Source organism: Bubalus kerabau, chromosome 9, assembly GCF_029407905.1.
Source record: "Bubalus kerabau isolate K-KA32 ecotype Philippines breed swamp buffalo chromosome 9, PCC_UOA_SB_1v2, whole genome shotgun sequence".
Classification (NCBI taxonomy): Eukaryota; Metazoa; Chordata; class Mammalia; order Artiodactyla; family Bovidae; genus Bubalus; species Bubalus kerabau.
The window spans coordinates 46,449,280-46,693,072 of NC_073632.1; the positions used below are offsets into that span (position 1 = coordinate 46,449,280).

The 243,793-nt window shown below is 43.5% G+C and overlaps 1 protein-coding gene across 4 annotated transcripts; it reads left to right on the forward strand.

The window, feature by feature from the left end:
• The first annotated feature begins 30,937 nt into the window (after positions 1-30,937).
• On the forward strand, positions 30,938-243,574 carry FYN (FYN proto-oncogene, Src family tyrosine kinase). 4 transcript variants are annotated; one of them, XM_055535160.1, is made up of 14 exons: positions 30,938-31,373; positions 59,306-59,345; positions 130,489-130,558; positions 189,982-190,239; positions 192,016-192,112; positions 199,261-199,359; positions 202,099-202,202; positions 203,193-203,342; positions 206,478-206,633; positions 209,341-209,520; positions 211,224-211,300; positions 211,385-211,538; positions 229,623-229,754; positions 242,909-243,574. In XM_055535160.1, exons 4-14 carry the CDS (start codon positions 189,993-189,995, stop codon positions 243,115-243,117), a joined length of 1,605 nt encoding a protein of 534 aa, XP_055391135.1. In that variant the 5' UTR covers positions 30,938-31,373; positions 59,306-59,345; positions 130,489-130,558; positions 189,982-189,992; the 3' UTR covers positions 243,118-243,574. The 4 variants fall into 4 exon arrangements, with proteins under 4 accessions (XP_055391135.1, XP_055391133.1, XP_055391136.1 ...); XM_055535158.1 differs by lacking the exon at positions 206,478-206,633 and adding an exon at positions 205,935-206,099 and having other exon boundaries at positions 30,939-31,373; XM_055535159.1 differs by lacking the exons at positions 30,938-31,373; positions 206,478-206,633 and adding exons at positions 32,606-32,822; positions 205,935-206,099.
• Positions 243,575-243,793: the final 219 nt, after the last annotated feature.

The window sequence follows — 243,793 nt, forward strand, 5'->3', positions numbered from 1 at the left end:
GAAGTTTTCCATATCAAGTATATTAAAATTATATCTAAAATGGCAAACAGAATCAAAATCAATGTCTCTGAGACACAAAAGGGATTCCTGAGCTTTACATTTACTTTCCAATATGACAGTGTCTTCCTATAAAAACAGATGTGAGTATGCTCAGTTACATCTGACTCTTTGTGACACTATGGACTGTAACCCACCAGGCTCCTCTATTCATGGAATCTTCCCTGCATCTCTCATGTCTCCTGCATTGGCAGGTGGATTCTTTACCACTGCACCACCTGAGAGGCCCTATCTCCTGTTGGTTCATTGGTAAAGAATCTGTTGTCAATGCAGGAGACATGGGTTTGATCCCTGGGTTGGGAAAATTCCCTGGAGTAGAAAGTGGCAACTCCAGTCTTCTTGCCTGGGAAATCCCACGGGCAAAGAAGCCTGGTGGGCTGCAGTCTGTGGGGGCACAAAGAGTCGGACATAACTGACGGCCTATACAATAAGCTGTAAAAATAGATACTGATTGATTTTTGAGAGTTGTCTTATGAATATCAGTGAATAACTTAAACAGCCTTATTCTTCTTTGGGTGTCTAATTTGTTTTGATAATAGCTTCCTCTAATACATCTGTGATGTTTTTCTCCAGTGTCCAAAGCCTGGTTCACATATGATAGCAAGGCTGAGTGACCCAGGAAAAACACGAAGGGAAAGCAAGCTGTTCATCTTTGCAAGGTGTTCAGCATGGAACATATTTAGACAATTTTCTTTTCATGATAGTTTTGCCACTCAGAAAACTGGGTGTGTAAAAAAGTAGTGCTGAAAATGCATGGCAGCCCAACAAAATGCTACATGATGTTTGCCATCCAGTTCTCATCTGTGGTCTTCGTATTTCTCTTCCCTGTTTGTTACTTAGGCCCTGGCAGTTTTGGCCTCCCGTGGGGACCAGGGCTTGCTTTCCCAGATTGCATCACTCCAAGGAAGGAAAACCTCAGACCTTGATTTCTTGGCACAGTTCCCTGTTAGCCTTGTTCAAGCCTGGTTCACTAAAATAAATAAATAATGTAAAAACATTTTAAAAGTTTCATCTGAAATTTAGTTTAATAAATAAGTTTTTTAGTCCAAAGATGCTCATATCAGAGAGACTAGAGAATTGTAAGCCAGGGAACCCGTTCACTGGTGTGTTCTGGGCCTGTTCTGGTGCTACAGCTATAGCAGCTATGTTAACTTCAGCAAATCACAGTCCTTTGTTGTTGTTGTTTTTTAATCACTCAGTTGTGCCCAACTCCTTTGTGACCCCATGGGCTGTAGCCCATCAGCTCCTCTGTCCATGAGATTCTCCTAGCAAGACTACTGGAGTGGGTTACCATTTCCTTCTCCAGGGGATCTTCCTGACCCTGGGATCACACCTGCATCTCCTACATTGGCAGGCAGATTCTTTATCACTGAACCACCTGGGAAACCCTCACAGTCCTTTGGAAGATAGTATTTTCATCTGTGAAACAGTGGGTCCCAACACATTTTTATCATCGACACACACTCATTCATCAACAGTTTGAGTGCCGACTCTCTGCCAAACCCTCTGCCAGGTGCTAGGGAAATCGCAGAGATGGCAATGGTGTGAAGCACGCGGTCAGGGCATCTTCATCCTGGCACTGACAGTCACTGACTAACCCTGCACTCTGCTGAAACAGTGACAATACTGTCAGAGTAACCTGCTGACTATTTTTACCCCCCAAAAGCCATATTTTAAGAGAAAATTTTAACCTATTTTCCCCAACCCAAAATAGAAATGGAGCCATAATGCTCGGTCTATTATTATACGGTGGGTGTCATAGGCAAAGATGCTGGATCACATGAAGGAAAGGGAGCATCCCAGAACGAGTGCCAAGCATTCTACTTCACTTCCCGAGGGGCTCTCTTTGCTAAATATTTAGAGCAGCCTTTCCCAAAATGTGTTCCCTAGTGCACCAGTTCCTCAGAACGTTACTAGTGTTCTGTGAAGGAAGGTTCCAGTATTATAAAAGTTGGAGGAATACTAGCCAAAGAAGTTAAGCAGGTTTCCTTAGAGCAGGTTTTCTTAGTCCTTTTATTGTGGAACGTGACTCTAAAGGAGCAAAGGAGGGTTTATTTTGAACCAAACTTATTTGACCATAGAAATGGTTGGTCTGTTTTCCAGAGCATTTCATGAGGCCAGTCCTCTGTGGGACTAGCCATTAGGACACTTGTGAAAACAGGAATTTGTTTTAAAATGCATAACTTTCATACAAAATCTTGTACATGAATAGTCAGAGCATCGTATTCATGATAATCCAAAAGTGGAAACGATGCAAATGTTCATCAATGGATGCAGGCATAAATAAAATGCGGAATATCCAGACAATGGAATACAATGGAACACAACACAGCCACTAAAAGGAAAGAAGTACTGCTGCCACATGAATGGACCTTAAAATATGGCAATAGGAGAGAAGCCAGACATATTCCATGATTCCATTTATGTGGAATGCAGATCCATAGAGACAGAAAGTAGATTGTTAAGGATTTGTTAAGGATTGGGTGGTGGGAGACAACATAAAATGACAGCTAATGGTAGTGGAGTTTCATTGGGTGGAGGTGCTGAAATGGTCCAAAACTATAATCTGGTGATGGATATACAATTTCAAATATACTAGAGACCATCGAAGTGTGTACTTTAAATGGAAAAACATGATGGAATGTGAATTATATCTCAATAAAGCTGTCAACAAACACATATTTTTGTGGGAAAAAATGAGCTTAAGGGATTTGGGCCTGTCTCTGTTTTCCATTTTTAGTTATGATTTATCTTCTTAGAGGCTTGCATGCCATAGTCGAAGAAGCTGACTGGGTTTAAAACCTACTTGTACATGATTACAAGTAGGTTTAAGCAACTGTGATTGAGTCCTAAACTCCCTAGGGTTCCCTTTCCTTATCTAAAAATAGGAATAATAACAGGACTCTTCTGAGGATTAATAAAATTGTGTATGGATATTCTTTTGAAAATTAAAAATTTTATAAAGGTTAATTATTATTTAACTGTAAATAGTAATGGACCACTTGAGTGTGAAATCTGTGAGGGATTCAGTAGGTTTTTGAAGCTTTCTAAGGCTGTTTTCTCTTCTGAGATAATAAAACACTTCCCTCATGGGGTTGTTACAAGAATCTACAATATGTGTAACACCCTTAAAGTAGTGCCTATGTTAAATATTTGTAGTTTAATTTCTTATTTTTCTTCACAAATTTACTTACCAACATCATTTTCAGACATCATATTTTTTCATATTTCATTCTTCTTGTGTTGGTCTCTTCAATCAAATTGAATATAGAATCTCTCCCTTTCTTTTTAGTGGCTCTTAGTTATAAATCACTATGTTCCTGTTTTCCTGCCATTTTTCTAGGCTGTGCCTGACAAATTATATTTGTTACTTCTTAAACACGTGCCCACTAACGCATGCTGTAGTTTTATGGTTGGTTTCTGATGTGTCAGCAACCTCTTTGCTCATTGGTTCAATTATCTGACTACTAATGATGATAACTGGAGAAGGCAGTGGCCACCCACTCCAGTACTCTTGCCTGGAAAATCCCATGGACAGAGGAGCCTGGTGGGCTGCAGTCCATGGGGTCGCAAGGAGTCGGACACGACTGAGCAACTTCCCTTTCACTTTTCCCTTTCATGCATTGGAGAAGGAAATGGCAACCCACTCCAGTATTCTTGCCTGGAGAATCCCAGGGATGGCGGAGCCTGGTGGGCTGCCATCTATGGGGTCGCACAGAGTCAGACACGACTGAAGTGACTTAGCAGCAATGATGATAATGATAAGAAAAAGACTGCAATGAAAAGGGAAGAGAAGAATGAAAATTCTATATGAGAAATACTTATTATCTGCTCTCTTTTAAGGAAGAATAGCTTTTAAATGGTGATGTCATGAGAGAAAAGTGGGCTGTTAAGTACTGGTAGGACATATTTTGCATTTATATTTCGGAATTGGTGAGTTAGTAGTACCGATAGGCTGTATCTCCTCTGATAGTCACTGTATTAATGCTTAGCAAAACTCCATGACAAAGATACCTTACTTTAATCAAATGAGAAATATGAAACTATAAATTTTGGAAATAATGGAAAGGAGAAAATGAATAGGGCTCATGAAAACTATGACTAGTTTAAGTTTCTTCCTGTGTAAATTAGATATTCAGTAAGATCCCTTTTAGGAGAAGGCAATGGCACCCCACTCCAGTACTCTTGCCTGGAAAATCCCATGGACAGAGGAGCCTGGTAGGCTGCAGTCCATGGGGTCGCTAAGGGTCGGACACGACTGAGCAACTTCACTTTCTCTTTTCACTTTCATGCATTGGAGAAGGAAATGGCAACCCACTCTAGTGTTCTTGCCTGGAGAATCCCAGGGACGGGGGAGCCTGTTGGGCTGCCGTCTATGGGGTCACACAGAGTCAGACACGGCTGAAGTGACTTAGCATAGCATAGCATAGCAAAGATCCCTTTTAACATTACAACTCCCTGGTTCTAACATTTAGGAGATTATGTTCACTATCCATTAATTAATTCATTCAATAAACAAATATTGACTGCCTAGAGTATACTGGAATTAGCATGTGTGGTGAGTCCTCTGTGAGAGGAAGTCTCACAGGAGGTTACCTCACCCACACTGGTAGTTTAGCAAAGGCTTCTAGTCAACATGGGGCTTCCCTGGTGGCTCAGGTGGTAGAGAATCTGCCTGCAATGCAGGAGACCTGGGTTCGATCTCTGGATTGGGAAGATCCCCTCAAGAAGGGAATGGCTACCCACTCCAGTGTTCTTGCCTGGGAAATCCCATGGAGAGAGAATCCTGGCAGGCTATAGTCCATGGGTCACAAAGAATCAGACATGACTGAGTGAATAACACTTTCCCATCAACATGACACTCAGCTAGGTCTTAAAGAAAAAAAAAAAAAATTAGTTGAGAGAAAGAAGAACATTCCAAGAAGAGGAAGAGCAGCCTCAGGCACAAAGGCTTGGGAGAAGCCACGACGTTCAGGGAACACCTTAGTACTTATTTATAAATGCACAATCTGCCTGGTAAGGAAGTGTGTGAAGAACAGAGCATAACCTGCTGTGTGTGCCTGGTATGTTGCTTAGCACATCACGCCACAGAGTTTGGATACTGTCAGGAGGCAACAGAGAACTGAGCCTTTTAACTGGATAGGGGACATGATTACATTTGCATTTTAGACATATTTGGGAAATATATGGAGACAAATAAAAGGGCTGGTGTAGAGGCAAGAACAACAGTTACAAAGCAAGCAATGACAAGGACCTAATTAGGGTGGACACATTGAGAATGGAAGACATCAAAGACAGATCTGAGTCATATTCAAAAATGCACAACTAACTTGGGTGACAGACTGGATGCATAAGCTAAAGGAGAAGGAGCCAAGAGATCTCCCAAGTTGCTGTTGGGTGACTGAGTAGACAGAACACCAGTCTCCAAAGAGAATATTTGGATGGGGATGGAAAGAGGAACAATTCTGTTTGAGGCATGCAAGTAGGAACGTCCAGCAGGCATTGGTTCTATGAGTCATAGAAAGAAAGATCTGGGTTAGACTTCTAGTCCTAGTGGTCATTAGCACATATGTAAAAGTCGCTACCTCTGGACTATAAGTTCAATGAGCAGGAACTCTGCCTTACTTACAGTAGGAATTCAAGAAATATTTGAATGAATGAATGCAATCCCAAAGGGAGTGAGAAGACTGGAGTCCAAACCTGGGATTCCTAAAATTTATGTTGAGCATACAAAAAAGAATGAGAAGAAACAAGAAGGAAGAAAATGAAAACACTCAATGGAAAAGATCCATGCACACCAATGTTCATAGCAGCATTATTTACAATAAACAAGACATGGAAGCAACTTAAGTGTCCCTTAGCAAATGGATAAATACAGAAAATGTTTTATACATACATATGTATAATTAAACACATACACACACATTATATATATATATATATATATATATATATATAATTACTCACCATAAAAAAGAGTGAAATTCTGCCATTTGCAATAATGTGGATGGACCTAGAGGGCACTATGCTTAATGAAATAAGTCAAACAGAGAAAGACAAATACCTGTTATCATTTACATGTGGAATCTAAAAAATAAAACAAATGAACATAACAGAACAGAAGCAGACTCACAGATATACAGAACACACTGGTGGTCACCAGTAGAGAGAGGAAAGTGGGGAGGGACAAGGTGAGGTATTAAGAGGTACAAACTACTATGTATCAATAAACAACAAGGATATATTATACAACACAGTAAAATATAGCTAATATTCTGTATATATTTAATATAGCTTTAAACAGAGTATAACCCATAAAATATTGAATTGCTATCTTATAAACCTAAAACTAAAATAATATTTCAAACCAACTATACTTCAAAATATATACACACATACATACAGAAACAAAATGAGGAGTAGGAGTAAACCTGGGGGAGAATGAAGTAATGAAGTCCAGAGAGGAAAATATCCAAGAAGAAGAACATTCCAGTAGGATGAAAGAATACTGGAGGGTTTGATAAAGTGAATCGAAACCATGTTCATTGGATTTCATATCAAGGAGGAGTCCTTGACCTGGGGAAAGAGTACTGGTTCGGTGAAGGAGGAACCATACTTTTGAAGGGCTTCCCAGGTGACTCAATGGTAAAGAATCTGTCTGCCATTGCAGGAGAGTCAGGAGATGGGGGTACAATTTAGGAGATGGGGAAGATCCCCTGGAGAAGGGAATGGCAACCCACTCCAGTATTCTTGCCTGGAAAATCCCATGGACACAGGAGTCTGGTGGGCTACAGTGCATAGGGTCTCAAAGAGTCCGACACGACTGAGCACGCAGGCATGTACTAGTTTTATGCACTGGAAGTCCATGGCCATGGTCGCCCCAGGCAAACTGGGATGATTGAGCACTCTACTCACCATCTAACCATCTAGCTGTGAAGGAAAGGAGAGGAGAGGGTAGTAGCTGGAGGAGACGTTTTTCCAGGGAGGGGGTCTCTCTTTGTTCTAAGATGAGAATGGTATAAATTAGTCCATTTGATGAGAAGGGAAAACGAGTAGAATGAAAAAGGCTGAGGCATAGAAAAGTGAAGAGATAATTAAGAAATGAGTTTTACAAAAACCTTCCCTAATTAGAGTCCTCTGCTCAGGGAGCTCCTTATGGGCCCATAAATTGCTCTATGATTTACAAAACAAAGAGATCCACATTTCTTTAAAAAAAAAAAAACACTTCAGTTGTAGAAATCAAGAAATACTTGTGGCATCGCACCATTATCTATGAGAAATATCTCTATAGCAATCAAAGTTTCCTATGTTTAATTATAAAATGAGGCTATGCCCACTGATCCCATATTATTCCTCGACCCCCTCTCTCCCTCTCCTCAGCCCTAGACAGTGATTTGTATTCAGAGCTCCCAAATGGAAGAAGATACATCTATTCCCAGTGTTCTTTCATTCCAACCTACAGGCTTTTTAGTTTTTAATTTACATGCAGAAACTGAAACAGAAAAAAGAAATCCCACTGAAACTGTGCATGCAACCCTGTGGGAGGAATGTTTCAGGAACCTGGTGAAACAGTGGGATTCTGGAAAACCAGGCCCAAAGCTCCTCTCAGATGTAGGAAGGCTATACCACCCATCAAAAGCAAATGAAGAAACCCCTGAACAGATAACAAAAGAAGAAGAAATCCAATGTAGCACATTTGTATTTGTAGAACTGTATTAAAATTCAACTTCCCCTGCTTCTCAGTGGCTACCATATAGGGCTGGTATGTCAGTCTCACCATTGGTGGGGATCTCTAGACCAGGGGATCCCAATCTCTGGGCCATGGACTGATACCTCCTGTCAGATTAGTGGCAGCTCTAGATTAGAAATAAGTGAAGTGAAGTCACTCAGTCGTGTCCGACTCTTTGCGACCCCATGGATGATAGCCTACCAGGCTCTGCGGTCCATGGGATTTTCCAGGCAAGAATACTGGAGTGGGCTGCCATTTCCTTCTCCAGGAGATCTTCCGAACCTGGGGATCGAACCCGGGTCTCCTGCATTGCAGACAGACACTTTACCGTCTGAGCCACTAGGGAAGCCCTCGATAAAGATAAGAAATAAAGTGCACAATACATGTAATGTGCTTGAATCATCCTGAAACCATCCTCCCCCTTCACCCTGCCACATCCATGGAAAAATTGTCCCTCCGAAACTGGTCCTTGGTGCCAGAAAGGGTGGGGACCATTGCTCTAGAAAAAGGGTTTCCTTTATTCCTTTTCTTCACCTCTCTTTAACAGTAGTAAAGTAGCTCATTTAAATCACCATGTCTGCTCACTAGTTTAGAAGTCAAATTACTAATTTTCGAAAGTAAAAATAATGCATGCTGCTGCTGCTAAGTCGCTTCAGTCGTGTCCAACTCTGTGCGACCCCATAGATGGCAGCCCACCAGGCTTCCCCGTCCCTGGGATTCTCCAGGCAAGAACACTGGAGTGGGTTGCCATTTCCTTCTCCAATGCATGAAAGTGAAAAGTGAAAGTGAAGTTGCTCAGTTGTGTCCGACTCTTAGTTTTATCAAAAGCTCCAAGAGTCAATGTCCCTGCAGCGCCTTGACATCCTATGACCTTTCCCCAGAAGTAACCATTGATGGTAGCTATTGGGTATCCCCACCAGACATTCCTAAGGTGGCGTGAGCAAAGCTACGAAATATTTCAGTTGAAAGGAAGATGATGATGGTGATAATCACCTAGGCCCTTCTCAGTTCCAGTCCTGGGCTTTTGTTTCCAAATCTGTAAGTGGGTCCCCTGTTTCTTCCTTTTCAACTGAATCAACTGAAATGGGCACCCCAGCTGTACATTGTAGTCTTGGTTGGGTAGTGATAAAGTCCCAAGTAGGTTTTAGAAGTGCTGTGAGGGAACTTCAACCCTCTGATCTGCCTCTTTCTCCTCCAAAAGGAAAAAGCAGCTTTGAAAAGTTAACCCCCCACTGGGGTCCCTCTCTGACTCCCCCCAGGCTGCTCTCAGGAAGCTCTGTCCTTTTCCTGGCTAGACCCCCCTTCCTCCAATAGGGAAGCATCCTGCTGTTGGCTTAGCTTTAATGAGTACCTAGTTAAATAGAAAACCCAAATCTTCTTTTCTGAAGATAAGAAAGGGTAGACCTGAAATGAAAAATACTGTGAGCCAGGAAGTAAATGCGGAAGAACCTGAACATTATTATTATTATTAACCTTTTAAAAATTCTAAGGGTGATTTGCTGTTTCCACACATATCATTTTTCTTGGATCTGCTTGAGAGAGCTTCCTGTCATCATATTGAATAGCTATATTAATACTGTTAGTCACTCAGTCCTGTCCGACTCTTTGAGACCTTATGGACTGAAACCCGCCAAGTTCCTCTGTCCATGGAATAATACTGCTTAAAATGTGCAAACCTGTCTTTACATGTTTTCATTGACAAAAAAGACCTCTCATATTTTCTTTAGACTCAGTCTTTCCCCTCTTCAGGGATCTGAGCAAGTAGATGAGTAAAGGGGGAAAAACAGGCCAGGTCACACTTTTTTGGCATCGACCCAATTTTCCAATCTTCAGCATTCTCAGCCAGTTCCCCTCCCCTCATCAGTGCATTGTGCTACTTGAAAGACACAGTGGAAATAGCTATGGGAACACAAAGAAAGAAAGAACACACACCATGGGGTTAGCAGAGAGGAAACCCTCATAATAGATTTCAAAAGAATAAATCCTGGAGCAATCCTGAGTCTTAAAAAGATTTACCAGAAATGTAGGCAGAACTCCAAGATCATGAATGCTGGAAAAAAATTGCAATATTGGGCACTGTAAGATAGGAGATAAGGAGAAGAGAAATTCCAAATGAGTTAATAATTACATTCACATATGGTTTCTTGTTAGTAAGGCCTTACTGAGAACCTCAAGATCCAACCTTGTTACCCTGTTCATCGGAATCAATATGATGTAATATTTGCTAAAGTAACTTGTATCATCTTATTTCTAAAATAACTTCCTGTACTCAGTCCTTTCAGGCAGCAAAATCCTATACAAAGTAACAGTTTTCCAGTAATTTTTTAAAAAATCGGATATTTCCTATACTTATGGGCTTCCATGGTGGCTCAGTGGTTAAAGAATCTGCCTACCAATGCAGGAGATACAGGTTTGATCCCTGGGTCAGGAAAATCCTCTGGAGAAGGAAATGACAACCCAGTCCAGTATTCTTGCCTGGGAAAGCCCATAGACAGAGGAGAGACTAGTGAGCTACAGTCCATGGGGTAGCAAAGAGTCAGACCCGACTGAGTTACTAAGAACAGCAGCAGCATTTCCTATAGATATATAGCCTGGCTTGTCTTAAGTTTTGACTATGCTTTCACAGGAATATTGAAATCTATAGCTTGACTGGACCACAGCTGTGTCCTCAGTAATTATTCTCTGTCTTATGAACTCATGAGGAATACACTCATAGCAAAGAAAGCAGAAGAAATTGAACTATAACAAGAATCTCCCTAAAGCTGCATCAAGAAAAATAAATTGCATTTAGAAGTATATTTTTCTTTACTCCAGTGGGGGTTCTGGCAACATAGGAGGCTTTTTAATAAATAATCTGGGTTTATTGGCTTTTTCTTTAAAGGTTGCAAAGATAAGATTCATTTTACACATGTGTATGACCATATACAAGTTTCAATAAACTTCAAGTTATATTGAAATTTTAATAGCTTGGCTTTAAACCAAAGACACTCATCAAACATTCAGGGTTTACTGGCTTTTTTAATGTTTGGAACTCTGGGGGTAATAAGGAAGACATAACAGTAATTTTTTTTTAACTAATTGGTGAATAGATTTATTTAAAATAAAGACTCAGCAATCCTGTCTGTAGGGTGTCTGTCAGAAGTGCTATGGAAAATAGGCCAGAAAACAGAGTCTAGATGAATATATTAGGGAACGGGGTGGTATCGGCGCACAGAGTCATCACAGGAGAGAGGAAGACACAGTGGCTTGGGTGTCAGGAGATGGAGACTCTGGCAGATTCTACCATTGCTAATCCAACAGATCCCCCATTTTGTTCAGATATTGGGCAGACAGCCTTTGATATCAAGGAACATAGGTCTGGCCAACCCACCCACCATCTGTCAATTTTGGCCCTCAAATGCCACAAAGCACTCGGCCATGGCAGCCGTGTTGCCATCATGAGAGGATGAGAAAAGCCAACGTGTCGTGGATGGTAAAGCAGAAGGACAGGAAAAGCTGGGAATTCTGATGACCCCACTGAGAAAATGAACCAATGCCAGCCACTGGCTATCTCTAGACATCTTGATTTGAGAACAATAAATTCATTTTTTAGCCAGTGTTCATCAGTTTTTCTGTTATTTGCAGCTAAAGGCATTCCTAAGGAAGTTGTAGTCTTGTTTCTAAAACTGAACCCATAGCACAGCACTGAACCCACACCCAGACGTGAGACATTGTTAAAAAAAAAAAAGGAAATGAACGACCTCTCAAATCTTCAGTTTCCTTATTTATAAAATAAGCAATAAGAACCCCAAGATATCACCACAGTCTTTTCAAGAGAAACAAAGCAGTCCACTATTTTGAAATGATTTAAAACGTATTTTGAGCTCCTACCTGAGATATTAAATCTTTCCTGGCCCTACGCTAAGATTTAGTCTATATTACTTCATTTAACCTTCCAATGATCCTTTAATGTGAGTGCTCTTAACCTCATTTTACTTTTTAAAATTTATTTATTTAATTGGAGGAAAATTGTTTCACAAGTTTCTGTAGTTTCTGCTGTATAACAATGAGAATCGGTCATAACTATATATATATATCCCTTCCCATTTGAGCCTCCCTCCCACCTCCCAGCCATCCCACCCCTCTAAGTTCATCACAGAGTGCCAGAATGGGCTCCCTGTTTAACCTTATTTTACAAATGAGAAAACTGCAATAGAGGGAGGCTGAGTAATGCCCAAGATCACATCACTAATGAGTGACGCAGTCAGGACTCACAGCAGGTCTCTTACCTGCATCTCAAGCCGCTCCCCACCTAAAGAAATACAGCAGACATTCATCCTACACTCACTGTAAGTGAGACCTAATGCCTTTTGGACACTGTGTTGATGTTTGTGGTTTTACATTTCAAGAGATGGGACTTGAACTATGATACAAACAAAAACCATGTAATAGCTACCCCATCCCAACACCATCACCATCTTCAGAGATAGACTGAAACTGCCCACAGGAGGATAGAGATTCTAAGGAAATAATCTTGAAGGCATGTTGATACATACTTAAACACCTAATTGAGGCACTGAAGTTCCATGCCATAAAGTGTGTCTATAATAACCTTTAATTTGAAGAACTTTGAAAGCTGGAGTAATCAAAGCCTACCTGTGTTACATAAAGAAATCTCATGGAGGCATCCAAACACAGAATGTCTGTCATCGATGGTCTTTCCTGGTACATGGCTAAAACAAACTGCAGAATTCACTCTAGATAACAGAATGAATGAAATATCAACTAAAGGGACACTAGCTACATCAGTGAGAAGAGAGGAACCTCTGACCAAAAAGATGAATTTGGTTTTGTAATTATGATTAATTTTTTTCTGGCAGAAATTAGGCCACAGGTCTATTAAGACATATCATGATTCATGATATTAACACCTTATCCTCTGAATATGGAAAAACACTCATTTATTCTCCAAAATTCATTTATTACTTAGACAATTTTTGATAGCAAATTTTTAAAATATAGGTAAGAAAAAAATAGTAAAAAAGATCACCTATGGTCCCACAAGATGCAACATTTTAGTATAGATTCATTATCTGAATGAATAAATGTCCATACAGTCAAAGCTGTGGTTTTTCCAGTTGTCATGAACAATGTGAGACTTGGACCATAAAGAAGGCTGAGCACCCAAGAATTGATGCTTTTGAATTGTAGTGCTGGAGAAAACTCTTCAGAGTCCCTTGGACTGTAAGGAGCTCAAACCAGTTAATCCTAAAGGAAATCAACCCTGAATATTCATTGGAAGGACTGATGCTGAAGCTGAAGCTCCAATACTTTGGCTACCTGATGCAAAGAGCCAACTCATTGGAAAAGACCCTTATGCTGGGAAAGATCGAGGGCAGGAGGAGAAGGGGGTGACAGAGGATAAGATGGTTGGGTAGCATCACTGACTCAACAGATATGAGTCTGTGCAAACTCTGGGAAATAGTGAAGGAAAGGGAAGCAGGGAGTGCTTCAGTCCATGGGAGTCACAAAAAGTCGGACATGACTACATGACTAAAGAACAAAAAATTAATAAAAATAGAATGTTGGTAAGAGCAGCAGAGTGCTGCTTCCACTACGTACCAGATGCGTGTCCTTAGGCAAGTTTTTTTAAACCAATCTCAGCTTTCGTTTCCTTATCTATAAAGTAAGGAAAGAAGAATATCGATTTCATAGTTTTTTTAGTGACGACTAAACATTATTTGTGTAAAGCATTAATCATAGTGCTGGTGTGTATGAAGCACTAAATAAATATGAGTCTTTTGTCATACAATGTTTTGTAACATATCCTATCATCTCTTACATGTTATTTCATAATCTTCTACAATATAAATTTTAGTGGCTGCAAGGAATTCAATTGTAATGATATGCTGTAATTCAACCAGTTTCTTATTGTTGAACATTTCAGTTATTTCCAATATGTCACTACTTTATACAATTTACACTCTGACAAAAATAAACTACTTACAGTCAAATTTTTGCACACACCCCTGATTATTTCCTTCAGATGTAGTGTTAGGAGTGAAATGGCTGTGTCACAATGGTTCATGCAAAACTGAGTTTCCAGAAATGCTACGTGAACTTGCAGCTCCTCTAGTACTGTCTGGAAGAGTGCAACACTCACCACCACTTCGAAAAATATTCAGTGTTTTTTCAATTTGATAGTTTAAAAAAGATTTGCCTTTTCTGTTTTAACTTTCCTTGGGTTCAGGTGAAATACTTTTTCATTTGTTTATGGACATTCATGTTCTGTCCTGAGACTTGCCTGTTCCTGCACTCTGGCAGGGCCAAATGTCTTACAGAGGTGTAGACACACTAATCTGTGTCTGATCTCTGATCTCTGATCTCTCAGTTTGCTCCTCACCCATCACCGGTGACCTTTACTTCACCAAATTCTAGGATCACTTCTCTCATCACATTTTTCTAGACCTTTTGGTAGTACTTGATACCATACCACTTCCTCCTTAAAACACCCTCCTCTCTTGCCTTCTGAGATACCACATCTTCCTGTCTCTGTAGCTGTTCCTTCTCAGCCTTGGCCTCTACCTGACCCTCCATGCCCTGGTCCTAGGCCCCCTCTCTGTGTGAACTCATTCACTCCCCATTTAATTAGCACACAGACTAATTACCACATTTACATCTCTAACTAAAACTTCTCTCCTGATAGTATTCAACTGATAGTAGCATCTCTGCTTGGATGTATCACAGGACTCTCAGATTTAACATGTTCTAAAAAAAAAAAAAATTGAACCCCCGCCCCGCACCCCCCGCCTCCCCCCCCCCCCCCGGCTATTTCCTCAGTCTTTGCTGACTTAAACATCACCACAATTTTCAGTTACTTACGTTGGAAACCTGAGGGTTATTCTTGGTTGCTTTCTCCTTCCCCACTGGACTTTCCCTTCTCACTCATAAGCAAGTCTTACTGTTTCTTTTTCCAAAATAGATCCTAATGCTTCTACTTCCCTCCCTCTCCTCAATAAACCTCAATCCAGGTCAGCACCACCAAAGTCACTCCCCATCCCTTCACCCTATTCCCTTATTCTCTTGCATCCCTCCAATCTGTTGTTCATAAAGCAGTCACAAGGGACTTTCCTGGTGGTCCAGTGGCTAAGACTCCACACCCCCAATGCAGGAGGCCCAGGTTCCATCTCTGGTCAGGGAACTAGATCCCACATGCTGCAAACAGGAGTTCACAGGCCACAACTAATGATCCTTCATGCTGCAACTAAGACCCAGCACAGCCAAATATACATATTAAAAAACAAAGTAGTCACAAGACCTGCTAGTTTTAAAAATTAATTAATATATTTCAAATGGAGGCTAATTATTTACAATATTGTGGTGGTTTTTGCCATACATTGACATGAATCAGCCACGGGTATACATCTGTCCCCCACACCATGTCCTGAACCACCCTCCCACCTCCCTCCCTATCTCATCCCTCTGGGTTGTCCCAGTACACTGGCTTTGAGTGCCCTGTTTCATGCATCAAACTTGGACTAAGACCTGCTTTTTAAGTGGAAATTTTAATTGCATCATTTTCCTACTCAAAGCCCTTCATTGGCTTCCCCTAATCTTTCAAATAAATTCCAAACTTGTTATCATGATCTAGAAGGCTCTGCATGATTTGATCCTCATCTACTTCTTCCATTTCACTTCTTGCCACATTCCCTGTCTTCTTCCTCACCACGCTGCCCTCCTTCCCATTCATTGTATCACCAAACTTTTTGCCACTACAGGGTGATTGCAAATGCTGTTTCCTCAGATTGGAAGGCTTTCCCCACTTTCTCCCACCCCTCCTTACCTAGAAGACGTGTTTTCATCCTAAAGGTCTTATTTATACGCTGCTTCTAAGAGAGACCTTCTCCAATCACTCTATCCAAGTACCCCCACTCTGCATCCTTGGTTATCTTCATGGCACCTGCCTCCCAAGAAACAGGCTCTCAAGAAATATTTGTTGAATAGGCTTCAGCAATACATGAACCATGAACTTCCAGATGTTCAAGCTGGTTTTAGAAAAGGCAGAGGAACCAGAGATCAAATTGCCAATATCCGCTGGATCATCGAAAAAGCAAGAGAGTGCCAGAAAAACATCTATTTCTGCTTTATTGACTATGCTAAAGCCTTTGACTGTGTGGATCACAATAAACTGTGGAAAATTCTGAAAGAGATGGGGATACCAGACCACCTGACCTACTTCTTGAGAAATCTATATGCAGGTCAGGAAGCAATAGTTAGAACTGGACATGGAACAACAGACTGGTTCCAAATAGGAAAAGGAGTATGTCAAGGCTGCTTTGTCACCCTGCTTATTTAACTTATATGCAGAGTAAATCATGAGAAATGCTGGGCTGGAAGAAGCACAAGCTGGAATCAAGATTGCCGGGAGAAATATCAATCATCTCAGATATGCAGATGACACCACCCTTATGGCTGAAAGTGAAGAAGAACTAAAGGGCCTCTTGATGAAAGTGAAAGAGGAGAGTGAAAAAGCTCTTATGTTGGCTTAAAGCTCAACATTCAGAAAACGAAGATCATGGCATCTGGTCCCATCACTTCATGGCAAATAGATGGGGAAAGAGTGGAAACAGTGGCTGACTTTTATTTTTTGGGTTCCAAAATCACTGCAGATGGTGACTGCAGCCATGAAATTAAAAGACGCTTACTCCTTGGAAGGAAAGTTATGACCAACCTAGACAGCATATTAAAAAGCACAGACATCACTTTGTCAGCAAAAGTCCGTCTAGTCAAGGCTATGGTTTTTCCAGTAGTCATGTATGGATGTGAGAGTTGGACTATAAAGAAAGCTGAGTGCAGAAGAATTGATGCTTTTGAACTGTGGTGTTGGAGAAGACTCTTGAGAGTCCCTTGGACTGCAAGGAGATCCAACCAGTCCATTCTAAAGGAGACCAGTCCTGGGTGTTCATTGGAAGGACTGATGCTGAGGCTGAAACTCCAATACTTTGGCCACCTCATGTGAAGAGCTGACTCATTTGAAAAGACCCTGATGCTGGGCAAGATTGAGGGCAGGAGGAGAAGGGGATGACAGAGGATGAGATGGCTGGATGGCATCACCGACTCAATGGACATTGGTTTGGGTGGACTCCGGGAGTTGGTGATGGACAGGGAGGCCTGGCGTGCTGTGGTTCATGGGGTTGCAAAGAGTCGGGTATGACTGAGCTACTGAACTGAACTGAACAGAATGAATAGATATTTTACTCAATTTAATTTTGATTGATATCTTAATATTTTCCTGTTGATTGTTAAGAACTTCAAGCATTTTTAATATATTAAGCATATTCATGTTTTCTCTTTTTCTGTTTTGTTTGTGGTGGTTTTGGTCTATAGGTATTTTTCACTTCAATGGACTCTAATTATTCATTTTTTTCCTCTAAGATTCCTTCTCAATTGTCAAGCTTAGGCTAGACTTACTCATTTTGTTATAGACTTATCACAAAAAATGCACCTTCACTTTCTTCTATCTGATACTTTAATATTTTAACTTACATTTGAATCTTATATCCATGTGGAATTTGTTCTGCTATGTGATGCAAGATATAGCTTGTACCAATAATATTTATTTACTATTCCTTTCATTTATGGTTGATTTTTAAATGCCACATGTGATTGCGTGCTACAAGTATATGAGTGTGTTCCTGCAGTCTTTAGGTACAAATATATGAGTGTGTTCCTGCAGTCTTTAGGTACAAGTATATGAGTGTGTTCCTGCAGTCTTTAGGGCCCTTGCTTTGTCTGTCTGTCTGTCTGTCCCTGCGCCACTACCAATCTCATTTATTATCTGGTAAGGCCAATACCTTCTCGGTATTTAAAGGATGTTTAAGGGCCATATGGACTGCACTGAAGTTTTCAAAAATTTTCATCTATCCTCACTCATTTTTCCCCTTCCAGATACACTTAAACAAAGAATCCTCAGTAGAATTTTAATTGGAACTGTATTTGATTTATAGATGAATTTTAAGGAAATTAAAATCTTAACATTATTAAGTCTTTCCTCCTAGGAACGTGGTCCATCTCTCCATTTTAACTTTTTTATTTATGATTCTCAGTGGACATGTACAGTTTTTATATTTAGATTCCATTCCTTTTTAGGTTAACATGTGGTAGACACTGCCAGTGCTGTTCCCACCAAATATCTTTGGCATCCCCTATCTACTTTCCAGGGGCAGCTTCCTGGGCACCCCTGTGGCTCGAGAGAGGCCTTTTCTGGCCATAGGAGCCTAGTAGGACTGTTGGCAGGGCCAGCCGGAAATGTGGAGTTTATTTCCCTAGGAATAGCCTTTCACTAATTATGGTGGAGAGTTGATGAGTAAACACCAGCTTCCTCTGCCTTCTGTTGTAACTCTGTCACGTGCTCACACTGTCTCCCCGAGGGTCTGCTAGGGGAACGCTCTATTTGCCCCCAGGAAAATCTAGCTTGATGATGCGCCCTCTACTGACATCCTTCCTGTCCCCATCTCACATCCTCGTTCCCAGACTGGGTCCCTGGGATCACTCTTCAATAAACGAGTCTACCATTCATCCTTGTCTAGAGGTCAGCTTTTAGGGGACACAAACCGAGAAATAATCCCGTATTATTTTCGATTGCAATTGTAAAGGAGACATAAAATTATAATTTTTAATTAGCAATATAAGTTATTGATTTTTTATCTATGGTTGAGATAGATTATCAATGCATATAACTCCATATTTAAACACAAGTTTTTGCCATGAAAAAAATAGTGTTAATTGCTTTACACATATGCTCTAATGTGCTGCAAATTACTGTATATATTACACAGATGTGTATGTTATACATATGTATACATAACACTGTATATATTACACTGTTTTGTATATATAAACAGTGAATAGAGTTGTACTCACAACCCCATGTATACAGTATTTTAGGGGCGATTTGGAGAATTTTCAAGGGTGATTTTGGCTATGCACAACTTTGACCTCACTCACTGTTATTAGAACCTAACCTCATGATCTTTGGCAACTGACTTTTTTATTGAATTCACTTAATAGTTTTAATAGTGTTTCAATTGATTCTCTTGGTCTTTCGAGGCAGACAACATCAACAGGAAATAATAAGAAGTTTGTCTCCTTTTCATTATTTATATATATCGTTTCTCCCCTGTGTTTTATTGCGTGTGCTAGAATTTTTAGAACAGTGTCATGTATTGGTGGGAAGGACTTCCCTGGTGGGCCAGTGGTTAAGAATCAGCCTGCCAATCCAGCAGATACAGGTTCTACCCCTGGTCCGAGAAGATTCCATATGTTTTGGAGCAACTAAGCCCATGTGCCACAACTTCTGAGTTTGTGCTATAGAGCCCGTGAGCCACAACTACTGAGGCCTGAGGGCTCTCGAGCCTGCGCTCCGTAACAAAAGAAGCCACTGCAGTGAAAAGCCTGCACAGCTAGAAAGTGGTTCCCCTGCTCGCAGCAACCAAAGAGAGCCTGGGGGCAGCAGTGAAGACCCAGTGCAGCCAAAAAGTAATTAATTTTTAAAAAGTATCAGTGGTGAAAGCAATATTCTTGTATAATTTCATATTTGAGTAGAAATAAAATTATTTCTCTTTCTGTTGGGAGACTGTGTGAGAAAGTGTGCTTTGTGAATGCATACTGTGTATTCAAATGCAATACAATAAATGATCAATTAAATTGAATTAAAATAAATGATAAGTTGAATGCAGGAGGGGATAAATTTCAGTTTTACCCCAGTATGAGGTAAAACAAATCATTTCAGTAAACCATTCCTGGTAAACTCGATTCTCTTGGTTTAAAGTAAGTATAATTTATATACCCTCAATTATAATTTATATATTGGAGATCTTCTCTGGTTGCTTAATTTTCATTGGACTTTTGATTCCTTGGTTCATATGAAGAACACTGCTCCTTTAGGCTGGATTGAAACCTCCAAAGATCAGGGCAGTTGACCTTGATTCATAAGATAGAAAAATTAATCTCTAGAATGTAAAAAGGATATGGGTTTCCATACCCACACTTGCCAAATTCACACACTCCACAATGCAGGGGGGGGGCATTTGTCACTTTTAAAATTTTGGCCTGGCATTCCACCTCCTCTCTTATTTGGGGAAGAGTCTTATCATCTAAACTGGTTGGGGAGCAAGGTCTCATTATGCATGGAAGTTAAAGAAGCTGGATGCCCCTTCTCCACCTCTGCCTCCAGTCCTATCCCCCACAAACAGCTACTGTATGGCCAGCCTATTGGATGTTGCCACCCAGGAACTTGGATCTTCAGCAACTGAGAGAAGAATGAAGAGAGAGCTTCAAATCCACCTCCAGGCTGAAGTCCCTGGCAGTGTGAAGGCCCTAACAGAGCTTTTTACCCATCCTCGGGCTTCCCAGGTGGCGCTAGTGGTAAAGAACCCATCTGTGAATGCAGGAGACATGAGATGCGAGTTCAACCCCTGGGTGGGGAAGATCCCCTAGAGGAGGAAATGGCAACCCATTGCAGTACTCTTGCCTGGAGAATCCCATGGATAGGAGCCTGGTGGGTTACAGTCCATGGGGTCACAAAGAGACAAGATTGAAGCAACATATCACAGCACAGCACAACCCATCCTTTGATGTGTCCCTGGGTGGTGATTTCTGATTCCTGCCTGTTTTCTGAGCCTGGTCCTCAAATCTTGCAATTGATTCTATGAGCACCCAGTATCCTTTTAATAAATTCCTTTTCTGCTTAAATTAGACAGAATTAATTTCTAATGCTGCAACCAAGAACCTTGACTGATAGAACAATTTTCTCTTCCTTCTGTTCAGTTTTCCCCTTGACGACCTGATAGAATATTTGAATTCTCAAAAGTGGCAAGATACATGTAAAATTCTTGTCTCATGCAGGTATAGATCACTGAAGTAATTAGAAAGTTGAGACATTATCTTTAGGGGGTGGGGTAGGATGACAACAGGCCATGACCAGAAAAAACAGCTGAATCATCAAGGGCACACTCTAGAAGCTCTACCAGTTGACACACACACACACACAGAACCTGCAGGCTGCCCTATAGTGTAGCTCTTGAGTGTCTTCCCAGGGATGGCATGTCAGGCTCAGCTCACTCAGAGAAGATCAGGTCTAACCAACCTATGCCATGGATGACTGAAGGCTTCTGATCCAATTATCTGCACCAGGGTGGGGCTTCCTTGTGGCTCAACCATACAGGAGGAGCTTCAAACACCATCACTGCGTACAGTAAAGTCAGGAAATAGATAAGAGTAAATAGTCAAGAAAGGGCCAGAGTGAGAGGTACAGCTAGTCAGGATGTAAAAGAAAGTGACAGGCCATCTTATGACAAGAGAGCCTTCCTAGTTAGACCTCTACAAGGGTTCTGGTAGGAGATTTGCTGGAAGATAACTATATGAAATTAGAAGTCTTTCTATCTAGATACTCAAGGCCACTCAGGTCCATTGCCATACACTTAGACCACACCAGATGATAATCCACGCCTCCTTTGGAGAGTCAGGCAAAGAATCAAAGAAGACCATCTTCAACCACCACCACCCTTCCCACCCTCCCTGTGGTCTGGTTGGGATATGGCCTCTCTTCCTCTGTAGAACCAACCCTTTCCAACAGGACCAGCTCCTGCAGTAATGACGCTGACCCACTGAGGTCCGTGGACCTGAGTTCTAAAACCTCATTCATAATAATGCCTGTTTATTCAGCCTGGTCTCCACCTTTTTAAGACGGAAGGGGGCTGGAGAGACACAAACTAAGTAGCCACCCTCCCACAGGAGGAGCCACTGTCCACTTTGGACAGAACTTGACAAGATCAAGCTAGTATAAAAGTAGTGCCAGAAACCCAGCTTCAGAAGCTGGGCATGGCCTCTTTCGGAGGCAGGTTTAACACTACCTGTCCCCACCTCCTCCTGAGCTCAGGCTGGGTGTTGTATGAAGGGTCCTTCCTGTCACATGTGAGATTTTTCCCAGGACCATCACCTTACAGCTCATGGCATGTTGTGGACCCAAAACAGCCTAAATCTATTGGCTATGGTCTGGACATCATAGATTTTAAACTATGTAGTTCTTTCCATTAGAACTTGATGGCATGAGATGTCAGAGGAAGGGTTTCACAGTAAACCACGTGTTCAGAGGTTAGCCTTGGGACATTTCCCAGGGGTCTCCTGCTTTCAAAGTTAAGTTTTTGGAGAATCATTCTTACAAGTCCCAAGAGGTCCATCAGAAGCTAGAAGGGTACTTGTGGGTAGATGAGAGCAGGAGACCTCTCCTAGATATCACTTCTGTGGCAAGAATTCTCCAAATGGGAGGAAAAGAGCAGAGAAGAGGAGGAAGAGAAAAGGGAAATTATAGTAGCAAAGAAAGAAAAAAAGAATTTAAGTTTTATTTTACTGTTTCTTTGGTTATGCAAAAAGTTCAGAAAATCAGAAAAGATCAAAAATAAAGATAAACTGTAATTTTATAACTTGGAGAAAAATCACTGTTAACATTTTAATGTATGTACTTACATACTTTTCTATGAAAATGTAGAGATAAATTTTAAAATAGAGATAGAGATAAATTTTAAAATAATGGAGATAAATTTTAAAATAGAGATTAAATTTTTAAATAATGGAATAAATATACATACCTACAGGTACACATACCCATATGAATTCTCTGTCCACTTTTTTCTCTTAACACTTTATTGTGAAAATCTTTTCACATAAATAAATGGCATCATTATAATTTTCATGGGTATGCAGTGTTCTATTATAGTGTAGTTTATACACCAAATCCCTTATTAACAGACGTCTCGATTTTTCATCATTATAGACAATGTTCCAATTACTCACAACATAAGTGTATCTTTGCAAACTTGTTCCATTCTTTCCCAGAAGGAGAATTGCTATATCAAAGGTATGTACTTCTTTAAATAAAAAAAATTTTTATTGGAGGATAATTGCTTTATAATATTGTGCTGGCTTCTGCCATACATCAAGGTGAATCAGCCTCAGGTACACATATATCCCCTCCCTCTTGAACCCCCCTCCCGTCTCCCACCCCATCCCACCCCTGTAGGTTGTCACAGAGCACGGGGTGGAGCTCCCTGAGTCACACAGCAAGTTCCCACCGGCTATCTATTGTACATAGGGTAATGTATATGTTTCCATGCTTCTCTCTCAATTTGTTCCACCCTCTCCTTCCCCACAGGGCTTTTCATAAATGTTACTAAGTTGTCCTCTAGAAGTGATATAATACCCATTAACATTTTCTCTGGTAGTGTGGGTATCCACTTCCCTACATCCTTCATGTCTTTGGCCAACTAGGTAGTTGAAAAAACTGTATCTTTGCATTGCTTTGATTACAAGCAGTGTTATATCTCTTTTCATGTTTACTGATCCCTGATAGTACTGATACCCTGATAGTTGGTAAAGAACCTGCCTGCAATGCAGGGGACCCTGGTTCAATTCCTGGGTCAGGAAGATCTGCTGGGGAAGGGATAGGCTACCCACTCCAGTATTCTTGGGCTTCCCTTGTGGCTCAGCTGGTAAACAATCCACTTGCAATTCAGAAGACCTGGGTTCGATCCCTGGGGTGGGAAGATCCCCTGGAGAAGGGAAAGGCTATCCACTCCCAGTATTCTTGCCTAGAGAATTCCATGGGCTGTATAGTCCATGGGGTCGCAAAGAGTTGGACACAACTGAGACACTTTCACTTTCACCTTGTGGATGCACTTACTTTTCATGTGTTTTCAATCAAAGTATTCGTTTTTGCTTTCTGTGGATGTGTCAGCATTCTATATTAAGGATTCTTACCCTTGCTGTATATGTTGCCATTGAGTTAACATTTAAGAGATTAAAACTGAAAGGTAATTATCAAGCAAGACAATATTTCAACTAAATAAAATTTATTTTTTTATTTTTATTTATTTATTTTTTAAATTTTATTTTATTTTTAAACCTGAAACACTGTATTAGCTTTGCCAAACATCAAAACGAATCCGCCACAGGTATACATGTGCTCCCCATCCTGAACCCACCTCCCTCCTCCCTCCCCACACCATCCCTCTGGGTCGTCCCAGTGCACCAGCCCCAAGCATCCAGTATCATGCATTGAACCTGGACTGGCAACTCGTTTCATACATGATATTACACATGTTTCAATGCCATTCTCCCAAATCTTCCCACCCTCTCCCTCTCCCACAGAGTCCGTAAGACTGTTCTATACATCAGTGTCTCTTTTGCTGTCTCGAACACAGGGTTATTGTTACCATCTTTCTAAATTCCATATATATGCATTAGTATACTGTATTCGTGTTTTTCTTTCTGGCTTACTTCACTCTGTATAATAGGCTCCAGTTTCATCCACCTCATTAGAACTGATTCAAATGTGTTCTTTTTAATGGCTGAGTAGTACTCCATTGTGTATATGTACCACAGCTTGCTTATCCATTCATCTGCTGATGGACATCTAGGTTGCATCCATGTCCTGGCTATTATAAACAGTGCTGCGATGAACATTGGGGTACACGTGTCTCTTTCCCTTCTGGTTTCCTCAGTGTGTATGCCCAGCAGTGGGATTGCTGGATCATAAGGCAGTTCTATTTCCAGTTTTTTAAGGAATCTCCACACTGTTCTCCATAGTGGCTGTACTAGTTTGCATTCCCACCAACAGTGTAAGAGGATTCCTTTTTCTCCACACCTTCTCCAGCATTTATTGCTTGTAGACTTTTGGATCGCAGCCATTCTGACTGGTGTGAAATGGTATCTCATAGTGGTTTTGATTTGCATTTCTCTGATAATGAGTGATGTTGAGCATCTTTTCATGTGTTTGTTAGCCATCTGTATGTCTTCTTTGGAGAAATGTCTATTTAGTTCTTTGGCCCATTTCTTCTCTGACCACAATGCAGTAAGATTAGATCTCAATTACAAGAGAAAAACTATTAAAAATTCCAACATATGGAGGCTGAACAACACGCTGCTGAATAACCAACAAATCACAGAAGAAATCAAAAAAGAAATCAAAATTTGCATAGAAACGAATGAAAATGAAAACACAACAACCCAAAACCTGTGGGACACTGTAAAAGCAGTCCTAAGGGGAAAGTTCATAGCAATACAGGCACACCTCAAGAAACAAGAAAAAAGTCAAATAAATAACCTAACTCTACACCTAAAGCAACTAGAAAAGGAAGAAATAAAGAACCCCAGGGTTAGTAGAAGGAAAGAAATCTTAAAAATTAGAGCAGAAATAAATGCAAAAGAAACAAAAGAGACCATAGCAAAAATCAACAAAGCCAAAAGCTGGTTCTTTGAAAGGATAAATAAAATTGACAAACCATTAGCCAGACTCATCAAGAAACAAAGGGAGAAAAATCAAATCAATAAAATTAGAAATGAAAATGGAGAGATCACAACAGACAACACAGAAATACAAAGGATCATAAGAGACTACTATCAACAATTATATGCCAATAAGATGGACAACGTGTAAGAAATGGACAAATTCTTAGAAAAGTGCAACTTTCCAAAACTGGACCAGAAAGAAATAGAAAATCTTAACAGACCCATCACAAGCATGGAAATTGAAACTGTAATCAAAAATCTTCCAGCAAACAAAAGCCCAGGTCCAGACGGCTTCACAGCTGAATTCTACCAAAAATTTAGAGAGGAGCTAACACCTATCCTGCTCAAACTCTTCCAGAAAATTGCAGAGGAAGGTAAACTTCCAAACTCATTCTATGAGGCCACCATCACCCTAATACCAAAACCTGACAAAGATCCCACAAAAAAAAACTACAGGCCAATATCACTGATGAACATAGATGCAAAAATCCTTAACAAAATTCTAGCAATCAGAATCCAACAACACATTAAAAAGATCATACACCATGACCAAGTGGGCTTTATCCCAGGGATGCAAGGATTCTTCAATATCCGCAAATCAATCAATGTAATACACCACATTAACAAATTGAAAAATAAAAACCATATGAGTATCTCAATAGATGCAGAGAAAGCCTTTGACAAAATTCAACATCCATTTATGATAAAAACTCTCCAGAAAGCAGGAACAGAAGGAACATACCTCAACATAATAAAAGCTATATATGACAAACCCACAGCAAACATTATCCTCAATGGTGAAAAATTGAAAGCATTTCCTCTAAAGTCAGAAACAAGACAAGGGTGCCCACTTTCACCATTACTATTCAACATAGTTTTGGAAGTTTTGGCCACAGCAATCAGAGCAGAAAAAGAAATAAAAGGAATCCAAGTTGGAAAAGAAGAAGTAAAACTCTCACTGTTTGCAGATGACATGATCCTCTACATAGAAAACCCTAAAGACTCCACCAGAAAATTACTAGAACTAATCAATGATTATAGTAAAGTTGCAGGATATAAAATAAACACACAGAAATCCCTTGCATTCCTATACACTAATAATGAGAAAACAGAAAGAGAAATTAAGAAAACAATTCTATTCACCATTGCAACGGAAAGAATAAAATACTTAGGAATATATCTACCTAAAGAAACTAAAGACCTATGTATAGAAAACTATAAAACACTGGTGAAAGAAATCAAAGAGGACACTAATAGATGGAGAAATATACCATGTTCATGGATTGGAAGAATCAATATAGTGAAAATGAGTATACTACCCAAAGCAATTTATAGATTCAATGCAATCCCTATCAAGCTACCAACGGTATTCTTCACAGAGCTAAACAAATAATTTCCCAATTTGTATGGAAATACAAAAAACCTCGAATAGCCAAAGCGATCTTGAGAAAGAAGAATGGAACTGGAGGAATCAACCTACCTGACTTCAGGCTCTACTACAAAGCCACAGTTATCAAGACAGTATGGTACTGGCACAAAGACAGAAATATAGATCAATGGAACAAAATAGAAAGCCCAGAGATAAATCCACGCACATATGGACACCTTATCTTTGACAAAGGAGGCAAGAATATACAATGGATTAAAGACAATCTCTTTAACAAGTGGTGCTGGGAAATCTGGTCAACCACTTGTAAAAGAATGAAACTAGAACACTTTCTAACACCATACACAAAAATAAACTCAAAATGGATTAAAGATCTAAATGTAAGACCAGAATCTATAAAACTCCTAGAGGAGAACATAGGCAAAACACTCTCCGACATACATCACAGCAGGATCCTCTATGACCCACCTCCCAGAATATTGGAAATAAAAGCAAAAATAAACAAATGGGACCTAATTAAACTTAAAAGCTTCTGCACATCAAAGGAAACTATTAGCAAGGTGAAAAGGCAGCCTTCAGAATGGGAGAAAATAATAGCAAATGAAGCAACTGACAAACAACTAATCTCAAAAATATACAAGCAACTCCTACAGCTCAACTCCATAAAAATAAATGACCCAATCAAAAAATAAAATTTAAAAGAAGGAAAATGTTCCTTTAAAAACAAGAGAATAAGAAATTCAGTTGAGACAAAACAAAGCCCAGATAGGAAAAGGAAAATTGAAAGAAATAGAAAGAGAAAAATAACCAGTACCCGTCAAATCAAAGAGAATTTCTAGAACAATGTCTACATTCTAGTTTGTATATATTAAGCTGTCAGTAAGAAAACAGAATCAGGGTTTAGAGGACAATATGGCTTATCTCAGGAAGGCTAGGGGCAGTGCCATGGATCTTTAATCAAGGTCTGTGTAGAGACCAGCACAGTAGATCAAAATGGGGAATAGCATCCAAATCTTTCACAGTACTCGGTATACTTGTTCAGACCATTAGCTAATCCTCCTAGGAGGCCAAATCCATTTAAATTCACATTTCAGAAGGGCAACAGATAGAAAGGTAGGCAAGGAAAGAATTACAAAAACAGGATGAAGTCTTGATGGGAGCAGGTTAATCTGTCATCTTAATTGCATTGTCTCTTCATTTTGTTCCCTAATTAGATCAAGGAGCTATTAGAGTTACAGACGCTAAAAAAGTGACTCCTCTTGAAGAAACCATAAACAATGAGATGCCTCACCCCACCTACTCCAGATTTCACGTAAGATAAATTGAACCTCACATGGAATTCCAAGGAGGGCTCTATCTCAAGAGTGGTTTTTCTGAGAGTACATGACATTATCCTCAAAAAGGAGGAAGGTACCCTTTCATGTCCATTTAGTCTTCAAACAAGTAGTGTGCATCAGATCAGTTTTACTGTCTCCATTTTACATAAAAGAACACTAAGGTCCAGGAAAGGTAAGTGATTTGTCCCATCAAGGTGCTGTCAACAGTGTGCAGTGTGGAGCTGGAATCAGAAACAATCTAGACTAGTTGTCCAGTAGAAATATAATGTAAGCCACATATGCCATTTTAAATTCTCTAGTAGACACATTAAAAAGTTAAAAGAAATAAGTGAAATTAACTTTATTTTTTTTTAATATTTATTTATTATTTTGGTTACTCTGGATCTTAGTTGTGGCAAGTGAACTCTTAGTTGAGGCACGTGGGATCTAGTTCCCTGTCCTGGGATTGAACCTGCGCTTCCTGCATTAGAAGCACAGAGTCTTAGCCACTGGACCACCAGGCAAGTCCCGAAATTAACTTTAATAATATATTTTATTTAGCACAATATATTCAGACTATTATCATCTTCACATGTAAATAATATAAAAATCATTTAGATGTTTTATATTTTTTATGCTAAATCTTTAAAATCCAATGTGTCTTTTACTTTTACAGGACATTTAAATTTGCACTAGTCACATATCAAAAATTCAAGTACATTTCAAGTGTGTAAGAGCCAGGTGTGGCTTTTGGTTACCACACTGGACGGCCTGGTTCTAGATCAGTGGTTTTCAAGGCCTGGTACCCAGACCAGGAGCGTCAGCATCACCTGGGAACTGTTACAAGTGCAAATTCTTGGGCTCCATTCCAAGTCTACTGAATCAGACCCTCTGGGGGTGGAGGTCACAAATCAGTGTTTTAACAAATCCCTTCTGGTAATTTTGATGCATGCTAAGGTTTAGAATCATTTGTTGCTGTTGTTCAGTTGCTAAGTTGTGTCTGACTCTGCGACCCCATGGACTGCAGCACACCAGGCTGCCGTCTTCCACTATCTCCCAGAGTTTGTTCAAATTCATGTCCATAGAGTCGGTGATGCTATCTAACCATCTCACTCTCTGCCACTCCTTCTCCTTTTGCCTTCAATCTTTCCCAGCATCAGAGTCTTTTCCAATAAGTCAACTCTTTGTATCAGGTGGCCAAAATATTGGAGCTTCAGCTTCAGCATCATTGCTCTAGACAATTGCCTCTCCATTCCAATCCATATAAACCTAGGACAGCCATGGCAGGCTAGTACTGAGAAAGAGGAGCCTCTTCTCTTGAGATAAACAATTCTTGGCTAGATGAAGTTGGTGTTCTCTTGTATAGAAATCTTCTAGTCCTAGTTGTGATTCCATTTCTTGGGATTATGAAATGAATTATCAACACATAATTTAAATATGATTTCATTTAGTATTTTATTTAAGGAAGAAAGAAACCCAGTAATCACACTATACAATCACTTCAAATTTAGTTTTTAATTTCTCTTGTCCTCAGTTTCCTCATTTGTAAAATGAGGATTGTTTAACAAATGTTAGCAACTTTAAAAAGTATTGTGTACCTACTGTATAGCATAGGGAACTCTGCTCAGTACTCTGTAATGACCTATATGGGAATAGAATCTAAAACAGTGGATATATGTACACGTATAAGTGATTCACTTTGCTGTACAGCAGAAACTAACACATTGTAAATCAACTATACTCCAATAAAAATTAATTAAAAACAAACAAACAAACAACCCCCTCCCCACCCAATATTGCACAGATTTCTCAGGGGGAAGTTTCCATATAAATATATCTTAGTTTAATTTTTTTTTTAAGTACTATGTATTAAAAAGAAAAAAGGCAGAAAAAGTGACTGGTGTTTGAAAACTACAGTCAAAACTTAGTGGAAAGGAAAGGTAATATTATAGATTTTGAACACAGAAGCAGATGCCAATTCACTTATATTTCTCAGAACGCTATATTTTGCTGAGGGGGCAGGGTAGGATTCTTGCCAAAATCATTAATAAGAATGAATCTGAGCATGCCTTAGAGCAGAACTTTCAGTAAACAGGAATTACCTATAAAGAAAATCAGGAAGCTGAAGTGTTTGCTTTTTTTTAATGAAGTTACATCCTGCCATTGAAATGCTGGATAGGAAATAAAGACAGATGCACTCCCAGTTGTATATTAAACCAGCTATTATTTCATCAAGGAAAATCTGAGCAAAAGGAAAAAAAACCACGATAAGGCTGAATTCATGAGAAACCAAAGACAACCAATGGCTACAATTAAACATGCTTTTGGAAAAAACTATACAAATACCCACTCTGTGATTGCAGATTCCTTAGTAGTCGCTTGCCCTCTCCACCCCTACTCGTATTTCCCTAATACTTCCTGCAGACTTTGCTTGTATATATATACATATATCAGAAGACTATAAATCATCCTAATTTATTCCGTTTTATCCCCTTCCTTTTCTTCCTCCCCCTCCTTATAATTTACTAATAATATTAACTGTGCGTTTCCCGGTTTCTCTTTTTTCCGGGTTTCTGTGATGGGGTTCTCCCTTGCTCCGCACTCTTCGGTTTGATCAGAGAAAACAATTTAATCATCCTAACAGTTTTCCAATTTATCCTCCCACCTTCAAACTAAAAGACAACAGAAAGGAAAGATAGCCCTTTCTCAAGGCAGGGTTCCCATGGTTTTGAGGGAATGGCAGATGCCTTTCTGCAGTAGCGGCTGCAACCTTCTCCAAAGCTGAAACTGCAGCTCACACTCTCCTCTTCTTTCCTTACCCTAACCCACTACCTCAAGTCCACGTAAACCTTAAAAAACACACACTCACAACTCCTCCAATCTAGCATCCTCTCTCACACCCTTACACCACATGCACGCCAGGATGCCCAATGCCACGGGAACTCTCTGCCCACTCAGTGGCCCCACCCATCGCCGCCCCGCCCCCGCTTCAATCACCAATGGTCGCCACCCGCTGCTCCCGAGGGGCTCGTTGATTGGACAGTGGAGCCTGCCACTCTAGCGGGGCCTCCCGCCCTCCCTCACTCCCCGCTGGGGCTGGAGGGGCTGGAGCATCAGCGCGAGTAGCTCGGAGCAGCCGCGGCAGCGGCGGCGCGTCGTTGCAGTTGCGCCATCTGTCAGGAGCGGAGCCGGCGGGGAGGGGGCTGCCGCGGGAGAGGAGGAGGGGTCGCCGCGAGCCGAAGGCCGCCGAGACCCGCCCGCCCACCGGCCGCGGGAGCAGAGGAGAGGCTGCCCTCGGAGCCGCGCGTCCATCACCGCCCCGGCGCGCGGCGCTTCACCCCGCGCACCGAGGGCTCCCCAGGCGCACACAAAGCCGCCGCCCGCGCCTGGGAGGGATCCGGTCGCCGGGCCGGGGACACCCGGCGCCGCCCCCTGGGCACTCTCAGAAGGCCCACCGGCTCCCGGGCCCGCCGAGCAACCACCGGAGCCGCTTCGGCCGCGCCGGAGGAGGCGGGGAGTGGACCATGTGAATGGGCTCCGGAGCCTGAGCGCAGCGCAGGTAAGCGGCCGGGGATGCGCCGCGGGGCCGCGGGGATGCTGCGGAGATGCGGGCCGCGGGCGCCCAGCGCAGCGCCGCCCCCGCCGCGGGGCCCGGCGCTGCAGTCTCTGGGCCATCGCCGCCTCTGGGGCTCCCCGCGGGGCTGCCGGGGAGTTGGCCTCGCTTGGAGTCTTCCTGTGGTCGCTCTGGAGGACACCTCTGCGGGCTGCAGCCCCGAGGTAGCGCAGGGCTGGGGGGTCCATTTCCTCAGGGTGTGAATAGGAATTGGCTTGGGGGTTGGTTAGGCTGGCCCAGACTCCGCCTCCGCCCTCTTTTCGGGGCCCCCCGCGGGGACCCGGGCTGTGTGTGTTGTTTTAATGTCAGGGATGATGTAATCACTTAATAATTGATGCCCCGTGCTGCTTCCCTCCCCACCCCACTCCACCCCTGCCCTATTCCTCCACCTCTCGGCCCCCTCCTCCTGTGGCCGTCGCCTTTCCCATCGCATCCTCCAGCTTATTTCTGGCACCTCCCTTGCACTTCCCCCACCCTCCCCTCCACTCTTCCTGTGCCACCACCCACCCTTCCCCAGTCCCCCGTGCTGGAGCCTTAGCTCCTCTTCCTCTGACCCCTCCACCCCTCCAGCTCCCTCAGGCTCCTTTCTCCTTCCTTCTCAGCTCGCTGGATTTCCTCTCTACTTCCCTAGATCGATGACTGTTTTTGTTTGGTCGCCTCCCCTCTCTTATCTCTGCGGCCACAGGCGGAGGGGACTGAGCCAGAAAGAGGCCACCAAGCTTGGGCCCCGGCGGAGATTTGCTGGGACTGAGTGAGAAGAGGGATAATAAAATCACCCTTCTTGCCCCTCCTCCCACCAATAAATCACACAGACTCGCTGGGTGTGTGTGTGTGTATGTGTGTGTGTGACACAAAGAGCCCTTTCAGTGCACAGAGAGGAGACGCACAAAGTGTCCAAGGATGGGCGCGATGCTTCTTGTTTCTCTTCCCTGGGGCTTCCCTTTTGCTCAGATAAAGCAGTTGATCTTCTCTCTGAGAGTCTTTCCTGCCACATTTACCAAAAAATAAAAGGCCCCAGATGCAGGGTGGCAGGTGCTGGCGTTTTGCTGTATTCATGGACCGGTAGTGTTGACTGGCGGCTGCAGTACTTCTTAGATTGAAGGGGGAATTGATTTCAGCTGTCTGAAGAGTTGCTTTACTCTCAGGGTAGCACCCTCCCTCGCCCAGTTTTAACTCCCTTTCATGGTAGGGGGTAGGATACATGGCCGTGGGAGAGGGAGAATTTTGTTTCCAAAAGAGAGTTATATTGATGTTTGCTAGGAGTGAGGCAGCCTAACTTGCTTCTCTCAAGTCTAAGGAGGACTGAAGTCATTTGAAATGAAGTCTTGTCCACCCAGTGATGGTTGTTTCACCCTTGTATTGAAATAAGCTCCCGGGGACATTGCTAACACAGCAGTAAGTCGGTATTTGGAAGACCACCGGGGACTGTGTCTCTCTTGCCTGCTTCAGGGTAGCCTTCAGACGCCCACTTCCTTCCTCTCACTGCCAAGCCACTGCCGTACTTTCCACCCTTTGTGCTCTTTCTCCCAAGTCCCTGCCCCTCTGTCCCTCGGGTCCTGTGCTTTCAGACGAAGGGACTCAGATTTTTGGAGGAAGTGGTTTTGTTAACTGTCTCAGGTGTTGGAGGCACTTAGCTATGAGCAAAGGATGTAGAGACTCTTTTGCCTGATCTCTTAAAACCATCTGCTTGATGTTCCTCTTGAAAAGGAAATGTAAATGTAAGTCTGGGGGCTTAATGTTTCATTCTGTAAGCCAGTGACTGTTACATGCTTAATCAATAATGTCAAAACTTAGGTCGAACCCATTGATTCCTAAGAGCATGGCTCTTTGACTATTATAAGTAATAGAACTGTCTCAAGTTCTTTAAGAATTTTATTAGAGAATTGTTATGGTTCATTAAACATTTACTCCTGCACTTTCTAAGGACATTCATCTTGGAACATTTTATATTAAAGAAAAAAAGCAAAAGGGTTAATGAGGGTAGTGTTAAAAACAAAACAAAACAAAGCGTTGTTTGTTTGGCCAAACCCAGGAAAGAAAGTGCACAATAAGCTCACACTCTGTTGACCGAGTTCAAGAGAGTGATGAGGTTGAATGTGAACAAATGCATATTCTGCTTTCTGTACTTTTATTCTCTGCTTTCTCCTGGGTCTGAAATCTCCTAACCCCATCTGATTTGCTTGGGTTCTGTTAAACCTAGGGCCCAGCTCAAAAGTCTTCTACTCTGGGATGCTTTCTCCTCCTTTCCCCTTCAAGCAAATCACCATGCCTCCAATTTTGTTTTCACACTTCAGCAGCTGACATTATGGTTGGCACGTGTCTATTTCCATCATTAGTTGATCAACACACTGAAAGAAGGAACCTGGTCTTGTTTCAACAAATGTGTTAGGTCTTTGGTATGTGCTAAGCACCTGGCTTAATTAGGCTAATATTAGCAGCTATAACAAATAGGCCTGCAAAAATATAATGACTCAAAAGTAATAGATGTTTATTATTCCTCATGTAATAGTTCAAAATGTGTATTTCTGATCAGTGGGTGACTTTCCTCCATGCAGTGATTCTGGGCTCCAAATTCCACCATGCCTTGACGCTCCATTGTAATCTGCTTTCAGCTGGCAGAAGTACAAAAGAGAGAGTAGAGGGGATGCACCCACTTTTTAATTGCCCTGGCCTGGAAATGACACCCATCACTTATGTTTACATACTTTACTTGAGGGCTAGTTAAATGGCCACATTAAACTGCAAGGGATCCTGGGAAATAGTTGTCATATGACCAGAAACAAAGTCAAGAAGATATGTGTTTGGGGCCAGCAACTTTGCTATATGTCACAACTCAGGTGGTGCAAGTGGGAAAGAATCTGCCTGCCATTGCAGAAGACATAAGAGATTGAACCTGGGTTCAAACCCTGGGTTGGGAAGATCCCCTGGAGAAGGAAATGGCAACCCACTCCAGTATTCTTGCCAGGAGAATTCCTCGAACAGAGGAGCCTGGTGGGCTATAGTCCATGGGTCGCAAAAAGTCAGAGCACACACACACACACCTTTGCTATGCGGTGCTGCTCAACAAGGCATAGTCGTTGCCTTCAAGGACTTTGTAGGTTAATGAGAATTAAATGGAAACCTAGAGCCTTTACCCATTATTGCCTTCATTCTTTTGCTATATGCCAGACTTTTGATTTTACAAGTTCAGACCTTCACATTTTAAACATGTTTCCAAAAACCTTGGTTTTTTGTCGATTCTAGTAGCCACTTCCCACCCAGTTATTCCTTGTAGTACAGTGATCTGATGGCTACGGTACTGACTTTGATGTGGCTCTCCAGTACCACCTTTGTTGGCCTAGATTGTTATCTGCTGATTTTATAGACTTCCCGAATGGCCAGGAGAGTCTTTAGAAATCACAGTCCTACCTTCTCTAATTGGAAGAGGAAATGAAAGAGACTCGAGGGGAGAAAGTTTTTGCCCCAAGCCATGTTCATGGGAAGGGAGCCTCACCTGCCCAGCTCTTCAGTCCTGACAGGGTCCCCTCCAACCCGCAGATGTCTTCAGTGGGTGGGTGCCTGTGAGCCCTGCATCTTCCATGGGATTAAGTGAGCTCCCAGAGCCAGGTGAATCACTAGTGTTTTGGATAGCCCCTGTTCTCCACAGGCCTCCCCAGGAGCAATTCTGTCCGTACTAGTCATCAGACTTAGTAATGCACATACTTCTGCTATGTTGTGGTTTAGTCACTAAATTGTGTCCAACTCTTTGGGACCCCACGGACTAGCCCGCCAGGCTCCTCTCTCCATGGAATTTCCCAAGCAAGAATACTGGAGTGGGTTGCCATTTCCTTCTCCAGTTTTTTTTTTTTTTTTTTTTTTTGCCCCTGTGTGTATGCTATAAACAGTTCATTATATTCATCAGTTCTGTAGACATTAGCTCAATATCTTATTGTGTGCAAGGCACTGGAAGATAGGATTGTGAAAATGAATACTTCTGCTGTCCTTGCTGTTTAGGAGCTTAGTCTGCTAGAGGAGATAAAAATAATACATAATAGCTAGTTTTATTGAGCATTTACTATATGCCAAACACTGTTTAGGCTCTAATCGTAATAATGGTATGAACAGCTGAAACTAATATTGTAAATCAACTATTGCTGTTGTTGTTTAGTCGCTAAGTTGTGTCCAACTGTCTTGCAACCCCCTGGACTGTAGCCTGCCAGGCTCCTCTGTCCATGAGATTTTCCAGGCAAGAATACTGGAGCAGTTTTCTATTTCCTACTCCAGGGGATCTTCCCAAACCAGGGAGTGAACCTGTGTCTCCTGCATTGGCAGGCAGATTCTTTATCACTGAGCCACCTGGAAGCCTAACTATACTTCAGGGTTGTTTTTATATGAGGTAGTTTTGCTTATAATCTCCATTTATAATCTCCCTTTTACATATGGAAAGTGAAACAAAGGACGTTAAATAACTGACTCAAGATCATACACGGCTGGTAAGCAGTAGAGTCAGGATTCAGGTCCAGTTAGTTTGGTCTCAAAGCCTTTGCTCTTAGCCACGAGGCAATATGCAAGATAATACATATGGACATAATGATGATATTGATTAAAATGTGTTACATGCCATAAAGGAGGGTGGCATAAATACTTTAGAAATGGATTCTTTTGGTTGTTGGGAAACATAACTTTATGTTTAAATAAAAAATAAAATGTCAATTCCTATTGCCATTCTTTCCATTTTAGACCCTTGTGCTAACCTATGAAATTAAAAAAAAAAAAATCTAAAAATGGGAAAGCAAAGCATGTTGATTCTGGAACTACTTTTACTCAGCGTGACTCTCTATTTTAGGAGAGATCCTTCTGTGGCCCACAGATAGGTCTGTAAGAGTTTGTGAATTGTCCTACATATTTACTCATCAAGCAACATTCATTCATTGTATCTACCATTTGCCAGACATTGAACTAGATGTCTCAGGGACAAAGAGTTGTAATCCTGCCTAAGGAACTGCCTGAGGAAGGCTCTGACCACAGTGATAACTTCCATGATTCTGGGTCTACAAGGCAGCATGAACTCCACAGGGAGGTAGGAAATTGGGGTGGCCAGGCAGAGAAAGCCAGAGGAGGAACTGGCCATTTGAGTGCTGTGTGAAGGCCACTGGCCTGGAAGGAGAAGCCGAGGATGCAGACGCACAGACTTTAGGAAAGTGAAAGTGAAAGTCAGTCACGTCTGACTCTTTGCAATCCCAAGGAATTCTCCAGGCCAGAATACTGTAGTGGGTAGCCTTTCCCTTCTCCAGGGGATCTTCCCAACCCAGGGATTGAATCCAGGTCTCCCACATTGCAGGCGGAGTCTTTACCAGCTGAGCCACCAGGTAAGCCCAAGAATACTGGAGTGGGTAGCCTATCCCTTCTCCACAGGGTCTTCCCAACCTAGGAATCAAACTGGGGTCTCCTGCATTGCAGGCGGATTCTTTACCAACTGAGCTATCAGGGAAGCCTGACTTTTTAGGTAACTGTAAGTAATTTAGGGTGAGCAGGGGTGGTAGAGGGAGAAGATGAGACTGGTGGGAAAATTGAGAACGTTCTTAAAAGTACTTTGTCCAGAAATGCTGTTTAAGAGTTGCAAGTAGAGATGCCGCTTTGGTCTGATTTGTTTTATGAAGATCTGTTTGGCCACAGTGTGGGCTGTTGACCAGAGGTGGTCAACATCTATGTAGCTAAGGTAGTTATGGAAACTCAGATGAGCCATAGATGGAGTGCTGCCAAGAATTGGGGGTGGAACAAGAGAGACAGGATAAGAGAGGGTGAGACAGTATCTTGTGAGGCTGCGGAGAGGCAGAAGGGGGGTCCTTGAGAGTAGGTGGAGAAAGACCTGCAGACAAGCAGTGCAGTAAGAACAGGGAGCGGGTGTTTTAATGATGACTTTTATCATGGACATTTTGGACTTTCAGGTCAAGGTATCTTGTAGGCAGTTGAATAGATGGGTCTGGATTAAGATGTAAGGTATAAATCAGATATAAATCTATTAGCAGCATATTACAAAATACTGGGAGCTGTGGATATGGACAGTATCAGTGAGGAAGAGTGTGTTGAATGGAAGAGCAAACAAAGCTGAGAGAGAGCCGGGGGAGCAGAGGTGCCCAGGCCCCGAATGAGAGAGGTGCAGCCAGAGGATTGGGCTGGTCAAGGAGGGAGGGGGTCCTGATCCACAGCAGGGGAGGGCTGTGCCATGGATGTTAAGCAGGATTGAGAATGAAAAATGCAGTTGGGTGTTGTATCCAGCCAGAGCAGTGTGACCATAGAAATAGAAAACTCTGCTGCTCCCCAGACCAAGGTAGAAACATGTAGCAAAACCCAGAGGACATAGATCCGTAAGGGACTTAGAGATCACGTAGTCTGGCTGGTCCATTTCACTTGTGAGGGGAAATGAGAACCCAGAGTGGCTGACTGACTTGTCCAAGATGGCGAAGTCATCACTTAAAGCCAGGTTTCAACCCTTTCAGCCCCAGTGAGGGGTGTGGGCCTGGTGCAACCCCTTCCAGCTGGGCCCAGTTACCTAATCTATTTGTGCCTCCCTGTCTTCACCTTTAGAATGAGTTCCTACTTCAGAGACTTGTTGGGAGGGGTCAATGAGTTGATCCATGTAAAGAACTAAGTATAGTATCCCACATATAGAAAAGCAATGTGTATGCTGCTGTTAATACATATATAGATGTATATACATATATATGTATATATATACATACACATAACTCATGTACATCTAACTCATATATCCCTTAGGGAAGGGATGAAAATGTATTGTGTACAGAAAAGGAGATTTTGAACATTTTAGAAAGATTTGAGTGTCAGTTCTGAGTCAAGAACTATTGGAAAACATAGGAAATTAGTTGAAATAGTATGATGGGAAATTAGTTGAAATAGTATGATGTCTTCTTAAGAAACACAAAGCCTTTCTGTTGTTGAGAATAGAAAACATAAAAGTGCTTTGAAGTTAGCCCTATAAAAGAATGTCTTTGTTTTAGTCAGATAGCCAGAATTTTACCCTATCTACAATGTGCGGGTATGTCCCTTGAGTTTGACTGTGGAAGTCACTGTGACTTTCTGGAGGTAGAATAAACTCCGGAGTAGGAAAGAACCCCGCAAGTTATGAATTTCATGCACTTGGTTCCTATGAAAAAAGGGTGATTTGGGTTATTTAGAGAAACATAATTTTTTTTCCAGTGATTCTAGTTGAGCAGATCTAATTTTTAGCTACTAAAACACATGAGAAGCCTGAACAGTATTATCCAAATGGACTTGGGTGACATGGAGTTCAGACAGCTTCCGAATAAGTGGCACTCTGGACTTGATTAGAACACAGTAATCCTGGAAGGGTATAAATTGAATGGATTTATGGTCTAATAAAAACGTGGGAAGAAAAGATAATGCTTACTGACTCATGAAACTTTAACAGCGTTTGCAAGACTCTGAGTTGTAATATTTGGATGAGAGTGTTTTCCCATCCGTCTTGGCCTGCTTCCTGAATGACCCACGTCGTGCCTCGCTCAGGGCGTGAAACAGATTCAGGAGCTCTCGGGTGCAGAGGTCGTCATTACCTGTTCTGCCCTGTCCCCACCATGTCCTCAGACAGCACCCATTGGTTTGAGCAAATGTGTATTGAGCACCCATTAACTGTAAGTTTGAGGGAGGGAAAAATAAGATGTGGGAAAGTTTTAGCCCATTGCTAATTTCAATTCAGAAGGCCTTTTCTGAGAACTGTGTTTTTCTGATCTGTATTCCTATCTCTGTGATAGTATAAAAAAGCACACAGCACCCCACCACCACTCACCCCTCCCTAAATACACCAGAATGATAATCATACCTGCCTTTATTATTGAATCCCGGAGGCCTGAAATGCTTTACATACAGTAATTTACTTAGTCATCACAACTAGATGAGGCAGGTGTTACCCCCATTGGTCAAATTGGAAGATTGAGGCTCAGAAAAGTAATTTGCCCATTGTCACACACTAATTACTAGAGAAGCCAGGTCTGTCTGGCTCCTAAACTCACACCTGATCCAAAACTGTTCCTTGTTCCCTGTGTACTTTCAAACCTTGTTGCTTTTGCCTTGCAGTTATTTCTGTGTTAGGTTTTGGGGAACAGGAAAAGTACCTTTGCCCTCAGGGAAGCCCCGCTTCTTCTGATGACTTCATGAAGACTTACCTTCTGGGAAGCCCCTGTTGGTCCTATTTTGGGGCTCCATGGCACTTGGTTACCACCTCGTCATCACCCTTGTCACAGCCTGACTTATAAAGCAGAGTGGGTCAGCTGGGTTGGACAGTAGAAAGATACTGGCCTTTATTCCTGACTTGGGAGCTCTTTGGAAGTCAGACTGTGTTTTATTTGTGGTTGACTTGCCAACTCAACACCTAGCACGATTTCATGATGTACGGTTATTATTCCCATTTAACAGATAGGGAAACTGAGGCCTGGAGATGTGGTGATTTGGTCAGGGTCACACAACTAGTAAGCAGAGCTGGGCTCTGAACCCAGGCAGTCAGTCTGATCCAGAACCAATGCTCTTAATGCTAAATGTGTTCCATCTCTCCAACGAGATTACAAACTGTGAGGCTAGAGGCAGTGCCCACCACCTCCTAGCCCAGTACTTCACAGCTCATACACAGTAAAGATAGGCCTTCTTCTTTCTTCCATCCCCCTGGCAGGGAGACAAACAGGAAACGTCAACCCAGGGCTTATCTCATGATAAGGAAAGGGCTTTGGGGCCTTGGTTGCATGACTGTTCTCTGAGGATCTTAGAGAATGCATAGTCCCAGGCCCGGTTCTGACTCTGTAGGTATGGGGTGAGCAGGGTTAACCCTGACATCTTTTCTATATGTGAGAATTGCCCTGAGGATGGAACCCATCAGGGAGGCAGCTTCTGAAAGACGAGGAACGAAGAAGCAGAGTGACTCTGAGCCACAGTGGTGGGAGCTGGCTGCTGAAGGGGTAGAAAATCATCCATCAGAGGCAGAGGGAAGTGAGCCCAGGGGAGGCTGGGGATCAGAAATCTGCCACAGAAAGAGCTCTTACCTTGTGTTTTTAAGATTTCTAAGTACCTGCTCCTTTTGAATGTGCTGGTGGGATTTCATCTGATGCAAACACTTTCATTTTCTTCAGAGCTTCCATCTTTGAGGTACCCAAAAATAGTAGGCTTTTCATGGAGTTGTATAAGGATTCCATCTGCTTTATACTGAAAAGTAGGGCTTTAATGGAAAATTAAAAATGAGTCAGATCGCCTTTCCCACAACAAAGCCCAGTGTGCTTTTCCCAACCTTTCCTTCTTCTAATCCTCAGAAAAAGTTACTGAATCTATATTTCTGTGAAATTCTACCCAATTTAAATTCTACTGAAAAGGCAAATAAACACCAATGAGTTCCTTCATTGCCACACATTGTAGTATCTGTTTGGAAGCAATCACAATTTTAAATGTTGTCACCTGTAAAATTTTATTTTTATTTCAGTTTCAATTTTATTCCAGAAATCGTGTGATATGTTGCACATGCACGCAAGGATATTTGAAAAACACTAATTTATCTTAAAGGTTTTCTCGTTTGCTCTCAGAGTTTGGAGGGGTTCACCTTTTTGTCTAGTTTATTGTCTGACCTCCTAGAAGTATAAACAGCCCCTCATCATTTTCTGATACAGGGCCTGAGTTGTCACACTCTGTCTTTCTGTATCTTTTATCACCATTTCCTGCTTGAAAATGCCAGTTCTGTGGCTTTATTTTGTGTGCACCTTTGCCTGATCAATATTCTCTTGATATGTCCTTCACTCTCCTGTGGTTTGCAAATAATGATTCCAGCTGCTTCATCCTATGCTTTCTAGTTGAGGATGTGTTCCTGATGTGAGAAATCCAAGGAGCAGAGAATTTTTGTGACTTGCCCGTGGTCAGTACATCCAGTTCCTCCTTTAGTTTAGACTAGAATCCAGCTCTGCAGAAGGCAATGGCACCCCATTCCAATACTCTTGCATGGAAAATCCCATGGACAGAGGAGCCTGGTAGGCTGCAGTCCATGGGGTCGCTACAAGTCGGACATGACTGAGCGACTTCACTTTCACTTTTCACTTTCATGCATTGGAGAAGGAAATGGCAACCCACTCCAGTGTTCTTGCCTGCAGAATCCCAGGAACGGGGGAGCCTGGTGGGCTGCCGTCTATGAGGTCGCACAGAGTCAGACACGATTGAAGCGACTTAGCAGCAGCAGCAGCAGAATCCAGGTCTCCTGGAAATCTGTATATGTGGGTCCCATCTTCTCAACAGACCATGGCCTCATATAATGGGGTTTTTTGGTCCCCCTGTAGCTCATAGCACACGGTCATTCATAGTGTAGATGCTCAGCAGGTGTCTATTCAGATAGACTCTGGGGGCAGGGCACTGGAATCTGTAGCTAGTTTCCTGGCCATCTGCTGGCATCTTCTTGGATATTGAGCTTCTATAGTCTCTGATGGCATCAGGTTCACTCTCTGTAGACCCGTGTGACTTAGGTTTGGGACGGTGCTGTACTGTTTTAGGAACCACCATTGTCTTCTGACAATGGTGTGTGTTTAAAGCTCTTTTGTCCATAATCTTTAGCTTTTTGTTAAAAATTTAGGGTGGTCAGGAAAACAGTTACTTCCTTGCCCTCTGTCATCAGGTTTTCATCAACAGGATTTTCACTAAAAAAAAAAAAAAAAATAGGATGTTACCAACAGTGCCTAATGACATCCAAGACCAGGGAAAAATGCAGAATGTTTCAAAATCTGGAGGAAACTGGAAAAATACGACAGTGATTGATGGAAGAGGCAAGAGTGGCAGAATGGACTACAGGGCTGGGCCTGAAAGCCTGTGGGGCTTCATGAAACCCAGCAATGGCTATGTGGGTGCCATCTCGGCATGCATTCATTTTGTTCACTTGGCATAGCTGAAGAATCTCTTTAGCGGGGAAGGAGGGTTCCATCTTAGACTTTAGGTCCTCCAGAGTAATGATTTAACACTGTATCCCAACCACAGCTTCTGTATATCCTTCAAAAGAGTGATTGACAATAAGCCTTACAAAATGTTTTCCATGGTTGCGGGGAGCGATTGCTTGAGTCATTTCTGTGACATAAGACACAACAGCACAACAGGCGATGTTTGTCAGCCCCACATTAAGAGTCTTCTCAGCTCCCTGTGAAAAGCGTTCTGTGATTCTTCATTAATGGCTTCCCCTGCCTAGCCCTCACCTGGATGCCAGGTTTAATGTATCCGAGGGAGAGCCTTAACAACACATTCTGTGACGACGGACCACTGCTGCAGCAAAGGGGAAGGGGCGGACCGCATGCTTCACTGTCGTTTGAAATGCCATTATGGTCTTTGGAAAGCGGTAGTGGACTTTTTTTGCTTCCTTCACTATGCACTGTCTATGATTTCAGAGCTTTTCCTGCCCGCCTCCCCACTGCCACAACTACCACCTTAAATGTCGGAGATCACACACCACTAACAAAATGCACTTTCCCCTTGGCGAGCCTGTAATGTCACCACTTCATGTATTTATCCAGTTTGTTCCTGTTTATTCACTCTGGTACATGTCAATGTCAATATTGTCTATTTTCAGTAGCAAGCTTCTAGAAGGCTGAAAGCACACCTCATTTAATTTGCTTTGTGCCATGAAACACTACACGGAACTGTGCATTTATTAAGCGCTTGTTGATTTTGATTCTATGCTTCAAGTCTGGTAGGTCCTACGGCTATTCTCAGTACTTCTGGAATGAGATGCGTCTTGAGTAAATTTTCTTCTTGCAGATAACACATCACATCCAGTGCGTCCGTAGATCCTCAGAGTCCTGTGTTAGAATCCAGATTTTGGTTGCACGTAATGTTTTAGGATCCATCTTTTGTTTTACCCCCTTGGGTGAAGATGCAATGATCCCAGCTTCTAATTCTGTTAGCAGGTTAGGGCCAAAGCACAGATAGTATGCCACGCTACACCCTTCTTTTCATAGAAGTGTGGTTGACCATATCATTCTCAGTGTCTTATGGTTATTATTTCAACAGATTCTTTATTTCAAACTGCTGAGAGTTGGAGGTAGTTCTCTATGAGGGTAAGAACTGCTCAGTGAAGGCTGATGAGGTGTGATTTAAGAAGCTACAAGGAAAAAAAAAAAAAAGAAGAACCTACAAGGACTACAGTGTCAGGAGAAGAACCACATACCTCTGTGGGTGTCAGTAGCTCCTGGGAGGTTTGGGTCAGTTTATGCATGTGTGTGTGCTCAGTTGCTTCGGTTGTGTCTGACTCTTTGCAACCCCATGGACTGTAGCCCACCAGGCTTCTCTGTCCATGGGATTCTCCAGGCAAGAATACTGGAGTGGGTTGTCAATCCCTCCTCCAAGGGATCTTCCCAACCCAGGGATCAAACCTGCGTCTCCTCCTGCGTTGCAGGTGGATTGTTTACTGCTGAGCCACCAGAGAACTGTGGTGCTGGAGAAGACTCTTGAGAGTCCCTTGGACTTCAAGGGGATCAAACCAGCCAGTCCTAAAGGAAATCAATCCTAAATATTCCTTGGAAGGACTAATGCTGAAGCTGAAGCTCCAGTACTTTGCGAAGAGCCAACTCATTAGAAAAGATCCTGATGCTGGGAAAGATTGAAGGCAGGAGGAGAAGGGGATGACAGAGGACAGGATGGTTGGATGGCATCACTGACTTAATGGACATAAGTTTGAACAAGCTTCAGGAGATGGTGAAGGACAGGGAAGCCTGGCATGCTGCAGTCCATGGGGTCGCAAAGAGTTGAACATGACTGAGTGACTGAACAACAGCAGTCACCACCAGGGACGCCCCCCTGGTCAGTTTACACCTGAGTGCAATGCAGGGAGGATTGGTGCTTGGAAAACTGCAGCCCCAAACATTCTCTGATTGTACCTCAGCCCACCTATACCATAGGGAGAAGAGTCCAGTGTAGCAAAGTATTAACAGTCCCCCATTTAGAGTGGCCCAAGGAGAGGCCCAGTGCCCTCCCTTGATCTCACATCCCTGCTTGTGACAGAGGTCATTTCCAGGGGTGAAAGACCCCAGCCTCCACCCCCACAGCAAGGCGCCCATGCGCTTGAGATACAGAATGGTCACTGTGGGAGGAACCTTGCTTGTGCTCCCCTGAGCCAGAACATGCAGAAATGATCCACTAGAGAGGACCATTAAGCAGAGAAGGAGCCCTTGTATTAATTTCCTCTGGCTGCTGTAACAAATGACCATGTACCGGGTGGCTTAAAACAGTAGAATGTTTCCTTTCACAGTTCTCGGAGCCAGAGGTCTTGAAATTAAGGTGTCAGCAGGATTGGTTCTTTATGGAGACTCCGAGGAAGACTCTGAGTCCCATGCCTCTTTCCTAGCTTCCGGTGGCTGCCAGCAACCTTTGACTTTCTTTGGCTTGTAGACCCATTAGTACACTTTTTACCCTCATCTTCACATACCTTCTCCTCTCTGTGTCTTTATGTGGCCTTCTCTTGTAAATAGGACACTTGTCACTGGTTTAGGTTCCACCCTAATCCAGGATGATCTCATCTAGAGATCCTTACCTTAATTACATCTCAAAGACCCTTTTCCCATATAAGGTCACGTTCCCAGGTTTCAGGTGGACATATTTTGGAGGCCACCATTCAACCCACCATAGAATAGTCAAATGAGGAGGATGCTCCAAGAGATTAAAGAAAGCGTCAGTTGAATTAGCTGAAAGGGCTTCCCAGGTGGTGTTCATGGTAAAAAATCTGCCTGCCAAAGGAGGTGATGCAGAAGAGATGGGTTTGATCTCTGGGTCAGGAAGATCCCCTACAGTAGGAAATGGCAACCTGCTCCAGTATTCTTGCCTGGAAAATTTCATGGACAAAGGAGCCTGGAGAGCTACAATCCATGGGGTTGCAAAGAGTTAGACGTGACTGAGCACCCAGAGAAGGTAATGGCTGGATAGGGGAGTCAGCTGGAACTGGGATGATGGATAAGGCAAGGGAGGGTCCAAGGTTTTATGGATGGGTGAACACAGTGGGTATGGAGGAGACACAAGGGCCTTCTCACCCTGGGAAGAAGAAGCCTAGGAGGTGGAGAGTTCCGAATGATGTCAAACCAGGTGGCTTCCTGTTGAATGGATCTATTCAACAGTAGAATAGAGAGTAAGGACAATAATTCTTATATAAAGAATTCAAGAAAATGAAAGTCATAGTCCCCTTTTTGCCCTTGCTTCAAATTATGTATAAATGGTGTCTCTAGAGAAATGGCATGTTAGTCCGTTGCACATTTAACAAATCCTGGATGAGTGTTCTGGGACCCCTGAGACCTTGCATTATGACCAGCCGGCTTAGTGGGGATAATATTTTGAACTGGTATTCAATTTACTTTCCCTTCCTTTTAATTCTTGTTGCCCTGGGAGTCTCCCCCATTGAGCTGAAGGATTCCATTACTTCAGGGGGAGGACAGAGTATGGCCTAAGACAAAGAAGACATTGTTTGGCTTCTGACTTCCAAAACAGGACCTTGAAGCCTGTTTCAGCAACCAGAGTTAGCCCAGGCCTTCGTTTAAGAGAGGCAGGCTTTGTTAGCAGAAAATGATTTGTGGATTCCGAGGAGCTGGGTCTCAGAGGAGGTGGCGTGTATTGTACAGAGAGGCTGCCAGCAGGAGGAAATGCCTTCCTGGGTTGGAGGATGGAGGTGGCAGAGGTTTGGAGGAGACTTGATGTCCCCTGCTCCAGGAGAATCTGCAGGGAGAGAGCATGTGTACCCTGCACCCGTACCTGGAACTCTGGAAGGAAGCCACAATGGAGTGGACCCTGCCCTGGGGCACATTTAGGCAAAAACAGCCCTGAGCTGATATCCCTTCCCTCTATTTCCCAAAGCTTATACGTGGCGTAGGAGAAATCCCAACAATCCTTGGACAGCTGTGGAGGTGCTGTGAGAGCTGGGCAGGGGCATCCCAGGGTCAGGACGAAGAGGGCACAGAATAAACTGGGTCAGTCCCACTGCTGAGGACTGGCTGGGATTGGGGCAGCAGATTTCCACCAATCACATCAGCAGAACCAGGCCAGCTCGCAGAACAAAGGGATGAGACATCCCAAGGAGGCCAGTGAGGACCAGGTCCTCACCCCATCATGTGGGGGTCTGTAATCAGCCCCTCGGGGAAGGAGGGAGAGGGAAGGAACACAGCCCTGAAAGGCAATCTGAGATGAGCTCAATTTGACTAATTGCCCTGAAGGAGTGAAATTTTTAAATCTGAAGAGCAAGTTGTCTTGCAGTAGCAAGATGGGTTTTTTTTTTTTTTTCCTATGGTAAGCAGAAATGCAGTGGTCATGATCAAGTTGAAATCAGCTATGAAAAATGTGCACAGCTGGGTAGTGATTATAAATTTCAAACCTTGCACATTGCATTTGAGCTGTGTTTTAACAGGATGGTGCTGGTGTTGATGGCGACAGTGGTGATGGGGGCAAGTTTGCCTGCGTGTATGCTTGTGTATACTTTTCCCCGTGTGTAAATTGTGGCTTAGTCTACCTGTACTTGGTTCATTCTGGGCAAGAAGTGGAAAGATCTGTGCTCTCAGGGACAATCAGCGTTGTCCACTGGGTATTCCAAAGTTTAGTGAAGATTTGGACTTTCCATGGTTTAACTAGTGGCACTTCTTCTCAGGGTCCTCGGTTGCCATGGAGTCAGGTCAGTGGAAAGGATTAGAATTTCAGGCTTTTCTCTCATGAACTCGGCTGTGATGCTGGAGACTAGAAGATCATTTTTACTGGGTGTGATCCTTCATATCTTAAAGGTATCAAGGTGAATACTGGAAATTACACTCTCTGACTGACTATAATGGGAGAAGCTCTTCATTTTTATTCAATCCTCATGTACTAAATAAAGCATGAGTTTATAAAGGGATTCATTTCCAAGTATAATTCATAAGTAGTTATCAGAACACTCAAATGAGGTGGGGGGGGGAACCAGTTAGCTCTTTTTAGATACATTTTAATCTCTCTTTGACATTCATAAGAGGATGATGCTGCATTTAAGAAGATGTTTTAAAACCTGCTGTTTCTTGAAATGCCTAGTAATTTTGGAAGGGAAAGCTTTAGTCTTGCTTTAAAAAGCATATGTTTGGTGGGGCGGAGTGAGGTGGGAAGTTGCCTGTTAAGATGCTGCTTATGTATTTTCCTGCTTGAAAATTATGGTGACATATAAATACATCTCACATTTCCCTCATCTGTCAGGCGTAGCCAAGGGAGCAAGAGATGGGGAACTATAACCTCTGTTTGACAGGAGTCACTAAAATCGTTTAAATTATAGAACTTAAAAAAATGTTGATTAACTGATACCGTTTCCATAATATTTTTGACCTATGGAATAGTTCCCTTCAAAATCTCAAAATAGAATTTTTAAAAATTAAAAACATGTCCCAGATGTTAGAGGGAAAAAAAAAAAACCTTTTTATACTGTTTATATAAACAACAAAAAGAACACAAGATAGTAACTATTCTTGGTACATGGGGCTTCCCAGGTGGCACAATGGTCAAGAATATGCTTGCCAGTGCGGGAGACATGGGTTCGATCCCTGTGTCAGAAAGATTTTCTGGAGGAGGGCATGGCAGTATCCTTTAAAGTTGTGTTTTATGTTAATATTTGAAACTGTTGCTATTTTCAATTGGCATTTACGTATACATAATATTTTTAACAGAAAATAGCACTTTCTACAGATGCACATAAGCTCAGAGCAAATTCTGCTAAATGGAGGCTTTTCTCAAAATAGCGTTTTCCCGCCATACTGAAATGTGTACATATTTTAGCCCAAATATTTTCACAAGTCTTTTATCCCCACTCAGGATTCTTATCATCAATAAATATTTGTTATAAGGCAAAACTCATGAAAATAAATTCCTCTTTGGTACTTTTAAATGCTTTATCACATTTAGATGACACAAAATTATAGATCATTCCTAATTTCACTCCGTTGTAGTACAGAATATAAATGTATCTGATTAAAACCAGGAACATCATCAAAATATTGCCACAAGTTTAGATGCGCCAAAACATCTGTAACCCTATTTTAGGATTAAAACTTGGACACTGAATTCTCTAATGTGGTTAGTGCCTTCCTTTGCTCTGGTTGGGATAAATTTTAACAGTTTCCTATTTGTAAGCCTTGTGTTCAGTAACTGCACTTGGTTAAATGCTTTTTAAAATCTGAAATGTTTTGGCACTTCATTCCCTACTTTGAGCACAGATTTCCAACTGTTTTGGAACAGAACACACCCCAACTTCACAGCATTCATCCACATACCATCACAACACACTTAGGTTGATTTAGAGAATCGTTTCTCAAACAGTTCTAAAGCCTAGTTGATGGTGACAGGCAGCAAAATAGAAGATGTGTACTTACAATGCCGCAGTGTTTTTTGTTTTCACAAAAACACTTGATCACAAAAATTTCATAGTTCAGTTTTTCTGTTTGCAAGAGAATCCGTAGATGTAGCAATTGCAGTTTGTTAGGATATAGCCACTTGTTGAATGCAGTTATGAATTAGGTGTATGCCATACCCACTTCATATAACTTTCTGCCCATAGGTTTCTTGATTTAGTAAGGACAGTTATTTATAGCATCACAAAATTTTTATTCTGCAAAAACAACTTCATCTTGTTTTAAACTTTTGACCAATTAACAGTTGTATTCACACTGGCATGAGATATTCCACCTGTGACAGAATGAACTTTCACAAGCTTTATTTTGATCCCAGGAAATAGATGGGGGAAAAAAATAAAACCATAATTCAAATTAATGGATTTTTCTGTTTAAAATACCTGTTAATACTAACTTACAACTGGAATCATTTGTATGTTTTTTTCTTCTGCTAATGAAGCCAATAAATTAAAGGTATCACTTCACATTTCCAATGTGCACCAAAAAAAACTGAACTCAAAAATAAGCAGAATCAACATAGAATAGCAGTCATTTGATCCAAAGGAAAAGTCATGCTTCCTAGAATGCTATCAGTGAGCCTTCCATAGCTGTCTGTGTTAAATTGTCATCCTTGGGCACAGTCTTACTACAATAACTGTTATGTTAACATTTGCGGTAGCTACTGATGCTTCCTTAGCATCAGTATATTGTATTAGTATATACGGACTTACAGAGTGAATAATATCAGTGAGGCTCCCATGCTAGATAATATCAGAGAACATTTTGTGCGAGCTCACATTCATCATCAACTTTCTTAAAAAGGCAAAAATGTAATTTTTCATTTAATTTGTTTTTTTTTCTTTTTCAGCCCATTGTTGCTAAAGGGGATATTGCAAAGTAAAATAGAATATCAATAAATGACAAAAACACTGTCATGAGCACATTCACATCATTTTTGAAAAGGTCTGTTTCCTGCAAATATTTCATGTACACCTAACCTGTAATTTTCTGTTTCCCATGGACGCTTCTGACCAGTGTTTTGTGCATCTCTGGCCGCAGTGTGGGTTAGCACAGCTGGTCAGTGCATCCGGTATGTGGAGGGGTCTGCCAGGGGAGAATGCAAGGTGTTAGCTGCTCTGGCTGCTCATGTCCAAGTGCTCTTTATTTTATTGGTGACCATCCTACCTGTTTTCCTTGAAAGAGAGGTATTTACTGCAGCCAAGACTGGAAAACAGATGGATTGTCATTGGTTACCATTCCAACTTAATCACATGGTAGGATGAAAATTCTCTTCCCCATGCAATTGTCTCATCACTAGTAGGCAAGATATGGCCGAATCTGGAAGAGCGAAGTGGAGGCTGCATGCTCAATCACATCTGATTCTTTGAGACCCCATGGATTGCAGCCTGCCAGGCTCTTCTGTCCATGGGATTTTCCAGGCAAGAATACTGGAGTGAGTTGCCATTTCCTAGTTCAGGGGATCTTCCTGACCCAAGGATAGAACCTGCATCTCTTGGGTCTCCTGCATTGGCAGGTGGATTCTTTACCACTGCGCCACCAAAGTGGAAGTTACCAAACCCAATCTTGGTGCCTTTTATTGCAACTCTTAATAACAGTCCTTGGTTTAAACACATGAAACATCTGGACAGACCTTCATCTGATGGGCTGCAGGGGCAATGGGTATAATCTAGTGCTTTCACAGATAAGCCAGGACCTAAGGTCACCCAGGCTTCCTGGTGATTTAGTCAGTAAAGAGTCTGCCTGCAATGCAGGAGACCACCTACAATGCAGGAGACCTGGGTTCAATCCCTGGGTCAGGAAGATCCCCTGGAGAAGGATATGGCAACCCACTCCAGTATTCTTGCCTGGGAAATCTCATGAACAGAGGAGCCTGGTGGGCTACAGTCCATGGGGTCGCAAAGAGTTGGACACGAAAGAGTGACTAAACCACCTCAAGTCACCCTAGTCAGAGATCACATTTGTCTGTCTGTTTCATACAGTCCTCCTTTGGCCAGACTGTTCTGATAAGCCTGCTGCTCTGCCCTCCTATATTGCTAGCTTCCAATCCCACTGCTGAGTGAGCTTTTTAAAAAGTCCTTGTGAGAACACATTGCTGGGTAACACCCCTCAGTATTGTCCTCTTGAGCTGGAATAGTTGAACTCTTCACCGTAGCCCAGGGAGCCTCTTAAGCATCCACCCACCCAGCTGGCCCTGTAGATTTTAAGCTTCCAGGTGCCGCATACCTTGCCTGTCTATTCTCTTTGCCAGGGTGGTTCGTGAGAGCCACTCAATACACTTTCTCGAAGGAGTGAATATGATTTGAGTCGATGAAAGGAAAACAGAAGAAGTGGCTTGCTAATCCATGGGGATAGGGAGTGCAAGTCTAAATCTCTAGTCCTAAATATTATTTCTATCTCTGATAACAGAGTTGGACAGCAGAATATAACAGGACTACATCCTCCTTCTCCACCATCAGAGGTGTTATGATGCCTACAAACCGTTCTGATTCTCAGTCTCTCCCATCCCTCCCCGCCTCCCAACCCAGGGAGAAAAGTGTGAATTCTAGTGCGTCTATTGTTTCCTCCAGCATTAGGCCATAAATTTTGTTTGGCGTATACTTGGTGTATGTGGCAAGGAAAGGTGCTTTTCTGATTAATTTGGGGAAAATGGGGCCACATGATGGTGGTGGTGGAGGAGTACTTTGAAATCACGGTTTTGAGATCTGTGTTCTTACATGACTGCTTTCTGTTGGATCTCTTTTTAAAACATGCTGCCGTTCAGTTTCATGATGAATGCCTTTCCAAGGACAGTAAATGGTTTTACACACTATGACATCGTTTCCATGGCAACTAATGTATTTTAGCAAAGAGAGAGACTCTGCTAGAAGTAGGCTAAAAAGGACAAATACAGAAATGGCACAGTGTAAAATGTGGGACAATGTGTGTTGTAGTAAAGATTTTTTTTTCTGACTTCTTGTTTAGGAAAACCTGTGTAAGTAGATCCTGGTTTCTTAACTCTTAGTAATAAAATGTTTACTGTACCCAACATGATCTAGTATTCTGCTGACAGTTTCTTTATTTAGTACTTGGGTTTTTTTGTTTTTTGTTTTTTGTTTTTTTTGCTTGCTTGTCTGTTTGCTTTAACATGTTGTTCATTCCATTAACATACAACATTTGCAATTCCACTCATTTTTAAATGGTGAAACTTCATGTTCACCTCTAGTTTTCCTGTGGTAGCCACCTTACATCTCTGCTGCCCTTAATGACAGAGCCTCTGTGGAGGGCTGTCTCCACTACCTGTCTCCACATAGCATCTGTTAAAAAAAAGAATCAAAATCATTCCAAGCAAGATTTTACCCCACCACTTGCTCCAGTTACTCACCTCTCATCCTCTAAGGTTATTACAATTTAGCTCTTGGATTTTTCAAAAGCTAACATGTGAATGTAAGTATGACTGACTGTTAGTTGCTCAGTTATGTCTGACACTTTGCAACCCCATGGACTGTAGCCCACCAGGCTCCTCCATCCATGGGATTTTCCAAGCAAGAACACTGGAGTGGGTTGCCATTTCCTTCTCCAAGGTATCTTCCCAACCCAGGTATCAAACCTGGGTCTCCTGCATTGCAGGCAGACTCTTTATCATTTGAGCTTCAGGACTTATAAGTATACATTTCAAATAATTCCACAAAGCATCAAGCCCCATATGTGAGCCTTTGTGTAAACCTAGTTTTAAAAAAGTAAGGGATTGGGTTACCCTGCTTTGTGCACCTGAATGTACTTGGATTTTTTGTTATATGATAACAAAATGCTCTTAAGTAAACCCCAAATGGTGGGCAGATAGCAGACAGTTTCCTATTTAACAGAAAAAACGAAGCCAAGGGAGCGCTCTCATGACTTAGAAAGATAGCAAACCAGTCTCTGGGATGGATGAGGGATGACACCCTCATTTATCTTTTGTTGGACCACATGGTGCATTTAAAAAATTCAAACCAACATTTAAAAATTGAGCACTTTTATATAAAAACTGAGATTTCCAGCTTCTCTTGAAAAAAAAAAAAAAAAAAAAAAACAGGGAGGTCTGGCCAAGCCTGCCTTCCGTCCTGACAACAGCCTGCCCAGGCAGCATTGCCGCTGTCCTCTTGGAATGGAGCAGGGTTCTTCCGCTCACCCCAGCCCTGTCTCACATCCTCCATTCATTCCTTTTACCTGCCTGGCTGCTGTGGGTTGTTTAATATGTGACTGTTGCTGTACCCTCTCACTTTGCCCAATCACAAAGCAAATAAATAGCAGAGCTAGGAGCAGAACTTGGTTTCCAAGCCAACTGCTTCCTCCCTGGCTGTGTACCAAAATTCTGTGTGTTGGAGCGTAATTCGTAGTTAGTGGTGAGAGGGATCATTAGGAAGCGGAGTCTATGCTTTGCACCTTACTGCTTGCAATAGAGCCTGTGGTTAATTGTACTAGGCACATTGTTCATATTTGGGGGGCCTTCCCCTTCTGTTTCTCTCCGAAGGTTGTATGTGCTGTTGGTTGTAATGGGCAAGGTGGCAGCGCTCCACTAGTGTTAACATTTCTGTGTGCATAGGCAAGAGGGGGAAAGCTCCAACATCATAGCAGTGGTTCCAGAGTTTCTAGATTTTTCAACGAGGTGCGTGAATATTTATATAAAAGAAATAAGAAGGGGGTAGTAGCCCAAAGTGTGTCTGACATCGGCCAAGGCCCATGACATCTTCTCAATGTAGGAGGCTCAAAGGTGTCCCCAGCCACTTTTGCTGTCCTCTCCCAGACTCACCGTTTCCTTTGAATTCCTTCTGGGTCCCCTTGATTTCAGGGAGCTGAAGACACCCTTGAGGGTGGCATCCATTTGTCCCCAAGCTCTTCACTGCCCTGTGCCCCTCACCACTTTGCACATGTACTCATCACTGTGCCCTTTCTGGGGGTGGGTAGGGTGGGAGAAGAGTTGCAGGTGCCACCGCCTCGAACCTTCTTAGAAGGTTCACGTGTACAGGAAGACACAGGAGGAGAATGAGCTTGTCTGAGACTAGAAGTAATGGCCAGAGGCGGGGAGGGGGTGGGGATTTTTTTTTCCTGGGAAAACGGGGTAATGAGGAATACCCCACAACGAAAGGCCTTGTCTGAGCAGGGTCCCGTCCTGGGGCCAGCCCCAGCTGGGGGCTGCACAGCAGAGCAGGGTGCCCTGCGTGTCTGCGTGCAGCTGTGGAGGTCCCGGGCGCCCACTGTGAGAGTGGGCCTGTTCCTGGGTTGCAGGCAGGGAGCCAGGGACTTCCCCCTCGCCAGAGAACATTGAGGCGCTTCTGTGTGCACTCTGTATGTGTCTCAGCTTTCTTTGGAATTGTGGCAGAGTCTGGCCCTGCCTGGTCTTTTTGTGCCTTGGATCCTAAGTTAAGAATAACCGAAGGAACAGTGCCCCTGTTGACACACTTGATATGGAAGCTGCTATCAAATGGCCATTTTATCCTTGGTGGTCACTGACATCACACCACGTACAGCTCTGAGTTCTCACTTGAGTTCTGATTGAATAGAGCTGTGATCGTTTGAGCAGAAAGAAGCCATTCAGACGTGAATATGTGGAGACGTGTCTAGTAACGTGCAGATGTTTTTTGGCAGGTCAATAAATATTTTAAGTCTTTTGCAAGTAGTGAAAAGGGTTGAATTGGGAATAGAGGAAATTCTGTGGCAAGAGAAAAGGATACCTCATTTCTCTCTCAATCTTCCATTTCTTAAAATAATCAAACAAAAGCCCAAGCCACAATTTAAATCTTAGCTACATCATGGCCCTTCCTTACATCGTATCTTATTCAAGACATGATTATGATTCTAATGTACTGAATCTTGGTTTCTCGGTCACATTTTTCAAGTAAAAAGGAAACACTGGGTAACATTAAAAGTAACAGCTGAATCTTCAGAATGGATCTTTGTCACTTATTTATAGCTAAAGACATGGGACTAAATTGAAAAAACAGGTCATCTTCTGAGTACATAGGTGTATGTGGCATGTGGGCGCACCCTGGATTTATAACCCCCTTCCTTCCCCAGCACCCTCCCCGCTCCTACGTGCAGGAGGTGGCAGGTCGGCCTGATTCAGTGCAGTTTCATTTCCTTCATTTCTGTGTTCAGTTATTCATTAGTTACCCTGCCCCTCTCCACCCTTCACACCTCCATCCACAGAGATGGCACAGGTCCCCTTTGTGTTGCCGGCACGGTACTTACTCACTGCCATTCTGGCCGCAGACAAGCTGGTGTTCCATTGGAGAGGCAGGGACCAGTCCTACCTGAAGTGCTATAGGCACATGGAGGAGAGGAAATCCAATTCTTCATAGAAGTAGGGCCAGAGGGGAACAGGAGCGGAAAGGTGGTTCTGTCCTGGGCCCTGAAGGCCAATCAGGAGAGGATGCTGCTTACCCAGCAGAGTGAGTGAGACTGGAATGAGGATCCTTAGTCCAGGGCCAGGAATATGCTGGGGCTTCTATCTGTTTTTCTACCCTTTCCTGAGAGAGAGGTGGGTTGAAAATATACTGGTGGGTGCAGATGTGTGCCCCTCACTGCCCGACTTCTAAACTGGCGTACACTGTCTCTCACCACCTGGCCTCTGCCTTAGCTTCCCACCTTTCTCTGTTTAGCTTCCCACCGTCTGCACCCACCCCATGCCCTGCACACTCTCAAGCCTCTTGCCATTCTCCAAACATGTGGCCAGTGTCCCTTTGCCAGGTCAGGGTATTCCTCTGCTGGCACTGTCCTCTCACAGGGTATATGGTCGGTGCCCATGGGAGAGGTCCCCTGGCATCTGAAATAGGAGAGCAGGAGGGGTGGGGTGGGGGTGGCTGTATCAAGAAGGAACTAGAAGTTGAGGGCTTCTCAGTATTATTTTTGGAGTTTCTTCTAAAAAGAAAAATCTTTGTGTATTCCCCCAATGATGGAGGACTTGAGCTGATCTAGAGAGTGGGGAGGATTCATTTTGGGTCCAGGCCTCATCCTTCAGCTTCCCTTCCTGCAGTTGATCATACATTTGCAGCGTTTATGGATCTGCCTTTTCCACTGGGGGAATCTGGGTCACTTCAGTCATGTTCTCAAACAAAGTATCAGTTCTACTTCAGCAGGAAGAACAAAAGCGTGGACCATGCCCTAATGCCCAGAAGCCCATGATTGGGGGCTTTTATATGGAAATAGTCAACTATTTATATGGAAATAGTCAACTATTTGAGCTTCCCTGGTGGCTCAGATGGTAAAGAATCTGCCTGCAATGCTGGAGACCTGGGTTCGATCCCTGGGTCAGGAAGATCCCCTAAAGAAGGGGATGGCAACCCACTCCAATATTCTTGCCTGGAGAATTCCATGGACAGAGGAGCCTGGCAGACTACAGCCCATGGGGTTGCAAAGAGTCAGACATGATTGAACAAATAAGCCGAAAGGTGAATAATTGGTCAGGTTTTTTTTTTTGTTTTTTTTTTTTTTTTAGGATTGGCTTTTGTTTGTTTGTTTGTTTTTTAAATTTTATTTTATTTTTAAACTTTACATAACTGTATTAGTTTTTTTAATGTGAAAGTGAAAGTGTTAGTCGCTCAGTCCTGTCCAACCCTGCAACTCCCTAGACTATAGCCCGCCAGACTCCTCTGTCCATGTAATTCCCCAGGCAAGAATATTGGATGGGTTGCCATTTCCTTCTCCAGGGGATCTTCCCTACCCAGGGATTGAACCCGAGTCTCCAGCATTGCAGGCAGATTTTTTACCATCTGAGTTACCAGGGAAGCCCTTTTTAAATATAGGAGTCATTGAAATAAAATATTACCTCTATTTCATCTAAGTATATGATGACCAAAATTTATTTGTTCTGTACTTTTTTCAGAAACAGCCTTTATTTAAGAATAGTATAACTGGTTTTTAAAAAGCTAAAGCTACTCTTCATTCAAGATGGGTTGTCATATGAATTTTACTTTCAGGCAATTCTATTTCATCCACCCGTATTCTTTTTGAAACAATGGAGCTGGTTCCTAAAAATATCTCAGGCCGTGTGTGCTTGCTGTGAGTCTTTGAAGTTGACGCTGTGACATCCTTCTGGTTTCTGGCTGCGGGATGGTGCATATATGTATTGTCTTTGTTAATTAACTCCGTCTGTTTAGTAAGCCTGAAAAAGAAATTGGATGATGCTGCATGTATGTACGTATGGATAAGATTCTTTGTGTAGTAGTGAGCCAGCAGCTGCAAGTGGGTTTTCAGTTTTCCTTTTAGTACTGATTGTTAAAGAGCCATGGAGTGAAGGCTCATTCTTTCAGAGCATGTTGCTGAATTTGGTACCCTCTGAGGTTGCTATTGTGCTGTGTACATGGGAGAGGCCAAGTTTTCTCACTGCTTTGGATGAGGGTAATGATTCTCCACCTGCTCTTTCTGTGGCAGATGAAGGCAGCCCTCACCTGGCAAATTAGAACATTCTACTTTATAAATCAGAATGCTGCTGCTGTTGCTGCTGAGTCGCTTCAGTTGTGTCCAACTCTTTGCGACCCCATGGACTGTAGCCCACCAGGCTCCTCTGTCCATGAGATTCTCCAGGCAAGAATATTGGAGTGGGTAGCCATTCCCTTCTGCAGGGGATCTTCCCAGCCCAGGGATCAAATGCTTGTCTCTTAGGTCTCCTGCTTTGGCAGGCAAGTTCTTTACTTCTAGCACCACCTGGGAAGTCCATATATCAGAATGACAGCCTTCCTAAACCTCTTTGTAAGTATTTAAGAATGGACGTCAGTCTTCTCTGTATAGATAGGTGTTCCCTTTGGTGAAAAGTTCTTATAGTACTGACTGACTCTTTGCAGGTTATAGAGAGGCCAGTCGAAATTTCTAGAAAGAGAGAATTCCTTTTTCTTTTTTCTTTAACAGCTCAACACTGTCTAGACCCCCAGTGGGGGAGCTAGAAGAGAAGGCATGTATTGCCTAGTGGCGTTTGGTAGGATAAGGCAGCGTGTCTCAGAAGCCAGGAAGAGATGGGGCTGTGGGTTGCCCAGGCACGGACTGTGGCGAACTCATTAGCCCATTCTCTCCCTCCAGCCTCTGTGCTGCTTCTCTTGCATGTCTGCAGTGAGTTCATGATTTGAATGCCCATCTGCAGAAGACAATATATCAGTTTCTAATTCTCTTCCCCATGGTCATTTTTTTTCTTCCCTTCATTCTGAGTCATCTTTGATTAAACAAAACAAAGATGTGACTGTTAATTATATAGTCTTCCAAATAGTGTAAAAATTCTCTTGTGTGTGTATGAAGGGGGGATGGTTTTGATGGGGTTGATAATTTATGATGGGGGTATTTTAAACCATGGGCCAGAAAGAAAGATGCTAAGAATCATACTAAAAGCAAGTTTGAGTCTCCACTAAGATAGGAAAAATTGTTTCTGCTTTTTTTTCCTGCAGATTTTTCAAACCTTTTACTTTCTACCCTGACATATTGTTGTCAACATAATTCCATTCAACTATTTTTATTGTTCTATTTAGGCACCTTATTAAAACAGAAGTTTTGTTCAAGCAGCTAGAATCACAAAGAATAAATGAGGTATTGGAACACAGTATTGGCAGGTTGTAGGCAGAGTACTGGTAAAGAATTCACCTGCAATGCAGGAGACCCCAGTTTGATTCCTGGGTCAGAAAGATCCCCTGGAGAAGGGATAGGCTACCCACTCCAGTATTCTGGCCTGGAGAATCCCCATGGACAGAGGAGCCTGGTGGGCTGCAGTCCATGGGGTTGCAAAGAGTCAAACACAACTGAGCGACTAAGCAGCAGCAGACAGAGAGCATGAGAAATCTGGAGGTCCTGATCCTGGCATTTTAAAGATTCATGTGAAGTGGGCATGGGTGCTATCAGTCAGCATCAGCTGCACCCAGGACTTAACACAAGGTTCTAAGGTGATCTTGGGACTAGGTTTCCATGCACAAGTTGTGCAGGCTGCTGGGTTGGCAAAGCCTCTTGAAGAGGGTCTCCCAAGCTGATGGGAAAGCAGGCCCATGCCAAGAAGCCTGCTTCGACAGTGAGGCTTGCCCACAGTCAGACAGGAAGTGGGGCAGATAGGGTCTGGGGACTAAGGAGAGATTTAAGCCAAGAGGTATGTTGAACAAGACCTTGGGGACACATTTTTAACGTGTCCCAGCTATGGATGACTTATAGGCACTCTGCAAAAGGAGTGTATGTGTGTGTGTGTGTGTGTGCACGCATGGATGTGCATACTCAAGATCTCCATCTCTATTTTTCCTGGTTCTGGAAACTTAAGATCTCATGCTGGCTTCCTTTGGTTGTACAGGCCCAGGTCTTTGCAGTTGCAGGCAGGTGTTTGTGGCAACTGTGGCTTCACAACAATTGTGTGAACAAGAAAAAAAATTGTGGGCAAATCGATTGTCTGCAGCAAGTGAAAATTCTATGGTGGTGCTTTGTGGGTGGTTTACAGCTGAAGAATACTCTGTTCCCTTGTAATTTTTTTTTTTTCTTCTACAGTTTTTTGAAGAAGCAGGATGCTGATCTAGACGTGGAAAAAGTAAGTTGGCAAGTTTTGCACTAAAAGCACGTGCCTTGTAGATTAGAAAGGGGTGTCCACCAGGATTAGGTCCACTTTAAACTTGGAATTGTGACTTTGAGCCCACGGGTTTCTGAGAATGAGGTTGAATTGGAGGTGGAGCTGGTGCATGATATAGAAAGCCTTCACTTACTTAGGTGAACCTGCTACTTGCCCCTTTCCCCTTGTTTGTAACACTCAATTTTGAAAATTATGGGAACATATGTTTTAGCTCTAAGATACGTCTCCCCAGCCCAGAAATAGAACAGAACAGCTGTCCTGTGGCTGCTGAGTCTTCAAGGGCTGGTGGGGGATGAGCAGCCCTCCAACTTCTGGTTAAGACTGGTTAAGGGAAGGTTCATTCATTGCTGGGTTTTCCTCTACTGTCAGATGGCTGCTGTTTACCGTTGCCCTAGTTGTACCTTCAAATTGCAGTCACTGTGCGGCAGGCCATGCTTTCATTCGCTTAACATTTTTTTGGTGCCCATTGGGTGCTGGACACCTTGCTGGACTCTGCCGAGACAAAAATGAATGTGAAAGACAATACACAGATAATTATTGCACAGTTTGATAGAGCTGTGCAAAAAGGGTTCTGGAAGCTCCAGCTGAGGGCTGGGCATCCAGAGAAGCTGCTGGAGGGAGGGGGCGTGTGAAGGAACCATGTGTTCATTCTTTCTGCAGACGGGGTGAGTCTTCTCTGCCTGTGCTTCCCTTGCCTCCCAGGCCCCTTGGGTTCCCAGCAAAGGCTGGACTTACACAGGTCTCACCAGCCAGCTACAGGATCCTTCAGTGCCCCAGACTCCACTGACCAGTCCCATGGCCTCGAGTGTAATCTTTTATTGGATCCCTGGTCAGTCAGGGACTGCCATCTCATCATTCTAGAATGACTTGGATGTTATTACTTATTTGAATTTATGTGCAAAAGAGATTTTTTTCCTAAACTAGAGTCATTCTGTCTGCAGACAGTGCACTTTTATTTTTGAGTCGAGGAAATACAACTCTCTTGAAGCCTTGTTTGAGAACAATTATGAGCAACCCCTGATCTTTGACCCCATGCAAACTCCCCAGCTTCTGCAGAATGATCTGTGATCTCCTTTCAACCTGGCCTTTTTAGCTCATACAAACCAAGGGACTCAAGGAAGTAAAAAGGCTCCAGTCAGGGCCAGAAGAAGGGAACCTTTGTAGAAACCTCATGGGTTAGATCTTGACTGTGGAGGCCAGAAGTCAGGAGGGACATCCCTATGGGGGTGAACCCTGTGGCCCTCCTGGGCCAGGCCAGACCCCCAACAGCCAGAGTCTCTGGGTGTCAGGAGCCACCCCAGGGTGGTATAGCACAGACCAGCAGAACACCCAGCAGAGATGAGGGTGGGGAGAGGGTCCCTTGGATGTGCCTGGTGATGCTCCAGGCTACAGAGCCTGCCTGGCCTCATGCGGCCCAGGCCACAGTGGATCCCACAACCACAAGGCCGGGAGATCCAGCTCATGGATAGGGTGCATCTGTCTGTGCAAGCCCACAGGCAGACCAGAGGGCTTACTTAGCAAATGGAGTGGGGAGCCCCAAGTGGAATGAATTAAATTCTTGCTTCAGCTCTGCTGTTCACATGCTCTAAGATCTTAGGCAAATCTCTTTTCCTTTCTGAGCCTCATTTTTCTCATCAGTAGAGAGAAAATTCCTTTTCCAGGACCAAGTAGAATTCTTCATTTTTTAACTTAAAAACACAAAACATATTTTTTTATTGTTGTTTTCTAACTTGAGCCTTGTATCAGAAAGGAAAAGTGGTTGTTGCTGCTGCTGCTGCTAAGTCACTTCAGTCGTGTCCGACTCTGTGTGACCCCATAGACAGCAGCCCACGAGGCTCCTCCGTCCCTGGGATTCTCCAGGCAAGAACACTGGAGTGGGTTGCCATTTCCTTCTCCAATGCATGAAAGGGAAAAGTGAAAGTGAAGTCGCTCAGTCGTGTCTGACTCTCAGCGACCCCATGGACTGCAGCCTACCAGGCTCCTCCATCCATGGGATTCTCCAGGCAAGAGTACTGGAGTGGGGTGCCATTGCCTTCTCCAAAGTGGTTGTTGGCCACAGTCTAAAGAAGACTTAATAAGGCTGGCCATGGGCTGGGAGCTCCTTGCAGGTGGAGCCTGATCGATTGTACTGACAGCAAGGTGTGTCTAACAGTGGGATGAACTGTGTGACTGACCCTGTTTTGGGCGTTGGATGTTTGTTAGCACTGAGGGAATTTAGACTGAAAGAAGAGAAACCTGGGCTGGGAAATGCTTCTTGAGCCAAGTGAGTTTGGGCTCCTCTGAAGGGTTCTGTGCACACCCTCCCAGTCAAGTAGTTAGTGACCTGAAAAACACTTAACCACCAGAGGGGAGTTCACTATTTTAAAAGCTCTGATTCAAAAGCTTCAATTCCAGAATCTTTTTCTAATGCTCCGAGAAGGCTATTGATACAGATATGCCAAATAATCTTTTTGCCTGTGTTTATATACCTGCCAGGAAGAATCTAGTGTAGGGTGTAGCTCCATTGTTTAAGTAAATGATACCTGTTAGCCAACCCAAGTGAAGAAAATTCACTGATGTCAGAATGTCTTTGTTTCCTAATGGATTTTTGACTTTTCTCTTTTAGTTGAACATTTTTGTAAGGATAGAACTAGGAAAGGAAAATTAGCTTTGGGTTTTGACATGTCAAAGCTCAGAGATACATCAGCATACATTCTATTATCATTGTTTGTAGTTTACTGGATTTCCACTACATACTGCGTGCTTTTTATGTACGCCGCACTTCAGCGTTACAGCAGTCTTGTGAGGTGGCCATGCGCCTTGCCATGAGTCGCTTAAGGCACCACTGTAGTAGCAAAGGATTCTAGTCATACTTATCCAGTCCAGAGCCTTCTCTTTCCCATGCCCCGTCTTACCTTGGAATTGATATAGTGTTCAATGTATCTTTTAATATTTTCTATTGTGATAAAAGTCACATAATATAAAGCATTACTATTTTAACCATGTTTAACTATATAGTTGAGTGGCGCTAAGTACAACTCTCACCATCATCCGTCTCCCAAATTTTTCACCTTCCTAAAATGAACTCTGTTCCCATTAAACACTAACTCCCCAACCTCTCTCCCCACCTCACCTCCATCCCTCTGACATCTACCAATATACTTCCACTTCTATGAATTTGACTGTTGAGACAGTATATTTGTGTTATCTCCTTTTTAAAAGTTTTATGAGTAAGTAGTAAAAATGCAATGTTACTTTCTAGAGAGGTCTTCCTTGACTCCCAGTCTGGCTGCAGGCATAGTTATTTGTACAGTAGCCATCTAATATCTTTTTCCTCCTGGAATGTAGCCTTCGGTCTGAATTCTTCATGTATGAAGCCTAGAGCCTGTACCTAGTGTGCCTTCTTAAGGTGTTGAATGCCACATGACCAAATTGAGGGGTAATGAGACCCAATGAAAGCTACGTTGGTAGGTAGAAAAGTTAAAAACTTTATTGTATACCCCAGAAATCATGTTTCTCTTCTACAGCAATGCGTTTTATCTGTGGAAATCATGCTTGTTAATAGCATTATATGGAGATAGCATGATCACTCCCTATCCTCAAAAGTACAGTTTCAAGGAGACAAACGAATAGATAATTCTTAGAATGAAGTCATCTGGGCAAGTAAAGCAAGTCTGAAGGGAGGAGCAGTAGAACACAAGGGAAACATTAAACTTTTTTTTTTCACAGAATCTTGTAGAATTATTGAGGAATATACTTCTGAGTATAGTTTCCATAAATCACTGATTTAAATATATAAGGTGTGTCTTCTAAAAGTGAAACCCATCCTCAAGTGAATTTTAAAGAAAATGTAATTTTCTTGGAAAGATTGAAGGCGGGAGGAGAAGGGGACGACAGAGGATGAGATGGTTGGATGGCATCACCGACTCAATGGACATGAGTTTGGGTAAACTCTGGGAGCTGGTGATGGACAGTGAAGCCTGGTGTGCTGTAGTCCATGGGGTTGCAGAGTTGTACACAACTGAGTGACTGAACTGACTGACTGAATTTTGTTTTTATGTCAAAAAAACAAAAATGCACTTTTTAAAATAAAAAGCTGATAAAATTGAGTCATCTTACTTAGTAATTTAAACCTATTTAAATGAATGTGATTAGCATCTCTTTGGTCATAACTACTCTCAAAGTTCTGGGGAGAGAGGTTTGATTTTCATGTACCCTACATGGCCTTGGTCCAGCATGATTAAAGTATTTGGGCGTCTGCCTTGAGAGAGGCCCCTGTTATATCTGTAGTTCCAGTGAGACCAAGAATTCCTCTACTGCTATTCCAGCTGTTTGCAGGGCTTAGATAGCTGCCTTCAGGCCTCAAATATGGCCAAAATACTACTGTCTCTTTGGTAGGCCACCTCAACTAAAATCATCCTTGAGAAAGAAAAGTAAATTAAAAAATTACCTCCTGCTTTAGAGTTGTTTCCTTTCTCTCAGTGAATTTCTTTTTCTCAGTGAATTACTGAAAAATGGAGTAGCTCCTGTGTTCATCTGTAAATGCAGAATGCACATAAAGTTACTCCATTTTTCAGTCTGTCTTTTGTTTTAATAAGTCCCAAAAGAAATGATAAAGAAAAATCCTAGATTCTTATTGTGAGGCCAATTGTCTTGTGAAAAAAAAAGATCTCTTTCTAAACAGTGAATGGTTCAAAATTCAAGACTGCATTAGAAAGTAAGCTTTAAAGTCATGTATGATTCCTACACAGCCGGTTGAAAAGAGAAAAATTTGTGACCCAATGGACTATATCCCACCAGGCTCTTCTGTTCATTGGATTCTCCAGGCAAGAATACTGGAGTGTGTTGCCATGCGTTTCTCCAGGGTATCTTCCCAATCCAGGGATCAAACCCGCGTCTCCTGCACTGTAGGCAGATTCTTTACCACTGAGCCATCAAGGAAGCCTTTAGTGGGGGTAATATAATTTCCAGGGGTCAGAGGATCATCAGGACTTATATGGAATGTCCAAAGGCTTAAGAATGCTGGTCAGTGGGAAGGCATGCGGCTGTGTCTCCCTGGGCATGTGGGGGGTTTGGTGTTGGGGGTACCGCCTCCCTGAGTATGCTGCTTGCTCTAAGGAGAAGGAGAGAGAGAGAAGAGGACCAGCATGAGTATAACGCCCTGCTGTCTGTAGAAGCTACTCTTCCTGAATGGAGGGGAGGGCTCCCCGGGTGCTGTGGGTCCCTTAGGTCCTCTGACACAGGTGAGTAGAATACTGCCAGCTTCAGGACCTGTGAGATGCCCAGTTCGCTTCCATTCTCCATGTCCTTCGCCCCAACCTCACACACAGACTGACCTATTCTACTGGTGACTAAGCATCGGGAAAGACCAGCCTTTGTTTCACTTAGCGGAGGCCAAGCCTGACACAGCCTATTCTCCTGGTAATTAGGGATCAAGAAAAAGGAATGGCTTTTGGTTGGGGATGGGGGAATGTCTGTGTTTACGAGCAAGAAACTTGCACAGAATTCTGTCTTAGATTGAAGAGCAAACTTTTAAAAGTCCTGGACCTTGGCAAAACTAATACAGTTATGTAAAGTTTAAAAATAAAATTAAAAAATAAATAAATAAATAAATAAAAGTCCTGGACCAAAAATAGTTGTTATGCATCACCCATAATAACTGACCAACTTTCTTTGACATATATCTCTAGATCGTAAAAACTAAGCACCACGACTGTCCAAGAAGAAAAAACATGCCCTCTGCCAGTTCGAATTTCCTAGATAATAAGAGATCCATCTTCCTAGATATTATAAACTCAGGCAGATATTGATGGCAATTGGAAGAACTGTGGGTAACAGTATTAGATTGTGATTCAAGGAAAGAGCTGAAAGGCTGGGATGGATTGTCTGCTGCTGGATGCAGAAGAGTTAATTTATCCTTTCCTCAAACATTGATGAACTCAGGTGGGCCAACCACTGTGTAGACCACATGTCATCTTATTCAGTTGTTCTGTTTTGCATGTGAGGAAAATGAAGCTCAACAGAAATGAAGTGATTTACCCGAGGACTTGAATCTTGGAAGCAGCAAGATCTAAATTAGGTCTCGGTCTCTTTCCTCTCCATGTTGGAGGTTCTGTCCTGAGGTTCTCTTGAGCAGAAGATAAATGAATCATCATCAGCCTCATGTCATCAAACTGGTAGTTTTATATGTACCTTTCATTTTCCCTTCCTTGATTTTAAAAGGACTTTCTCCCTTATGGTGTGGTTTTTAAAATAGTAATGATGTTTGTATCAGGGAGGTGTTAGAAACTCAAAACGGGAACCATGTCCTGCAGCCTGACCTGGTGCCACCAGGCGGTCCCCTGGGTGACAGCATGAGAGTTGACTTGGAGAGATGGTGGTGGTGGGAGTCTAGGCAGGCCTGCAGGACCTTCCTCCTCTTTCCGAGGCCAGTTCCTAGGCTGGGGGATCATGCTGTTGTATTGCTCATCTCAGTAGCATTCATCATTCTCCGAAGGCTGGATGTTGCCAGGCGAGGGTGGGGAGAAATGCTGCCCACATCACAATAGAGAATCAAGACACGATCCCACCTACGCTGGAGGCTCTCTCCCTCATGTGTGCAGGCAGATTGCTGGATCATCTCTTCCACAGCAGTGAGGAGGCCTGCTGGGTGGAGGTTAAACCAGCTGGTTGTCTGCCCTGCTTGGACTTACTGTCTGCTGAATTTGTGTGTGAAGCAGAGATTATTAGTAAAATGTGCACTCAGAATGGCTTAAAAGATGCCTTTTATCACTGTCCCCAAACACTTTTAAAAGCAGAGCCATACTTGTTCTAAGTCTGGTTTGGAATAGGCCATAAAAACACATACAAATTCAAACTTTTTCCTTGAAGAAAGTTATTCCTGCCCACTTCTGGCCCTCAGCAAAATTTAACTAATCAGAAAACCTTCCTTTTAGTTTACTGTGACTGTCGTCACAAATGAGTACAAATGTGGTCTCTTAAAACAACAGAGGTTTGGTCTCTCATGCTTTTGGAGTCCGAGTCCAGTGTTAAGGTATCAGCAGGAATACACGCCTTTCGGAGGCTTTCGTTGTCGGGGGAGAATCTCGGGGGAGATTCTTGGGGGAGAATCGGTTGTTTGTCTGTTCTTTCCCAGTTTTGGGGGGCTCCAGATGCTCTGTGACTTGTGGCCACATCTCTCCAGTCCCTGCCTCTGCCTTCAGGTTACCTTCTTCCCTGTGCATCTCCATCTCATCTCCCTCTGCATCCCTCTTATAAGGATGCCAGTGATGGCTTTGAGCACCTGCTGGATAATCTAGAATCATCTCCTCCTGTGGACATTCTTAGCTTTATCATATCACAGCATTTCATGTCAGATCATATTCACAAATTGCAGGAATTAGGAAGGGTATACCTTAGGGAGGGGGAGACATTTTTCTGCCTCTCACACCTTCTCTTGGGGGAATTTCTGTGTTTTTCATTTCCTGAAACATAAAGCCTGTCACCATTTATTTTGCAAGTTACTTGAGTGAATTTGAGCTTCCTGAAAGGGACCACGTGGAAGACCTAGGAACTAACCTTGTCTCCCAGGCCTCACTCAGAAAAGGCAAGGCCAGGCTTGTCTTCATTCTCAGATTGGAATTAATGTGAGAATGAAGAATTAGGGGCTCTGAGAGCAGGGAGGGGCCTAGGAAATCAGATCTTCCAATCTGAGAGAGAAACGGGCTACAGAGACAGGGTCATGGAGACAAGGAGCGGAATGGGATGAGCAGTCGCCGCGTCAGCCCTTCTTCCACCGTGTCCCTGCAGGCCCTCATCAGATGAGCCTCTTGGTCTTCCTTCATGCAAGAGCTCTTAACCTGAAAAACCATCCCCGCAAATCCATGTTTTCTCGGCCAACAGCCCTGGTTCTTACAAACCTTCTTACGTTACCTGATAGCAGGAATTCTGTTATTCTGGTTACTTCCTCCTGGATGCATTCCCTTTATGTCATTGTCTCTTTGAAAGCATGGCACTCAGACACAAACAGTACTAAAGAGATGTCTCAGCCAGTATAGAGTAAGGTCTCTACACCAAAGACTCCTAAGGCCTGTGAGATGCACGTTTTCTGCATCATTAAATGCTGAACCAGTGCAGACCAGGATCACGTCTCTGGTTCAGCTGCTCTGTGGCACTCTTAGCTTGCATTGAGCTTGTATTCAATAACAATCCTTAAGACTTTAAAATATGAATTGCTTTAAACACATCCCCTTTGCCCCTGCCACGTAAAAATGCTGGGCTTCTGTCTGGGCTTTAGGATGGGGTCAGCTGGGAATCCAGAGTATTCCAGATGAGAATCTGGAGAACAGACGGATCCATGGCCAGGGACACGTTCACAGGGACATATGAGCAGCATGTATGTAACAGGAGACAGTGAAGGGAGCTGGGAAGGTCTAGCACTGGGGAAGTCCTTCCACGGGTGGCAGTCTGGATGGACATATGTTGTTGGGTAGCAGGATTGTATGGCTGAATGGGTCAAGGGGCCAGATGAAAGGAGTGGTGGAGAATGGGGACAAGACCACAGCAGGAAGCCGTAGAAGGTTTGGGTCTACAAGAACAACTTAGAGGATCAACTGCCAGAAGTGGGTGGGGCCCAGAACAGGAGACTGAGCCCAGAGAGTAAAAGGCAGCCCCAGCTCAGAAGTCAGAGTCATAACATTCATGGGACTCTGAAGTCAGAGTCCTGGAGCCTCTCCCACCCAGGGTCTGGGGTCAGGGACATGGCAGAGCTTATGATCAGGGTGAGCTGTCCCAACAGAGCAGACTCAGGAGTCTGGAGCAGGCACCGACATCAGCTATATTTATGCAGTAGATTTCTTTCTTTCTTTTTTTTTGCAGTCAAAAGCAGGATTTTAATCTGTTAACTTGGAGGGATTTTGTGGTTGTTTTGGCTCAGCCTATTAACATCCTTTAAAATCTCTGGTCTTCCTTCCCTCCTTCCTTTCTTTCTTTTTGTTCTGTTTTCTCTCTGTCTATATCTTGGCTCTTCTACATTCTTTTAAAATTTTTTTAATTGGAATATAGTTGATTTACAGTGTTGTGTTGGTTTCAAGTGTACATTCTTTCTTCCAGTCCATTAACTATCTCCTCTCATCTGAGAATTTTTTGTGATCTCTGTAAGCACATCGTGATGAAAGCATCCCTAATAAGCAAGGATGACAAACCTCCCAGGCCCGCATACAAGGACCTCCCTCCAAGTCAGTGTTGCTCCCTCTGATCTTTGCACCCTTGGGAGGGCTATGCAGTCAGCCCTGAGTCCAACAAACCCAGCTGTCACTTGGCCCCGGTTTTCACACCTTGCTCAGCTGTGTTTTAGTGACTGTCCGGAACTTTGCTGACGTCAGCATGCTCTCTGTCTGTAATCTGTCACTCAGACAGTCCATGAAAGCGCCATGAGATGGAGGCAGTGCCACAGGAAGGGGAGTTGGAAGAGTACTTGGTTGTTTGCTACTTTGAGGGCAGAGATACCCGTTTGCTCTGAGCAAACGGAGCGCCCCGCTTCCTGGAGCGCACCCGGGGGCATCAGCTCGCGGGGGTACTTTGAAGGAGGGACTAGAACCCGGTATTCAGATGTGCAGCCCTGATCTTTGTCTTAAGTGTTCGCCTCCACTGAAGACCAATCCTCCTTTGCGGGTCCCATGTGGTCTGTGAAGAGCAGCCCCCGCTGTTGAGTGAACACAGCTGCTTCTCGGAAGCCGTGGGGTGTTCGTGAAGTTGTGAAATACACCACCGCTGAAGAAAGTCAGGGTGTAAAGTGAAGGAAAGGAAGTGGACCATTTCTGTTAACACAAGAAGAGATGAAACAATGCGTCCATTTGCATAGTCCTTCCAACTAGGCTACCGTGAGAAAGGGAGATGGTTCCAGGGCCGAGCACAGGCAGCGTGAAGCAGCAGAAAGAGTATTGAGGGCCCAGGGGCTTGAGTGAGTCCTGGCGGGGCCTCCAACGAGCTGTGTGGTGGTGACCGTGCGGGAAGCAGAGCGTTATCACTCGTCAACCTGCGGCTGTGGTGAGTGTGTCAAGGAGAGGTGCAGGGCACCCTGAAATCACTGCAGTCACTAGGGGACCCCGAATGGGAGTCAGTGAAGAGATGCTGATGAAGGGAGGGCGTTGTAATAATTTACACCTTCTGTCTGCTGTCCTCTTTCTTTGGGCAATACTGTCCAAGGATTGACTAACTCCCAAGTATGCTGTGGAATAGAGTCATACACGGGGTAGGAGGTTTTCTGTCAAAGGAAGATTTCTTTTCACAACATGATTGTATATTTTGCTACAGTAATTTAACACAAACAAAACTTTTTTTGTGTGTATGTGTGGGAAGATTTTGTTCATCGTTAGAAGAAAAGTGGTCCTCCTAGACTAGGGCTGGCGGAAACAGTCATTTAAAAAACAAAGTAACTGCCATTTTGCCTATCATACTATTATCAGATGAAGGAGTCTTTTTTCCCCCCTTATACCAGAGAGCTTGACCCGTGCATCAACGTGAGACTTATTGCAAAAAAAAAAAAAAAGGTGAATTTGATAATGGGGACAAAATTTGAACAGCTCTTAGGTCTTATTAGTTACTTTATTTTCTTTTTGTTAATTTTTTTTTAACTTTTTTTAAAACTTAAGACCTGCATTCAATTCCTGGATGGGGAAGATCCCCTGGGGAAGGGAGTAGCTACCCACTCCAGGATTCTTGCCTGGAGAATTCCATGGACAGAGGAGTCTGGCGGGCTACAGTCCATCAGGTTGCAAAGAGTTGGATACAACTGAAAGACCAACACTTTCATAGCCAATTAACAGACAATGTTCTGATAGTTTCAGGTGAACAGTGAAGAGACTCAGCCATACGTATACACGTACCCATTCTTTCCTAAACTCCCATTTTCAGTACCTCTTCATGAAATTTAGAAGTTGTTACAGCCATCATTCCCATGTGGCTCAGCTGGTAAAGAATCCACCTACGATGCAGGAGACCCTGGTTCGATTCCTGGGTCAGGAAGATCTGCTGGAGAAGGGTTAAGCTACCCTCTCCAGTATTCTTGGGCTTCTTTGGTGGCTCAGCTGGTAAAGAATCCCCTGTAATGCGGGAGACCTGGGTTTGATCTATGGGTTGGGAAGATGCCCTGGAGAAGGGAATGGCTACCCACTCTAATATTCTGACCTGGAGATTTCTATGGCTGTGGGGTCACAAAGAGTCGGACGTGACTGAGTGACTTTCACTTGCACTTTTCACAGCCATCATTAGGTAAGTTTTAGGTATGGGGAGCCTTACTGGCATTGTGTCAGGGGCACTTTTTTAAAATATGGCCTTTGAGCTGGTAGAACTAAAAAGTTTTGACAGCCACTATAATATTTGCCATATCTTCTCATATTTGGTGTTACTGATATTGGCCGCTAGCCAATCAAATGACTTTTCTTTCTTCTATTTCTACAGTGGTCCAGTAGAAAATATAATTAGGGTTCATTGTTTTCTAGATGGTAAATACAACAAGACACTGTATAGAGTTGATCCTAGAACAGAAGGGGTTTGAAATGCAAGTGTCCACTTACATGCAGAGTTTTTTCAAATAAGTGTTACAGAACTGCATGATCTGCAGTTGGTTGAATCTACAAATGCAGAGCCAAGGATAAGGAGGGCTGACTGTAAAGTTACATGTAGATTTTTGACTGCCCGGAAGGTTGGCTTCCCAACCTCCCCTGTCTGTGCTGTTCGAGGGTCAACTGTAATGTGTTGTGTTTTTTTTTTTGAAGGAAAAAGCAAAAAGCTTCAGAAACAATCATTTCAGACCCCACAGAGGAAGATGCGTCAAGGCAGGAAAAGTGCTTAATTGTTTTTTGTTTTCAAGTTTTTTTTTTAACAGACTTCATTTTTTAGAGCAATTTTAGGTCCACAGAAAAACCAAGAGGAAGGTACAGAGATTTCTTATGTACCCTCTGCCCCCACACATGCGTTGCCTCCACAAATATTGGAGGCATATCCAAAGAGTTAGCTGACACATTTTCACTCAGAGTCCATAGTTTGCTTTAGGATTCATTCTTGATGTTGTACATTTTATGGGTTTGGACAAGTGCATAATAACATATACCAACCATTACAGTACCATACAGATTATATTCACTGCCCTAAAAACCCTCTGTGCTCTGCGTATTCATCCTTCTCTCATCCCTAACCTCTAGCAGCTAGTGATCTGTTTACTCTCTCTAGAGTTTTGCCTTTTTCAGAATGTCATATAGGTGGAATCATACAGTGTATGGCTTTACCTGACTGACTTCTTTTGACTAGTAACATGCATTTACGTCGTCTCCATATTTTTCATGGCTCAACAGCTCATTTCTTCTTAGAGCTGAATCATGTTTCATTGTCTGGAGGTACTACAGTTTATTTATTCATTCATCTCCTGAAGAACATCTTGGTTGCTACTAAGTTTTGGCAATTATGGAAAAACTACTATGAACATCTGTGTGCAGGTTTTGTGTGGATGTAAGTTTCATTTTCTTGGGGTACATACCAAGGAGCACAATTAAAAGCATTCCTTTTTGTTGAAATTCTAGAAATTGTTTTTTTTCTTCCGGGGTGGTGGTGCAGAGCCCGAATCAGTGTATGCCATAGGCCTGTTTGTATGTGAATTCTAAGCAGCCCTCATCTCGCTGATGCTCTATCCATGAACATCCATCACTATATTTCAGCTCAAATTTGAGATGATGAATGACTCATTTTTGCTGCTTCTCTTATATTACCATGTCCCCTGGCTCATAATCATTGAGAACTTTCTTCGCTCAAATTGAAGGAACTGACCAACTTGGACACCTTGCTCCAAGAGCCCTCCTTTTTTCCTTTCTTTTCCTACGACCATGTCTCTGAGTCAGGTTCTTGGCACCTCAGACTTTGGAATCATCCTCCCTGGCCTGGTGTTCAGACTTGTCTTTCAGTTTCTCCGATTATTGCTAAACTCTTGTCTGAATTCTGTTGAAGCCATCCACCGAGCCTGACCCCCTTTCTGGGCCCTGCCATCCTGTTCCTCATGGGGCTAAATATAGAGTTGTTCACAGTATCCTGTCACCTCCTTGCACCTCTACCTTACTTTTCTTGTGATTTTTTTCATATTCATTCCTTAGTATGTCTTCTGTGATCAAGTGAAAACAGGCCCATTAAAGTTACAATGGAGCCATGATGTTTGGTTTTCATGTTATGATATAGGCAATATGAAACATTTTCGAAAAACAATCAAATTAACCAGACTGAGATCTCCAGGACAGTGGTTATATTTATGTATTTTTCCCACAAGAAGTCTACTATATAGAAGAAACAAACTGAAATTAAAAAAAAAAAAATACAAACTATTTGCCAAATCCATTTGCTATTGAAAGAGATTATCAGTTTCCATTTCTGGGTAGAAATAGAAGCTTTTAGAATCAACATTCCCGAAATAAAATAAATCCAATAAGAACTCTTATTTGGTCTAAATTAAGGCCATCATACCAAGATCAGGACTCCTGATATAACTGTATATATAATCTCAGTATAACTGAGATTAGAGCAAAAAGTAATCTCAGGGTCTACTGTTCAAAGAGGAGAAAGAAGGATGAAGAATTATGCCAGGGTTGGGAGCCTGGGTGTCTGAGAGCTGGGGGGCCTGAGATAACTTTATAGGAACAAAGGGAAAGTCAGGCTGGGCGGCAGTAACGTGATGGCATGAACTTGACACGCTTCTCCGGAGCAGTAGGAGACCCTGTGGTTGGGTCGGGCTTGGAAAGTCCGGGCCAGCACTGCCTCCTGCAGCTCCGCTCCGTTGGACCCTGAGTAGCATTTCAGGTCCCCTTGCAACACGGTCACCACCATCTTCTGAGGGAGAAGTCACTGCAGAGTTTACCTTCCCATCAGTGGTGGCCTGGATCAGTGCTCCAGGTGAGTGCATCTGGAAGGAAGGAAGGAAGAGCATCATGTTGGGGCTTCAGTGATTCTCATGTTTCAGTGGAGCAGGGAGTCGATGGAGCGCACACGCAGGCTAAAACAGAGTCCCCAGCTGAGGGCTCCATGGAGGGTCAGAGTGCCAGGGAGGAGGCACTGAGGGAGGTGGGCCCCTCAGTGTAACATGGAAAATTATGATGATGTATGCACAGGAATACATATGCAGCAGTGTGTCTGTGTGTGCCAGATACATACATATATATCTACGTGAAGAGGGACAGGGAGCGAGGAACGGGAAGAGAGGCAGAGAAACAACACAACAGCCCTGTGCCATAATGCAGCTTAAAAGCTAGAACATCACCAGCACTTCAGAAGTCCCTGTGTTCCTCCTTGGCCATACCTCTCCTTCAAAGGAAACACTGTTTTGAATTTTGTGTTTGTCATTTCCTGGTTTTTCTGTGTAAGCGTGTTTCCCTAAGCAATCTGTTATTAAGTCTTGTTTGCCTCAGGGTTGTATATAAATGGTATTCTTGTACCATTTGCTTTGTTCAATCAATGTTTATTTTTTAAGATTCATCCCCATTGTTGCATGAAGTGTCATGCATGAAATTCATCTCTACTGCTGTGTGGTCTTGCCTTATATGAATACACCACAATTTATTTATCCAGTCTCCTCTCAGTGGACATGTAGGTTATTTCCAGGTTTGTGCTATTTTAAACAGTGCTGCTGTGACCATTCTTGTATGTGCATTTTGCTGCAGTTTCTCTAGGATAGGGACCTAAGAGCAGAATTTCTGGGTCTTAGAGTCTGTGCATCTTCAGCTTTACTGGGTAATATTTTTCAAGGTGGTTATATTTGGACATTCCATCTGACACTCCCATGAGTAAACAGATTAACTTTTAAGAGAAGGGGAAGTCCGAAGGGAAGAAGAAATGCACAATTAGCTAAATATTGGTGAGGAAAAGGATGTCATTAGGGTTTGATGAAGTACAACTCCCCATCAAAGTGTGGAGTAGAAACAGCTGGGGTCATGAAGGGGAAGGGGACGTGTAGGTCCTACACAACCATTATGGGAAGGGTCAAAGCGTATCTTGCATGGACTGTGGTCACATTGGCATCAGGGAGCAGGTTCCATCTCAGTAAAGAATGAAACACCAGTTCACCCTGTTTTCACTCAGTCTCCGCTGATCAGCAGGAACCTTCAGTTTTCTGTCTGGGGAGCAGATAGATGCTGTCTGGCATTTAAGGGTCTGTTTCCACATCAAACTGAGGGTGTCATGGATTCTAGTCAAGGTTTTAAAAGTTATCCACACAAAAGCACACCAAGACTTGGGAGATAACTTTCCTCCCAACACAGGGGGATTTTTCTTACAGCATGCATTGTATTTTACAAATTCAGTAGATGACCCAGGGTTTGACGGGGCTGTTTATCTGACATCGGATGAGAACTCGGAGCTGCTGTGTTGTTTTAATTCACTTGACCTGAGAAATGTGGGTCTGTGGCCTTTTCACAGCACATTAACTGTGAAATAAGACACAGTCCTAGGTGAGCACTTTGACCGCGTTTGCAAATCCTGACCACTGTGATACGTAAAACTGATAGAATTTGTTTTCAAAGAATTTCCATTCTTCCAAATCGAGATTTGAGTGAGGATGATGTCTTTTGTTGGCATTCCCGTGAAACTGAAAGTAGAGCATTAAGCCATTAGAAGCACGTGCTCTCTGGAGTCTCAGAAGGGCAGCTTTTTTTAACTTGTTATTTTTGGGTCACCCTTTATTAATAGCATTCATCCAGTTTATTTGATTCCAGGCCAGATAGCTCTGTGATGGTGGCATTTTCAAAATATTTCAATCGTAGTTTTTCATCATCTGTTGATTGGTCTTGTCTTTTGATGGTGACATTACACATTTGGGAAAGCAACATTGTATACTGGAAATAACACTTGTGCTTTGCCAAAAATATATAAAAGAACCTCAATTTTCCATAAGTGAGATCTCATTATGTAAACCATGACACTCTGTTCAGTGTAACATTACGTATTAGTTAAAATAATGGTTATAAAAGTTGTTAAATACGTTGGACAGATGTTTAGTTTAAGTTTTAAAGAACAGAATACAAAATTGTGGAATATAATCCTAATTTTGAAATCTAAATGCATGGGTAAGAAAAGCCTACAAAAATTATACCAAAATGTTAGTTGTTGTACTTGGGTAAATGAGATTATAGGGCTTTTCTTCTCAGTGTGGTTATATTACTTTCATAATAAAATTAATTAAAAGAATGGGAAGAGAGATCAACCTGGATTCAGATTGCCCTGTACCACTATCCAGCTGCTTGACCGTGTGGTCAAGCTACTTAACTGGCTTCCTCAGGAGCTAAAGATGTTATGCTTACCTCCATAGGGTTGTTGTCAAATGACATGATATTCTGAAGACCCCCTGTGCAGGTAGATTTTTGGTGGTTCCTGTCCTCTTCTCCAGCTTTCCTTTTTCTGTCGAAACAGGCCTTGCCCAGCACACACCCAACAGCTATGAGTGATGCTCTTTTATTGTCTGGTTTCTATTTTGTCTGGTTGGGGCCTCACTCTGATCTTAGTAAATACTTTTGACCTCTTGAAACTTCTTTTTTAGCAGTGACAACTGATGGTTATTTTAGAGAAGTGAGTGATGAGTAAGAATGCTTTTTGTCACAAGAGGGGCAATTTGAAGAACTGGACTTTCTAAAGTCTTAGAATTTCAGCTGTTCAAATACATGTGTTTGATTGACAGAAATATGCTTGCTAATTTAAGGACATCCTTGTTAACCTCCGTTGGCCAGTGAAGAGGAAACATGTTAAATGCTTGCTAACCAAGCTGGTGATTTTCTTAGCTCTCCCAAGTTCTTCTAAGAGACAGGTACAGATAATATATATGAGAAGAATTCAACCAGGATCCCTAGGGACTATATGTAACCTCTAAGATGTTAAATGGAGCTTTGTAAACTTTGAGATTATATGCAATGATCATGTTCAACAGTTGATGTAAACAGGAGCCAGAGATACTCTATGACATCATAGTTTCTAACTCATTTCAGAGTAAGTTTACTGGGGGCAGAGAGAGGAAAGTTCATTTCTTAATAGTAATAGCCAGATGCAGATTGACTAGGCAGTGGAAAATGTAATCTTGCCCAGAGTTCAAAAAAAGATGCCCATATTCACATGGTACCAAGTCGTCCCCTAAACTTGGACTAAGACACACAGTATCTGAGATCTCCCCTAGACTCCTAGAGTCTGTTAGAACAGAGGACCTTCCTGACCTACTGGAGGCTGGAATCCAGGTCTCTAAACTCTCAGTTCACATCCTGTCCAGAATAGCAGACTCGCCCTCTGCCTCTTGAGCTAGTCACTGGACAGGCTGAGCCTCATTTTTGTTGTAAGATGAGAGGTTTAATCTCCAAAGGCTCTCCTAGCTCAAAATCTCAAAGATTCAATGATTCCTTTCAGTATTTGTTTTTCTAATGTGTCAATATCTTGAGAGACACAAGTAATTAAACCAGAGAAAATCAACTGTGAGTTCTTATCCCTTAAAGTTGGAGGCTCTGAATCAGGTACCTTGTCTTCTTCAGATAGTGTGGTAGGATCAGGATCTTTCTGTCCAAGGCCACAGTTCTACACAGCCCAATCTTCATGGCCCGACAAAGGGCCCAAATTGGCATAAGGCAAACCAGAGTGTCCCAGCAGGGGCTTCCTATAGGCTGTTGTAGCTGTTTAGAAAAAGGAAGAGGGCAAGGACAAGAAATAAAAGGCTGGAGATTGGATGGGAAGAAGTCAAGTTGTCTTTATTTGCAGGCAACATGCCAGTTTATATAGACAAGTTCTGGTGGCTCAGATGGTAAAGAATCTGCCTGCCAATGCCAGGAAACCCGGGTTCAATCCCTGGGTTGGGAAGATCCCCTGGAGAAGGGAATGGCAACCCACTCCAGTATTCTTGCCTGGAGAATTCCATGGACAGGGGAGCCTGGCAGGCTACAAACCATGGGATTGCAAAGAGTTAGACATGACTGAGTGACTAACATACACACATACACACACACACCCAGAATGTATTAAACCTCTACTAGGAAGAACAAATCATTGAACTTTGTAAAGTCATGGGATACAAGATGACCAATATACAAAAATCAATTCTGTCTCCATAGATTAACACCTAATAGGTAGAAAATGAAGTTCAAGTTCTGTATAAGAACTGAAAAACATAAAAAACACTTAGGAATACATTTAGCAAAAATCAGCCAATTGGTACTGTCTTTGGCAGGAACTTGAGGGTAATGGGTGCTGACAGTCCTAGGCAATCCTGGGGGTGTGGACATTGTTTCCTAGCCCCTAGCATTTCTCAAGAGAGAAGCTTTATAAACTTGTCTCGTTGTTTCGCATCATTACGACGTGGATTGTAATGTCAGTTTGTATTCAACAAGCCAATCCGCACTCCTAAGACCATGCTATTATCTGATACCAGACGTATGTTCTTTGCACTTACTGTGTTGGGTGAAGTCCTGAGTGATTTTCAAAGTCAGATGAATTCTCAGGCAAAAGATGTTAACTCAGAAAGTTGTGATTTTTCTTTATTCTTTGTTCCTACTTCTCTCCAGAGTATGAGGAGGCATTTAATCCATCAGACAGCAGGAGGATCTATGTAATGAATTTTCACATGCCCCGGTCATTTTAATGTAATTGTCCTTCTTTTAAAAGGCTTCATTAATTCTATTGTTAGGATTGTAAAACTACCTAAGAGAGATAGGAGGGCTTTTCCCATTTTCAGAATTTAACACAGTTTCTTAATTGCACTGCTTTAGGTGAACAGTAATTAAATGGGTTGGGAGAACATGCAATATTTATTTATAGTAACGCAGGCATGTCATGTATTTATAGTCATTACTGCACAGTCTAGTTGATAACATCCTTTTGGGAAAATTTTCATGACTGTTAAAGTAGCTCCAATCAGTGTTTTTGTCAAGTCTTTGAATCTAACTGTGAAAATCAACAGGTCCAGATACCCTTATATTAAGGTACCGTACATAGTGAACTTTTTGCAAGAAACTTGTACTTGCAAAACCCTCAGTATGCTTTTAACATTTTTAATTTAAAAGATTTGAGTTAAACATGAGTGCCAATGTCAGTAGTCTTTGGAGTGTTATTATATCTTAATTGTGACAAGATAACAGAATCACTATTCCTTGGTTCTTACATTTGGTAATAAATACAACATTAGCACCTTATTCTTGATGTGCTCTGATATGACACATTTGTCAAGTGGATAAGAGAGAAGTTTCCCATCCAATGTTGAGGATTTTAATACCAGCTAAACCACTGTTTGGGGGTCTTTTTGCACACCAAATGAAAAAGCTAGGAATCCTCCATCCAGAAAAACATATGCACACAAACACAGATACACTGTGCTACTCAGGAGCAGGTCTCTGGGCTCCCTGAACGTGCCCAGTCATGAACCCAAAGATATGACTCCTTGATCAAAATGCCACTTGTACCGATAGCCTCTCCGGATGTGCGCACACACAGCCCCACCCCTGGCCGTGCCTCATCTCTCCCATGTCTGTGTGTCTGCAGAGGTATTTTTATTTACACCTTTTCTCCATAGGACGTTTTTATTCAGTATCTTCATTTAACAACTCAGTTTAAATGCGACAGGAACAGAGGTTCCTTTTCCATCACTGCTGATTTCTTATGCTTCCTGTGATTTCCTCAGTCATTACAGGTACTCGTCGACTTCTCCCTCGGCCCCATTTCCCCAAAAACTAAAAACAAGCTGCTCTCTTCCTCCAGGCATCTAATACATAAATAGTTTTTATCCCATGTGTTTTCACAGAGCCACCGCTTTCACCCCTTCTGCTGTTTATCAGCTCACCACAGAGCCAGCCTTCACAGCTCTCCTTGAAACTGTCCCAGTCCCTCTCCCCTGGATGCCCCTCTCCCCTGGATGCTCCTCCCTTCACCCTGCCCTCCTTGGGGACTCAGAGTCTGCGGTGTATGTGGTCAGCCTCACGCAGCCACACCTTGAGTCCCGCCCTGCTCAGCCACCTCTGGAGACTGTCTGTCAACACACACTGCAAATTCAAACCCGCCAGCTCCTTCACTCTGGGGGCCGCTGCCCCCAGGGACTCCTCCTTTGCCTGAGTCCCTTGCGTGTTCCTTTTCAGCCACTGCTTTCCCATCTTCCTGCACCAGGGACTCTCTGCTCCTCCAGGAGAGAAGCTCAGACAGGTTGTCCCATCTGCTGACAAGCAGTGTTTGGGCATCTCTCATTTTCTAGTCACTGAACCTGCGGGAAGATGGGTCCCCAGGACCGGGCAGACTTGTTTCTGTGCATTCAGCAACACCTCTCTCTTCCTCCCACCATTTACCTGACTCAATTGAGTCAATAGTTCAAGAAAGATACTTTGGAAACACTTTTTTTTTTTTAAGTGTTGGGGCAAGGGTCTAGGAGAATGATGCAAATTATTATTAATAATAATTCACAAGTATATAAGTCCCTGAAACCCCACCCGCCATGTGCACAGCCTGATGCCAGTGTCTTCCTCTTTGTTCATCAGTGATCTACTCACCTCTGCACCCTAGTACAGGGCAGGCACTCAATCAAGTGTCTGGCAAAGGAGCCGTACAGGGGCCTGGCAGATCGGTTCAGTATTTCATAGACTTGTAGAGCTGGGGGTGACCTTTGAGGTGATCTCCTAGTATCTCATTTGACAGCTGAGCAAACTGAGAGTCAGGGCAGTTAAATGACTAGTCCAAGGTCAGACAGCAATAAAATCAGCTTTTGAACCTGTGTTTTCTGACTGACTCCTGGTCTCCCTTTTTGTTGCACTAGAAGGACTCCTCAGCCTGTGGTTCTTCTTTCCCCATCTCTTTCATCTCTATTATTAGTGCCTGTCTGGTGCTAAGAGATATTCTGAGCTCTAATGCTGCCTGGTGTTGTCTGCTGCACCTCAGTGTACCTAAGAACTTAGTAATGATCTTACTTTTTGAACAGAACTCGATACTTTTCAGAATCTTTCACATATGTTTCCTCATTAGATTTTGCCACAGACTGGTGACATAGGTTGAACTTATGTCAGAGGAGAAAAAGTAGAGCTTAGTTGAGGCCACGCGGCTAGTCAGTGTGACACAGTTGAGGCTAGGCTCTGGTTTTCCTGTCTCAGGATGTGGTGACTTACAACTGTTTTGAGAATCTGGCCTCAGGCTCTGGAATCTTGCCTTCCTTTATGTAAATATGAAAAATAGAATTTCCTATTTTCTAAGTTTTCAGTGTTTTGTTAAGTGTGTTCTGAAGCACTCTGGTCCCATGGGATGATCTGCTGGGGAAAAAAAAAAAATTAAAACCAGGTTTTGTGACCAGATAAGCCAGGAAAAACTGCTTGCTGGATGCCTCTCTGGGGGATTCCCAGTGCACGTGAACATTTAAAGACTCTGAGAAGTTCCTCTCCAAAGACCATTGAGTATATTTTAATTGTGGTGAAATACATGTGATGTAAAATCTACCATCTTCATCATTTTTAAGTGTTTTAGTTCAATAGTGTCAAGTATATTCACATTGTTTGCCCAGTCAGTCTCCACAACGCTTCTCATCTTGAGAAATTGAAAGTCTGTGCCTATTAAACAACCATCCCCATACTCTCCTCCCTTAGCCCCTGGTAGCCACCATTTTACTTTCTGTCTCTGAATTCACCTGCTCTTGGTGCCTCATAGAAGTGGAATCATACAGTATTTTTTTTTTTTTTGATGACTGGCTAATTTCACTTAGTATAATGTCCCCAAGGCCCACCTATATTGTACCACGTCAGAATTTCCTTCTTTTTTAAGTGAAATTCACTCAGTCGTGTCCAACTCTTTGCAACCCCATGAACTATACAGTCCATGGAATTTTCCAGGCCAGAATACTGGAGTGGGTAGCCTTTCCCTTCTCCAGGGGATCTTCCCAACCAAGGGATCAAACCTAGGTCTCCCACATTGCTGGTAGATTCTTTACCAGCTGAGCCACAGGGAAGCCCTTCTTTTTCTAAGGCAGAGTAATATTCCACTGTATGTATATACCACATATTTTTATTGGTGCAACTGAAGGTGACACTTGAGTTGCTTCTAACTTCTGTTTCCTGTGAATAGTGCTGTTTTTTCTGTGGGTGTGCAACCATCTCTTTGAGACCCTGCTTTCAGTGTTTTGGGGTGTGTATGGGCGATGGCACCCCACTCCAGTACTCTTGCCTGGAAAATCCCATGGATGGAGGAGCCTGGTAGGCTGCAGTCCATGGGGTCGCTACGAGTAGGACTTGACTGAGCGACTTCACTTTAACTTTTCACTTTCATGCATTGGAGAAGGAAATGGCAACCCACTCCAGTGTTCTTGCCTGGAGAATCCCAGGGACGGTGGAGCCTGGTGGGCTGCCATCTATGGGGTCGCACAGAGTCAGACACGACTGAAGCGACTTAGCAGCAGCAGTAGCAGCATGCGCTCAGTCGTGTCTGACTCTTTGTGACCCATGGACTCTAGCCTGCCAGGCTCCTCTGTCCATGTAATTTTCCAGACAAGAATACTGGAGCAGGTTGCAATTTCCTACTCCAGGAGTTCTTCCTGACTCAGGGATCCGATCCACATCTTCTGCATTGGCAGGCAGATTCTTTACCACTGTGCCACTTGGGAAGCCATTTTGGGGTATATACTCAAAAGCAGAATTGCTGGATCACAAGGGAATTTCATTTTTATTATTTTTTTTTAATGTGTGGGACTGCCATTGTTTAAGATATTTTTCACAGCTTTTTTGATCACAGAATTCCTTTTCCACACTATTCCTTTGAGTATCCCACAGAACATGGCACTTTCAGGAAACAGTGGGAAATCCTGAGCTCAGTAAGGATTTCCGTTTGTTCCAGGGGGCTGGCAGACCTCAGGATGCTGCCTGGCAGTTGAGCCACAAAGCTCCCAGTCCAAGGGCAAGGTCAGCAGTGTGGTCCCAGGAGCTGCAGAAGGGGAGAAAGCTCACAGTACACAGCAAACCAGAACAAGAGTCCTTCCACGGGAGCCACCTCTGCACATGTGGCAGGGTTTAGAGGCTGCTGTGGCTCTGATGTCATCCCATGAATGAGTAAAAAAGGGCAAGGCCGTCTGCCTACAATGCAATGAGGGACCTGGAGCAAGCTTTCCAGTGAGAAATTTTAGAATTCAGAATCCACTGTTTCCTCCTCCCCTTGAAATGGAGAGCATGCCGCCTGGTCACAATCTAGATGGGCTCCTCCCTGGGGCCTGTTGTGTTGACTCCATTTCACTGGCCCTTCGTGTGGTTCCTCAGTAATTGAGGGGTGAGTGTAAACACTCTAATTGTGTGGATAGATTAATAATCCAACAGAGCTGATTTGCCTCACACAGATGGAAAGGATGTGTAGAGCAAGGGCAGTAAACTGAGGAAAGAAGCAAATTCCCCAGCCCCCAAAGCTGCTGGCTACCTCAGATGTCCTTGTGGTCAAGTTCCAACTGTTGGTGAGCTGGAAGGAGGCATTACATGATTGGACACCCAAATGCCCTGGGTTGTTTCTCTAAACATGGGCTTAAAAATTGAAATGGGCCTGAATAGTATGCTTGCTCCTTGGAAGAAAAGCTATGACAAACCTAGATAGCATATTAAAAAGCAGAGATATCACTTTGCTGACAAAAGTCCATGTAGTCAAAGCTATGGTTTTTCTAGTAGTCATGTATGGATATAAGAATCAGACCATAAAGAAGGCTGAGTGCCAAAGAATTGATGTTTTGAATTGTGATGCTGGAGAAGACTCTTGAGAGTCCCTTGGACTGCAAAGAGATCAAACCAGTCAGTCCTAATGGAAATCAACCCTGAATATTCACTGGAAGGACTGATGCTGAAGCTCCAATATTTTGCCCACCTGATGCGAAGCACCAACTCATTGGAAAAGACCCTGATGCTGGAAAAGATTAAGGGTAGGAGGGGAAGGGGGCAATAGAGGGTGAGATGGTTGGATGGCATCACTGGCTCAATGCACATGAGTTTGAGAAGAACTCTGGGAGATAGTGAAGGACACAGAAACCTGGCCTGCTGCAGTCCATGGGGTCACAAAGAGTTGGACACGACTTAGCAACTGAACAACAAAAGAAAACAAACCAGGAGGCTGTAGCTTTATCCAGCTGTTTTTGATGTTGATAAGGATGAGGACATAAAATCATGGAGAGGCTTTGTAGTCCCAGAGAGCTTTGACAGCCTGCAGGATGGCCATAGCACACCCAGCTTCTTAGTTCCCTTGTCTGAGAGCTAGTACTGATAATGATGCCACACATTGTAGGGAGAGAATTTCATAAGCTCTCTGAGGTTCTTAGATGAAAGTGGCTACTGATGTACAAATTATTATCATTATTTTAAGAGATTTTACTGTTCTATAAATAAATGCTGTGCCTTATTCTCTCTGACTCTCTTGCTTTAAATGAGTTCAGATTTGGCTTCTCTCATTGGCTGCCTCCCACCCAGATTATTTCCCCAGGGTCACAGTTCTGTTTGGAGGTGCAGAGGTAAAGTGGAAAGGGGCTTGGGAAGTTCTGTGTATACCCTTGGGCAAGCCACCTACCCTCCTGGGGCCTTAATTTTTGCATTTTTAAGGTTCCTTTCTAAGGTCCCTTCCAGCTCTGTAGATTTGTGATTTTATCAAAGATTAGAGAAATAATTCAGCTTCAAATTACCAATATTTATAGAGTACCAAGTCTAAACCAGGCACTGCTCTAGGCACTTGGGATAAGGTACCTTATTCTGGTTGGGGGAAAGGAGGTGAGACAGAAAACAATAAACAGTAAATATTAATACCTAAGTAAGTTATATGGTTGTTAGAAGGTGATATGTTCTAGGCAAAATTAAAGTAGTGTGGTAAAAGGAATTGGGAATGCAGGCAGCAGTGAAATTTTTTTAAAATGTAGCAGAGAAGAACTTTCCCATATGAGAGTTTTTAGAAAATCAAATACATTAATGGGAGCCTGCAATCCTCTCCTATGGAGATTTTTAGGGAAAAAAAAAGTCCTCTTGTCTTTTTAGAATGAGGTATATTCTTATCTGGGTGGAGAGGGATTTGCCAGATGATCCTTTCAAAGGCTTTCTTTTTAAATGATTTAGTGGTTTGTTCAGGAGCAGCCCCAGCATTTGTGTGAGGATGTGTGTGTTCACATATAAACACACACATACTCACTTATACATGTGCGTGTACACCTCGCATATGCATATCTACTACTTAAGGAGCAGGTACAAGCCAGCTTTGGGAGGCCCAGCTGCTGGCATGCATCCCAGCTCACTTTTAAAAGGCCAACTGGTGTGCCATAATAATATAGCCCTCCCATCCTGCCGTTTTATGAGGGAAGAACTGAAACACAGAGATGCTAGTGACTCGCCAGAATCAGAATGAGTCAAGAGTGGCTAATAGGACCTGGCATCACACTCTGCTTTCGGCCACCCGCCTTCCGGTACCTCCCTGCACTCTTCTGCCCAGGAGTGGGCGGCTCAGCTGTTTTTACATCCCCTTCCCTCAAGCTCAGGGACCACCTCCATTCCCAAGTCTGTGTAAGTAAGTAATAATAAAACCAGTAGAGTACTTCCTTTAACCTGTATGTATCCAGACCCACATATCCCAGTTTTAATGATTTATGTTAGGGCCAAACAGATAACAGTCATGTGACAATAATTTCTTTTTAATTTTTAATTTATTTTTCTTTTTAAAATTAATGTACAGTTGACTTACAGTGTTGTGTTAGTTTCAGATGTACAACAAACTGATTCAGTTTTACATTCATATCTATTCTTTTTCGGGCTTCCCAGGTGGCACCAGTGTAAAGAATCCACCTGCCGATGCAGGAAATGCAGGAGATGTGGGTTTGATCTCTGGGTCGGGAAGATCCCCTGGAGGAGGAAATGGCAACCCACTCTAGTATTCTTGCCTGGAAAATTTCATGGACAGAGGAGCCTGGTGGGCCACAGTCCATGGAATTACAAAGAGTTGGACACGACTGAGCATGCATGCCACGCCATTCTTTCTCAGATTCTTTTCCCTCGAAGGCTATTACAAAACATTGATATAGTTCCCTGTGCTATGTAGTTGGTCCTCGTTGGTTGTCTGTTTTATATATAGTAGTGTGTATTTGTTAATCCCAAATTCTCAATTTATCCCTCCCTCCCTCTTTCCCCTTTGGGAGCTGGTTTTCTATGTCTGTGGGTCTATTTCTGTTTTGTAAATAAATTTATTTGTATCCTCTTTTTAGATTCCACACACATGATGTCATGGGATATTTGTCTTTCTCTGACTTTAGTATGATCATCTCTAGGTCCATCCATGTTGCTGCAATTGGCATTATTTCATTGTTTTTTTATGGCTGGGTAATATTCTGTACATGTATACATCATCATCTTTATCCATTCATCTGTCGATGGACATGTAGGTTGCTTCCATAATGTGACAATAATTTCAAAATAGCAAATGCTCTATTTACTTGTCTTGTTCAGTACAACAGTGGGGTCATAGAATCCACAGCAGCACCTCAGGTCCCCCCTTCCCCATGAGCTGTCCTTACACCCTACGGCCCCGACAAACTTACTGATATTTTCTAACAATGACCCACTGTTCTTCTACCTCTCCTCCTGATTCGGCATTGTAAAATATACACCACCCCCCAACACTTTCCCAGTAGGCTGGACAAGGGGAAGAGCCAGGAAGGCTAAGCCAGGGTCACTGCAGCAGCTGGGGCAAGAAGGAGCCTGGTCACATGTGTTCTTCATTTCTGGTCGCCACACCACTGTTTGTTGTATGCTATGCCGGCCAGGCTCCTAGATTACCTCCTGTAATTTAGTCCTCACGGCAATCCTACGTGGTAGGTATTGACATCTTTGCTTTACTGGTGAAAAAAACCACAGTCAGAGAAATTGAGTAACTTGCCAGGTTATCATGCTATAGAGAATGCTAGGCTTTGAGCCCAGGTGTATCTCATTATAAAAACCGTGCTTGGTCTCCAGGGCGCTGCCTCTAAGTCATGTACATCCCGAGGTTCCATGTTCTTTCAGTTACCAAATTTGTTGGGTGGGAAACACAATGATAAAACTCTTCAGTGTTTGCTTGAGGCAGTTACATCTGTTTTCAGCCAAGATCTTGAAAGCTTAGGAGCTAAATGAAAAAGAGTAGGTTCTCCCCAAGCTCTGTAGAGTGGAATCTGTTTTGTTTGGAAACACAGAGGCCAGTAAGTTCTGTGGTCCACTGTTCCAACACGTCAGGCCCAATTGTTTTCTGACTCTTTCAGTCTTTTAGCAGCTTCATGACCAAGGTGGTGCTCAAGTTAGGCAGTGCGCAATCTAAGGAGTTGAACAGAGCACAGAGATGGGAGCTGGGAGGAGCTTTCACAGGATATGGGAGATTTTAAGCAGTTTCTTTGTCACAAATTAAAAATAAAGATACTTTCTGACAAACATGTTGATTCAGCGTGTGAATCTGTGAACTTGATATAAGCACCTCAAGGGTAAGGTATCCAAGGATGCATTTTGTGGCGACCTAACACTAGCTCGCAGTTTATACCCTGGTTGAAAGCTAGCGTTAATTTAGGCAGGGAGGGGAAAGGGCCCCTGCAAGGACAAGAGACCAGAGAAGCAAAACAGTCACACTCAACAATTACAAAGAGAAAATCCAGAGTAATGAGTGAGAGAAGATGAGGCAAAGTAGATGAGGCAGGATGAACAGGGACAGACAAGCAAGTGCGGGAGTACGTGAACTGAAGACACCGAATGCAAGAAGGAAAGACCAAGACAGAGGGAGCCGCAGGCAAGAACGTCACCCAGTGCTAAGAAGATGCTCTCCAACATATGGTGTTAAGGCTTTCTCCTAGGTTTCAGTAGAAACTTAAGCCTAGCGTGCAGAGGGCTTTCATGTGAGTTCTCTTTCTACCTGCCTGAGATTATATTTGTTCCATCAGGAGGAAAATCATTTGAAAGTAGAGACACTAATATTTATCATTATCCACATCAGTTCTTAGTAAACTGAGAATCAGAGCAAAGTGATATGAACTTGAAATAGATTCTATGACAGTGATCCTACCCAATGATGTTATCGTATACGAGTCATTACGGAATAGATTCTTCACCTCTTGCAATACATGGTTTTCAGTTTTCAGAAGTGTATAATGAAGATTTTTAAAAGCTTATGCACTCACTTGAGAGTCACAACGGTCACCATGTTTCCTCTGTGGCAGTGCTACGCTTCCCCAGTTATTTTCCCAGTTAGAAACGCTATTTGACTTCTGAATGTTCTATATGCATAGTTGTTGGTTTTATATACTTCTTGCTTTCACTTCCTGAAGCATAGTGGTATGATGAACTGATTACAAATAGCATTCTAATGAAACTGTTGGGTGTGGTGTTGTACTATAAGTCATCTGCAAATGGGAAGTTCTTTTCTGAGGAAATTAATAAACTGAGAGTCAGCTTGCATGCTCATATATTTTCTGTGAGAATTTTTGGTCCCTCCTTATTTTTTGTCCTTTTAAAAATTTGTGCCAGTTAATTCGTGCTTCCCATCCAGACACACATTTTAACACTTGTAACAGTTAACTGAGGTCGGTTATGTGAACATGATATTAAGAGTTTGCATTAAATGTTTACCAGCAGAGTATCTGAGGATGTAAACTCTTAAAGGAAAGTAGAGTGAATCCTTTTTAGTTCAAATACTGGATATTTTTAAAAGTAAAAATAGAGAATGGTTTTTTTTTATCTACCAGGTCTATGCTTTTAGCCTAGAGACAAAGGGCTCTTTCAGGAGAAACAGAGAAATTTTACTTGACATTTCCCCCTCAATACCAGGCTTACAAAGAGTCACAATGCTATAGAGGTGGACTACAGGCCTGTTTTCCCGAGTCCAGTGTACTGTAAAAGTCTGGGCCAGCATTTTTAAAGTCAGGATACTTAACACTTTAAGAAAAACCAAACTTATGACTTCCCTTTAAAAATAGCATGCTCTGGCCAAGTGGGCCAGCATCATCCCTTGACAGTCAATGCTGGGGCTGGAGCTGCCTAGCCACCCCAACTCCCACCCCCTGTAGGTAGTTCCTGGGCCCTTTTTGTGGGGCCCTACACCTGAAGTCTATGGCCTCCAGTGCTGGTTGCCATTCATGATCACATTTGTAATGTTGATTTTTACAAAATGGACGAGTATTTTTCTGAACCTATTTGGCAACATGGAGAAGACAGGAGGGTGGGGGCAGCCTAATTTTGCTTGTTCCTGGCTCACTTGGCTCGTGCAGGTTACCTGTCTGCGGCATTTGAGTTACACCTGCTGCTCCCTCCCTCATACCACATTTCACATGTGCTATGTGGCACGTGGGTTCTTGGTTCCCCAACCAGGGATGGACCCGGTGCCCCTCTCCATGCTATGGAAGCGTGGAGTCTTAACCACTGAAAGTCCCCACCCTGCTGCCTTCTATTTCCGCTGAAAGAGCCATAGCCCGACCCGGGGATTCCTCCCCGTCCTTGACGTGTCCTTTCTTGGGTCCTCCCCCTCCTCCAGCTGCCCTCTCTACACCGTCCTCCCATATGGGCTCCACCCTCATCAGGATTTCCTTCTGCTTCCAGCTCATCCCTCTCAGCCTCCTTTGCTGCCTCCGTTGTCAGCTTCATTTACTTTTACTTCTTCATTATACAAGCATTACCTGAATTACATAGATTATTTTAGAAATTCAGACAATAGCAGAGGTATGTTAAAAGGTAATCTTTTTTTATTTTAACTATGTTCCTTTCCACTGCCTTTCTCAGAGAAAACTATGGTTAATCCCTGGATGGATCTCTTCTCCTGACCCTTTTCCATGTAATCTGTTGTGTGTTGTGGTTTAACACAAATAAAATCATTTTATAGATACTGTTTTTTAACTTTTAACTTGGAGAGGACCCTGGTCAGTGTAAACAGATCTCTGCCTTACCCATTTTGTGATCTGCCAGTTTCTTAAATGTTGGTGCTTCCCAGCATAACCTACTGGATAATCGCAGTACTTAATACATTGTTGTTTTTATGGTTGTGAGCTGCTAGGGACAATTCTTATCACAACACTTGTCAATACATATTCAGTGACTGAGTGAATGAATGAATGAATGAACTTTGGTGTTTTTGCCCATTCAATTAGATCATTGTAATTTATACTTTATGTTTAATATTAAATTGCATTGAAATTTAAAATCAAACTAAAATATCTGAAGTTCTGTAGTAAATTATGTATTAGCATAATTATTGTAAGACACAGTTAACCTATTTCTCAGGTTATTTCCTAAAAGCGATACTTATTGATTTTACTTACCTCAGTAGGATCACCCTACTGTGATGTAATCTATTATATATAGGATGGATAAATATCAAGGTCCTACTGTATAGCACAGGGAACTATATTCAATATTCTGTATTAAAACATATTGGAAAAGAATATAAAAAAGAATATGTATATGTTTAACTGAGTCACTTTCCTGTACAGCAGAAATTAATGTAACATTGTAAATCAATTATACTTCAATAAACATTTTTTTAAAAAGATCACCCTACTATGCAAAAAAGAATTCTGTATACTACTTTTTTTGTGTTCTTGGGAGAAGTATTGGTGGCTGGTGGTTTTTGTTTTGTGTATTTTAAATGAGTATGTGTTTTGGCATCTTTCCAAGGCAGATAGTACTCTGGGTACATACAATTCATCTTTCATAAAAGTTTCATTTTATCTTTAAAAAGATATAAATGCACAATTATTGTATAAACAGAATTGACTTAATAGAGCATTTCTTCAGTAGGAAAGTAGTTGAGGTTTATGAAGGGAGCCTTGTCAGAACTATTGTAGAAGGTTCTCGTTCAGATTCATGCCTCTGTTAATAGCCCTGATTTAAGGAGAAACCGACGAAAACATCTATCATCTGATAGCTGTGGGATGTCATCCAGGCTTGTGTCATGGTCGTGTCATGTCCCTGGGTTTGTGGGATGAAAAAAATAACACTTGGATACTTGGAATTCATCTGTAAGCTGTTTTTGTCAGGAGTGGGTGCATTTCTTGCTCCCAAGTCGAAATGAGAGTTTTAAATACTGTTAATAACTCTCTCTTCACCAGACTCTCTGGAGGAGACACCAAGGGTGAGTGTGTGGGAACGAGAGTTTAAAAATGTATTAATGTATAAAGTGGGGGCGGTGGGACTAATTGATAATGAGCTGAAATCAGTTGGCCACTAACAACCCATAGCAAGACCTGGTCCCTACTTGTGCATGTTTGAAAAATCAATAAACAAACACAAATTAGAAAATAAAGAAGAAAATGGGAACTATATAAAGACCTCTGCAATGAGCACAGGTCTGTTAAACTAATTAAAATTCTGCCCAAGGGGTTACTGAAGTGGCTAAAACTCAGCTTAATCTGGGTCAAGGTCTTGGGGAAGGTGGCTCAAGTGCTGTGTTTTTAAAGAGAGGAAAGAACATTTGATTTCAAGGGACTGTCATAAAACAGTCCAAGCAAGCTCTAGATGGAAACTTACAATGTGCCATATTACAGGATTGAAATACCAGAGTAAGAGTGGAATGCCTTTGACACAGGACAGAAATGGGGTGAAAGGAGTGTGCCCATGCTGACATCTTGAATTTATGTGTTGTACTATAGTTTACAGACTCCTTTTAGGGGATTTTTTTTTTTTTTTTTTGGATCTGTATTAAATGAACTACAAGCCTGTTTGAAGACTGAATCTCCAGGGTTGATGGTGGCAGCCTGCCTGGATGTAGGGGATGAGAGAAGAGAGATTAAGACAAGACCCACTCTGAGTTTCTGGACCTGGGATGATATCTGTACCCCCAACCAAAATTAACAAATATAGAAGAGCAGTTTGGGCAAGAGAAGATCAATCAGACAGCCAAGACTGACAGAGGAACCCACTGACAGTGTTCAGCTCTTGAGAACAAGGAAGGTTAACTTGCCAGTGAACTCTAGGAACACCTGTAGCCTGGTGACCCTGAGAGCAGAGGCCCCGCGTGGGCATTGGCGCAAGATTGGAGAGGACACATTAAGTGGGAGAGGGAGCTGATGGACATGGGTAAAAGCAGGGGCAAGAAGCCGCTGGAAGGGAAAAGCGAGTGTCAAATGACACTTGTAAATCAGGGAGCCGCCAGGATGGTACAGTTTAGAGAGACAGCGGCGTGACAGCATGAGATCATGTTTTGTACTGTTTATTTGCAGTTTGTTGAGTTTTATATCCCTCAGGAAATAGCTGTGGCTCAGATGCAGACAGCTCTGAGTAGACGAGGCACGTGACAGCAGCATCAGGGAAAACTAGTCAGCAGTGGCAGGAGCCAGGCGGAAGAGCAAGTGCTTGTTCCCACAATGGAGCCAGGCCCCTGACTCAAGCTGTCTTCTGGGCTCCTCTCTCAGGAGGCCCGTGGGCATCTGCACAGGTCCCAGGCTGGCCACGCGTCTTGCATATGAATGCAACCAGCATCAAACAGGTGTGATCTCAGACTGTCACCGCCCCTGGACATGTAACTCAAAGCTCAAGTCAGGAGGTTCATCTTCATATACAATGCTTCCTTTTTAAAGAGGATTTGCAACCCTAAATCCATAATCAGCTTGATCCGATCAAGATCAAGCCAGCCACCCTCACGCTGAGGCATTGAGAATGCTGTGCATGTTGGCTGCCTGCTGTTGCTGCTGGATAGATGCTGCACCCAGGAATTATAAGGAGGGAAGCAGTAGGTGTGTGTTCTTCTGGTGGTCTGTCTCTTTTGTCTCAGCCCTCCATCTTGCTGTCACTCTGCACATGATAATTTAGGGAAAATACTACAGGGCCAAAATATGTAGCTTATTCTTGACTTGGTGAACCCATGCATTGGCATGGCATGGGATACATTTCAGCAAATGTTTGTAATTCTGATAAATGACATCCAGAGGAGGAGGCTTATAGTCATCGGCTCACGTGTGTCCTCTCCACCGTTCTCACAGTTGGCTGATTCTTCAGGGCACGTGCGTAGATGTAGCATTTGTTGGCCCTGACTCCTGCTTTCAGAGGCTGGCCAGAATTGCAGCTGGGCCCTATTGTCATCAGGGCCTCAGTGGAGGAATCATGCTGCCCTTTTTTGAATCCAGAGAGAAACACTTTGTCATTTGTGTATCAGCGATGCTTGTATTTTCTCCTGGATTGAAAACAAAAATGACCAGAAACCATTAGTTATTAATACAAGCCATACACTTTTAATCTCAGTCTAGCATTCAAGAAAAGCAATGTTTGTTTGCCAGATAACTTGAGGTCTTTGTGTGTGGAGCTAACAGATGGAGTGCATTGAATGATGACTGCACGTGGATGCACGCTGAGCCCAGGAGGGCATCCCTGGGCTAGGAGGGCTGTCCAGAAAGTTAACAAGGCTGGATTCAGAAGGGCTCTAGACAGAAAAAGCCCAAGTAGTGAAATATCTTTTACGGAGATTCTCTCTTCAGTGTAATGGTTACCAGGGCACTGATTGCAACTGTTTTCAAACAGATGTGCCTTGTGTTCATTCTGTTTCAGGCATGTTATGGGAGTAGAAAAGAGAACTTCTAGCACAACAGTGTTTGAGAAAACAAGGAAAATCAAATTGTCTTAAATCTTATCCTCTGAATAACATCTATTACTTAGTGGTATTCTCCTCCTCCCTAGTAGGGTGGTTGGGATACAAATTTAAGTAGGATTCTCCTCAAGCCCCAAAAGGACTTTCCTGGTGGCTCAGATGGTAAAGAATCCATTTGCAATGCAGGAGACCTCGGTTCAATCCCTGGATTGGGAAGATTCCCCTGGAGAAGGAAATGGCAAGTCACTCCAGTATTCTTGCCTGGAGAATTCCATGCATGGACAGAGGAGTCTGGCAGGCTACAGTCAGTCCATGCGGGTCACAAAGAGTCAGACACAACTGAGCGACTCACACACACTATCTCCGCAACCAAAAACAAAATGTAGCTAATATTTTTAAATAACTCCAAATAATACATACAAGTATAAAGAAAAAGTGAAAAATTCCCACCTGTATTGACCTTCTAGATATCTACACAGATATAGTAGTTCAGTTCAGTTCAGTTGCTCAGTCATGTCCGACTCTTTGCGACCCCATGAATTGCAGCACGCCAGGCCTCCCTGTCCATCACCAACTCCCGGAGTTCACTCAAACTCACGTCCATCGAGTTGGTGATGCCATCCAGCCATCTCATCCTCTGTCGTCCCCTTCTCCTCCTCCCCCCAATCCCTCCCAGCATCAGAGTCCTTTCCAATGAGTCAACTCTTCGCATGAGGTGGCCAAAGTACTGGAGTTTCAGCTTTAGCATCATTCCTTCCAAAGAAATCCCAGGGCTGATCTCCTTCAGAATGGACTGGTTGGATCTCCTTGCAGTCCCAGGGACTCGCAAGAGTCTTCTCCAACACCACAGTTCAAAAGCATCAATTCTTCGGCACTCAGCTTTCTTCACAGTCCAACTCTCACATCCGTACATGACCACTGGAAAAACCATAGCCTTGACTAGACGGACCTTTGTTGGCAAAGTGATGTCTCTGCTTTTGAATATGCTATCTAGGTTGGTCATAACTTTTCTTCCAAGGAGTAAACGTCTTTTAATTTCATGGCTGCAATCACCGTCTGCAGTGATTTTGGAGCCCAAAAAAATAAAGTCTGACACTGTTTCCACTGTTTCCCCATCTATTTCCCATGAAGTGATGTAGTAGTACACAGGTATATATATGATTTTATATGAATAGGATTGTACCAATAGACAACTCTGTAGTCTGTTTTGATCACTTAACAAAATGCTGAATATAGCTACATCAGAAGTATTATTGCTGGTCTAGAATTCAATTATATAGCTGTATCCCTTTAAGTTATTCATTGTGCCATTCGTTCACCAGATATTTATTTTTAGTTCCAGATGTAGTAATCAGATTTTGCAGATACAGAAGTAAACTCCTCTATGAGTGGATATATAGATTACTGCTGGTTTTTCTATGTTATAAGCAATATTGCCTTGAACAAACAATACCACAACACACAGCATACTTAATTTTCTCCTTAGTGTAAATCCCTAGGTAGAAAACTGGTTGATGAGTGGGTTGGTACATTTCAGAGTTTCATCCATATTTATTGTATAACCACGCTCTACTAAAAGTTTGCAATGGTGCCAGTTTTCAGTACTCTTATGGTGGTGCTTTTCATTCATTATCATCTTTGTTAATGGGATAGGTGAAAAATGGTATTTCACTCTTGTAACTTACATTTCTTTGATTTGTAGTGTACTTGGGATGGGACTTTAAGCCACTAAGAAATCATGGCTTCCACATGATCTATGGGCTTCCCTGGTGGCTCAGACAGTAAAGAATCTGCCTGAAATGCAGGAGACCCGGGTTCGATCTCTGGGTCAAGAAGATACCCTGGAGAAGGAAATGGCAATCCATTCCAGTATTCTTGCCAGGAAAATCCCATGTACAGAGGAACTTGATGGGCTACAGTCCATGGGGTACAAAGAGTCGGACACGACTGAGCTACTAACTCTTTGTTTCACATGATTGATGGAGCACCATTTTCTTTGAGTCTTAAGTTTATCCCTCTCACAATGAAAGATTCTTTTTACTTTCTTCTTTGCAGTCAGATCAGGTAGGTTAGAATCAATAAGGGGCTGTCTGTTTGGTGACTGGATCTTCACTGAAAGAAGATGTGTAAGCGTTAGTACTGATTTAAATCTAGATTGTTGGGTTTAGTTCATGTAAGATTAGATTAATTTCCTTTCATTTTCAAATAGATATCATACTTTTAAAAATATTTTAAAAATCATGGAGATATTTAAGGAGTACTTTGATATAAATGCCTAGAAGTATATTGTCTCCATATAGCTTTTCACTTGGGTTTGTAGCGTTTGTATTTAAGTGTTTTCTTTTTTCTTCCAGCTACAAATGAAATTTAGTTGTAGCAAAATGGTTGTGAGACAGACACGTCTGAGTTCAGGTTTCCATCCTTCAAGTATTAGTTGCCTTGGTCTCTGTTTCCACATCTGCAGGGATAATAATAGTACCTATCTCGTGAAGCATTAAAAAAAAAAAACTTGCATACTGCCTGGCATCTAATACATGATCAATAAATATTACATTTTTTCTTATGGGAAATTTTAGCAAAATTAGAAACCCTCAGGAAAGGATATAATTTCTTTACTGAAATTCCATCATCCAGAAACAACAAATGTCTCTCGTTTTTAGATGTTTTATTCTAGTATTTTTCCTCAAAGATACATATTTTACAAAAGTGGAACCATACTAAAACTGTACAGGATGTCAAATTTCAGCAAATGTGTGTACTTAATCATTCAACAATGGAAGAGAGTGGTTACTCAGATTTTTTTTAAAAAATAGTGGTTTAGTGGAGAATTTTGTGCTGATATTTACTTGTAATGAATTTTTTGTTAGAGTGAAGATTAAGTATAATTGAAAGGCATTTTGGACAATTAAAACTATAAACATTTCCATTCCTCCTAATTCAGCATTCAGATCTGTTTCTTATGCAATCAAAAATATACACCATTTTTCTCTGTTACTTGGGAAAGCATTTAAACAGTTGACAGACTGCAGGAGTCCAAGACTATGGTTTGTCTACACTGCTTCCGCTCCCAGGAGAACAGCGAGGCGAGCTGACACTGACCGAATGTGGACGGGAACTTCCTTAGCTTGCCATGCCTTATCCCATGGCCTGAGCTGGATTTCATGAGTTGTGTTTACCAAATAGAGTCCAAATTAAATTTTTGTTTATCAGGTTCCTTTTAAGGGAGGCCAACTCTTCAAAGAAGCCTCCTGGTGAATCTTTTTAAAGCATACACATATATATACACACACATGCAAAACTCACCAGATTACCTGCCTTGCATGTTGAGATTATCTAGGAACTATATTTCAAACATTTTCTGCAAGTAAAGAGCACAAATATTCTTTGAACTCATGTTTTTGTGCTCAGCAATCAAATCCTGACTTGCATTTCTGCCCCCAGGGCTTTCATGTAAGTTCATTTTGGTTGAAAAACTGTCTGAATTTTCTTGTCATTTTCCTTTTTTTTTTTTCTTTTCTTCATTAAGTATGGGGTTATTACAAAGGTTCAAGCCAAAAAGATATTTTTTAAATATTTATTTTGTTTAGCATTAATTCTTGGAGAAGGCGATGGCACCCCACTCCAGTACTCTTGCCTGGAAAATCCCATGGACGGAGGAGCCTGGTAGGCTGCAGTCCATGGTGTCACTAAGAGTTGGACACGACTGAGCGACTTCACTTTCACTTTCCACTTTCCCACTTTTCACTTTCCTGCATTGGAGAAGGAAATGGCAACGCACTCCAGTGTTCTTGCTTGGAGAATCCCAGGGACGGGGGAGCCTAGTGGGCTGCCGTCTATGGGGTCACACAGAGTCAGACACGACTGAAGTGACTTAGCAGCAGCAGCAGCAGCATTAATTCTCAAAAATATTCCTGTCACTGGGTAAAATTCATAATTTAAGTTTAGATTTTCTTAATATGGTAAAGAATATGCCTGCAATGCAGGAGACTGGGGTTCGATCCCTGGGTTGGGAAGATCTCCTGCAGAAGGGAATGGCTACCCACTCCAGTATTCTTGCCTGGAGAATTCCACAGACAGAGGAGCCTGTCAGGCTACAGTCCATGGGGTCACAGATAGTCAGATAGAGCTATTAACACTTTCACTTTTCTTAATTTAATTTTACACATAGTATAAATTTTATGTACTATATTAAAATAAACTTTTTATAAGCTATCTATATACAGAGTTTTGTATAAGCTTTTTTTCCATTTCAGGTTCTTAATTATTTTCATCCTTTTGTTAAAAGGGAAGATTAAATTTTACCTATATTAAATTAGTTTTCTCTAGTTCTATCTTTATTCTTCTCCTGGGAAATTCCAAAAGCTTGCAGTGAAAAAAATCTTTACATGCTTCAGGCTTTTACTTTGTTTCATTTTAGATGAGAATCTGGGACCTTATCAATGAAATATGGCTTTATCATTCTCTTCTGCACCTTTGTCTTTAGAATCAAAACTTCATTCATAAAACCAAAACCACTTATGAAAACATATGCAATACTAAGGTTTGTTTTCTCCCCATCATTTTGACCTGTTTTTAATATGAATAGTGTTTTTAATAAGAATAGTATTGGCATGGGATTTTCCCCTTAAGTTTTTAACCTCCTCCAGAGTGAGCAATGTGCTTTCTCTTTACAGAGTTAACATAAATCCAGATGGCATTGAGGCACTCCCATGTTGAGACGTGATGAGAAATTAAGGTTTACTAGTGCTGATTCCAGCGTGGCCTGCACTCTCTCCTTCAGCTCACATCTTGCTGGGAGAATTGGAAGGATGATCCTCAAGTTTCTCGGCACCTCTGTGCTTTCTGTCTAGCAGGGGAAGCAGACACCGTGGGAACTTAGAAGCAGCAGGTTCTCTCTTCCCATCCGCAACCCACTTTCCGGTTTCAGTAACACCTCTTTGCTGAAGCTTTGGCTTCCATGCAAATTCTGTTTCCACACAGTGAAGATCTTTGTCATATCTGAAGTTAGTTGAGTCTTGACCACGTGCCAAGACCTTTTTACTCTTTCACTGGCACTTCTTGCAAATCCTAGGAGATAGGTAGTATAGTATTATCTCCATTTAGAGGGTAACAAAACCAAGGCCAAGAGAAGTAAAGCTGCTCATCTAAGATCACAATTGTTATATATGGTGTGGGGCTTTGTGTCCAGAGTACTGACTCTAAGCCTCACACTCTTTTATATACATTATATATATTTTTATATAAAAATATATTTATTTATTTTTGGCTGTGCTGGGTCTTTTCTCTAGTTGTGGCGAGTAGGGGTCAAGTTGTGATGTGTGGGTTCTTCATTAGAAGAGATGGTGGCTTCTCATCTTGTGGAGCGCAGATTCTAGGGCACACAGGCTTCAGTAGTTTCGGCTCCCCAGCTCTAGAGCACAGGCTCAGTAGTTGTGGCATACAGGCTTGCTGGCTCCACAACAGGTGGGACCTTCCTGAACCAGGGATCAAACCCATGTCTCCTCCACTGGCAGGCAGATTCTTTACCACTGAGCCATCAGGGAGGCCCTTTTAAAAAATATTTACTTTATTTATTTGGCTGCACTGAGTCTTGGTTGCCGCACGTGGGATCTTTAGTTGTGGCATGTGGGATCCTGTTCCTCCACCAGGTATCAAACCCAGGCCCCCTGCATTGGCAGTGTGGAGTCTTAGCCACTGGGCCACCAGGGAAGTCCCATTCCTCACACTCTTTACTATTTCTTTCTTCCAAGCAAACTTTGATTGAATCACAGTTCAGTGTCATAAAACGTATTGAAGTAACCTTGCGTATTCATTGTTTCAGGATTTGTCCCACATTATCTCTGGGGATTCTCTTAAGATGAAACATAGGTTGTGAATAAAGCTAACACAGAGTGGTTATTCCTTCAGAGTTGTGTTTCATAAACCACAGTGACTTGCTCATGCTGTTTCATAGGGTTTTCCTTAAGTTGTTGGGTTCTCCAGGGAGTTGCATGGTATCTCCCTAAAATTGCTGCTCTGTTAGGCCTTGGGAAAAGTTCATCCAAGTTAGGTGAGGGAGCTCTTTAAACCCTTGCAAATCACTGAACCATTAGACAGTCACAGATCTAGTAGAGGGGAAGACACTGTTTAATTTCATAAGGTGTTTAATTGTGAAAGGACAGATCCAATGGTGTATTTTGGAAAGTACTTGCAACATACTAAGTCTGTGATTTTAGAACATAATTGTAAGTGTCTTACCTCTGATGAAGACTATTCCATGGTCTAGAACATAGTAAATGCTCAGTGAATAGTTGTTTAATGAATGAATTAATTACATTACTTATATAATTTTGAGGGAAAAAAGTGAGCAGTCTCAGGGTGTATAGGAGGACAATAATGATCATGTTTAACACATACTCTGCACTTGATAGCGTGTTGTTGTTGTTTAGTCGCTTAAGTCACATCTGACTCTCTTGCAACCCAGTAGACTGTAGCCCGCCAGCCTCCTCTGTCCATGGGATTTCCCAGGCAAGAATACCGGAGTCGGTTGCTGTTTCCTTCTCCAGGGGATCTTCCTGACCCAGGGATCAAACCCACTTCTCCTGCTTGGCAGGTGGATACTTTACTGCTGAGCCACCTGGGAAGCCCCCTAGAGGGCATGACCATCTCCATAAAAACGTTTTGTATGTTGGTAATATCTTTTATCTAAAGAACTTCACGTTTTAGACCTTAGTTACTTCTCAAAGCACTGCTCTGAGGAAGATGAGTGACACACTCTTCATTTTTAGATGAAGAATTTGTGGTTAAGCCTGGTTCAGCGTGACTGACTCAAGATTGATTGACTCCGATTATAGGAGCCTTGTTTCCAGCCTCAGTCTGTGCCCCCGACCTGCTCTTTGGCCTTTCAGCAGCTGTGTGGCCTCCTACTGTTCAGCACCCTCCCCCTCTTTTTTTTAAAAAAAAACAAAACAAAACAAAACAAAAAACAAAAGCATTTTTAATGTAATAACCCACTTTAAAGGAAATGTAATAATTTAGCTATGTAAGCATGTTTGGTTTCTAAGTCTACAGCGAAAATATTTCTAGCCATTTGGCCCCACACACTTTTTTCTCTTCACACAGTTCCACAAAGTGCACACCAAGCAGATGGCGCTGACAAGCTCATGGTTTATTTACAGCCAGTACAGTAGACGGAGGCATATGTGCTAAGCCCTCTTATACCCGCTCCACGGGAGCCATTAACACATCCATTTAGATGGAAGAGTCTCGGGGCTTTGCTGTGGGCATTTCAGTTTGCCCCCCCCCCCACCGCCCCCGCCCGAAGCATCACCATCTGCCCTGCCTCCACTCAGAGACCCTGGCACCCTCCCCTCTTACCCAGGCGGCCTCAGGCCTGTTCTGAAGAACAGCCTCGGTTTGCTTAGATACGGCGCTGGCCGCAGCTGCTCTGTGTTTCTCGCTCAGACAAGTTTAACCCTAAGCCTGTTCTCCTTCCCCCAAAGCTGTGCTTGGATGAGGTTCGTTCCCATACAGTTCCACAGACATGCTTGAACACCCTCCCCAGGCCAAGCTGGGGCCTGGGGTGCGGAGGGTCCTCAGACATGTGCCCTGGGATGTGGCACATGTCTTTCTTCCTTTGTGCTCTAATTTCAAGGCTCCAGCTCTCCTAGTCACCTGTGATGCCTAAAGAACCAGCAGCTGATGGGCTGTAAGAATTCCTGCACCAGAGGGACCAAACCCTAGCCTCTACTTTCTACACCACTCACCAGGATCTTATGTACATGCTTTTCTTCCTTCTCAAAAATTCTTCCTGGGCGAGTAATTATTAATTGTATTTAAAGAGCAGCGATTCAGAATGTTTTCTACCCAGAATATCTGGAGGGGTGGCAAAACACTTTGTTGCTATCTAGTCTAGTCATTTCTTAATCATCACCCCCCTCCCCACCAAGCTTTTTTTTTAAAGGCATTTCAGTTAAAATGACCTGTCAGTTTAGCAACCCACAACTAACTTGTAAAGCCACTCCATTTTGTAATTCCAGATTCCTGGCAGGGCAGTCTGATTGGCTTATCTTTTTCAGCCAAGCTGCAGAACTTGTAGGTTCCCAGCCAGCGTGTAGGCGGAGCCTCCTTCTGGTCTGTTGTTCTCTTCTGTCCAGTCATACCTTGCTGGACTAGTTCTGGTCACATGGCTTGTTGCAGGACAAATGTCCAGAGAAAGGAACAAAAACAGGCAGATACCCAAAAACACGTATAGAGGACAGATAGGTTTGAGAGACACTGAAATGTAAAACCACCCTTTGCCCTTTGTCCTCAAACAAGTCTCTGTTAGAATGAGAAGCACAGAAGCATCTTGACCCCTATTGTCCACTGTTTGCTATACTTATGCTTACAAGTCCAACTCTGCATTGTATGACCCCTCCCCCCAAATTAACTCTCTATTATGGTATGTTTCAAACCATTCCATTTGAATCTCAACTTTAGGACTTAAGTAAAATTAAATTTGTTTATTTATTATAGCTCTAGCACTGAAGCTAAAAAGAAATAATAGTCACCAATGAAATCCTACACCATGTAATAGGATTCCTCTGTCTTATGTGGCTTATGTGGCTAAAACTGAGGTCCCCAAATTAACAAGTAGTGATGCTTGCACATCCAGCCAGGGCAGGGGCTGAGGATTCTGTGTGCAACCTACAACATACATCAGCTGGTGCTGGGCAAGGTCTGCTGCCTGTGCCAACAACTCAATTATTGTTTGGTAAACACACTTTTATTCATTGAGGAGCAGTTGTTTGCCAATGTATCATACAATTATATAGTGAGGGGAGAACAATAGATGCATTGTAGAAATATTTTTAAAACAAGGCAGCAGCAGACAGCGCATAGGAAAAGGAGCCCAGCCCTAGAGTACCCGCTGCCATGTGGCATTTAACAAAGCAGAGCACTCTGTCTCAAACACCTCTTTCTGGCATGAGCCCGGCAGCACCCATTTCTGGCTCTTTCTGCTGGATATGTTTGCCAGTGGGGACATCAGGAGCACAGGTGTGCAGATGTGCATGGAAGTGTGTGTGAATACACCCAGACACTTGGCTTCTTCACACTCATGTTTGTAGGAAGAGAAAAAGGCTTCAAACATTGGTTGGTTGAGTGTCTCTTGAGGTCTTGACTTGAAAGGAACATGGACAAAAATGTAAATTCTTCAGGAGGTTAGGATTTGGGCTTTGAGGGCAACTTGAGAGTTGAACAAGCATGTCTAAGAGATTTACAGTTCGTGTAGGAGGTGACTGTTGACACATTGTTTCCTAACCAGTACCACGGAATATACAGTTTTTTGTTTTTTTACCAGACTGACATCAGAAGGATTCACGTACCGTGACAGATTGCTTTGTAATTTATTCTGCCTGAATGGCCCTGGAATACTCTCAATGAAGGTCTTGTGTGAATCAGAGAAGGTTTTGCTCTTCACATTACAGTGACTGCCAAAAACTCACTTGTCAGACCTGATGAGTAGAGTAGTATTTAGCTCTTTCTCCTACTTCGTAATTCATGCTCCCATATTTTCATCCTACAACAGTAAATTGCATATAAATCTTTAAGCTTTAATGTTGAATCATGTATCACAGGCATCTCTGTTAAGAACAAGACAGAATTCAGATTACAGAGCAATTTTACTAAATTTTTATTAGTCTCTTTGAGCTTCAACCCTCTGACCAGAACTACTACTACCTTCAATGAAAGAATTGTTTATTTACAAGACAATAAAATTAGCCATTATTGCCTATTTAATGGCAGTAAGAAATAAAACCTAGGTCTCTCTGACTCAGGAGGTATACTTAGCATTAGATCACTGTTTCCCAAACTTTAGTCATTTGTATACACCTGTATGATTTCCTCCATGCCTGTGTACCACCTGTATTACTTAGATATTTTCCCTTAAATTGCTTTTATGCTTGTTGTTGTTGTTCAGTCACTCAGTCATGTCCAACTCTTTGTGACCCCCATGGACGGTAACGTGCCAGTCTCCTCTGTGGTCCACTCTCTCCCAAAAGTGAACATGAAAGTGAAAGTTGCCCAGTCATGTCCACCTCTTTGCAACCCTATGGACTATACAGTCCATGGAATTCTCCAGGCCAGAATACTGGAGTGGGTAGCTTTTCCCTTCTGCAGGGTATCTTCCCGACCCAGGAATCGAACTGGGGTCTCCCCCATTGCAGGCAGATTCTTTACCAACTGAGCTATCAGGGAAGCCCTAAACTATCTCCCGAAGTTTGCTCAAATTTATGTCCAGTGAGTCAGTGATACTATCTAACCATCTCATCCTCTGTTGCCCTCTTCTCCTCCTGCCCTCAGTCTTTCCTAGCGTCAGGGTCTTTTCCGGTGAGTTGGCTCTTTGCATCAGGTGGCCACAGTATTGGAGATTCAGCTTCAGCATCAGTCCTTTCAATGAATGTTAGGGTTGATTTCCTTTAGGATTGCCTAGTTTGATCTTACAGTCCAAGGGACTCTCAAGAGTCTTCTCCAGCACCACAGTTCGAAGTCATCAATTCTTCAGTGCTCAGCCTTCTTTATGGTCCAGTTCTCACATCCATACATGACTACTGAAAACACCATAGCTTTGACTATTTTTTGTCAGCAAAGTAATGTTTCTGCTTTTTAATATACAGTCTAGGTTTGTCATAACTTTTCTTCCAAGGAGCAAGCATCTTTTAATTTCATGGCTATAGTTCTTTAGTTCTTCTTCACTTTCTGCCATAGAGTGGTGTTCTCTGCATATCTGAGGTTATTGATATTTCTCCTGCAGTCTTGATTCCAGCATGGGATTCATCCAGCCCAGAATTTTGCATGGTGTACTCTGCATAGAATTTAAATAAGTATGGTGACAGTATACAGCCATATCATGCTCCTTTCCCAGTTTTGAACCACTCCATTGTCCCATTTCTGGTTCTGACTATTGCTTCTTGACCTGCCTATGGGTTTCTGAGGAAGCAGGTAAGGTGGTCTGGTATTCCCATCTCTCTCCACAGTTTGTTGTGATCCACCCAACCAAATTTATTTTTACAAGATGCTTTTTATGACCTGCTCAAATAGAAAACCAGTATCATTTGATATGAATTGATGACAATCATGAAAATAAATCAATGAAAACCAGAGTGCTGCTACAGTCTCATAGATTCTCTTGCTAGACAACTCTGTGCCTGAGGCTGTACCTCTCTGATGACACATACTTGAAGTATGGTGTCTTTTATTGAGTAGGTGCTCAGTAAATATTTGGTAAGTACATCTGTAAATGTATTTTTGAGATACTTCCCTGAACAGAGTTGTGTCCTTTCTGCAGTTACCTGAACTGTCAGGTGCCTTCATAGGTGGGCATGGCAGAAGCATCAGAGCTTCAGCTTTTGCATGTGGAATGCTTCTGTTGCAGACAGCTCTGGGGTTTGAGAAGGCTTGAAAAGCATAGAAAAAGGAATAAAGTTCTTGTTTTGTGATTCTATAATGTGCCTCTGGGATTACCTGGGGTCCCAAGGAAACGCATGCTGCTGACCACACAGCTAACCTGGAGAACTCAGGAAGCAGCGTCTTCCTTCACCCATGCCAGTTAAACAGGTATGCATAGAGACAGGGAGGTGTAAAAGTCATTTATTGGGCACCCACTGAAGTGACCTTAGAGGATGGTGATCAAACGGGATGCTTCCTGAGCACGTAAGTTTAGTGGAGTAGTTGAGTAGAAGTTGAAAGATGGGATAAATCCATTCCTCAACCCACTAATTTCAGGTCACTTGGCAGCACATTATGCATGTAATTGCCAGCTAATATAGAGGCTGGAAAAACCATATATATTAAAAAGAAAAACATAGATCACTTTTGCTATAGGTTATAGGTACATGCAGTCAATCCTAAAGAAAATCAGCCCTGAATATTCATTGGAAGGACTAAAGCTGAAGTTCCAATACTTTGGCCACCTGATGCAAAGAGCCAAATCATTGGAAAAGACCCTGATGCTGGGAAAGATTGAGGGCAGAAGGAGAAGGAGGCAACAGAGGATGAGATGGTTGGATAGCATCAGTGACTCAATGGACATGAGTTTGAGCAAACTCCAGGAGATAGTGAAGGACAGGGAAGCCCTGGCATGCTGTAGTCTATGGGGTTGCAGAGTTGGACATGACTGAGCAATTGAATAACAGCATGAGTATGTGCAATTCAAGCTAAATTATTTTCCACTTCAAAAACCTGAGATATTTTTCTTTTCTGTAGTATTTTTATTTTGACTTCTTTTAGAAAAAAGAGCAACAGGGGCTTCACTAAACTATGAACACATTTAGCACAAAAGATGCTGAAAGCTTTACTACAAAGACTTGAAGTATGGTGTCTTTTATTGAGTAGGTGCTCAGTAAATATTTGGTAAGTACATCTGTAAATGTATTTTTGAGATACTTCCCTGAACAGAGTTGTGTCCTTTCTGCAGTTACCTGAACTGTCAGGTGCCTTCATAGGTGGGCATGGCAGAAGCATCAGAGCTTCAGCTTTTGCATGTGGAATGCTTCTGTCTGCGGTGATGGGAATGGTTTGACACTCCCAAATACAGTTTCTTTAGAGACATAGTGCCAGGCATCTTCCTTTTCCTCCTCTGGGTCCAAACACTATCCTCCTTTCCCCACTCTGTCTATCCCCCAGAAAATGGACTTCTCTGCACTGGTGGGCTCTTTGCCTCGGGTTTCTAGTTTGGTTCAGCAACCGGAGAGCCCGAGATCGGAGGAAGGGAGGTAGTGAAGTCAGGACATGTCTTCCCTATGGGGTTTCCCACACTGGCAGCAGCCCTTCAAGGATGGTCACAGCACCTGTCAGGCAGCCAGTGCTCCCCATCAGCATTTCTGTTCCAGTTCAGGTGCCCACCCTCGTTGGCCCCTTCGGGCCTCGGGGTGGGACAGAGCCTGCCTTACCCAATTCCTTCTCGTTCCTATCCCAGGGCACCACATTAGACCTTGTGGCTTTCCTGCACCCTGCCCACTTCTTTGTAAATTGTCCCTTTATTAAATTCCCCTCAAATTATCATGATTTGAACCCAGGTTCGATCCCTGGGTCAGGAAGATCCCTTGGAGAAGGAAATGACAATCCACTCCAGTACTCTTGCCTGGAAAATCCCATGGAGTCCATGGGTTCGCAGAGTCGGACACGACTGAGCGACTTCACTTTCACTTTATCATGATTTGAGGATGCCACCTGTTTCCAGCTGGTACTGCCACTCATAATGGGTGTAGGTGCTGACTTCTTAGCAACACACAGCAACGCTGACTGGTTCCAGAGGGACTGACCTCTGACCTCAGCTTTGATAGCAATGTGGTCTCTACCAGTGTGGTTCCCAAACTTGGGGGTGCTTCATGGTCACATGGGGAGGCTGTGAAAATTCAGGTCCCTGCCCCCTACCACCTACTGACTTAGGGGTGCTGAGGACAGTTCTAAGGCCCTCGCGATGACTGACCTTTTGTAGTTCACTAGACATGGAATATGATGATTCATAGCACCCCAAAGCCCAGTGGCCTTCAGAACAGATAACTGGTTACAGGGCACTAGACCCCTGTCTCGTGCCATGTCTAACTGTTATGTTAACCATGAGTGAGTGGCAAACCTGATAGCTGTAAAGATGATTTCTCCTGCTGCTGCTGCTGCTAAGTCGCTTCAGTCGTGTCCGACTCTGTGCAACCCCATAGACGGCAGCCCACTAGGCTCCCCCGTCCCTGGGATTCTCCAGGCAAGAACACTGGAGTGGGTTGCCATTTCCTTCTCCAATGCATGAAAGTGAAAAGTGAAAGGGAAGTCGCTCAGTTGTGTCCGACTCTTAACGACCCCATGGACTGCAGCCTTCCAGGCTCCTCCATCCATGGGATTTTCCAGGCAAAAGTACTGGAGTGGGGTGCCATTGCCTTCTCCGGATGACTTCTCCTACAGAAGTACAATTTAATGAGAAAGGAAACAACCCAAGAGGGGAATGGCTGCTCTTTCAACTCCCATTAAGAGCAGTGAGCTAATGCAGTGCAGGAGTGGCCAGTCCCTTCCTGGCTCACTATGCAAGATTTGAAAGAGACAACACTGTCTCTTATTACCCATGGGAAAGCTTGATGTCTGTTTTGCCGTGGAGTTCCTCACCATCACCTGTTTAGAAAAAGAATCTTATTGATAACGAAAGTGTCACTCAAGATATGAAATGTAATTATCTAAAGACTGGACACTGTTATCTTGCAAAAAAAAAAAAAAAAAAGGTTTTTTAAGTTAAAAGTCCCATGTTAAAGTAAATGCCTTTGGTGGATCCCTTGCCATAGGCTCATGGGATGCTTATTAGTTCATTTCTATGACCACACTCTGAGAAAGCATCAGTATTCACTCTGCCAAGGGAAAATTGTGACCAGAGTTCAAGAGCCTGAATGAATCTGGGTAACATGTCAGAAGGACACAGGCTCAAATCCTGTTTGCACCAAGGGGTCAGGTTCATTTTTCCTTGTCAGGATGTGGGGCGTGTAAGATTCACAGGGAATGTTACTCCCTGTTCCCCATCCCCACTGGAACTCTGTAATCATCTAAAAAAATTCACATCTCTCATCTCAGAGCAGAGTCACAAAGATACTACAAAGTTAGTTGGAAAGTGTATTCTGATGGGGCGGACCCCAGGTGCCTCCAGCCACCTTCCGCCACCTTGCAGTGCCTTTTGCAAAACTGTAAGAGAATGTCTCACTCCCACATTAGTAGTAGTAACAATTCATCTCACTCAGCTGTGAGCCAGGACACGTAGTAGTTCTGTCTTCCCGAAAGACTGAGTGAGGGTCACTCTGCTGAGGGCTCATTCCTGAAAAAGATCGCAAACTGTCTATTATATGTTCTACCATTTCATGCATTTTCAGCCTTTTCCTTTCAATGGTTTGGTAAAGTGCTTTTAGCTGATGGGTTGTGGATGTTAAGATAAAGGGGTCTTCTTGGATGGGATAACCTAGGAACAAAGATCCTTTCCAAGAGGGCAGAGTTGGGCCTGAAGAGAAATCCACTGACCCAGGTGGAGAATACTGAGGCCTGTCCTGCTCTGTCCTGTGGGTTAGCTTTCAGAGCCATCTAGACTGATTTGCCCTGGAAAGAGAGAGGTGGTTCTTAACAGCCCCTGGGCTTACTGGGCCCAGCATCAGGGAGCCAGGAGTCACAAGCTTGTGCACTTGCGTTTCACCTCTGAACACAAAGTGCTCAAAAAAGGAGAAAGTTCAGCCAGGCTTTGTGTTTTCAACAATCTTAATACATTAAATGTTGGCACTGAAGGACCCTAGGAACTGTGCTGGTGTCCTAGAGAGCAGACCTAGAGAGTGACCCCTGGCTAGATGACCTGTTTACAGACCACCTGCTAGTCCACCCCATTCCACTCCACCCTTCCTTTCATCCCTTATCTATGTATGGGGTCTTCAGCTACCCTGAGAACCATCATAGGCTCAGAAGACAAGAGAAAAAGGCTAGGAAGAACAGAAAAACACTTTAGAGGAACTGTTGCAAGAGCCAGCAACTAGATGGTACCAACCCTCTCCCACCTCCCACCACCCCCACCATACCTTCCTGTCACACAGCCTACATTTTTTTTCACTTTGACTTTTTGGTAACCTACAATTCAATTATTTTCATTTGAGGTTATAAATGACCTTTTTTTTTAAAAAAAAAAAAAAGGCAGTTTCAGAGGAAGTTGACTCATTAAATGATCAGTGACACGTATGTGAATTAATTAATTAAATTGTTCAGCCAGGGGGAAGAGGGCTGTGATTGGAAAGAGGGGGCACCTTGGGAAGGGGGCCCGGGTGGAATGTGAGGTGACAGGAAGCCAGTAGGAGGACTAGAGAATGGGCAGTTGTAGGAGTGGGGAGAGGATTAGGTAGAAAAACACTGCAACCACAGGGACTCTTGCTCCTGAGACCCAGAAGTCAGGCAGTGGTGGTTTTCTTCTCTATAAAGCTTGTCTGGTGGGGCAGCCTGGTACCTAACTCCACCCACAGCAGCATGTATCACGTGGAAGGTTGCCAGGTTTAGTGAATTAAAAAAATACATGATGCTTGATTAAATTTGAATTTCAGATAAACAACAAATAATTTTGTAGTGTAAGTATGTCCCAAATTGTTCATTCAAAATTTAAATTTAACTAGGCATACTGAATTTTATCTGTCAGCTTGCAGAATGGCTGCATGCCTGACATTCGGTGGTTCTTTGAAAAAGATGCTGTGGTGGGGAAACTGAGGATGAGAGGGGTCATGGTTTACAGCCTCTTGGGTGGTACAGAAGCCTCCAAAGCAGGTGCTCCTAAGTCCTGAATCATTATCCATGGCTGGCTTGTGGATCCAATTTGGGCCATCTGATGTTTGTCTTGGGGTGGCAGAAAGGACCCTAGAGGGAGGTGAAGCCAATGGAGGGCTCCGTGATAAGCCCTTCCAAAAGGCTCAGAAGGCTGGGAAGCTGAAGCAGGCTGACAGAGACTCCAGGAGGTATGAAACCCTGGGTAGAATCAGAGCAGAGGGTTGGGAGGGACGGAAGAGTCATCTGGTCTACCTTCTTCCATATTTTTTATGATGATGATGATTTTTTTTTTTTATGAAGAAACTGAGGGCTAGCAAGGTAAAGTGACAACTCAAGTCATGGAAAATCAGTGAAGCCTGTGGGAGAATCAGACTTCTTAAGTCCTCACTGAGTTCTTTCCACTGCGTGGTGCTGACAGAGCAGATTCTTAGTCAAGCCTCTGTTTCCACACAGCGCTTCTTTGTACACAGCCCCCACTTAGCCTAACCTTGTGGGAAAGACCGCCTATGAGTCACCACCACCCTCATTTTCTTTTCTGTTGGTGTAAGAACCACCTCAGTAGCCCCTTATTACCAAGAGGCTGGGTTATGCTGCATATCCCGGGTAACAAACACCAAGGACCAAGAGATCCAGGTTTCATCATTCATTTCTTTAGATGCTCTCTGGGGCAGTTACACAGGTTTCCCAACTCTGGCTACTCAATAGAATGAAAGCAAAACGTGAAGTTGTGCTTCCTTCTGGCTTAAGGATATATATGGGTGGTTTTGCAGTGTAGTATTCCTTTCCTGTTTAGGACAGAAATATGATAGGAGACTAGTCAGCAGCAGTCTGTAGAGAGCTCCCAGAGCCCTCTACGGTGCCCAGTTGGGCAGAAAGGAATGCTTAGGGTAGAATGAAAGAGGGAGGGACACTCCTGAAGTGGAGAAAACCACCGCCTCCATTTCCTCCAGAGGCTGAGTTTTTTAGTAACAGGAAGAGTGGCTGTTTCCCAAAGCTGGTTTTTTTTTTTTTTTTTCCCTCCCTGAATCCTTAAGCATGACCTTCTTATATTTTTAGGATCACGATACCTCTTCCTGGCTCTTCAACTTGTGAGAATGACATGTTCTTTTTAAGTGGATTGGGTTTACTTTAGAGGCTTTTGATATAAACTGTGGATCTTTGAGGATAAGAATACTTCATTGAACCAGTGGCTGTGTCCACACTGTCTTATCCCCTCAGTGAATTAGCACATGGGAAACTATTTAGAGGGGAGAATGTCATTTGTGGGAAAGAAAACTCTTTACTTCTTCTCTATTCATGTGGTTTTCTCCCTTCCTGACATGATGGATATTAGTGATGTTTTCTTGGAAAGCAAAATATCCCACATTAACGTATCATGGCCTCTTTGGGAAGCTGAAATTCCACAAGCTCTTCCACAGATTATTTCTTCAGGTAATTCTACATTTGCACTGTTTGCTGCAGAAATGCAATAATCCTAGGCAAATTGTTTCTGTATTATCTCAGGAGTGATAGTATTAAACATTAGCCAGCCAAAGTCATAGGCAAAGACACTTGATATTTGAATTCTTTATATTGCCCGGTATTACCCACCCCCCAGGAATCACTGGCTGGAAGCATTATGAAGTGATTACTTCCTTCCCTGACATTAACAATAATTACACTTGACATCACAAATTGGAGAATGTGAAACTAAAAAACTGAAAATATTTGATGAATAAACTGACTGAGATCTGATCAGCATTGTAATGTGTGGTTAATTCACAGTAGCTTGAGAATAAGAAAACCTCTATACATTTATTAATGTTATCTACTGACTCCAAAAAATGATCATTAGGGTGAAACTTCCTTTCAACTCCAAGCCATAAAAGTGGCATAGTTCAAAAAATCATTGAACTAAATGAAGCCCAAATATTTGAAGTGATTGAATATTTGAAGTGATTGAATTAATAGCTTTTAAAAAGCCAAATAAACATGTTCCCCTGAAAGGAAACCAATTTAGAAAATTTTTTTAAATAAAAAAGTCCTACCAGTTAGCCAAGAACAGTGCTCAGAGGGTGATATGGCAGCATTCCCTTGGAACATCAGTGGTCACTGGGGAGCTGCTGTTTTGAGGCAGATCAGAAGGAAGATCCTGGGAACAGTTCTACAGGCAAGTGGGCCCTTTTCCTAAAGAAGAGTAGGTAAACAGCTAAGCTGCTTAGTTTTGGCTTTTGTCACTTAGAACTTCAGGTGAATTCTGGTCATCTTCTGGTCCTGCATTTTCCTAGCAAGAAAAGCATGCATGACTGGGAATTGCGAGAGTTTTAGCCAGTTTTCTTTAAGACCCACTCTGCATCCATCGTGGTAAATAGTGCTTAAGTATCACATTGTTAGTTAGCTTGGCATGTACACATGCCACGTTAGCAAGTTTAGTTATCAGGTGAATGAACTGCAAACGTCTTGAAGATCAAGGTGGTGGCTGATACTTTTTGTTCTCTTCACTAGCCCCTAACCAGCACCTTGCATACTGTTCAGTCACCTGTTACACAGAACTCTTCCCCTGGTGCCCAGTGTAAGTCACTGTGGGTGCTAAGATGGGGCAAAGCTTTTTTTCTCAAAAGCTGTGCTCGCATTTGGGAGCATTTAAGCTGCCTACAGGGCATCATATGTGTGTCTCACACCAGTGGAAGTGAGAGGAAGGAGTAATCCAAAAATTATACACAACCCAGGCACCATTTTTATCATTCACAGTCTCAGATGCACTTGCTATTTTTGTAGTCGGCTTATGTTTTTCTGGTATGATCTGGACCCTAGGAGAGGCCCCTCAGTTTTCTGAGAATTCATAAAGTGAATGATACATTCACAGATCTAAGTCTTAAGTGGCTGGTATGGAAGTTCTGTTGAATTTTGATATTCATTTCTCCAGCTAGCAAATTTCTCTCCCTATAAATATTTGTTCAGTTTAACTACATTGTAAGACTTTCCATGTATTCTGCTTCAGGGAGACTAGGCCAGTGTAACAGGAAAAACGGGAAACTTGTCCAAAAAGCCACCTGGTCCTAAAAAGCAGATGCCCCCGCACCTGCCACTGTGCATCTGGTCTTTTATGATGCGGGGTCTTGTTATTTGATGACAGAGGTCTTCTTACTATCTGAGAAGCATTAGGCTAAAGTACAAGGAAGTATAAGGTGGTTGAGGATTGAACAGTAAACCCTGATATTTTTAGATTAAAACTTTGATCTATTCTCTTTCCAAATTATGCTATATAGGCATTTGCCATTCATCCTTATCTCTGCTACAACCCCCATGCCATCCCGCCCTGTCCTCTGAAGAGTTCAATAATCTGGCACTTGGTTTCCCGCAAGAAGAGTTGAGGAGAGAACTGCAGGCTTGGGCAAGGGAGGGTTAAAACTAAAGCTGGGTTTCCAGAAATTGAGGCAGAGCTTTATGCCACTGCAAAATAACCTACATATTAGCAATTCTGCTGCATCATCCTTTGAACTTAAATCCCCATTTTTATCTTGGTGGGGATTTTCAGGAGTCAGTGAGTAGTATTAACTTGTGCTCTGGAGAAATGGAAGGATCCTGTGGCAGAATTAAGAAGCATGATTGCAGCCAGTCCTTCCCGTTTTAGATTACAGCAAATGCCTTCTGCATCAGGCTTGCTTTTTGTGCGTTTTCTTTTCCTGCCTTCATCACATTCGTTATCCCTTGGGCAAGTTGTGTCTGTCCCTCCTGCCACACTCCCCTGCACTCCAGGCTAGAAGCTCTCCTGCAGAGACTCCAACCAGTTGGAGAGCCTTCTTTCTCCCATCCTCCTGTCTTTCCCACCCCCGTGGTGAGACCCATGCCTAATTTTCAGCTCTTCTGGGGCAGTGTGTCATTACTTGGAAGAAAATTAGAAAGCATTTTACACGGCTTATTACAAATCATTAATTGAAGTGCCACGAAACCCAAGGACTTTATTCTCCTATTGATGTGTGCGTAACTCCTATTAACATTAATAAAGTTGTTTAGAATCAAAGAACCAGCAGGAACCCATAACAGAGGATCCATTTTGATCCTGCTTTACAAAGTGACTCACACCCACAGGGCATCAACAAGCATTTTAAATATAATTTTTAGAACTCCTTTTTTTTTTTTTTTAAAGAAAAGCCATTACTGAGTATAACATCACAGCACACTCCCGTCCTTCAGTGTGAAGGATGGCAGCTGTTTGTGTAGTCCTGCTCCACCTGGGTTGAAAGTGGGAAATGGCAAGCCTGGTCAGTGTGTATGCAGGGAAGATCCGTGTGAGTGGTTTCACCTGGGGCCACCATGCATGCTCTTATCGTGGGGGAGCTGCCCAAACAGTGGGAAGGGGACCGTGCCCCTGGACACCCACAGACAGAAGTAGAGGTATTTGCATCACCGGAGCTGTTTCTGCCCTGTCCTACCTGTGCAATTATGACAGGTAACATTGAGGAAATGAACAGTTGAAGGGTGGGGATAATTGTAAATCTTTAGTCCAGATAATTATAAATCTTTTGAACACTCCAAGGACCCCAGAGAATCTGAAGATGTAGAAACAAGCAGAAAGTACCCTTAACCTTTCAAGTAAAGTGCAAACACCACTAGTTAGAGCTGCACTTTCTCTAACAGTGAGTGAATTTGTACAGCGTTTGTTTATTCACCTTCTTAGCCAATAAAGGGAGACTTCTGAAGGGACGGTTTTTTAGATCTATGTCTTTCCCCTACCCCTTCCCAGTTCCTTCTCTGTCTCCTCTTCCATCCACTATAGGGCATTCATTTATACAGATGTTATTAATGTTTGGAAAATGACTTCAGTGTGGGTGACAAAAAAGAGAGGTTTTCATTGAGAAAGATGGTATTCTTTCAGTGTCCTGTAGTCTGTCTCAAAAATGTTAAATTTTATAACACTTACATTAACACTTGTTTGTTTTTAAATGTTACTTTTAAAAAGAATCACTTCTCCTAAAACAGATGGAAAGCTAAATTGTTTTTATTAGGTTTCTGAAGCGCTGGTTATAAGTGAATTATTTCCCTCAAGACTGGCAGCACCTCACCAAGGTTTGTCCTTGGAATGTTACCGAACCTTGTAAGAACTTTGAGTTCCCTCTGCTTTTGTCTGAGTTTGGGAAATAGGTATTCGTTTCTGAAATTGTTAATTTATATACTCCAAGGAAAGAAAATACGGGATATCCCTTTAATCACTGAACCTCATTTCCAACTCTTTATTTTTTCTTAAGTGTAGAGTTTCCAAAAGAAGGAAGCAATGCTGGTTATAAACAGGTAGGATCCATCTGGCACTGTGCAGATAAAAACAAGCCCAGAATTCTGTTCACTTGTCCTTCACCACAGGGCTGTGATCTGGGTCAGGATTATCCTTGTTTTACAAATGAGGCAGCTGGAGCTGGAGAGGTGAAGCCAGCCTTTCTCAGGGCCACAGACCCAGGGAGGGTTAAGAGCCCAGATGAGGTGGGAGGGTTGAGGGCAGGGGCTGCATGATTACTGCCCAGCCTGCCTGCCCCCTGGATCTTGTTAGAGTTGGGCTGCATAGGCTCACTGTTGGCCCAGTGGGTCGTACAGTCCCAGAGACCCAGTTTAACTTACTGATAAGTCAGATTTGACTTACTTATCAGTACCTATCAGAGTGCTTGGAGCATGACAGGCACTCAATAAATATTTGCAGAATGACTATGTTGCCCAAACCAAAGAGTTCGCTGTAATTCATAATCTCATTCTGGTCATTACCCTGGCCACTGCCACATCTATTTTGAAACCTCTTTGCAAGTGAGTTTAGACACATGTGTGTATATACTTTATATATGTACTTTTAAAGTAACATTTCCAGAATTTGCCTCGCATGCCAGTGTGATCAAAGACCAGTAGCAAATCAGAGTTGTGTGTGGAGGTGCTAGATGCACACTTTCTTTGATTTCAACATATTTCAAATGGTCGTTTCCTGACTTTAAAATATGCATTCATATTAGGTATTTATCTTTCTGTTTCTGATTCACCTCACTTAGTATGATAAGCTGTAGCTGAATCCATATTGCTGCAAATGGCATTATTTCTTTTTATGGCTGACTAGTATTCCATTGTGTGCATGCACCACATCGTCTTTATCCACTCATCTGTTGATGGGCATTTAGATTGTTTTCCTGTCTAGTCTACTGTGAATAGTGGTTTTATGTACATAGAGGTTCATGTATCTTTTTGAATTATAGTTTTGTCTGGATGGTATGTTCCCGGGAGTGGAACTGCTGGATCGTATAGTAATTCTATTTTTAGTTTTCTGAGGAACCTCCACACTCTTTTCCATAGTGGCTGTACCAACTTACATCCCACCAATAGTGTAGATGGGTTCCCTTTTCTCCACACCCTCTCCAGGCCATTCTGACTTGAGTGTGGTGGTACCTCATTGTAGATCTGATTTGCATTTCTCTAATAATTAGTGACATTGAGCATCTTTTCATTTTGTCTACTGGCCATCTACATGTCTTCTTTGGAGAAATTTCTCTGTAAGTCTTCTTCCCATTTTTTTAAGCTAGTTAAGATTTATTTAAGCATTTCATGAATGAAACAAATCATATTTACTTATTGTACCTTAAGAAGAGGGCGTGGTTTTTGTTTTTGTTCTTTTTCATTTTTAGTGGAATATAATTGATTTACAATGTTGTGTTAGTTTCAGGTATACGGCAAAGTGAATCGATTATACATAGATCATTACAGAGTAATAAGCAGAGTTTCCTGTGCTCTACAGTAGGTCCCTAGTAAAATGACTTTAAAAGCAAATACTATTTTCTTACCAGAGGAAAGTTTAACTGGGGATATAGAAGCCTCCTTAAATGTGTTTTTCAAAAGTAGTATTGTATTTTGGGGCTTTCTTACTCACTTTAAGTTGAAATATAAGATTACATGTAAAGGAGAACATAATACACAGTGTCCTGTTGTGTCACTGATGTTTTAAAATAGAGGGTACAGGATTAAAAAGCAATAAAATGTTATTCACATACACAAAAAATGATCCACAAAACCACTGTTGGTCAGATAGTGGAATTAAGTGTAGAATTAGCATCAGAAAGTCTACAGAAAAATGAAGTGTTTGAATCTAAGGGGTCTCCTTTGGGAAGCTAATATTGGGGGAATGAAATCTCCAAGGAAGGTCCTGGGTGTTCTTGGTGAGTGAAGGAGAACAGCTCAACTTCTAAGGCCAGGCCCCATGCTCATCTCTGAGGGTGAGTGAGGTCTCCCTCATAGGAACCCTCCACAGTCCCCTCACACACAATCCTCTCCCAGCTCAGAGAGGAGGCTGTAGTGAGACCCTTTCTCACTTTCTCACCCTGCACCCCAGGCTGCTGTATAAGTGCCCAAATAAATCTCCAGAGCAGACGGTCCAAGAAAACAAAGCATCTGAGAATAGAGTCTGGCCATATGGTTTCTATGTCCCCAGGGATGTATTTCAGTGGTGGCTGGAGCAGTTGTGTGAAGCCCATGTCTAATGGTGATGAGCCGGCCCTGCATAGACTCTGACCAGCTGCTGAGGTCAAGCTGCCCCCCGAGACTGGGGTCAGAATTCTCTCTCCATATATGTGGTGCTGGCTGCTCTGAGGAAGGTCAGAAGTCTGCCTCATGACCATGTATATCCACAATGGAAATCTGAAGAGCCTGGAAATGGACAAAGGCAGGAATGGTGTCCTGGGAGTTATTTTCAATATTCCATACTGTTGAGTGGAAACTATACATTAATCCGCAGCAAGACTCAGGCAAGCTGAGCTGATATCTTGGGGTAACTTTGAAGCGGGGGATGTGGAGCATGGACTGTGTGCTACATAGAGAGACCACCTTTATGCTTAGGGCTTTCCCCACCAGAGATACTATAGACAGTAAACCAAAGCACCAGGAAACTTTTAATAGATGTGAAAAAATTAGGCTTGAATGTCCAAATTTTCACCTTAAAAATTAATCAGATCAAGTTAAAATGATTTGTGTTACTTTATTTTGAAGCTGTTTACTTCATGCTGTCCTAACATACAATAATAAAAATAACTTGGGCATGACAGTCATCTTAAGTGAATAAAAAAACCCAACGAAATGAAATGGTACTTTTAAGCTTTTAGCAAAGCAAATTTTTGAATTATCTTGCTTAAATTAAATTGCTGCACTCTTTTACTTTCAGCACTTATAAGAGCTCTGTTTTGTCTCTGGTTTCACTGTGTAAACCACTTTTTTTTTTTTAATTGAAGTATTAACATTCATAGAGAAAAGTGCACACTTTGTTAATTGCACTGTAAATGAATTTTCATAAAGTGAAAACACCCCTGTAGCCAGGAACCAGATAGAGAAAGAACGTCACCCAAGCTGCAAAGCCCCTTAGACCCCTTTCTAGTCCCCAAATCCCACCAAAGGTAGCTATTATATCATGATTTCTAACATAGGTTGAGTTGTCTGTTTTGAATTTTATATAAATAAAATCTTAAGGATGTATTTTTGTATTTCTCTCAACATTACATTTGGGAAATTAATCCTTGTTGTTACTGAGTTGTAGTTTGTTCACTCTTATTGCCATGTAATATACTGTATAACTCTCCCAAAGTTTATTTAACCCTTCTGTTATACACGGGCTTTGGGCTGGGTTCAGCACAGTACTGCTAGGAACACTCCTGTACATGCCAGTGGGTGAGTACCTTTATGTTGCTGTAAGAGAGATTCCTTGATGGTGAGATCCTGGGTCATGAGACATAGGTGTGTCCAGCTCTGATGGAGCCTGCCAGGTTTCCACAGCGTCTTTATCAATTTACACTCTCATCAGCATAGTATGAGAGTTCCAGTTGCTCCATGTTGTCCCCAAGTCTTGGCAATTTTTGCCTCTGTCATTTTGTCATTTGTCTCTGCCTCTCTGGTAGGTGTGTGTTGGTAAGGCATTGTGGTTCTAGTTTACTTTTCTTTGATGACTAAACTAGTCCAACTAGTTTAGTCCATGGACTGCAGCACGCCAGGCTCCTCTGTCCTCCACTATCTCCTGAAGTTGGCCCAAATTCATGTCCATTGAGCCAGTGATGCTATCCAACTATCTTATCCTTCGTCACCCTCTTCTGCTTTTGGCTTCAATCTCTCCCAGCATCAGGGTTTTTTCCAGTGAGTCAACTCTTCGAATCAGGTGGCCAAAGTATTGGAGCTTCAGTTTCAGCAACAGACCTTCCAATGAATAGTCAGGATTGATTTCCTTTAGGATTGACTGGTTTGATCTCCTTGCAGTCCAAAGGACTCTCAAGAGTCTTCTCCAACACCACAACTCAAAAGCATCAGTTCTTCGGGGCTCAGCCTTCTTTATGGTCCAACTCTCACATCCATACATGACTACTAGAAAAACCATAGCTTTGGCCATACGGACCTTTGTCAGCAAAGTAATGGGTACTTTTTAATACGCTGTGTGGGTTTGTCATAGCTTTTCTTCCAAGGAGCAAACGTCTTTAAATTTCATGGCTGCAGTGATTTTGGACTCCAAGGAAATAAAATCTTTCACTGTTTCCCCATCTACTTGCCATGAGGTGATGGGGCCGGATGCCACGATCTTAGTTTTTTGAATGTTAAGTTTTAAACCAGCTTTTTCACTGTCCTCTTTCACCTTCATCAAGAGGCCCTTTAGTTCCTCTTCATTTTCTGCCATTAGAGTGGTATCATCTGCATATCTGAGAGCATCTTCTTATATGTTTATTGGCCATTTAGATTTCCCTTTTTGTGAAATTTCTTCTCAAGTATTTGCCCATTTTTGTACTGGGTAGTCTGCCTTTTCCTTATGGGGTTGTAGGAGTATCTTAGCTGGATATATATGTTGCGACTATTTTCTTCACTGTGTGGCCTACCTTGATCCTGTTGAGGTGTTTTAATAAAGAATTCTTAAATTTAATACAGTCTAAATTGTCATTATTTTTTCTTCATGGTTAACACTTTCTTGTGTTTTATTTTTTGAAACCCTTTACCTGTCAGAAGATCTGAAGGTATTCTTTGTTTCCTTCTAAAAGTTTTATTATTTGACTTTTCACGTTTATTTCTACAATCTGTCTGGAATTGACTTGCGCATGTAAAGTAGAGATTAAGATTCCTTTTTTTCTTACAGATACACAATGTATTCATTTCCTAGGGCTGTCCTAACAAAGTACCACGAACTGGGTGGCTTAAGACAACAGGACGTGATCCTCTCAAAGTTCTGGAGGCCAGACGCCTGAAATCAAGGTGTGGGCAGAGTCATGTTCCCTCCAAAGGCTCTGAGGGTGATCCCTTCCTCACCTCTTCCTAGCTTCTGGTGGTGGCTAGAAATCCTTGACACTCCTTGCTTTGTGTCTACATTGCTCTGACCTCTGCCTCCATTGTCACATTGACTTTTTCCCCTTGTATCTCTGTGTCTAAATTTCCCTCTTCTTAAAAGGCAATCAGTCGTATTGAATTTAGGGTGCATGCTAATCTGCTGTAATGTCATTTTAACTAATTACATCTTCAGTGATCCTATGTCCAAATAATGTCACCTTCTGAGGTACTAGGGCGGGGTTGGTTAGGACTTCAGTATATCTTTTGGGGGAGCACAATCAACCCATAATACCCAGTAAACCCAGCTCCATTTCTTCAACTTCAGTGTCATCTTTGTCATGAATCAGGTGATTATCTGTGTAGGTCTATTTTTGAACCTTCTTTTTTGTCCTGTTGATCTAATTGTCTATCATGCAACTACCACACTGACTTAATTATTGTTATTTTATAATGAAATTTGGTATCTGATGGAGTAAGTCTTCTAGCTTTGTGGTTGTTTTTGAAGATTGTCTTGGTTTTGGGCACTTTGCATTTCCATGTGAATTATAGAATCTGCTTGTCAATTTCTACCAGAAAAATAAAACGTTTTTAAATCAAAATTGTACTGAGGATGCAATTTACGGGAGAACTGACATCTTTAAAATACTGAGACTTTTAATCCATGTATACAGCATAACCCTTTATTATTTAGGTATTTAATGTCTCTCAGTTCAGTTCAGTCACTCAGTCGTGTCCAACTCTTTGCGACCCCGTGAATTGCAGCACACCAGGCCTCCCTGTCCATCACCAACTCCCAGAGTTCACTCAAACTCATGTCCATCAAGTTGGTGATGCCATCCAGCCATCTCATCCTCTGTTGTCCCCTTCTCCTCCTGCCCCCAATCCCTCCCAGCATCAGAGTCTTTTCCAATGAGTCAACTCTTCGCATGAGGTGGCCAGAGTACTGGAGTTTCAGCTTTAGCATCATTCCTTCCAAAGAACACCCAGGACTGATCTCCTTTAGAATGGACTGGTTGGATCTCCTTGCAGTCCAAGGGACTCTCAAGATTCTTCTCCAACACCACAGTTCAAAAGCATCAATTCTTTGGTGCTCAGCTTTCTTCACAGTCCAACTCTTACATCCATACATGACCAGTGGAAAAACCATAGCCTTGACTAGATGGACCTTTGTTGGCAAAGTAATGTCTCTGCTTTTGAATATGCTATGTAGGTTGGTCATAACTTTTCCTTCCAAGGAGTAAGCGCCTTTTAATTTCATGGGTGCAATCACCATCTGCAGTGATTTTGGAGCCCCAAAAAATAAAGTCTGACACTGTTTCCCCATCTATTTCCCATGAAGTGATGGGACCAGATGCCATGATCTACTTAGTTTTCTGAATGTTGAGCTTTAAGCCAACTTTTTCACTCTCCTGTTTTACTTTCATCAAGAGGCTTTTTAGTTCCTCTTCACTTTCTGCCATAAGGGTGTTGTCATCTGCATATCTGAAGTTATTGATATTTCCCCTGGCAATCTTGATTCCAGCTTGTGCTTCTTCCAGCCCAGCGTTTCTCATGATGTACTCTGCATAGAAGTTAAGTGAGCAGGGTGACAATATACAGCCTTGACGTACTCCTTTTCCTATTTGGGACCAGTCTGTTGTTCCATGTCCAGTTCTAACTGTTGCTTCCTGATCTGCATATAGGTTTCTCAAGAGGCAGGTCAGGTGGTCTGGTATTCCCATCTCTTTCAGAATTTTCCACAGTTTATTGTGATCCACACAGTCAAAGGCTTTGGCATAGTCAATAAAGCAGAAATAGATGTTTTTCTGGAACTCTCTTGCTTTTTTGATGATCCAGCAGGTGTTGGCAATTTGATCTCTGGTTCCTCTGCCTTTTCTAAAACCAGCTTGAACATCAGGAAGTTCACGGTTCACATATTGCTGAAGCCTGGCTTGGAGAATTTTGAGCATTACTTTACTAGCGTGTGAGATAGTGCAATTGTGTGGTAGTTTGAGCATCCTTTGGCATTGGCTTTCTTTGGGATTGAAATGAAAACTGACCTTTTCCAGTCCTGTGGCCACTGCTGAGTTTTCCAAATTTGCTGGCATATTGAGTGCAGCACTTTCACAGCATCATCTTTCAGGATTTGAAAGAGCTCAACTGGAATTCTATCACCTCCACTAGCTTTGCTCATAGTGATGCTTTCTAAGGCCCACTTGACTTCACATTCCAGGATGTCTGGCTCTAGGTGAGTGATCACACCATCGTGATTATCTTGGTCATGAAGCTCTTTTTTGTACAGTTCTTCTGTGTACTCTTGCCATCTCTTCTTAATATCTACTGCTTCTGTTAGGTTCATACCATTTCTGTCCTTTATCGAGCTCATCTTTGCATGAAATGTTCCCTTGGTATCTGTAATTTTCTTGAAGAGATCTCTAGTCTTTCCCATTCTGTTGTTTTCCTCTATTTCTTTGCATCGATCGCTGAAGAAGGCTTTCTTATCTCTTCTTGCTATTCTTTGGAACTCTGCATTCAGATGCTTATATCTTTCCTTTTCTCCTTTGTTTTTCGCTTCTCTTCTTTTCACAGCTATTTGTAAGGCCTCCCCAGACAGCCGTTTTGCTTTTTTGCATTTCTTTTCCTTGGGGATGGTCTTGATCCCTGTCTCCTGTACAATGTCACGAACCTCATTCCATAGTTCATCGGGCACTCTATCTATCAGATCTAGGACCTTAAATCTATTTCTCACTTCCACTGCATAATCATAAGGGATTTGATTTAGGTCATACCTGAATGTTCTAGTGGTTTTCCCTACTTTCTTCAATTTAAGTCTGAATTTGGCAATAAGGAGTTCTTGGTCTGAGCCACAGTCAGCTCCCGGTCTTGTTTTTGCTGACTGTATAGAGCTTCTCCATCTTTGGCTGCAAAGAATATAATCAGTCTGATTTCAGTGTTGACCATCTGGTGATGTTCATGTGTAGGGTCTTCTCTTGTGTTGTTGGAAGAGGGTGTTTGCTATGACCAGTGCATTCTCTTGGCAAAACTCTATTAGCCTTTGCCCTGCTTCATTCTGTATTCCAAGGCCAAATTTGCCTGTTACTCCAGGTGTTTCTTGACTTCCTACTTTTGCATTCCAGTCCCCTATAATGAAAAGAACATCTTTTTGGAGTGTTAGTTCTAAAAGGTCTTGTAGGTCTTCATAGAACTGTTCAACTTCAGCTTCTTCAGCATTACTGGTTAGGGCATAGACTTGGATTACTGTGATATTGAATGGTTTGCCTTGGAAACGAACAGAGATCATTCTGTCATTTTTGAGATTGCATCCAAGTACTGCATTTCAGACTCTTTTGTTGACCATGATGGCTACTCCATTTCTTCTCAGGGATTCCTGCGATATAGATATAATAGATATATAGATATAATGGTCATCTGAGTTAAATTCACCCTTTCCAGTCCATTTTAGTTCGCTGATTCCTAGAATGTCGATGTTCACTCTTGTCATCTCCTGTTTGACCACTTCCAATTTGTCTTGATTCATGGACCTAACATCCCAGGTTCCTATGTGATATTGCTCTTTACAGCATCGGACCTTGCTTCTATCACCAGTCACATCCACAACTGGGTATTGTTTTTGCTTTGGCTCCATCCCTTCATTCTTTCTGGAGTTATTTCTCCACTGATCTCCAGTAGCATATTGGGCACCTACTGACCTGGGGAGTTCCTCTTTTAGTAATGTTTTTAATGGTTTTCAGTGTTAAGGTCTTACACATTTTAAAATTTACTTTTAATTCTTTTTATAAATTTATTTTTTTCTTATACATCTTTTATTGGACTTATTCCTAGATATTCAATATTTTTGATGAAGATTTGTTTTGATGCAGTAGAAAGCAGAGGAAGAGAAGAAAAGCTTCTACTGGGTTTACTGCCTCGCATTATTAAGGAATTTTCCCACATTTACCAAGCTTAGCAGGGCTAAGGTTTAAGTTGAGGTCTCACTGGGTCTAAGTAAGGGTCTGGCAAATAAATTAGTTAGTCCTTCAGAAATGCAAGGCTTAGAAGAGATGAAGTGGTTCAAAACATGGGATCCTCAGATTTAGGTAAAATGGGTCCTTGGTAGAGAAATATTAGAGGCTTTGACTTTGCCATGTTGCCACATGGAGAACCATGGCTGGAAGAGATGTTGAGGACACAATGCAGATGTTGGATGGGGTAGGAGTCTAGTTCTGGGGTTTCCAGTGTTCTTAGAACACCAAGCTCCCCAGAAGTGCTGAGTGGGACAGGAGGATGGCCCAGGTGGTGGTGTTTTGAGTCCTTTCCTCCTTGAACCAGAGCTGTTCTATTCTACTTTTATCTAATATGTTGGAGTATAGCATACGTGTTGAAAATGCACATGTATGCACATCTGCATGTGATTACACAAGGTTCTATACTAAAAAAAAAAAAAATAGCTTAAAGACTACCAGACTTTGGAAGGAATGATGCTAAAGCTGAAACTCCAGTACTTTGGCCACCTCATGTGAAGAGTTGACTCATTGGAAAAGACTCTGATGCTGGGAGGGATTGGGGGCAAGAGGAGAAGGGGACGACAGAGGATGAGATGGCTGGATGGCATCACTGACTCGATGGATATAAGTCTCAGTGAACTCCAGGAGTTGGTGATGGACAGGGAGGCCTGGTGTGCTGCAATTCATGGGGTTGCAAAGAGTCAGACACGACTGAGCGACTGATCTGATCTGATCTGATCTGACCAGACTAGATATTCTTTAACATTCCATTCAACCCCAGGATTCTGGGATTTTAATATTCTAGCCAGCCTACATTTCAGGGACTCTGCAGACATCATTATTAACCTTGATCTTGGTAGCATGGTGATACTGTGTGCATATCCAGGGCTTTCCCAGGAGCCACTGCAGAATGTCTGTTTTAGAGGGTCTTGAGAGTGGTTATCAGGTTGGAAGAGGGCTTGGGTACTTGTCCAGTTGCATCATAGCAAAGCAGTGTTTTTGTTCAGACTCAGGATTGTAAATCACTAGAAATAGCTTCATTCACTGAGTATACTACAAAGCAGAGTTTCTGTTTTATTTTTACCTGATACCTAAGGAATGTGATCACATGATAGAAACTCATTGCCCAAAGAAAAGGAAGACATAATTCTTATATATACTTCATTCTCTTTTGTCTTATGGAAGCAGAATCTTATTCCTCCTGACAGTCAACTAATTAATGCAGCGGCATTCACTTCATTTATTTCTTTCCCAAATAAAACTTCAATATAGAGCTTTAAATATAACAATCATCATTATCATATATAATAATTATTAATAATATATTACAAATTAATGATGTATAATAAATTATTATGTGAAGGAAGAGAAGGAATTATATCACTACTACTCTTCCTGCTGGGGTTGGTAGAGGTTACAGGGAGCCCTAGAGCCCCATCCAGGCCCTCGAACCACTCCTTTGCATGACAGCTCACTTGTGCCCAGGAGCCCAAAATATGTACCTGAGAGCCGCCTCCTGGGAGGCAAGGATAAGCTCATTTGCTGGTTTGGGGGTGCTCTGCTGCTCCAAGAGCCTGAGTGCCCCTCATCCTGGCAACAGCTAGTGAGAGAGAAGCAGCGGCCCCTTCTAGTCTGACCTTCCTGCCCTCTCATCCTGGGGTCGGTAACCCCTTTGTGCTGGCTGAGGGCCCTCCACGCTCATCTCTTTGTCTACCCTTCACTCTTTTCTTCCACCCTTTACTCCCGCTCCAGCAAATAATAAAGCAAACAGCCACCACAGCCTCATTTGAGTCTTCCCAACTTGTGGTGGTAATGCCAGAAGGACCAGGGCCCCTGCAGTCAGGGAGAGCAGATGGGCCAGTGTCGCCTGCTCGGAGATCCCCTCTCCCTCCCCCACGAAGCAGGCCCCATTTCCTAGTGAACTGTTTTTTGCTTCCCATCCTCCTCCCTTGCGATTGGGCTCTGTTTGCTCACTTGCTCGTTTAATGCATCATCCTGTCATTTGGAGCTCCTTAGTTTTGCAGACAGTTGACTTTGGACTTGCAAGGAACACTGTCAAATGCCCAGCTTGCACCTCATGCTGCACAGGACAGCTGTAGCCACAGGAGAGCTGTGGAGAGGAGGGGAAGTCACCCTCTCTAGCCCCTGTCCCCTTTCCTTTGCTTTTGAAAATAAGACAGCAGAGACTCAAACAGCTGCTCCTTAACAGGTGGGCCCTACAAGCATGCTGGCTTTATCATCAGCCCTCACCAGCTAGAGGAAGACTTGGGAGCCCCATTCCAGAACTAGCTAATGTGGTCACAGAGGTGAACTAAAAAAAGGATCAAGCCCTGTGAAAGCAACAAAATGACTAGAAGTGCCTCCTCTGTGTGAGGCAGTGGGCCAGGCAAGGTGTCAGTGTTTCAAAGATAGATATAGAGTAAGTTCCTGGCTCAAGGATCTGGCTCACTTCTGGTAGAGGTGTAAACAGAGATGAATTCCAGTGGATTGGACAAGAACTTCAGGGAGAGATTTATGTTTCAGTTGGGCTGGAGGGGTAGGTTGAGTCACCATTCTTGCAGGTGGAGGTAAGGGTGCGTGGGAGGGAAGAACAGGGCAGGTGAAGGCCCAGAGGAGGGACAGGTGCTGGGAACAGCAAATGCTTTGGTAAGGCTGGGCATGAGGGAGAAAAAGAAATGGGCGATAAGGCCGAGTTGGGTCTGGAATGATGGTGGTTGACTTGGAGTACAAAGCTGAAGAATGTGAGTCTGAGTAAGTCTTTGGTCTTTCTAACCATGTTACTACCCTGAGGTTCCTAGGGGGTGGCTTAGAGGCACTGCAGGGGCCAAAGGTTCAGAGCCCTTCCTTGCTCATTGTACCGGGCGTTACCTTTCACTTAAGAGGGTTCCCATTGGCCTGTGCCAAGCACCCATTCACTTACCTAGTCCATCAGTCTGCAAATACTGAGAACCTCCTGTATGTCTAGACCGTACTCCATTCTGCTGAGAGACCGTGGAAGGTTTTTGGTTTTTTGTTTGTGTGTTTCATTGTGTTTGTTTGTTTTTGTTTTCTGTACAGAAGGTTTTGACCCGGTGACCGACTAGCAAGAGCCGTGGGTCAGCAACCTGAGTTATATTTCTGTCTCTGCCACCCACTCATAAATCCTTAAGCAAGTCTCCTGACCTCACTGGGAGTAGTTTATCACCTGTAAAGTGTAGAACTAGACTGGTAAATCATTCCCAACTGAGACATTCTAGGACTGCCATGATCAGTGCATGATCTGTAGTCCAAAACTTTCCTTTCTGTCAAGAGATTCAGAAAAGGAGAGACCAGAGGCAGAAAGGTCAGGTAGGAGGTGATGGCAAGAACGTCTGTGGGGCGCCTTACGGATCTGAGTGAGGCCTTTCACTTATTCACTCAACAAGTGCAGTACTTAGCGCCAGACGTTGCCCTGAGCATGGACATATGTCAGTGACCAATACAGAGCCTCTGCTTTCAAGGTACTTCCTGTATAGAGGGCAGTGGTGGGACTGGAACAGGAGTGACAGATTGAGAGATGTGGTTTGAAACTAAGAACAAAGGGTGTTAGTTGGAGCTGTGGAAGTGTATGAGGTACCAGAGAAGAGAAAGGACAAAGGTTTAGAGGGAAAGAGAAACCTGGGATGATGGAACCTTCTGTGAAAGGCCAACGAATGTTCACTCCATGATAGAAAACACATTCTGTGTCATGCCAAAACAACAAACTTGTCCCCCAAAATATCCTGGTGTGGCTGCAAAGCTATGACACTAAAGAGAAAATGTCTGTTTAGACACTCAGTTCTCCTTGACTACATCGTTCCCATATATGAAGCAAAATGACACCAGAGCCATGTATGGGTTTATATTATATAATGTGAAGTGTTAGTCACTCAGTTGTGTCCGACTCTTTGTGACCCCATGGACTGTAGCGCACCAGGCTCCCCTGTCCATGGAATTCTCCAGGCAAGAATACTGGAGTGGGTTGCCATTCCCTTCTCTGAGGAATCTTCCTGACCCAAGGATGAAACCTGGGTCTCCCGCATTGCAGGCAGTCTCTTTACCAACTGATCCACCAGGAAAACCCTGGGTTTATATAATAACTGATCTATGTGCTTTCCTCAGAAAGGTCTCTAATAAGTACCAATGATATGTAAAAGTAGTGTGGGCAGCTGCCTAAGTTGCTAGCCCTTTAAATCTTTTCCCAGAGCAGCTGTCTCTCTCCCATTCATTCATTCATTCATTCTCTCTCTCTCCAAGTTATTGGCCTGCATCCAGAGCAGATTCTGAGAGCCTCAAGCTTTTCCTTATTTACCCTTCAGTAATTACATATCACAGGTTGTTTGCTCTATGAGAGTCCGGGGCTGAGCAATTAGTTTCCCATTGTCTTCGCAGGAAATGACATCCATGTGACTTCTGCAGAAGGCAACTGTTGACCACTCTGGTTAAAAGAATTTGGAAAGCATTCAGCACTTCCTCTGGTTGATCATTCAGACTGGCTGATTGGGAAAACTTTTGGAAATGTGCAGAGCGAATAATGGTTGACAGAACCAGAAATACTACTGGGTCAGTCCCTGAACAAAAGAGGCCTCTGAACTGTTCCTCGTGTCTCTCGATGCACTGACTTGTCTGGGGCCCTTCACTGTGTGGCTCAGCATGGTGCCTCGGCATTCTATTCTTTTTATAATACTTTTTGGGGAATGATCAGTCAGGATGCTTTCCAGCTGCAGATAATTGACTATCCAATTTAAGGAGGAAGGCAATGGCACCCCACTCTAGTACTCTTGCCTGGAAAATCCATGGACAGAGGAGCCTGGTAGGCTGCAGTCCATGGGGTTGCTAAGAGTCTGGAACAACTGATCGACTTCACTTTCACCTTTCACTTTCATGCATTGGAGAAGGAAATGGCAACCCACTCCAGTGTTCTTGCCTGGAGAATCCCAGGGACGGGGGAGCCTGGTGGGCTGCCGTCTCTGGGGTCGCACAGAGTCGGACACGACTGGAGCGACTTAGCAGCAGTGCAATATGAAATTTATTGAAAGTCCAGTAGCTCTGCAGACTTCAGGGTTGACTGAATGCAAACACCCCCAACTCTACTTTCCTGAGTTTCTTCTGTCTTCGCATCCTCTGTGGGCCAACTTTATCTTGTTGGAGCAAGATAGCTGCAGAAGTCCCAGACATCACATCCCACACAGCATTCAGAAGGAGGGACTTTCTCCCAGAAGAATGAGAAGCTCCCAGCAAAACATTCTGCATCTGTTGTTGGCCTGGATAGGATCACATGCCCAGTCTTGAACCAGTCACTGGCAACAGGAATGAGTTTCCCTTAGATCAGTGAATCTCAAACTGTAGCATGCTCACAGGTCACTTGGGATCTTGTAAAACAGCTTCCGGTTCAGTAGGTTAGGGGCAAGACTTCAGAGCTGACATTTCTCAGAAGCTCCCAGGTGATGCTGACATTAGACCACGCAGGTCCCCACCCCACCCCAGCTGGACTGCTGTCACCTGCCCACAAGGACTGTGGCTGGAGAAACATGGGGGATCTGCGAGGAAGAAGGAAGAGGGAATGGCCCCATGCAAATAAAACCTGTATCAGAGATACTTGTATCCAGTGCATAACAAGCATGTTACCTTTAAAGCAGGAGCCACAGGAGGTCTATGATACAGCAGTAGAAACAAAAAGCACTTGCAGTACTAAGTGTGGTGTGGGCGCACCTACAAACACCTTATTATTTGTTTATTCTCGAGGTTGTGTACATTGCCATTTTTGAAACAAAAAATTAAAGTCATGCTACTTTCTTGATTCTCATTCAGCTATTTTTATTTAATGCCATATACCTAATGTGACTCAAAGGGAACGAGTTCAAATGAAGTGGATTTACATATCCTTAAGTATAAAAGAGCATGCCAAGTCTAGCCATCGTTCTTTGAGTCGCTGATTGTTGTCTTAGTTACTGGGGAGGGAGGGTACACCCCCACTCATCCTATGAGTCACTTGACATGACGTTGGCGCGTGGAAGATGCTGTCTGTCAGTGGTGAATTTCTGCCAGTGCAAATGGTCACAGTGCCTTTATACATGATGTTCAGTGGAGAAAATCATTGTGCTCTCTACATGGAAAAGGAAGAACTATTTTGTTATCTTGTGTGGGCTGGGGGATAGGTTTCTTGACAAAAGACACACAGAAATCCTGAAGTGCTGTAATTTGGGGGAAAAGGCTGTTAAGACTGAAGGACCAGTGTTCCTCCCGATCACAGACTCAGGGGGGCCCAGAGTGAAATATGCGGCCAGGTGTTGAGTAAACCCACCTGGGTGGTACCCAGAGGGACTGCTGTCTCCAGAATCACATGCAGACAACACTCTGTGAGGGAGATGGAGTTTTCCTGCTCCATCTGCTTGACCCGCCCACTCCGAAACCACAGCTTCACATCTGTGAGACCTGTGGGAGGGCAGAGCAACTCTTACTAACTGTCCTCACCTACACAGGTCACCAAAGTGCCTGTACCCAGGGAATTACTGACCCTGACACCTTCAGAGGTTCTCGGTTCCTCTGGACCAGCTGGGGAAAGCTGCTGGGCTCCGAGCTCCAGCAAGGCAGGAACTGTGCTCGCATCACACCAGTGCCCCATGGATAGGCAAGATGACTGAACAGGAAGATGGTCAGCCCCACCGACCAAGCATTCACTCTTTAAGGAGAAACAAAAGAGGGGAACATTCTGTTGTGTAACTTCAGTAATTTACCAGCTAAATATACAACGTTTCAGTGTCCCGTCCACATATTTAGAACCTCAAGGACTGAACAGTTAGAGACGAAATAATATTAGCTGATCCTGTGTGCTACAGGCAAGGTGGCACTATGATTCATCAATTGGTTCAAACGATGTTGACTGAATGTCGTCCTACTGTGCGCACTGTGAGGCATGGCAACGAGAGTTTGGTCCATGGATGGGTGCCCAGAATAGGGAAGACGTGGTTTCCAGAAGGGAAGCACAATATATGCTTAATTACTTCTGCCTAATGATGCATTTTTAATTTCGTTGTGGTATTTTTCAGGACCAGTCCAGCAGCTGTATTAGAAGACATGTGGTATATATAAAGTTTGTGATCGTTGGGGGAAATTTTGGTAAGTGTCACTGCCTTTATCTCTGATACCTTGTGAAGTACGTGGTGCTCATAAAGGGAAGCCAGGGCTTTGTCTCTGCATCTTTTAAATCTGCTCTGCACTTGACAAAATGTATTTTATAATTAAATGTGACACTCAATTGGTATTTTCTGACAGTACGACATTTTTTCTTGTCATTGCTGGTGGTGTTAAAAAGTATGGGGTTTTCTAAGATATAATAAGTCTAGATTTTAGGAAACCTTCCAGATGTGGGATGAAGAATACCCTGGACCATTTAGCTTATGTTCTAAGCCACCCATGGAATATGTGAGTAATTAACTTGCAAACCAAAAGAAGTGGGAAAAAAAAAAGTTTCTAGGTTTCCAGAGCAGAGAGATCCTTCCAGTCTATTTGTTGAAATGAGAGAGAAACAAGCAGTTAGCTGCTTGGGGAATGGGACGTGAAAGGGAATTAAGAATCCAGCATGCCTCATCCCAGCCTGGGACCAGCAGAGCAGTGGTCTGAGACCAGGAACATTAAATTCAGCAGTCACCCAGAAGACCTTGCTAGCAGTAGTCAAAAGGACAGGAGACATGGGTCAAAACCCAAGTTCTACACTTAGCATTTGTTATATAACCTCACTGAGCCTCAGTCTCCTCATCTGTAAAATAAGGCATATAATATTACCTACCTCCTAGGACTGTTGTGAGAATAAAGCAAGCTAAGTAGTTCAGGGATGCTCAATAAAGCAGTTTTTTTTTAACTTATTTTATTGAAATATAATTAATTTACAGTGTTGTGTTAATTTCTGCCATACAGCAAAGCGATTCATATACATATTCACATATATATACATTCATATATTTTTTCATGTATATATACGTTCATATATATTTTCATGTGTATATATACACACATTCATGTATATGTATATCCATGTATATATATACACACATTCTTTTCATACTCTTTTCCATTATGGTTTATCACAGGATATTGAATTTAGTTCCTTATGCTATGCAATAGGACCTTGTTGTTTATCTATCCTATACATAATAATTCGAATCTACTAATCCAATCTCCCGATCCCTCCCTCCCGCTTGGCAACCACAAGTCTATTATCTATGTCTGTGAAAAGCAGTTATTCTGGATAACAGAACACCCTTGTTTGAAAACTGGACATTTGCCATTGAGGTCAAGCCAGCAAAAGGTGTGCGTGTCTTCCAGAAGAAGAGACGTTGAAGAGGGGCTAGTCACCCCCTGTCTGCTATCACAAGGGACATCACAGCTGGTCACCACAGTCCCTTCTCCAGCGTCCACTGCATAGCAAGCAGGGGGAAGCCTCAAGACATTTGCCTTCTTCTCTCACCCTGTCAACCTGTTCTTAAACCAGTTTAGCTAATTTAACTCCCCTTCCTGCCACCTTTGCAGCCAGGTGTGGTCACATTGTTTTAGCTTTGTTCAGTTTGAGAGCTAATGTTATTTTGAATCAAAATGATGAGAAGAGAAAGAACAGGTCAGAAGGAGATGGTACCCTTGGTTTAGGTCTCAGTTACCATGTTGAGGCTCTCATTTCCAAACCTTTCTTTGGATTTTTTTGTCTATGCTTATTATTCAGGCTTCACAGAGATTCAGTTACTGGACAGAATTTTTTTTAACTAAAGTCCATATTTATTCACATTTCGTCTGTTTATTAATTGAAGGATAATTACAGAATTCTGTTGGTTTCTGCCAAACATCATCATGAAGGGCAGAAATATTTGAGCTTTAACTAAAAGAATTTGGCTTTAGGGTGGGGCCCTTTACCGGAAGTTGGGGAGAATCAAGAATGTCACTGAGATGAGCTCATGGTTAAGATTTGGTGTCCAGAGGTGACAACCCTCCAGTTTTAGGACCTCAAAGAGATGGACATGGCCTCAGGAGTTGTCTGGTCCAGTCTTCCGTTAACAAAAAAATAAAACTCTTCTCCAGAATTCTTGACAGAGGGTATTTCACATTCTTTCAGAGGTGGGGTTTGCTATTGCACAGAGGAGCTTTCTCCAATTAAAAAGCAATTCAGGGCACAGGGAAATTTAAAGGGGTGAGAAAATTGTGCTAGCTTTGACTGTACTGGTATTTATACAACTGTAGGCTTTTGTGAAAACTCACATGGCTATACAACAAAAAGGGTGAATTTTGCTATAGTTAATTAAACCTTAATTTTTTTAATGGGGAAAAGAACGAGCAACTAGACAAATACCTGGACATTAGTCAAATTATTACAAAGAAAGAAAAAGGGAAGGAGAGGAGGAGGGAGGGAAGAAAAGCTATCTAGACCTTCTATTGATCTACAATACATGCTCGAGGGAACAGGACTTGGTCTTCCTTCTTCTTTTCAGTGTCTGGACAGTACCTGGCCTCCAGAAGGCCTGTGCTGAGTATTTATTAAATCATCGAGGCCCCTGAGTCACTCTCTAAGCAGATGGAGACAAGCTCACTTACTTTCCCACACACCACCCACTGGATATTTGAAGATGCTCTCCTTCCTCATTCGTCTTCTCTGGGCTGAGTTTAAACTGTCTTTGTTCTTTGACTCTTCATCTCCTGATGTGATTTTCCTTTCTCACCCTGCCCGGCGCCTCTCCTGATTTGCTCCCTACGAGTGTCTGGGGCTAAAAACACAGCCTCTGAGGGGATCTGGACCCCAGAAGGGATACAGTGAGTCCCCACTTCTGTAGATGGTGTTAATACACAGCAAGCCTTATCCCCTTCCTTACTAAGGGCTTGGTAACTGGATTTCTTACCAGTAGTCTTCTAAGAATGGAGCTCCTAAAAGTAGGGAGGCTAGTGGTCCATCCAAGAGATCAGGTGGCAGCAAAGCCAGCCTCATCAGTGTCTTGACTGAAATGAAGCCAGGTCCTGCCCCTGTTTTGAGACATCAGCGGTGCTGTTTATAAGTCTTTCTGGGCAGTACTGTATTTCAGGTCCCACTTCTTCACCATGAGTCATAGCAAGTTAGAAATTCTGAAAATTAAACTTATAGGTGCCTTGAAAAATCTAGACTTTTTTTTTCCCCTGGCAATGCCAGGGGAAGATGTATAAATAGATAAATAGAGAGCAGTAGTTCTCAACCAGGGTTGTTTTTGTCCTTGCAGAGGACATTTAGCAACGTGTGAAGACATTTTTTGTTACCACAATGGGAAGGGTGGGTATGTACTATTGGTGTCTAATGGATGGAAGCCAGAGATACTGCTAAAGACCCTAAAATGCACAGGACACGCCCCCTCCATACACACACACACACACAGAAATGATCCTGCCCAAGATGTTAGTAGTTCTGAGGCTGTGAAACCAATATGGAAATAATAATAATTTTTAAAAAATCAATGTCTAAGGTACTCATGATTTTGAAGGTTTAAATTTTTTAATGTTTTGACATTTAATTAAATGTAAATATATAACTAGAAAACATAAAGAAGTTTGTTCAAAAAATCACAAATCTGAAAGTGCTCCTAAGAGGCTACATCACCACAAACTCCAAGCCAAAAATGATCTAAATGAATTCAGACAGATGGGTGTCTGGAGACATATACTGAGGACTGTCAGCTAAAGCTGAAAACGAGACTCACACAACTTGGTTCCAGCATTCACACAAAAGAGATTGGCTCGTGTTTTAAATTTCAGCCCGGTTTCTTCAGATGTGTTTGTCTTCAGATGACCTCTGAGATGAGGCAGTATTTCAATCTGGGTTAGCCCATCCTTTTGAATCAAGGGTGTGATTCTGGTGTGATGAGAATGTGCTTAGGGAGGAGAGAGATCTCATTACAGATGATTGAGATTGGGTATTTTGGTACTCAGGGCTGTTTATTTGCATCAATTTCCTAGTGACAGTACAATCTGGTTTAACTGGGAGTCGTTGTGAGCTTGTGTAGCCCGATATGGCTACATTTGCCAAAGCAGGGAGATGAAAGCAACATACGTCAAGTTGTGATATAGGACAATCCGCTTGAAAAGACTTTAATTATAGGGCCTATTTTGGGAGGGTAACTGTGCTTTTTGTGAGGTGTATTTTGGGATCCGCTAACCCAACTTCAAGGCCAGTAATATCTTCCCAGAAAGGGTGTGGTTGTGTGCTTGTTGCCTAAATATTTTCTTACCCAAAGCTTTGGTATTTGGTACTTTCCTTCGACTTTACTCCCCTTCATTTTTCTTTTCCTGATAATCTTTCCTCTTGCAAGAATGCTATGAAAATGCATTCTGGGAAGCTGGAGAAGAGAAGGATGAAAGATCTCATTTAGATGGCCAAGTCCAGAGATTTAGGGGCGTTACATTATCAGTCTGCTGTTTTTAAGACAAATAGAATTTGGAGGAATGCCCCAAAAGTAATAGTAAGCAGAATCACGGGAGACTATAAAAACAACACGTTGGGGGAAAATATTTTACTGTATGTGTCTATTAACAGAACTACACACTTACAACTACTTTTTTCCAGAACCCCTTTTCCAACCCATGGGTAATTCTTGTGAGCCATTTCAGTGTTCTTTGGCTAATGATCTGGAGTGAGTTATCTGGTTTTACTTTTGTTCTTTGAGATTCTTGCCTTTTTTCAGCCCTGTCTCAGGTGAATACCTGTGTGTGTGTGTGTGTGTGTGTGTGTGTGTGTGTGTTCGGGAGAGGGGGTGGGGAGGGCATTGTCTTCAGGTGGCTCCCACACACTAACCTATGTGAACCGCAGCTCCATTCTTCCCTTTATCAGGGCGTACAGATTTGCGTGCAGCAGCCCTGCCCAGCCTTTCAGATGCCCTTTTGTAAGCATCGTTGGAAGCTTTGGAACAGAGTGGTATGACCTGTTGAAAGCCAGCCCTGTGCATGCTGGCCCTGCTCTGGTATGCATGAGAGCAGGTGCACCAAGGTTGAGCAGATGCATCGACCTTGTACTCTTGATCTTTGAAGTAATTCCCACAATCAGTTATCCCTTGCTCTCTAAGAGAAGTGTTCTTCTGTCTCCAGGTCAGTTTTGGCACCGTCCTAAACCAGCCTCATTGAAGCTGCATTGAGGCTGCCCTCCTGCTTGTCTGCCCCAATAGCTCATGTACTTAGAATCCACTCTAAAATCCACACTGTTGTGTGGTTGTTACCTCCAGCAACACTTGTATACCAGAATTTCCCACTTATGGAGGGAAACCTTTTCAGAATAAGTAGCTGACAAGTATTCTAGAACATGACTGGAGAGCTGACATTGTGTCATACATCTCACCTAGGATCCAGGTGATGGGACCCACCCACCCCCCAAGCCCTGCCCCTAATTGGCAGGCTGCCCACATGTTGAATGCACGTGATGATACCATTTGTATAACCCACTTAGGTTCATAAGAAGCTACCACACATTTGCTCCTCCCAAACCACTTCTTAGGTGATGGAGCAGGTGCCATGCCCAGATAAAATCTTTTGCTCAGAGACTGTAGCCTTAGTCTCAGGCAGGGGCGTTTGGGAGTGCAGACCTGTTTGTTGTCCTGCTTTCAAAGAGAAAGTAACTACTGGCATGTGGAGAGGCAGGGGTGTTACGTGTCCTGCCGTGTCTGGGACAGCCTGCCCAGTGAAGAATTGTCGCCAATGCAGCATACACTGCAGCCCTGCTGAGAACTACTGCTCTGAGGTTGAGTGGCTGCTATACAGCAGAGGGGGGCTCATACCCACTCTCTCTCAATCCAAGGTCTCTATGTCCCTCTCCATGTTGGAGGCATCACAGAATTCATTCCCACTTCTTTGGGAGTGCACGCTGCAGTGAAATTGAACTCAGAGTAGCTGTTCCTTGGACTGTGCCATGGCTGCTATAGCGCCAGACCTCCACTGCAGCATCCTGCCGGGGAAGCGGCTTCTCTGGGACCTCAGTGGCCCAGCCAAGCAGCACCCTGTGCCTAGCATTCCTCTGTCTATGCCCAGCGCAGGTGGAGAGAGAGTATGTGTGTATTCTCTTAGGAAGAGACCAAAGAGGATGCTCCACCCAAAGCCTTTGATCTAGTCTTACTGGCTTACAGACCATCCACAGAGGCAATTAGGTTTCAGTGTTAGGAGTTTTTGATATGATAGCTTAGGCTTCCTATCTACCTGCTGCACTTCTACAGCCTGTTGGAGCTTTGTTTAAAGTTTGGTTTTGATGTCGACCAACAAAGAAGCCAAGACAGTGGCTACATCAGTTTGAATGAGCACACATGAAAGTTGATTAACGTGGTAAAAATAAAGCCATGTCGAATGAAAAGGCACACAGTGAAGCTGACTTGAATATAAACGTTGAAGGGGTTATGTAAAGGGGAGGAAGTGATAGTATCTGATCTTTTTTTTTTCTTCTTTCCTGGCTTTCCCCTCCTTCTCTTTCTTCCAGATTCTATCTCAATTTTTTATTTTGAAAATTTTCAAACCTACTGGCTTGGGAGAATGATAAATACCTGTATATCCTTTATTTAGATTCACATGTTAGTCTACATTTGCCATATTTACCTTTTGTATCCCAATATATGTAATATATATAATTGTACATAACATATGTAATATATATAATTATATGTAACATATGTAATATATATAATTATATGTAACATATATAATTATATGTAACATGTAAAATATGATATATTTTATATATAGTGTACGTTATATAAATTTTGCAAAACCATTTGAAAGTTGCAAACATCTTGACCCTTTGCCTCTAAATAGTTCACCATGTATCTCCTAAATATAAGGACTTTCTTCTACATAGCCACAATGCTATTAGCTAATAAGAAATAAAACAATAATTCCATAATATTATCTAATACTCAGTCCATATTCAAACTTTCCCAGTTGTCCCCGGCTGCCTATGGTTTAGAATGTCCTGCCTTCTGAGCTTGTCTGTTTCTTCACAGGGTTATTTAACTTGCTCCTCACTTCCTGAAAATTGTTAGGTCTAGAGGCTTGATATAAGAGGCAGGTAAAACCTCTTTTGGCAAGAATTCTTCATAGGCGGTATTCCATCCTTGATGTTACATCACATCAGGAGGCAGATGATGTCAACTTGTCCATCATCCACAGTGCTCAGTCTGATCTCATAGATCAGGTGGTAACCAGACCTCACCAATGTCCAGAAGCACTTAGAGTCAGTAAGGCATCTGTGGGCTGGTACCTGGGTCCTTTGTCAGCATCCTGACCCCCACCTACCTTTCATCCAGGGATTTGAGTATCAATGAATAATCCTAGCTTGCATCAATTATCACACTGGGATAGTGTCTGATAATTTTTATCCTTTGCTTTCACTTCCTCAGTTATTTATAGTGAATGATCTGGGCCTTCATATTTTTCAGTGATGACTTTTAAGCCACTTCCTTGGTAGTCAGCTCGATTTTGCTGTGATAATAGATTATGCTAAACATTTTCCTTTCTCACCTGCAGAATAGGGAGTAACTTGAGCAGAGCATTTACTGCACACCAGGACCACACAGACTCCTTACCTATAGAACTCCTTTCACTTTTTTCCTCTCACAACAGCTCAGACTAGCAAGCAAAGTGACTTGCTCAGGGTCACCCAGCTCCTGCAGTGGAGCCAAGATCAAGCAGATTTGTCAGAATTTCCCACTCATTTGTGTTCCCTCCAACCCCCAACCCTGGCTGTGTCTCCCACCCTGCAGTTCTTGCCTTAGATGAATGCCTGCCTGACTGGTGGGTCCGTGAACAGGGAAGGTCAGTGAGGGAGGTGCAGGAGAAACACATGCCACCCTAAAAGGGCCAGGTGCCACTGGGTTTCTGACAGATGTGGCTCAGTACCACCAGAGATCTCCATCCATGTGTTAACCATTCCAACTTTTTAATATTGGCAACTGATTTATATATTCTGATACTTTTTCAGCCAAGTCGTCAGTTTTCCCCACCAGCATGGCTGCTGGCTGAAACTGTCTTGACTCAGCCTGGCTTTGCTTAGAAATGGAATTCATGGTTTGTCTGTTTTTAATACCATTTTTAAAACGGGTATTATTGTTCTTGAGATGGGATACTTTTTTGATTGGAGGAGTGTTTGATTTTTGAAGAGGGAAAATCAGTCTTCAGGGAAGTTTTCTTTAATTGATACATTATTATAAAACCTTCATTTTATAGGATTTTCTTTTTTACTGAATCAACACAGTTCATTATTGAACTGCACTTTCACACAGATGGTTTCAGAGAGCTAGAACAGATATGGGGTGGGGATTGGGGAAGGGACAGGTGCCCCCCAGTAGGCAGGACCGCTGGCTGGCTTCCCTGGACCAGGACAGGGGAGATCGGGCTGTTCAGTTTCTGGGGATCAGTTCTCCACGTGTATACACACAGCAAGCCAGCAACTCCTCAGACATAAACACAGACACCCTGAACAAAAATGGGATTTCTTAACTAGCAGGTTAATAGCACAATCATAGATGTTTCATTTGTAGCTTTGAAGGAAAGCAAATACACTTCCCTCTTAATATCATCTGTAGAATTTTTTTTTTTCCCAAAATGTTCTCTGAGTCCTTGCAGGGCAATGAAGTCTGTCTGTTTCACCCATCATGTACTTCTTGTTCTCGTGTTTATTTAACTGTGTTAAGGAGTCAGAACAACCTGCAAACTTGTTCCTATGAGAAGAACTGAAGCAGAACTGACAAACAGCAGCACTTCTCAGGATGGGCCTCAGTTGTTGTAGTGCTGCTGAGGATTAAGACCTCTTAGGTTAATTCTAATTGTTCCTAGCAGAATGACTCCTGAGTTGGGAGCGAAGGGGAATGATTGCAGGTAAAGACCTTCTCTGGTCTTACTTCCTCATGCAGGAGCTTATTCCTGCCCTCTCATTTTACCAGATTAGTAACCTGAGGCACAGAGAGGTTGAGTCCTGTCCAGGTCGAACCAGATTAGCCTGGGTCTTTTGTGATTGTGACTCAGGTTTCCTAAAGCTAAAATTTTCAGTCAAGTAATGCTTCACCCCATGTGTCATCTTATTGTCAGCAATGTTTATTTCCATCCAAACCCTCCATTACCCAGCTTACCACCGCCAATAATGTTTAACAGGTGAAGAAATGAAAGTCAAAGTCGGTGTTGTTCAGACACAGAAATAGAAGACAAGGAGCATGTGTAATTATAATTTTCCAGTAGCCGTGTTGAAAGAAAATAAGAAGAAACAGGTGGAATTAATTTTGATAGTGTACTTTAACCTAATAGATATCTGAAATATTAACATATCGCCATGTAATCAATGTTCAAAATAACTGGAATTCTTGTAGCAAGTCTTTGAGATCTCAGTGTGTACTTTACACTTTAAACAGTACATCTCAATTTAGCCATATTTCAAGTGTCCAGCATGGCTAGTGGCTCCCAGTATAGGGCAGCATGGCAGTGTGGTGGCCCAAGGTCATACCTAGCTAGATTCTTTAAGTCTCTTAAGAAAAACTTCAGCAGCTTTTTTCTTCTCCCCCTAATCTGAGGCCACATATTTCTGTCCTCTTTGTGTCACTTTTTCCCCAGCTAACTCTAATTACAGGGGATGCTTGGTTTGGCCATAACCACAAGCTCAGCAGTTTTCCACCAGTCCTGGCGGCTGGTTAGACCAGCACACTATGCCTTGTAAATGATAGCCTGTGATAATTAGCCTGTGAAGCATTCTTCCAAATTTCTCCACAGCAGTTTCCATGATTTCCTTTTTCTTAAGAATACCTCAGTGGAATTTTGCAAAGCCAGGGAGATTTTTTTCAATGCATCCTTTCTTAAATACCCATTCTAATCAATGAATGATTCTTAAAATACTTGCTACCTAGTAGGCTCCCCACGACCTCAGCAGACCAAAAAAGCATTACACATTTTTTATCTGTTTTTATAGTGAGATACCTGTGTTAATTCATGATGGCTTATTTTCTTTTTGAACTAATCTAATATTTCCCCAATATGTCAGTCCCATTTTGAGCATTATTTACAAAGACACTGAGAGCATTATTTGTGGTGAAACATTAGTAAAAATCAGATTCCATTTCCACTTAATGTCAAGTCTCTGGCCATTGACCCCATTACTTGAAGTATTAGCCTGTAATACATCCCAGAAACAGAAATGTCAGAAGAATGGTGACAGGCTCCTGGAGTTTGTTATGATGGACTTCCCCCAAATAGAAATCCTGATTTGTAAAAATTTAAATCATAACGCAGGAGATCCAGGTTTGATCCCTGGGTCAAGAAGATCCACTGGAGAAGGGAATGGCTATCCACTCCAGTATTTCTTGCCTGGAGAATTCCATGGACAGAGTTGCCTAGCAGGCTATAGTCCATGGGGTCTCAAGAGTTGAACACGACTGAGAAACTAACATTTTCCCTTTTTTCCCCCAGGAAAATGATTGTCCCCTGTTCTTAATTAGAAGCCAGCCCTCCACATCTTCCAAAATTCTCAGTTAAGAATAGAGAAAATAATATGTTTTCCTGTGGCCTTGTCCACTAATTGAAGAATGGCCCCATAAAACCAGATAAGTGCATTTCCCCTGATCTCCTGTATGCTGTCTTCTTTAGATTTTGGCCTGGTGTCCATTTTTCTTATTCACAGACCCCCTGAAATCTGTCATTTAAAACACTTTAGGTGTAAGATTGCATTTAGAATCAGAACAATAAGTTGCAAGGGCTGTTTCTTCTCACTCGACTACTCTCCTGTAGTGATGCTCACTTTGACTCCCAAATCACAGTCCTCTTATTCCCTCTGATTTGAAAGTATTTCTATGTCTTTGAGTGGATAGCTCAGTTCATTTCAGAATGTCATTTAGTAGCTACATTTCTGCTAAATAACCAGAAATTATAGTTCACCCTAGCCAAGAAGCTGAGTACCTAGATTTTGCTTCCAAGTATGGTGCTGAGTAGTAATGTTTTCATTTCATCTTCAATATTAATAGTAGACTGAGAGTGATGGAGGGGCCTGGATATGAGAAAAAGAAAGGAAATGTAGGTTGCAGTGGCAGACCATCATCTACAGAAGGGTTTCTTGACCTGGGGTTTTTATCAGAACCACCTGAGAAGCTGTTAAAAATCCTGGTGTCCAGGCCCTGCTGTCAGAGCCCCTGAGGACATGACCCAGGCAAGTGTACAAGGACCATCTGCTCTTCCTCAGCTGCATTTGTTGTGAAAATTAAGGGAGAAATTTACTCTATGAAAAGTATACCTCATTGAACTTTGTTGTGTTCAGTCGCTCAGTCCTGTCTGACTCTTTGCAAGCCGATGGGCTGCAGCACACCAGGCTTCCCTGTTCTTCACTATCTCCCAGAGCTTGTTCAAATTCATGTCCATTGAGTTGATGATGCCATCCCACTATCTTACCCTCTGTCACCCCTTTCTCCTCCTGCCCTCAGTCTTTCCCAGCATTAGGGTCTTTTCCATTGAGTCGGCTCTTCGCATCAGGTGGCCAAACTTACTATCCTAAAATACATGCGTACATTGAAATTTTTGAATCTCACCATGGAGAATATTTTGACTGTCACATGCTCTGGGGTCTGAAGATAAGGCTCACAGTTGAAACAGTCATTCATCCACTCAGCATTTAAAGGTCAGTGCCAAGTATTGTTCCTGCCCTGGGGAAACAGAGACACAGCACATGTCCTGAAGCATTTTGTGTTATGGATGAGATCAATATCCAATATCTGGCATCACCAACTTGATGGACATGAGTTTAAGCAAGCTGTAGGAGTTGGTGATGGACAGGGAAGCCTGGCATGCTGCAGTCCATGGGGTCGCAAAGAATCGGACACGACTGAGCGACTGAACTGAATGTCCAACAATTACGACGCCGAGTCAAGTGTAATGAATGTATCTGCAGAGCAAAAAGAGAGAAGGAGACCCCCAACAAACATATACACACATTCCCAGTCCTACCCATTGCCTTCTTGAAGATGGAAGTTGGTAGACAGTGTGGGAAGGATTCACGGAGAGGCCAGAGAACATGAATCCTGAGGCTTGAGTAAAGAAGTAAAGAATATTCTGCCTGTTTTGCGAAGGAATGGCTCTCAAAATTTGGTTCTAAAGTAAAACAAGGTCTTTATGACATCATTTGTCCTTTAAGGTGATTCAACAGCCTTTGATGTGATTCAGTTTGTTTATCCTGATCTGTGTTGTCCCAGCCCAAGCCTCATGGCTGACACATAGTAGGCACAGTGGGTGTGCTGAGTTGAATTGCTGCTTCCAATAGTTTAGCCTTTCCTCTGACAGACTGTTAAGACACAGTAGTATCCTAGGGAGGGTAATGATGCCAGTATATAATCTTCAAAATAGCACCCAAGTTACTTCTCCAAGTATTATTTCTATAAGACTAAAAAAAAAAAAAATTGCTCTTAAAGGAGAGCACATTAAGAATATGTGAATAGTTCTTGCTGGTACATGTCATGGTGTGATTTGATTTTTTATATTTTGGGAACATTCACTCTTCTTTCTAACCCAGTTTTTACTCTCTCTCATTCGTAAATGTATCTGAGGTTTTGGAAGAGCAACTGGGCCAAAAAGCCGATTGATCATGGCATTCCTTACTAAGTCTTTTATTAGCGTAAACAGAGAAAACAGCATTGTATTTTCCTAGATATTGAATACTTTTTCAGGATTTGGGGGGCAGAAAGTATTTGAGAGTAGCTGTTGACACTGCATTGAAAAAAATACAGCCAGTGCTGAGGCGCCTACTTACCCAGAGCAACTGTTCTCCCTGCACGTTTTTGCAGCTTACGTGCATGCATGAAGCCACTTCAGTCATGTCCAACTCTTTTGCAACCCTATGGTCAGGCTCCTCTGTCCGTGGGATTCTCCAGGCAAGAATACTGGAGTGGGTTGCCATGCCCTTCTCCAGGGGATCTTCCCTACCCAGGGATTGAAGCCTCATCTCTTATGTCTTCTGTGTTGGCAGATGGGTTCTTTACCACTAGCGCCACCTAGAAAGTCCCTTTTGCAGCTTATGTCCCAGTTACCACCACTGATTACTTTGATGCTGCAGAGCATAATAGGGAAATCTGTGACCTGACCTTTTACCCTGGTATAATATGGAAGGAGAAGGTTCCGCTCACATACTTCTTTGCTCAGAAGGCAGTATTTCTAGAGGTGCCATGAGTGTTGGAATTTTTTTGCTGTTAGTCTGCCTGCTTCCCAAGCCTAAAAGCAATGTGCACTCTACCCCTGTTCCATTAAATAACCATTCTGGTTGGAAAGAAAGTAGATGATGCCATGGAAGCTGGGCCTGGGATTTAAAATGGCAGATGGGGCTTAAAATCTCCTCGGCTTGTGATTAAATCGAATCACTCCACTGCTGACCAGCTGTAGAGTCTTGGGCAAGTCACTCCACCTCTGAGAACCTCACTTTCTCATTTCTGAAATGGCAGTTAAAGATGAAAGCAGATAAGAAGCATGATGCTAACGCGATGCCTGGCGCTAATACATGCTTACTCTCTGTCAGGTCTCTTTACTTCCCCTTGTGAACCTGCATATCAGTTTGATCATTTTCTTGTTTAAAAACTTTTCAAGACTTGCCTTACCGTCTGATAAAGACTTTAACACTAGCCTGGCATTCATGGCCTTTTACCGTCTCTCTGTGTCACCTTTCTACCACATCTCTTCATCTCATAGCAAAACCAAACCATCTCTGTGCTCTCAATGGGTCTCAGGCACTCACTCTCTTCTTGGAGTGCCCTCTGCCTACCTCTTAAATCTAAATCCAATCTGCTGCAAAGCTCATCTTTATTTTTTGTTTTTAATTGAAGTATAGTTGATTTACTGAATGTTGTGCCATCTCTGCTATACAGCAGAGTAACTCAGTTATACACATATGTATATTCTTTTTTTAATATTCCTTTCCATTATGATTTATCCCAGGAGACTGAGTATAGTTCCTTGTGCTATACACTGGAAACTTGTAGTGTATCCATTCTAAATGTAATAATAGTTTTGCATCTATGCAAGGCTTATCTTAAATGCCACTTCCTCCTAGTCCCTCAGACTGGAAAATTCACCTCCTTGTCCAGCCTTGTCTTTCTCATCACAGGTGCTCAGAGAGTTTTTTCCCTGGTGAGCCTTCTCTTCTTTTTCACAAGGCCTGCAGATGGCCATCTACTTCTCTGTGCACACGCATCCTTCATGTGTCTTCCTCTTATAAGGACACCAGTTCCACTGGACTAGGGCCCTACCTTTATGACCTCATTTAACCTTAATGAAAAGACCCTGATGCTGGGCAAGATTGAAGGCAGGAAGAGAAAGGGGAGACAGAGCATGAGATGGTTGCATGGCATCATCGACTCAATGGACATGAGTTTGAGCAAACTCTGGGAGATTTGAAGGACAGGGAAGCCTGGTGTGTTGCAGTCCATGGAGTCACAAAGACTTGGACACAACTGAACAACTGAACAGCAACAACTTCTGTATAAGCTTCATCTCCAAGTACAGACATGTTGGAGATTAGGACTTCAACATGCGAATTTTGAAGGGACAGGATTCAGTTAGTTACAGATGGGTATAAAAGCCCAGCTGGATCCTCTGAGGGAGTGTGGGGAGCGGGGCGGAGGGGGTGGGCTGTGTGGGTGGGTGTAATTTCCCTCTGCTACTAGCGTTCTCTTCTTCTCTACCCTCATTGCGGAGTACCACAGAGAGGCAGCCACTGTGTGGTTCCCCTGGGTCTCTAGCCTTGGCCAGCCCAGTACAGCTGCCCCCTGCCATCTCGCCCACAGAGCCCGCTTCCGCCCCTACCGAGGGCTGCTGGAGACCTGCACTGCCTCACACAGCGGTCCCATCACAGCCCCCTCCTGGCTGCCCGCAGCCAGCCAAGGAGAACAAGAGAGAATGAGCCCCAGCAGGAAAGGGAAGGAATTAAGGGGCCGAAACAGAAGGGTGACTCTTTTGTCTTAAAGAAGTGAAGCTTTTCCTTTCACTTCTCTGTTAAACATTGTTCATGGGCTATTTTTTCCTCCACATTTCTCAGGTCTGAAAACCACTGAGGCACCCCTTCGCTCTACAAGTTTAGACAGTTGATAAGCGATGTGAGAGAATGCAGTCTAATTGGATCCTTCGTTAACCCACCCCTGACTTACAGAGGGAGGTGATTGGGTTACAAACCATTTTTACTCTGCTAAATCAGGGGTTCCACATGCTGTCATCTGCTTGTAAATTAGCTGGAGGCACAAGCTTTGCATTATGCAAAGTATTTATTCTTGCAGTTAATATGCTGGAAAGTGTGGTTTCACACGTTTCTTCTGATACAAAGGTTCTCACCCAGTAGTGAACCAGTCACCTGGGGAGCGTGTACGAAGTGCCAAGTCCATCCTTCCTCCTCCCCACCCCCACCCCATGAGTGTAAGTGTGAGAATGAGCGCACGGGGCTTCCCTGACCCTACCCTGGAAACCCCAGAGTCATTGCTTCTTACTTTATTACTTCCTCAGAGATTTCTTACTAATTTTTTTCAAATATAGAATTCTTTTTTTTAATTCTTGACAAAACCCAGGAACTAGTTTGTTTTTTTATTGTTTTATGATGGACAGCTTCAAATTTACAGAAAGTAGACGGTGTCACATAATGGACCCCCATGATCACCCAGCTCCAGTGATTATCCACGTTCTGCTATTCTTGTTCTTCTGTGCCTGGATTATTATTACTTTCTGACTAATTCAATTTTATTTCCTAGATAAGAAAAAGAGTGTAATCTGTGAACTAAAAGTTGGTTACATGTCCTTGCAAGTGTTTCTCCCACTTTTCTGCATTTACTCCTCACAGCAGTCCCAGGCATCGTTACCTGCATTTTATAACCTTGGAAATTGAAGCTCTCAAAAAATCACACACTTGCCCAGGCTCTCAACTAGTAAGTGCTCAAGTAGGGTTCACTCCCAGAGGCATCTGAGAAGTCTGCTTTTCCCCCTAAGCTAAGGGGAAAGGTCCATAAAAAATAAGTAGGTCCAGGTTTCACATATGGACAGATGTACAACTGTATAATAAAGCAAATACCATTTAATGTTAATATCAGAAGCTAGATGGTGTTTGGGCATTCAGGGTAAAATCATTTAAACTTTGTGTTTGAAGTTTTTCACGATAAAATATTGATGGAGGGGAATTTCAGCAGAAGCAGACTTTGTCTTTCTCATCAAGCAGGACATAAACAAGCTAGTTTCAGATACCCATTCTATGGATATCTGTTCAAAAGACACAGATTGGAAACTTCCTTGAATTTTAATCTTAAAAATAGCAAGCCAGTGATAGAAATTACCTGGAAATGACCTTATCAATGTTCCCTTGTGAGGTCTTAGAGAACTTAAAAAACTAGATGCCTTAACTGTGAGAGGGACATGATGATAGACAGTTCTCCAGTTCTGGTCACTTAGGTGGGATTCAGTCATTTACCCAAAGCGACATTTTACATAGTAACTTATATCCTGCCTGTTGAAGCGCTTCCTTAGCACAGAAGGGCATAACTTTTTTACACTACTTCACAAACACAGCCACCCACACCACTCCATCGTGTGGTACAGGCCCTGCTTTGATTGGGGAGCTGGCGGAGAACTGCTGAAGGTACAGAGACCCTGCAAGTACAGCCAGCAGCCCTCTCCCATTCCTCCAGGGGGCACTGTGTATCCCAGCAGCCAAGGCTTGGCTGCCATTTGCATTACCCAGCCTGCCCGGTAGCACTCAAGGCCAAGTGCTCCAAGCCCAGGGAGAGCTCTGCCCTTCTAGCTTTAGCCTGCTGTGGATGAAGGAGCTGCTTAGTTATACAAAACTACGTACCCAGAATCCTCACACACTGCAAAACTATGATCACATCAGGGAACCGAGAAATTTCCAGTAACAACCTAACTCACTGATTTCCAAAATTCCAATTGAATCTTGGGGTCCATATGACTCACTGATGTTCGTACCATCGTACCATTCTCTTTTGATTATGCTCTGAGTAGAATCAAAAGCCCTTAAGAGGTAAGTGTCTCTTGTGTTAAGTACTCCATCAGTGTCCTTCATCCTGAGGTGTCCAGACAGTAGTCTACAAGGAAGAGCAAGGTTTGTAATTAGACCTGGACGTGAATCCCAGCTTCCACCATTACTGGCTGTGAGACTTGGAGAAAGTTGCTTAACTCCTCTGAGCTCAGCTCATAGGACTACTGTAAGGTTTGAACTCAGGTACGGGTATGTGAAAGGGCTTCCCAGGTGGCTCAGTGATAAAGAATCTGCCTGCCACTGTAGAAGATACAGGAGATGCGGGTTTGATCTCTGGGTCAGGAAAATCCCCTGGAGAAGGAAATGGTAACCCACTCCAGTATTGTTGCCTGGAGAATTCCATGGACAGTGGAGACTGGCAGGCTGCAGTCCATGAGGTCTCAAAAGAGTCGGACACGACTTAGTGACTGAGCACACACGTGTATGTGAAGTCACCAGCATGGTCTTGGGCCCACTGAGCACTGGTTTCCCTTTGCTCTCATTTGTATGATTTATTGTGAATATGAGATGAGGGCTCACATCCCTGCTGCTCACTGCTGGTCCAAATACATTATGTCTCTTCCCATCCATGCTTTCATCATCTAAAAATGGACTGCCTGTTCTCCAGGATGCTGCAAGTGTGGGTACTATCTAACTGCCCCTTAGGGTGCTCCATCACACTGTGGGGTGCAGGACAGTCCTGAACATGCAGCCCAGAAAGGGTGAAGGCTGGCAGCAGACTGGAGGCTGTGGGATAAGGTAGGGAGGGCAGCGGAGAAATGATCAAAGTGAGTCTGGAATCAAAGGTTGGCATTTCTGAAAACAAAGATTACAGCTTGGGAGCTTTGCCAAGGGTGACCCCCACGGGATGTTAGTTATACCACACCAAGGAGGTGGATGCTTGACTTCCAGTCACTTCCCCACAGAAAGCCTAATTGCAGCCTGGATCCTTTGACTCCTTGGCGGGCGTGGGGAGTGGAGGGGGGCTCCTAGGCTAGGGATGGGGAGACCGCTGCAGTGTTCCTGCCTGCACTGCTGCCTTCCTCCTGAGAATGATTGCCATTATTATTTCATGTGGTCTTACAACCGGGAACGAGAGTTTGCTCAGTTGTGCATAACAGACATTAAATCTGTTGCCCAATTTGCAGTCTACACTTGCTTGTGGACCTTCCGTCCTTGCTGGTTCCTGCCTGCTACAGCCATCCAATCACTTGGGACGCATTTCCTTTCTTCCCCGAAGCTGTGAGGGGCCCAGGAGTTGGGCTTCCTTAAATGCAAGCAGATGGAAGCAAGCAGGAGTGTGGAGGCAATTAGAGGATTTCTTCCTCCAAGCAGTACGGGCTTGCTCTCTTTGGTGTGTGGCTGTTCTTGCTCATTTTTATTTTCCATTTGGGTTTTGTCAGCCTGTCAGCTCTTTTTTTCCAAGCTGTGTGTTTTGCTGCTGGTTGTAGGCGCATGCAAGATGGGGTGACTTGGTTGCTTATTGTTTGAAATCAAACTTTCCACACCGAGGTATGGATAATGCATGATCATGAAGATGGTGCTTATGCTTCATATTTGTAAAATATTCTGCAGCTTAGAGTGCTTTCACATACATCACCATTTCATTTGGCCTGGGCAGAAACTCAGATTGACATGACGGCTATGCTCACCCTGCTGGAGTGGGTCTCTATGCTATCTTGTGGGTCTTTGTCTCTATACTGTCTTGCTAGTCATACACAAAGGGGAGGGGAGTAGAATGAAAATTGAAGTCTTTTGCTTTGTTTTGTCTTTCTAGCTTCAGTCAATCAGTTACATATTTTTCAAACACTTTATGAGCGCACTGCTAAGTTCTTTGGTGACATTTAAATAACTGTAGCAGACAGCCCTTGCTATCAGGGGATTTCCAGTTGAGTTGAGGGAAGACGACCTGCAACTATGAGTTTAAGTGACAGTGCCCAGCACACAGAGGGCATTGAGTAACTAGGTGTTGGATGTGTGAGTGAATGAATGAATGAATGGGTGATGCAACCCACCAGAGTCCTGAAGAGCAAGAAGAGTGAGGGAGGAGGGAATGAGGTTAGCGGTCTTCAGTGGAATGGGACACGGAGGATACAGCAGACTCGGGATACCTGGCTGCCAGGGCGAGAGAACGGGATCACCTGCATTCTGAATTGCCACCCTTAGTGCAGCTAAATGAGACCTGAAGATGCTAAAGGAAACCATAGAGATATAGACTGTGAAGCGTGAACAAGGAAAGTGTAATATGGGGCAAGCAAGAAGGAGGGAAAGAGGGAAGGAGGCCAGGAAACAAACTGGAAGAAAGACGTTGCTCATCAGCTGTTGTCAGAAAAAGGGCTAGGGAAGCCACTTCACCTTAAAAGTCTGTCTCCTGGTTTTAAGAACCTACCGTATTGCAGCCCTCTAGTAGGAACTAGGAGAAGGTGATGGAAGAATTGAGAGAATCAGAGAAATATAGGATTTGGCCCCATCCGTTAAGAGAGCCTGCCATGCATAGGAAATAGTGAAACAAGGTGAATACCCCACCTGCTGGATGCTGGGGACAAGCCACGGAAGGGAGAGACTTGGAGACCAGTGTAGCCTGAGGAGCTGAGGAAGGCTCCTTGAAGGGGGAAGATGGGCCAAGGCCTGGCTCTTGGAGATGCAGAAACTGCACAGGTAGTTGTGTGGAGATGTGTACCATCATGGGTGGAGCTCATGTTGGGTCAGTGGGAGATGCTGGAAGAGGGGCAGGGCCCCTGGTGTGGAAGGCTTGGAAGCCAGGCTGGGAAAATTGCTGAGCAAGGGAGTGACACAGAGGCAGTAAGTGGAATTTTCTTTGTGCCCAGAATTCTCATTAGTGCCCTGATGCCCCAGATGCTGGGCTGGGTTCTGCACTGTCCCCTGCTGATGGTGTGAGAGTAAGCTAAGGGAAGGAAATGCCTCCTTGGGATGGGCATCAAAACTTCCCAGAGTCTCCTGGGCCAAATACCATCTCTCCAGTGGCAGAGCAGGAGTCATCTCTAGTAGACCTGTCAGTAGGACACTCTTCTTCGTGGCTATTTTAGCTGCCATGGAACTGGACTTAGTTTGTGTTTTAGACCTTCATGAAGTCTATGTAGCTTCATTATGATGAAATGTTTAAACATAATATCCATTCATACATACCTCTGATATAGAGGACTTAGGAAATAAATTACAAAGGACAAAAGTCACCTTTTATTCCATCACACAGAGACAATCATGCACATTGTTCATATGTTGTTCAATGCCCCTTCCTTAGACAAATTTGGAAATTATTAAAAATTATTTTTTAAAATAATTTTTATCTTATTTTTTAACTTGACAATAAACCATGAATATTTTTCTAGTTCAGTATTTTTCAATATGATTCCAGTGATGTATCCTATTCCATTGTAGGAATGTACCATAATTTATTTGATCAAATAGGAAACCATTCTCCTATTTTTGCTCATTTTGGTTGTTTCCAGCAAATTAGGTTGTTACATATTTTTAAAAACAGCATCATAATGTGATATTTTCAGATAACCTGTTTTCATTAAGTGAGTTGAGCAGACAAATGCAAATGAATATAGAATGTTCCTTATGAAGTTTTATCTTACTTTTAGTGTCACTTCATCAAAAATAGTTAATCAAGCCCTGAGTGGAAGAGAATTACATGTGCTGTAGCATACTTCTCTAAGACTGTAAAAACATGAGCTAACCAAGCCCCATGCTGATAGATATACCTGAATGTAGAGTAAGAGTTTAGGGATCCCAGTTGGATCAGGTAATTCTTAGAATTTAAATGTCCTCCCAGGCTTGATTGTAGTGAAATTACAGCAACAACAAAATTTTTAAGTAACCCTCAGTATTATCTTCACATACATGAAGAGCCAAGCATTAAAGAGCTTTAACCCCCTCTCTGTAACCTACCTCTTGACCAGTGTTTAAGACACCGATCTCCTTCCTGATATGGGACACCGTTTGGAGGGCTGGTTCCTGCTGACTTTATTATAAGCTGCACAGAAGAGAAGTTGCCAGCTTTATTTTTTCTCTGAGACAGAGTTTGATTTACAGAGATCTGAAACTTCCTGCTTGTGTTTCTTTTCCAGTAATATGTGTGATTCACCACAGTTCAAGGTAACCGTGTCTTATAATGCCTCACTTTTTTCCAGTGGTAGTTTTCTATGGGAACCCTAGACTAGAGAGGAATCCTCTGTCTTCCATGATCTCATATTCCCTGCCTCTTAGAGTTTTGCAGTATAATTAGGTTGCTTGTTTTTCTTAATTATTTTTAATCATCCAGTGCTGAAGAGGAGGAGGAGAAGGTCAAGAAAAAATAAGATGTGTTCTATTTTTTAAACATTACTTTGTATGTTGCTGGTGCATAGGAACAGCATTTTTCATACTGGACAAATATGTGGCAATATGCTAAAGCCTTTTATCAATTCTAATAATTGACCTGTAATTCTCTTAGATTTTCTGTGTAACCAGTCATATCCATAAATAATTTTAAATTTTTCCTTTGCAATCTTTTATCTTTTTTTTTTTTCCCCTTACTACTCTGGTTGGGACCTGTAGCACAATGTTAAAAAGAAGGAGGGCAAACACACATCCTTAGTTTATTCCAGATTTAAAGAGCAGGCTGCTAACGTTTCACCATTGAGTATGATGCTTACTCTTGGGAATTGGTTAATTCTTATTAGATTAAGAAAGTTCCCTTTTGATCCTAGTTGGTTAACAGTTGCTATTTTTTTTAAGTCACAAGTAATTGTTGGATTTTATTCAGTGCTTTTCTGTGTCTATTGGTAAGATTTTCAGGGTTTTCTCTTTTAATCTGATAACAGGGAAATCACTGTTGTCAATTTTCTAAAGTTAAACCATCCTTGCATTATTGGTAAAAATCCAATAGCCATGATATGTTTTATAGACTGTTGGGTTGAGTTTGCTAAAAATTTTTTTAGGATTTTTTTGTTTGTATTTATATCTGAGATTGGCCTATCATTTTCCTTTTTTTCTACTGTCCGTGTCTGCTTTAAATGCAAAGGGTATGCTAGTGCTTTTCTGTTTTCTGTCTTTGAAACCTGCCTCTCTTTTTCTGTAAAACCATCTGAACCTAGTGTTTCTTGGCTTTGTTTTCTTTGGCAGAGGGATGTGTAGATTTTTAAATGATGAGTCAAAGAATTTCTCTGAAATTTTTTATTTCTTCTTAATGACATGCAATTGTTCATAGAATGTTGTTATTTTTAATCTCTGCTGAACCTGTAGTTACATTCTCTCTTTCATTCCTATTTCATTTCATGGTGATTTGTCTATTTTATTAATTTTTCAAAAAACACATCTTTTCCTTTGTTAATCCTTCCTAATGTATCTATATTTTCTGATTTTATTAATTTTATCCTCTGTTATTCCCTTTGTCCAGTTTCCTTGGATTTACTCTTACTGACTTTCTTACTTCTGGAGCTGGATACTCATTAATTATCCATCTTTTTTCTTTTTTAGGATAAGATTTAAGTATTTTCCTCTAAAGAAAACTTTATTAGAATCTGACAAGTCTTATTATGGAACATTTTCATCATCACTCAGTTCTAAGAATGTTATAATTACCATAGTTGTTTATTCTTTGATTCATGAATTATTACCAGTGTCATTTTAATCTTCAAACAAATGAGACTTTTTAGTAATCATATTGTTTTGGCATCTAACTTAAAAATTTTTCTTGTTGTCAGAGAATGTTGTTAGTATGATACTAGTTTCACAAAATTTTTTGAGACTTGGTTCATAGTCTAGTATATGATCAGTTTTTTTGAAAAATTCCATGAAATGTTTTTTAAAAATGCATATTCTCTGATGGGATGGGGGATGGGTTCTAAATATACCCATTAGATTATGCCTCTTAATTATATAGTTCAAAAAGTTTATATACTTAATCAGTCACTAAGAGAGGTATTGTTAAAAATCTCTCACTGTGTTTATAACTTTGGCCTTTTGATTCTGATGATTTGCTTTATACATGGTTATATAAAGACTCTTGAGAGTCCCTTGGACTGCAAGGAGATCCAACCAGTCCATTCTGAAGGAGATCAGCCCTGGGATTTCTTTGGAAGGAATGATGCTAAAGCTGAAACTCCAGTACTTTGGCCACCTCATGTGAAGAGCTGACTCATTGGAAAAGACTCTGATGCTGGGAGGGATTGGGGGCAGGAGGAGAAGGGGACAACAGAGGATGAGATGGCTGGATGGCATCACTGACTCGAAGGACGTGAGTCTCAGTGAACTCCAGGAGTTGGTGATGGACAGGGAGGCCTGGCGTGCTGCGATTCATGGGGTCGCGAAGAGTCAGACACGACTGAGTGACTGAACTGAACTGATATCCATTTCCTGGAAAGAGTATTAAAGAACTTTTCACTGGCATTGTCCTCTTTGTCTCAGAACACAGATTCCTTCCTTAAGCTTCTAGGTTAATCCAGCTTCTCAGAAGCCTTGCCCCCAAGGCATTCATCTTCTGATGGCTTCAACACTGGGATATTTCAAGGGGATAAAGTATCATAAAACCATAGAGCTGCTATCCTTGAAGGAGACTTAAAGTTCATCTAGTTCAACCAATATCTTTATCCAAATTCTTCTAGAAATCTCTAGTGTCAAGATACCTTCTGCCAACTTTGGGAAGTTCTCATTATTAAAATGAGTCATAAGAAAATATTCCTTCTTATAACCACCCATCAGGTTTTTAAAGACTGCTTAAAATGTCTTCTTCTCTAAGCAAAGCAATTTTCATTTTTTTTATTAGTTTTTCCCCATATAATTCCCCATGCATTCAATATCTTAGTTACTGTTTTATGGATAAGTTCTGGATTCTATGTAGTCATGGCTTGAGAGATTTTCATATTTCACACACACACATATACATGGATATGTGTGTACATGTGTTTTTAAGGAATATTTTATTGGGTAATTTTTAAGGAAGCCCCTCAAGAAAACATCTTACATGGAGGTCAAAACCCACTGACCACAGTAGGTAATGATTTCTCTCTCTCTCTCTCTCTCTCAAGGGAGGCCATTGTGATGAGAGACCATGGCTCTTGCATATTATTCCAGGCATGTGCTTAATGCAAGAGTGTGTGCTTAGAATCAAGGCCCATGTGGTCCTTTTCTGAAGGTCACACTGTATAAGGAAAGAGAATAACACACAGGAGCAAATTTCCTGTTTAAAAAAAAAAATCCAACTTTGTTTAGAAATTAGTCAGTATGACTTCTGTGTTTCTAATGGAGAACCCTTCCTCTCCCTTTCTAAGGGAGAAGGAAATGGCAACCCAATCCAGTATTCTTGCCTGGAGAACCCCCATGGACAGAGGAGCTTGGTGGGCTACAGTCCGTAGGGTCGTGAAAGAGTCAGACACAACTGAGGGACTAAACAACAGCAATGGAGAACAGGGGGAAACTTGCCCTTCATTTGCTGACATAAAGTAAGTGTTGGTTTGGAAGTCCAGGTCCACAGTTTATACACTGAGGGAAGGTAGTAAGAGGTGTCAGAAAATCTCCTCCCAGTGGGAACAGTACCCTATTGTGCTTGCAGAAGTCGGCTATAAGTCATGAGCACTCCACCCGCTTGCCCTCAGCATCCACTCCAACCACCAAGAAAGCACACTCCCCTTGGGGCCCAGGACTGTTCAGGAGGTTGAAGAGTCCCACCTTCAGACAGACAGTGCAGGTAGTATCTTAACCTTGCTTAGCATCGTATTTAAGAAGGAATAATGGGACAATATTGCCCTTTTAACTTGGTCTCTTGTGGTACCAAGTATTTCATTATCACTGCAATTTCAATACTCCAAGTTCAGACTAGCTCAGAATGGGTAACAGCAGCCTCTGGTTTAGCAGCCCCTTAACTGTGGTCTGTTAACCTCCTTAGCTCAGCGTCACTGAGGGAGGACCTCCACGGTAACCAGCAAAACCTCTCTCCTTGGTTAAGTCAAGCTAAGTTTGTGAAGCAAAATTACCCAACATGCTTATATCAAAAGCACCCACATTTCTAAATATTCTTGGAACCTCAACTTAAGTGCTACCAGATCTAATGCTATTTTTCAGTAAATACCTCATTAGGTCACACTGGCTTTTAAGCAGGCATATCAAACAATTGACTCAAATTGAAATGACTTTCAGCACACACCACCCCCTCAGTCTTTTTCACACATGCTGCTGCTAAACCATATCCCTCATCCTGCACTATGCAACATTTTTTCCTTCACTAATTTTTATCATCTCAGTTCTGGCCTATTAGTTACTCTAACCCATCAAGGTATTTTTGTGTCTTGAGCTTGTCACCTTCAGCATTTCTATCGCTTCCAAGTTCACTTCATCTGAACATTTTATCAAGCAAATTTTCCCTATCTTCATCTAAGATGTTGGCAAGGTTGTTAAAGATCTCAGGCCCTATGTTATATCCCTGAGGTCATCTTCTAGGTAGACGTGGACTCCTTGATCAATGCCATTAGCTGTCCTGATACCCAGCCCACATTTTTTCTATCTTTTTCCTCAAGGATTATGAAAGGTCTTTTAGATGTTAGATTACTAAGATTCATAAAGAACCACATTTCTCTGATTCCTGTCAAAACAGAAAGAGGGCTGACTATGCATCCTCTGAAATCATCCTTTGTGAAGGGTCAGAGCAGACCAAATGCCGAAACACTTTAGTAGGATTACCCAATTGGCTTTTGTTGTTTTTTACATCTAGCATTCCTTGACACTTTTTCCATAGAACCAGTTTTTTCATAAGATCAATCGAGATTGAGATTTCACATATGGAAACGGGATTGAATTTCACCCAAAGCTATTTTTGCTGGCATTCAGGTTAACAATTTTGCTCACTTATGCTTAACTGTAAAATACTAGAATGTGTCAACTAGAATGTTAGCAATGAACTACATTCCCCAATCCCATTCTACCAGTTATCAGCTCTGTGTACCCCTCCATCCTTCCCTCACCACCAGCTTCCTAAATCAAGATCAAGATTCATTAACATGGCCTACACCACTAAAACCTCTTCCTAGCTGTGTGTCCCTCTTCCAGGAGCTCCCTGGACTGAGCCACCCTGCAGAGAGCTATCAGACCGAGTCACTCTAGCTCAGGGCTTTTCTTTCACGCTCCAGATTGAGTCCGTCCCTCTCCCTTGGCTGGTGATCTGCTCATGGCAGCCACCTCCTCATGCCTCAGACCCTGCTCCACCTAGTGGATCCATCACTCTTCCCTAATAAATGTCTTTCATGCCCCTCTGACTCCCTGAAGCCCATCTTTGCTCTAAAAGTCCCAGAGGCCAGGAATGTCCCAATCCATTTCTATATTTACAAATCTTGATTCTTTCTCAAGTGATCATTTAAATGCTTTTCCCAATAAAGCCTTGACTGATTCCTCCAGAAAAAAAGTAATTTTTTTTCTCTGCTTCCCTGGTGGCTCAGATGTTAAAGAGTCTACCTACAGTGTTGGAGACCGGAGTTCAATCCCTGGGTCAGGAAGAGCCCCTGGAGAAGGGAATGGCAACCCACTCCAGTATTCGTGCCTGGAGAATCCCATGGACAGAGGAACCTGGCAGGCTACAGTCCACAGGATCACAAAGAGTTAGACACGACCGAGCAATTAACACACATACATAAGTTCCTGTGAGCACTGTGTAACTTCCAAGTGACATTATCTTGCATAGAATTGTTTGTGTACTTGTTTTATCAAAAGCTGCTCCAGTGCTGAGACAATAGCCTTGTCTCAGCACTTGTCTCTTATTGGCCTTTTCAGTTCAGTGAGGTCCAGGCACCTAGTAGATAGTCAAGACATACTTATTGGACGGATGGGTGGTGTTGAGACTCTGGAAAGGATAAATAACTTGCCAAGATCACAGAGTTTTGACTAATAGAATTAATAACAGTTCCCAAATTCAGTAATAAGATATTCGGCCAACACTATGCTACATTCTGTTTCACAGTTTTGCTTTGATCTTTTTGTGGAAGTATAAGTAATAGACATCCAGTTTTAAGAATTAGGCCAAAAGTCTGGGTTTGATTGATTGCTTCTTATTACCCCTTAGTTTTGCATGCTTAGGAATGTGTATTTGGGAAAGGGGCATGATAAGCTTTTCCTACCACATTCATCAAGCTTCAGAAATAACTTGAAAGGAGGAGATGCTGCCACCTTGGAACATTTGTCCTTTACAATTTAAAATGCCTGCGAACACACTTGGAAGAATTGTTCGACTCTAAAAATCATAATTCTCTCAATAGAAAAATGCACTTCAGCTGTACTGTGTCAGCAGTTTGGGGCTTATGTTTGTTTTTATTTAGAGTGAGGAGTGGGCTAGAGATCTAATGTTAAAAATAGAGAGTAAGCCCCAGGATGAAATGGTTACCCTAACCTAGAGAACGTGGTTCTGCCTTTCTCCAACTTGTGTAACAAAAGCACGATGTTGTCAACCTGACCGAGGGCTGATCAACCTCATTTGAATCTGAAAGGGAGCCCACATCCTTCCTGTTGCCATGCAAAGATGCTGAAAAAAATTCACAGAGAAAACAGATGGACTAATATATGCTGTGTTTCCCAGACGTCCTGTCCCCAGTGCCCCCAAAACGGTGCAATAATTGAGAATGAGGTTGAACAAGAAAAGAACAAAGGAATAAAAGTATAAAATGCTGACGAAAAGCCAACCAGAAGCTATTCTTTTTAATCTGCTTCTCTTCGTGTTTTTTCAAATGTGGTTCTGTAGATAGGGGCAAAGGAAAGAAATGCAGGGTCATTTTTTGCATTTTCAAGTAAAATTTTGTTATCTTGCACAATACACTCACCGAGACTTTCTTTCATTCATGGTAGACTCCCGCTCCACCAATTTCGAAAGCAAAGGTGGCCAGTGTATTCTTTTGTTGCTCTGTGACGTTGGAGTCCCTTTTTTGGTTTTTGCAGTAAATTCCCCCAGAGTTGGAATGACCAAAGGACAAGCCATTTATCTCAGCAATTCAGTGAAAATTTCCAACTTTAAAAAAAAACAAACATGGATTGTATTGGCATGATGTGGATAGACTAATCAAGAAAGGGAAGAAGGGAGGAGAGGAGAATAAGAGAGGAGAGGAGCCTAACACTTCTTTTCTCACCAGGTGTTTCTTGGCTTCAGCAACCCACTAGAGTATTCTCACCTGGAGAATCCCATGGACAGAGGAGCCTGGTGGGCCATGGTCCATAGGGTCACATAGAGTCGGACACGACCTAAGTGACTTAGCAGGCATGCACATTTCTTGGCTTACCTCCAGTACAGGCGAGGCTTATCAGTTTTGTGATAAGATGGTCCTGTTACAGAAAGTCCCAATTGAAGGCATCTGGAGCCACATAAACAAAGGCCAGGACAGCTTCAAAGTGGACAAGTGTATTAAGTCACATTTGAACATGGTATTGCTACACGGTGAGACATTAAAGATTTCAGATTTAAATTAGATCTAACAGAAATTCCACAGATATGAGGATATACATTTTGAGATTCTTTCCTGGGGAGATCATACACTATTTCTGGAGCTCTTCATCATAAGCAAGATTTTCATCCCTACGGTAGAGGCATTTATCCGTATGCTTTCTTAATTCCAAGTTGATTTCTACACATAGATTTCAAGCATATATTTATTTAAAATATTTATGGCACCATGAATGCTATTTGTCTTGTGCTGAAATTTTACCCTATTAGTTGTAATTGAGTTCCCTAAATTGAAATTTTTTACCATTTTAGGAAAAACTCCGAAATGATATAAAAAGTGTGTAATTTGCCTGGGAGATGCAGAATAACTTCCAGAAGATAATTAGATGTTTTGAAAATACAAATAAACAGGGTAGAACCTGAACGAAAAGAATAACTTGTTCTGTTTGCCTTCCTTCGGGCTATTTTAGAACATTTTGGCTTTATCTCTTAATAAGGATTTATGGGATCATTAAGAAGCTTTTAAGTTTTCTTCCATGTTAGACATGTAACCTTAACATCTAAAACCCACTTATTTGCATACACGGAACAAATGGCAGCATCCTTTCTTTAGAGTAGCCCAGTCTCTATGTCATAAACATGATATTATTGCCATTGCGTTTTAGCTGTTGCTCCCAAAAGACTTAATCCAAAGCACATCATCACATGTAAGAGATGAGCAGGCAGCATTTGGGCTGCAGATACTGAGAGAGTATTCAAATTCAAACTCAAATATTAAAAATTAAAGTTCCCCTTCACCCATTGGTTCTTAGTCCTTAGGAATTTGCCATAGACTCAAAATGCAAAAGCTAGAGGGAATATTCAAGCTTCTCTGGATCAAAGCATTGTAGAAGCGAGGCCCAGGAGGGTGAGTGGCTTACCGGAGGTCACCAGTGAATCCAGAAAGGATAGCAGTACCAGTGTTTGCTTTCCACCAAATCGTCTTATTCACCTCTTAGGGAACATATTTCCCTGCAGATAGTTCACCACTTTTGATCAGATACATCAAATCTTCAACTTGGGTTAATTTTTTCGATTATGAGTACCAATCCACACTGTCTGATAGACATATAATGAAACTGCAAATGCAAACATACAGATAATTTTAATTTTTCAAGTAGCCGCATTAAAAAAGCAAAAAGAAATAGATGAAAGTAATTTTAATAATGTATTTTATTTAAGACAACATATCCAAAATATTACCATTTCAACATGCAATCAATGTATATAAAATTTGTTAATGAGGTACTTTACATCCTTTTCTTCATGCCAAGTCTTTGAGATCTGGTTATATGCTTTACACTTACATCACATCTCTGCTCGCACCAGCTACAGGTACCATATTGGACAGTGCAGCTCTGCAGGCTGAGGAGGCCCAAGCTTTGCACCAAACCACAGACCCCCTAACCCTTGAAACTGTAAATGTCTATGAATCTAGTTCACATTTCCTTTCATTTTTGCTCTTAATATTTCATGCTTGTCTGCGGAAGATCCAGAGAGAAGTAAGCAAGCGTGAACTGCTGTAAAGGGAGTTTATCTGTTGAAAACACGGTCCAGCTCTTGCTAAGATAGTGTTACTGTGTGATATATTACTCCTGCCTTCCTCTAATTCCATGAAGTCTTCCATTTCCTTAATGTCAAAAGTTTCCTTACCAGCTGCAGCTGTTTCCTGTGGATAATGTTCTAAATGGTTTTTATTTATGAGATGTCTTGTACTGTAACTCCTGTCAGAATGAATATGTATACCAAAGCCTATATCCCAAGTCAGTCTAATTAACTGGCTTCTAAGAAATAATTGTTAAACCTTAGCTGCAGCTCTCAACAGTGATAGTTCTCACTTTGACCTAATTACAGAATCTAATGTTAAAATATGTAAGGAGGGAGATCAAAGAAGAGGATCATTTTGCTTTCCGTTTGTTCACGCATCATCTTCCGCATCTCCCAACCCCCACCCCCAACCAGCCAGGCAAAGGCACCACATGGAATAGTAATGAATGACTAGACACTGAGGTGGTTTTGTTTTGCTCATCATTGAAGTAGGAATAATAATAGTGCCTACTTCAAAGGCTTGTGAGAGTGAAGCTGAAAGCACCATATCTGACACAGTTAGACCTCAACAAAAAATGACAACCACTGTTATTATTTGCTTTGCAATGACTTCATAAAAATAAGATGGACAAAATAGAGAGCAAGTAGGTGTACGTTGTCTGAAAAACAGAGAGGAAGCCTGCCACCTCTTTTTAAGGACATTATCCATATGATTCTTGGAACCAAATCAGGCTTCAGCCCAGAGTTGAGATTGCTTTCTGTTTCCATCGTGTCTTCAGCATGACTGTGTGAACCTACATCGCTTCCAACAACAGTGAGAGTGTTGGAGCCAAAGTGACCAGTGCAAAGGACAGACCATGTGCAAGGACAAGGGAGGAGCTGACCCACCTAGGGTGTGTCAAGTCATCAGAACAGTGTTCAAACCTGGTTTTCATAGTGAATTGTGACAGAGGACAATCCATGTTTGGGTTGTCCCTCGGGATCTTTCGTGATGCTTCTTTAAACAATTTCACAGAGTAAGAAAATAGAGTTTTTAGAATATAAGACCATCAAGACAACTTCCTTCTTTCCTTGCTTTTGCCTCTGTTGCCCAGGAAGCCTTTTCACTGGAGACCTAATCAACTCTCTTTGACACTTCCGAGTATCACCTCTTGGTTGAACACAACTAAAATCACATTGAGTTGTTCCTTGGCATTCTTGGAAGCAGTTCTCTCTTTAAGGACCAGTGCATTCACAATACTTTCCAGTCCCTTCCTTTCTCGGCTGAACCACCTCCCTCTGCTTACTCAAGGCCGCTTGAGACAGGAAAGCATTGATGACGAGAGGGAAGACGGTAAAGACTCTTAGGCTGTGTGCAGGCCTCTGTGGACACCTTTTGATGTTCTTAAGAATATTTTAGTATCTAAATTGTTTGTCTGACCATTCATCCTGAGTACCTGAGTTCTCCATGAGTTGGCATCTCTCTTTTGGGGGCCATCTCTGAACATAGAGTACTAAGACAGTTGACAAGTGGTGGTCTCTCTTGTTCTTCCTGATTTGCCTGAAGTTCTAATCCCTGTTGCTGATAGAGGATTCTGAAGACAAAGCTGACTCACAGCACCCGATAGTGCAGAGAGCAGCAGCCACGTTGCCTGGCCTGCACACCCACACCTGTCCTTTACACTTTGCTTCAGGTAGGCAATTGCATCTCTGTTTAGCAAAAAAAGGGGCTATTAAACACATGCCAAAGAGTGGTATCTTCATACCTTAGAATACTGTTCGGCATTGAAAACTACAATGAATAAAGCAATAAAAACTACTATACCACCCAGGTGGTACAGTGGTAAAGAATCTACCTGCTAATGCAGGAGACTCAAGAGATCTGGATTCAATCCCTGGGTTGGGTAAAACTCCTGGAGTGGGAAATAGCAGCCCACTCCCGTATTTTTGCCTGAAAAATCCCATGGACAGAGGAGCCTGGCAGGCTACAGTCCATGGGGTCGCAGAGTTGGACATGACTGAGCACACACACAACACAACTTGTAAGATTACATTTCCATGAAATCTTGGACCAGACAAAACTTGTCTATGGTGGTGAAAGTTACAACTGTGTTTGCCTAAGGTGGGACTGACTGTCTAGGGGCATAGATGGGTCTTTCTTGGGTGATGAAAATGTTTTCTGTCTTGTTTGGGGTTTAGGTTACACAGATATATACATTTGTCAGAACTCATTGAACTATATGTACATGTATGATCCAAACATTGAACTGTGTGTGAAATATACTGAAACTTAAAAAGAAACTATGAAGAAAAAGAGGGGGAACTGAAAAATTCATCCTACTTGCTAAACCTCCCCCAATTACTAGAAAATCTTTGTTCATTTCTGAGACATTTTCTTCCGGGCTGGCTACTGCGTAACTGCTCATCACCCCTTTTTGTACCTTGCACTTAATAGGTAGCAGTTTCCTGTTTCTTTGGTCTCGGTCCCACACGCAAAAATGGTCAGCCATACCACAGAAGCATAGAGAGACTTCCTTTTCACAAAGATTGTCTGTCCTAGGTTACGTGGGAAAAGTTGTGCAAGGGAGATTTATTACTTGAAGACTATTTTTTGGAAAGCATGTATTCTCTCCCTAATTTCTGATTGGTTGCATTAATTCAGAATTTGGAAGTGTGCCTTGAACCAAAACTCTTTGTCAAGTTTCCTGTGTTGTGAAATGCAGATGTTTACATTAAAATTTAAACCTTTTATTCACCCCTCACCCTCTCCCTCTGGTCCATCCTCCCTGCCTCTTAAGTAATCTTTCCGAAATGCACATCTATTGTGTAAGCCTTGCTCAGAAGCCCTGATGGCCTGCTCTCTCTCACATTGGGGCGCCTGCCTAACTTTCCAGTTGCCCACCTACGCTTTTGGCTTTTGTTCCACCAAACAAGGCTGATCTCTGGAATGCTCCTTTCTGGATCTGTGCCTTGTGAGAACTGTTCCTCAGCCTGGGGACAATTTAACCCACACTCTCCTCTACCTGTCCTTCCTGGAGGCCCAGTTTGGATACCCCTGTTCTTTGAGAACCTGTTCTAGCTTCCTTGGGGTAGGAGTGACCCACACACCCAAGCTCACAGGGCACCATGTGTGTTTCTCCAGCTCAGCACACTTGCTACATTAGAAAAAAGCAGTTTCTTTCCATATCTGCCTTCTCCCACTGGTTGGATGCTCTTCATTTACAGGGATGCACTTTACATATTTGTGTTCTGTGCACCCTGGTGGGTGCATAGTCTTGATCGAGAAATGGTGGGTGCGTGGCTAGATTGATTCACTCATTCGTTCATTCATTTACTTATTCAGCAGTGTAGAAGTTCCCTTCTTTTTGAGACCTTGGAAGAAGAGACAAACAAGGACCAGAATGCCCCTAGCAGAATCAGTGTTTCTGGGACAATGTTAAAATATTCTGATCCTGCTCTCTGCTTACTTTTCCAAGTGGTAACAAGAACCTTGTGATGCTTTCTGCCTGGGTTGCACTTTCTACCTCTACTTCCCTGCATGAAGGACTTTCTACCCAGTTCCAAGAATGAAAATAAAAATACACCACTAATAATTAAACCAATCATCCTCCAAGGACTCAGTGAGTAATGAATCTGCCTGCAGTGCAAAAGACAGAGGTTCGATCCCTGGGTCGGAAAGATCCCCTCGAGAAGGAAACAGCAACCCACTCCAGTATTCTTGCCTGGAAAATCCCACAGAGAGAAGAGCCTGGTGGGCTACAGTCCATGGGGTCTCAAAGAGTTGAACATGACTAAGCACATAAACTCAATAATTAAACCAGAGCTGGAAAAAGAAAGAAAGAAAAACAAAATACAAATACCACCTAACAATAAATTCACTTTTTACAATTTCTAAATACCATAGTTTTATCCTCACAGAAATCAACGAATGAAGCAGGCAAGGGGTAATTGTCCCAGCAGGCAAATGAGAAGACTGAGGTGAAGTAAAGGCCAGATGATTTGCCCAAAGTCACACGTCTGGTTAGTGATAATGCTGAGACCAGAATAGAAGTCCATGTGTTCCCAACCAGGCTGGGAGAGTGTTCAGAAGTACAAGTTCCCAGGAAGATCAAATAATTGCTGGAAAAGCACTTCCGATCTCCAACGAAAACAGATCTTTCCAGCTGAGTGCCCTCCCTAAGGCCTGAAGAGTATCATCTGCCAAGTAACTGTTCTTTCGTCTTCTGCATGAGCTACCCAAGGCTGAGGGCCACTGTGACATCCGGCAGAATCAGGAATGGCCGCATGCTGCCAAAACACATTTGAAACTTATAGAATCAGGACCTGTCCAGGTCAAGAGAAATTAGAGAATATTTGTTTTTAAATTCTTGCCAGGACGCAGGTATGGAAACTGATGGAGGTGGGGAGCTTTGTCACTCATGCCTCTATGTGTGTTCATGTGTGTATGTGACAAGACAGCTATTTCTGTGAGGTCAGTTTAAATTTAAGAGCAAACATTTCACAGTAGGATAATGGCTGCTGAGCCTGCATTTGCAGCTGCAGCTGCATCATTGCTCTGGGGAAGGCAGGATGGCTGTTCTCCAACTATTCACAGGGGTGAGAATCAGGAACAAAAAGAAGACTTGGTCGTATTTAATACTGCAAGTCCCAGCTCCTGTCCCACGTTAGAGGCTTAACTCAGAAGCTGACCACAGGGACAGCTCGTTGGCTTTGAGACTCAGGGTTTGTTCCATGAGATCTTTCAGACCTTCTCTTTTCTATAATATATAAAATCCTATGCATTTAACTGGGAGTGAAAGAGCCAGCTCTTTTCAGACATTAACAAATGAATGGCTGTGATTTTTGTCTGCCTCACTGATTTGCTGCACAAAGGAGATTGCAGTCACTCCACATCTGAAACGTATTCAAATTGTGTTAGAGCAAAGTTGCCTTTGATATAAAATTTTAATTGCTCTTAGGTATCCAGCTCTGGGATCCTCTTGTCTTTTATCCCCCCTACATCCACTCTACCCTATTCCCTCTTTCCCATTTATTTTTCCTTCAGCATCTCCACTGACCAGCTTTGCTAGCCAAGATGTACTGATAATTTCATTAGAAAATAAGCCTCTGAAAAAAGGACCCCTAGGGTCTGTGGAAAGGACAGGGGCAGGGACTGATCCTGTGAGCTGTCTTGACTGAAGCCTTCATTCCTCTGGTCCTACAGGCAGAATTACATGGAAAGTTTTTATTTTCATGTAAAACCTATTTAAGCATCTGCTTCAGGGATCTGGAATAAAACACATGGGGATAAATTATGAAGCAAAATAAAAAATACGGGGAGACAGATAGAACTACATTTTTTTGTTGTCAATCCTGAAATAACCCACTAATACTTAACCTTCATTTTGGATTCTGGCCAAAACTTTGGTATTAAAGAATATCATCAGGTCCCTTTGCAATCACAGTATTTACAAAGCCTTATCAAGCTTGGATCAAGTATGACCACAAGGTAGGACAAATTGTAATTTGTTGGTTGTTGGTTGGGCTTCACTGGTGGTTCAGCTGGTAAAGAATCCACCTGCAATGCAGGAAACCTGGGTTCAATCCCTGGGTTGGGAAGATCCCCTGGAGAAGAGAACCCACTCCAGTATTCTGGCTTGGAGAATTCCATGGACTGTATAGTCCATGGGGTTGCAAAGAGTCCAATACAACTGAGCAACTTTCACTTTCACTTTGGTTGTGTAGATGTTTGTAGGTGTTGTGACCTTTTTTACCAAGACTTTCTTGTCCCTCTTTCATTTCTTCATTAATAAAAAAAAAGGGAGCAGTTACTAGTTTCTAGCTAACTTTTTATCTAAAATGGTAAATGGTACATACCCATATTTGTATCTAGTTCTTAGCCTTTGATTTTAAATCTGATTCCTCAGATAGTGGGATAGCTCTGTTCAGCCACAAAGTCTGTTAGATTCTTGCACCACAGAGCATGTGTGAACTTTTCCCTTGGTTAGAAGCTGAGATTGATGATAAATCCTGCCTCTGCCACTTATATCACAGATGACTTGTCATGAGCTAGGCATCAACTCAAATCAGCTTTACTCTAGGGTTCTGGGTTTGGAAGTTCCCGAATATCACGTAAATGAATAAACCCTGGCTTCAGGCCCAGATGAAAGTTTGACTCTCAGTACTGGTGTATACACCTTCCATAATGCTGAGAGAGTGACGTCATATTACTGTTGCTTGGGGGTGTTTGTTTCTACATTGGGAAGCATTGATTTGCCACTTTGAATGCCATAAGCGACAGCTTTTCGTTCTGTTCTGGAGGCTGATGAATAAGCATGGACTTTATAGTCAGAGAGTGGTGGTTTTGAAATCTGACCCCAGCACTCCTAGCTGTGTGCTCTTAGGCAAATTCCTTAATCTCGTGAGTTTGGGCTTTCTACAGTAAAATGGATTACACAAACAAAATGTAGATACCTAGCACAATGCCTGGTGTAGAACAGGCTCTCAAAATTGTTTCCTTTCCTTTTTGTAGAAACTTCTGGGAGGAAGCCTAAAAGATAGGGTTTCCTCTGAATTCTTTGGCTGAAGGTATTGTTTTAGTTAGTACCATTTCTACGAAAAGAATGACACATTTCTAAGGGGGTCATGAGAAGCAACAGGGCAGAGCCTCAGGGTTCTCAGCGCGGCCCCAGACCAGTGCATCCGGATTCATCTTAGCACTTGTCAGAAATGCAGGTTCCCAGACCCCACCCAAAGTCACTGATGCAGGAACTTGGCAATGAGGCCCCTCAGCCTGTGTGTGCGCAAGCATCCCAGACCATTCTCATGTGAAGTTTGAGAACCGCTGGTGTTGTGAAAAGAACACCAGGCTAGCTTTTTTACATGTTCTGCTACTTAAACCAGCAGCCATTTCTCCACACCGGGCCTCCACCGCCCCATCTCTGGGATGAGAAGTGAGATTGAACCAAATAACCTCTGAGATCTCTTCCAGTTCTGGCATCCTGTGGTTCTGGTCTCAATCCAGTTTATAGTCAGGCAGCATTTTCTTAGTGACCCTATTCTAAAAAACAAACAGAGAGAAAATAACTTGGCTCAGACAGTAAAGAATCCGCCTGCAATGTGGGAGATCTGGGTTCAATCCCTGGGTTGGGAAGATCCCCTGGAGGAGGGAATGGCAACTCACTCCAGGATTCTGGCCTAGAGAATCCCCATGGACAGAGGAGCCTGGCTGGCTACAGTCTATGGGGTCACAAAGAGTCAGACATGACTGAGCATCTAAAAGCACAGCACATTATTTCCAAAGTAGCACGTTATTTTTGTTACAAAATGAAAAAAAGCAAAATGAAGAAATTTAGAACCATCTAAAATCTCAGTATCCAGAGATTTCTTTTGTACTATGCTCTCCCAGAACTTTTTTTGGCAAATTATATCCATATGCATGTGTATATGTGTTAATCTATGTGTACACATATAAACGTCTCCTCACGGTCATTCAGCATCTGTCTGCTAGGTTTCTGTCCTGTGCCAGGCATAGCCGGGGGCCCTGTGCGTACACAGTGAACAGTCAGGAAAAGCCCCCACGGGGCTCTCATTCTCACTGCGGGAGATAGTAAACAAGAAAATAAGTAAATGAGGTCATTACTGACAGAGTTAAGTGCTATGAAGGAAATAGAACGGAGTGATATGATAGAGTGACAAGGCAGTGGCCAGCTGAGAGTTGATGCCAGGAAGGAGCCAGCTATGGGAATTTGCAGGGAGAGCATTTTAGGCAAAGGGAAAAGCTTGTGCAGAGGCCCTGAAGGCAGCCCAAAGAAGAGGCATGAAAGGGAGGCCGTAGCAGAGGAGGTCAGACAGATAGGGGCCAAGCAAGGATGGCTGTATAGTTTTAAATTTACTCTAAATGTAATAGGATTTCATTTTAAGACTAGGAGTAACTTAAAAAACATGTATCACTGCAATTGCCATGTAGAGGATGGATTATAGAGGAGGAGAACGAAAGTAGGAGAGATAGGAGTGTATGTCTATCTAGTGTTTTATAACGTGTGTGTTTCCCTTGACTTTGAATCATGAACATTTCCCAAGTTTATTGATATTTTGCCGCATTATCATTTTTAATGGCTGCATAGAAATCTGGTGTGATACTGTGTTTTGTTAATCACCTGTAGTGGTGAATAGCTAGATTGTGTCCAATTTTTTATTATCATGAATAATACTGTGAGTACTGTTAAACCTCTGTGTGCATTCTTGTTATTTGCTTAGGATAACTCCTAAAAGTGCAAATCTTTGGCCAACAGTAGACTCATCTGAAAAGACCCTGATTCTGGGAAAGATTGAAGGTGGGAGGAGAAGGGGACGACAGAGGATGAGATGGTTGGGTGGCATCACCGACTCAATGGACATAAGTTTGAATAAACTCTGGGAGTTGGTGATGGACAGGGAGGCCTGGCATGCTGCGGTCCATGGGGTTGAGAGGACATGGACATGACTGAGCAACTGAACTGAACTGAACTGAACTGAGGCTGCATTTGAAGAGTCTTTCTTCAATCTATTGGTTAGTTTCCCCTATAATTTTGTAACTGAGCTTTCCCAGTGGCTCACCGGGAAAGAATCCTCCTGCAGTGCAGGAGAGGTTGGTGATGCAGGTTTGATCCCTGGGTCGGAAAGATCCCCTGGAGCAGGGAATGGCAACCCACTCAAGTTTTCTTGCCTGAAGAATTCCATGGACAGAGGAACCTGGCAGGCTACAGTCCATAGTGTTGCAAAGAGAAACCACCGAAACGACTTAGCACGCATGCACCCTCTAGTCACTTAACCCGTTAGCTGATGAACTTCAACAGGCTGGGACCAGAGAGAGGCAAATGAGGCAACATCCTAGGGCACATAATTTAAGTGTGGCCCCCCCAAAAAAAACCTCAGTAATCAAAATAAATAATATTTCAGTGCAATCTTTTTTATCCTGACGGCTGAGCTTTTTGACGTCTCTTTACACTTCACCCCCAGGTCAAGTGCTTCACTCTTAGACCTGACCCTGGCACTTTTTATAGGAAAAAAAACATAAGAAAAGAATAATTTGTCTCTAGATTCGAATTTGTTTTTACTTATCCTGTTACAAAGTGACATCACTAACTTAATTGTTAGCTACATAGTAACACTGCGTGAGTCCACTGTTTTCTCAAGTAAATGAGAAATACATGGGGTCTGAGACCCATGTCCTTCACTTAGGAGGCCTGGGGGTGCGGTTGTCTTAAGCTCCCTGCTCATGACTGGCTGTGATCAGATTTGCATTTCCTGGTCCTGAGTCGCTGTGCTGGTTGTAACCAGGAGGGTGGCCTGGGTCTGATGCGGGATTTGCCAGGAGCCTGGTGGGGGTCTAACTGGCCTAATCTTGTGGACCCAACAGTGTCCATTTATTCTCTCTGATCTGCTCAGACGCTTTTCATTCTCTCTACCTTCTCAGGAGAACTGGAGGACTCAAAGTTAGCATTGGAGTTCTGTGGGGTTTTGTTTTTATCTCAAATTAAAGAGCCATTGGCCAGAATCCAAAAGTGAAAATTCAAGTGACAAGTAAGTTTTGAGTTCCATCTTTTGGTTTCCTTTTCTGCATTGCCACCCCCAGCCAGCCCCTGGCCTCTACTCAGCAGTCAGGAGCTAAGTGAAGATAAGAGGGAACCTCTGTGTGCTGTAGGGGCCACCGTCCTCCCACCTCTCAAATGCAGGGCTGTGTGCTCATGACGTCGCTGGCCTTGGATGCACAGACCTCCCCCACAGCTGGTGTCAGCCTCCACGGTTCCTGGCCTGGGCAGCCCATCATGCCATGGAGTCTGTGCTCCAGAAAGTCTGCACGTGCTGCCAAGCAAAGTGTCTTTTTCCTCTGTCATTTCCTCCATTCCATTGAGCCTATTTGCAGCAAACAAGAGTAGAACATATAGAACAATAGGTACATGATTAGCAAGAAAGATCACCATCACCAAAAGCCACAAGTCCCAAAACAGTCAACCCAAAATGTTGCAAAGCTACATCCCTCCAGATCACCCAGTTGTGGTCAGAGGGTTCATGTCTAATCTGGCTGGCAGCGTCCCCTGCCCTTATGTCAGCATGGGTAAAGGAGAAGGGCCAGGTGACTCTGAGATGGTAGCCCTCCCAGCATCCAGCATCTGATTGGATCCAGCAGCCCCACTGGTCCAGAATGTCTCTGTGTGCTGGAGGAGATCCTGCAGTCAAGAGACTCAGGCCCTGTGGCCCAGTGATCTTATGAGAGATGCTGATGATGCTTCATGGAGCCGCAGAAGTGATCCGTGGAATGGAATGTAGGAATTGGAATGTGGTCGCCACAAACTCACCTGTTCCCTATTCCCTTTGAGATGATATCATGGCAGTCCAGGCCAAGAAGATTGCTGAGAATGCCAGGGCTTTAAGAACTGTCCCTTCATGGTTTTGAGAAAATCATGTAGCTAAATATAGCCCCTTCTCTATTCTGAGATCCATGTATTCTTCCCCGTGTTATCTGTCATCAGAGTAAGACTTCTGAAAAGTCTGTGCTAGAACATTTTATTTAGGTGAAAATTAGCTTATTGTATGCCAAAATGCTTTTCAACTGAAGTGTCTTTGTTTTAGTGACCCCTTAAATTGCCCCTTTGATGGTGAGATTCAGACTGAGATTTTTAACCCAAGAGTTGCTCTAAAAGGTCCTTTTTCCTCTCTAAAAGATAAGTAACCCATCATCTCCACCTTCCAGCTAACATTAAATAATGTGAGTATTGTATGACTGTTGTCATGCCCTTTGAAAACTAGGCAGTACATTCTTTCTTGAGTTGAAACCAAAGAAAGATCAGGCAGACATTCAGCTTTCTCCCTGATTCATTTTCTTTTTTATTTATCAGAATAACTCATTTTGTTGGCTACTCAGTTAAGCTTATCAAGTGTTATCCTAATCCATGTGACTGATCTCCAATCACAGCAGACTGACCGTCTGTGTCCTAGGCTGCCAGGAAGTCAGAGCTGTCCTTTGCACCTGGGCTAGAAAGCCCGGTCATGACCCCGGGAGAACCCTCGGGCTCCAGCATGCCTCCCGTCCTCACATACATGTGCCTGTTACATCTATATTTTATTGAGCATCAATTTGTGGGCAAATAATGGTCTGGGTGCTATCTACTAATCTGAACCATATGAAATTGATGTTTCCTATCTGTAGAACAAAAGATGGTCAGGTATCAGTATACTTCCTTTTAGTAATTAATAGTAGAGTGTGTTTATTCTTATTTTTTTAATTGACATAATTACATTTTACAGGTCGTGGGCTCCCCTTGTGGCTGAGTAGTAAAGAATCCTCCCCTGGGTTGGGAAGAGTCCCTGGAGAAGGAAATGGCAACCCACTCCAGTATTCATGCCTGGAGGATTCCACAGACAGAGGAGCCTGGCGGGCTACAGTCCTTGAGGTCACAGAGTCAGACACGACTTAGCAACTGAGCACGCATGCATCTTTCACAAGGTATCAGTTCAGTTCAGTCGCTCAGTCGTAAAGCAGAATAATTTTAGTGACCTACACAAAATACAAACTCTTCCCTCACTCATGGCTTCTACATTGATACCCTGAGGTGCTGAGGCGTGAGGAAGAGGAAGAAGAGGAGAAAAATGAGGAAACCGTCTCAGAACTGAAGTGGAATTAAAACCATTACCAGAAGAATCACTCCTGTTTCTCTCCCACATGCCTGAGTAATGAACTGCCTAGCCTGGGCCTCCCTTGAGACAGTCATCTGGGTGGGCAGCAGGCAGCCCCAGTAGGAACCACACACCCACGTGAGACAGAATCCTGACAGGGCCATGGAAATAAGGCCCTGTCCTGTGGAGATGGGCTTTGTGCGGCCTCCCGGAAACCCACTTACATTTATATCAGATCATCCCTTTGGTTTCCTCCTGACAGAACACTGTCTCCCACACCTGCGCATCTTGCTAGAACATAATTATGAGCTAGTAATTTAAATGAAACAAACTGCCTCCACCCTCAGTACCTAACTGATGCTGAATAACTGGGCAGGTTTCAGGTGCCCAGAAAAATCTATAGCACTGTTGATACCATGAAGATAGTTTTAAATCTAAAAGAACAGGCTCCATGGTAATCAGGACTTTGGCCTCGGGACATTTCAATTTCAAAATCAGAAGATTATGGGAAGAGACCTAGCCAGTCTGTGCACTTTCCCCATTTGTCTTTAGAGATGGTGGAAGCCATTCTTGGCATCAGGGGAGGAATGAACAGAGGTGAGGTTGATGGAGGCACCATCGCACACCCTCCCTGAGAGCTGCCAACGCCAGGAGGAAGGCAGAGGCAGCTTCACACAGAATGGTAGAAAGTTCCCTTCACTTCTTTAGGAGAGGTTCATTATCTCATGTCCTGTTCATCATCATTCAAAAGTGTTTATTAAGGGCCAGGTTGCAGCAGACGTTGCGCGTGTGCTGGACTCAGTCTACGAAGGATCATAAACAGGATGCCCATGGAGAGAGTGTTCACAGAGGGGACACACCGCCTGTGTGTGAAGGGAAAACTGGGGCTCTTTACCAGGGCTCACACTTAAGCCTTACCTCCTGAGTCACCCCGGGGCTTCCTCATTCCCTGCAGAAAGCACACATCCAGGGCAGCCTCCTGACAGGGTGGACAGCTCTGGGCCTTCTGAAGATGAAGATGAAGGCCAATGTTACTGATTCAAGCACCTTATAAGCCAAAGCTCACCCAGGCAACCAGAGAAGGAAGAGGAGGATGCAACAGTGAATTTGCCGAGATCCTGGGCTCTAGCCATCTTTGACCAGGAATCAGCACCCCAAGGATGGCCGCATAAACCTCAGGCTTGATGAACCTTTCCTATCACTTCTCTCCTGGAAGTCCTCTTATGGCTGCAGACACAGGTCTTGGGGGACCTAGCTCCAAAGACAGGTTTGAGCTGAAATTGTAAACCTTCAATCCCAGGCCCTTTCAGTGGAGTGAGGCCCATCCATCACATACAGAGCTATAAAGGTACAGATTCCTGGGCCTCCCAGTCCTGTGGAGCACACATAATCCCTAGTTCAGTGGGCATGTTTCTTTAGACGTACATGTGTTAAGAGTGGAATTATTGCTTATTGGATAGATTCATTTTCATCTTCACTAAATAATGCAAAATTGTTTTTCCAAAGTAGTTGTGACCAGTTTACATTCCACCAGCAGTATATGTGAATTCGGTTGTTCCTCAGTTTCGCTAGTACTTGGTACTGGCAGACTGAAATTTCTGCCAATAGTTTTACTCCTTTGTGTTGGAATTACAGTATAGAAATGAAGGAGTTTGGGGGTAGGTGAGGTTTGGTCTGGTTTGGAAATGAATGATACTTTTGTCACCTGGCCTAAGTGAGAAAGCAAAAATGCTCCGGTACCAACAAAGTGGTAAAATTGGTTATTTTCCAGGGAGAAGCAGAGTCAAAAAAGAGAGAAATTTATTTGAGTTCTCATTTTAAGCTGAAGAAGAGTCAGATGCTTGAGGCACAAAAGAAACAAGAATGGCAGGAAGGATTAACCAGCAAGAATTGAGAAGAGAAACAGACTTAAAACCATTGAAGTAAAATTAAAAATAAAGTTATTAAACAGCTTAACAGGTTTGGAAGGCAGGAAATAGGCTATATAATTGGTCTGTTCTATAAGAGATACACAGATCCACTAATATTTTTTAGCAACATTTTAATTTTAGCAATGGAACCTACATAGAAAATGCAAATCTTAGAAGAGAAGCAGGATGGTTAGGAAATGGGGTGGGATATAGAGGGGAGGGCATTCAGGTAATGGATGTCCAAATTAAAGATGAAACTTGATGGAACAGAGCAACCCACTCCAGTATTCTTGTCTGGAGAATCCCATGGACAGAGGAGCCTGTGGGCCACAGTCCATAGGATCATGAAGAGTTGGACACTACTGAAGCAACTTAGCATGCATGCATGCATAGGCTGCTTATACCCAGGACTATTCTTTTTTCACGTGGGCTGCTTTTGCTAATCAGCATGTTGGGTCAGTCTTTGTCAAAAAGAATTATGCATGGCTGTTGTCTGGGCTCACTCCAAGCACGTACCATTGTGACTCGCTGAGTCCATCTGAGTTGCACTGAACCAGCACTGGGACCGAGTATGAAACCACACTCAGGGTCATCGTTACCTGGAGTCTGTAAGGCAGCTCCCCAGGGGCTCGGCGTGAACGCTGGGGACAGGCCAGTCCTGCTTGGCGCCAGGACAGTTCACCACAGCTCAGAGCTGCCAATGGGTGACGATCACTGGTGGACGAGCAGGCGTTTTCATCCTCTGACCGCGGTAAGCCTGTAGATGTAAGCAGGGCTGTCATGGCTAAAACATGGGCATCTTCTGACACTGGCCCAAAGAATTTGTTCATAGTACAAATATCATACAAAACTGAGATAGAACTGCTGCTTCTGCATCCTGATGAAAATGATCATGTTTGACTTGATGGAGTAAACTCTGCAGAATCGGAGGCTTTGGTGTGCCCCTCTTGACTTTACACTGCCCTGCACCAATAACCTTAGCACCTTCTTCAGGCTTCTCTTGTGGATGTTGGAGGGCATTGCTGGATATTAGCTATATCATCCCCTTATTTAGTGGGCAGTTGTCTTTCTTCAGATGTCCTGCACTGCAGATGTCTGTCTCTTTTGTCTGTTTTCCATTTCTCACTCCTACCAGCCCCTAGAGATCTTGGGATTCTTTCTATGACAGGGCTATCAGAAAATGTAGCTTACACAGGCCCATAGAAATTGCCTCTGCTGCAATATGCATTCAGGTCTTTATTCTCACATGCAACAAAAGCTACAGCTTTGCTACAGTTGGAGATGATTTATGAGGTATGAATTATGCATAGGCAGGTAGCTAGAATGGATAGAGTTATTTGTCCAGCTGAGAAAGTCAAATGTTATACTCAGATGCCTCTCCATCCCCACTGTATACAGTCCCTTCGCACTGTGGTCTGGCTTTCTGGTTCGCCTGCACTGCTCTTTTCTCTTCCCCATTTCACTCTGTCTATCCAGACCCAGTTTCACTCCCACTAACTACCGGATAGGTATCAGCTGGATAATGTACAAATGCTTTAGCCTGCTAGCACATAGCTAGGGGTATGTATCTTAGATTCAGTCAGGTGTGGGTTAAAATCTAAGTCAATTGAGCTATGAGTCCTTGGGCAAGTAGCTTGACGTTCCTGTACTTATTCCTGCATCTGTAAAACAGTGCCAATGATGATAATTCCCAGTTCACAGGCTGTTGATGGATCAAATGAGATAATTTGCTTATTGCACGTAGCAATGCCTCGGGCACCTTAGTGAACACACAGTAGAACAGACAGGTAGTTGTTTATGATCTGGCTTCATTTCCAGCCACCTTTTGAGCTGCACACATCCATTCTATTAAACTATAAGCTTTTTTTTAGCAGGAGGTACCTTCATTCTGTAGCCCAGAGCCTCACAATATGCCCAGCACACATTCCAGTGCTCTGTAAATACGGGACCAAGTCAAGTTAGCCCCTTGGAGCTGGGCCATACCACACCTCTGCTCTCCATGAGCAGCCCACCCCCTCCTCACCTGGGCCATGTCCAGTCACCTTCAGAGCTGCCAACCTGGGTGATTTGGGGCTCCCTCTGCACTCCCTGCCCAACCCGAGTCCATTGACTCAGTGGCTTATCTCCCTCCTAAGTATGTACAAGTGCCTCGAAGGCAGGGCCTTGTATACTTGACTTTATATCCACAGGTCCTTGCACAGCTCCTGTCATGTAGAGAGAATCAGAATGTGTCTGCTGAACAAAGGCTGGAGGTAGGGCTGAGTGTAGATAAAAGGATGTGTGCAAAGCAACAAGAATGCAAGGGACTTGAGACAGTTGGAAACGTGATTTGTTACTATGGTGATTTCCGAGTAATTTTTGTTTAGGAGGATGGGAGGTTTGTTCTTATTTTTGTTGTCTTCTTAACTTCCTCATCTCTAGCAGTTCGGGAGGAGAACAGCTGTACCTAGCAACCCTAGGGTAGAGCAGGAGAGGAATGGATTGGAGGTGTGGCGAGGGAAGAGGTGGGTCAAGACCAAAGCAGGTTATAAATGCCTGGGCTGGTTGAGCCAGGCCATAAGTTACTCTTCATTTTAGCCACAGAAAGAAGTGGAGAACATAGTCAAAGTCTTCTGAAAACCACAGTAAGGAAGAGTGCTTTAAGCCAGAATGTAAAAAAATAAAAAAAAACTGTAGGACATAGTGATGCCCAGCTCCCATTACATTGGTAAAACTCTCATAATGTTCATGATGCAGGCTCTGGCCATGGCGGGGGACATCTGAGCATTCAAAGCCAAACCTGACCACATATCAAGGTCCCTCTATGAGTCCCCATGATTGATAAGATTCAGCCTAGGACTGAGGAGAGTGGAGAGCTGTCTGGGGACTCAGTTTTGCCTGAATATGTACAGAAGGGCTCTGGGCCCCTTCAGGAATGTGAGGCTTGGAATGAACCATGAAGGCTGCTTGTCAAAGACTACTGCTTGATTGATGAGGAAACCAGGCTGCACAGCGTTGGAGTGACATACTCCATACCACTTGGCTGCTCAGCAGCCTTGTTAAGGCTATGCCACTGCTTCCAGACCTTCTCTAAACCAGGTGCCTGGGACCAAGATGTCCTAGAAACTTGGAATCTAGCCCTAAACTAGATCACTTCAAGAAAAGAACACTGTAAGCCATAGTGTAAAAAATAAAACCTGTAAGACATAACAATGCCCAATTCCTATCATATCACTAAAATTTTCACATCATTAAATCTGTCTTCTAATGAGGAACAGAACATTCTTCTCAAAAGGCAGAACAGGATAGTCAGGTCCAGGTCTACTGACTGGGTGACTCTGGACAAGTTACTTAAGTTCTGTGAGCCCAAGGTCCCTGGTGGTTCAGTGGTAAAGAATCTGCCTGCCAAGCAAGAGATGCAAGTTTGATCCCTGGGTCAGGAAGATCTGCTGGAGGAGGGCATGGCAACCCACCCCAGTATTCTTGCCTGGGAAATCCCATGGACAGAGGATCCTGGTGGGCTTAAGCCCATGGGGTCACTACAGAGTCGAGACATGACTTAGCAACTAAACAACAAAGGTTTCTTAAAAATATAATACCCTGCTCTGCAGATTGAATGAAATGCCATATGTGACGTACCAAGCAGAAGATAAGTTCTTTGTAAATGGTAGCTATTGTTACAATTCATTATGCTTGTTATTCTACTAACCTACCTTAATCCAAGTTTAACTGTCAGTGTCAAAGGAGGTTAGAAGCTCTTCTTGGCTCTAGAATCTGAGGGAAAAGCAAACAGGTGGCCAACAGAGCCCCAAACCCTTGACCTCTGTGTCAGATTTACTTCCTCCTTGTGTTGGGGTACAGGCTGCCTGTTACAACAAAAAGACCCCATTTCACTCCCCCAGAAAACGAGTAGCTCACGGAGGATAGGTGTTCCTGCCTCTCGTGTTACGGTCAGAGATCAGAGCTTTGGGTGGTAAAGCTGAGTTCCACAAGGCCATCCGGGCCCAGGTTCCTTCTGTCATGCTGCTCTGCTCTTTCTTGGTGGGCTGCCATCCTCTGCCTGGTTAATGCCAGTTTTCCAGCACCACATTCACTTTCCAGCCCACAGGAAGTGGGAAAGAGAATGGAGGGCAGCCCACTCTCTCTTGAGGAATGCAAGAGTTGAGTGTATCACACCCACTCTCAACCAGTTGTCCAGAATTAAGTGACAGGGCCACACCGTAGCTGCAAGGGAGTCTGGAAATGTGGTCTCTAGCTGTCTAGCCACACACCTAGCTAAAATTCTGTTACTGCGGAAGAAGCAGGGTGGATTCGGTGGGACAGCTCTCCCTCACCAGCTTTCGTCCACCCACTACTTTATTTTCAGTGATGTGGATTTGGACCTCTGACCCTTCAGCCCCAGGGCAACCGTATCTGATACCAGAATCCTACAAGCTCTCGGAAAAAGGCAAGATAAACAGCTGTGCTGTCTTTAAGGAGATAATCTCAGATTCAGTAACTCCACAAGACAACACTCTGAGGGGAAAAAAAAAATTCTGCCTTATGTATATGCCAAGTGAAAAGTCAATATTGAATTGCTTTTACCATAAAATGTATGGTGGTATGTAAACTAAGTCGTCCCTCTTTTGGATTCGCTAACATAAATCTAACTGGATTTCGCCTGCCAACTAGATCATCAACGAGTAGTCCAGCCCACATAACCCAAGTTCCTCCCACACAACATGGCCACAGTTTGACATCCCAAATCCTAGTTTAATAGCTCCTGGGGAAAGCATCACTGATTGCTTTCATTGGTTCCTTGTTCTCTTCCTCCTACTTATTATCTCCCTGCTCTAATTTCCTTGTGTCTGTGTTGGCATTCAGCTTTGTGTTCATGAGTGCGAGCTCTTGAGAAAGCGTCACTGAAGCAGGTACCACGTAATCAAGCTCCTTGGGCTCACTAAGGGTGAGGAAATGAAACTCAAGAGGAAGGCAGAGACTTCTCGTTCCCTTTAGGCGAGGAGACGGCAGGAGGAGGCTGCCCAGAGGCAGCTGGCCTCTATGCTCTCTTTGTTCCCATCGCCACCCTCACAGTTGTTCCCTGTCCCAGTGGAGGCCGTGGAATTAGGGGTCTGTTTTCTGATAGCCAGTTTATCAGCATTCACGCCAAAACAGCTGCCAAGAAGCTTTGAAATTCTAAACCGCTGCAAGGGATGCAGAAGTTACGGCTGCTGGTGTTGCTGATTCCTTGCAACTTGAGAAAGTGCCAACATAAAGATCCAGGGGAGGAGGGACCAGGCTTCATGTCCTTCTTCAAAGAAAAGGCCTCAGCCTCAGTTCCAGAAACACAGTGCAAATGGCCCCACCACCAGATTCTCAGGGAAGGAGATTTTGACGGGCTCTGACTTCATAAACCAGATACATAATCAGTGGAGAGGGAAGTTGTGGTCAACACAGACACGCGCTCAAGGGCAAAAAAGAAGAAAGTAAAATATGCTTACTCAGTCCATTCTGTTTCTTTAAAGGAATGGATCTTCCTGGCTGGAGCTGGTGAATTAAAGGAAAAAACGAATTCACTGTTTTTTGAAAGGAGGAGGCCCCATTTGCAGAATCATCTGGCAAGGAACCTCTGTAGACCCTGGAAAGATTGGCAGAGCTAGTTTTTGTCCAGCCATGGAGAGCAAACCCCCTCGGCTTTCATTCTCCGAGTTGGCAGGGAGGGGACGTTGATGACGCCTGTTCAAGCAGCTGCTTTGTGCTAGTGTGTTTTCTTGTGGCTCTGCCAGGTGACAGCCTGACCCTCGGGCCCTCGGCCAGTTCAGCCCAGAAAGCCAGCGTCTGCCACCATGCCCCAGATGTGACACTGAGTTTCCTGTCTCTCTTTGCTGATTCACAAATAGAAGCCTACTTTTTTGTTTTTATTTTTGTTTTCCTGTGATTGTTTTTCGATAACAGGGCCAAGGAGAGTGGAAAGAGGCTTGACCCCAAAGATTTACATTAGGAAGAAACATCTCTGTTGGAACTTTTATGTTTCTGAAAAACTTCAGGTCAAATAAACCTCTGTTGGTTATTGTTCCATGTGCTGCTTGGATTGCCCCAGATGCTGGGGCTTATGGCTCAAAAGTCAAGGTCTCAGAAGGCTGAACATCCCAACAGGAAAGGGTGAAGGCAACAAGAGGACAAGTGAGAGCAAAATTCGAAACTTTTCTGTGTGGTGCCCCGAGCAAGTCCCTTTGCCTGTAACAAGCATCCCAAGAACAGCAGTACTTTGCTTCATCCTCCACCCTCTTGGATCCGTGCCCATGTGGGGTCTTCAGGCCTGTGCTCACAGAGAGGTCCTACAGATCCTCCATAACCAGAGCCCCTTGGTTGGGTTTCAAGGGTGACTTAAGTATTATCATCCTGAGTTTACTGGGTTTCCCCAGCCACCTAGGAACTTGGGACCTAGAGATTCTCGAGAACCCATTCAGCCAGCCACCCCACTCCTGGTTCTGTTAGCCCAGACTCTGCCACTCGCCATCTCCACGGTCCTCTGAGTCGATCGTATATCACAGCTTTGCTCAGTCTGTGCCCCTAATTAGATTTCTCTGGGGGCTCTATGTCCGTTCGCCACCCGCTCTCAGTTCTGCGCCCTCACTGCCCACTTCCCAGCACAGGTGTGATGAAAACACACTCAGAAGTCTCTCTGTCTCTCTGTCCTTTGGTACCTTTTATCTTGACAACTTCTGGAAGGAGCGGTTGCCTCTTAGTAGCCTTGGGAATCAATCACTGTCTCTCCCTCTCTTAATTTTTCAGTTCACAATGCATACATCATCATTTTACAGTTGTTATCCACTTATACACAAATTAAGTCAGTAATTGATGAGAGTAAAAGGACCTTTCTTATTACCAAGTCAAGACGATTTATTCTCATTTTTTAAAATGGTGGATTCTCAGTATAGAAAATCTGAGAAACAAAGAAACCAAGAAGACGTTGCCCATGACGTTATCCCCTGCACACAACCAGCAAATGTCTTGGTATCTTTCCTTCCAAAGATTTCTCTAGGCATTTGTTACCTACTTGCAATCTTGTGACCCTTCTTATTATAGCAGGAGCATTTTTTCCATGTTAGTAATCATTTTCTTTAAGCATAAGTTTTAACTTCTGTTTAACTCTACATTATGGCCTTACAATATACTTAGCTATTGTCTTCTTATTAAATAATTAGCACACTTTATAATTTTTTGAAGTATAAGTAACACCTCATAGGATCTCTTCATGTGTCATTTTTTTAAAAAAGCATCTCTCTAGCGCAGATTCAGAGGTTAAAGAGAAGACCCATTTTTAAGTTTTGGGTTTTTTTTTAATAATGTTGCCCTGTTGATTTACAAAAAGTTACATGCTAACTCCTGGTCTTCTGTCAGCCGTGTATGAGAACAGTCATCACTACTGGGCAAACATCTTCTTAAAATTTCATTGACTTAGAGGTGAAAGTAACTCACCAGTGTAAATTGTGTTACCACTGAAGGGAAATATATTTTAAGGTTGTTTTTTACTTTCTTTGAATTGCCAGCTCACATGCTTTCCTATTTACCTAATCTTAGAGTTGTCTTATCTGTATAAATTCCTTATATGTTAACCCTAGAGAATTGAAAGCATATGTCCACACAAAAGCTTGTTCATGAATGTTTACAGCAGCGTTATTCATAATAGCCAAAAGTGGGAACAACCCACACGTCTATTAGCTGATGATCAATAAGCAAGTGATATATCCATACAATAGAGTATTTTTCAGCCATAAAAAGGAATGAAGTACTAAGCCATCTATGAATGTTATGCCAAGTAGCCAGTCAGAAAAGCCACATACTGTGCAGAAGAGGCAAATCCATAGAGACATAAAGTAGATTGGTGGTTGCCAAGGGCTAGGCTGAGAACGGGATGGGAAATAATTGCTTAATTGGGTACACGTTTCTTTTTGGGGTGATGAAAATGTTGGAATTAGATAGTGGTGATGGTTCCTTTGCAAATATATTAAAAACCACTAAACTGTACACTTTAAGAGGGTGATTTTATGGCATATGAATTATATCTCAATAAAAATAAGACAAAATTTTAAAGTGCTAACCACAGGGAATTTTTCCATGGTCCAAGAAGTAATGGGGGAAGGTCTGAAGAACAATCAGTGCCCTATTTCTTTCTGAACCCTTTGTTTGGCATAGACAGTTTAAATCTACCTTTATTTTTATCACCATTCACTCTTGTCTTAACCTTGACATCCAAAAGTGAAGTGAATGTAAGAAGAAAGTGTTCTTCATTCCTTTTGGAGCTTTTCCACGGTTTGCTATTAAAACCTCATTTGTGCATTTGGGTTTGGGAATGGTTCCAGCAGTTAGTTGACTGCAGTGTTAAATCTCACCATTGGGGTCTAATGCTTCCATTTCTTTTTATTAAGTGCTTATGGGTCCCTGGGCATCAGGGAATGGAGGGTTGCACAGAGGGAAAGAGAATGTGTTGCCAGGGTATCAGCTGCCGCCTAGCAGCCTGAGGGTCATTTGAATAGGACAAGCCAGAAAGAGGAAGCCAGCAGATGTTCTAGGTGCCAGGAATGTAGCTTTTTCTTAAAGTAATGTGACATTTTAAGGGTGATTTCTATTAGTTCAGTTCCCTTGCTCTGTGGTATGGAGCAAGGTCCTTCCTCCTCACCCTCCAAAGGCCGTTGTTGCAAAGCCTAGCATCAGTGATCCGATGAGTCCAACTCCACCTCTTATTATTTCTGAATCAAAGTTTTAACTTGATTTTTCAATAGGCTCTGGTTCTGCCACTGTTGCTTGTGGCAAGGGTCTGCCTTGTAGATGTTCCTGCTTTCACTTCTTCTCACCACAAAGATGTAATATTATTTTATCACCTGTGTTTGGTTGGGGGAGCTCTCACTCTGAGGGCTCCCCAGAGTAGAAATCTATTATTGTTGTGCTTGGAGGAAGCATTACATGTGTATAGCTCAGTTTATGCAGTCAACATGTTCCAGAAAGTTTACATAATGTAAAGCGCATCATGTTTTCAGTGCAGTAGGACAGCTTTGTTTTACACTAAGGAAGCCAATGCTGACTCCTTTCTGGTATCTATAAATATCCTGCCATGTCTAGGAAGTATCAGGAAACTAAGGGCTGCTCTAATGTCATTGGCACAAACGTTCATTAAGATGCCAAACCACATCAAGGAAGCTGGTGACTCACCATACCTGGCGTGGTACCAGCACCCTTGCTGAGCCCGCTGTCTCGAGGGGTGGGCTGGGGATCTGGAGGAGCGGGGCCCAGTCCCTGAAATGAGGGCATGCATTAGTCATGCACATGAGGTTGGGTTCTGTGGAGTCAGGGACCTTCTCCACTGGTCTCTCCCTCCACTCCTCCCACCCTGGTGCCCACACCCTTGCGTGGACTGACCTAGATTCCACAGGGCAGGAGGCAAGGCTAGTGTAGAGGCTCCATGGGCTGGCCAAGAAGTCAGCCTGTCTGGCTTCAAATCCCATCCCCACCCCTGACTGAGCTGTAGACAAATTCCCGAACCTCTTTGATCCTCCATTGTACAGTGAGAGCAAAAAGCAATCCCCCATCTTAGGGTTGTCATGAAAATTTAGTGAGAAGACACGTTCCAGTACATAGCAGGGCACCTGACTTGCAGGGCACCTTCACTTAATAATGGTCATCACTGCTGAGATTGGGAGCCTTCATCTCTGTGATGCCCCATCCCACCAGAATATAATAAGTATTTGTTTTCTGTTGCCCTGTAACAAATTATGACAAACTTCCTGATTTAAAACAATGCCCATTTATCAGCTAACAGTTCTGAGTCACAAGTCCAGACGCAATGTGACTGCTCTCTCTGCTTGCAAGGCTGAAATCAGTGTATTGGCTAATAGCATTCTCATCTGGAAGCTTGAATGGGGAAGAATTCATTTCCAGGTTTTTTAGGCTTCTTGACCCAACTCAGTAGTTCCTTGTGGTTGTAGGACTGAGGTCCCCGTTTCTTTGCAATCTGCCAGGTGGGGGCTGTTCTCAGCTCCTAGAGGCCACCCATATTTCTGGCCACGTAACTCCTGTCTTCAAAGCCAGCTGTGGAAAATATCCCTTCCATGAAATTCCTTTCACACTTTGAATCTACTTCTCCAAAAAAAGGCCAGTTCCTTACAAGGGCTCACATGATAATGTCAGGTCTATCTAGGATAATCCCTCTTCAATTAAAACCAACTGTGCCAAATAAGAGAGCCTAAACACAGGAGCCATGATTCCATCATCCACAGGTCCCAGGGACTATCCGGGGCTTATCTACAGGAGGTGGGGATCTTGGGCACACCTTAGAGTTCTGCAACACCTTTTCAACAAGGCAGGTACTTCACGCCTGCCTTCCAGTTGGCAGCAAAAAAGAGGATTTTCCCTCACTGGCATGGTCTTTTGTGTTCATTTTTCATAACTGGGCTGCAGCCACTGGCTGGACCCAGCACCAATGCTGTGTGTGGTTCAGACCTCAAGTATTTACGTCTCTAAAATGCCATCCCAGCTGTGGCCTTTTCCCTGCTTTGGGAAGTGTTTGTGCTTCATAAAGGGTTGAGTGTGGTCCTGTCTCTCTCTAGCCTCCCCAGACATCCCTGGTCCCTCTGTCCTGGCTGTCCCCATCAGACAGCACTGCCTGCAGGGGGTCAGGAGCCAGGATCCCACAGAGAGGAGAGCCATATCGTAAAAGATATGAAAACGCTGAGACACTGGAGTGACAGATACTGTGGCCCAACTACCACTGCTACCAGTGAGGCCCTCCTCGTCTCCGAATGTCCTGCTTCCAGCTGTTCCATGGGGAAAGCTAAGGAAAGCCTTCCCCAGACTCTCAGGGGATTAGTTTCCCCATCGAGGACACAGAAATATATACCTCAGGTTGATTCTTGTGGGTATTTCCAGTCTTACAAGGATCAAGAGTTCCCTGCCATGAGTCTTCTGTCCTGAAGTCAATCCATTTCTCATGTGAGTCTGCCACATCTTATCCATTTGCCTCACTATTACTGTTGACTAGAAAAGGGTGTTTGGTTGTGAAGCTGCCAGTTTTTGCTTTTTCCCCAGAGAAGTCTATGCAGCTGTGCAGTCAATCTACAGTTGAGCTTTGAATACCTTTCCAGCTGTCCCCAGCTCAGTTACTTGTGTCTGGTTTCCAGGTTCTTAATTTAGTTCCCTTTCCCATTCTTTTACTTTCCTCTTGATACCCACCCAGGTAGAGCAGAGAGCAGCTAAAGGGACGGTGAATGAGAGCCCTAGGAATCATGCCACATCAGCGCCCAAGCCAGTGTGTTCTCCCTGTCACTCTCCAGAGTCTGGGCTATCAAGAGCCTTGCTGCCACTTACGTCTGAGAGCTCTTTCTCTTCTCCACACCCACCTCGGTTGGTTTTTCAGGCAAAGTGCTTACATTGTTGAAATTGTTGTCGGTTTCACCTTCCTCCTCCTGCTATCCTATTTGTGTGTCTCAGGAGAAAATAATTTGCTTTTTGCAGAAGACCGCCAGTGGCTATTTTCCTTTTCTGGTACTTAGCTCTCTCACATGCCTGAAATCTCACAAGTCCTGCTGTGGTGTAACCTGGGCATACAGGTGTTGCTTCACTGATTGGCATATGAGGAAATGTGGGCGAATCTGGGTTTAATGTGCATCTAACCAACCAGACCGGGTTCTGTGGCATCAGTAGAGGGAATGTACATTCCACCAGACTCATGCTAGACCAAAGTAGCCTGTGCCCAGAGTAGCGGATAGATTCCATCCTTCATGTCAGCTTCCGTCAACCACTCAAGGGCTATGTGAAAAAGGATTCTGAGGCCACCTATGTGATGGATGGGTGATGTCCATCACTCTCATAGGAAGAGGGCATGGAAGTCCTGGGATGATTCTTTCTTTAGTGATTTCTGCCCATTGTTTCATGCTCTTGTGGCACCTATGAGAGCACCCACAAGACTAAGGAAATTTTAAGTAAATCAGGTTTTACTTACATAGTAGAAGCAGAGCCCCTATGTTTGCAGAAGGACTGGAGAATAGGGGTCTTCACAGTCTAATCTATACCTTAACCACAGGTACAGGATCCTGCTGGTCAAAGCACTGTGCATGTTTTTCTAGGCATGGTAATATGTGGAGGACAATGGTCATGATGTATGATTTACTGATCAGAGTACTCCCAGGGCCCCACTTTTGAATGGCATTATTCAGCATTTCCCAGTGCCGCACAGATCTTGAGCTAGTGTATTAGTGCCTTATATGTTCACGATGGATGCACAGCATGGGCCATAAAAGCCACACTACAGAACTGTACATAACAAGGATGTTTTTATTTTAACCTGAATGCTCAGAACTTCTCTTCATGGCAAGGAGCCTGAAGTCACACTCAGTACAACTCATAGCATCTTCTGACCCCTTTCATCAGGAAATAGTTAGTCTGACCACCTCAAGTGGGAAGAAGAAGACCACAAGTTCTTATACAAATATTTTCATTGAAATTTAGCTTTTAATGACTTGAGCCTGCATTTCCTGATTTATTTCCTTTTCTTCATGTTTGTCAACAAAGTGAAGAGGATAAGCAAGATCCAAGTAGAAACATTTCTTACGCAAAATTGCAAGCACGTGAAGGGGTAACAGAGCTGTCCCTTCTAGAAAAGAGAATTGTTTTCTACAATTCTGATTGAGTTTGGGGTTTCTGCATTTAACATGTAACACATAACTTATTGAGTACCTGCTGTGTTTCAGGCACTGTTCTGGGCACTGGGGATGCAATCATGAAACAAAAACCGAAGAATAATCGCTGCTTCCAAGGAGCTTACTATTTGTTTCCTTCCATTGTTTCATAGAATTATATAAAAGCTGTTAAACATTTATTACAGTAGTAATACTTTTTTTAGTAGATTTTTTCTTTTTGGATATTTGTGAGTTACATTTTATTTGGGGCAAAATGAAGACTGCAGCCCCGGAGGCAGCACCTTAGATAGCTCTGAGAGACTGGTCCCAGTAGATTCTTGAAAGATTTTTTTTCTTAGTTTGGTTAGATGTAGGGTTCTGTTTTCAATAGGTTTCTGAGGTAGGGTTTTTTTGATAGAATTGAAAGAGTAGTTTGTAGTGAGAGTTCTCAGTGGTTTTAGATTATATACTCTGTCATAGGAATGAACTTCTCGAGAAAAAAAACAGCACTTTATGTCAGTTTTTTAAATTGCCTTTTTTGCCCCAGCATACCTGTTCTTCCAGGGAAGGCATTCTGGACTGCAGTGTTAATCACATGCATATAAGGAAAACAGCTCTTATACTGTTTCAAAGATATAGCTATAAATTCTGTCTTCTTCATAATTCAGGATTTCTCAAGCTTCGTGCATTCACATTTGGAGCCAGATAATTCTTTGCTGTTAGAGGCTGTCCTGTTCACCCTAGGAGGCTTTGCAGCACCCTTGGTCTCTTGCCATTGGATACCAGCAGTCCTCCTTACCCTCAAGTTATGCAGCCAGACATGTCCCTTGGTCATGGGCCACCAAGTCCGCCGCAGCTGAGAACCACTGGCATAAGTGATGTGATTCTGTGATGCAGGTCACACGTCCTCCGATTACAGCAGATCAGTGGAATCTCTGAGAAAAGCATCTAGGACAAGCAGTGTGTTATTGGCATTTGTAGAAGCTCAGGGCAACGTTCCACCATGAAAGGGTTAATATGAAGTGAGCAAGATATTTACCAGTCTTGTGAAATAACACCAACAACAAATGATGAATATCCTTCAGCCAATCATGCCTTGGAGATACTTTGCATTTCCTATTGGAAACTTGTTAAAAATCACATTCGTTTACCATAAGTTAGAGAGCATGTTGGACAGAGTACACTGTAAGTTAATCTGGAATGATTTACGCATAAATGTGTTCCAGATTTGGTGAGCTCAGCTCGAGCAGCAGGCGGCTTGTTTCCAAACATTTCCATTCTCAGGAACTGACATTCAGTTCAATAAGTATTTACTGAAACATGTAATGTGAGAGGGCCTTAAACAGTCTGATATTGCTTCCATGACCCCAGCCGGCATGGAAGCAGCGCTCAGAAAAGTGCCCCCCCAGAGTGTCTGTGTCTGATGTGGCACCCCCATTTTGGTTTGTAAGATATAGAGAGATACTAGTTCCTTCCTTGCCCTTCACCACCTCATGTCCCCTCTCGTCCTGTACCAGCTGTACTCTCCCCGGTGGATACATGTAATTACACGTGATGTCATGTGTTTCTTATTTGGTTCTTTGGTGGCAAATGGGCCACTTTTCAGAACTCTGGCAGGGACATCCATTGCATTTTCTACCTCCCCGCCGACAGCTGGACAGGGTATTGCAGTCCAAAGTGGGGTCATTTAACCAACTCACCTTCCATTTTTTAATCTTCTTCACGTCTCACACATGCCAGTAGATTCTAAAACACAGGGCACGGTGCTGATAGAAGTTGCTGGAAGAAGGGTTGGCTTTGAGGCAGAAAGGATAAAAGAGAAACAGTGGGTTAGAGAATTTCCGCTCATTCAATTGCTCTTTATGGAGCACCCACTATGTGCCAGCCACTAGCAATATAGCAATGACAAAAATGGACAGGACACTGCTTTCCTGGAGCTCACAGTCTACTGGGCAGTGAGACAAGTGGGAAGGCCATGTTTTCATATGGCACAATAGATGCTGTAAAGAGAGAAACCAAGATGCCATATGAGCATTGACGAAGAGCAGCACCCCAGCCTGGGGGATGGCGGGGAATCAGAGAAGGCTTTGCAGAGGAAGTGGTGTCTTAACTGAGACATGAAGATTATATTGTGTATCATAGAGGGAGAGGGAGGGACTTACTTCCCTGGTGGTCCAGTGGTTAAGAGTTCACCTTCCAATGCGGGGAGTGTGGGTTCAATCCCCGGTCAGGAATCTAAGATCCCACATATCTCCATGGCCAAAAAACCAAAACATAAAACAGAAACACCATTGTAACAAATAAAGGCTTTTTTTAAATGGTCCATATCAAAAAAAAACCCAGAGAGGAGAGGACAAAGGGGTTCAAAGCCATGTTCCAAGGACAAAAGGTGAGTGGGAAGAATAGAATCTTAAGCACTGAGAAGTTAGGCATGTTTGGATGGTAGAGTGAGAGACAGGAGGGCTGAGAAGTAAACGAAGAGGAGCCAGTGACAGACGAGCTTCAGGACTCTTACGAGAACACTTGGGTCTTGGCTGATGCCCTTTACTGAGACCAGCATCGACACAGTAGGTTTAGTTGGAAGGAGGATGGAGTGACAGTGACTCAAGTTTTAATTCACCACTAATTCTAGAATATGGGAATGAGCTTTTAAGTGTTTCTGAAAGATGTCAAAAGCTAATGGAAATTTAAAAAGTTAATTAGCCTGTTTAAATGATTTTGTGACTGTAGGCTATCATGACATCCTGCAAATACACTCAGCCCTCTCAGTTTCTGCCAACTGTATTTTTTTCATCTAGTGATTATTTCTTAATTTTGATACTTATCATCTTATTGCTTAAAATTTAGCAAATGTGTATCTGTGAATGAGTACCCATGAATGAAGAAGTACAGTAAGCTATTTAAGGGCTATATTCTGGCTTTTCCAACATGCCTGTATTCTCTTTAGATTTCCTTTGCTGTGATGGAGGGTTTTATTCTAATGTTTTATTCTAATACTGCACAGATTCATTTTTGAGAGCATACACTATTTTTTAAGGTGACTAGAGAAAACCAAGTTATATTACTGGACAGTCTTTAGGCAGATATCTGACATTACAGGATTGTAAGGGTGCAGACCTCATGTGAGGGAAAATACTGAATGGTGAACATAATGCTCTGTGTTGATCCCATCGCCCAGAGCATATGAGGGATAAATGTGATGGTCAAGTTAAGGGCACTGAGATTACTTCCAACCGCCAACCCCAGCCTCAGCTTTCCATGGCCCTCTAGGCCTAAAATACTGCATGAGAACTTTGTAAAAGATTCCCCTTTATAGTCAAGCGACCCAGCCACTAGGGGGCATCCAAGTTCACGTGCCTCTTTCTGTTTGTTTTCAACAGGAATTTAGATAATGGGCTGTGTGCAATGTAAGGACAAAGAAGCAACAAAACTGACGGAGGAGAGGGATGGCAGTCTGAACCAGAGCTCCGGGTACCGCTATGGTACAGACCCCACTCCTCAGCACTACCCCAGCTTCGGTGTGACCTCCATCCCGAACTACAACAACTTCCACGGGGCCGGGGGCCAAGGACTCACCGTCTTTGGGGGTGTGAACTCTTCGTCTCATACTGGGACCTTGCGAACAAGAGGAGGAACAGGTCAGGATGAAGCTACTCTTAAGTCTTTTAGCCATTGAACATTTGTGCTCCTTTGGCGTTTGAGTTTTTAACCACTCTCCAGCTCCCTGCTACCAAATGAAAGGCTCTTAAAATCACTGAAGCTTGATGGACAAATCTAGATACCGGCAACAGTGGCATGGGGGTCCCCCGGCTGCTGCTCTGTGAGGATCCTGTGAGGGTTACAAGGCACAACTTTCTGCTGAGTCATTTGAGGCCAGTGGCTCTCAACCTTGGCTGGCTGGCTTGGAATAACTAGGCAGCTTTTTCAAAATATAGATACCTGAGCCCCACCCCCACCCCCACCCCCAATCCCAGATATTTTGAATCAGAAGTTTCAGGACTGGATATGAGCATGGATGTTTTGAGTTCTCCAGCTATGAAAGCACTCCTTCCTCACAACCCCCAGTTCATAGTGTTTCCAGGGGAGTACCTGCCCTTTCAGCTTTCTAATTAACCTCCATCCTTCCGGTCACTTCCCAGCTGGTGGGCTCATTTGGCTATATTATTTTTTGCCAATTTGTCTCCACTGATTCTCTAATCCTCCCATTGTCTTCTATATGACAGAGTTTATCAGCCCTCAAGTATTTTCATCTCTTTTGTATTTTAAATTTGAATCTTATGTATCCTTAAGGGATCATCTCTTTTTTTTTTAACTTTTCCTTCTCTTTTCCCTAGGCTGTGTTTCACTGCTATGTGCATTTGCTGACTTAGCTAATACTTTGTAAAATATCTGGCGTGTGTTCTCAGACATATGTTTTCTGAAATATTTGTAAGATATCTCATGCATCCTTAATCTTCCAAAGCCTCTCCCAGTATGTGAACCATGGTAACTAGATATTTGACATAACTTGTTCCAAAACTGTCTTATTTATTATAAATTTTTTAAAATATATATATATATAATACATCAACCCATATGTTCTCAGTTCAGCTGGGAGCAGAGGTCTTATAAAATAGCCCACTATTACTTTTTACGTGGGGAATTGGCACTACCAAGGCCTCTCTTCCCTCTGCACCCAACAGGGTAGTGTAGTTATATCCAGGGGACCTGACCCAGAGCTTTGGGCAACTAACTACTTCTGTGCTGCCAACACTTCACACTCTGTTCAGTAGAAAAAAAATATTTATGTTCATCCTTATGGTGAATGTAGCTTTCCCTTGAGAGCAGGCCTTACATGGGTGACTGGAGGCTGAGCACACTTCCTTATCCTTCCAGCCTTCCTGGAATGGAGGGCTGAAGGAAAGAAATCATCAGGCAGTCTAGGGACGTCTGTCTCTGGAGGATTAAGCGGGGAAAACGGGCCAGAGATGCACCCAGCACACACACCACGTGCCTGCTGGGAGAAGGCGCGCGCTCTGCTTTCTCTCCCTGGGCCTCATGTGGCTCCTCATGGGGGCAAAGCGTGTCTTGTCAGTGCTGCAGAGCACTGCCCATCTGAACTGTAATGTTGCTACTTGTTGCCCTTGGTTGTGGCCAAAATGTAATATTAATATCTGTCTATTCTTGAAGACTCATTCCAAGTGTGCAGAGAGAAATCCTTCAGCCCTGGGTTTTAGTCAGCTCAAATAATGCTTCCTTTCACAAAGACTGAGGCATAAATTCTGGTTTCACGCATTAGTTACAACACTGCCTGATGTTATCAGTGCTGATTAGATGTAAATTTTGAGAATGAGGCTTTAGTGAAGATTTAATCTCTTGGAATTAATTTTCCCTGGTGTAATAATCTCTCCCATTTTGATTTTGTTTTTTGTCAGGAGTGACCCTGTTTGTGGCCCTTTATGACTATGAAGCACGGACGGAAGATGACCTGAGTTTTCACAAAGGAGAAAAATTTCAAATATTGAACAGCTCGTAAGTTCGGAGAGGGAGAAGAAAGCAGGCATGCCTTTCAGGCCAGGAAGTGATTCTAGTGTTAGCAGTCTGCACCTTTTTTCATATCTCTGAAATGCTAAGAGAGCACTTGCTCATGAATCCATTAATTCTTAGCAATTTAACTTGAGGAAAGATGAGTCAATGAACCAGTGTGGTATTCTATGGTTCTGTGTGTCCAGGGAGCTTTTTGGGAGCGTAGAAGCAGAGTCAATGGTTTTGGTTTAAAGGCTGTGGAAACACCAGGATCTCCCTCTACAAATCCACAGTTTCAGATGATTGGCATGGGGCTTGCCTGTCCACATTACCCTCTCTCTGCCCTGAGATTTTCTTCAGATTTCACGTGTCACCCTGGCCTCATGTAATGCTGGCAACACATTCCATTTTCAAAACTGCTAGATGTTCTAATTGGTGAAGCCTGTGGAGGCATTTTGCCATAATGAAAATTTGCAATTGACTGAAACCTTTGTAAGGGGGAAGGAGAACTGATTTGGCCCTCTTGAGAATGACAACAGTGCATGCCTTTTCAGTGTGGCCAGTAGGAACAGCCCGTTATGCAGGCAATGGGGAAACGTCAAGGGCGAGAATCACTCATGTTTCAAATCCTCCATTTAATACTTCCTTTAGGGAGAGTAAAATATGAGTCCAATTTCCCTTCAGTTTTTAAATATTGTGTCTATTAGGCTCAGGCAAGGTGCACAGGTCAGGGCCCTCCAGAAAAATTCAGGCTCAGAAGAAAATGATGTCCCGTGTGTCTAAGTCAGGCCCCCTCCCCTACTCCTCAAGTTTCCCTCATGAGCGCCCCCTAGTGTCTGGGAAAAATAAGGGCGGAGAGCCCCTTAGGAAGGTCCAGTTAATCTGCCCTCTGCCCTCTGAGCAAACTGGATTGTGTGATGGTGGAAGGCCCGGACGCCTGGCACTTCTGCTTTCCCACAGCCCTGCTCACCCTGCACATCCCAGGAAGGAGGAGTAGTCCTTGGAGCAAGGAACTGCCCCAGGCCCTGAACATTGCCTCCTTATAAAGCCCTCCCCTCCCCTCAAATGCCCCCAACTCAGGACGACCTTTCAAGGGCAGGAATGGAATTCCTCCCATATTAGGCCAGTGACTCTTCCAGACATCAGAAGGAACTGTCTCTGTAGTTATAGGATTGGGTTGTTTTTTTTTAATTTATTATTGTCACCATTAACAGGGGGGTGGATGGGATTTTTTTTTAACTTTTTATTTAAATTACGTATGGTCAAGTGCACAGATCAAAAGTGTGCATGGTGGTGCTCGCATAATAACACTGCTCAACTGAAAAATAGTTCAGGTGGTACCTTGTATGTCATACGTATTTTACCACAGTTTTTTTAAAGGTGTACCATTTGCAGAATTTTCACAAACCAAATATACCTATATAACGTGTACCGGGATCAAGAAGAACATTACCTGCCCACCCCACCCCCCCAGCCCTCCTCCTGTAGCCACAGGAATTTTTCTTTAACTAGTGAACAGCTGCTCTTTGTTGAGGGCTCTTAGGTGCCAGCCACATGCTAAGTTGCAGATGTTCTCATTTGCCCTTCACAGCAACTGAGGTGTGGCTCGTAGTCATCTTTTGACATAGGAGGAGCCAGAGGCTCAGGATAGAGAGCAGCCCAGGTACGTGGCGCTAGCAAGTGGCAGAGCGGAGGGTGAGATGTGGGGATGGCATACGGAGTGCAGTGTCAGGCTCGGGGCTGGAAAGGCCCAAGTCAGAGGAAACTGAGCCATTGCTGTTACATACAGGTTTGAGGGGAAGTGGGAGAGGGGGCATTTGGCTTTGATGTCTTCTGATTTCTGATTCCTTGTTGTTAATTCGATGCTCAGATGAGTGCTTCTTGTCAGAGGCTGCTAATTTCGAACTCTGAAATACCACCCTCCTTCCCCTCCCTATTGTATTCGGTATTTCCTAAAGGCCAAGGTTGGTTAGAACTTTTCAATTCATTTGTAACTTCTAAAAGGTAAGAATTCAGAAATATAGGAAATACCTTAAGTGACTCTCTTAGGTTTTCTCCACACTGCACATGGGTCTACACATCAGGTTTGCAAGGGCACTTGGAAAGCCAGTCGTTGCCAAAATCTTAATTTGTGACTTCCTCCTTTGTTAAGCTGGGTCAGATCTGGAATGGCTTCTGATTGGAATTTTGGAGAAGCACTCAAGGAAGATACGATCTACCTCAATCTATATTTCGTGATTTGCATGCGTGGTCTTTAATGTTTACAGGAGGCATTTGAGGCTCTGACCCTGTTCCCTTAGAAGACAATATTACAAAGGACTTTTTTTCCCCTTTAATGTTCTTCCTTCTTGCCAGTGGAATTTCTCATCCTACGTGCCATTTAAATGCCCTTTTTCAAGGTTATGGAGCGTTGAAAATAAAGTTTTTGTAACAAACACAATATCCCGAAGTCAAGGGTAATAACAGGGAAGGGAAAATGGTGAAGGAAAAACAAAGCAGCAGTGCAGAACCAGATGGCGCGCGACTCCCTCCCCTTCCCCAGCCTCTCCTGGGCCCCTGGCTCCCACCCCTTGAAAGATGGGGAGGGACAGGGCTGTGTTCTCCCTGGGCCAGCTGCCACACCTCCCGTGTGGGCCCTCCCACTCCTTTCCCTGTCAGGGGCTGCCACACCCCCCGTGTGGGCCCTCCCACTCCTTTCCCTGTCAGGGGGCTGAAGCTGAAGGCCTCCGGGCAGGCTTTTGTGCTTTAAGGTGCAGCGTAAACCGTGTGATGTGCTTGTGTGGCTGTGCCCCTGGCCCGAGCTGGAGGCACTGCTTCCCACCACGGGGAGGAGAGGTGTAGGTGCTCAGTGCAGGGTGTTCGGACATTACTAAACTTGATCCATTTTTGAATACAGAATTCATCTGTCTTATTCCTATTTTTGCATTTCATGACTACTGCTGCACCACCAGAAGCAGCAACTCTAAAATATAATCAGTGTTTTACAGAGTGGAACAGTGCTCATGGCCTAGGGTGCTGTCAATAGTCGTGTCCAGCTCTTTGCAACCCCATGGACTGGAGCCCGCCAGGCTCCTCTGTCCATGGAATTTTCCAGGCAAGAATCCTGGAGTGGGTTGCCATTTCCTCCTCTGGGGGATCTTCCCAACCCAGGGATCAAATCCACTTCTCCTGCATTGGCAGGTGGATTCTTTGTCAGTGACCCACCGGGGAAGCTCCCATGGCCTACAGTAGTGACTCCTTTAAAGCTCTTTTCATTGTTATAAGAAGAAATCTGGTTTAGAGCCCATGTAAGCTTTTGACCAAATTGTTATGGATATGCTCTGTGAGAGTAAGATGGGTGGTGACCAAATTTAGAAAGAATCCAGCATTTATAATAATAATGCGCCAAAGCTCCATAGATCAAGGCTGACTTCTGTTTGCAAATGTCATTTCCTGGCTCCATCAGGGCTCCAAACTCCCAGCTCCTGGGACCACAAGCCCTCTGAGCAGCTCTGGGGAATGGGAAGAGGCTCTTTTAATATGTGTTTAAACTAGAGCAAGAGGGGAAGCTGTGATGGAAATTTCTATTCTAAACCAGAGCCAAGGCTTAAATCATGTATTTGAATCAGACCAAGATAACAGTTGAAGAAAAGTCTCACCAACTCTTAAATTAATGAAATAACTGGACTGTAAGAAATGTTTAAAGAAATGCAATTTTAATAATACTAATTACTCGTGGTAACTCAAAGAAAAAGTAACCTAGTAAAGATCCTGTTTTCCTAAATCAAGTTGAATAATTTGCATAGAGTATGTTATTTATTTGTAAGTGAATTGGGCTTCCAGTGTATTAAAAAGTGATTTATTCATCTGCTCAGAAGGGTCCTTTTGCTATCTTGAGTCTATACCAGCCTGTCTGGGCACATGTGAGTTACTACATTGTGTCCTTGTCACCTCCTTTGGTGGAGAAAGAGACCCTAGATGGCCTCAAAAAGAGAAAAGGATTTTATCTTTCTCAGCTTCTCATGAGTGACTGAAAACCTTTGTGAGATTAATAGAGGCATTCAAGAGAAAATTGTGAATTCCTAATACATGACTTTAAAATGATCTGATAGTTGGATTCTAATCAGTGCTAAACTATTTAGGTGCCAAAACCAAAATGAGGTAGTTAATGCTCAATTTGAAATGGAAAGAACTTGATCACCTGGATAAGGCTGTGCTTGTCACAACTTGCAGCAAAGTATATTGGTTTCCTGTCCCAGATGACATTTCCACGCACCTGAAAATTGATAGTATTGACTTTTTTTTTTCCTAAATTCAAATCAATTATAACTAACTCAATGAAGGTTATTTTGCAGTAAAAAATAAATAAGCCTCTGCTGCAAGTACTTAATATTTTCCTTACTGTTTGGGAGATTTCACAGGTGTGTGTGTGGTGGGAAGCACAGAGAAAGAGAAGAAAGCCTGGAAGTGATATGTACTGTTATTTTCTATAATGAAATGTCTCCATCTAGTGGAAGTTCAGAGCAGTAAATGTCACCACGTTAAAATGATAATGGCTCCAAAGCAGTTTCCTTAAACACGTGCAGTGTGCAAAGAAAAAAATAAACTTCCACATATGTTCTTAGATGATGTCCTTACAACTGCACGTATTTCCCTTGACAGATGTAGAAATGAAACCAATACAAACTGTTACAGTGTTAACATTTATAATGTCATAATTTGAACCTGAAAGGCAGAGGGACAAGCTCAGGCAGCTACACAGGGTAGATTCCACACAGCCAGTATCAGTCTAGTTCTTAAGTTGGGTGGTGGGTTCACAGGTGTTCATATGTACCTGTAGTCTGTGGTATGCATAAATTACTCCATAAACTAAATTTAAAATTATTAATAAAGGAATTTCTGGGTGCAACTATCTCCCTCTTTTGATTGATTTGTTTAAATTTAATAGAGTAATGAAAGACTGGAAAACTAATTAGAACAGCAGTTTTTTAAAGGCTTTGCGAGCACCCTGTTTCCTTGGGAACTCTTCTGTGCTGCTTGTGCCACCTGACACTTCCCGCAGCCGCACCTGTAGCCCCGATGGGCTTGTCACCATCTGTCTGTCGTGTGAAATCCTGTCTGGAGTGGCTGCTCATCATCACCTTGCTCAGGGTCAGGCTTTAGAGCTTGAGTCATAGAGTGAGGCGTGCATTTACCACGGAGGCTGGTCCTCCTCCACCTAATTGCATCCATCTGGGGAGGACCCTGACCAGGGTCCAGAGCCAGCATTTCTCTTCCCTGTCGGAGGGCTTTGACACACAGGTCAGTGAAAAAGTGATTGGAAAAAAAAAAAAAAAAAAAAAACAGCCTGGAATTGCCCTTGCTTCCTCCAAGGACCAAAAAAGGCAAGAGAGAAGGTGCTGGGCATCTGGTGATCAAAAGGCTGGGAGGCCTCCGTCTGCTCAGGGGCAGTTCGGTCCTCCCTTGCCCTCCCGCTCTTGACCACAGTCCGGTGGAGGGCTCTGTGACACCGTCTGTGTCAGAGCTACAGCCCCACATACACACTGACCTTTGTTGATGGGGGAGGAGGCGCATACTCCGCTCCACTCGTGCTCCCTGTCATGTGCAGCTGTGTGAGTCTGATCGTATGAACTCTAACCATTCCATCTATTCATTTGTTTCAAGCTGGGTCGTGTTTCAAGTCCCCCTTTCCGTCTGTCTGCCCACAGTGCTGAGCGCCCGACAGATGAGGCCATGCTGTGGCTGAAACACCGGGCTGAAGTGGTGAGGCTAAGACTCTCACCCTCTTAGCGAGGTCTTTTCCTCCCCCTGCACCCACACAGCTGAACCCACCCTTCCTCTCCTGCCCCCCAGACTCAGGCCAGTGCTGTCAATACTCGATGAGATAACCTCAGAGGGAAAATGTATGAGCAAGTGATAACCCACTGTAAGCCTTATTCTTCTACCTATTTTCTTGAAAGCAAACAAGGCAGATATTCAGAGCGCCTGCATTCTTTATTGGGCCTCCTAACAGGCCACCTTTCTCAAATGATATACAACTGTGAAGGGCTTCCCAGGTGATACAGTGGTAAAGAATTCACCTGCCAATTCAGGAGACTCAAGAGACACAGGTTCGATCCCTGGGTCGGAAAGATCCCCTGAAGTAGAAAATGGCAACCCACTCCAGTACTCCTGCCTGGAGAGTCCCATGGACAGAGGAGCCTGGCGGGCTACCGTCCACCGGGTCACAAAGAGTCAGCGCTGAGCAACTAAACACACAGACACACATATGCAGCTACAGTGTCTGTCTCTTCCTTTTTTCTTTCTTTCAAATCATTTACTAGCTGACAAAATAACGTTAAAGCCAGGGGCCTGCATAGAGGTACCAGGACGCTGGGGACAAAGTAGAGACTGTTAGCCAAGTTGGCACCATCAGTGCACCCTTTATTTTCTCCCAGCTCAGCTTTATTGAGATATAATTGGAAATATGACATTGTATAAGTTTAAGGTGTACAATGTGATGGGTTGACACATGTATGTTGTGAAATGTTTACTACAATAAGGTTGGTTAACACATCCCTCACTTCACATAATTACAATTTTGTTGTTGGTACGATGTTTTCCTTAAGTAGGCAGTGATTGAGTTCCCTTCCCCTCTAAGTTGGAGACACTTACCAAGCCATAGGGACTTCTTGGGCGGTGCTAGTGGCAAAAAAAAAAAAACCTGCCTGCCAGCGCAAGAGACATAAGCCACAGCGGTTCGATCCCTGCTTCAGAAAGATCTCCTGGAGTAGGAAATGGCAGCCCACTCCAGCATTCTTGCCTGGAGAGTCCCATGGACCGAGAAGCCTGGTGGGCTACAGTCCATAGGGTTGCAAAGAGTCGGACACAACTGAAATAACTTAGCACGCACCAAGCCAAATGCCCTCTTCCCCATCAGTGCCCCCTCACGGAGGGTCCTACATTCTGAATTCATAAATAAAGCGAGAGATGAGAGACAAAGCTGGATCCTCTCCCAGCTAATGTGGATGGCACGCATTGGACCCTCATAGAAAGCTGTGTGGGAGTTTGGAAAAATCAGGTAGTAGAATGACTAGGAGGTAGTCATGTGCTCCCACTACACCGAGCCTGTGACTGCAGAACACTGAACCAGTTGACATATTCACTTCCTTTTCTCTTTTTTTTTTTCTCTCCAGGGAAGGAGATTGGTGGGAAGCACGCTCCTTGACAACTGGAGAGACGGGTTACATTCCCAGCAATTATGTGGCTCCAGTTGACTCCATCCAGGCAGAAGAGTACGTTTTGCTGTTTTCTCTTAACTACTTGCTTTTCCACGTTAGTTGCGCTGATAAATTCATTAGCCTTATGCAAGAGGAAGAAGCAGTCCCCGAGAGCCATCAAGGGGGGAGAGGATGTGGCAATGCTGTGACCCCCAGGCTCTATGCCGTGGTTTTTGCCACATCTGCGTAATGCTTGTATCTTTATTAACTTAATGTTTTTCTTAAAGCCTGCTCACCTTTTAAAAACATTTATTTCAAGAAGAAACTTTATAGTAGCACCTCAAATGAAAACTGAGTATTACTTTGCCATAGATAGAAATAACCATAAGAACGTGATGAAATTCTACCTAGAGCCTGCATTACTGGCCACTCCAGGATCTAAGCCTGCAGTCTGCTGAAGAAAAGAGGGGAGGGGAAGGAAGAAGGGAGGGATGAAGATAGAGAGAAAGGGAGGTGTAAGTAATCGTTAAAGATCAATTTGAGATTTTTCTCCTCAGCATGTACGGGAGTTTTAAAGGGGTGCTGGAAAGGCACACCGTTCACAGCCCAGGTAGGAATAACGCACGTGCAGTGTGTCCTGCCACTCAGGAAGCCCCGTGGTCATGCACTTCAAATGGTCCTTTGCTTTGACATAGAGTCTCAGGTGGCTTCTTTCTTAGCAAATCGTGACTAGCAGTTAGTACAAGGATTTCACTGATAGCGGTTTCAGAAGATGGTCGATGGGCTGAGGGAATATCCTAGAAGGAATGACCATAGTTCCTCTCCCGGCCTGTGGGGATTCATGGGCATTTCCAAAGCAGAGAGCTGTCAGGATGGCTCGTGTGGCGGCCCTCCCCTCTGAACTGAGGGCAAGGGAGGTAGAACAGGATCTCCTGAAGGTGGGAGCCGGGCCTTCCCTCACCGCCCACCCCACTGCCCCAATACCTAGGGGACCTGCCTCTGCTGCTGAGGCAGTTCTGACTTTCCAGCGAGGTTGCTGAGAAGAGTCGGCCCTGGAGTCCACACTTTGGCGCTGATATTTAACATGCCCGGCGCTTATGTCAGCGCTGCAGGGACAGTTAGACTCCCCTGTGGGATGGCTTGCTTGTCTTTAATTCCCCTGTATCTCCTCTAGGAAGATCTGTTTTCCACTATCGAACACTCAGTGACTCTGAGCTCCTTTTTGCTCTCAGTGAGTGTTTCATCATCAGTGAATAAAGGAATCAGCCCTGAATCATTATTTTAGGGCAGGTTTGCAAACGTCTCTGTGTTCTTTCAGAATAAAAGATGCCACCAAAATATACCATTACTTTGACTGAACTGGGAACCTACCCAATATACGTTTAAGTTATATTTGTAATAGTTTTTTAAAGAAGCAAATAACATTTAAAAAATAATACCCATGGTTATACATGTGCAGTTAATTACCATTATCTTAAAATACGATTGCCTTAGTACACGCTATTGTCCTAATGGTTCCCCTTTCAGCACTGTTCATGTTTACACTGCGTTTTAATTGGGTTATTGATACAAATCTGGAAAATCATTTCCCACAAAATGATTCGTATAGTTCCCTTTATCCCCCCTAGCACAAGGTTAGGATTGTTGCGGTCTTGTGCCTTTAAAAGTCACGAAGGAGCTGACATGCAGTGTCTTTTCTTATCTTCAGGGAAGCTCACTCATTCACAAAAGAACTTGACAGTGAACACAGAATAGCTGTGTTCATGTATAATGAACTGAAATTTCATTTTAGAAACTGGATCCTTTCACAGTCAAACATTCTAAAAATTGTCCCTGTGCACAGATTCCAATGGAGTGCCACCAAGTTCTCCCTGGGGCTCTAGAAGCACCTGCTGCTCACCCAGCACCTAGTGTGGAAACATCACCCAACTGTCAGGCTGGGCTTACGGCTGGAGGGTATGGGGGAGGTGAAAGATGAAGAAGGAAGGCCAGGAGGCGGCTTGATGCGATGCTTCCGAAAGTGGCACGGGAGTGATATTACAGGGAGAGTAGGAACACGTCTGTGACACCGAGCCGTTTTTAAGGCTGTGCTGGTTGACTGTGAACAGTAAGTGGCCCTGCCACTGTGCCAGAGGTCACGTGTGGCAGGTCGCAGCACCACCACTCAGCACATGCCTCTTACAGGTCCTTCCCACTGCTGAGCAGGAAGACGAGAGTCACAAGCATCCGGGGACAGCAGTCATCTCAAATTAGGGATAGCCTTGACCTCTTTCTTTCAGAGTTCCTATAGGTAGGAAGCTACTGAAAATACTGCTTATCCATTCCAATGGGCTTTTTTTTAATGCTTGATTAATGATCTTTATGTACACTAAGACTGTGTTTTGTTATTTGCCAAGGGTTGTAATAATGCTCAAAAATCCAGGATGTTGTAGAAGCTCATGGGCAGGGTGTCCTGAAGTTGCCATTTCAAAACAAGGTCTGGGGTTTTTCCTTTTTGTTCATGCAAGTGATACTTGCAACACAAACCCACCGGTTTCCCATCATCTCTGGAAGGAAGAAAAATAACCTGCGATTCAAATCTGATTGTTTTTCAGGCGTGAAAGGGGTGGATTAGGGACGGAATCAGGAATAGATTGAAAGGGAACTAGAGGAAGCTAGGAAAAATACACAGGGGGAAGCCAAGGAGGGACTTGGAGGTGAGGAGGCACGGGGGAGGCTAAGGAGGGACTTGGACGTGAGGAGGACGCACGGGCACTGTTCCACTTTGGCAAATGATCGTTAGACAATGTCTCCTTCCCTTGGTCTCACTTACAGGTGGTACTTTGGAAAACTCGGCCGGAAAGATGCTGAGCGACAGCTTTTGTCCTTTGGAAACCCACGGGGTACCTTTCTTATCCGTGAGAGTGAAACCACCAAAGGTAAGATAACGAGTTGAAGACGTTGGCTTGTCATTCAAATCTGTGGATTAGTCAGAGGGGATGAAAGGCTTATCTGTAATGTACAAGGATTTTTAAATGGCACATATCCTCTCTGCCTCGTGAGCAGAGTCCTATTTTCAGTTTCCCCTCCAGGCTCTAGAACTGCAGACAGTTCCAAAAGGACTACAGAGGCTCGAAACCAAGACCTTCCTCCCGAAACAGGGGCTGGGCTGCTTCTCCCCTCCAGGCACGCAAGATCACAGAACGTTCAGAAGTCCTTCAGAATTAGGATTTTCTGAAACTCTTAGTTCCTCAGGCACCCATCACACATTGTTTTTTAGGGGGGGTTTTTTGTGGGGTTTTTTTTTTTTGCATTTCTTTTGTTTTTTTCCACAACCGAGGACTTCTCTTCCTCCATTTGCTGGCCTTCTCATTATTTAACAACTCATTAGCGCCCATGAGAGGAGCTGGGCCAAGGAAACAGCGGTGGCCTTCTAGCTTGAACAAACAGACTACTGGTTATTGGCTCCTGTGAAAAGTGTTGTGAAGCAAGAATTGGAAGCTCAGTTCTAGAGAAACAGCCCTTAGATTTCTTTCAGTGCACACCACCCCTGACTTGGTGATGCTCCGTGAATAACCCAGACTAGGATAGCAATCTCGACCATGAGCATCTGTGCTTGCCTCATCTTGCCCTGGGGAAGTTGGGTCTACGCCGAGTTCACCAGGACAAGTACACTGAAAAGACTTATCATAGGGAAAAAAAATCCAGGGAGCTTTCATTCCCAACGGTAGAATCATTTTATTACTAATATCTTCTGACATTAGCAGGAAAAAATTATTTTCTTCCTATGTTGCTGAATGGATGTGTGTGTGTGGTGTGTGTGTCTCCTCTTGATAATTATCAATCAGAATACTCAAGTAAATGAGTCCCCCAAAAAGAAATTGGTATTCAAAATGATTGGAGCTGCTAATGCTTTGCACACTTCCCAGGTGCCTATTCACTTTCTATCCGAGACTGGGATGATATGAAAGGAGACCATGTCAAACATTATAAAATTCGCAAACTTGACAACGGTGGATACTATATTACCACCCGGGCCCAATTTGAAACCCTTCAGCAGCTTGTACAACATTACTCAGGTAAGGTGAATTCTAACTGGCTACTAACCATTTGGATGCTGGAGGGAGGGAGTGAGAAAAGAGTGGGAAAAGGGAAAGTGGTACAGCAAATATATTGCAAAGGCACTAGGAAAACAGTCTTCTTTGCTAGACTCTCAAGATGAGGCTTGGCCGAACGGGTTCTGTCACTATTTTTACCTTCGCAGTTATCGTTCGTTCCATATGTTTGTCAAAATAAAGACCATTCTCGTTCCCCAACTAGAAAGCAATAGGTTAAATTCTAAAAGCTGTTTGCTTTTTCGTCTTCGCCTTTAAATCCTTGGAAGTTATCTCTTCCTGCTCCCCTGCCGTATATATGGTTTCGAAGCTGTGAAAGGAAGAGGGTGTGGTCTCTGGGGGAACTCCATCCATGGGGCCTCCTAGAGGGGGTGGTGTGTTCCTACCATCACTTCCCTCTCAGCAGGAAGGGCTGCACACACGTACACTAGATGACTTTCACCATCCATTTCTCATGTTCCACTTCCCCACCGATGCTTCCGTTTACTAACTAGACTTAGATGTATATGACCCACAGCTCCTAGAGCTGTTACAGATATTGTATTAAATTAAACTTTCAAACACTAGATCCATCTCTGTCCTAACACCCAGACATCACCATCAGTCTGTTGTTCCTAGAAACATATAATTATTGGGTGTTTAGGTGTGTGATTTGTACATTTTATTAAAGAGGGTGATTGTACATGTAGTTGTTAAAATGACGGCTTTCTTTCCTAGATTAGCAAGTCAACCCCACTGTGTCAATATATACACACCAATGGATGGACATATGCATGTCCAGATAGAGGTCTATATCCCGATTGTTTTTATGTGACCCATATGTACATTTTCTGTTATTCTTTAGGATAATGACAAGACTTCAAAATACTACATGGCTTGACTTCCACTATTGCTCTATGCTCATTCATTTAAAAATATGTGTGTATAATTTTTTAGCACCAAAAAAGGCAGTTTTTTGAAAATGGCACTAAGAAATATCTGTCTATTGATCCTGGGCACTAAAGAGCAAATGAAAAAAGCATTAACAACACTTGGCAAGCTTGTTGATTAGGGAAGGGGGTCACTTTGCTTGGCGTGGATGCTAATGAAATACTTAGGAGAAATGAAGCAAAATATCTCCCTGAGATTAAATGATGTGCTCCAAATGCCCGCATGTTGTAAGGATCTCTCAAATGCCTAAATATATTTCATTACAGCCAGACATCAGCTGGATCCCCAGGGCTTGGATCATTTGAAAATATTGTGTTGGAAAGGGCACCTTAATAACATCATAAAGCTGGAAGGAGAGAAGGGATGTGAGGAGCAATAGACACTTTTTAATCTCAAAAAAAAAAAATCCATCTCGAGACAGATTTGTTTTTATATTGGCTTCTCCCCTTGCCTCTTTCTCTCCCTCACACAATAAAATGCCTCTGAAATATTGACACATAAATAATTTCCTGCCTAAATGTCTGAGAACCTGATTCTGTCAAAAAGAAAGGAATAACAAGGAACCTGCAGCTGGTTCCTGGAGCAAAGGCAACAGCTCTACATTCTGTGTCCCTGGAGTAGAGGGGCCTCCAGTGGGGTGTGGCCAGCGGGGCTCCGTCCCATCTCAGGCCAGGCTCTCTGCAGCTTTTGTCACTGCCTTGAGTCCCTGTCCATTGTCAACTTTCTCACCTGACTGGTGTTTAGCTTGGCATTTAGACAATTTCCCCTTACCACTGCTGCAGTCTAAGACTTTTTCTTTAAAGAGAGAGAGAAGAAAAGGGAAAAATCCTCCAAATAATCTATAAGTGAAAATGACTTTTTTCCTTCCTCTTTTTCATAGGAAATAGAGTTCTCTCACATCCTTGAGTTTCTGCAAATTTTAGTTCCCATTCTTTCTCCTTTCAAGCCAGACTCCTAAATTATACACCGGAGACTGTTATAAAGATTTTTTTTAATGGAAGATTTCAAAGAAGCAAGAGTAGCTGACTGGTAGAATAGTCAGTTCAAATTGTCAGAGAAATCACTAGAGAAATAGAACCTCTTTTTTCCCTCGCCAGGTGTAATCTCCAGCCTTACTAGTTTATAACAGTCTAACGTTCTGTACGAGAAGCCTGTACTGAAGCTACAATTTTAAGTATATTCATAGCAAAGAGAGTCCCCACACCCTTGATATGAGACGGCGGCAAAAGACAGTTGTGCTGACATTCTGTGGTCCAAATGTACTTTTTGAAATCAATAGAGGTTATTTGCAGAGTTTCAGAAGACATGTTATTAGCACACTGGGCTGAAAACATTTTTCTTATTTCGTAAGCACAGACACCAAAGCAGCCTGAATCTGTATCTATGTATAGACTATAGTAGACCTGGGTGTACGCAGTCATCGAAATCCAAAACGTCTTCTGTTCTGCCTCCAGCGAGCACGTTTCAGTGTGTGGTGTCTACTCTTCCAACACGTGTGTAGTTCTCTGCTGACATGGCACTGTTTTGAGTAACCCTGTGCGCTGGCTGGGTTTGTGCCCCGTGAGTGTTGTTGTTTCACGTGTTTGCTTTTCTCTTCCTCTCCCGCCGCTGTCCTCGCTCCATCAGAGAGAGCCGCAGGTCTCTGCTGTCGCCTAGTAGTCCCCTGTCACAAAGGGATGCCACGGCTTACCGATCTGTCTGTCAAAACCAAAGATGTCTGGGAAATCCCTCGAGAATCCCTGCAGTTGATCAAGAGACTGGGAAATGGGCAGTTTGGGGAAGTATGGATGGGTATGCCGAGACTCAATTACTCTATTACTAGCTTTCTCGTTTGGGGAAGTCCCAAACATCAAAGATGGAAGGTGAAAATAAAGACTTTTTGGCCAGGAAGAGAATATGAATTACGAATAATTTGGATTTTGATTTCAGAATTCTGGTTAAGATTGGCAGATGGCGCAAATGATACTCTTATATGAGCCTCAATTCATAAACCAGGAAATGGTACAAGGAATATTCTAGCCTGCACCAAAGGCCTTCATTTCCAACTGCAAATGTTGGTAGAATGAACAGTGTCGCCCTAAAGGGCCCGTCACCTCCCATCTTTTCTAGCGCATGCATGATTATGGATTATAAGGACTGTGTTTTCTTTATTAATTCCCTTTCCTGTAGAGAAAGCTGATGGTTTGTGTTTTAACTTAACTGTGATTGCATCGAGTTGTACCCCACAAACTTCTGGATTGTCTAAAGATGCTTGGGAAGTTGCACGTGATTCCCTGTGTCTGGAGAAGAAGCTGGGTCAGGGGTGTTTCGCTGAAGTGTGGCTTGGTAAGGCAGAGGGCACATTTTGTTTTGGCTGCATCTCAAAGCCAGCTACAAGGCAATTTTGAACAAACAAACACACAGCTGGTGGGACCAAGATGCTTGACCTGGATGGCTAGCTGGGCACAGGTTATTCCCTTCCATTCTGCTTCATGTGGTTAATTAAGGCACACAGAACAGAAAACCAGTACAGTAAGAATGATGTTTCCTCTTCTAAGACGTGGGAAGGTAAGATTCTACAGATGGGCTAATATAGGAAAAGACCATGGGCTTTTTTCCTCAGTAGCCTGGATTTGAATCTTTTCCAGCTGATTAACCATGGGCATGGGGCTTATTTCATCTCTTTGAACCTCAGTTACCTCATCTGTAAAACTGAAATAATACCTACTTCATAGGATTACATTGAGGGTGATATGGCATAGTATATCTCCATGGCAAATGGCAGGTACTCAGTGGACACTCGTTCTTCTCTCTTAATTTGGTTGTCTTTGGTCAGGCCAACTTCTCTGGCCTTCCCCACTGCTTTAAAACACCCTGAAACATCTGTCAATAAGGTCATGTTGCTGCTTATGGAATCCTGCTTCTTACTTTCTTAGATTCAATTAAAAGCAACATTATTTAAAAGCAAAAGCTTAGGTTGGTACCTGTTGATTTGTGTGGGTGTAGGTACTTAGGTGTGATCTGCATTAAAAGATTTAATGCAGTTAAAGCACTTAGAATGGAACTTGACAACTAGTAAGTACTACATATAGAGAGAGGGAGAGAGAGACACGCACACACCCCCTCAGTTATACACATGGATGAGTGTATGCATATGCATTATAGTAAGTATATCATTATTAATATAATCACTTTCTGAGTCAACTTATTGTATCTGTCTCTATCTGGAATCTAACTCTCATGTTGTATTTATATGGCCTTACACTCCCTTATCCACCCAATTTATAATTAGATTTGTGAGTCCTAAGGATTTCAATACAGTCATTCATGAAATCAGGAAAAATTAAACTCTACAAGAATTTATTTTCAAACATTATAGTTACCAATTTTAAATCATTACACATGCTGTTATGTTTTCCCCTGAATGTGAAACACCATGTTGAGGTAGTTCAGGATCAGGATGGAAAGTTATCTAGGTAACCAGGTGATATTAGAGAGGATGATCTCACTGTTAAAATTTCAGGGGTGCTAAAAAACTCACACAGACCACTTACTAATTGTCAGATTTCCCATTTATGTTTAATGGTCAGTTTTCTATAAGATTTCAATGAACTCTTTTTTTAAGCCACTTATCCTTTGATAATTTACATTTTTATAGGTTGCATGTTGTGATTATATGAACCATGTTTTATAACAAGGGTAACAAGGGTAACAAGACTTGTTGCAATTTATAGAATTTTTTAGTTCTAGGATTAATTATATTAAGTATAAAGTTAATTTAAACCAGCCTTCTTTTCCAAATAGAAAACGATATAATCTTAGTAGATTTTTCCGTTTACCTTATAGTTTTAATTCAAAGTCATAGGACTAATAATGGATACATATAGGATTGAGTGGGTTTTTTTTTCATTTTGGTGCTAAAAGAGACTGGAAAGATAATCCAGTTCCATTTCTATATTTTACAGATGAGGTAAATGATGAGGATCATAAACCAGGCCCGCCTCTGAAACTCCTAGATTATTTTACATGTGTGAAGCTTTAAATATTTCTTTTCCCTCTTAGCTGCTGTTTAATTTTTCCAGTCTAGTAGAAATCATTGTTCTTGTGGCTGACCATCAGTAAACTTGAGGAATTTTCTTTTCCTGGTTGAAGTATTGGCAAGTGGACCAAGAGCTTCTTGCCAATACTTCTCAGCACATTTAGCTCAACTTCTCAAGGACTCAGTCAAGTAGCTCATCCCTGGCTGACAACTGAAAGTCTAGAGGTAATTTCCAAACTTCCTTAGTGTGATGTTATATATTTTAAAATGGCACACCCCAGAAAATAGGACTTAATGTCATTTGTTCCATGTTCATCCTCCTGTCTAAGGGACGGCTATTGGATGGCCATTGAAGGCCAGTCCTGTTCTAACCCCTAGACACTCATCCTTATAAAGAAGTATCCAGAAAGTACTAGTGATCTAATGTACTATATGATAAGTAAATATAATTAACATCCTGTATATTATCTATGAAAATTGTTTAGGGGATAAATCCCAAGAGTTCTCATCACAAGAAAAAAATTTATTTGTATTTAATTTTGTATCTATCTAAGATGATGGATTTCACTAGACTTAACTGTAATAGTCACTCCATGATGTATGTAAATTAAATCATTATGCTTTACAACTTAAACTGATACAGTGCCATATGTCAATCATATCTCAAAAACTACTAGAAGGGAAAAAAAATGAAGTATCCAGAGCTTTTGATACAAATTTGTGATCACGTGGCTGAACCAGAAAAGGAAAGTGATATATATCAAAATACGAAAAATTTTTAAAGAATTGTAAACCATGATATAGCCTGTAAGTAAACACATTTTTTCCTGTTGAAAATACTTGACAGAGTCCTTGCATTTGATTGTCTTTGTTCAACAACAACAGCAGCAAAACTCTATTAAGTTTTCTTTAAATGTAAAATCTAACTTTATACAAATAGCTATTCATTAAAAAAGTTTTTTTCCCATCCAAAGAGGATCCTTGGTTTGACTTAATTTTGTGGGGTGTCTGCAGGTACCTGGAATGGAAACACAAAAGTAGCCATAAAGACTCTTAAACCAGGCACAATGTCCCCTGAATCATTCCTTGAGGAGGCGCAGATCATGAAGAAGTTGAAGCACGACAAACTGGTCCAGCTATACGCCGTGGTGTCCGAGGAGCCCATCTACATCGTCACCGAGTATATGAATAAAGGTTGGACTGGGCCTCTCGGGCTCCCCCTCACAGGGACCTGCAGGCTTGTCTCAGGGAGGGGAATGGAGCTGCCTGCCTGCTTTTTCCCTCCTTCCTCCATGAGTCAAGCATTCTTTGTCAGGAAGCACAAACTATGTGCTCACTGGCAAAAACATTGTACGAACAGACAGTGACCTTGAGTTTGACCCCCAGATTCCTTTGCATGCTTTTGCACATGTCAGGATTTCCAGCTCCTCTCCATAATTGAATAATTCATTTTTAGTATCGGAGTGATCAGTGCATGCATGTGTAGTCGTGTCTGACTCTTTGCAACCCCATGGATTGTAGCCCACCAGGCTCCTCTGTCCATGGGCTTCTCCAGGCAAGAATACTGGAGTGGGTTGCCATTGATACAGAGGGCTATGAAAGTTTGCTCTCTTCTTAAACATCTGATGTAGAAAGACATGCTTTTAAAGAGCACATTATATTCTCATTCTTTTTCTCTCTCTCTTTGTCTTTCTAATCAAAGCAATATTGTTGGGGATAAGACCACAGATCACTTTGTTTTGGAAAAATAGATGAACCAAACAAGAAACAGCCTTAAAAGGCAACGCATTGTACATCAGATGACACCAGTACAATTTTTCCCTTTCCACGTACTTTCTATTAAAATATATTTGGAATTATTCCCTGGCAGATTGTTTGTCCTTTGTATTTGGTTATTTGGTAAATAACTTTGTGATTAAAGCATGAAAAAAAATACCAGTGATCACATGAACCTCCAGCCTCTGCCCATGATTGCTTCAGCCCCAGTGTTCATTCTGAGCTCCTTAGGCGGAGTCATCACACTGGCTCTGAAGCTGCAGCCTTTGGTTTCAGGTATCTTTCAAGGCCTGATTGGCCATGATCTAATGTGGGGAGCCACCTACCCCAACCCTGTATTCCTCAGATACCCTTTTCTTGATTTAAAAATCTGTCAATAAGCTGAGCCACTGATTGTACACTTTACTATATGTTGGAATCACCTAATACAGGGGTCCCCAACCTTTGAGAGCTAATGCCTGATGATCTGAGGTGGAACTGATATGATAATAACAGAAATAAAGTACACAATACATGGGATGTGCTTGAATCATCCCTAAAGCATCCACCACCCCCAAGTCCATGGAAACATTGTCTTTAAAGAAGCTTGTCCCTGGTACCAAAAAGACTGGGAACCACTGATCTAATGGGCTTCTCAAAATATAAGTCTCTGGGCCAAAAGTCGATTCTGTAGATGTGGGATGGGTTCTGAGAGTTTGTGTTTCCAACTGGTTCCCCAGGGGTTGCCGTTCTTGCTGGTCCGGGACCATGTACTGGGAACCACTGAGCTAGGCGCTGTTTCTCCACATCACTCCTGAGCGGGACTGATCGGGAATTCGGGAATGAGAGTGAAGTGGTGCAGCCTTTAATCTCATCTAAGGCTGCTGCTTATGACATGAAGCCCCATTTCTTCTAGCTTCATCCCATGTTTGTTGCCCTTAGTATTGGAGTCACCACTGTTTACTTTTAAAAAGTAAAACTGCAGCCTCCAGTGCATAGTTGTTTTTTTCTGCCCAGTTTTTATGTGTGAATCATTTCATCTGATTACCTCATTCCTTCTAATAAGAAAACCAAATACAGCCCTTCATTGGGAATTTTGACCTTTCGGAGGAAATCAAAATGACTTTATGTTTTGTTCATAGGAAGTTTACTCGATTTCTTGAAAGATGGGGAAGGAAGGGCTCTGAAATTACCAAACCTCGTGGACATGGCAGCACAGGTAGGCCCTCGATTCATGCCTTAGATTTACCAGCGAGTGAACACGTGGAGCCACGTGTAATGCGCACTTCCTCGGTCTACGCAGGTTGCCGCGGGAATGGCGTACATCGAGCGCATGAATTACATCCACAGAGACCTGCGGTCAGCAAACATCCTCGTGGGGAATGGACTAATTTGCAAGATCGCCGACTTCGGATTGGCCAGGTTGATCGAGGACAATGAGTACACGGCAAGACAAGGTGGGCACTTGAATGAGGAAAGCTCGCGATCCCATCCTGCACAGCCCTTCCTCCTCCTTCCCTCCCTTCCTCCAGAAGATATTCGGAATGTCATTCTCCAGCTGGGTTTTTCCTTCTTGATCTGGCAGGAATCTGACCGCACTGCAGATGGGAGACTGTAGTGGGTTCAGTTGGTGGATAAGATGTTGCTTTTTTCATGCGCGAGTGTCCACTGATGTCCTCCTTGCTTGTGCCACCCTCGTGCCTGCATCCAGGCTCTGGACCCTCTGCCTTTCGAGGAGAGGGTGTGGAAGGCCAGGAGAGCAGTCAGGCAGCCGCTCATCATTCCGTCAGAGTCTCAGCCAAAACAGAAGGCACTCTCATTGGAGAATTTAATAAAGGAGTTATTTGCGACAGCGCAGGCAGGGTTTAAGAAAACCAGCAGGGCGTGATGCGGCCTCCCAGAGCTTGTAACAGCACCAGAACTAAGAACGAGCAGCTGTGCGTGGAGACCACCGCTGGCTGAGACAGGCCTCTGGGGAAGTCACGCCCAGGCTCACTCTTTAGCCCTCCTACCGGTCTCCTGGCAAGCCCAACTAGAGCCAGCAGTCAGAGGAGCCACTGACAGTCCAGATGGGCCCCGAGAAGGGAGAAGACAGGTAGAGAGGGGATCTAGAGGGCCAACAGGAGAGAACAAGAGTCACTCGAAAAGCTCCACTTCCTTGAATCATCCCCCTCCATTCCACCCTTTCAAAAGATTTATAGAAATCAGCCTCCGGATAAAATACATCTCAAACCAACAGCCACTCCAGGGGGACAACTTTTCAGGTTCTTCTAGAGTACTAGATAGGGGAGAAGGAATTCCCAGGGTTACTTCCTTTCTTCCAGAACTTTACACAGTGGTCAAAGGGTAAATGTGTGGAATTAAGTGTGCAGTTTGCAACGGAACATAGGCTCCTCATGGCGAACATAACATGTCTGAAGGAAGGGGGGTCAGCTTCATTGTTGTTCTTAATCAAAGCCCAGTCATTCTGAGCAAGGCTGAGCAATGACTGGACTAGGTTACAGGGCGGTGTTATCTCCTGGAGGTTATAATGGTTAGCTCTGCAGTTCTTCTTTCTCGCCTTCTTTTCTAATTCTTTCATTTCATGCCAGTTCTTCCCTCCTTTTATCCTTCTTGGCAGTCTCAAGTGATAAGGGGAAAAAAATGCTAAACTAAGACCCTGCCTCGTACAGATACTGTCCAAAGGCTAAATTACATGTCGGTCAGACAGCTCGGCTATTTGGATTTCCCCAACATGTGGCAGTTCTTGTCCTGGAGCCAAAGGCCGACACATTGAGCATGCCCATTCATCACACACATGCACATGTGCATATGCACACGCGCGCACGCACACACACACACACAGTGCAGGGCCAGATGGTATGCCGTATCACTAATCAAAGGCACGTGGGCAGCTTTGATTGGCACTGCAGTCCAGAGAGGACTGTGGGCACGATTTTGAGTCAAGGTGAGCTGAGCGGGTCTGAAGTGCCCTCGGGTCTGAGATCTGGCCCTAAATGAGAGAGTTTACCCTGAGGCAAACCTGTCAGATCCCAGCTCACAGACCCAGAAGGAGAGGCGAGCGGGTGAAGGTTGAGAGACATGAATCTTTGGTTTAGGAAGGGGTGAGTCATGTCAGCATCCTTCTGTGTGTGAGTGTTTTGGGGCTGGAGGGAGCAGTTCAGGATTTGTTTCTCCCATCCCCCCCAGGCTGTGGACTGTCTGGAATTTGTCGTTAGCACCCTTGAGTCATCAATAAATGAGAACGTTGCAGAGCCTGAAGCCCAAGCATGCTGGCAGGGGTGCTGTTGACAGGGCTGGGTGTTTAGTTCATGGGGTGAGATGCCCATGCTGTGGCCCTGGGTGATTGGCGTCTGGGGGAAGGCACGTCAGGAGCCCTCGCTGCAGTCCCCTCAAAATGTGCTGCTGCTGTGGAACAGGGCTGTGTGGCTGACCTCAACCCCAGCCCTCCCGTCCTGCCTTCCTCCCGATTGTCTTTCTGGTGGTGCCCTCTCCACCTCCATCACCTTCCCAGATGTTGTCCTGATGCCCTTCAGAGGGTCAGCTTCACACCCTTAATTTCCAAACAGAATACTCCACCCTTCCCTCTTCCAATTCTTTTTTCTTCTCTCTCCCCTTTTACAAGTATCTTCTGTGTGCTAAGTCGCTTCAGTTATGTCTGACTCTTTGCAACCCTATAGACTAGAGAATTAAACTGGGGAGAAAAAAGCAAAGACTGGGCCCCTGGGATTTGCCAGGAGAATAAAAGAAATGTTGCAACAGAGGACAAAGAAGGAGCAGGGGTGTTTATGGGAAACCTACCCAGTGCCAGATCCAAGCGGGCAAATGTGAGGAGTGGAGTGGGAAAGATAGATACAGGCTCAGAGAGGCTGAGTAACAAAGTCACACAGCCAGTCAAAGGGCAGAGGCAGGATTTGGATTCAGGCATGGCTGGTCCTGTCGAATCCACCCTCTTATGCTATGCTGACTGCCTCTCATCAGGACAGTGATTGAAAGAAGAGAAAAATAAAAAATTGAGAGGATTAGTCATAAGCTCCTTTTCCCCTTTATTTTATAGAAGCGCTTTTAAGAGGCACCTTCTAAAGTGCATGTAAGGGGAGTTGGAAGACCTTCATCTGCCAGCTCCAGATCAGCCCAGCTGTTTACAGAACACCTCTAGGGGTCTGCCCTGTGCCCAGGCCGCTTTACGAGGCAGGAAGGGCCCAGTGTGTATCCACTGGCGTGCTCTGCAGATGGCATGCATGCTTCATGCTGAAGTTTCTGCAGGGAATTAGTCAGTTCTTCCAGACAGCTGCTCCGTGTGCCTGAAAATATTTACAAGTCCGGTTTTATGTTCCCCACAGGCCTCAGCCAGGCCACATCTTGTTTATGGAAGTGTGGGCAGTGTTGAGAAGCGTGTGCCAATCACAGGTATTTTCAGACTGTGGGTGACTGTTGTTTCTCAACACAGTGGTGAGGTTCCCATCTAAGGGCTTGCTGAAATGTCTCTCCCTCCTCCTATGTGGTGGATGAGCTGGCATTTCCCCAGGCACCTGCAGAACTGGATTTGGGACCTGAGTTAAACAGCCGCTCCTGAGTTCTTTTGTCCTCCCCTGCCTGCCCTACTGGATTGTAAGCAGCAGCCCATATCAGGGAGAAGGTCAAGACCAGGCCCAGAGCTGGGGAGGGTGGTCCTCTGCCAGTAGCATTCTGGAGGCAACTAGCAATCATTTGGTATCGCTCATTTTCTTACCTCTGCATGTCCCCCAGTGACAGCAGTTAGGTCCTCTTCTGTCCAATCTGCATCTCCAAGTAATGGCAACCGTCATTATTCGAGTGCCCTTCAAAGTGAAGGGGCTTTGATAGGAGCTCCTGAGCCAAAGAAGCCAAAGACTGAACCGGAGGAAGCTGCCAGCATGGAGTCAGATGAGATCTGAAACCCGCCCCTATCACCCACCAGCTCTGGGGCCTTGGGCACATTACCTAACTTTTCCACACCTTTGCTTGCTTATCTGTAAAGTGGAAACATACTTTCCCTGTTTTGTGCTTTCATTTTTGCAAAGATTAAGTGAAACAGCACATGTAAATTGTTTAGCACAGTACCTGGCATGTAGCAACTGGTAAACAAAAAGGACTCTTGTTATTCTGTCCTGGACAAGACTAAGTTCTTGGGGAATAAACAAATTCCAGATTGGCCACAGACACGTGGAAAGGCTCAGCCACCATCCGGGAAAGGGAGAGAGGGATCAAAGCTAATTCCCTGTGGTCAAATATGAGTGGTCATGACGATGCAGTTGCCAGCAACAGGCGTGAGTGAGTCAGGAAGAAGGTTTTCTTTTCCAAGAACAAGGGTGAGTTTGGTTTGGTTTGGGATTTGTTGAGCTTGAGGTAGTTGTGGCGGTACATCCGAGTTTGATGTCCAAGCCCAGAGAGGTCAGTGGGGGTGCCCTCACCTCTGAGCACTCCTCCCCACATCGCCACCCCTCAGCCACCCATGGCTTCTCACCCCCATGCTGCCTGCACCCTCCCTTGAGGTCTGATCACAGCCCCTCCTGCCACCAGTTCCCCAGAGGTCATGCAAGAATTCTTGAAAAAATTTTTCTTGAAAAAAAGTTTCTTCCTGAGCTTTTAGGAAGCTCAGTGCTGACTAATACTGATTTAAACCTAACAAGCTCAGATAGACCTGGCTTACGTATCAGAATGATTTGCTTTTGTGGACACATTTTTTTTTTTTTTTTGAGTCATAATATATGTACAATAAAATGAATAAGTCTGAAGTGTACAACTCAGGGAATTTTGACATATGGGGGTGCCCTTGAAATTGCCCACAGATGAAGATACAAACATTGCCAGCCCCCTAAAAGACCCCCTCATCCCCTTCTAGACAGTCAGCACTCCCAAAAGTAGCCCCTGTTTTACCTCTGTCACCAGAGATTCCTTTTCCCTGTAACTGAACTTTGTATAAACAAATCATTCAGTATCCGTCTTTTGTGTCTAGTTTCTTTTGCATCATTGTGAGATTCATCCGTGTTGCTGCATAAAACAGTAGGTCTTTCCTTTTCTTTGCTGAGTAGTATTCCATTTACACATAGATCCACATATCCATTCTCCTAGTATTTCTAACTGGGAGACTTTATGAAATTAGCTGCCATGGCAGTGGTCACGTCCTCCTATCTTCTGGGTATAGTTCTAGGAGTGGAATTGTTGGTCTTAGGACAGACCTGTACTGCCCAGCAGGCTTTGTGGCCTTATCTTTAAAGATAGAATACACAGGCACTGTGTTGTATAGGTGTTTTATTTCTCTTTAGGCCGCTAAGGCAGCATGGTGAGGCTGTGGAAGCTGTGGCTGGCTGTCAGGAAGCCCGAGTTTGAACTAGCTATCTCTTACAAGGTTGGTGTGTCCCCAGGCAAATCAGTTAACCTTTCTGAGCCTCATTTTTTAGCATCCGTAAAATGGAGATAATAAAAATAATTACCTCACATAATTAGTGTGAGAATTAAATGGGCTCTCTATAAAAGCTGTTGGAGGGTTGTGAAATATAAACCATTCTTATAACCTGAACTTTTTGTGTGTGATGTACATTTGCCTTGAAAGAGGTCTTTATTTTCTTAACTAAAAATTCTTTTTAAGGAAAAAGCTAGTAAGGAATAGTAAAGGATAATTTTTCTTGTAAGAAAAATAATATATTTCGTTATTTTACAGCCAATTCCATTGGTCTGGGCAGGTGCCATTTGGTTTATCTGCATGCCCAAGGGCCCCTCTGCACACAGCTGGGAGTTGGTGGTCTACTCACCAGCCTCTCCAGCAGAGTTTCATTTTTTCTCAGATTTGCCTTCTCTGTTGAGAACTGTCCCTACCTCCATTATTTTTGATTTTGTCAAGTCTGAACATCTGATGGACATTCTCAGCAGTGTCACTGATGGTTGCGCATGCGTGTGTGCACGTGCACACCCACATGCATGTGCAAATATGTGTTCCAAAGATGGCAGGGACTGGATTGGTTTAGAGTATGACCCATGAAATCAAGTTATCCTGATGTGAGTATTAGCAACACTGCTAATGAGTTGTGAGGCCTTGGATGAATTACTTAACCTCTCTGAGCCTTTATTTCCTCCTCTAAAAACAGGGATGGTAATAGTTATCTGTATCAGAAAATTGTTGTATGGCTTCCCTGAGAACATACAGAAAACACTTAGCACAAAGCAGATGCTGAGCTGACAGTTGTATAATTTTAGTTACTAGTAGTAGCAATAGTAACATCACTACTGTTGATCCTCTGGGGTGTTATAGCATTCTTTCTCCCTTCCCTGCCCAGTCTCTTACACACACAGACACACACACACACTCACACTCTCTCTCTCTCTCTCTCTCTCTCTCTTGGTCTTTCCCTACCCTCTCCATCAGGGTCTCCCGCAAAAAGGACCTGCCTATTTAACCCTTTCTTCTCCTGATTTGAATCATCACAAAGATGGGAACTTAGAGTTGCTCTGTGTTTTAGGTTTATTCGGGGTTTGGGGGTTTTCTGGGGTTTTTCAAGATCTAAGTTAATGACAGGATCATTGCTGAGAAAGCAAATGTCAAAGCCCCATTTAATCTTTGGATCTTTGGAATGTATGGAAACGGGCATTTAGGACTTTGTATAAAACCTGCTGTAGGTTTAGGTTTATGTATTAAATAGAAGAAAAATACGTCTATTCAAATGAGGGTTTAGGTTGAATAGATTATTATCTGGAGGAAAATTCCTATATAAATTAGACTGCAAAGAATTCATAATTGTTGCAGTTTTCATGTTAATTATTTCATGTTAAAAAATTGTTGCTGCATAAATTAACACATTCTTTCATGGAGAACATATTTTAGATAGATTTGTTACTTTAATAACTCTTTGTGTATTAGAAATCCCAGATGCCTGTACTAATTAAATATAATCAGATTTTGGATTCAAAAAGCACAGTAGCCATTTAACACAAACAAGCAGGCAGCTAGGTTGACAAACACAGTCAGGAAGAAGCAGATCCCTGTTTCTTTCAGATTTTGTATTTCACCATTCAGAACTGTGAATTCAATTCCTGTCCTTCCTTTGTACTGCCACGACTGGGGATTATCAGACTCAGAACGCCAGCTTTCCAGCTCAAGGGCTCCTGCAGAATTATTAATCAGCCTCTTCTGAGGCCCCTGTAATCCGGAGGCAGATCAAGGCTGATCTCGCTGCGAGATGCCCTCCCTGCTCCCGCCGGCACATGCGTTTCTTGTTCTCTGTCAACAACAGCATTGCCATTCCCACACAGTGTGCTGTGACCTGAACAGCAAAAGTCAGGGGAGGAGGAGGGGGGGGGAAACCCTTTTAATTATTGAATTTAATCTAATTCTTCCCATGCTAGAGAAGCAAATCATCCTTTGACAAAAAGCAAACCCTTTCCAGCTCAGCTATTGTTTTAAGCACAGAGCAGGAAGCTCATTTGTTTGAACTGACCGTGCCGCTGGGCCTCGATCAGGGTCGCGGGTCCCGGGGGTGTCTGCTGAGAGCCCAAGGCTCTCCCCGCAGAACTCCCTGCCCTCGGCCAGGCCCTCCCAGCCCTCCTTCCTGCTGTTGCTGAGAGAGCTGCGTGCCGGAGCCCAGCCTGGTTCCAATCAAGCCTCCCAGATTCCGAGTTTGGTGCACTTCCGTCACAGGCAGAGAGCGCCTTCATTTGTATTCCGACCCCGGCGGCTGGGCTACCACCGGCTTTTCCGAGAGGGCGCTTTGTTTATCTGCGCACCCACCGCGGAGCCCCGGGGCCAGGTTCAGCGCTGGGGCGAGCGGTCAGGCTGCCCGACAGAGGCTGATGGGTGGGGCAGATCGTATTTTCCTTGGAAAAGGGACGCGGGGCAAGCCAGAGACTAAAAGGAAAGGAAAACTCACCCCTACCTCCCCCACTGTCTCTTTTAAAATTAAAACTGTTTGCTGGGAGGACATGGATTCATTCCTTCCATCCCCATAGCCTGGCTGCTCCCTGACTCTGCACCTGGGGGGCAGAAGGGAGGGGACAGATGGGCCTGCTGTAAGCCCCAGTCACCTGAGAGCTCAGCTTGTCTGAATATCTTTCCTCTTCTCTGCACTGGGCGGTCACGTTTTGTATTCCATATGGGTCGGTCTCTCTCTCTCTCTCCCCCCCTCCTTTGTGCTGTCTTGAGCAGAGCAATTTGGCAGTTGTTTCTGAATGGTCAGAGCAAGTCCTTGGTTTGTGCACCCACGTTCCTTAGTAATCATCAAGAAGGAAGCAGATGGTCACCCTCTGTGATTTTAAAGTGTGTAAATAGGAACTACAGACTGCCATCAAACATCAAGAATGTCACTTGGCTTCCTTGTCTTGCTTTGCTGAGAGGAAGTCCTGCGTTTGCATCATCCTGATAATCAGGGACAGCCAGTGCACGTGAAAGCTGTCCAGTGATTTGGAGGAGGGTGCACAGCAGCCCGGGGCTGGTCTCCCCAAAGGCACAGGCGGGGGCTGGGGGAGTGGTGTGGAAAAGCACCCCAAAGTGGTTATTGTCTTCTATTCATTCTCTCTTCCTTCCGTTTCTTCCTGACTCCCAACCAGACCCTTGGTATGACCACCAGCTGTTTCTGAGCAGTATCTCCAACCCCAGTGTCCCTTACCACCTAGCAGGCTTTGTGACATGATGTCAGACTGACCCAGGCCCACTGCCCCTGCTAGGGTTGACCAGATTCTTGAGATGATGTCTGTGTTGAGCTCAATTTCAGATGTGTGTTTTGACTTCAGTCTGAATTCTCACCACCGTGAACGGCAGCATACAATTGCTTCCGTTCCACAGCTTTCTTGCCTTTTGTTCTGGAGAAAAGACCACAGATATGGTCTCCATCATACCCAGAGTGTGAGTCAGAGATTTGGTCCTACCTTTGCCTTCCTTGTAGTTCTTGGAAAGCTGGAAGGATCATTGGAGTTATTCAACATTCTGGTGTTCTAGAACAGCAAGCAGGGGCCCTCCTTTCTTCAGTTCCACCCAAGATAATCGCTTCCACAAGTCCCAACCACCTCCCCCCCACACACACACACATACATACACACACATTCAGTACTTCAGGCAAGTCTCTTTGTTTGTTTGTTTTTTGGCCATGCTGGTGGCATGCAGGATCTTAGTTCCCCAACCAGGGATTGAACCTGTGCCCCCTGCAGTGGAAGCACAGAGTCTTAACCCCTGGACCACCAGGGAAGTCCCAGGCAAAGTCTTGCTGATGAATCTTAGATCTCCTCCCTGAGAGCACGGGGACCAAACAGCATGATTTCAGGAGATGCTGGTTAATTTCATCCTTTGCTTTTGTGTTGCCATTGAGAGTTCTCCTGGGTTGGCATTGGTCAACGTTGGGAGAAAGGTGATGGGGGAAGGCTAGTGTCCTTCCCTCCCCTTCTGGCTCCCCCATAGGTTTGTAGAAGAATGTCACTGGCTCCTTTCTGTTCTCCTCCATATAAGGCACTCCCGCCCTCCCACAGTTCACTTGCCTTCCTATCCGTCCTCGACTGCAAAACACCAGGACCGGTGGCTTGCCTCCAGCCTCATCCACCATCCTCCCAGGTGGCTGGGCTTGCTCCCTGCTGTCCTCTAGTTGTCCTGATTAGGCTTTTAATACACACTAATGGATTTTTCTACTCCTTCTTGTCTGGTCCTTGGCCTGGGGCTCCCCTTGGAACTTTGTTCATGCCTTTCAGCGTGACTATTCCTTCCTGGATTCAGCCACACCAGACTTTGGTTCAGTGCCTGGCTAAGCAGCCATCATGTTTACAGCATGTTCAGGCCCTGCCTCTGGTCCTGGGTTCTTGTCTTCCTCCGCCAAACTTGGTCCTCCTCCACCCACAACCTGGGGAGGATGGCACTCCTCCCTTCTCCCCACCTCCTTCCTTCTCTAACGCCCCACTGACCGTTATGCATTTCAAATAGAATAGCATCTCAGCCATTGTACCATTTACTTTTCCTTTATGTTTTTTACACATGGTGCTAAAAACCTTACGAGCCTAAACTAGAAATTACAACAGAATGTGTCACCAGGAATAACTGGGAAACACACAGTTGTATTACTCCAGACACGTTTGGGAAATTTTAAATTTTGCTTGGGCATGTTTTATTGGGTTTGAAATCATCATTTTGTTTGAATAACCACAAAGTTCCAGGTTAGATCAGCTTTGATTTTACCTCTTTCACAGGATATCCTGTCCAGGTCCCACCTTGTTACCACCCCCCCTGCCCTGCCCCACGCCCTACCAACCATGTAATCAGCTTCCTGTTATTGGCATAGATCATGCTTTCTTTTATTCTCCAGGGTAACTTTAAAGTTGAAGTACTTCACATTATTTAATATTGGATATAATAGCTTGCAGAGTTTACTGCTTTATAACTAAAGAGGGTTCTGGATGGATATTTGGTTCAGAAAAACTGTGTCTGTTGTTGATACAAATGCCTTTCTTCCTTACAGATGCTTTTAGGGCACCATTTGCATTCTCAGGAGGGAGGGTTTGGCTGCTTTTATTTGCCACTGGCTTTGCCTTCTCCACCTAGGCCCAAGTTTTTAGCCAGAGGGGATATTCTCAAGGCTATAGAATTGGCCTGGTCACCATTATAAAAAAAAAAAAAAAAAGGCTTTAGAGTCCAGCTCTCCAGTAAGAGCTAGTAATATGAGCTGGGCCCCCCCAGGCCTGTCCTGGTCCCTGCCTGGAGCTCCAAGAAGAATAGAGGGTCCCATCACTGCATCCCGTGTGGCCGCCCTGTGTGGGTCCTCTTTCCCTTGCTCCTGAGCCCTCTTCTGCCTGAAGCCAGAGCCACAATTAGCTCTGTTGGGTTTCCCTGTGAGCTCTGTCCCCAGCTGCCTGGAATGTCCTAGGGCAGGAGGTGGCTCCCGCTTGGTTTCCCAGGAGTGCCTCCGGCTGTGCTGGGGACTCCTGGAGGCTGAGTGAGTTCTCAGTGATTGACTGCTGAGTGTATGGGCTTTTCTTCATCCTCTTTCCCTCTCATGAAGTTTGGAGAGCTTTGGCTGGCCTGATGCAACTCAGTGCCTTTGCATTAAGATCCAAGGAAGATACTAGCTAGCATTTATTTAAATATTGTGAGGTGCCAGATGCTGTGCTGAGCCCTTTGCATTATTTGTAATTCTCATCACAGCCTTGTGAGATCCCAGTTTACAGACAAGGAGACTGGTACTTAGCAGGCTTTTAAATGGTCACCCGGCAAAACCAGTGTGCACGCCCAGGTCTGCCTAACTCTGGGGCCCCTTTCCCTAATGACTGCCTTGAGCCTTCCAGAAATGACCACTCCAGCCCAGGCCACAACTGGGCCTCTTTGCGTTGTCACAAAAAATATTTGCTCCCTCTTTTCTGGCCGACTTTCACACCCTTAGTGCAGGGGGCAGACTGGAAAGTGAAGGTCCCTGCGGCCTTCAGTTGAGCATCTGAAATGCCGCCACCGAGGGCCTTAATGCACCAAGATGCATAAAGTACTGTAACTAAATCAAGTAAGAACTTTCTTTTTAAGATGGAAGAAACAGATTGCCTAGCCCGAAAGGACCTTCATTCACTTGATCAGGGCCTGGGAGGTTGGGATGAGCCATCCTGACCTAATGAAATTTAGCTGGTCATCCTGTTTCCACTTAAAAACCAAGAGCCTTCGGTCAGACTGTCCTGGAGCACAGTGAGGAGGCTCTTATTCCTATAACTCTAAGGGTGAAAAGAATTATTCGTTCCGCAGCTGTATTGTGTATTGTTTTTTGTTTGGTTTGATTAAATTTGTGTGAAGGAAGAGAATCTCTGTGGCCATCAGAGTGTTGGAGAAATTGCTAGGTTGACCCTTTAACCAATTAAAGCATTTATTGAGCAGTTGCTGTTTAACCAGCCTTAGGCAAGGTACTGTGAAGGAAGAGCAGCATAAAACATGGGCTCCAGCCTCAAACGATCTCCGTTCTATTTAAGGAGAAGCAGAATAACTAGGAGAGAGACATACTGGAAACAGGATGTGGCAGTGGTGGTTGGGTGTTTGGGCTCTGGAGCCAGACTCCCTTGGTTCAAATCCCAGCTCCACCATCTATGTGCGTCCTTTGGCCTATCGTTTTACCTCTGTTCAGTTTTCTTGTCTGTAGAACAGGACTGTAATCGGTATCTGCCTCATATGGGTAAAGCACTTAGCATGATGCTTGCCACTTACCAAGCACTCAATATATGCTTAGCTGTTGTGGGAGCTTCTAACGTCAAGCTTGACTAAACTTGTTTATCACGCTGGCTCCAGGAGCATGGGTGAGCTCAGTGAAGACTGGAGTGGTCACAGATGACTTGATGAAGCAGGTGGGGCTGGAGCTGAGCAAGCTTTAGCTAAGCAGGTAGGAGGAGAGACAACGTTTAGAATATGTTAATGTAGAAGAGGCAAGTTCATGATCATGCCAAGTGCAGGGTACAGGTTACAGGAAAGCAAACTAGACTGGATTTAACTATGGGTTTGGGGCAGAAAGAACCAAAGTTGAATAGATATGTAGGTCCTAGGAAACTGGGTGGGAGATTTTGACTTAATGCAGTAGGGAACCCACTGTGTGGTTGTGGGGGAGGCTGGTGTGGACATTATGAAGCTGAGGCTTAAAATTGTTAATTGGAAAAACAATGAGCTGAAGGCTGGGCACCATGGTTCGAGGTCTAAACAGAGGGATGAGGACCTAAATCGAGTTTTGGCAGAGAACTTAAACAGGAAAGGGAAAGTTTGAGAGGCTTGTCAGAGAGGGAAGCAAGAGGTTTTATTGATGGGTTAGATAGTGGGTTTAAGGAGAAGGAGAAGTCTCAGCCAGCTTTAAAGTTTTTTCACCTTGAAGCCTGGCAGAGTGGGGTCTGATTCCCAGAAAAGGGATACTAAAAAAAAGAGCCTCTGTTTGCTTCCTAGAATATTAAAGTACGAATCAACTTTGTCAGCCATCTAGGAAAATTTCCCAGCTACAGGAACTTCTTTTATAACAAACTGTCTTATTCATAGTAAAATTATTTAATGAAAAATAAATTTAGATTCATAGTTGCCACATTTGAGATGAAGTTGCGGCATCCTAGAGGCTTTGTGCCTTAGACATTTGCAAATCGGGAACCAAGGTTTCAGATGAGAGACAAAGTTTCTCCAGTGTTTCCCGCCCTGTTCACACAGAAATGCTGGGCAGGGTTAATCCTGAGAGAGGCGTGTTTCCCCAGGGAATGAGCAGAGAGAAGGGTCTATAGCACTGAGACCTCTGAGACACTTAGAGAGAGGGAAACTGAGGAGGAACCTACAGCAGAGACAAGAGAAATGCCCAGAAAGAAAGGAAGAGCATCAGGGAAGAAGAAACTTAGAAAAGATTGCTCATTCCTCATAGGAATGTTTGAGCTTTACCAAATGCTGGAATATGCCAGGTTGTACTCCTCTGTTCCTGAGGTGATTCGTATTACTCAAATGTGAAAAGTGTACTAAAACAGCACAAATGTGACTAGAGCCACGAGGTAAGCAAGCATGACAGAAGTGACGGTAGACACGTCGTCAGCCTGATTGTTGATGGCTAATAGCCACGGGCCTTGAAATGTCATGATGCTTTTCAAGAGTTTTGAAAAGTCGAAGCGCTTTTCATGTTCTGGCCCATCGTAGATCATTCTCTAGGTAATGATGTGTGACTTACGTGTTTTAAAGACAAGGAAAGGGTCGGGGAGTGCTCACGGCCCCCAGTGGGTCCCCACCACACTAGCAGGAGTCCAGAGTCCTTAGTGTAACCTGCAGCGCCCCATGGCGTCTGTCCTTATGGCCCATCTTATTCTTCTTTATGGCCCTTGTCTCTGTCTGACATATAAAGGTCACTGGTTTATTTTATGTCCTTCCCAAGCTAACCCGCAAGCCCCCTGAGAGTAGGAGATTGCATTCACTGTGGTCTCCCCAGCACTACAGACCGTGCCAGGTACATGGGAGACTCCAGAAGAGAGAGAACAAAACTAGTCCAGCAAGCATGGGGTCTTTGGTTGTCTTGCAGATAAACTTTGATAACTGAATAAATCCACAGCTCTCTCCTTTCTCTTACTTAAAGCATGGATGGTTATTAACCATATTGTGAAGACTAGTGAGGTTGAATGATTGCTATCCAGTCACCTCCTTCCATCCCAGTCTATTGAAAAACTGATTTTTTACTTTCTTTTGCTGTGATCGCTCCAAGGCCTCTGGCTACCTAACCTCCCAGCTGTAGCCCTAGGCCCATCAGAGAGCCAAATCCAGGATTCCTGCCACCTCAGACAGCTTTACTCTGACCCAAAGGTTTCTGAACACATTTCATTGGAGACTAGAAATCTGGGTTTTCCAGGTGTTTTTGTTTCCTTAGCATGTGACAGATGCTTTTCTACTGTAGTTGACAGTTGTTAAACCCTTCAAAGGGCATCCAGGTGGTGGTAGACAGTGACACTGGTCACTGAGGACAAGGCGAGGACTCACCAGAGAGGGGGGAACTGATTATAAGCCCCATAAGGAACCCCGGTTGTTCCACCAGGAAGGGAAGGCTGAGCAGGTTGATCAGTGCCCAGTTACTCATTCATTCAGCACCTCCTTAACCAGTGCCTTCTGTAGAGCTGGCGCTGGGCTCAGTACTGCACACATGGTGGCCGTCCACAAAGACATGTACCAGCCCCCAAGGACAGTCTCTGTCCATGGAGAGAAATGCACTTTCTGACAACTCACATGTTCACTGCACTTGAGTAGTAACAGCCACAATGAACCAGACACCCTGGCAGCACAGAGCTAGGGAACCTGCCCCAGTCTTTGTGCTCAGGCCAGGGCTCCCCAGCCAGAAACACTCAGGCCAGGAACAAAGGAGGAGTGGGAGTTAGCCATGGGCAGGAGTGGGGTGGGACTTGCAGCAAAGAAAACAGCCTGACCCAAGGCCCTGCAGCAGGAAGGACATTCAGAGGGGACCTGGGGGAGCAGAGGAGGGGAGGCCCAGGGTTACAGGAGGCTGGAGAGTGGGGAGGAGGGGCCAGATTGTGGGGGGAGACAACTGGAAGGGATTGCGGAAGGAGGCCAGTGGCAGGGAGCCAGTGGGGACTGGAGTGCAGGTAGTGAAGATGAAGAGGGAAATTTACCAGTGTGAGGTCAACTCAGTATGGATGGTGATAAGGCAGCAGAGGCCAGAGATGACTCTGTGAAGATCTGTGGAGCTCCTTCTCTAAGTAGGCTCCATGCTGGGCTCTCTAGATGGCACTAGTGGTAAAGAACCCACCTGCCACTGCAGGAGACACAGGTTCGATCCCTGGATTGGGAAGATCCCCTGGAGAAGGGAATGGCTACCCAGTCCACTATGCTTGCCAGGAGAATCCATCATGGACAGAGGAGCCTGGCAGGCTACAGTCCATGGGGTCTCAAAGAGTCGGACACAGCTGAGCAACTAAACACACAGCACAAACATTGAACAAGTACACTGAGAGTTTCTGGGACCCCCATAGCCCATGGCATTACTGACACAGATCGTCATACCTGCATCGGCTGCTTGATTTCCTCCAGCGAGGTGCAGAGGAGAGGACATTATCTTGGTGTCTAATCCTGGTCCCAAAGGGGAATGCCAGGAACAGTGAATCAGCTAGTTACATGGCAGCATCACGCTCGTTGTGGCATAGGTCTCCTGACAGTCCCCTTTTTTCTACAAATCCATCCAATTAGAACCTTGGTCTTGGCTTTATGCCTACCATGATACCTATGAAAAAAATCTGAGAGGGCAGAACTCTATTTTGAAGGAAAAGGCAGCGTTTACACCCAGGAGGTCCTTCCTTCCAGACTTCAGAGCTTTCCTAACTTTACCCAAGGAGCAACCCCATCCAACCCCAGCAGGGTTGTATCCATGGCAACCTTAGGGACCCCATTCTCATAGATGGGGTTTGCAGTGTGCAACCTCAGGGCCATTTTCAAAGACCCCTGCCAAAGCCTGGCATGAACTCTCCCTGCTGTGGACCTGGGTCTGTACCCTGAGGAGGCAAGAGACCAAAACGAGGAGAAATTGAAGTAACAAGATGAATAGAAGAGTGAGCGCTGATTCATTCTTTTCCACTGAAACCTCACTTGATCACTAACAGTTTCTCTCTGCTCTAATTTAACCTTCTGTCTTCCTTGAAACTGTGAATTATCTTTAGAGAAGTCCAGAGCAGCTGCTATTTTGAGACCAAAACAAAGACAAAGGCATTCTTCATTTTTTCCCCTCCAACACATATTATATGTAAATACGTTGCTTATCTTAGAAAGAAAACTAATGCAAAATAAATGTATGTAAGTAAGCTCCTACTAGTAAGTCAGAGCACATACCTACAAAAGGTTTCTTATCAGAGATCCATTACAGGCTTTGTTTCGGCTTCTCTTTTGAAGGTTTATATAATTGTTGTTGTAGATGATATAATGAGAAAACAATAAAGCAGACTACCGAAACTGGCTGATATATTGGCATTTGCTTTTTTAAAAAATCTGAAATTATGAAATCTTCTCTCAGAAAATCCAAAATGACTTTATCCCAATTTTAACTAGTTTACTTTCAGCAACACTTACATCTTGAGCAACATGGAATGATTCCAAGAAGAGAAGAAAGGCTTCTTTTGCTCGTCATTTTATTTACAGGATTTGTGTCTGCACAGTGGAGAAAAATGTTCCATTTGCTTCAGAGACGGACATAGATTTCCAAGCCATTTGGCTCGAGAGCTGGTTTAAATAGGAATGAATTTAATATACCTTTAATTCTCTGAAATAAGAGAACTCCAGCTGAGGTTTGGTCCAGGGCAAAGTCAGCTCTCGACACTGAAGAGAATCTATCACATTAATCCCAGAGGCTCGGAGTCCAAAGCTGCGTGAACAGAATGCTGGAGGATAGGAAGTGTGAGAAGAATGCTTTGAAAGAAACTTTAAAAACAGAATGACTGTTCAGAGAATACCAGACCTTGTGTGGAATCATGCAGCACTTAAGCAAAGATATAAGTAATTATGCTTGAGAAACATAGCTAATTAAAAATAACTCAATGCATAAAAGGGAAGAAAAACTAGAGAATCATTTCTCTGCTCCTGTGTTAATATGAGATGCCACAGAATGAAATAGTAGGATTTTTTTTTTAATTTCATTTCACACGGGCATAGAAGAGATGGAGAGGAAAATTATATTGCCCGAAAATGCCAGGGTAGATTTGCTGAAGATGTTATCATGTACTGTATTTAAAACAAAAAATCTAATTGCTGTAATTTATCATACCTCTGGTTATTAAAACCATGCTAATTCAAAGATTTTAATCATTTGCCAGTTTTGCACATAATGGCTTTTCCTAGAAGATACTATGAAAATTTCTGATTTTGTCAGCCTTTGTGTGATTTTTTTAGGCATTCCTAAGTAAAATTAACATGCTTTAAACATATAATTGTGTTTACATCAGTAATAAAAATTCCTTGTGTTTCCCTTTTAGTCTGTTCAGTGAAATATCTGAAACTGCTTTATAATTGCTAAGCCTAATGTGTGAGAGCACAGGCTGCTGAATCAATTTTAATTCCCCGTATACACATCTAGCTTTGTAAGGAGCAGGGTGGACCCCACCCTTCCTTTTTGATTGGAGAAAGGATTCTTTTAACAGAAGACATTTGCAAGAAAAGATTTGGCACAAAATTTGCTTCTTGGTCTTGAGAAATCAGACTCATAAGATAGTCATTGACATAAAACCACTCTGTAAAAATTGTAGATAGCACCCTGTCTGGCTCACAGGAGAAAGACAGGGAGGTAAGCAAGGGATGGTACAGTGCAGAAGAAAAACATTCCCCAGAATTAAAGGTGGCTACTATTAGGGGCAAGGGTGGAAGGAAAAAGGAGAGTGTAGTGGGGAAGTTGCTGTTTTGCTAAGTCGTATGTGATTCTTTTGCAACCCCATGGACTGTAGCCCCTCCAGGCTCCTCTGTCCAGTGGGATTTTCCCAGGCAAGAATACTGGAGTGGATTGCCATTTCCTCCTCCAGGGGATCTTCCTGACCCAGGGATCGAACCTGCGCCTCTTGCATCTCCTGCATTGGTAGGCGGGTTCTTTACCACTAGCACCACCTGGGAAGTCCCACATAATGCATGGGCTACAGCAAATTGTCTCCACCCTTGGGAGATGCATGGTGGTTTGATCTGGTTTTTATATACCTCAGTAAGAGGAGACTATGGTCTTTTATACTAAAGGATTCTTGAGGGTAACATTATGATTTACAACATTATTTGAAAGTGAAAGAAAAAAATATAAAAGTTTCCTAAATCATAAGTTAGCCCTACCTCCAGACCAAACCCATGACATTCAATCAGTTTGTAGAATCACGTTCAAAAGCCAGGACATGAAGGGGCTTTGAAGCCCGGATGGGACTTGCTTAGGCTTGCAGAGGCAGAAACAGACGCCAGAGCTGCTCAGTCCTAGCCCGGGTCTAGTTTCCCCTCCTCCACGTCCTCCTCTCTGAACCTGATCCCATGAACACATTCTCACCTGCTGTTCTTTCCCCAGCCCCGCACCCAGAGCCATGATCTCTGCCTGAGGAGTAACCAGGTGTTCTTCCTGCAGGCGCCAAGTTCCCCATTAAGTGGACGGCCCCTGAAGCAGCCCTGTACGGGAGGTTCACAATCAAGTCTGACGTGTGGTCTTTTGGAATCTTACTCACAGAGCTGGTCACCAAAGGAAGAGTTCCGTACCCAGGTAAGAGCCAGACACAGCAGAAATGGGCCTGAGTGGATGTTCTCCCAGCACTATTTGGGGAGTCCTCTTCCTGGTTGCCTTCTCAGCCCCATTTTCAGCTTTCTGCCAAGCGTGGGAATTTGAAGAACATGGACAGGTATTTAGCCAGGGGAAAGCAGAAGTGGGAGCCCCCATGGCGTGTAGACAAGCAAGCATCGTGAATTGTGTGCCAGGATTAATGCAGTTAGCAGCTGGTGAACGCTCCAGTCCACCTCAGTCCGTGGGTTCTCTCCTCTCCCCTCTCAGGAGGAGTGTGTGTCCCTGGCTCCCAGGATAGAAATGTCACTGGCAGAACCGTACAGATGGACTTTGTAGAGCCTTCTGGGAAGGAGAAGGAGAAAAGCCCCCACTGCTTTTTGATGACGCCATAGCACTGCCCATGGCGTGAACCTGGCGGGAAGATGCCAGTACCTGCCCTCTCTGCAGGCCCTGCTCCAGGTGGCTGGAGAGAGCAGAGGTACAAGGAAGCGCCATGCAGAAGCCACTCACTACACGTGTCTTGGGTTTCTTGGGACTTGGGGGGTTGTTTTAGGGGGAGAGAGGGTTGACTGCTCTGCACAGCTTATAGGAGGATCTCAGTTCCTGGATTAGGGATTGAACCTGACACCCACACCGCCTGAAGTGAGAGCCTGGAATCCTAACCACTAGGCCACCAGGGAACACCTTCACTGCACGTTTCTGAATGATTAAAATATGCTCTACAAAAGCAAGTATGTGTACATGCCAATTGGCTTCAGTCGGGTCCAACTTTTTGCGACCCCATGGACTGTAACCTGCCAGGCTCCCCTGTCCATGGGATTCTCCAGGCAAGAATACTGGAGTGGGTTTGCTGCGCACTCCTCCAGGGGATCTTCCTGACCCAAGGATCAAACCCCTGTCTCTTATGTCTCTTGCATTGGCAGGCAGGTTCTGTACCACTAGCACCTCCTGAAAGTGAAAGTGTTAGTCGTTCAGTCCTGTCCGACTTTTTGCAACCCTCTGGACTGTACTGTCCATGGAATCTCCAAGAGTGGGTTGCCATTTCCTTCTCCAGGGGATCTTCCCAACCCAGGGATTGAATCTGGGTCTCCTGCATTGTAGGCAGATTCTTTACCATCTGAGCCACTGGGGAAGTCCAAAAGCAAGTATAGTGTAAAGAAATTGGAGATTCTTAAGCCCTGGAGTTTTTCTGAATTATCAGAGTCGTGCTCTCCAAAGAAACCACGGGTTTAGGTGATTCAGGCTTCAATTCATTAATTTAGACAGATACTGATGTAAAGGACACTTGTGCCGTTTCACCTCCACGCTTTAATGGTTATAGCACAGGGGCGATCTGCTTTCTGAAATGTTAAGGACATATTTTTCTGTTACTGTTGAGTGAAGAAAGAACATAGCTCCCCATCATGCCCTGCCTAAGAGAGGAGCTTTTAAAAATTAAAAAATAATAATAAACACAGTGATAGAAACGATAGCAAAGATTACTGAGGAATTGAGAGCTCCTGCAAATGCTGGGTCTGCAATCATATCTTTGCAGTCAGAGGAGCCGGTGAGGGCAGATTTATTTGTAATCCCTTTGTTCCTTTTTTATGATTGTTTCTGGTCATCTTCAGAGAATGCAGAGAAGTAAAGAAGATCTCTTTCTGGGTTGGTCGTAAGCCTCAAGACTCCTCTAAGAGAGCCGGGTTGGCACAGAGGCAAAATTTGACAAATTCCCTATCTCTGAAATGCCAGCACTGGGTGGTTAGAGGTGTGGGCGGAAGTCAGTTTTATTGATGCTGCTGGAGCGGCTGCTGCTCCCTGTGTGCGCAAGTAGGCAGCCTCTCTGGGAGTGGCCAACCAGAAGAAAGGGCTGCCCTGGAGGGGCCTGGAACCCAGCACAGGCATTTCTGAATCGCTTCTCGAGGGGGAGAATTTTGTCAGTGCTCGGGATTTTGAAGATGTGAAGGCGCCTCTTTTCTCATTGTCTGAATTTTGAATGAATTTCTTCCTGAGTGCCCCAGGTTTAGCCACCCGATGTGTTGTCGGAGGGAAGGTTAATGTCTTGCATTTCTATGAAACCTTTACTTCCAGGAAGACAAAGCGGCTTTTTGTTTCTCGGGGTCACACACAGGAGCCGAGACAAAGGGGTGGGGGCGGGGGCCTGGGAGGAGGAAGGCAGGTGTGCGTTTCTGAGGGAGAGTCTTTTGTCAAGTTTGGTTTAGGCATAAAGAAAGCAGTCTCCTTTTACAACTGAGGCAGGATTTTCATTCATTCAGCTTAGCATCAGTCAATGTGATTGTGCCTGGCATGATTTTGCACTACCTGGGAAGCAAGTACTGTGAATAAGACATTCATACTCTCAGCAAACATTGATGAGAACAGGCCTGAAGGAGGATGCTGTTTTAGTTCCTGGGGGATAGAACAGTGAGCGGAGGAATAAATTCAGTCCCTGCACTCATAGAGCTTACAGTCAGATGGATGAAATAGAAAGCAGCCCTTTTTTTATTGCTTCTGTATAATTAGAGGAAATCATCTTTGGGGGATGCGATACTTGAACTCACTCACTGTGGGCCCCCAGTCTTAATCCTGATAATGAGGCAAGGACCCCGGATTCAGGTGTCTGCACACAGCAGGTCCAGAGAAGGGCTTTTCACTCAGAATCCTGTGAAGATGGCCAAGGAGTTTGACAAGAGAATTCAGTCCACTTTATCATGCCTAGTTATACACTCGGAGCAACTGCTGATGTGCTGGGGGCTTTGATAGCTGCCCGGATTCTGTGACGGTGGCCAAGCAAAGGGGCCGTGTCTGGGAAGCTTCATGGAGAAGAAGGTACATAGGCTTTCCCCTTCGCATTGAGGAAGAATGATGCCAGACAAGGAGGGATGTGTGGAAAGGCGCCAAGGCCTGGGTGGAGGCCCCTAGGATATGAGCCTGTGGAGAAGGCTGTGAGGTGGGGCTGCCTGGCCATTCCCCGTGAAGAGGGCCTGGTGTAGCCACAGGAAGGCCTGGCCCGTCTATAGCCAGGCCCTGGAGCTGCGTCAGCGGGGAGTGACAGGAGCCCCAGAAAGCTGTTCCCAAACCTAGTGCTCGCCATGGATGCTGCTTGTTTTTGTTCTCAGTGTAACTGTAATCATATTTAATTGTGCCTCAAATCTCACAGTACACTCTTTTTGAGGGAGAGGCTCTTACAGAAGGATTCCAATTACAGGATGATTACCTTAACGAAGGAGAACAATTCCTAAGGAACAGACAGTTTCTTTCAGCCTCGTCCTATGACACCGGACAAGGAAGGCCCTTCCTGTCCTCATTCTCACTGTCTCTTGGAGCGGCCGGGTTGGCAGTGTGTGCCAAGGGGCTGTGTCTCCACTGACCAGAGTCCTTGTGGCTGGGGGTGGCACCCAGGACAGACGCCCAGACCTGTCCACTGTGGTTCCCATCCTAACTTCTCAGCAGTTATTTCTCAGTTGGCTGGAGTGTGTTTTGAAGTAATTCTTGTTTCAAGAGCAGTAGGCAACGATACGTTTTCTTTCATACCTGAGAATGGCCTTCTGCCATCATTACACACAGGAAAGGTGCTTTGGCTGGTGGTGAGGATGAGGGTCAAGGGAGAGACGAAAGTGACTTCTAAATGGATATCATGAAAGCTTTCCAGGCAGTTTTGCCCACTGTGAAAGAAGGTCCAGAAAAAGAATCAGAGAAGGAACTTGGAATAGTGTTTGGAAGGTGTAACTGAATGAAGGGCTCAAGGAAGGAGGCAAAAATAAAACATGGGATTGGTTGGTTAGTTAGCAAGTTTTACAAAATGGATGATTCGACAGGAAGGAAAGAAGGAGACTCTCAAATTGAGTGAGCGCCTGGAAGCCAAATTAAAAATACTGAAATGTGATTCTGAGATGAACAGGGAGGTAGTGGAAAGGAGTCCCATCACCCTACCAGACAAAGAAGGTTGCTTCCAAGATGTGTAACAAAGATGCTCTGAAGAACAGCTCTGTTTTCCAGATTCCCACAGCCTGACCTTAGCACCTCCTCAGCCTAGCTGTACAGCTTGCTTTACTATAAGCCAAGGCTCAGAACCATTCTTTGCATCAAGATTATACCTGATTTTGTGCCGATGAATTGTTACATATGAGAATTGAAAGTACTTAAAACTGTTTTCTAGGATTGATGCATAAAATCTGAGCAGTGCATTTTAACCTATTTTTTTTTCACCTCCAAATCCTTCTTTTCTTCTTTGTTTCCACTGCCCCATGGCAGGCTGTCATCCTCTGCTGCAGGAGCCCCCTTCATGGAACTCCCTATTTCCTGTCCCCCCACCCCCACCATCTATCATCGTCACCATCAGAGTTATCCTAGAAACAGATCCGCTTATCCTGCCTCTGCTAGTTAAAAAGCCCATGGCTTCCCCTTGCCTTCCAGATAAACTCCAGAAGCCTTCGTCTGGCGTAGTCCTTCTTAACTCTTTCCTTCAATCATTCAGCATATGTTGATTGATTACCTGCTCTATGCCAGGTACTGTTTAGGTCCCCAGGAGTGTCGCAGTGAACCAATAGACAAAAGCTGTCCTCCCAAACTTTTCACTCCTCAGAGGAGACAGACAATCAGCAAAGACAAATAAGCAAAATACATTCCTCATTGGCTGGTGGTAATGGGTAGGGAGGAGAGTAAAATGGGGAAGGGCAGAGAGGGTGGCTGCCGGGGTCCAGCCCCAGCTTATCCAGGGTATTCGAAGGAGAGACGGCATAGGCGAGGGTCAGGGAACAACTGCTTAATTAAATGTTAATTAAGGATATAAAGAGTAATGGAATAAGGATAGCTCAGTAGGAAAATTCAGTGGAGAAAAGAGGCTGAGTAGCTTGGTTTACGCGGGGGACCAATAAAACTTCAAGACAAGAAGCTTGCACCACTTACGTAGGCCACAGGCGTCCTTCCGTTCTCCCGAAGGAGAGGAGACACTGAGGCCTCCCCGGTCGGATCTTAGAAGCCCAGGCATAATTAGTAAGCATGGTGGGTTCCGCGCTCCAGATGGAGACTCAACCAGAGTGAGAGAGAGAGAGAGACATGGGGAGACCAGTCTTTCGAGGAACTGATCCCAATTCTTTATTTTCCATGGTCTTCTTTTATACACTGAGATGTTATGCAAAAGTCACGTGGGGTCAGCAGTCCTGACTTTTATCAAAGTCAGGTGCTTCATACAAATGTATACAGAGGTCTTAGGGGTGTTACATCATCTTCTGGCCAGGGGGCCTGCTGACAATTTACGACCCTCTCCTTGTGACAGCGGTCAGTCAACCAGGACACTTATTTCTCCAGGGGTGATTATTCTTAAAACAGACGCCACCCAAATAAAGTTACATTCCTATAGGGTGAGGGTGTAGTGGGTTTTAGTTAAGGAAAGAATTTACTTAGCCTAAGGTCTAACGTGATTTATATCAAAGGTTAATACTTATTTCTTCTATATATTCATTAATGTGTATAAGGGCAGGGGATGTGGAGACTTAGCAGTAAACATCAGCTCAACAAATGAAAAACCCTTCACCAATACAATTTCTAATCAGCCCATTACACTTATACTAATAATTTTCTAACTTTTCTAAAGAACCTGTTTTTAGAAGGTTTAAAGCATCTTGTGCCTCTCATGGTTGGGAGGCTGTGAGCAATCACATGTGGCCGGACAAGCCTGTCAGGCAGGCTAGAGAACCTTCAGAGGAGTTTGTAGGTTAAAACACTCCTATCACGCCCAGGAATTATTATTAACTGGAGCTCTAAGTTAACTTCTCCGAAAGAGGTGGTGGGGGACAGCCCCCTGTAAAGCCAGAGGTGTAGGTGAGAGCACAAAGTAGTAAAGTAGGCAGGCTCTGGTTATGGGGTAGATGCTCGAGGATTTCCAGGGGGACTCCTGAGGCTCGATCCCGCCTTTGCGTATGTCGAGCCTCCTTCCTCATGACCTTTGCCATGGGCGGAGTGCCTCACGCCGGCCCCCAACAGGTGGCAGGGGAGGACATCACCAGGAAGGTGATATCTGAGGAAGAAGGCTCAGGTTAACTGGGGGAGGAGCCCCCCTTAAGAGGGAACCAGAGCACAGAAGCTCTGAAGAAGCAGTGTGGGTGGAGCAGGCGGGCCCAGTGGCCCCAGACAGATCAGCGGGGCCTTCTGAGGCCATGGTTAGGGCATTTGCGCTCAGCGAGATGAGGGCCGACTGAGGGGCTTCGACCAGGTGACATCATCAGACACGATGTCTCTTGTGCTGCTCCTGACCCTCATCACCAAGAGATTTCTCTCAAACGTGTAAATCTGCCTTCTCAGCTCCACTCTCTGCCTCAGAATCCATCCAACCCTAACCCAAAGTCCCGTCCTTTGTGTCGCCTTCTCCACGTCTCTTCCTGGGTCGCTCCTCTGCTCACTCCCATGCCACTGGGTGCCTCCCTGGTGAAGCCCTTGTCTGTGCGTCTGTTTCCCAGTACCTCTGAACCCTGAGAAGGGGGCTCCTTTAGTAGACTCTCAGTAAGTCTTAAGCAGATACACGGAAGAATGGGTGGAGGGATAAAGGGCTGGATGGTTGGATGGGTGGGCAGAGGGGAAAAAATGATTAGCCCAAGAGGCTTTTAAAATAAGACTTTGCCCATAGCCTGCAAAACCTTTCAACTCTATTTCATCATCTCCAAACATAAATAAGGCATGTTTTTCCCAGCCGCAGAGTAGCCTCTGTCCTCAAAGTTGTTCTGGGAAATTGACCCCGTGGTCAGTTCAAACACCACGTCCCAGCACCATTCTAGGCAGAATGTCCTGGCCGTTCTGGGCCCTGGCTCTCCACTGAACACCTGCTTTGGGAATTTGGCAGGATCTGGAAAAGCAGGAACATTCTCTTAAGCATATCACATTTATTCATGCATTTGCTGTGCTTTCAACTCTTCTAACAACTGACAGCTGCCTGACTTTCATGAATGCATCTAGTCATTTGATAATGACTTGAAGAGGGAGATAAATTAGTGAATGTATAGCACTTTCCTTGAAGAATTGCAAGTCTCCACCTTCATCGTCCCTCTGCCCCACTCAGATGCCTTCCAACAGAGCCTGAGCTGTAGACCTAAATTCCTTTGTGTTCAGCAGCCCATCATTGTCACCTTTATCCCCACTGGGCCCAGCCTGATACTGGGGGCAGGTTTCTCCTGGGGGAGGAAGAGGTCAGGACTCTCCATCCAGGAGAAAGGGAATTGGGATGAAACTTCAAATCTCAGCCAAGGGTGCTTAGTCTTCTGCCTTCCGTGCTCCCATCCACGGTCCTCAGGCTTTTCTGTTTTGGCTCCTGTTGTTCCCGCCAGAGGAGTCCTGCCTGGAACGCCCAGGAGTCTTGTTACCTCCCCCAACAAGGTTTCTCTCAGCCCATGTGGCTGGTGGAGGAGAGAGCAGACAGGGAGGGGCTCTCTGCTCCCCGGTCCTACCCGCTGCTGCTCCTGTGTACCCCTGTGCATTTCCATGGCCTGCCCTCACCCTCACCCTCTCTGTCACTTTTTCACTGTTACTGGGACAAAGGAGCTGTTCATGATACTGGATTATCAACTTTAACTTTCATGTGTTATGGCACCTGAGTAGCTGTCATTTCTGTGTTTATTAATAGAGTGGGCTTCATAAAAACAGGTGTCCTAAGCTTATCTGGTTAAGATGCAGAAAGAGAAACAAGCGTCATCGTTGTGCCGCCTCAAGGTCACTCCTTTATTTTCAGCTCTCCTCTTTGAGCAATATCTATCTGCCCGGAGTCTGTACTTTGATCTCATAACCAAAACCAAACTTGATGTGTCCCAGTTGTAGCCCAGTAAGATAACTAGAGCACATGGGCATCTGATAGCACGCGCTCGTGCTGAGCAAGCACCATTAACGGCACCCTCCTTCCTTCCGCCCTCCCTGCACTCCCAGCACCGCTCAGCAGACAAGTAAACAGAAGGGCTTTTTACAGGGTTTGTGTAGAGAAGCCAGGGGGAGCCTCTGACAAAAAGCCTGATGCACAATAGCGTCTAATTTCCTTTCAACAGAAAGCTCGGTTTGCAGAAGTAAGCTGCATATCTGAGAACCTGAGCGTCATTCCCATTGTCAAAGGGCCTAATTATTCACGTGGCACAAAAATCTTGCAACCCCTAGTCCAATCCAGATACAAACCTGGATGGTAAACAGCAAAAATCCCCACTTGTATAGCCACAGCCCCTGGAAGATCCGTATTAGGAAACTGAAATGGTGAGCTGTCAAGCCCGATACCCTCTGTTCATAGAAGACACTTCAGCGAGCTGAAAGCACAGTGAATATGGAGATATTCCATTGACAAAGTGAAACTGAGGCAGGGGAAGTCAATCACCTGCTGAGACACAGAGTTGAAAGAGTAAAGTGGCTCTGCAATGAAAATGGTTTTCTTAACTGTGAAAGCCGCTCAGTCATGCAGTCCATGGAATCCTCCAGGCCAGAATACTGGAGTGGGTAGACTGTTACTTCTCCAGAGGATCTTCCCTGGAGATCAAAAAAAAAAAGCAAGGAGACACCACTGAGTTAATATCTAGCTCAAGGAAGAGGCACAGGAAAGTGTAAAATAAAAGGAGGGAGGAGAAAAAGGAGCGAAGGGATGGAAAATACACACACGTGAAAGCAGAGACTGTTGGCAGCCATACATAGTAAGGATTGGAAAGTGAGAGCTGGAAACTTGACCTTAATTCAGGAACCGAGAGGAAGCCAGCAGCATGATTTGGAAGGATAATACGGTCATAATGGCAGGAAGTGAATTCAGTCCACTTGGCCAGAGAATCTCAGCTGCAGGGTTTGGGGCAAACCCACTGGAAATGAGGCTACCAGTGACCATGTTTGAGAGCCTGAGACAGGAGGCCCCCATGGAAGGTGCAGAAAGAGGTATCTGAAAGTAAACCCCAGCACAGCAGACTCCACAGGTGTTCTGTGAACTGAGTCCCACTGGGCTATGTGCCCTGTGAGAGTGACCTGTGGAAATGGTCCATTTTCCTGACTGACCACAAGGAGAGCAGAAAGGTAAGGAACCACTGAGGTAGGGGCAGAGGAGGACAGGCTGGAGTGAAAACAGCCAGTGTGTCTGCTCGCTGGTCACCAAGCCCTGTGCCCCTTCTCTGATGTGGAGTTTGGGAACCAGGCAACATGCCCTGGGGAGCTTTGTTACCATGACATGGTTAGATGCCACAGGCTGGCATAGAGCACCCTCCTGTTGAAAAACACTCTCTATTGTAGCTTCCACTAAGAACTGTTGTTGACAAAGTTTTCCTAAAACACAATGATGTTTTAAAGTTTCTGCCTCTTCAGTTTCTCCCTAAGAAGGAAAATAATAGGCAGAACATTCCCAGGCAGCCTCCTCCCCGCCCCCGACCCGCTTCCTCAATTGGAACTAAGATACAAAGATTCTTCCCTTTGCCCATGTCCCTCAGGACTCCGCTGGCCTCCCTAAACTCAATGTTGTGTGTGTTCCCTTCCCAGTCCCTGGCCCTCACCTTCCCTGGTGGCTCAGATGGTAAAGAATCTGCCTGTAATCCAGGATACCTGGGTTTGATCCCTGTATCAGGAAGATCCCCTGGAGAAGAGAATGGCTACCCACTCCAGTATTCTTGCCTGGAGAATTCCATGGACAGAGGAGCCTGGCAGGCTACAGACCATGGGGTCGAACAGAGTCGGACATGACTAAAGCAACTAACACTTTCACTTTTCTTTTCACTTTCAAAAAGAGCTTATGAAATAGTAGTATGAAGAGGAAAATCCATTTTTACTAAAAAGCAGTTCTTACACATGATTTTTCAAAGTTCTTATAGCCAAGAATACTCTTTTTTGAAAAAAATATGAACACAGCCCACTTACTTGGGCTATTGTTTGTGAAGTGAAAAGTGACCCAAGCCTTGCTGAGCGAGCATCTCTTGGTTGTGCAGTTCCCACTGCCAGGGACCATCGCGAAGGAGCTGGGTCCACTTCTGGCCTATGGATGCTTGGAAAAGATCCAGTCCCATTCAGACTGTCATTGTCAGCCAAGTGCATTGTCTTATATCCCACTTTTCTGGCAAAACTGATGTTGGTATGTTTCTTGTTAGCCTGGTGCGTCGAATTGGTTTTGTGTGCTCTTCATGCTGGGAGAACCTGGGGAGTGGCATGAGAGGGGGGAGAGGAGAAACAAGAAAAGGATGCGGGCAGAAAGGAGGTGGAGGGCATGGGGAGGAACTGCCAGCGAGGCCAGCTGGTGCCCTATACCACGAGGGCCAAGGCCCAGCTCCGTCCCTGGTCCCAGCTGCCCTGGGGAGCAGGCTGCCTCCCTAGATGCTACATGTTGAGGGTTGAGCTGTGTCCCTGATTCAGGCAGAGCACTGAAAAACAGGCTTGACCCAAGTGGCCAATTAAACTTTCCATTGGTAGAGACTGGATCAAGACTTTAGGAAAAAAAAATACATGAAATCTTTCCATTTGAGTAGTTTGTTTTTTAATGACAAGAATCCTGTAATGACATAAGGGCTGCAGAGCAATAGGAGAATGATTAGCTAAGCTCTGTGGTGTGGTTTTGGATGATCCCAGTGCCAGAATGAAGCATTAGGAGGAGGCATTTGGGTTTGGCGGGGGGTGTAACCACCTCCAGCAGGGCCTGTCCGACCTTCTGAGGCTCAGACCGCCCACCTGTCTCTCCTCCAGTTCTCACAGACTCCTGGCAGGGCCAGGGTCAAGGGGGACTTCTGCAGGTTCAGGCATGTGTCTTCTGAGATGTTAAGAAACCAAGGACTGCACTGAAATACAAAGCACACACTTTGGAGGAGGCCAGTCCTGGTACGGGCTCATGCTCTCTTCCTAACCTTTCTGGGCTTCTGGAATGTGGTGGCTGCTGTCCACTCGTGCCAGAGCTTCACAGCCAAAACCCTTGGGACTAAACAAGCTTCACAGTCAGACTTGGTTTTCTTTCTCGAAAGTCCATATAGTGCTTAGACCATAATTTGTATAACACCTTAGGAGGGTCTTGGGCTGCACTCTGTGTTCGGACACATCCTTAATTCTTATAATATGTATAAATGAAGAAAAACAGTCTAGCGCCTCATACCAGGTCAGGTTTTATGGCCAAATAAGGTGAGTTCAGATCAGTTTGCTGCCAGGGAAGTTCCCAGAACTTGTGCTTTGCAGAGCTTGTTGTATTGGGGGTTGTGGATGAGGAAATGCTGGTCCTTGTCCCTTGCCCTGTTTGTCCAGAGCACTGCAGGACACTCCAGTGGCAACCTCAGCATCTCCCCTTGCTTCCAACCGCTCCCCCGCCCCACCCTGACTCATCAAAATGAGTTTTCAGTGGTTGGAAGAGGACGTAAGGTAATTAATTACAGAGCTGACCAGTCATCCAACTGAAGAGAGCCCCTGTGAAGTCAGGCATGGCGTGGAGGAAGGGGACCCAGATTCAACTACTGAGCCTTTCTCACTAAAATAAGGGTCACCACCAAAATATGAGCAGAGTTATGTTAGAATAATTAAATTGAAGGCCTACTTCAACACAGCAGGAATAATACACAGATTTTATCACCTCAATGAATTACAGTGGCAGAGAATAAGAAAGCATCCTGAAAGGGTTAGCATGTGACGGACAGAGCTGTGGTTGACAGTCACGGGAGCTGGAATCAGCCCAGCTCCAAAAACAACAACAAAGAGAACTGGCAACAGATCGCAGAATCTGAGCGATTCTGGGGGACAGGGGGACAGGGTCGTGACCTGGCCCTGCTGCTCTGGCTGGGTGGTTCTGCTCAGCAGGTTGCCGTCTCCTCCAGAAGTCGCAAAATGTACGCACTGTGTCCTGCTGATCGGAGCCCTGAGAGCCAGGGGAAGAATTCCAGGTTTCTGAATGGCTGAAACTCGGGTTTTTGCTTTTATAAATTAACTGGGTCAGAGGTTGGAGAGGATTCCAGATAATAGGCTCAGAGCCAAGGAGCAGCCAAAACATACAAGGGCTTGGCAGGCGATGGCAGAACACGATACGGCAGAAAAGGGAAGCAAACCGGAGAAGAGAGCCTGGCAGTGATTGAGAAAGGGGTCAGGGCATTCAGCTCCCCCGTCCACCCCTCATGTGGTATTTCCTGTTCTGTTGAGAAGGCCAGCGTGCAGGAAGGCTGCATTCTCCAGAGGGCTGGCAGTCTCCCAGAACGTCTCCTGTTAGCTCCAGGCATCCCGAAGTCTCTGTATCGGGCAGCTCCCCCAGAGGGTCACAGAGGTCTCCGTGATTGATGGCCTGTCTGAGGTCATCAGTAAACAGTGCCCTGTCTCCCTGTAAGAGTCATCTTAACCCAGGGCACCTGGGGGTCACTGGGCTGGACAGAGCCCAGAGGGATGGCGTGATGTCGATCTTGAATGGCCAAACACTGAGAGTTTGTCCAGGCGCGAGGACAGCCAATTTATGAAGTGTATCAACAGAGCTTATAGGTCCTGTGAACAAAGGACAGTTTAGTTTTCATTCCCTGGATTTGTTTTTATCTGCTTCATTCATACTTTTGTCAGCATAATTGATGTATAATTTACATACAATAGAATTCTACAGTTTTAAGAATTCAGTGAGTTTTGACAAACATAAACAGTCACACTTCCATACTCAGGGTATAGAACATGGATTGGCAGCCTACAGCTTCTAGGCCAGATCTGGCTCCCACCCTGTCTTTGTTTTCTGCATTTTCAGAGTTGTAGAAAAATAAATAAAATGAAGGATATGCGGCAGAGATAGTATGCAACCTAAAATCTTTACTGCCTGGCCTTTACAGGGAGGGTTTGCTGATACAGAACGTTTCCATCACCCTTGTGTTCCCTGCGGCCTTTTTGCAGGATTGCCCTCCCCGTCACCCCTGGCAACCACTGATCTGCTTTCTATCACTATAGTTTTTGCCTTTTCTAGAATTTCATATAAATGAAATCATGCAGTACGTCGCCTTTTGTGTCTGGCTTCTTTCACTTCTAATGCTTTTGAGATTCACCCTCCAGGGCTTCACGTGTGTCAGTAGGGGAGTCCTTTTTTATTTCTGAGTGGTGAGATAGCCCATTGAAGACAGGGTTCGCCCCTGGGTGAGGTGGGAGCACTCAACATGTTTTAACCACCTGTAGGCTCCAAGGAGAAGAAAGAGTAGACGCAGGGGCGCCCGCTCTCATGGCCCTTGTCTTTGCAGGCATGAACAACCGGGAGGTGCTGGAGCAGGTGGAGCGCGGCTACAGGATGCCCTGTCCACAGGACTGCCCCATCTCCCTCCACGAGCTCATGATACACTGCTGGAAAAAGGACCCCGAAGAGCGGCCCACTTTCGAGTACCTGCAGGGCTTCCTGGAAGACTACTTCACCGCAACAGAGCCTCAGTATCAACCCGGGGAAAACCTGTAAGACCTGGGTCTGCAGAGAGAGGCCTGGTCCCAGAGGCTTCCCCGCCCCCTCCCCATTAGCTTTCAATTCCATAGCCAGCTGCTCCGAGCAGAGCAGCCAGAACCGTCCAGGATCAGATTGCATGTGACTCTGAAGCTGACGAACTTCCATGGCCCTCATTCATGACACTTGTCCCCAACTCCGAACCTCCTCTGTGAAGCATTCGAGACAGAACCTTGTTATTTCTCAGACTTTGGAAATGCATTGTATCGATGTTATGTAAAAGGCCAAACCTCTGTTCAGTGTAAATAGTTACTCCAGTGCCAACGATCCTAGTGCTTTCCTTTTTTTAAAATGCAAATCCTATGTGATTTTAACTCTGTCTTCACCTGATTCAACTAAAAAAAAAAAGTATTATTTTCCAAAAGTGGCCTCTTTGTCTAAAACAATAAAATTTTTTTTCATGTTTTAACAAAAACCAATCAGGACAGGTGTTTGGTTTTTTTCTTTTTTTATAAATATGAATATATATAATCTATATATCCCTGTGCATACACCATGTGGGTGCTAACATGGAGACCGTGGCCAACGTTGGCCACAAAGCTTCAGGACCCAGAATGAGGATTTGACTGGAAAATCAACATAAAAGCACTGGTGTAATTCTGAAAACCAGTGGCCTCGCTTTTTGGCTTTTGCA

What these genes read in the sequence shown, in the direction of transcription:
- FYN (XM_055535158.1), top strand. Translation starts at nt 189,993, where the DNA reads ATGGGCTGTGTGCAATGTAAGGACAAAGAAGCAACAAAACTGACGGAG. An exon ending in CACCGAGTATATGAATAAAG is followed by an intron (nt 209,521 to 211,223) that starts GTTGGACTGGGC and finishes TTTTGTTCATAG; the next exon opens with GAAGTTTACTCGATTTCTTG. An exon ending in TCGTGGACATGGCAGCACAG is followed by an intron (nt 211,301 to 211,384) that starts GTAGGCCCTCGA and finishes CGGTCTACGCAG; the next exon opens with GTTGCCGCGGGAATGGCGTA.